General features: G+C 42.8%; 1 protein-coding gene and 1 pseudogene across 1 annotated transcript; both read left to right on the forward strand.

The window, feature by feature from the left end:
• Positions 1-26,869: 26,869 nt before the first annotated feature.
• On the forward strand, positions 26,870-206,157 carry LOC124606151 (cytochrome P450 4C1-like). The gene is made up of 5 exons (XM_047138115.1): positions 26,870-27,081; positions 56,221-56,422; positions 75,215-75,442; positions 142,645-142,845; positions 205,699-206,157. The coding sequence occupies exons 1-5, from the start codon at positions 26,870-26,872 to the stop codon at positions 206,155-206,157; spliced, it is 1,302 nt and encodes a 433-aa protein (XP_046994071.1).
• On the forward strand, positions 97,408-97,525 carry LOC124608064 (annotated as a pseudogene).
• Positions 206,158-241,274: the final 35,117 nt, after the last annotated feature.

The raw sequence follows: 241,274 nt of genomic DNA on the forward strand, positions 1-241,274 counted from the left end.
TGAAATGGTCAAGACATTTGCTTAATGTAATACAATACCCTACAATGATGTCTGCTGCCGCAATAATTTGCGTGGTGATCACCGGTTTCGTTCAATACAGAAACTTTTCACATGAGTCACAGCTGCAGACTGCCCGGTGAGTTTCAAATGCTGAGATAATCAGACGCCATCTGCAGCACTTGAAACTGGCTGGTCAAACTGCAACTGGGACTGATTCTGTACTGAAAGAAACCGGTAACAGTAGTATGTCAACGACGCTTCTAGACTAGGGAAAGCGTAGATTGTGTACATATGCATCCATGCTAGTCAACGTCCCCATGACAGCGCACACTGGCCAGGGCGAGGAGGGTGGCGAAGGGGAGGGAAAGGAAAGCCGATGGGATTCATGTCAGCACACACACACACACACACACACACACACACACACACACACACACACACACACACACACACACAGCGGTATGTAATGGAGGTGTGCCTAACTGCTTTCGAGAACGCAGCATCTGACAGTCGTTCATTGCAATAATAATAATAATTAATAATAACAATAACACAGACCTACAAGCACTCAATACACTTACACGATCACAATGCCACAAATATAGAATACATCGCATACATTCAGCAACAGAAAGATTCACATTAAGCGGAAAGGAAGGAGGAAGGGGATTTATCGACATAAAAAATCTACATTATGGACAGGTAGACAATTTAAGAAAATTCTTTATAGAACGAGCAGAAACTACCAAAATACACTAAGCAATCACTCATATAAATACATTTGCTACATGACTGCAATTTCACAACCACTTCTACAACCATTTAGATTACATAACATCAACAGATACGAAGAAAGCAAATTGGAAAAAGAAAACACTGCATGGCAAGCACCCATATCATCTAACACAGCCACACATTGATCAAGAAGCATCCAACACCTGGCTAAGAAAAGGAAATATATACAGTGAGATGGAAGGATTCATGATTGCAATACAGGATCAAACAATAAACACCAGATATTACAGCAAGTATATTATTAACGATCCCAATACCACAACAGGTAAATGCAGACTTTGCAAACAACAAATAGAAACAGTAGATCACATCACAAGTGGATGTACAATACTAGCAAATACAGAATACCCAAGAAGACATGACAATGTAGCAAAAATAATACATCAACAACTTGCCATACAACATGAACTAATTAAACAACACGTTCCCACTTACAGGTATGCACCACAAAATGTACTGGAGAATGATGAATACAAATTATACTGGAGCAGAACCATTATAACAGATAAAACAACACCACATAACAAACCTGACATCACACTCACCAATAAAAAGAAGAAACTAACACAACTAATCGAAATATCCATACCCAATACAACAAATGTACAGAAGAAAACAGGAGAAAAAATTGAAAAATACATCCAACTGGCTGAGGAAGTCAAGGACATGTGGCATCAGGATAAAGTTGACATTGTACCAATTATACTATCAACTACAGGAGTCGTACCACACAATATCTACCAGTACATCAACGCAATACAGCTACATCCAAACTTATATATACAACTACAGAAATCTGTAATTATTGATACATGTTCAATTGCCCGAAAGTTCCTAAATGCATTGTAACGTATACCACACAGTTAAAAGGAAGTCACGCTTCATCAAGGTCCGCGTCACTTTCCATTTTTAACCAGACATAACGTCTGAGAAACGAAAATAATAACAATGACAATGATGATGATGCAGTGATACGTCTTTCCAGTAAAAAGGGATTGGTAGTCAGGGGCTCATACTGTTAGCCAATCAACAGATTGTAGTAATACTTAAAAGTGTAGTTTTTGTGCAAACATACACTTTTTTAAATGGAACAATGCCCATTGACATTTACTAAAAGCAGAGTAAATTAGACAGTCAGTGGTGTTTGTTGCAGGATTCTAGCGCCAATAATTTACGAGGTACTGTATTCTGAAAAGTTTCCATCCTGGCACTTGTACAACACCTGCAATAGCACAGGGACTAGAGAATAATACAAGTGCATGTACTATCACAGGTTATGTTCAAAATGCCCACCAGCAGTGGCAATACACGCTCCTGTCTGGTATGGAACGGCAGCCAGATGTCGGTAGAGATATCCGAGGAGGCTGCAGTAAGACGTCGTTGCATATTGGGTTTAGTTGGTATGTCCTGTAGACAGTGTCTTTCAGCTTTCCCCACAAAAAAGGTCCACGGGCGTGAGATTCGGGGAATAAGCTGGCCAAGGTACATGTCCACTGCGTCCAATTCGAGGACTTGGAAGCGATTCTTGAAGACATGTTGTAGTACTTCGTGCATAAGGACCAGACAGCTATCATGTTTGCACCGAAGGGTCCTCCTAGTATGCAGGGAAACTTCTTCTAGCATCCGTGGAAGATAGTCTATTAGGAATATGCAATGCTTGTGCTTGTTCACTGTTCCGTCTACGAAAAATTGTCCTATGAGCTGACGGTTCACTATCCCGCACCACACCTTTACACTCCATGGACGTTGACGAAGCCAGTGGGGATTGTCAACAGACCAATAGCGCATGTTTTGGCGGTTTATCTGACCATGATTGGTAACTGTGACTTTGACACTTAACAAGATACAACTGGAATATCCTTTCTCAATGCCCATGCACAAAAATTGACACGATTTACATTAATCGTTTACACACAGCTCTTGATGGAGCGAGATATGAATGGATGGAACCTATGTCGATGGAGAATGCATAGGATACTTGCCTCATTCGTGCAAATTCCTCATGCGACTGCGTGGGAATTAACGTGTGGATCAACTGCAACAGCAGCAGGAATATTAATTTCCCCCTCTCCTTTCGTCTGTTACGCTGACTGGGTGCTACACTACCACATTCAACTAACTAGTTGAAGAGGTTGATGAATAACTGCCGACATGATTGACGTCTATTGGGATATATTGCCACGTACACCATACAAAAACGAACTGCATTCTTCCTACAGTCTCCATACACCACGAGCGTGTTGGCTTTTTCTGCACTTATAAATTCAATAGTCCATTCACGACATATCGCCAGGACTGTCACACACTAACTGTCTAACATGTCGTAATGCAGTAAAAGAATACACAAGCACTCTGTAAGGAACACCACTAACATTCTATTTACCCTATTTTTAGTTTGTTAACGTTAGTAGGCATTGTTCTATTTAAAAAAAGTGCCTTCTGCTAAGTTTTATTGCAGTCTGTTGATTGGCTAACAGTACGAGCCGTAACTACCAATTCACTCTGTGAAAATCGCACATCAATAGAACTTTCCATTTGTGCAATATTTGCAGCGCAACTTCTTGGTCATTCACCAAGTATAAAAATGTAAATGACGTTGTTTTCTAATACTGAATTTTATTCAACTTTCATTAGTTTCGATTTCGGGTCTAGATGAGGTTCTGTTCCACTGGCAGCTCAGAAATGGAATATGAAATCAGTGAAGTTTTCTACAGGTGCCTTAGCAATAATGCTCCCCACCAATCACAATTTCGATTACATTGTGGTCTGGCTGATATAGCTAAACTTTCTACTGTCGTTAATTCCGAATTATGAGTAGCTCAGGAAATCATACAATGCAGGCTTACACTGCCAGTCCTCGCTTCATTTACAATTTCTGAGATGAGAGACCATGGCCTTATATAAGACTATTCCCTAACGTTCCGTCTCCGACTGTGTAGACGCCTTTGGCGGTAAAAAGGCAACCTTGTCAAAGACTCGAGGGCGAGCCGAATTTATGGAACTGCATAAAGGACAGCACCATACGACACGTGATTTTAGAGCGAAGTCAACATTTATATTTTATCTAACATAGCACCTTCTTCTTTTAAGTTGAAATAATTGTGGTGTTTGTAAGTCTCAATGGCCTCTCTGTAATAACGCGTTGTATTTACTAAAACGCTCGTCTCACTGATTTTTATTTTGTAATTGCCCTCTTTTAAAACATGTTTTGTTACGGCCTATTTGTCCTCATGTCTAAAATGACAGTTCCATTTGTGATCACTCTCCTTTTCGTGGATCCAGTGTAGACCTGCCCACATCTGCAATGAATTTTATACACCACAGATTTCGTTAGGGGCTGCCATACATTTTTGACCGTAGTACGCAGTAGCAAATGTACATAAGCTAGAGGGTTCTCTGAGTCCTGCTCTGAGTGCTACAGGGTTCCCCGGTCACGAGGCGTCCAGATATCTTGCTTCGTTGTTGCAGCTGTGTAATGGTAGCATTGACAGCGATATTAAAACTCAGCGCTTTTTATTGAACAACTAGGAGAGGAACGTGGCTTCGATTAATATTCTTATCAACTTTGGTACTGTGTCCTTATTTTCGGTGAGTCCTGCGAACGAAACTATTTCACAGACAGCAGATAGTGTTGCGGTCAATATATGAGCTTTATTCTGATACTGTCTCACTACAACCTATTTCCAGTAAAACAATGAATTTTATGAGAAATTTGACAGGGTGGCTATGAGCGGCCCTCTTAATGCAGCCGCTGCCAATTCGTTGTCGAGGTTTTTGAACAACGAGCACTACAGACAGACAAAGGACAAGCGTTGTGTGTTCATATCGCAAAGCTGTCGTCTCAGTTGGTGTCTTATTGGTGCATTTCAGTAGTATGAAACAAAAAATTTAATTTTCGATAACATATGAGAGAGGAATGTGCTACTTGATTTCCAGAATGTGTAATCAAACACATGGACGGGACTTTGCATCATAAGGTGTACAGGACAGCCACTTACACTGACAGATAGTGTAGTGGATAATTAAATTTGCCAACTGTTTCTTTTTCTTTTTTCTTATTTACAAGATGACTTAATCACTTACGGTTGGCTTTCAAGAAAAATGAGTACTTCCGTTAGGAAGTGGATCGAACACTTAATCCAAGAAGAGAAAAAGCCAAAACTTAAGAAGAACAACGAGCACCAAACGGGACTGTTCCCTTATCGTTTGTTATCTAGGTTACAGGCCGCATTGAGAAATGTTGGCCAAATATGTGGTTGATGCTCTCTTTAGACCCAATGAGAAAACAAAAGAATGCTTAAGAAATGCGAAAGATGAACGGTATCTACTAGCAACATATGAAGCTTGAGAAGTAGCCTGCAACGAATGTTTCAAAAAATACCAATCAACTGATAAAATCGTCATGTTTCTCTTTGGATGATAAGATGCAACTCTGCAGGGCGGATGTTTACCAACCCAGGCTGTATGGAATACAAAAAGTACATAGCATATGTTTCTTTGAGACATGTTGTGAATGCTATATTTTCCAACCTGCGATATGACCAGATATCCGATATAGTATAGTCTCAGTGCTGCAACCGAACTTTTGTACTACCTATAGTTATTTTAAAACTCGGCGAATTTATGAGTAACTAAGGGAGAAAAACATGGACCACAACTGCTATTGTTATCAGCTTTGGTATTGTTTCCTTATTTACGATGATTCCTGCGAACTAAGGTGTTTCATATATACCAGAAGTTTTTCCGACCGATACATAAGTTTTATGTAAAATGTCTCATTAAAATGTATTTCCAATTACAATGATGAATTTTATAAGAAAATTGACGGGGTGGCCACGGGCAGCCCTCTTAGTCCAGCTATTGCCAATCTAGTTATCGAGATTTTCGAACAATGGTTTCAGCAGACAGCCATCGAAGGACATGCTAGATCGTTCGGCTGTATGGATGATAGCTTACTAATATGGACACACGACAACGATGAGTTGGAATTATTAGTACACTTCAGTAGTATCAACAAAAAAGTAAGTTTAATATGGAGAAAGAGAGCAATGTGCAACTTCATTTTCTAGATGTGTCCGTAATTGTACGAGTGGACGGACTTTGAGCCATAAGGCGTATAGCAAAGCTACACGCACTGATCAGTATCCCCATAAGGATTACAACAATCACCAAAGACGAAAAATGGGCGTCATTACAACCTAGGTAGACTGGGCTAATAATATTGGTGAGCCAGTTTATTTATAAGTTGCGCTTAATCATCAACGATCGGCTTGCGAGAAAAATGAGTACTTCGTCCAAGAAGAGAGAAAGTCAGCACTAACGAGAAACAACGACCGCTGGGTTGAAAAGTTTTCCTTCCGTTAGTTAACAAGGTTGCAGATCGTATTTGGAAAGTGCTGGGCAAGCATGGTGTTGAATCTATCTGTAGCCCTCCGAGATTATAAAAGAATGCTTCAGAACTACAAAATATTTACGAGATTCACTAACAACTCCTGGAATGTGTAAAATTCTTTGTAGCTGTGAACAAGCATACATTGTAACCACGAAGGGACTTGTTAACAGCTCTTTTGGCGGAACACATCAGAAACTGCCATCCGGTAATACAAACAAATTGGCGCTAGCAACACTTATTTACCGAGGTGGATCTAACGAAATAAAGTTCACTGGGACGAACGTTTTGGCAAAGAAACGCACATATAGAGAGGCCATAAATATTTATCAACACCATAATAATTTCAACAGAAGAGATGCAAGTGTTAAGTCAGATAAAATAATCGAGAATGATGGCACGAGGCTTATGTTACATCATCAGGTAACAGACAAGATACAAGGAATTGTGATGCCCTTTACGTAGTTCTATAAGTTCAGAGCCCCCTAGAACCCTTGATGCTGCTGTTGTTTACTTCCAAAGATATATCCCTTAGTCGGAGATGAAACTTTATACGATTGTGGTTTGAAAAGTACTCGGAATCACCACGACAGGTCAACGCTAGCGCAACGAATTGTTCACGTGATATTCATTGGACTGTTGCCTGTAAACACGTGCCACGTTAGTGCCTTTGGAAGAAAGCTGTGGCGGTGACGTGACTCTGTTGTTGTTCCCACTTAGTAATTTGCGAAGATGGAAAAAATCGAGACTCGAGCAGTGATTAAGTACTTCGTAAAGAAAGGTATGAATGCAAAGGACGTTGATGCCGATTTCAAGAGTACACCGGGGGACTCTGCTCCTTCATATTCAACTGTTGCCAAGTGGATAAATGAATTAAAATTTGGTCAGGCGAACGTAGATGACGATCCGCGCAGTGGTCTGTCAAGACGTGTCACTACTCCAGAAATCATTGCAAAAGTGCACAAAACGGTCTTGGAGGCTCGCCGATTGAACGTGTATGAAATTGCTCAAGCTTGCTAGATGTCATCTGAGAGGGTGTATCACATTTTAACTGAAGAATTAGAAGTGAAAAAATTATCTGCAAGATGGGTGCTGCGACTCTTGATTTTGGATCACAAATGCATGAGAATAGACATATCAGAGCATTGTTTGGCCCGTTTTAGGAGCAAAGAACAAGATTTTTTGCGATGAATTTTATTCACAGTGGATGCTGTCGAACTCCGTGACTGTTCCTTTATGGGGTTGTAGAAAAATATCCGCTACCTGTCACAATAAAAGGTCATCACACGACCGGTTTCGGGCTTGCGCCCATCTCGGGTGTTTATAGATTCATGTACACGTTTGTACTGTTGGAGATCACTGTATAAATACAAAAAAAAAATTGCTAATGACTACACAGATACAAGTGGGACAATTGTAAGTGGTAAGGCAGCATTTGACGAAAATATATATCTGTACTTACAAAAAGATGAAGCACCATTGTTACAGTTATGCTGTGGTGATAGTTTTGCCACTTAGTTACACACTTATTGTCATTTTCACGTCCATATATCAGTTTTACCAAGTATAGCTCCATATTACACTATTATGATGTGCACTCGTGAAATACACTATGTTTACATACAAACATGTGGCCTGTGGTCAAAGAACTTAGATGTAGCGGATGTAAAGATGTTGTGTGAGAACAATCGGTGCCCCTTTGGTGCGCAAGTACATTTCTTGTTTAGTGGATTAAACTTTGATGTTATGTTGGTCTTCGCACACCCAGTTATTTTTTAGGTTTTTCCATACCCTCATTACCTATCGCGACATAACATGCTATGTCTCTGTTACTATTTAGATGGGTTCGTCATTTAATAGACAGATCATTAGGGTAATGCCTTATACTCACAGGGAAATAGTATGACATTGTCTGCTGAGAACGTGGAGGAATCTCCATAGTTAAGTAAGATTTGATATCCTTGTCGATTTGCTTCAGTGCGGTAGTGCCAACCTGTTTAGCGATATCAAGGACACCAAATCATATCTTTTTATTTCGATTTCTTGTATAGCATAGGCTCACGAGTTACTTGTGAATATTCTTAGCGTGCTCTCTGATTTCCGTTTATCTCTTAATATGTCGTCTGCCGTTGGGTTTTGAGTCAAGTTACATGTTTGATGCCGTGACAACTAATTATATCACCAGTTTTGATAATACCTAGGCCGTAAATATGCACACTGTCGTACTTCATAGGCTACAGTGTGACATTTTACTTTAAATGAGGATAGATCTTCTTATGTACTAGGGGTTTCCTCATCTATAATAATTAAATAAGATTTTATATTAAAAAAAGAAAGAAAAGGAAACTGAGAAGCTTTGTTTGGAAGAGCTCCTGATTGCATACTCTCTAGTTCTGATCTTTTTGGTATTTTGCATGTACACAGAGATTTGTTTTAAAGCCACTACTATCATTTTGTAGCTTTAAGTGCTTTTATGATTACCCATCACTTTCTGTATAGCTTGCTTTGCACACTCTGATGTACGTTACAAGTATACTCTTTTATTATGCATGGACCTGAAGATGGCACAGTGGGATGCCAAAACTGGTAGCCAAAGCAAAATGAAATAATGTCTGCATGACATGGCTGTTGGCGAATTTCAGTGATAATTCTGCTTATACTCATCATTGATGACAAAAGTGGAAGTTAGAGAACAAAAGAATACGCTGGTTAATTGGTGGCCATTAAAACTGGAACCTATTGCATATATTCTCTACCTTCTAGCTTGTGTTAATAAACCAGTCAAGATGGCTAGGACAGTGCTTCTGATACACAGAATATAATCAGTTGTTAGCATCTCACATAGACAGTGAATTGTCTTCACTTAGTTCCAATAAGATAGACCCAGAGGAATTTTGGGCAAAGTTTAAGCACATCTTGGTCTGAAAAGTTATGTGCCTAATGAGTGGATAAAAGATGGAAAAGACTCTACATGATTTAATAACGAAATTCGGAAGACTCTGAGGAAGCAGAGGCTGCTGCACTCCCGGTTTAAAAGAGAACGCACAACTGACGACAAGTACTAGGTGCATTCAAGTTCTAAGGCCTCTGATTTTTTTTCTCCAGACTGGAAAGAGATAGAAACATGCGCATTGTTTTAAAATGAGGCCGCGTTCCTTGTCAATACGTCCCAGAGATGGCAGCACCGTATGGCAGATGGAATTTTACCGCCAGCGGCGAGAATGAGAACTGTTTTAAATACTTAAAATGGCGACGTTTTCCTTACTTGAACAGCGTGCAATCATTCGTTTTCTGAATTTGCGTGGTGTGGAACCAATTGAAATTCATCGACAGTTGAAGGAGACATGTGGTGATAGAGTTATGGATGTGTCGAAAGTGCGTTCGTGGGTGCGACAGTTTAATGAAGGCAGAACATCATGTGACAACAAACCGAAACAATCTCGGGCTCGCACAAGCCGGTCTGACGACATGATCGAGAAAGTGGAGAGAATTGTTTTGGGGGATCGCCGAATGACTGTTGAACAGATCGCCTCCAGAGTTGGCATTTCTGTGGGTTCTGTGCACACAATCCTGCACGACGACCTGAAAATGCGAAAAGTGTCATCCAGGTGGGTGCCACGAATGCTGACGGACGACCACATGGCTGCCCGTGTGGCATGTTGCCAAGCAATGTTGACGCGCAACGACAGCATGAATGGGACTTTCTTTTCGTCGGTTGTGACAATGGATGAGACGTGGATGCCAGTTTTCAATCCAGAAACAAAGCGCCAGTCAGCTCAATGGAAGCACACAGTTTCACCGCCACCAAAAAAATTTCGGGTAACCGCCAGTGCTGAAAAAATGATGGTGTCCATGTTCTGGGACAGCGAGGGCGTAATCCTTACCCATTACGTTCCAAAGGGCACTACGGTAACAGGTGCATCTTACGAAAATGTTTTGAAGAACAAATTCCTTCCTGCACTGCAACAAAAACGTCCAGGAAGGGTTGCGTGTGTGCTGTTTCACCAAGACAACGCACCCGCACATCGAGCTAACATTACGCAACAGTTTCTTCGTGATAACAACTTTGAAGTGATTCCTCATGCTCCCTACTCACCTGACCTGGCTCCTAGTGACTTTTGGCTTTTTCCAACAATGAAAGACACTCTCCGTGGCCGCACATTCACCAGCCGTGCTGCTATTGCCTCAGCGATTTTCCAGTGGTCAAAACAGACTCCTAAAGAAGCCTTCGCCGCTGCCATGGAATCATGGCGTCAGCGTTGTGAAAAATGTGTACGTCTGCAGGGCGATTACGTCGAGAAGTAACGCCAGTTTCATCGATTTCGGGTGAGTAGTTAATTAGAAAAAAAATTGGAGGCCTTAGAACTTGAATGTACCTCGTAAAAGTTGGTAGAGATTTGTGCGTCTGTGAAAAGACGTTTGTATGTAGCATACAACAGCTGCAACCGTCACACCTTAGCGAAAGATCTGGCCGAGAAGCAGAGGAAATTCTGGTCCTATGTAAAATCACTTATCGGGTCCAAGGCTTCCATTCAGTTCCTTGTTGACCAGTCTGATGTGGCAACTGAAGATAGAAAAACGAAAACCGAAGTTTTAAATTTCACGTTCAAGAAATCGTCACACAGGAGAATAGCACAAACATAGCGTCCTTTGACTATCTGACAGACTCTTGTATGGACGACATAGTTATAAGTATCCCTGGCGTAGAGAAACAACTGGAAGATTTGAAAGCAAATAAATCATCAGATCCTGATGGAATCCCAATTTGGTTTTACAAGGAGTACGCTACGTCATTGACCCCCTTCCCTAGCCTGTATTTATCACGAATCTCTCGCCCATCACAAACGCCCAGGCGACAGGAAAAAAGCTTAGGCGTTTCAGTAAACAAGAAGGGTAAAAGAACGGACTCGCAAAATCACAGACACATATCCCTTACTTCGGTTTGCTGCAGTACCCTTGAACGTATTCTCAGTTCCTTGTTGACATGGAGAGGTGGACTCTGTTTCTTGCTGCATTATTTGTAATGAGTCTTCATGCACTTGGAAAAATACAAGTTAAGTATATCTTCTGTTTACTGTGTTTCCTTGTTCGCTCATCATCTCTGCTCCTGTCCAGCTTTCACACTATGACAACTGCTACAACACTCTGTAGCCCACCTCCCCTTACCTTTACGTACAAAGCAGTAAACAACAATATGCATACCAAGACAATTTAACCGAATTTAAAAACTTCGATCTTGGAAAAGCTGTCACTATAAGCTTTTTAGGTTAGCGTTGTAATATCCCATCATTAGCATTATTTACGTTTGTGTTTGTATTATATCATGATGTAATGAAGACCTCCAGATTGACACACACAGCCCCAAAAGGGGTCACCGACAGGCATACAGGAACCGGATTCCGGAGCAGCTCACACCTTGGCGGAATTAATTATCTTTAAGTACTGTACTTACTGAACAGTCTTGATACATAATTTCAAATAAATACCAAGGTGGTCAATAGCTTCCGGACTCCAGGTAGGCACCGAATAATACTGCGTCCTGCTCATAGCTGATAACAGGTTGTTCAATACATCTCGGCGTATTTAGCACTTCACAGTTAACTGATGCACTTCGTAACCAGGTCGCACACGACGAGAGCCGCTACTTGCCCACTAATCTCGCCGGTAGCAACGGTCAACGTTGCGGGAAAACGTGGACCCCCATGGCCCAACGGTCGATGGTTTCCACTCGCTGCAATCGACAGGACGCCGAGTACTCAGGCATGCCCGTCCATCTCCGTCTCCCACACATCAATACTTACCACACATCCCCAGAGGGAACGCATAACCAAGCAAAGATGATACGACGAGGACCCGAATCGATGGAACGCGAGCACAAGTGGCGTCAGAGGATCGCGCGCGTGCTCTCACAGAAGCCGCCATGGCTCAGTTGCATACAAGTTCAACTTCGGTTCGAGATATCTGACTTGGTTACGAAATCCTGCACGGCAAAGGGCATAATATGTGAGTGCCCAATGTTGACTCAAGATACTGACGTGGTTGTACGACCGAAAGAAACAATGTGAGTGTGCTTTAGGGCTTTTTAAAGAGTGGCGGTTGAGATCCTACTTGGACTGAGTGTAGCCCTCTTGTATGCAACGATTTCGATCTCAACATGCTGCGCTCCTGTCGCTGTCGAATACTACACATATCAAAAAAAGTTTTGCTCCCCCCCCCCCCCCGCCCCCCCCCCTAAGTTCCCAGAGCTCCTGAAGACAGACATTGACTGTGGATATTGTATCACAGATACAGTCCCTTTGACTGTTCAGAGATGTAACTAAACCCGCCCAACGATGTGAACAACCACACATGAGCAGCGCCTATTAGACGGAGGGGGTCCGTCAGCCGATCAGTTCCAGTCATTCTACCATAAAGGAGGTACACGGCTTGTGTTGTCTGTAGTTCAACCATGCCTAGATGGTCAATACCGCCGTTCGATAGCCTCCGCATTTTTACTTTGTGCCAGGAAGGGCTCTCAACAAGGGAAGTGTACAGGTGTCTCAGAGTGAAGCAAAGCGATGTTGTTGGTACATGGAGGAGATACAGAGGGACAGGAACTGTCGATGTCATGTCTCGCTCAGGTCGCCCAAGGGCTACTTCTGCAGTGGATGACCGCTGCCTACGGATTATGGCTCGGGGGAAACCTGACAGCAACGCCACCGTGTTGAATAACGCTTTTCGTGCAGCCAAAGGAAGTCGTCTTACGACTCAAACTGTGCGCAATAGGCTGCATGATGCGCAACTTCACTCCCGACGTCCATGGAGATGTCCATCTTTGCAACTTCGACACCATGCAGAGCGGTACAGATAACATGCCGAATGGACCGCTTAGGACTGGCATCACGTTTGCTTCACCGATGAGTGTCGCATATGCCTTCAACCAGACAATCGTCGAAGACGTGTTTGGAGGCATCCAGGTCAGGCTGAACGCCTTAGACACACTGTCCAGTGAACGTAGCAAGGTGGAGGTTCCATGCTGTTTTGGGGTGGCATTATGTGGGGCCGACATACGCTGCTAGTGGTCATGGAAGGCGCCGTAACGGCTGTACGATACGTGAATGCCATCCTCCGACCGATAGTGCAACCCTATCGGCAGCATATTGGCGAGGCATTCGTCTTGATGGACGAAAATTCGCGCCCCCATCATGCACATCTTGTGAATGACTTCCTTCAGGCTAGCGACAATGCTCGACTAGAGTGCCCAGCATGTTCTCCAGACATGAACCTTAGCGAACATGCCTGGGATAGATTGAAAAAGGCTACTTATGGACGACGTGATCCACCAACCAATCTGAGGGATGTAAGCCGAATCTTCGTTAAGGAGTGGGATAATCTGGACCAACAGTGCCTTGAGGAACTTGTGGATAGTATGCCACGATGAATACAGGTATGCATCAATGAAAGAGGACGTGCTACTGGGTATTAGAGGTACGGGTGTGTACAGCAATCTGAACCACCACCTCTGAACGTCTCACTGGTGGTACAACATGCAATGTGAGATTTTCATGAGCAATAAAAATGGCGTAAATGACCTTTATGTTGATCTCTATTCCAATTTTCAGTACAGGTTCCGGAACCCTCAGAGCTGAGGTGATGCAGAACTTTTTTGATGTGTGTAATACGTGCTGATAAGTGTTTCTTCTTCCTATACGAGGCATAACACTATCTTATCAGAAGAAAACAACATTCATATGAGATTTGTGAATGAGGAACCTACTTCGTAAGTTTCCTTTCTTTCGCATAATAATTGAAGCAAGAATTCAGGAATATCCACATATCGTCACATGATTTCTCGAGCTAGAAAAAGCATTCAATGCAAAATTCTCAGAAAAGTAATTTTAAGCTATAGAGGAAGACCAATAATATACAATACGTATAAGAGCGAAGAAGAAATTTCATAAATTTAAGATAGGAAGGTGTAAGATGAGGATGTATACTTTCTCACCTACTTTTTATTTTTATACCGAAGACGAGGAAGCAACTATGCAAACAGAAGTTCAGAAGTGGGACTAAAATTCATGGTGGAAGAATATCAACAATTAAATTTGCTGATAACATTGCTACCCTCAGTGAGCGCGAGGAGTTACAGGACATCCTGAACGAAATGAACAGTCTGCTGAGCGTAAAATATGCTCTGTGAGTAAACCGAAGAAAGACGAAAGTGATAAGAAGCAGCGAAAATGCGATTAATGATAAAATTAACATTAAGGCTGGCTACTACGAAGCAGACGAAATGAAGGAATTGTGCTACCCTGAAAACCAAATAATGAATAGCGAACAAAGCAAGGAGGTAACGAAAAGCAGGATAGTCCAGACAAAGAGCAATTTCCTAGCGAATATCTGCCTACTAGTCTGAAAAATTGGCCTTAATTTGAGGAAGATATTTCTGAGAATGTACATATGGAACACAGCATGGTATGGAAGTGAATGATGGACTGTGAGGCAGGCTGAGTAGAAGAGAATCGAAGGGTTTGAGATTTGGATCGTCAAGGATAGAATTATGCGGGAAACATTGACAAGAAGAAGTGACAGGATGATATGACATGTGTTAAGGCATCAGGGAATACCCTCCATGGTAGTGGAGGGAGGTGTAGAGGGTAAAAACTAGCTTTAAATACATCCACAAATAGCAGGATGCACGGTTTAAGTGTTACTCTGAGATGAGGAGGTTGGCAGAGGAGTGGAAGTCATAGTGGGCACATCACACCAGACGACTGATGATCCCTTGCCTCCCCCCCCCCTCCACCCCTCCCCCCACCTGCACACACACACACACACACACACACACACACACACAAACAAATCTTTTCAGGGGGGTACTCGGCCTTGACTTAATTTTTATGGATAACAATGAGCGACCTCTTGGAACGAGAGAATATTCGGCTAATGAACTGGCCTGCCCATTTCCCCGACTGAAATCCAATGGAGTACGTATGGGAAGCACTGGGGAGGCGTATCGCAGAGCGTCCACTGGCACCATCGACCATTTAGGAGTAGTCAATCGCGCTGGTGGAGGGATAGAACGACCTAACACCGAAACTCTTTATCAACTTTGTGGACAGCGTGATAGCACTTGAAGAGCAATCACTGCAGTCCATGGTGAGCACATAATCTATTAAGAACCATGTCTTGCCTTTTCTACTGTCCAGGGGACCATCAAAAAGCGCGGTTACTTCATTGATTTTATAGCTTTTGAATGAAACTGTCGTTTCTGTTCGTCTCATTGAATATTTCTTTCATTTACCTTCTGCATTATACTGTAGTTCTATCTGTTGTTTCTGTATGTGGTCCAAGTTTCATCGACCTACGTTGCTTGTCAGTGATAACTCAAGTGCAAGCTACTTTCGTCCTTAACTTAAGCACGCCATTGTAGTACGAAGAACTATTATAGTGCTAACACTGGGAAGGACCACACGTAAGACCAACAACCTACTAAACAACTAGTCGCTTTGCCCTAAATAAAATTAATCATCGCTGTTGTTTGTTCATTTGATATGCTGTTTCGTATCAATGATGTCGTTTTTTCACTTTATATTTATCGATAAAGAAGGCGGCGGGGCCATAACGAATAATTTTGTAAGAAACGTGTATCAATCTGAGACTGAGTCGAATTTGTTCAGCTTCAGCTTTCACTCTCCAAGAAGGTTTGCAAAAGAAGTCATTGGAGATCTTGATGCTATTATACTTATCTTTGAGTGAAAAAGGATTGCGTAATTGCTTTTATTACTGGTCCGATAACTGGCGCAGTGCTTTAAGCTGCAGCTGTATGATTAAACGGGGGTCAAGAAGTGGCAACGCCAAGGTCGTGTTTGTCATCAGTGATATCCTTGGACTAGGTCAAACTTCGCGGAAACATATCAAACGGTTTGAACCGTACATCAAACGATGTGAACAACAGAAAATTTTATTTTAAGGTCAAGGAACTGGATGTTAACACGTTTCCGACTCAAATCAATGTTCCGAGTTGCCTGAAATTAACATGAACATTAATTTCAGCATTAACTGCGACTTTTATGTTACGTAAGTGTGTTGCGATCTTTCAGTTACCGAGAACAGGGAAATACAAGGAACATGTTAGTTATTTTCCACATGGTTACAGTAGAGAAAGAAACGGAGTAGCTTGTTCAATAAATAAGCAACTTAAATTTGTTAGGCGTTTACAGTCGCTCAAATTTTTACAGATAAACATTTGAAAACGATAGTTCAAAGCCATATGTTAGTTCCAGGGTGCAGTGTTTTCTCGCGTTATCTTTGCAGTTTACTGTACGCATTATCATCAGACGTTCTCTTGTTCTGGAGGAAGAGTTATTCCTTCGAAGAACCACTCTCAGAAGCAACTGAAATAGCGACTACATCGGAGAGATAATGTTCACATCGCTCATATCTTGTGATACAGGACGTTATTATCAAACACAAAATACCGAATTGAATGATTGTCAACTCTGGCATACCTGAGTGTGCATGACTAGCTGGACTAGGTGAGTGATCTTCCGTTTACTGCCTTCAGCAGTAAGATCAGAACCATCTTTTCCGCAGAGTACCTCGTTTCTTTTACCTTTATTTAATGCATATTTTCGAGGAAAGATCAACTGCGGAAACGACGTCAAAAATTTTCGTATGAGATTCGGTCAGTCGGACCTTTTGTTAACTTATCGGTTTGTTACTTTTTGGGTCATCTCTTACATTCATTGTTCGTTAACCTCGGGTGTGTTTTGAATACGAGAATAAAGTCTTTCGGCACGGCACAATCCTACAAAACATTCTCGCACCTCTTGCCACATCAGTTCAGGGCTAAACCTCTAGCTTTTGACGAATTTCACCATCGTCTTCTACAGGAGCAACTGACTGTCAAAATCGTCGCTGTGGTGGCTTTATAAAGCTCAAAGACGGCATCGGATTGGTCGGTAGCTTCCGCCGTAGCCATAAACATTGCGACGAATATCTCTGGCTCTTCTCTGTACCCATAGCTCGGTTCCACGCACCGCTAACATTATATCCGGTCACGGTTGGAGGTTTTCTCACACGTCCTTATTTCTACAGCCTCTTTAATTATAGAGTCCCAATATGTAGGAGCCTCGAACATAACTTTTATTCGTGAAACAGTATTTTATGCTCGTTTGTAAGGCTGTGCTCAGCAACTGCAGATTTCTCCACTTGTCGATTTTGAAATGGCGTTGATGTTCTGCACAGCGGTCGGAAACGGTACGGATGGACCTACCGATGTATTTGCTTCCGCACTCACATGGGATGTTGTAAATCCCAGGAATCCTGAGGCCGAGTCTCTCTCTAACGGGGCGTAGCATCTGCTTTATCTTAGTAGGAGGATTCTACTTATTTTTCTGAACATAACTCTGCAGAAGGGAAGAAGTGCAATAACTGACTCATTACGTAAACGTTCAAGTTTTCTTCTGTTGAAGAACGCTGGCATTATATCACGTGACCCACAGCCGTTCTTTCGGAACACAAACTTCGGAAGATCGATTTCGTTATCCAAGTGGTCATTGTCAGAAATGGTTTTTGCTCTATCTACCAGTGTATTTTAGGTGAAAACACTGAGCGCTAAGTTATAAATCAGGGTGCGTCGGCTTGCGGTACACTGAGTGGCCGAGACGTCCATCCGACTTTTGTTGCGCCAAAACTTCTAATAACGGCAGCCTTCTCCCTTTCTCTGCCTGGTCGTTGAACTGGTTGTTTGGGTGCAAATTATTCATATGTTCCTGGAAGTGCTCGAAGGCGTCTACGCCATGTGGCCAGACCATAAATGTGTCGTCAACATTAAGATATAATGAAGATGGTCGAATGGGAGCCGAATTTAATAAATATCATTCAAAATATTCCAAGAAAAATGAAGGCCATTTCTGGAGACATCGGAGAACCCACAGCCATTCCGTCCATTATTTCGAAAAATTTACCGTCGTACAAGAAGTAGGTGGTTGTCATAACATGTACGAACAACTTTATCGTTTCAGGACGAAAATTCTCTGTCAACAGTTTCAACGTGCCCTATTGTAAATAGTGAGACCACGTCCTCACTGACTAAAATATTGTTTGGGGCAACTTTGTGGTGTTCGCAGCGGCCAACTCTCGGAGTCATCAACTTAGTTAAACAGTTGGCTAGCCTGTAGGCAGGAGTCACAGTGGCGCTAACAATTGACCTCAATGGAATACCTTCTTTGTGGATCCGTGCAACCTAGGAGGTTGGGAGCTCGTGCTCTAAGACTTTTGATCACGTCCTCTGGTAGACCAGAATTCTTCAGGAGCTCCAGGATTTACTCTGAAATGATGCGGCAAGAAGTCCGAGAATGTGTTTTGAATACCTTTATCGTTACGTTTGCCATTGAATGTAGCTTCTATTCTATTCTATTAGTAATGATAACCTGTGTTTATCCACAGAGGAAATATGATGTGTGTGTGTGTGTGTGTGTGTGTGTGTGTGTGTGAGTATCCAGATATTTGTAAGTTTTGAAGAAGAATCGTCAGCAGTGGCGGCCGAAGACGTCCAACATAAGAAGTCACCTTCATTGTGGCAACGTGCATGTTAAAGAGGACGAAGGAGCGGACTGGTATTCAGAGCACTCTCTTGCCCTTCGGGTGGGAAACTGTTCCTCAAAGGCGGAAGAACCATCAATGATCAACGGCATGAGGATGCAGAAGGCAAAGGAAGCCACTGCATTAAATATAAATGTCGTGTGACTAGGGCCTCCCGTCGGGTAGACCGTTCGCCGGGTGCAAGTCTTTCGATTTGACGCCACTTCGGCGACTTGCACGTCGATGGGGATGAAATGACGATGATTAGGACAACACAAAATCCAGTCCCTGAGTGTAGAAAATCTCCGACCCAGCCGGGAATCGAACCCGGGCCTTTAGGATCGACAGTCTGTCGGGCTGACCACTAAGGTACTGGGGGCAGACAACCACTGCATTAAAAACGCGTAATGTGTATCCACTGGTCATGTGCTCTTTAACTGAAAAAGTGTCATGATGATGTCTCCACTGGCAAAAGATTCCAGACTTGGCCGCCATTTAGATCTCTGGGAGGTGACTGCCAAAGGGAAGTGACCATGAGGAAAAGATAGAATAACCAACGAAAGGGTAACGTTCTGTGAGTCGATGAGTGGAATGTCAAAAGTTTTAACGTGGTAAGAAAGGTAGAAAATCTGAAAAAGGAAATGCTAAGGCTCAATCTAGATACAGTGAGGATGAGTCAGGTGAAATTTAAAGAAGACAACACGTGTATAGGGTAATATTAACACCAGCATAAAATGATATAACTGGACTGGGATTGGTTATGAATGGCAAGGTAGAGTGGAGAATTAGTTACTGTGAACGATGCAGTGATAGTGGTTGTTATCATCAAAATCGACACTAAAACAACACCAACAACGATAGTTAAGGTATGCATGCCAACGTCACAAGCATGAGATGAAGAGAGAGAGAAAGTATTTGAGGAGCAGGTAATTCAGTACGTAAATGGAGATGAAAATCTAATAGTCTTGGAGGACTAGAATGCGGTTGTAGGGAAGGAGTAGAGGAAAGGTTTACGGGAGAATATGCGCTTGGTAGTGGGAACGGGAAACGAGAAAGGTTAACTGAGTTCTGCCATAAATTTCAGCTAGTACTTGGGAATACACTGTTCAAGAATCACAAGAGGAGGAATTATACTTGAAAAAGCAAGGGATATACGCAGAGATTCCAGTTAGATTATATCATGCTCAGGCAGAGATTCCAAAACCAGATACTGGATTGTAAGGCGTATCCAGGATCGGATACAGATCGGATACAGACTTAGAATACAATTTAGTAATAATGAAGGGTAGGCTTAAGATAAAGAGACTAGTCAGCAAGAATCAATGTGCAAAGAAATGGAATACAGAGGTACTAGGAATGAAGAGATACACTTGAAGTTCTTTGAGGAGGCAGTTCAGTTGAAGAGGAATGGACAACTCTAAAAAGCACAATGACAGATGCTGGGAAGAAAAACATATGTACTGAGAAGGTAACAGCAAAGAAACCGTGGTCAACAGAAGAAATACTTCATCTAAAGAGTGAGAGAAGGAAGTGCAAAAATTTTGGGGGAAATACAGGAATACAGAAATGCAAGTCACATAGGACTGAAGTAAACAGAAAGTGCTGTAGAGCTAAGGCGAAATGGCATGAAAATTTTGAAGAAATCGAAAAAGAAATGATTGTCAGAAGAATGTACCCAGCAAATAGTAAAGTCAAAACTGCCTTCGGTGAAATTAAAAGCAAGGGCGGTAACATTGAGAGTGCAACGGGATTTCCACTGAGAGAAGAGAGCGAATAGGTCGAAAGAGAACATTTAAGACCTTTATGATGGGAGGACTCACCTTACGCCACGAAAGAAGAAGAAACAGGGGTCGATGGGGAAGATATATTAGTTCCAGTATCAGAATTAGAATTAGAATTTAAAAGAGCTTTGGAAGATTAACATAAAATAGGACAGAACGGATAGATAACATCCCATAGGAATTTCTAAAATCAGTTGGGGAAGTGGCAACAAAATGAATATTCATTGGCGCGTAGAATGTATGTGTAATATTAAGTACCAATACCACAACATGGGCGTCAAAGCTGGCAGCGGAATTACATGTTTCCGCCAGATGTCCATAGCCATCGTGCAGGGTCTAGCAGACTCAATGTAGCGCGCCCACCGAGTCAAGTCTCTAGCAATTCTGTACCACGAACGCCCTCTACTGCCGCGATATTGGACGGCCGGCGACAGCAACACAGCCACTCTTACTCGGATCCACTTCGCTATGTGATGCTATACAGACACCACCTAGTCGTGGCTTCGACACCACCGTTCTTGCTTTAGCTCAGAAAGCCGCCTCCATTAATTGTAATGATTCGTCGTACACTTGGAAAAATACAAGTTAAGCAAATCTTCTGTATATTGTGTCAACTTGTTTGCGGTCACTTACACACCTATACAGCCTTCCTATGGCGACAGTGGCTACACCAGTCTGTAGCCCATCTCCCATTACCACTGTGTATGAAGTCTCACACAACAGTATGATATAGGTGATATACCATCAGACTTTCGGAAAAACTTCATTCACACGACTGTGAAGATTGCAAGAGCCGATAAATGCGAGAATTATCACACAATCAGTTTAACAGCTCATGCATGCATGTTGTTGAGAAGAATAATATACAGAAGAATAGAAAAGAAAACTGAAGATCTGTTAGTTGATGATCAGTTTGGTTCCATGAAAAGTAGTGGCACGAGAGAGGCTGTTCTGACATTGCGTTTGTTAACGGAAGCAAGGCTGTAGAAAAATCAAGGCACGTTCGTAAGATTTGTTGGCTTGGAAAAATCGTTCGTCATTGTAAAATGATGCAAGATGTTGGAAATTCTGAGAAAAATAGGGTACGCTATAAGAAAAGGCGTGTAATACGCAATATGTAAAAGAACCAAGAGGAAGCAGTAAGATTGGAAGACCAAGAATAAAGTGCTTGGATTAAAAAGAATATAAGGTAGGGATGTAGTCTTTGGCGTCTTCTATTCAATCTGTACATCGCAGTAGCAATGACGGAAATAAAAGGAAAGTTAAAGAGTGGGACTGAAAGTCAGGGTGAATCAATGATAAGATTCGTTGATGACATTGCTATCCGCAGTGAAAGTGAAGAAGAGCTGCAAGAATGGAATGAACAGTCTACTGAATACAAGATATGGATTGAGAGTATATCGAGGAAAGAAAAAAGTAATGAGAAGCAGCAGAAATGAGAACAGCGGGAAACTTGACATCAGAATTGGGGATCACGAAGTAGTCGAAGTTAAGGAATTCTGCTACCTAGGAAGCCAAACAACACATAATGGGCAGACCAAGGAGGACATAAAATGCTGACTAGCACTGGCAAAGAGAGCATTCCTGGTCCAGACTCGTCTATTAAGATTAGATACAGGCTTTAATTTGAGGAAGAAATTCCTGAGGATGTACGTTTGTAACACAGCATTGTATAGTACTGAAATATTGACTGTGGGAAAACCGGAACAGAATAGAATTGTGGCATTTAGGATGTGGTTCTAACGTGGACTGACAAAGTAAGGAATGAGTAGGTCCTCCGTAGAATCGGCGAGGGAAGGAATGGATGGAAAACATTGGCAGGAAGAACGGACAGGATGATAGGACAAGTGTTAAGACGCAGGGAATAACCTACCTGTTACTATTGGGAACAGTACAGGGTAAAAAGCGAAGAAGAAGATAGAGATTGGAATACAACCAGCAAATAATTGAGGACGTAGGTCGCATGTGATACTTCGAGATGAAAAGGTTGGCACAGGAGGGGAACTAGTGGCAGGCTGCATCAGATCAGTTAGGAGACAAGTGACCGAAACAACTCTCTGTTGTGTTCTTTACTCTGTTCCCTGCCAGGCACTTCTTTGTGTGACGAATTTTTCTGTGACTTCTTCCTGCGTGAGGTAATGTACGTTTCTGTTTTGTTTGAATGACGCGCGGACTGGATACTGCCTTCTGGGTCTGATAAGACCGTCTTGGGAAAGTGACTCAACCGAATGATCTTACAACCGTCGTAGTATGAAAATCTGTGGTACCCTTGAGAGATGCATAATCTGGCAAGAATTTTTGGTGTTGTATTTGGAAAACGCACAGGAAACGATAATATTGCATCTCCTTTGCTATTAAATCATGACTGACTCCTCGAGTCTGACATATCGTATACTCTAAGAAACGGAGGTCTGTCTCATGACATGGACTTACTTCCAATAAAAGGTGTATATATATAGTCTGGTCAGAAAGTCCCGTCACCCCCATCTTGTTTGATCATGATGTGTAGTTATTTATTTATTTTACTGATTTCTTTCTTTATGTCGATCTGTCACAACAGATGTGTGACAAACGTCGATACTTTACGTTCCAGTTTGTTTAATGATCTAGAACATCAGTATGGGCACCATCGCTGTCGCGGAACATAATGATGCGGCTCTAGGTCTTGCGTTAAATTTTCTGAAGCACAGGAAGTCTGATGTACTTGAATGCCTCCCTAACAGCTTGCTTCAGTTCGTCAATTATCTGGTATCGTTGCTCCTTGACATGGTGCTTAATTATTCCCCACCTGGAACTGTCATGTGATGTCAGAAATGGACTCCTTGGAGGCCATCCGATCGGCTGATTCTCTCCCTATCCACCTCTGAGGTAATATTTGATCCAAGAATTCTCGAACACGAAGAGCGTAGTGGGTAGGAGCTCCCTCTGGTTGAATTCAACTGTCAGCAGGAATTTTCAGTCTCTGGCACTCTGGAATAAACTATTCACGCAACATTTGCAAGTAATAATGTTGATTGAAACTTCCTGGCAGATTAAAACTGTGTGCCGGACCGAGACTCGAACTCGGGACCTTTGCCTTTCGCGGGCAAGTGCTCTAGTTCTGCAAGGTTCGCAGGAGAGCTTCTGTAAAGTTTGGAAGGTAGGAGGCGAGGTACTGGCGGAAGTAAAGCTGTGAGGACGGGGCGTGAGTCGTGCTTGGGTAGCTCAGTTGGTAGAGCACTTGCCCGCGAAAGGCAAAAGTCCCGAGTTCTGGTCTTGGTCCGGCACACAGTTTTAATCTGCCAGGAAGTTTCATATCAGCGCACACTCCGCTGCAGAGTGAAAATCTCATTCTGGAATAATGTTGATTCACTGCACCGTCGAAAAACATGAGGTGTCCACTGACACTGCAGCCCAGATCAGAAAATGTGGAGCATTATTCTTTAACTTTTCATAATAAATAACATCATGGCATACCAAAAATCAAGGGCAAAGACATACGTAATCTCCTTCATTGATTTAAAAAAAGCATACGATTCTATTGATAGAGAAGCTCTATTATCTGGAAGAAATGGGTCGGGATAAGAATGCAACTAATCTCCAAAAGCGACCCTTACAAATACATTTTGGAAAGTTAAATTTATGGGGGAATTATCGGAACCCATTGAAATAAAATCGGAAGTGCTACAGGGGGATGGGCTCTCACCGTTGCTGTTCAATTGTGCACTTGAGAAAGTAGTCAGAGAATGGAACACAAATATTAAGAGTGGTATAAGACTGGGTTGCAAAAAGAAGAACATTAAATTGCATTGCTGTTGCAGATGATATGGACCTGTTTTCTGAAACAATGGAAGAAGCACGAGAGGAAACTCTCGAACTAAAGGAAGAAGCAGCTATAATAGGTCTTCACATCTCCTTTGAAAAAACTAATATATTGACAAACATCAAGCACTCATGTAAATACCTCAAAATTCAAGAACAAAACATTGAAATAGTGAAAGAATTCAAATATCTCGGACAATGATTTAGTTGGAATGCTGGGAAAAGCAAATCAATGGAATCCAGAAAAAATAACCTTGAATTGGCCTTCCAACTAAAAAAAAATACATACAACAAAAAATCCCTTTCATGTCGGTCCAAAGTTACACATTACAAGACCGTGATTATGCTAGGAGCACTGTATGCAGCATGAACACTAAATATGAATTTCAAAGGCCAAATGGAGAAACTTGAGCTAAAGGAAAGAAAAATTTTAAGAAAAATCATAGGACCAAAATTTCAAGACAATAAGATTATATACATCAAAAATGAAACTCTCTACAAGAAAATTGGAAAACTTTCAGATACTATGCGAAAAAGGAGGATACATTTTTATGGGTCATCTTCTCTGAATGAATTCCAACAGATTAACAAAAAAAAAAAACCTTTGACTTTTTCCGTAACCGCAAAACGAAACCCAACTTGTTTAAAGAAACTGAGAAAGATCTAGTAGAATTAAAGATTCAGAAAATTCACTTATCGATCGAACAGCTAAATTAATTACTAAAGATGAAAACATAAAGCTCCAAGACAAATCCACACAAAAGTCCAAACCCTCTACAAGAAAATTGGAAAACTTTCAGATACTATGCGAAAAAGGAGGATACATTTTTATGGGTCATCTTCTCTGAATGAATTCTCTCGGAATAAGAGAGGAAAAGAAGATCAGAAAGAATGAAGAAATACTGGGTCCTAAGAAAAGAACAACGCACAAAAAAATGATTGATCCAGCGTACCCCAAAGAGGGTGAAACAAAAGAAGAAGAAGAACATGGGTTGTTCTTGCTTCAGAAAAAATACCCTTGTTCCGACAAGTCGATAGATTGCACATTCGTCTGAAAATAAAACTTTGCCCAGCTGTTTGAGCGTCATAAACACATTGAGTAATCTTGAGGAAGCTTCGTGTCTTCGCCACATGTGCTCATCACGCAACTATTTTACGAATGTTGGCCAAAAAAGATTTTAATTACACATCTTTTTCCATGTATATCAGCGTAGTCATTTTTGGAATTACCGATTGAGCAGATCTTTTCCGCAAGAATTCTATAGGAGATCTCGTCACAGATTTCGTCACTTCTGCACATGTTTGTTGTCTTGTTCATTGCCGATTCGTTCTCTTTCCATACAAAAGGAATAAATTTCTGAAGAGTTTCTGTTTCCATCATTCGCTTTTGTGGAGCTTCTTTATGGAATCGTGCGGCAAAATCCCGTTGCACATCTCTTATGGTTTTCTCGGAATGTGTACGAACATGAACCGATGCACTTGCCAGAACTCGTTCTTCCCCCCCTGTAGGTGTTTTTGTTTGTCAGCTGAAAAGAAATGAGAGATATATGAGGTTCAAATATACGACATGACCAAGAAATGGGGGAGGGGGGGGCGGGGAGTTTCGGACCTTACTGTACAGTACTCCTTGATGCGGCAGGATCTTCAGGCGGATGGTTGCTACCACGCAAGGGATGTGCACGCCGGGCAACAATGTAATTCTTTAAATGGGCGCTGTAATAGTGGTTGTGCAGCACCCCCAACACAGTGTTTTGGCGACGGTGCTTGACTGGGCTGCTAGTTGGTTTAGCACAACGCAACGTTACCGCACTCGATTACATGATGGCAGCTTACTTCCTGTCATAAGATACCTTACAGATAGGAGTATAAATACTTCCATTTCAGCCTGCAGCAGAGTTTGTTTGACAGACGCAGTCTGTGCGAAGTCCATCAGAAACTAAGTGACACCAGGCTCATACGGTAACATCTGGATCTGCATCTACATCTACATGATTACTCAGCAGTTTACATGCTACTTCTCTGCCGTTTCAATCTCGAACAGAACGCAGGCAAAACGAACAGTTACATGTTCACCAGCGAGATATAGATGTTTTGAGATATTTGTGACATCTGTTTGAAATCTGACGCCGTATTTCAGTGGGGTGATATAAGTTGAGTTTTTAGTATGGATGTTAACAAATTCTGTATCCGACTGTTCTGAGACAGACGATAAATTATACTGAAGACGCCTTTCATGTTTTGTCTGCAAATCGAAACGAGTCTTCGATTGCAGAAAAATTAAAGAAAAACTGCATGTTAGACGGTAATGAAAGTCATGCATTGCGATCCCTCAAAGGTACGTCAGTCGGAGGGCCGTATTGAGTCGAAAGGGAACCTCTCCACTGTGAGCTCGCGGCTGGAGCCAGTCGCTGGATGTCCTTCTCTCGTGCCCTCCTGTCCCGACTCCAGAGCGTGTGCCCGCCGTTGCGCAACTCCAGAGTACGCACTGTTATAGGCGCTCGGACTCCCTGCCGCCCTCCAGTCTCCCTGGACAGAGATGGACGTGTTGGTCGCCTGCTGTGCCGTGGTGGGCTACGCGCTGGCCGGCCTGCTGGCCTTCTGCGCCTGGCTCTGGATGAACCGCCCGCGCACCGACATCCCGGGTCCGCATCCGCTGCCGCTGCTCGGCAACGTCCTGCACTTCCGCAAGTTGCCTGTGCTGCTGGAGCACTTCCGAGAACTGCACCGCCGCTATGGAGACGTATTCAGGTGTGTCAGGTCTCACGAGTTCTGACTCTAAGAACGTGACGTCGGTAGAATTGACGTTTTTGAGCTGTTTCTTTCCGCTGCTTTTATGCTCGAAAATGGTGTAGGATGTAAGAATGATACGTTAAGGAATCGATCACGTGGCTAACGTGGTCAGATGCCTTGCAGAGATGATTAGTTAACTTCGTATGTACAGTCCAGGGCCGGCCACGGCGTAACAAAATTCATGCGTGCACGGTGTGCGGGCCGCGGGCGCACCGAGGTCCGGCCTGTCTCGGATTTGCTCGGTCCTCCTCGGAAGAACCCGGAATGGCGCGACATTTCACTGAATATTGTGCTCTTCAGTTCGGCAGAATCATGGTGCCTGCGTTGCTCACCCTTGGCTATTCGTGTTACAGAGAACGTTCACGGATCCAAGGGCTGTTTGCACAAAAAGAGGCAGGCTAGCGATCCGTCGTCACAAGCCTTTAAAATTGAGTAGGACTGACAGAAGAGAGGGGTGATAACTCTCAATTTAAGCTAAGGGTACTGCGAATTTGCTATGAAAGAACATCACGACGTAGCTGTTGTTAAAGATTTCTGGATGTGAGGTTGTGGTCCAAGAAACTCTTCTGTTCCTGACGTTTCGTCCAGGACTGTGTTGGACATCCTCAGAGGCGCTAATACGCTGAGTCTTTCCGACTGACCGGTCGGACGTCCGAGAGCGACATAAACACTAGAAAAAATAGAGAAATCAGCTGTAGCATAGCACGCTCATCGGTCATGAAACAACGAAGTGAAGTTTTCTGAAACAGAAATTTTATCTACAACGTCAAATTATTATCCACCACTATCTAGAGAAGCCATTGAACTTTATAAGCATCAGGATAATTTTAACGGGAAAGAGGAGGCAATGAAATTTAGCGACATATGGACCGTAGCTCTACAGAAAGGGGTAGACAGTTTTATCTTTAACAAGATGACAATCGATAGTTAAGTTTTATCTCTGACAAAGATTATCTCTGCTCATCACGTGTTACTTTGACCACGCCCCCTTTTCAGCAGTATTTATGTCACTCACGGACGATCGACCGGTCAGTCTGCAAAACTCAGAGCAGGAGCGCCTTTGAGGATGTCCAGCGCAGTCCTGGACGAAACATTAGGAATAGAAGAGTATCTTGGACCACGACCTCACATCCCGAAAGGTTTACCAGCAGCTATGTCATCCGGTCATGAAAGCCTTCATTCACTATACATTACGATAGCACGGAGAAAAATTTAACGATATAGCTGCCAACGAAAGAGCAAAAAATTAGAATTATTGAACAGTCGACATTCATTGTTCTACCCCTCAAGAAGCACTCTGTGCTAAATTTGCAGGCATGGATAACGTGTAGGAACTGGTGGTACGAATAGTAAAATTCCTGACACCGCACGGATTATTCTGCTGTCAGATACAACAGATTTCGATGGAACTAAACGATGAGTATGGAGATTTCATACATTACAGCAAAGCACGTTGGTTAAGTCAAAGGGCATGCCTGAAACGATTTTTCGATTTCAAGGACGATACTGTTGAATTTATCAAGGAAACAGGAGTGCGGGAATGAACATTAGCACTTTGAAGACGTCTCGTTTTAAGTGGGCTTGACTGTACACTGCCCACAGTAACACATCGCAAGCATATAAACAACTTTCTGATTTGATGGGGATGCATTTAAAAAGAAAATGGGTTTGTAGAAGGAACGCAATCTGACGTACAGTCCAGTTACCTAAGGTAACTGGCCTTAAGAAAAGCCGGAGCTTTGAACAATTCATTGTGACCTTCAAAGTACTGCAAGGATAGTTGCCGAAACGTTTTGAGGACCCTCCCACTTCTTCAGTTGTTTTCGAGACCGCTTGCTGTTTCAGTTGAAAGAACCCCTGTGCATGTACATATGTAACTGATTGATGGGCAAGGCAATTGGTTTCTTGGAGACAAATCCCTATAATGCTAAAACTGTCCTGGACGTCTGCTCTGCTTTTGACAGGTAGAGTTTCCACGTCTTCATAACGAGGTTGTAGTAGTGCTACAATATTTAGACCAACATATGTGTGTGAAAGACGTTTTTATAGGTTATGAAACTAAAAATGTCACGAACACGTGGCGACCCGTGTGAGACAATTTGTGAAATTCTCTGCGTCTGTCCATATGGCGACAGTTTGTACCAGATGAAAATTATATGACTTCAGCACGCGAAAAATAATTAAATAATACTGGAAATTTGTTTCGTTTTTAATCTTTGTTGTTGAGAAATGTGAAATTTAAAACCAAGTCGTAGGCAGTGTGATTTCATTGCTATTCAAATGCAGCACGTACCCAGTTTCCCTCTCCTCACATTGAGACAGCGAAGCGTGGCCGTGGGGGAAACGGGCCCGACAGGCAGATCGCTATGGCACTCGTGCCGAGGCACAGCCAGCTAGCCAAATTTTTGGCCGCCCCTAGTGTAGTCCATAGACCCACATGATCATTGAGTAGTAAGCAGCGAGACAATACAATTGTGCGTTCTGAACCGGCTAGCCAATCGGAATCGACCAACCCCCGTGTCATTCTCTTCCAGTGGCGTCACTGGATGCGGTATGTGGGGGCGTGTGCTCAGCACAGAGATCTCCCTGCTATTGTTGGGTTTCTTGACCTCGCAGGCGCTATTTCTCACTCCTCTATGGTCCCACGAGGCTGAATTCACCCCGTTCCAGTCTTCCTACCAAGGAAAAACCTCTGGCTGTACCGGGAATCGAACACGTATCTTCCGTATAATAGCCAGACACGCTGTCCATTAAGATACGAAGGAGAATTGAGACAGTAAAGAATGAGCATAAATTATTTCTCTGGCCACAAAATTATTTTTAGAAACTATTCTAGATAGTGGTAAGCGGTTTGTTGCAAATGATAGCTTAACTCATAAATTGTTTCATGGATACACTTCCACATGTGCTCCATTTTTTTGCCCATAGAACGTTACAGTATATCCCTTATTGTGTTTTTCTATATTGCTGTTGTGTGTACGGATATACTGTACTGAAGATGCAATTAATGGTGAAAAGAAAACAACTATTGTTTGTATATTATACATCTTTATATATTATAACTTGAAGATAATAGAAATCCACCAGCGTCTGTGTCTACTGCTCTACGCTTGTGTCGTGAATAAGCAAAAACTCTCTTGCTAATGTTTGAAAGTCTCATTTACTAGAGCACGAATTACTGTTCTTACTGTACCTCCACAGTCTTACAAACACGGCATATGCCATTCAGTCTTCACCAAACAACGTCCGGCGATAAGATTTTAACCTAAAAAGAATATTGAATTTGTAGTGGTGAAATCTCGTTGATCTCGTAGAGCAGAAGCAACTGTCGTTATCCTCGGGTCGCCTGTAAAACTTCTACTGTTTGTGAATAGGCACTTAGATGGGATCCTCGGATACTGATTCTGTACGACTGAGTCCACATTTGGTTACATCATGCCTTAGCCGTTCGTCGATTTCTATTAATAACAGGAAACACTTCTAAATTCCTTTAGAGTACCCCAAAAATTTGGTCATTATTCGTGTTTACTCTCCCGGAGAGGGGAAAAGTTGCTTCATCGAATGCTCGATTCGTTCCAGCACAACAATTCGCTGCGAAGTTCGTATAAGTTCCTCTTTGTATGCATAGTAAAGCAGCATTTCGTCGTTTCTGTGGAAACTCGCCCCGTCGATTTCCACGGACTGCGTTGAAATGCTGCACGCACGTAACCAAGAGTGTCGTCGCTCAATTCTGGTCTATTGTTTTCTGCTTATCGCCAACACTGCCAGTCTTTTTAAACTTCCCCCATGCTGTTCACTTCTCATGGATCCCGACCGTAGGCACTTCGGAACTGTCGTTGAACGTATGGGGAACCGTGTATCCACAAACCACAGAACACATTGCGCTTTCTCCCGTGCAGACGCCATTTTAACTGCACCATGCCAAAATTACGCTACCGTAACAATATAGAGAGGAAAGAAATCGGATGTTGTCAAAGCACATGCAGAAATGTACCCATAAAATACTTGACGAATTAAGCCACCATTTGCAACAAATCGCATAGCTATATATAGTTCTTTAGAAATAAATTTTTGTAGTTAGAGAAAACTTAATGCTCACCCTGTACTTTTATACTCTGATGGTTTTTTACGTAGTCAATACTCAGATCGTGAGCAGATAAAACAGAATGTAAATATCCACGACTGTATCCATCCCATCACGCTCTCTCTCTCTCTCTCCCTCTCTCTCTCTCTCTCTCTGTGTGTGTGTGTGTGTGTGTGTGTGTGTGTGGATGTGTGTGTGTGTGTATGTATGGAAGGGTATTTTTTTCCGTCAAGTTAAAAAAAAAATGGTTGAAATGGCTCTGAGCACTATGGGACTTAACAGCTGTGGTCATCAGTCCCCTAGAACTTAGAACTACTTAAACCTAACTAACCTAAGGACATCACACACATCCATGCCCGAGGTAGGATTCGAACCTGCGACCGTAGCAGTCGCACGGTTCCGGACTGCGCGCCTAGAACCGCGAGACCACCGCGGCCGGCTTCCGTCAAGTAAGGCCATATATAAAGAGGATAGGTTAAAGCATTATACTCATTTCAACCAAAGATAACGCTACTCATTGACGCTAATGTTGGAGCATTGTGAATGTTTCATTTCTATGTTGGTACGATCAACTTTTAGAGGTTGCAAGTATGGCAGTACCTATCAGGAGATACTACATTTTGATGAGTCGCTGTGGAACAGCGAATATATAGCATGGATAAAATTTGCAGAATGTTCTCTATAACTGTTGTCCAGCGTCCAGGATCAAAATAAACTAGGCTGAAAACAATTATGAGGTCTGACTGGTTCTCTCAAAGCTTGTAACTCAGTGGGAAATGTAGTAGGTAATTGACAGACGACTAATAAAGAAACAATGTGGAAATGTGAAACTGTGAGAACACGTGTGAATACTGAGCACACAGTAGAGTCTGAAATCTAGTAAGTCACATGGTTTCTGTTTTTGTGACTATCACTTGGCCACTTGTGTCTCTGACACGTTGCACGACGCAACTCTCTTACGAATATAACAAAACGATTTGAAGTTCCACCCGCAAAAAAATAAAATCTTTCAAATATTAAGCGAACGGAACAAAGAATCCCATTTACGAAATAATGAGGCATTACTTCAAAGGATTCCTAATAATCCATAACTTATTATCTCTATTCTGATGACTGATGAATTCAACTTTCTCTTGAAGAATTATTTCAATGAACCGAGTATTCTTTATTGGATTATAGATAATCATTAAGAAAGGCACGAATATCCTATGTGGGTCATGTACGAGCACCATTTTTTCCTACCCCCGATCGGTCGCGAAACGGAAACAACAGTGAAAATCAAAAATATTTTATTACCAACACTCGTTCCAGATACTTCTCTACCTCGTCGTCATTCCGTCAGGTATTTTTCCCAAGTCGTACGGTTTGTGTTTTGAGGCTGTCACTTGACCACTTGTTACTCTCGAACTCTCCGTCAATAATTATGTCGATAATTATGTGTTATGAGAGTACTTTGATCCAAAGTTTACACAAGAAATGGTGTTTTGGAATGGATATAATGTAGTTGCAGTTTTCGTATATTATAAGCGGAACACGTTCGTGGAATCTTGCTTCTTACGTTAAGAAATTACAGAAGTCTACAAGTGGTGTTCGGTCAGTCAAGTCGTACCTATTTCCTGTGGTACATATAACCAACTTAAGAGAGTAAGAATGTGTAACGAAGTATGTTGTTGACGCAGCTCATATGCGAAAATTAGTACTATAGGCATGATTATAAAATATTAAGATTCTGGTACATTCACACTCGTACTCCCAATGCCTCCATACGGTCTATGCCGAAGGGTGTTTAGAATAGCATTATGATAAGTGCACCATCTTATTCCACTCGCTATGGTAACATGAAATGATGGCTGTCTGCTTAAACTTAACCTCTAATTATAAAATGGTTCAAATGGCTCTAAGCACTATGGGACTTAACATCTGAGGTCATCAGTCTTAACCTAACTATCCTAAGGACATCACACACATTCATGCCCGAGACAGGATTCGAACCTGCGACCGTAGCAGCAGCGCGGTTCCGGACTGAAGCGCCTAGAAACGCTTGTCCACAGCGGCCGGCCTCTAATTATACTGTCATGGTAATTACGCGGTAGGTACTAGGAGAGAGTCATATATACTTCTCCTCCTCAGGGATGGAGGGATATCGCACGTTTGGAAGGAAAATTTTTCGTCATGCAAAGTCTAATAGTATGTTTCACTCTAACTCGTTCTAACTAAATAAAGTTGTAACGAATCGTGGGGTACTTTGCACTATAACTCATGCAGTCTGATACGGACCACAGTATGAGAAAATGATGACGAGAGTTTTGTTAGCATAATTCTTCTTGCATGAGTTTCAATTCTGTTTTATTCTACTGAATCGTAGCGTCGTTTTTTTTTCCGATAAGCATACGTGCGTGTTGGTTCCTCCTCTGTAAGTGACACTGGTAGTGTACTTTACATACCACTGATAAACAATTGGAATTACCATGTATAACTGTTTTCCTCATGATTCATTGGTTAAACATTCACCATCTCATACCCAACTGTAAACATTATAAACTGATTAGGTGTATTCACTGTGGTTCCCATAGCATGCACACTGAGATGTATTTCATTGTTACACTGTAAAGCGTTAAAGCGTTAAGTCTACGTTATTATCTAAACGTTATATCTTTGTTAGAGCCTCGAATCACTAACACCACATGACGTAAGCAAGAAGTGTAGAACACCTATTTACGGATATCCCACCATGTTAACGATATTATTTTCTTGTACATAGTTTGGAAGACTGATGCGGTCTCAGGTACTAAGACCAATGCTTGTGGAGATGTTCGCCAAACTCAGCTGGAGTAGAATACGCTTATACATCTTCTACCGAACACGCACTCGTGGATAGAGGACTTTCCGCTTCCTTGCATGCAGTTCGTTTCCTCGTAGCGTGAGACAGTAACCACTCAAACCGTGGCACTGTGACTGTTAAAGATTTAACTCTTCCCAATGACGACGTTTCCGGTCATACATCATTGCGTGTCTGATAATCGTTGAGAAACTACAAAACGAAACAAAACAAAACATAGGTCACAGTACTTTTAGACAACGCTTATAGACTCTCAGTGAAGGCCTCACTTGATACCGACAGAGGCATTTATGTAATTTATGTTACCACATCTATATGTCCACAAAATCGCTCCATTCAGGTTTTCGTTGATGCCATGTAATAAAACGAACAATTGTGAGATTATAGGAGTTCAGTAGATGGTGCAAGGCGCCACTGGGGTGAGGTCCTAGTCGATCTGTTTTGCTACTGATACGCAATGAGTATTCCCTCCCAAGGTGCAAGTCCTCTACCAAGGTCCACTTGTAGTACGTAAAGAAACAGTGCGCACGGAAACGGAAGGAAATTGTTGGACCTTACACGTGGACTGTAGTTTTGTGCCCTGATTAAACTTTAATAATTCCTAGGTAGTGATGGGGACTATCAGCTACTTTGATGAAACAAACGTTGCATGTTACGTACATTTGTTGGTTGTAAATTCAATGATTGCTGATAGTAACCAAGAATCAAATACTCATCGAGCTTATACAAACATGAACATATGATAATTTTGGATTTTCAGAGGGTAAGGACCGGGAAAGCTCTGATAAAGCAGAGTGAACAAACAAGAAATTGTGTTAACTGCCTGCTAATCACGAAATTGAAGTGTTGATAGAGATAGAACCTCTGAGAGTAAAATCATGGCCGAAAAGTCACCAAACAGTGACTGATCTATTAATCGGCACCATCGCACCTATCATCTCGCACGAACTTCGTACGCCATTTCTGCGACACTTACATCATTTGTGGGAGACGAGGCGTTGTGAGGTCGCAGGCGGGGACAGACGCTGGCACGGCGCGGCCGGTCTGCTCGTGAATCCTGTTCCACTCGCAGTGACGAAGTCTGTTCTCTACTCCTCTCAGTGACCAAGTGTCATCTGCTCTTCTCGACGACAATGTCTGTGTACTATGGCTCCTGGCAAAGAAGTGTGGCTGATACTTTGCTCTTCGCTCCTCCGTGCTGTGGACCCGCTAAAACTGCCATTTCGACCAATCTGAAACTGCGTATTATGTTCCACAACCTGAAATCTCATAGCAACTTTGTACTCGAAAGTGTTGGTCACTTTTTATAAGGTTCCAAATCCCGCACGACTCACATAGGGGAATATACATAATGGTTGTACGAATACAGGTTGCAGACACATGGTTCACGACATATGGAAGTTTGGATGTGGCCATGAGTCGTGCACGGATAGCCAAATGGTAAAGCGACCGCTCGTGATAAACGGGAAATACGGCAAAAATTTCCCTCGTGGTCATTCCATTCAACAGCTGATGGTTGCCATATTCGCTACTGCCAATAGGTTTGATGTAATACGTTGGACGTCCTTTAAAATGGAGCCGATTTTATTGTCAACTTCATTTTCCCGAGCATAGTTACTGCCAGTTATTTATGTAACCGGCTGATTATGATTATGCTTCATAAGACTCGTAGTCATTGGCTACAAAATTTTACATTTCTTTAAGTGGACAGATTTTATTTCACTGGAGCAAAACTGAGTTACTTTTTGCCACTTTTAGTACTCTTCGTAATATGACCTCATACAAATATGTACTACAGCATTTAATTTAAAAATAAACAGTATTTTATAATATTTATCCTTTAATTTGTCAGTAATGAATTAATTTTGTCCAATGAGATGTTCAGTTTATGGAATATTAATTGCCAACCGTTACTACAAGCTCAGGACAGCATTGTGGCATAAATTCTAAGACCAGGAACGTGAAGATAAACTCCTCTGTTAAGAAAAATGGGATGACTTAGTGTTTCTTTGACACACAGGTACAAATTTGTTGCAAATTTGGCAAGTTTTATGAGTTCTTTACATACACAGAAAAATATTTGTCACAGATTTTGCAAAAATCTGGTAAGATTTATTTTTCTAATATTCTCAAAAGTCAAATAATTATAGATCCATCCTCAACATCACTGCTACAAACAAGAATGAATAACAAATTAAACGGCATTAAACAAGGTAACCAACCAAAGCTTTTACCAATTTGTTTACACAAAAGATTCAACAGAACTAAATGAGGAAAAAAAAACAGGAAACAAAAATTAAATTTAACACAATGTCCTTTAATAACAGTAATTAGTTGAAGCATTTAGACATTTACTTGCAAGTTAAGTGGTAATAGAGTAAACAAGTCATGGCCTATTTGATACAATACTCTGAGTAACTGTGTGTTATACAGTGACGGAAAAAGATCGCAACAACAAAAAGTAATTAATGGAGAGTAATTAATTTACATATGTAAATGATTAATTCGCAAGATCACAGGTTAAAATAAGAGACAGATAAGCCATTGCAAATATGAAATGCTGTTACTTTAATAACCGATATAACCTTCAGAATGTTGAATGCAACCATGAAAACATCCATGCGCTGTGTTGCACAAGCCGGCCGGTGTGGCCATGCGGTTCTAGGCGCTTCAGTCTGGAACCGCATGACCGCGACGATCGCAGGTTCGAATCCTGCCTCGGGCATGGATGTGTGTGATGTCCTTAGGTTAGTTAGGTTTAAGTAGTTCTAAGTTCTCGGGGACTGATGACCACAGATGTTAAGTCCCATAGTGCTCAGAGCCATTTGAACCATTTGATTTGTGTTGCACAGGTGCCGGAAGTCAGCTTGTCGACTGGAGTTGTAACCTTGTTGCGTTTGGTCGGTCTATACTGGGACGTTTAATGGTGTTCGTGGATGACGCTGGAGTTGTCGTCTCATGATGTCCCGTATGTGCTAGATTGAAGACAGGTCTGGTGATCGACCAGGCCAAGGCAACACGTTGACACATTTTAGAGCATGTTGCGTTACAACAGAGGTACGTGGGCGAACGTTATCCTGTTGGAGAACAGCCCCTGGAATGCTGTTCATGAATGGCAGCACAACAGTCAGTCAGGGTGCCTTGGGTAACCACAAGAGCGCTCCTGTTGTTATACGAATTCGCATTCCAGATCATAGCTCAAGGTATAGGTATAGTGTGTCTAGGCCACAGACAAGTTGGTTACATACCCTCGCCTCACCTCCTTCTAACCAATACACGACCATCACTGGCACCGAGACAGAAGCAGCTTTCGTCAGATAACATAATAGACATCCACCCCGAACCCAACGAGCTCTCGCTTGACACTACTGAAGTCGAAAATGGCGAGGATTTGGGATTAGTGGAATGCACAATACAGGGGGGTCTGTCTCGGAGCTGTCCTTGAAATAACGGATTTGTAATAGATCATTGTGTCACTGTAGTCTCATTTGGTGCTCAGCTTCCTGCTGCACATGTAGTACGATGCTCCAGAGCGATACTCCGGACACTATGGACTTCCCTTTCTCGTGACCATCGTTGCCAACAATCATGTACAATGGCTATATTCCTGCTAAGTCTTTCTGTAATGTTGCGAAAGGAACATCCAGCTTCCTGTAGAACTATTACATGACGTCGCTCAAACTCAATGAGATGTTGGTAAAGGCGTCTTTGTGGCCTTAAAGGTATTCTTGACTAGCATCAACTCACCATGTCTAGTCTCAACAGTAACAAACACGTCCGTTACAGCACGTATTTACTGCAAACCAGATTTTCAACCTCATATTGGCGCTACTAGCTCCACTCTTATGCGACTGGCGATAAAGCTCAATGGACATCACGTTTCATATGTAGAAACACGTCTACCAACATTTTTTTTTTTTACGTCGCACAACTTTTTGGTCTTGTGATTTTTTTCCGTCCGTGTATTAAAAAAATATTTTCCAAAAAAATTACAAATAAAGTTTTTTCATCTGAAAAGAAAATGGCTTGGTATCATGTGTACTTCTGGCTACCATCACTAGCGGCAGCACTATGCAAGAATGCACTCCATCAGAGGTGTGTGCTGAAAGCTTACCCGAGTTACAGTATTTAAGGGGAAAAAGCCTGTTTTTACAGCTTATTAAAAAGGGATTGCTAATATTTGGACTAGCTATGGGCCGATAATCCTGCATTAATGAAATCTTTCTTGCAACAACAACATCTGCGAAAATCGACAGCTCACAAGTAAGAACACTAGCGAGGTCATTAATAAGAGACATGCACATAAGCGATTACCTCTTGTATCCCAAAAACTACTTCTATGAAAGATTCTGCATCCAGTATTATGTGCAGAGTCATATTGGTCAAGGTACTCAATTGGGTGGAAAAAACTGTCACAAAATCTCACACGAACGGGTTCCTTTGCTAGACGTCTATGTGGCATACAACCAGTTACTTTTCGAAAATCTAGAAATACCTAATCCATCTGGTCATCTGTGGATATGACTATTAGATCACATATGACAAATACTTTACACGTGTTTTGTTTTTGTCAGAATTCATGTTGATAGGCACTAAAAACTTAATTTGGTTCCAAATTTGTTATATTTGAAGTGAGGAAATGTCACAGAACTACGAAGGTCAGTGATGCAGCGTTGGCCTCAGGAGCTCAGTATTCGTTTGCAGGATATGAGCTTGGTGAGCCCAGGGTTCATGAGTTGAAAACTGGGAGGTCCTGGCACTTTTCTGTCATCGTAAGCTCTGGGCATTCTTCAGCGAGTACTGTATCGCGCTGCGGTGAAATGTTGGGTGTCACAATGAACGGAGATCTTCGCTAGACCATCTAGATCGTGAGACCGCTAAAACTCTCTATAAAAGAAACCCTTGTCTGAAGATGACCTGCGCTCCGATGACATGCATGGCTGTTGACTTGGAACAGTCATTAACAGGCAAACTCTGGGAAACTGCAGAAGCTCAGTCGAATGAGGCTTACCTAGGCACGCGGGGCTCTGTCTAGGTGGACCTATATTTCGCCAGTTGCTCGTGGAACCGAGATAGAAACGTCGAAATTCTTCTCCTGTGAGCAGTATGAATGGGCAGCTGGTAAGTACTAGCGCTCAGTCAGACAAGAGGGCTCATATAGCCAGTTTTTCGGCCTCGGGGATTACACTGGGCTCTCGATGGAATAACACCTAACAGAGCGAAAGTTGCGGTCAAAATCTGTTTTCGATTGTGAAACGGAAAGAGAGAAACAGTGAGAAGTTTTCGTCTTTTTACATTAAAAAATTTAGAGGGCATCGCAGGTAGACTAAAACCATTAATGCTACTGAGTAATGGAACACTCTTGGTTAAAACTGCTAGTTCCCAACAAATGACAAACCTCCGGAAGAATAAATGCCTTGAAGAACGTGCAATACAAACGAAACTAAACAACTTCATGAGTTGTTGCAGAGGAGTACTGTCATGTAGAGATCTGGTCGACACTCCTAAGGAGGAATTGAAAGATGAGTGACCTCAAGGAGGGATGGCCGACGTGCAAAATGTAATGAAAAAGGTCGATGGGGATCTAGGAGTAGAACCCGTGGTGTAAGGTCAGTCTGGCTTTAGCGGCCGCCCAGTGTGGGCGTGCCGTACTTCCGCCTGCGAAGTGTGTGAGCTCGTGTTTGTTTACGTCGTGACTCAGCCTGCGCGCATTGAGAGCATGGTAAATAAGTTCAGGAAATCAACATACCGTTTCAACTTTTTCCCAGAATATGAAAGACGGAAAGCCTTAGATGTGGAACGTTTCCTCCGTGAGGAGGCGAAGATCCCGCCATCACAACTTCTGGGTATCCACCTCTCGATTCTTAGCAACACCGTTTAAGTTAAAATAATCAATGGCGCTGCGTGCGAGCGCGTTTTGAAAGCGACCAAACAGGGACTCCGTTACCGTCACGCTGACGGTAACGTCGGCATGGTCGACGTCGAACATCCGGGACTCGTTGTTAGAACTATTCGCATATTCGAACCGCTATTCGAGGTATCTGCAGAGGACGTCATAGCGGCTTTCCGGCCATATGGCGCTGTTCGCGATCGTAAGGCAGAACACTGGGCCCATTTACGCACATAAACTGTTCTTAACGGGGGGCGTCAGACCACAATTGATCTACGCAGCCATTCTGACCATTAGCGGATGTCGGGCCGTAATGCTGTATAATGATGTACGACGGACAGCCGCTTATTTGTTCTGGGTATGAAAAAGAGGGACACATCAGATCTCAATGTCTGCAGGGAAGGATAAAGCTACCAACTGCAGGACTGGTACTTCCTCCGTCGTTACGGTACTTCCGATCACACATGCGATGGCGGCTCCCGCAGTCACATGAACAGCTCATGGATACTGTTCCGATCCCTCCAGAACCGATTGCGGACAAAGTGACTGAGAATGTGACTTTAGCCAAGTCCTCAGTTCAGGTGGTTCCTCCGGCTGCGCCCGTGGCCGACGCTGATGTAGAAGGTGACTCCACTGTCGACTCTGATTGTCCCGACGGCGGCCTTTCCACCTGAGCGGTGCCACTTCCCCCGCCTTCGGTTACGGGAGGACGATTGCGTAAACAACGCTCCCATAAACGATGCAATAGTAGGCGCCGTACGACGTCGGAACGGGACTCTTCGTCCTGTCCAGATGATACACTAACTGTTGAGGAAATCAACGTTTCAGTGTCTGAGACCGTGGACGACGGCGTCGTCAGTGCGTATTTGAAACGGCGGCCCTCAGTGGCTCTCGTATCGACGGAGCGGGATGTTCCTTCCTCTCAAGCACCCACCGAAGGAGGAAAGCTACCAGCCGATCTGGCAGTGTCGGCAGCCCTTGAACATATGGATACCATGGTGACGGATTCACCCGGACGTGGAGCCTGGATTTTGAAGGAACAGCAGATCCCGGCTTGCTGATGTCGACTTCTGCCATGTGAGGGGCACCAGTAGCACCTGCCGCCGGGTTCCCGCGCATCTTCATGGCAGAGACCTGCAGCCTCCCACCCTGGTTAGAGCACATCTCCATGCACACCGTATCGCTGCACTGCCTTGTCCGAACTCCAGAACTCAAGTGCTCTGTGCGAGCTACAAAACGCGACTGCTCTCTGCGAGCTACTAAACTCGACTTACTGCCAACACTGCTCTGACCTGCGATTCTATTGTAGCATAGATATTCCATATCGCAGGCAGCTCGTGAGCAATTCATCGAAAATACGTCTGCTCAAGTGCGCTTGCGAATAGTAATGAACCCCTAATGAATCACTTACAGTGTTTATGCATCTTCCGGTACCGGGCGTCGCAACATTTTATGCGGAGGAGATTGCCACACTGTTCTTAGGCCGTCATGAACATCTCCTCCTTGGAGGGGACTTAAAGCTGGTTCTCGGCCGGGAAGATCAATACCGGAATTTTACACCGTGCCGGGAGTTGCGCCTTATTGTTCATGATCTAGCCCTAAGGGATACGTGGAAGGTACGGCGCGCAGACGACCCGGGATTCACATTTCCTACAAGTCATTCGGCAAGTCGGTTAGACCGCATTTATGTCTGCCGTAGACTGCTTGATGCTGTGCTCACTATCGAACGCTGGCCTTTGGTGTTCTCTTATTACTGCGCGTCATGCGTACATTGCTCCTTTCCCGCCAGGAGGTTTGGAGGTGTCGAGCACCATGGAAACTTGTGTCAACAACTGCAGGATCCTGATTGTCGCCAACGTATCACGGAGGCGTGGAGATGATGCGGACGGAGTCTCCGATCCTTACGCATCCATGAGGGACTGGTGGTTGAAATGTGCCAAACTGATGCTCCGGCGCATGTTCTGCACTTACAGCATGAAGGTAGCCGCTTGGCACAGGCACACTACAGACCTCTACTTCAGCATCCTCCGTGACCTTGACGGCCAGTCATCTTCCCCAGAAGTGAAAACTGAATGCAGCATGATTAAGGCGAAGCTACTAGCGATTACTTGCCGGAAACTACATGGAGTTGTGGGGCGAGACCGCAGACCCATTGTGGTGAGGCAGAAGAACCTCTCCATGCATCATATTGTCCATGATCGCAGACACTGCAAATGAACGTTAGTCACCGAACTCGTAGACCACCGTGCGCAGCGGGTCACCTGCCAAGCGGACATCGTCGATAGCTTTGTCGAACGTTATCGCCGAATCTACCGTGGCGATGATGGGGCCGTCCTGGACTACGATCCTATCGCCGTGGGCGTTCCGCGCAACCTGGCGCTTGAGGAGAGGGTTAGGTTAATGGAATATTCCACCTGCGAGGAGGCCACTACCGCTATCTTCGGGGGTGCACTGTTCAAGTCACTGGCATCGACGGGCACCCTCGAGTCTACACGATGGATGAAGAAGTATGATGAACTAATCACGCCTGCAACTTCTATTGCGCCAGCATTTTCGAGGGTATTAGTGCTTCCGTTTATAAGCCGTCGCATGAAATTACTATGAGCCACTACCGCCCTATCACCTTATTAAATAATGATTACAAGATTTTAGCGTCGATGTTGGCGGCGCGCTGCAGACCCCTCTTGCCACCTGTTCCCTCTACCACGCAAACGAAGCCAGATGGCACGGTTAACGCTCAGACAGGAAATGAAGACTGTCGTGAGGTGATTGGGCTGGCTGAGGCGGGCAGACTTCGTGCGGAGATCGTAGCTGTAGATTTTGACAGCGAGTATGACAGGGTTTTACATGTCGTCCTGTATTCTGTCTTAGAACGGGTTGGCTTCCCCACTCGCTTCAATAGCGTTCTTCGGTGGCTCTTTAGCAGCGTGCGTTCATTGGTCTAGGTCAATGGGTGTGTGGCGAGTCCGGTACAGATTCAACGCTCGGTCCATGTACCTTTATGTAGTGGTGGCGGAGACGCTCATAAGCCTGCTGACAACGCAGTTGTCTGGACTCTCCTTACGCGGTTCGCGGTTACACATTCCGATCTCAAGCATGCTGCTGGTTCGTTCTCGGGAGGAGGTCTCATGAGTCCTCGACACCATTGCAGTTAATGGAAGAGAGGGTGGAATTGTGATGAATGTGCGCAAATCCACGGCACTGTCTATTGGTCGCGGGCTACTCCCGGAAAATCTGGTGCCCCTGCACATTGTCCATCGTCTAAGCTATCTTGGCTACCTTGGGAACACACTTACGTCATCAAGGCGCCATACAGCGGCGGTCATCTTTCGTCAAGCGTTGAGAATTATCCCTATGGTGATCAGACACAGTTCCCTACGCCTCCTCAATACTTTGTAGCGTGTTGCCTAACTGAACGCCCATGCGGCATCAAGATTGGTTGATATTACGCAAATTCTACCACTGCCGAGTATTTTCTCACGGCTGGGCCCATCTTCAGACTACGCAATAACACTCTTACTCATCCCCTTCGTGCAGGAGGGCTTGGTCTTACGAACGTCCATTATCGTGCGGCAGCACTTTACATGGCCACGATGCATAAACAACGGCACAATGTCGAGGCCTCCTTTACGCATGATTTACTTGCCGTTCTTGTGCCAGTATCCCTCTCCCCAACGGTCCCAGTTGGTAGTATCAGGCCTGCGTTGGCACACACAGTGGCCTTCTTTGTGCAACTCAGTTATGCTCGCGCCGAACTTCCACGAAAGCGCCGGCCGCTTAGTGTCACCCGTGTAGTAGATCGCAACTTCTCATTGTTGCGGTGGACTGTGATTTATAGGCAGATTCATAAAAGCTCATTTCCGACGCATATCTGATGAACTTGATATTATGCGACCTGGGGGAAGCATCGAAATAAACAGCGGGTCCATAGCTTAGGGTTGGCGGACTCTCCCTCTGCGCCGTCTGTCGTAGTGTCGACGATGATCACTACCGATTCAACTGTGTATCTGTTGCGGATGTCTCGCTCTTGGAAGGGCAAATGGTCGCGTGTTTTTTACGAGTGTCACCGCATGTTATTAACCCCGAGTCCTTTCTGTACCCAGCGGTGGAATATTTTATTTCGACAAAGTCTCGGGAGGTTCTCTGGATAAACAGCAGGACTTTGCTATATCTAAACGGAAATACTCATAACTTGCTCTTTGATTTTTTGGTAATACTTGTAGACTCCACAAGCGGAGATTGCGCGCAGTTCACGTTATCACGCATATCTTGCCAATTATCTTAACAGCATTTTTACCACTCTTCCACTAAATTGGCGCGGCAGGTACCCATCCGATACGGAATAAATCATGTCGCGCCTACAGCTTGGATTCGGCCCACCTATCATCCTTAATCACTTGGCGGGATTTCAAGCGTTACAGTTGGGTGGATTGGTTTTAATGTGTTATATATGTGCACAAAAAATTAAATAAATAAATAAGTGAAATTAATATGAGTGTGAGGGTGCAGCATGGCGGCGGGAGATGGGATGCATTGCCACGCGGAGTGGCTCCCCAATTTGAGGCGCCATGTCACGGATTTCGCGGCCCCTCCCGCCGGAGGTTCGAGTCCTCCCTCGGGCATGGCTCTATGTGTTGTTCTTAGCATAAGTTAGTTTAAGTATTTCTACATCTACATGACTACTCTGCAATTCACATTTAAGTGCTTGGCAGAGGGTTCATCGAACCACAATCAGACTATCTCTCTACCATTCCACTCCCGAATAGCGCACGGGAAAAACGAACACCTAAACCTTTCTGTTCGAGCTCTGATTTATCTTATTTTATTTTGATGATCATTCCTACCTATGTAGGGTGGGCTCAACAAAATATTTTCGCATTCGGAAGAGAAAGTTGGTGACTGAAGTTTCGTAAATAGATCTCGCTGCGACGAAAGACGTCTGTGCTTTAATGACTTCCATATCTGCCACACTCTCTCCCCTACTACGTGGTAATACAAAACGAGCTGCTATTTTTTGCACCCTTTCGATGTCCTCCGTCAATCCCACCTGGTAAGGATCCCACACCGCGCAGCAATATTCTAACAGAGGACGAACGAGTGTAGTGTAAGCTGTCTCTTTAGTGGACTTGTTGCATCTTCTAAGTGTCCTGCCAATGAAACACAACCTTTGGCTCGACTTCCCCACAATATTATCTATGTGTTCTTTCCATCTGAAGTTGTTCGTAATTTTAACACCCAGGTACTTAGTTGAATTGACAGCCTTGAGAATTGTGCTATTTATCGAGTAATCGAATTCCAACGGATTTGTTTTGGAACTCATGTGGATCACCTCACACTTTTAGTTATTTAGCGTCAACTGCCACCTGCCACAATCTTTTCTAAATCGCTTTGCAACTGATACTGGTCTTCGGATGACCTTACTAGACGGTAAATTACAGCATCATCTGCGAACAACCTAAGAGAACTGCTCAGATTGTCACCCAGGTCATTTATATAGATCAGGAACAGCGGAGGTCCCAGGACGCTTCACCGAGCGAGGTGGCGCAGTGGTTAGGACACTGGACTCGCATTCGGGAGGACGGCGGTTCAATCCCGCGTCTGGCCATCCTGATTTAGGTTTTCCGTGATTTCCCTAAATCGCTCCAGGCAAATGCCGGGATGGTTCCTTTGAAAGGGCACGGCCGGCTTCCTTCCCCGTCCTTCCTTAATCCAATGAGACCGATGACCTCGCTGTTTGGTCTCTTCCCCCAAACAATCCAATCCAATCCAATTCAAATCCCAGGACGCTTCCCTGGGGAACACCTGATATCACTTCAGTTTTACTCGATGATTTGCCGTCTATTACTACCAACTGCGACCTTCCTGACAGGAAATCACGAATCCAGTCGCACAACTGAGACGATACCCCATAGGCCCGCAGCTTGATTAGAAGTCGCTTGTGAGAAACGGTGTCAAAAGCTTTCCGGAAATCCAGAAATCCGGAATAAACCTGAGATTCCCTGTCGATAGCGGCCATTACTTCGTGCGAATAAAGAGCTAGCTGCGTTGCACAAGGACGATGTTTTCTGAAACCATGCTGATTACGTATCAATAGATCATTCCCTTCGAGGTGATTCATAATGTTTGAATACAGTATATGCTCCAAAATCCTAATACAAACCGACGTCAATGATATAGGTCTGTAGTTCGATGGATTACTCCTACTACCCTTCTTAAACACTGGTGCGACCTGCGCAATTTTCCAATCTGTAGGTACAGATCTATCGGTGATCGAGCGGTTGTATATGATTGCTAAGTGGGGAGCTATTGTATCAGCGTAATCTGAAAGGAATCTAATCGGTATACAATCTGGACCTGAAGACTTGCCCGTATCAAGCGATTTGAGTTGCTTCGCAACCCCTAAGGTATCTACCTGTAAGAAACTCATGCTAGCAGATGTTCGTGTTTCAAATTCTGGAATATTCCATTCGTCTTCCCTGGTGAAGGAATTTCGGAAAACTGCGTTCAATAACTCCGCTTTAGCGGCACAGTCATCGGTAACAGTACCATCGGCACTGCGCAGCGAAGGTATTGACTGCGTCTTGCCACTTGTGTACTTCATATACCACCAGAATTTCTTCGGATTTTCTACCAAATTTCGAGACAATTTTTCGTTGTGGAACCTATTAAAGGCATCTCGCATTGAAGTCCGTGCCAAATTTCGCACATCTGTAAATTTTAAACAATCTTCGGGATTTCGCGTTCTTCTGAACTTCGCATGCTTTTTCCGTTGCCTCTGAAACAGCGTTCGGACCTGTTTTGTATACCATGGGGGATCAGTTCCATCTCTTACCAGTTTATGAGGTATGAATCTCTCAATTGCTGTTGCTACTATATCTTTGAATTTGACCCACATCTCGTCTACATTTGCATAGTCAGTTCGGAAGGAATGGAGATTGTCTCTTAGGAAGGCTTCTAGTGACACTATCCGCTTTTTTAAATAAAATTATTTTGCGTTTGTTTCTGGTGGATTTGGAAGAAACGGTATTGAGCCTAGCTACAACGACCTTGTGATCACTAATCCCTGTATCAGTCATGATGCTATCAGCTCTGGATTGTTTGTGGCTAAGAGGTCATGTGTGTTTTCGCAACCATTTACAATTCGCGTGGGTTCGTGGACTAACTGCTAGAAATAATTTTCGGAGAAAGCATTTAGGACAAGCTCGGAAGATGTTTTCTCCCTACCACCGGTTTTGAACAAGTATTTTGGTCAACATATCGAGGGAAGGTTGAAGTCCCCACCAACTATAGCCGTATGAATGGGATATTTATTTGTTACGAGACTCAAATTTTCTCTAAACTGTTCAGCAACTATCGTGTAAGTCTAGGGACCGATGACCCCAGCAGTTTGGTCCCTTAGCAATTTACATACATTTGAACATTTGTGATGCATTGTGGCCAGGCTTCGGGATTCGATCCCTGTTTACCTTGTCTCCTTCCACCTGTAGCTGACTGTGGCGCTAACAAACCGAAAGTACAAAGTAAATAAACCAACAAAAACTAAAGAAAGGAAAAATTAATTAAAATTAAAGATTCTTTCTTTACTTCAAGTATTGAGAAACTGTAAAAAAAAAAAAACAGGAATGTCGGTAGCCTAAAAGAAGTGGCAAACGTCGCACAATGTGGCAACCAATTCGCGGGTACGAATTCACTACATTCCATTTATTTAAATTGTCTTTCGATTGTATGCGAAAATGCTCAGTCTGATGAAGTTCAAAAATAATTCCCTATAAAAAAAAGGGTTGCCACTTTTATTAGTTATCGAAACGACCTCATTCCCGGGTTCGAATCCCGGTACCGTTTGAATTTCGAATAAAAATCAACATCAATGGCGGCCGAAGACTTCGGGCATAAGAAATCACACTCATTCAACCAAAGGCCTTGTCAAAGGGTGCCGAGAAGCGGGCAGAGGTTCAATGCACTCTATTGCCCTTGGGGTGGGAAAATGCACATAAAGGCAGAAGAATCAGCAATGATCGCATGAGGAAATTAATGAATTAAAGACACATAAAGCATATCCTCACGACATGTGGCCTCTAATTGAAGAAGTGTCGTGATGATCTCTCGTTTGGCAAAAGATTCTCGGCGAGTTCTCCATTCGGATCTGCGGGAAGGGATTGTCAAAGGGGAGGTGACTATGAAACAAAGACTGAATAACCAAGGAATGGATTACGTTCCACGAGACGGGGCATCGAATGTCAAAAGTTTGAACGTCGTAGAGAAAATAGACAAATCTGTAAAGGGAAATACTAAGGCTCAATCTACGAGGTGCATTCAAGTTCTAAGGCCTCCGATTTTTTTTCTCCGGACTCGAAAGAGATAGAAACATGCGCATTGTTTTAAAATGAGGCCGAGTTTATTGTCAATACGTCCCAGAGATACGGCAGATGGAATTTTACCGCCAGCGGCGAGAATGAGAAGTGTTTTAAATACTTAAAATGGCGACGTTTTCCTTACCTGAACAGCGTGCAATCATTCGTTTTCTGAATTTGCGTGGTGTGAAACCAATTGAAATTCATCGACAGTTGAAGGAGACATGTGGTGATGGAGTTATGGATGTGTCGAAAGTGCGTTCATGGGTGCAACAGTTTAATGAAGGCAGAACATCGTGTGACAACAAACCGAAACAACATCGGGCTCGCACAAGCCCGTCTAACAACATGACGAGTAAGTGGAGAGAATTGTTTTGGGGGATCGCCGAATGACTGTTGAACAGATCGCCTCCAGAGTTGGCATTTCTGTGGGTTCTGTGCACACAATCCTGCATGACGACCTGAAAATGCGAAAAGTGTCATCCAGGTGGGTGCCACGAATGCTGACGGACGACCACATGGCTGCCCGTGTGGCATGTTGCCAAGCAATGTTGACGCGCAACGACAGCATGAATGGGACTTTATTTTCGTCGGTTGTGACAATGGATGAGACGTGGATGCCATTTTTCAATCCAGAAACAAAGCGCCAGTCAGCTCAATGGAAGCACACAGATTCACCGCCACCAAAAAAATTTCGGGTAACCGCCAGTGCTGAAAAAATGATGGTGCCCATGTTCTGGGACAGCGAGGGCGTAATCCTTACCCATTGCGTTCCAAAGGGCACTACGGTAACATGTGCATCCTACGAAAATGTTTTGAAGAACAAATTCCTTCCTGCACTGCAACAAAGATGTCCGGGAAGGGCTGCGCGTGTGCTGTTTCTCCAAGACAACGCGCCCGCACATCGAGCTAACGTTACGCTCCCTACTCACCTGACCTGGCTCGTAGAGACTTTTGGCTTTTTCCAACAATGAAAGACACTCTCCGTGTCCGCACATTCACCAGCCGTGCTGCTATTGCCTCAGCGATTTTCCAGTGGTCAAAACAGACTCCTAAACAAGCCTTTGCCGCTGCCATGGAATCATGGCGTCAGCTTTGTGAAAAATGTGTACGTCTGCAGGGCGATTACGTCGAGAAGTAACGCCAGTTTCATCAATTTCGGGTGAATAGTTCATTAGAAAAAAAATTGGAGGCCTTAGAATTTGAATGCACCTCGTAGATACAGTGGGGGTCAGTGTAGTGAAATGGAAAGAAGACAAGTAATTCTGGTCAAATGAGTATAGTGTAATATCATCAGCAGGAGAAAATGACGTAATGAAAGTAGGATTCGCTATGAATAGAAAGGTAGGGCGGGGGGTGAGTTATTGTAAGCATTTCAGTAATAGGGTTTTCTCGTCAGAATCGACAGCAAACCTACACCGAAAACTATAGTTCAGGTATACATGTCGACGTCGGAAGCCGAAGATGAAGAGATAGAGAAAGCATATGAGGATATTGAACGGGTAATTCAGAGCATAAATGGAGATGAAAATCTAATAATCAAGGGGACTAGAATGCAGCCGTAGGGGAAAGAGTAGAAGAAAGGGTTACGAGAGAATATGGGCTTGGTGCTAGGAACGAGAGAGCAGAAAGACTAATTGAGTTCTGCAATAAATTTCAGCTAGTAATAACCAATACTCGCTTCAAGAATTGTCCGAGGAGGAGGTATAATTGGAAAAGGACGGGAGATGCGGAAAGCTTTCAGTTAGATTACACCATTGTCAGGCTGAGATTTCGAAATCAGATACTGGACGAAATGGCTACTTCTAGAAAGTGAAGAAATCGAAAAAGAAATGGTTGTTGGAAGGACTGGCTCAATATACAGTAAAGTCAGTACAGCCTTCGGTGAAATTGAAAGCAAAGGTGATAAAATTACGGATGCAACGGGAATTCCAGTATTAAATGCAGAGGAGATGGCAGATTTGTTGGAAGGGGAAGGTTTGTCTGATGTGACAGAAGAGAAAACAGGAGTCGATTCAGAAGAGACAGGGGATCAAGTCTTTCGCTGACACTGTTCAAGCTACACATCAAGGGAACAATGACGGGAATAAAAGGAAGGTCCAAGAGTGGGATGGAAATTCAAGCTGCAAGGAAATCAGTGATACGATTTGCTTGTGATATTACTATACTCAGTGAAAATGAAGAAGAAATAAAGCTCATGCTGAACGAAATGAACAGTCTAATGACTACAGAACATGGCTTGAGAGTGAATCGAAGAAGACGAAAGTAAAGAGAAGTAGCAGAAATGAGAACAGTGAGAAACTTAACATCAGGACTGGGGATCACGAAGTAGCTGAACTTAAGGAACTCTGATACCTGGCACGAAAGCACGAAAGTAACCCAAGGCCAACGGAGCAAGAAGGACATACAAAGCAGTCTAGCACTGAAAAAAGGACATTCCTATAAGACAAGTCTACTAGCATCAAACATAGGTCTTAATTTGAGGAAAAAATTCTGGGAATGTAAGTTTTGAGCATAGCACTGTATGGTAATGAAACAGTGGGAAAACTGGAAAAGAATAGAATCGAAGTATTTAAGATGTGTTGCTACAGAAGAATCTTGAAAATTAGGTGGACTGAAAATGTATAGAATGAGGTGGGGAAAGGAATACGTAGAAAAAACTGGGAAGAAAAAGGCACAGTATGATGGGACATGCGTAAAGACACCAGGGAATAACTTCCTTGGTACTTCAGGGAGTTGTAACGGTTAAAAATGGTAGGGGAACGCAGAGATCAGAATGCATCCAGAAAACAACAGAGGACACAGGACACAGGTTGCAAGTGCAGTAGAGGAATTCATGGCGGGCCACATCAAACCAATCAGAAGACTGATCACAAAAAGAACCTAAATAAAAAAAAAGGCTATGTAGTATAATCTGACTCCTTAACTTTACCTTCAATAGCATGAAAATCCCAGGGCATACCATGGCAGATTTCCTTCGCCTAATCATACGGCCCTATGTTCCAACCGAATGCGCTGTTTTAAATGCCAGCGCTTTGGGCACATCACCTTAGGTTATAACGGCGAAACCACTTTCGGCAAACATGCCAAAGCCGCCCATGACGGAGACGGTTGCTCCTCTCCTCAAGACTGAAACATCGAAACGCACGGTATAGGCGCGTGGTGACACCATAAGATCTATAAGACAATGCAGCTTTCCACATTCACTACATTATTTTTTTTCAGCTCTTAAAAAGCCTATTTCCAGAGCCAGTGGTTCTAGAAAAACAGAAGTTTCTAGTGTCAGTACCAGCGTTTGTCAGAGCATTAGTCAAGCTGCATTTGTTTCAAAGCTCACAGCCATCCCAAAAACATCAGATAAAGTCACGTAGCACCATTGCAGAGCTGCCGACACCTCCGAAGACAAAAAGCAAATGGAAAGCTTCCACCACAGCAAAAACAGGCGGTAGATCATCAGACTATGTCGATGTCGTTCGACATGGCGATTCTGCTGCTTCTGCTACAGAGCCAATGGAATGCGAAGTCTACTCAAGGCAGCCATCTTTCTCCTCACCACGGCGGAAAGATATGGTGAAAGCGCAACCTTCGTGACAAATGGTTCCTATACTACAGGGGAACATAAATGGGTTCAGGACACATGTGGAGAAACTGAAAATGGGCACAGGCACACACCTCTGTGCTTGTGTTTGCAGGAAATGTATCTTAAGGCCACTGACGCCCCTGTGTTATGGGACTATGCCCTCCACCCAAAGGATGACCTGACTGGGGAAAGAGCCAAGGAAGGGATTGCTGTGTTTGTGGATAACACACACCACTCTTCTGCTCTTTCCTTGGTTACTGACCAGCAAGCAATATTCATTGCAGTTTTTGTGCAAAAGGATGCGATAGACTCTGAGGCTCTCACAGGTTTTATTACACAACTTCACCACCCATGCCACCGAAATCGATGGTCAGCAGAACTAACTGGATCCTGTTCATCCAGATGGCTCTATTTGAACACCGAAACTGAGTCCAGAATCACACGAGTGATCCATCATGACGCTAATTTATCCATCCCAAATCCTTCAGGTTATCTTAGGAGGCAACCTGTACCTTGACGGACCGTTGAGTCTCGCTCAGCAATTCGGGAAAGGCGCACAGCTCTCCGACAGTTTAGATACTGACCAACGCCAGACAACCCCACAGCCTTTCGAGTTGGAAGAACCAAAGCTCGACACGTAATTAAGGTGAACAAAAAAAGATCATACAAGCGTTCCTGGATCCTGTCAACCATTCCACTTGTTCTACAAAAGTTTGGGAGGCCCCGAGGAGGATTTAGGGTAAACACGGTCGTTTACCAACAGCAGCAGTGCTGAAAGAGGGGTGTCTCCAAACAACATCTAGGTAGAAGAGTGAAAATCTCATTCTGGAAAATCTCATTCTGGAAACATCCCCCAGGGCTGTGGCTAAGCCATGTATCCGCAATACCCTTTCTTTCAGGAGTTCTAGTTCTGCAGGGTTCACAGGAGAGCTTCTGTAAAGTTTGGAAGGTAGGAGACGAGGTACTGGCAGAAGTAAAGCTGTGAGGACGGGGCGTGAGTCGTGCTTGGGTAGCTCAGTTGGTAGAGCACTTGGCCGCGAAATGCAAAGGTCCCGAGTTCGAGTCTCGGTCCGGCACACAGTTTTAATCTGCCAGAAACTTTCAACATCTAGGTACATCTCTCAGACGATGACAGAGCATTTTGCAATGACTATTGCCAATGACACCCAGGACCTGGCGTTTCGCCATTGCGTGCGACTGTCAAGAGGGTTCAGTTGGATTTCAGACCCCACAACTCTGCCTCTTACAGCGGCCCTTTCTTCATGTGGGAGCTGGAATCGGCAGACTCGCCATACTGCACCCAGTCACTACCAAATCCTATACTGCATGGATCGACATTTACCAGCAGTGTCAGAGGAAATCCTCCTTGAATGTTTGAATTTGATATGGCAGGCAGGTCATTTTCCCAACTCGTGGAGACGGGCAATTTTGAGATCTCTCCTTAAACCAAGAAAGGACAGCAAATGTCGCAGTAGTTACCGGAGCATCACCTTAACGAACTGTGTAGACAATATCCTGAAACGAATGATTAATGGTCGCTTGGCCTCTTTGTAAGGGACCAGACAACTTCTTAGCCGCTCACAGTGTGGATTCCGGAGATTTCTGTCCACTGCCGAGAACGTGACCCTACTAAGGGGGGCTATTCAGCAGGCTTTCTGATGTAAGCATCACTGTCTCGGTGTATTCTTTGATATCTGGTGACAAGCCGTCGAATCGTTTTGAGTAAGAGAGAGTTGTCACTCAGGGTAGTGTTTTTCCGTAGCTATAAACAGCATCATATATACGGTAAAGAGTCCTGTGCAGTGCTCCTTATTTGTGGACAATTTTTCTGTTTCCTGTCCTTCTTTAAGTGTTGCGACACCGACTCTTCAGCTGCAGCTTACAGTGCAGAGGTTAGAGGTGTGGGCTGAAAAGAGGGATTTCAGTTTTTTGCTGGTAAGTGAGTCTGTGTTCGATTTGATCGCTCTCGTCGTATTTTTAATTTATCTGACTTGCATATGAGGGATATAGTTCTACGTTTTAAAGAGTCAGTGAGATTTCTGGACCTGATTTTCGTCTCCGAATTGTCATGGTCACCACACCTAAGAGACATAAAAGCTATATCCACAAGGCACTGAATATTATAAAGTACACTACTGGCCATTAAAATTGCTAAACCACGAAGATGATGTGCTACAGACGCGAAATTTAACCCACAGGAAGAAGATGCTGTGATATGCAAATCATTAGCTTTTCAGAGCATTCACACAAGGTTGCCGCCGTGCTGACGTGCTGACATGAGAGAAGTTTCCAACCGATTTCTCATACACAAACAGCAGTTGACTGGCGGTTCCTGGTGAAACGTTGTTGTGATGCCTCGTGTAAGGAGGATAAATGCGTACCATCACGTTTCCGACTTTCATAAAGGTCGGATTGTAGCCTATCGCGGTTGCGGTTTATCGTGTCGCAACATTGCTGCTCGCGTTGGTTGAGATCCAATGACTGTTAGCAGGATATGGAATCGGTGGGTTCAGGAGGGTAATACGGAACGCCGTACTGGATCCCAATGGCCTCGTATCACTAGCAGTCGAGATGACAGGCATTTTATCCGCATCGTGCAGCCACGTCTCGATCCCTGAGTCAACAGATGTGGACGTTTGCAAGGCAACAACCATCTGTACGAACAGTTCGACGATGTTTGCAGCAGTATGGACTATCAGCTCCGAGACCATGGCTGCGATTACCCTTGGCGCTGCATCACAGACAGGAGCGCCTGCGATGGTGTACTCAACGACGAACCTGGGTGCACAAATGGCAAAACGTCATTTTCGGATGAATCCATATTCAGTATACAGCATCATGATGGTCGCATCCGTGTTTGGCGACATCGCGGTGAACGCACATTGGAAGCGTGTATTCGTCATCGCCATACTGGCGTATCACTCGGCTTGATGGTATGGTGTGCCATTGGTTACACGTCTCGGTCACCTCTTGTTCGCATTGACGGCATTTTGAACAGTGGACGTTACGTTTCAGATGTGTTACGACCCGTGGCTCAACCCTTCATTCGATCCCTGCGAAACGCTACAGTTCAGCAAGATAATGCACGACCGCATGTAGCAGGCCCTGTGCGGGCCTTTCTGGATACAGAAAATGTTCGACTGCTGCCCTGGATAGCACATTCTCCAGATCTCTCACCAATTGGAAACGTCTGGTCAATGGTGGCCGAGCAACTGGCTCGTCACAATACACCAGTCACTACTCCTGATGATACTGTAGGTCTTCTTACCTGAAGATACTTGATGCTGTCCACCATGAGGGGATTAGGCTGGACATGGATGCTTACAGGACTAGTCCTATACCCTGTCTGTGTGCTGAGGCTGGGGAACAGCCGCTCACCTTCAGGCGGCAGCTCCTTATTGTGCGCCAGGCTTGTAAGTTCCTCGTAGTTCCGACTCGACCTGCATACCACGCTATTACTCGCCCGCCACTGGAATACTTTATCTCCAGTCATCCACGAGCAACAGTGCCGTTTGGGACCCCGTCTGCAGTGTGCACTGGTATCATTTCGTGTGAAGTGAGTATAGCCCCAAATCCAGGGCTTTAACCACCTGCCACCAAGGTTACTGCAGAGGTCTAGAGCAATTTTAGATGTAGTGCACTACAGATGAGATCGCACTCCTGCATATGTTTTTAATACTTTATTTTATGACATATTAACTGAGCACCACAACTCTGCAGCTGTCTTTACCGATGACTTCAAACAGAAGGACTCCGTTTGTTGCTCTGTTGCTTCCCTTAATCGTATCCTCAAGCTCCAATCGCCCCGGGAATTTATTGTCTTAGGTATATGTTCTTAATGTGTTAACAGCGTGACTGGCCTAACCCTTTTTTTATGAGGGTTAGACCAGTTATTATGTTTTCACCCCAGGTGTAGAGCCTTTCACTAATTTTCCTTTGTTTTACGGCGTGTGATATGGAGTGATTGTGTGGATCGACCCGAGTGAGGTTGGAGTGAGTTAGTCAGTATGATAACGTTTACAGCCCTTTTATCCTCGTAAGTTCCTTTTAAAATTTGTGAGGACGCTGATAACCTCGACGTTTAGAACCTGTAAACCCATAAATCAACGAACATGATATAGGGCTGTAGTTCTGTTGCTTTCTTTATATTTGGATCTGATGTCCAATATTTTTAAATGTCTGAAAACTGTTCTCATCTCAAGGAGTTTGTGATGAATTGTGGTTACGAATTGAGGTGATTCGCTTGAATATGCCGCAGAGACCATTACGTTATAAAAGGTAAACATTTATGCAGAGCGACGTGTATAACCGGTTAACGCAAAGAATACTGGGTAATCGCAGCTTCTTTCGCAGGTTCTATGCCGGTCCCAAACTTATTGTTGTGGTGACAAGGCCAGAAGATGCCAAGAGGCTTCTGGTAGGAGTCAAGATGCGTGGCAGGGACGCTTACGCAGTTACTCCTCTGCTCCCTTTCACAGGAAACGGACTTATCACCAGTAAAGGAAACATCTGGAAGGAACACCGCAGACTCATTGAGCCAACGTTCCACTCTGAGGTAAGCATAAAGAACTTAACGGTGACTAAAGGCAGAGAAAGGTAATTTATGTACTATGGTAAGGAGGACAGTTATTGAGATACTATGCAACGAAAGTTTATTTTCTGAGTTGCGCACTGCACACACTGTCTAAATTGTTGCTTCGGTCAAACAAGCCAAAAATTGGGTCAAACATAACTTCGTCTTTTGAATGGAAAGATCACATACCAATAAAAGTATTTTTTGTCAATATTACAGTTGTTGAGTCAGATCTTTGTGGGTCACAGCTTTTACATATATAGAAAAAAAGAGTTCTTAATATTATTAATTATATTCATTCCAAAAAATTCTCCTTGCGCATATAAATAGGTGTAAGTATTCCTTAAGAGTGAGTGCCGATTTAAATTTTTGTAATAGTTTTTTATTGCTATGAATGATCATAAATAATAAAGCACATTATCATTCTAAATATTTCCGTCTTTATTAGAACTCTTCCATTTTAATTGCTTCCACTGTGCTTTAAATGCAATAAATAAATACATACTTCTTCAACCACACCCACAACAGTGGACGCAAGATTTATTTAACTGCGCCACTTATTTGACTTCCAAATAATTTAACGATCCCGCCTGCTAACAGCAGTATTCACCTTAAGAGCCCTGTCAGCGTCACAGCGTTATTTTTTTTAAGCATATCCAACCAGTGACTGCGGTATCTGTTTAAGGCTCTACAAACGTGACTGTGATGGGGTTTTCTATGTATCATTGCCCTAATTCTCATTTTACACACACTTTACGTTCATAAAAAAAATGGCTCTGAGGAGGAGGAGGAGATTAGTGTTTAACGTCCCGTCGACAACGAGGTCATTAGAGACGGAGCGCAAGCTCAGGTGAGGGAAGGATGGGGAAGGAAATCGGCCGTGCCCTCTCAAAGGAACCATCCCGGCATTTGCCTGAAACGATTTAGGGAAATCACGGAAAACCTAAATCAGGATGGCCGGAGACGGGATTGAACCGTCGTCCTCCCGAATGCGAGTCCAGTGTGCTAACCACTGCGCCACCTCGCTCGGTTGGCTCTGAGCACTATGGAACCTAACTGCTGTGGTTATCAGTCCCCTAGAACTTCGAACTACTTAAACCTAACTAACCTAAGGACAACACACACATCCATGCCCGAGTCAGGACTCGAACCTGCGACCGTAGAGGTCGCGCGGTTCCAAGACTGTAGGCTTAGAACCGCTCGGCCACTCCGGCCGGCCCTTACGTTCATAATCATAATATATAATAACTTCAATTATTTCTTCATCTGAAGGACAATCACCCTCGTACTTTCGATACCACTGTTGTTACTTGCCCACTCTACAGTTTCCTAACATTTTCTCTTAATCTCAGTACAGAATAAAATTAGCTGTATGGAAAACATACACCACTTCTTTTCTTCCAGATACTATCTGATAAATCTGTACTCATTATGAAGTGCCTATACTGCTGATCTAACCAGTAAATATCTTCATCTTACATCGCGATACCATATTACGAGAATGGGAATAAATCTTCTGTTCTGAATATATAATTCCATTACATAAGACACTTTTTTATTAATTATGTATTATCATTTATCACTCCTCCATTGTGTAATTCATTTCAGACGGTGGTAGTGGAAATAAAGCTTCCACTACATGAATTTAAGTGTGCTAATGTAATTTCATTTAGATTGTCTTTAGACATAATAGACGGTTTACTCTTAAGGCAACAAGCTTCTTACAAAATGCAAAGATCATCTTTCATGCCAATCCAGCTTTTCTCGTATTTACCGTTAATATTTAATTACTTTGCTGTTCCAACATTTCGAAAGTTTCATGCCACTTTGATTTACTAAACAGTTCCACAATAGAGGCGACATTCTCCTTTATTATACACATTCATCAAAGCAACGACGAATTTATCATACTGCTTTTCAAAATTTGTCTGCAAGAATTTTCCTTAAAATGATGCTTTATCACTGTTGTCCTAGACCAACGATCCAGTTATAACAACTACGTTTGTACTGTAGCAGTTAAAACACAGTTAAAGACTAACAAAATTTCGTGGAATGCGTATATTTAATTTCTTTCGAAATCATTCACCTTCTTTGAACAGTAAATAAATAACTGAACAGCTAAAGCTACATTACCTTAGAGAAATTAATAATAGTTTGAAACTTAGATGCATGTTTGTCCGCCCCTATAAATGAGTGGTCAGCGGGGCGGTTTGTCACGTCAAGGGGCCTAGGTTCGATTCCCGGCTGGGACCGAGATTTTTTCCGCTCGGGGACAGGGTGTTGTGTTGTCCTCATTGTCATTTCATCATAATCAGTAGAAGGCAACGGGAAGAGACCACTGCAATCACTTCCCTAGAAGCTCATGCTTCTCTGACGGGGCTTCCCCCATGACAAGACCTGCCGTAAGGTAGAACACAAAGCACAAAGTTTTCTTTACAGGCATGTCTGACGATCCACAGCCATACGAAACACTTCGAAATTAATTCGCTGCCTGCGAATTCCTTGATATCCGCTGTATTAGGTATCGGACCGTGCACAAAAGCGCACGGTATCAATTCGTTCCACACATCCGCGTGCGAAACTGAGATTTTCAGGGGTAATATGTTGATCACAGACCCAAGGGATCAAGTGTTTTGGTCAGTCCTTAACCTTGTGACCGTTTTTGTATCCATCAGAAGATCGAGAATACTGTAGCGATCCTACAATACAGGAAAACTAAACAAATCGGTTGGTGCTTTTGCATTACGTATGGTACAGGATAAGTTCAAATGGCTCTGAGCACTATGGGACTTAACATCTATGGTCATCAGTCCCCTAGAACTTAGAACTACGTAAACCTAAATAACCTAAGGACAGCACACAACACCCAGTCATCCACGGGATAGGTTTAGGCGCTTATGTATCAGTTATCCATGAGGGGGTCCTGGGAAAACCCCGAAAAACCCTGATTTTTGGTTACTATAAATACCAATTGTGGTGATGATCATTCTATAATGTCTATTCAAGACAAACGATCAAAATTTTTACTATATGTCCTTAAAATGATGCTTTCGGGGAACTTCGAAACCTTTGTCGGTATCACTATCCGTTACCGAGATCCAGAGGTTCAAAGAAAACCGCAAAAGTTGGTTTCTAGCTGCTTTTGTACCATGGGCTGCACTTATCTAAATAAATAAACACAGCAAATGCCTCAAATTTAATTTTACTACCTTCAGAAATTTAACTCGAAACTCCATTTTCCCGTTTTTGAAAATCTTTGTCCATTATCAAGATAAACGCAAAAAACGTGATTTCTTTTAATTCCTAAAGTACCATCTGTGGGAAGACCACTTCTACATATTCATGCGAAATCGTCAAAATTTTTGCCATACATTCTTAAGATGATGTTCTCGGGGAACTTCGGTTTTTTTTAAAAATAATTATTCATTACTATCATTATCCCTTATCGAGAAAGAGTGGTTGAAAATTAGAGTACTTGTGCACGCAAAATGTGCACGTACTTTTCTGGATGAGAAGTAAATGCTGTTTTCGCTGATGTAGTGAACACATGGCAAGGTTCTGGGGTGACCGCAAGGGTTCTGAGGCCACCTAGCTATGTTTTTAATTGCCATTTTTTGCTAATAAATCTATGTGGCGCTCTTTGTAACGGACACTTCACGTCTATCCAGGCTGTATTAACCTGGAAATTAATCTATGATGCCACCTGACGGCGTAATCAAGTCCAAAAATTATTTGGTCATACAAAGTTTTTCGTACTTACAAATCAAACACCGCATTTTTTTGTATACTGTAGGTGTAGCCTAAAACTGTTGTCCATTTTTATGTAAAGTATAAGGTGAGCTTGCGTTCGATGGGAGATGATTTTGTGTTAATCTTGTATTATTATTTGAGTCAAAGCATGCAAATGTGTCGAAGCTGTCAAAACCTGACAGACCTACGGAATTAGTTTTATATAAGCATTACACCATGCTGTGTCAGGTAACAGAAAGGGAGCAGCGAAAAATACTCCTGTCGGAGCAATAAAAGAATTGTTCCTGTTTAAAATACTCTGACAGAAAACTGAAAAACCAACTGCCTCTATTTTCATTCCGCCTTCCTCAACAACAGTTTCCGTTTGCGAACATATTCACGCTTTTTTGTGTTGAAAGAGAGTAGCAGACATCAACGGTGGAAGACAGAGGAGATAGTGCCAATGGGAGAGGAAGAGAGAGGACACAGTGATGATAGGAGACAGAAAGTGGCAGTGCAAGAGAGATTAATGGAGACAGTAGTATGGGAGCAAAAGAGATAAGAGACAGCAGAAACGAAAAAAAAGAGCTGAATGGAGACAATACCTATGCCTTTGGTGTCTCGATCCCCACTCCAGATCGGCGAATTTTACCACAAAAAAATTTGTCCACTTTCCTGCATCTGCCATACCCACGTGTTAATGTTTCCCGGTCTAGGGGTCAAAAACGCCGAGCAAACCATCCCCAAGGACATATTGGCGAGGAGGCAATGATGGTTGAAGAGAAAGACAGCAGCCAACAAGCGAAAAAGAGATAGTGGCAACGGGCTCCATTCAGCAGCTTCATATCGTATATGACCAACAATGATTGTAATTCTGTTAACAAGTGTTTAAAATTTAGAAAATATTCCCTCAAGCCATTTAGAAAATACACCTGGATTTGTATTGCCCACCGGATCGTAGATGATCAGTCTACGTGACGCTGTTTCTCACTATCCCTTTATTAACCACAGGTCTAACTTTTTTTAAATACTTTAGGACCTAATTCGTTTACTGACATCATTGATAACGTTCCCCTATGTAATCTAGTATAATGAAATGTTGAACACGCACCAGTCGTCATCGAAACATAACTATAGTCTCCTTCTTAAGGTGTTTCAGAATTTAAAACAATCCATGAAACCACTAACCCTCTAAAGCTCTGCGATAATAAAAAAACAAATGATTCTTACTTGTGACCTAAATTCTGGTGCTTACGTACTACTGTTTCACTTCCAGGTGCCCAATCTTTAAGGTTTCGTTGACAGTTGTTTGCCATCTGTTGCCTCATAGCATCCTGGATTTTCTTTACTATTTGACTGTTTTCTCTGAACATTTAACAGATTCATTTCTACATGAGCTCTTAAATTTTTGAATTTCCTAAAGCAGATTTCAGTTCCTTATTAACACGACAAGAATATTGAATAACCAACGAAAGGATAACGTTCTATGAGTCGGAGCGTTGAATGTCAGAAGATTGAAAGTGGTAGAGTAGCTAAGAGAACCCGGAAAGGGAAATACTGAGGCACAGTCTAGATACAGTGGGAGTCAGTAAAGTGAAATGGAAAGAACGGAAGGATTTCTAGATGAATATAGGGTAATGTCGTCAGCAGCAGAAAAGAGTATAACGGAAGAAGGATTCTTATTAATAGGTAGATATGGCAGAGGTTGAGGTACTGTGAACAGTTCAGTGATAGGGCTGTTCTCATCTCAATCGTCAACAAACCAACAGCGACAATAGTTCAGGTATATTTGTCGGTCGCAAGCAGACATAGAAAGTATATGATAATATTGAACAGGTGTTCAGTACTTCAAGGGAGATGAAACTCAAATAGTAATGGTGGACTGGAAAAAGGTTGTATGGTAGGGAGTAGAAGAGAGGGTTACAGGAGGATATGGAATTGGTGACAGGAATGAAAAAGGCGAAAGACTAGTTGAGTTCAGCAAATAATTTCAGCTTGTAATAGCGAATACTCCGTTCAAGAATCGCAAGAGGAGGAGGTGTACTTGGAAAAAGCTGGGAGATACGGGAGGATTTAATTGATTACTTCATGGACAGACAGAGATTCCGAAATCACATACTGCTTTGTAAGGTGTACCTAGGAACAGATATACAGTCAGATCACAATTTAGTAACGATAAAGAGTAGGCTGAAATTCAAGAGACTAGCCAGGAAGAATCAATGCGCAAAAAAGTGGGTTATGGGTATGGTAAGATGAGAAGGAATACTCCAGAAGTTCTCTGAGGCTATAGCTACTGTTCCGCAGGCATTTTAGTTGAAGACGAATGGACATCTCAGAAAAGAGCAATCACGGGAGTTGAAAAAATAAGACCTAAATACAAAGAAGGTAACTACGAAGAAACCATGGTAACAGAAGAAATAGATCAGTTTATCGACGAAGGAAACAAGTACAAAAACGTTCAGGTAATTACAGGAGTACAGAAGTATAAGTCATTTATGAATAAAATACACTACTGGTCATTAAAACAGCTAAACCAAGAAGAAATGCACATGATAAACGGGTATTCATTGGACAACTATATTATACTAGAACTAACATGTGATTACATTTTCACGCAATTTGGGTGCATAGACCCTGAGAAATCGATACCCAGAACAACCACCTCTGGCCGTAATAACGGCCTTGATACGTCTGGGCATTGGGTCAAACAGAACTTGGATGGCGTGTACGGGTACAGTTGCCCATGCAGCTTCAACACGATACAACAGTTCATCAAGAGTAGTGACTGGCGTATTGTGACGAGCCAGTTGCTCGGCCACCATTGACCAGACGTTTTCAGTTGGCCAGAGATCTGGAGATTATGCTGTCCAGGGCAGCTGTCGAACATTTTCTGTATCCAGAAAGGCCCGTGCAGGACCTGCAACATGCGGTCGTGCATTATCCTGCTGAAATGTAGGGTTTCGCAGCGATCGAATGAAGGGTAGAGCTAGGGGTCGTAACACATCTGAAATGTAACGTCCACTGTCCAAATTGCCGTCAATGCGAACAAGAGGTGACCGAGACGTGTAACCAATGGCCCCCATACAATTACGCCGGGTAATACGCCAGTATGGCGATGACGAATACACGCTTCCAATGTGCGTTCACCGCGATGTCGCCAATCACGGATGCGACCATCATGATGCTGTAAAAAGAACCTGGATTCATCCGAAAAAATGACGTTTTGCCATTCGTGCACCCAGGTTCGTCGTTGAGTACTCAATCGCAGGCGCTCCTGTCTGTGATGCATCGTCAAGGGTAACCGCGGCCATGGTCTCCGAGCTGATAGTCCATGCTGCTGCAAACGTCGTCGAACTGTTCGTGCAGCTGGTTGTTGTCTTGCAAACGTCCCCATCTGTTGACTCATTGATCGAGACGTGGCTGCACGATCCGTTGCAGCCACACACATCCATGCCCGAGGCAGTATTCGAACCTGCGACCGTAGCGGTCGCTCGGATCCAGACTGAAGCGCCTACAACTGCTCGGCCACACCGGCCGGAGGGAAAAGACAGGGGATCGAATAATCAAATACGGTGGAAGGGGTAGATAATATTCCATCATAAGTTCTAAAATCATTTGGGGAAGTAGCAACAGAACGACTATTAACGTTGCAATGACTAGAGCTATACCATCAAACTTCCGGAAAAAAACATCATCCACATAATTCTAAAGACTGCAAGAGCCAAGAAGTGTGTGAATTAATACAATATTATCTTAACAGCTGACAAGAATAATATATAGAATAACCGAATAAACATTGAGGATATATTAGATGACAATCGGTTTGACTTTAGGAAAGATAATGGCAGCCGAGAGGCAAAAGGAGGATAAGGTATAGAGAAAGACTGGAAATATACAATATGTACAATAAGGGTGGAAGAGCAAGAACGAGGTGCTCGGATTAAAAAGGGTGAAGGGAGGGATATAGTCTTTCACCCCTTCTGTTCAGTCGAAGAAGCAATGACGGAAATAAAAGAAAGTTTCAAGATTGGGATTAAAATTCAAGGTGAAAGGGTATGAACGAGAAGATTCGTTGACGATATTGTTATCCTCAGTGAAGGTAAAGAAGAATTACATCTGTTGAATGGAATGAACAGTCTAATAGATACAGAATATGGGTTGAGAGTAAACCGAAGGAAGGCGAAAGTAATGAGAAGTAACAGCAATGACAGCAACGAGAAGCTTAACATCAGAAGTGGAAATCAAGAAGCTGACAAAGTTAAGGAATTATGCTATATAGGAGACAAAATAAGCCAGAGTGAACTGAGCAAAGAGAATATAAAAAGCTGAATAGCAGTAGCAAAAATGGCATTTGTGGTCGGGAGCAGTCTGCTAGTATCAAACATAGGTCTCAATCTGAGGATAAAAAATCTGAGAACGTACGTTTGGAGCACAGCACTATATTATACTGAAACATGGACAGTGGGAATACCGGAAAAGAAGAGAATCGAAGCATTTTAGACGTGGTGCTACAGACGAATATTGAAAATCCGGCGGTCTGATAAGGATTGGGGAGGTTGTGCGGAGAAACGGTGAGGAATGGAATATATAGAAAACAGTGACAAGAAGAACGGACACCGATTATATAACGTCTGTTAAGACATCAGGGATTAATTTCTGTGGTACTAGAGGGAGCTGTAGAGGGTAAAAACTGTAGAGGAAGACAGTGAAAATAGTAAGGATGTAGGCTGCAAACGTTTACGTTGTAGAGAAGCTGCTGTGCCGATGAGCTACTAACGCTCTTGTCCGCTGCCGATAAACACCCGCTATGTGCAGACTGCTTCAGCGGCCACCATAAAGCACCTTGTTAAGAGGGATCCGCTGCTCGCTGCCGCCGCGAGTGAAGCGTGTCGGCGACCCTCTCACTCCTGATAAGTTCTGGATATAGCACGAACACGCTCATACTGCCATAGGATGCGAGGGAGCTAATCTGCTCGTCACCCGCTTTACGAGCATAGCAGTTGAATGGCCATGAAGACTGCGCTGTCGAGCCTTAGACCTCAGTCTAAACACCCAGCATCGAGGCGCCCATCCCAAAATCGCCAAATGCCACAGCGTTAGTCGCCCAGAGATGAGTTGAGAAGCACGTAGAAACTGAAACGTTGTGCCACCGATCATATACTCGCCTCCATTTCTTTTTCATTACCACAAATAGAAATCACAGAAAGATTTATCACACATAGAAGTGCTTACCAGGGAGGGTGGTGGGAACGGGGTTTAGAACACAACAAAGACTTGGCTCAGTCATCAGTCTCCTGACTGGTTTGATGCGGCACGCCACGAATTCCTCTCCTGTGCCACCCTCTACATCTCAGAGTAGAACTTGCAATCTCCGTCCTTAATTATTTGCTGGATGTGTTACAATCTCTTATCTTCCTCTACAGTGTTCACCCCCTACTGCTCCCTCTAATACATTATAAGTTACTCCCTGATGTCTTAAAAATGTCCTGCCATCCTGACCCATCTGCTTGTCAGTATTTTCCATGTACTGCTTTCCTCGCCGATACTGCGGTCAACCTCCTCATTCCTTGTCTTATGAGACCAAATGATTTTCATCATTCTTCTGCAGCACCACGTCTGAAATGCTTCGATTCTCTTCTTTTGTCAGCCGGGGTGGCCGAGCGGTTCTAGGCGCTACAGTCCGGAACCGCGCGATAGGTACGGTCGCAGGTTCGAATCCTGCCTCGGGCATAGATGTGTGTGTAATGTCCATAGGTTAGTTAGGTTTTAGTAGTTCTAAGTTCTAGGGGACTGATGACCTTAGAAGTTAAGTGCCATAGTGCTCAGAGCCATCTGAACCAATCTCTTCTTTTCCGGTTTCCACACAGTCCATGTTTCAGTACCATATAGTGTTGTACTCTAAACAACATTCTCAGACTTTTTCCCTCAAACTGAGACCTATGTTTCATACTAGCAGACTAGTCCCGACCACAAATGCCATTTTTGCAACTGCTGTTCAACTTTTTATATCCCCTTTGTTCATTTCAGCCTGGGTTATTTTTGTGTCTAGAGGCCAGAATTCCTCAACTTTGTCAGCTTCTTGATTACTAGTTCTGATGTTAAGCTTCTCTCTGTTGTCGTTGCTGCTACTTCTTATTACTTTCGTCTCTCCTTCGGTTTACTGTCAATCCACATTCTGTATCCATTAGATTGTTCATTCATTTCAACAGATGTAACTCTTCTTCACTTTCACTGATGATAAGAATATAATCAGTGAATCTTGTCGTTGATGTTCTGTAATCTGGAATTTTAATCCACTTCTTGAATCTTTCGTTTATTTCCGTCATTACTTCATCGTCTGAAGAGTAGGGGCGAAAGACTATATTCCTGTCTTACACCCTTTTTAGTCGGAGCACATCGTTTTTGCCTTTCACTATTATTATTCCTTTTTTGCTCTTTTACAGGTTGTGTATTACCGTCTTTCTCTATAGCTTATCTACATTTTTCACAGAATTTCGAACACCTTGCTCCATTTACCGATGTCCAACACCTTTTCCAGCTCTTCAAATCCAATGAGCGTGTACTGATTTTTCTTCAGTGTTGTTTCCATTATCTACCGTAACGACAGAACTGCGTCTCTGCTGCTGTATTTACCTTTCCTAAAGCCAAACTGATCGTCATCTACGTAGTGGTCAGTTTCCTTTTCCATTGTTCTATATATTATTTTTGTCCGTGACTTGGTTGCAGGAGCTGTTAAGGTGAATGTGTGATTAATTCCCGCAGTTGTCAGCTCTTGCAATCTTCATGGTTGCGTCGATGATGTTTTTCCGAAAGTCAGATGGTATATCGACAGAACCATGTGTTCTACACACCAACGCTAATAGCCATTTTGCTGTTACTTCCCCCAAGGTATTGGAAATTCTGATGGAATGTTACTATCCCTTCTGCCTTATTTGATCTTAAGTCTTCCAAAGCTCATTAAAATTCTGATTCTAATACTGGACCCCCATTTGTACTGTAGTGACTCCTGTTTCTTCTTCTGTCACGCCATCAGACAAGTCCTGCCTCTTATAGAGACCTTCGATGTATTCCTCTCACCTGTCAGTTCACTCTTGTGCATTTAACAGTGGAATTCCCATTGCGCTCTTAGTGTTACCTCCCTTGCTTGTGATATCATAGAAGGTTGTTTTTACTTTTCTATACGCTGCATCAGACATTCCGACAGTCAGTTCTTTTTCGATTTCTTCACATTTTTCATGCAGCCATTTCGCCCTAGCTTCCCTACTACGACTCGAGATTCTCCAAAAAATCTGTCGACTGCCAATATAATCGTGACGGGAAGGTCACCAGCATGGCCTTTTTCATATCGGGAGGTTGGCTGTAAAATTATTCATTTCTTCAACTCAGGTGAAACTATCCGCATCAGGGGCCTAATATTTAAGTACCTGGAATTTGCACAATGGATTATTAAGCTGAAATATTCACTGATATGCTCTGTATCTGTATTAGTTTCAAAAGCACTTCTTGACTATGCTAACGTAAAGATCAGCTTTCTCTCGGCGATTAAGCCTCTTCCTAATAATAAGTATTTTGGCGCTTCTCGTAATTTTTTTCCACATTAAAGGAAAACAGTTGGGCATATTAAACTTCAGTTCAGTAATCACAATGCAATACCATCATCCAGATGTCTTGAAGCTACTAGCAGAAACGAAGCTAAACTGCTGTATCAGATTTTAAACACATTTTCAGACAAAAGTTGCTTGATAAATTTTCAAGAGGTGATGCCACACAGCTCTTTTATGTTCGAAAAGTGTCATATTGCCACCTCGAGCTGCTGGTTAATTCAGTATTTTCAGTGCATTATTCATGGTTTTATTACCAGACGATAGCGGTTCTATATTTTGCCTAACATGATGCTGTCACTAAGCGTGGGTTGTTTCTTACATTTCCGTCAGTTAACTGATTCGTGACAGTTCAAGTCTACAATGTTACTTACGTATCATTTTATTTGAAATATATTACTGCTCCTCGTATTTCCCTACCAATGTTTTAAATGATTCGCCGGCCGGAGTGGCCGAGCTGTTCTAGGTGCTACAGTCTGGAACCGCGTGACCGCTACGGTCGCAGGTTCGAATCCTGCCTCGGGCATGGATGTGTGTGATGCCCTTAGGTTAGTTAGATTTAAGTAGTTCTAAGTTCTGGGGGACTGACGACCTCAGCAGTTAAGTCCCATAGTGCTCAGAGCCATTTTTTTTAATGATTCATTTTTCTTCAAGATTCAATACAATAAGACGCTTGACCTTTTCCAACATATAGCATAACGACTGCTATTCAGTTACGCAGAACATAGACTGACGAAGTTTTTCATCATTATTATCAGGACTTCATAGCAACATTGACGTTGGACGTTGCATAGGAGCTGGAGTATTGTTGCCCGGCTGCCACCAGACACACGATACTGGACGGGTGCTATATTTCTCCCAGCGCTTCCTGATTTTACATGCCATCGGAATAATTCTTTTGTACAACACATTTTAACACGAATTAGCACATGACACAAAATTCACTCGTAACACAATTGAAGGGGCACTTTTCGAAACCCCGTAAGTGTTGCCCACTTCGATATAGAAATCTGAAATTTGGCACAAACATGTCTACGACCTTCCTCTGCAATGGTGCGAAAGCGTGGCACCCTCAAATTTTACTCTCGGTCTCAGAGATGCTTCAGACAGCAGGGTGTCGACACAAGCGAGAAAAGACCAGAGCTCAGAAGTACATGTGTAGTATAAGTTTGGTTAATGATGACACACTGAGACGAAATTCACCACAGTTCTGCCCAGGGCCAGGATGGACGTGTCACACGACAGGACCCCTCTTATTCACATTTCTCCCCTTCTTTTGACCCCTCTGTGTATTTCAGAACCACGACGCTCAGCGTCGCTTTCTTGCGGCTAACCGAGGGAAACGTTTCAGGTATACCACTGCTCAGAATTGATACGAAAGGGCTAGAGGGTTTGGCCTTTACCCTTAAGTAGAGGGCTGGAAAACAAGAGATCTTTAGAAATATTCGACAAAATTTGAACGTCATCTGAGCTAGAAAATGGGTGTCGATGCTTTTTGTACCCGCCCGCTTCGCGCCCTCCTGTGGAGTGATCACGCGGGGCGGGGAGGGGGGTAGGATTGCTACATAGATTTGCGAAAATGAAACGGCAAAGACTCCCTCTAAGGGCTACCAGTTCGGCAAGACCCCCGGTGCTACCTGCGCAGCTTTGTTGTGCACTTTAAAAATGTCTCTATACAGAGACAGCTAATTACTGATTCCTAGGCGCCAGCGCGATAGGCAACCATTTCGACACACTTCAGGTGAGTGGCACTATGACTTTGAGTTAGCACCTGCCGCATGTGGAATTTAAGAGATGCTTGTCACACCGGCGCCTAGGAATCAATGAATGGCTGTCTCTAAACAGGGACATTTTTAAAGTGTGAGGGTGTGTTGTGTGACTAGCGCCTCCCGTCGGGTAGACCGTTCGCTGGGTGCAAGTCTTTCGATTTGACGCCACATCGGCGACTTGCGCGTCGATGGGGGTGACATTATGATGATTAGGAAAACACAACACCCAGTCCCTGAGCGGAGAAAATCTCCGACCCAGCCGGAAATCGAACCTGGACCCTTAGGATTGAAAGTCTGTTGCGCTGATCACTCAGCTACCGGGGCGGACATTTTTAAAGTGCGCAACAAATGTGTGTGGGAAGCACCAAGGGTGCTGCCGCACTAGTAGCTCTTAGACGGAGTTTTGCCGTTTTATTCATGTATGTGTCAATGTAGTATGGCCACCGCTCCCCTTCCCGCATCATTACGCCGCAGAAGGGTGCGAAACAGGAAGGCTGAAAAAGCATAAATACCCTTCGCTGTTTCGGATCACGTTCAGATATTATCGTATATTTCTGAGCGGTCCGTTGCGGTTCTACCCTGTACACCGGTACAGAAGTTGCTGTGGTTGTACACCCGAAAGGAATGCGATCACGCTCAACGGGGTTGCAGGCCCACGATGTCCTTAGAGTAGGGTTGAATCATCCGGGAGGTGTCAGCAGTGTCAAATGTCTTCAAGAATGTCGTCCTGTTGCTCGTCACACTGTGGACTGTCGTTTTCGCTCGCAAAATGTATGAGAATCAACGCTCCAAAAGACGGGGTGTGTTAATGACACCCTTCCGTGCCACTCTTTTGACGATTCTGAGCGGCGGTTTGTCTGAAACGTTTCCCTCCGCCACACGTAAGAAAACGCCATGATTTCATCTACGTGTGTCGTGATTCTGACCTCTAACGGAGAGGCATCTGAAGAAGGGAGGGATTTGGGTAAGAGGGGATGTGCCGACCTTCCCATAGTGTGACGCGTCCACGGTGGCCTCGGGCAGAAATGTGCTGAAATTTAGTGCCACTGTGACATCATAAACCCAGCTTGCTCTTCTGAGCTTTCAGCTTTTCCCGCATGTGCCAGCAGCTTGCTGTTTGAGGCGACGTCGAGTCCGAGTGTGACGCCGCAGGACGCCACGGTTTAGCATTGTTACAGAAGACTATTTTACGCACACTTGAGCCAAATTCCTCTCTTCTGTGTTGCAGTGGATACAGTTACAGGGCTTCGAAAATATCATCCGTTAAATGTGTTGCGCAGTGTACATCTACACCTTTTTCGACACACCACAGTTCTCATTATAGAGCGTGTCTTCCCATTTCCTGTTCCAGTAGTTAGTAGTGCGAGGGACAAACGATTTTTGGTGAGTGTCCGTAGCAGCTCTAAACTCTTTAATTTTTGCATGACAATGTCTTGACGAAATATGAAATGTTCTTCTACCAACGTAACCCCTCAGATGGTTAACTGCAGACAACACTGTGTTGCAGAACTCTTCTGTCGTAGCGTGTGCTACTGGAGTTGCATGAGCAACTCATTACGGTTGCCTCTTACTACACATCTACGTGGTGAAAGAGACTTCTCTTCTTTGGATACGATTTATTTCCTCTGTCAATCTTATCTTGTAAGGGTCCCAGAATGACGAACAATACTCAAGTATTGGTCAAACGACGGCGTTGTAAACTGTCTGCTTCGTAGGTGAACAATGTTTGATTACGACTCTGCAAATTAATCTCAGTCTGCCACCTTTCATGTAGTCGTTCAATTTTAAATCGCTCAGTACGAGAACTGCCCGACATTGAATAGATGTGACTGCTTTCCGTGACTGTTCAGCGATCGTGTATTCGTACAATGAAGCGTTTTCTCGCCTTTTTACGGACTATACGTTACACTGTTTTCTGTTGGGGCTCAAATGTCAATTCTGACATCAAGTGCTATTCGTCTGTAGGTCTTCCTCCAATTCCTTACAGTTTTCTAGCGTTGCAACTTCTCTGGATTCAACAACGTCACCCACGAAGAACTTCAGATTTCCCGACTTTACATACTTGACAATTTCCAGAAATTATGAACAGTTCTTGCCCTACAACATGCCTTTGGGTAGGCTGGATTAACTTTTACGACTAAGGATTACTCTCATTTGGAAACGACATGCTGTGTTGCATTATGTGCTGGAAACTACACTCCTGGAAATTGAAATAAGAACACCGTGAATTCATTGTCCCAGGAAGGGGAAACTTTATTGACACATTCCTGGGGTCAGATACATCACATGATCACACTGACAGAACCACAGGCACATAGACACAGGCAACAGAGCATGCACAATGTCGGCACTAGTACAGTGTATATCCACCTTTCGCAGCAATGCAGGCTGCTATTCTCCCATGGAGACGATCGTAGAGATGCTGGATGTAGTCCTGTGGAACGGCTTGCCATGCCATTTCCACCTGGCGCCTCAGTTGGACCAGCGTTCGTGCTGGACGTGCAGACCGCGTGAGACGACGCTTCATCCAGTCCCAAACATGCTCAATGGGGGACAGATCCGGAGACCTTGCTGGCCAGGGTAGTTGACTTACACCTTCTAGAGCACGTTGGGTGGCACGGGATACATGCGGACGGGCATTGTTCTGTTGGAACAGCAAGTTCCCTTGCCGGTCTAGGAATGGTAGAACGATGGGTTCGATGACGGTTTGGATGTACCGTGCACTATTCAGTGTCCCCTCGACGATCACCAGTGGTGTACGGCCAGTGTAGGAGATCGCTCCCCACACCATGATGCCGGGTGTTGGCCCTGTGTGCCTCGGTCGTATGCAGTCCTGATTGTGGCACTCACCTGCACGGCGCCAAACACGCATACGACCATCATTGGCACCAAGGCAGAAGCGACTCTCATCGCTGAAGACGACACGTCTCCATTCGTCCCTCCATTCACGCCTTTCGCGACACCACTGGAGGCGGGCTGCACGATGTTGGGGCGTGAGCGGAAGACGGCCTAATGGTGTGTGGGACCGTAACCCAGCTTCATGGAGACGGTTGCGAATGGTCCTCGCCGATACCCCAGGAGCAACAGTGTCCCTAATTTGCTGGGAAGTGGCGGTGCGGTCCCCTACGGCACTGCGTAGGATCCTACGGTCTTGGCGTGCATCCGTGCGTCGCTGCGGTCCGGTCCCAGGTCGACGGGCACGTGCACCTTCCGCCGACCACTGGCGACAACATCGATGTACTGTGGAGACCTCTCGCCCCACGTGTTGAGCAATTTGGCGGTACGTCCACCCGGCCTCCCGCATGCCCACTATACGCCCTCGCTCAAAGTCCGTCAACTGCACATACGGTTCACGTCCACGCTGTCGCGGCATGCTACCAGTGTTAAAGACTGCGATGGAGCTCCGTATGCCACGGCAAACTGGCTGACACTGACGGCGGCGGTGCACAAATGCTGCGCAGCTAGCGCCATTCGACGGCCAACACCGCGGTTCCTGGTGTGTCCGCTGTGCCGTGCGTGTGATCATTGCTTGTACAGCCCTCTCGCAGTGTCCGGAGCAAGTATGGTGGGTCTGACACACTGGTGTCAATGTGTTCTTTTTTCCATTTCCAGGAGTGTATTCAAACCAGTGACGAAGATAGCCTATTATTCATTACACTCGCATTTAGTCCGTTAAATGACACTGCGGATCTACCTCGAAAACCTTCCAGAGAACGGCCATGCTACCGATAGCTACATCCTTCTGGGTCTCGAGGACGACAGAGCGAGGTGAGTTTTTGGAATACATGTTGATTCCTCCAGAGGCGTTTTTCAGTCTCCAGAAAGGTCATACTCAGCAAAGGATAAAAGGTGTTCTAATATTCTTCGGCAGGCAGACGTCAGTGATTTTGGTCTGTCGTTGTTTGCGTCTGTTCGACTACTATTCTTTAAAACGTGAATGAACTTTGCATTTTTTTTTCAATCACTAGAAATGCTTTACTCCTGCAGCGACCTACGTAGGCTGGTACTTGGAGAGAATGAAGCTATTTCTCTCTGTCTATGAAAAACCGTATTGGAACTATTTCGATCGTCTCTCCTCTGTTGAGCGATTTTAGTTGATTTCGTATCTCGCGGTCACTGAGTCATTTATTTAGATTTCTGTACTCTAGAAAGCTCTGATGGGTTTGCAAGAAGAGAACCAAGCAATAGGTGAAGAACTTCTCTAAAAATTTAGAGAACCTGTGTGCTTAAAGAATAAAAATAAAATGCGCTTCTATATCTTGTACTTACATGTTTCTCAGTATCTTTCAGCAGTGCGAACTGATATTGAATACACTTTTTGTAGCTGGGATTCACAGTTATAAAACACTTTTTGAAGGACATCATCTTTACGCCAGTGACTGTTATAAGTTTTTATGTATTTAACAGGACTGACAACGACATACAAATGTGTCAGCTTACATTACGTTGACATGGCTTAAAGCCGTAATATCACTTGATAATGGCCTAAGGCTGAAATTGCAGTAGTGTGTAATAAAAACTTATAACCGTCACTGGCGTAAAGATGATGTCCTTCAAACTGATATGAATGATCAGTACTCTAGAATAGGCAACTTGAACGTCTCGTAAGCTCCTTTCCTTGTAAAGAAATTTCTACAGCCCCACAACGCTCCTTATGGAGGAAATATAGTATTTGCCCTGTTCCCTCCAATGTTCATGTGGTAAACTTATGAAATATGCCTCTGGACAATCACGCCTTTGCTAGTGACTTATTAAGAAGTGTGAATACTGTATTAGTGCCAATAAGTTTAATCGAGAAAGAGGAAAGTGAATCAAAAACCGAGCAACCGCTGTAAGTGACACTGAAGACATCTCCATCATTGTAATGGAAGCGCTCAATTGGAGAAGGGGGTCATGTACACTTTTTTTTCAGGTTACGTTTACCGGAGATAACTGATCTTTATATCTTTATGCTTCGTTTAATATAACTGGGGGCATGTCCCACCAGCAGAAGTACTCGTTAAAAAAACATTAAGTTAAAGAAGGGGTCATGTCCATATAAACAAGCGTATAGCGGACCGATTCCAATAAAAAAAAGAACAAACTAGACGATTTACAGAATATTCTAAAATACATAAGTAACAAGCCAAAACCAGTTTATAACAGTATCTACCAGTTGCCCGCAAAACATTAACAAGATGAAGATGAAGCATATTTACCATTGCCTGTTTTGCTGTATTTTGCTTTTGGTTGTATTTTCGGTACATAACGATATGCTCCTAACAAAGTCCTTTGTTGCTATAAACGCGTATAACACAGTTATTCCGCTGCAGGTAAAATGCTAATTACCTCATCAACAGCGTCAGTCTCGAAAAGGTGTCATCTTAAGTACATTCAAACTCTATTAGTGACCACAGTCGATGGCTAAAGTATGTTGTAATCGTGGATATTGTTTCACCGTGGAGCCAGTTGCTACATGGCAAATCCACGACACCACGTTTAAGACCTTGTGTAGTAAAACTGTTTTTTGCATCTGCTGAAGAAATTTACTTTCTGGGACATGACCTCTTCCCCAACTTACTGATTCAATTTTAGTAACTATATGAGTGCTGCTCACTTTAAATAGGCTCGTGATTCAAAGATAATGAAAACCAGTGCTTCCGGCTCACGATGTCAGTCATTTTTCGATTTTCCAGTTAATGAAAGACTTCATGCAACAATTCAACGAGGGTGCAGAGTTCGTGTGCAAAAATCTGGCAGCAGCGGCAGGCACTGAATACGATATCACGAGGATGCTCATCCACGCTACACTGGCTGTTGTCACCGCTTCCATTTTCGGCACTAAGATGGATGAAATCGAGCCTGATGTGAACAAGCAAGCTGAGGTTGCTGATGTCTTTATCGAAGCCTTAAAGCTAATGCAGGTAAGGGTGTAAAATATGGCTTTGCGTGTAGCGTTATTTCATTGATACCCTGAGACAACGGAAAGTGGTGTATAACATTGGTACTGTTTACAGAACTGCATTACTTTTGTTGTTATTAAATGTATTTCTATTTGTAAACATTTGTTTCGTCTACAGTATTATGATGTCTTACTATAAGGTATTCGTATACTATCTGATCAAATGAAGCCAGACACCTGTTAATGAACGTTAATATGGGATGTTCCCACTCTTCGCTGTTATAACGGCTTGAACTCTGGTGGTGACATTTTCAGTGAGGTATCTAAATGTCAGTGGAGGAATGGGAGCATGTTCTTCCCCAAGTGCTGAAACCCGAGAAGGTAGTGATATTTGATGCTGGCATCTGGAGCGGAGTCGATGTTTCAGCTCATCCACAGGATTTTCAGTTGGGTCCAGTTCGGGACTCTGCAAAAGCCTGCCCATTTCAGGAATGTCACTGTGCACCAACCATTACCTCGCAGATGCTGCTTTATGACAGGGTGCATTGCTATACAGGTACAAACAATCATCGTCTCCGAATTGTTCCTCTAGTACTACGCAGTACACTGTAGTAAAATTTGTTCACAGCCTTATGCATTTATTGTTTTCTTGAGCACAATCAGAGGACCACATCCTTACTACGAAAAACAAACCAATACTGTATCATTACCTCCTCCATAGTCCGCCCCGATAGCTGAATGGTCAGCATGGAGGAGTGCTGTCCTAAGGGCCCGGGTTCGATTCCCAGCTGAGTCAGGGATTTTCTCAGCTCAGGGACTGAGTGTTGTGTTGTCTTCATCATCATTTCATCACCATCACAGGTCGACCAATGTGGCGTCGAATGTAATAAGACCTGCACCAACGCGGCCGGACCTGCCCCGTATGGGGCCTCCCGGCCAAAGACGCCAAACGCTCATTTCAATTTTCCACCTCCTCCATAGTTCACTGTCGGTACTACAAATGATGACACTTAACATTCTACTGCCATTCGCTAAACGAAAACGCTTTCATCGTCAGCCTGCGCTCGGTTTAGCTGTGGTTCTTCCTTCACAATCGCATCACCAGCAGCCGACATGGGCATCTATAGAAGGGCTGAAAAGTCCCGGACGGATATAGCGTGATTCATCACTTTAAATAATTCGTTTTCAGTCATCGTTTGTTAACTGGTGTCTCCCTTTACACAACCTCGATCGTCGCTTAGTGCAACATATGAAGAGCGCCTCAACCATTGTACCTCATTGTCTTTAAGTCCATACGCACAGTCATTCTAATTGGTGGACTGCTGGTAGCACTTAGGAAATCACGAATGATTCCTTACCATGATTTCATGCGTTTAGTTACAACCACCCTCCGGAATGCTCGACAATCTCTGTCCGTGAGTACATGATCCTGCCTGATCTTGGTTTAGTTGTGGCTGTTCCTTCGATATACGCTTCACACTCACTTGACCAGCAGTCAATTTAGGCTGCATTAGGAGGATTGAAATACTACTGACGGATTTGTTGCTCAGATGACACCCAATGACTATTCCACGTCACCTTTCATACAGGCGTGAACGCCTCTCGTGACAGTTAGTGGTGAATGCCGCATTATGTCATGGTGTCAGGGGACTTTTTTATCAGATTATTATGTTGTATAGAGAGTATTTTGACACACCGTGACAGCAAAGAATGGGAGGTAATACATTACTACATTATTTTATTGTTATTGCAATATATTCCTGTTTGAAAACAAATGTTCCATTTGTAGTTTGATTATATCTTCCACAAAAGATTCGTTGTACTTCTAATGAGAATGGTGTATGGGGAACAGCAAAAAAAACATATCGACAGACTTCGAGAGATTGCTGAGGGTGTTATGAGGAAAAAACTAAGGATAGGAACATACACTGAAGAGCCAAAGAAACTGGTACACCTGCCTAATATCGTGTAGGACCCCCTCAACCTCGCAGAAGAGCCGCATCAGGACTTGGCATGGACTCGAATAATGTCTGAAGTAGTGCTGTAGAGAACTGACACCATGAATCTTGCACGGCTGTCCATAAGTCCATGAGTACAAGGGGGTGGAGATCTTGTCTCAACAGCACGTTGCAAGGCATCACAGATATGCTCAATAATGTCCATGTCTGGGGAGCTGGTGGCCAGCGGAAGTGTCTAAACTCAGAAAAGCGTTCCTGGAGCCACTATGTAGCAGTTCTGGGCTTATGGGGTGTCACTTTGTCCTACTGTAACTGTCCAAGTCCGTCGGAATGTACAATGGACATGAATGGATGCAGGTGATCAGACAGGATGCTTACGTACGTGTCGCCTATCAAAGGCGCTTGTAGACGTATCAGGGATCCCATCACTCCAACTACACACGTCCTACACCATTACACAGCCTCCACCAGCTTTAGCAGTCTCCAGGTGAAATGCAGGCTCCATGGATTCATGAGGTTGTCTCCATACCCAACGACGTGCATCCGCTCGATACAATTTGAAATGAGACTCGTCCGACCAGGCAACATGTCATTGTCCGACCAGTCATCAACAGTCCAGTGTCGGTGTTGACGGACCTAGTCGAGGTGTAAAGTTTTGTGTCGTGCAGTCATCAAGGTTACACGAGTGGGCCTTCGGCTCCGAAAGGCCACATCGATAATGTTTCGTTGAATGGTCTGCACGCTAACACTTGTTGATGGCCCAGTACTGAAATCTACAGCAATTTTCGAAGGTTCTATCGCATTGCACGATTCTCTTCAGTCGTCGTTGGTCCCGTTCTTGCACGATCTTTTTCCGACTGCAGCGATGTGGGAGATTTTTGTTTTACCGGATTCCTGATATTCACGGCACATTCTTGAAATGGTCATGAGGGAAAATCCCCACTTCATCGCTACCTTGGAGATGCTGTGTCCCATCGCTCGTGCGACGACTATATCACCACATTCAAACTCACTTAAATCTTGATAAGTTGCCATTGTAGCAGCAGTAACCGACCTAACGACTGAACCAGCCACTTGTCTTATAAAGGCGTTGCCGGCCGCAGCGCCGTATTCTGCCTGTTTACATACCTCAGTATTTGAATACGCATGCCTATACCAGTTTTTTAGGCGTTTCAGTGTATATCTTTAAACGTCATCCATTGACACTAAAGAGCGTCGAAGTTATGGGGGAAACGGCAGCCTCTAGGCCAGCTCTTGGGCAGCAAACTGACAGACCGCATTTCCAACCCGTTACAATGGACCGGACGGTATTCAGGCCGTCTGGTGGTGTCTATGGCGTCCACCGCTGCCACAGCAGTACTACAGAGATCATAAGTGAAGTGAGAGCAGAGACGTTAGCTTTACAATTCACCCATGTAATTCGAACTCTCCGTGGCGTCGCTGGATGACAGTTCCAGATGTGAGTGGCTATCTTCAGTTTATCCTTCAAGACATTATTGAAGTAAGTCTGAATATTTATTCTTATATTCATTATGTCTCTCGTTCACAGCTAAGATACTGAGTTCTCCTGAGATTCCGTGACTTGTTCTGCAATGTAACGGGTGATTATCAGTAGAGGTACAGCTTGGGCTGTAATTATCGTATAGCAGCGAAACTTGTTAAATATCTTAATCCGTTAATGAGGAACCCATTTACGCTGGGAAAAAATTAGTTCAAATTGTGGCTACCAGATGCAAATCTGGCGCTGTACACTGTTTACATGACGATATGAGATTCACTATGCCATTTGACGAGCTATTGCGTGAGTGGACTATATGTCTATCGAGAAAGGAGACCGAGTACTGTTAGTGAAACGGTTTTATGTGAGCGGCAGCAATTACAGTGCTGCATTGAGAGAGTATCTCAGACTGAAAGGCTTGACCGGAGCTCTGATATCATTAAATGGTTTAATGATCATAATGACAGTCGAAAACACGGGTGAGCTTAGTGTGACATCCGTAAAAGGCAGGAGTCCTTATTGACGGAGGTGCTGTAGCTAGAACTGACCAGGCAGCTCGTGCCCCGGGTAGTGCTAGCGCTCGTGCAGTGTCACTAGAATTGTCCATCCCGTGGTCAATAGTACAGAAGGTTTTGCGGTCTATTTTACACTGGTACCCGTACAAGATCAAGACGACACAGCAACTGAAACCTCATGATCTGCAGCAAGGTCCCGAATTAGCTCTTCGGTTTCTGGCTCGGATCGAAATTGTTGAGACATGGCCAAGCAGTTCTATGGAGGTACGAGGCACGTTTTGCTCCACAGAATGCAGTGAATATACAAATCTTCCAAATTTGGCATACTGTTAAACTGTGTGTTGTGCACGAATAGCCATTCATCTCTCCATATGTGTCTGTGGTGTTTTCACAACTAGATTTATTTTCATTTTCGACCCGTTCCTCTTCGAAGGGATGAAGGTGTATGCTTAATGTAACGTCACCTGCCCTGACTTTTGGTCGCTCTTTAACATCTAAAAAAAAAATTAAATAAATAAATAAATAAAATAGAAACGCTTTTACTAGGGACACGTTCGGTCTTTACCTGATCTCAAGGCAAAGCAAATATATAGGAGCACATTGCTCAGATGCCACCGGAAATGCTGATCACGTCGTTTTAACGATTCAGTTTCTCGTCGGTGCCTCCTGAGCTCAAGTTCAACAAATTGTGCAAGCAGCTGCTAATAATAAAATCAGCATTATGCCTTTATCTCTTGTTGAACTTTTCTACCCACGTCCCTATCCCAATCCATTAAATACGGAAACTAAAATTTTAGAAAGCATTCTGTGACTGGAACACAGCGATCAGTTTAAATTACAAAATTCAAATAAAAACATTATCTCTCTCGTTTTCAGATTTTTTTAGATTTTTTATTTGTTAGAACCCTTTCCTCAGTCCATCTTCAGGCTTTTCACAGCCATTATGGCAGCCGGCGGCGGCAGACGGAGAGAGATCCGTAGAAGTACGGTTGTACAGTGTAAAGATGTTCTCGGAAGAAAGCCGAATGGGAAGACACAAACGAATGCAGGATGTATCAGATTTACTTTACCAACTTTTCTGTAGGAAATAGCGGGACAGAACTGTTTAAGGTGAATAGTGGTCTAGACAAACTTTAAAAGATAAATTTCAAGGTGAATTTCACAACGCATGAAATCATAATTGCTGCAATCGGAGGAAACGCAATCACTTACCGAAGTTCCAAATTTGCTTTTTCTGTCTGAAAAGTTTTTGGATTTCTTACAGCGATTCGATAATATTGTCATAACTTTCCTTATCTCTGAGCTGATCAGTGGTTACGGAAAGTAATTAACTTTCGACCGAAACTGAAAAACCCGAAAAATAGTTTTGTTGCAGTAATGCAAAACAAGTTCCTTCAGTTCCAAATTTTAGCCGACTAAAATTTTTTCTGCTTTGTTTGTATAAAATTCATGACTAATAAATATAAATAATAAGTTTTGATTACAAATTTTTATAAGTAACAGATTTCGCAATTAACTGATTATTGTAGTAAGTGTTTTCTTGACTACTCATATCCACTACGCTCAGAAAGCCTTTCATTTCTTCTCTTGTAGTAGGAAATTGTTTGTACACCGTGTTCTCGACGCTGTGATCATGTAACAATAAAATAACTATGGGAAGTAGAAAGCCTATAAATATTTGTAGACACAAGGATCATATATAAGGTGAGTCTTTAACGATTCCAGACATCGAAACGAGGTTTACTGCATTTGATAGCACCTGAGGAGCGCGTAATGTTTTGTATCGATAATGCACTGAACTCTGGTTTCAACCGAGATACTTCAACAAGTATGATTTTTTAATGGAACCGTACACATTTCATAACTGCATTCAGTAGCTCTTGTAAAGGCAATTAAGTGATATAGAGCTTGTTAGTATTGACGTTGAAGACCTTTCGCAAAGTAGTCAGACAAACGCACAAAAATTAGAAAACAATATGGCCAAAGTCGGTTATTGCGGAGTAAATACCGCCACGCAGAACTCACGTGGCAGACTGCTTCGATATGTGCAGAAAGGCAGGTCTGGCTACTAACAAGGGAAGGCCACGACGATGGTATCACAGATTTACTTTAAAACTTTTACTCTTTTAGCAGGCCACTACTCTGGCAATTCCGAGAAAATCGCAACAGATATTTTAAGCCTTTATTATGGAGCTTACGCATCTTTGCGTACATACTGGGCATTAGAGTTCATGGTGGTCAAGTGATTAGCAGTCGAGCATTGCCATACGAACGCGTGTAAGGCGACGGTTCGACTCTCGCTCAAACTTAATTATTATTCTATTTTTTCATCACTTGCCGTATTAATTTAATTTTCAGAATCTCAATGAGGTGTATTTCCCCTCAGAAACTCTAAATATTCCTTGTAAATGCAGGAAAATTTCATTCATTCGATGAAGTAGATGCCAATTCAGTTTATATTTTCCATGTGTGTATGACAGATACCACCTCGCAACGTGTGATGTCGAGCGCACATCCAGAGAGTAATTGTACATTAATCTTATGGTCTGGCGCATTGTGACTTGCTGTATTAGTGATTGTGAATAACGTGATTCGCATCAATATTTATCGAGGTTTGACTTGGGCTTTCCAAGCCTGTCCGTCGTCCTTGAAAATTTAATGAAAAATAGTAAATAACATAAGAAATTCACCACAACTTCATGAAAATTCGCGAAGGGTTTTTTCATTATATTATATCTTGAACATAAAAGTTAAATAATGTGACGGGTGATCAAAAACTAAAATACAGAGTAAAAAATAATTTTTAGCGGGATTTGTTTTTTCCTTCATTTTGTTCGCTATCGTTCGTTGAGTTTGGTCGAGCCGGACGTCACATGACATGGATTCAAGTTGATTGTTGATTCTTTTGCTCATTTTTTTTATTATAGATAGCAATCAGTCCTCTTTTTTTATTTTTTGATCGATATAGTTCGTTGCGTTTGGTCTGGGCGGACGTCACAAGACATCCGTTCAAGTTGATCGTTGATCCCTTGACTCTACCTTTTTTACTATAGAGAGCACGCACCCCTCGGACCGAACACGCTGAGCTACCGTGCCAACTGTACTGAAACCCTCATCTCATCCATGACCTTCTGGCAGAGCGGGAACGATATCCACTCGCTCATAACGACTTCTCGCAGTCGGTACATTAATTACATAATAGACGAGTGAAACTTCTCTTGCAATTTTCTCGGAATAGCCAGGATAGCGCACTTTACTACTTGGGAATTATGTTTCATTTACATCTACATGACTACTCTGCAATTCACATTTAAGTACTTGGCAGAGGGCTCATCGAACCACAATCATACTATCTCTCTACCATTCCACTCCCGAACAGCGCGCGGGAAAAACTAACACCTAAACCTTTCTGTTCGAGCTCTGATTTCTCTTATTTTATTTTGATGATCATTCCTACCTATGTAGGTTGGGCTCAACAAAATATTTTCGCATTCGGAAGAGAAAGTTGGTAACTGAAATTTCGTAAATAGATCTCGCCGCGACGAAAAACGTCTTGCTTTAATGACTTCAATCCCAATTCGCGAATCATATCTGCCACACTCTCTCCCCTATTACGTGATAATACAAAACTAGCTGCCCTTTTTTGTACCCTTTCGATGTCCTTCGTCAATCCCACGTGGTAAGGATCCCACACCGCGCAGCAATATTCTAACAGAGGACGAACGAGTGTAGTGTAAGCTGTCACTTTAGTGGACTTGTTGCATCTTCTAAGTGTCCTGCCAATGAAACGCAACCTTTGGCTCGCCTTCCCCACAATATTATCTATGTGGTCTTTCCAACTGAAGTTGTTCGTAATTTTAACACCCAGGTACTTAGTTGAATTGACAGCCTTGAGAATTGTACTATTTATCGAGTAATCGAATTCCAACAGATTTCTTTTGGAACTCATATGGATCACCTCACACTTTTCGTTATTTAGCGTCAACTGCCACCTGCCACACCTTACAGTAATCTTTTCTAAATCGCTTTGGTCTTCGGATGACCTTACTAGACGGTAAATTACAGCATCATCTGCGAACAACCTAAGAGAACTGTTCAGATTGTCACCCATGTCACTTATATAGATTAGGAACAGCAGAGGTCCCAGGACGCTTCCCTGGGGAACACCTGATATCACTTCAGTGTTATTTCAATGGCCTACTAAAAGGGTACCAAATTTGGGGTAAATTCCTGATACCAACCTCTTGGTCTCCCCTTATAAGACAAAACTTCATTTTCTGTACAACGTAGATAAAGGGTCATTATGATTTTTGTATTTGAAACTGGGACATATGCTGTCTTCCGGCGCATCCGATGGGGATCATGCAAACTATTTGAAATGTATGTACGTTTCCAGATTATGTTGGAAACAACTACGTTTGGTCAGTGGGTTTTCATTACCATTTCCATAGTATTTGTTTGACATTCGACGTATAAATTTAGCATGTCTAACTTTTAACGAAATTGCTATTGTTTTCGTTAAACAATAATTATTAATTATTATTGCTTTTAGTTACTTAACTTGCCTTTCTTTAACTTTCTTCTGTAAGTACGAACTTTGTTGTAGAACCTCTCTCTTATTTACGTGTGGTAAAAAAAATTTCACTTTCAAAAGAATTACGTACATTTAAAAATTACGTGAACTCATATTGACTGATTAAGAATATTTAGTTGAGAATTAAATCCTTTACATCATTCGGCCTTGGCACACATTTTCTAATTGCAGTGGATTTTTTGTTAAATATTTACTGAATTCTATCCCGGCGTTAACTATGGAACACAAGACTATCTCTATTAGCAGAAAATGGTTAATTATTGCCAAGCCGACATTTAATTATCGCTGATCAAACCTAATTCGCTATACATTTAAGTTATTTGAAAGAACCAAAATTGTTAAATTTCAATGTTAACTAACATTAACTATCCGCCTACGAATGCACAAACGTATAATTAGTTTAAAATTCATCAGTCTCAGGATCACTGTAAAAGAAGAACAATTTCTTAATTCACTGTTAATTTTTATCTATCTGTTCCCGATTTACGGGTTTGGTTGATTTTCCTTTAGCGGAACAATTTTTTAAATGTGCCGCCGCTGCAAATCGATCGGTCGCGGCACAGCCCAGCAACACCGCTAAAAATGCTGAAAATTCTTTAAAGAAATTTTATAGATGACATGGGCAAGCTAATTTATATTAATAATACACACTTTTGATAAATTCTGATATATTTAGATCAAACAATAATTCAACTCACATTAATTTGTAACTTCTGCTCTAATGGCGGCTAAATCTAGACAGAGACAAAAGAAGTCTACACATTCATAAATCGCTTCAACACAGCTTCCTCTCGCATTCAGCTCTACACAAAGAATACGCTGTACATGGTTCTTTTATACTACTGCTGACTATTAACATTTCTTTGTAATTTGACAATATTATTCTCCTCTGGCTAAATTTCACATCTCTGTTATCGCAGATACTGACACATTTCACAATCACATAGTAAATATAGAAAAATTACTATCCTAAATACAGAGAGAATATTACTACAAAAAATATTACGGTAATAACAAATGTCTTTTACGCAAAATTCAATAATATTTTTTGTTCAATAATTACGGTATATACAACTTGCTCAGAGCGGCGTATATGGTACAAATAAACTCTTGTTCATTAATAGCGTGAGTTTGCCAGGGAACGTTACATTGCCCCCTGGCAGCATTTGGCAAAGAGTTTCTATACTTCGACATAATGGTACCAGTAACGTTCTTTACAATTCTGTATTTTTTATGGAATGGCTCTTTTAATTAGTCCCAGGGTTATATACACTCCTGGAAATTGAAATAAGAACACCGTGAATTCATTGTCCCAGGAAGGGGAAACTTTATTGACACATTCCTGGGGTCAGATACATCACATGATCACACTGACAGAACCACAGGCACATAGACACCGGCAACAGAGCATGCACTATGTCGGCACTAGTACAGTTTCGCAGCAATGCAGGCTGCTATTCTCCCATGGAGACGATCGTAGAGATGCTGGATGTAGTCCTGTGGAACGGCTTGCCATGCCATTTCCACCTGGCGCCTCAGTTGGACCAGCGTTCGTGCTGGACGTGCAGACCGCGTGAGACGACGCTTCATCCAGTCCCAAACACGCTCAATGGGGGACAGATCCGGAGATCTTGCTGGCCAGGGTAGTTGACTTACACCTTCTAGAGCACGTTGGGTGGCACGGGATACATGCGGACGTGAATTTTCCTGTTGGAACAGCAAGTTCCCTTGCCGGTGTAGGAATGGTAGAACGAAGGGTTCGATGACGGTTTGGATGTACCGTGCACTATTCAGTGTCCCCTCGACGATCACCAGTGGTGTACGGCCAGTGTAGGAGATCGCTCCCCACACCATGATGCCGGGTGTTGGCCCTGTGTGCCTCGGTCGTATGCAGTCCTGATTGTGGCGCTCACCTGCACGGCGCCAAACACGCATACGACCATCATTGGCACCAAGGCAGAAGCGACTCTCATCGCTGAAGACGACACGTCTCCATTCGTCCCTCCATTCACGCCTGTCGCGACACCACTGGAGGCGGGCTGCACGATGTTGGGGCGTGAGCGGAAGACGGCCTAACGGTGTGCGGGACCGTAGCCCAGCTTCATGGAGACGGTTGCGAATGGTCCTCGCCGATACCCCAGGAGCAACAGTGTCCCTAATATGCTGGGAAGTGGCGGTGTGGTCCCCTACGGCACTGCGTAGGATCCTACGGTCTTGGCGTGCATCCGTGCGTCGCTGCGGTCCGGTCCCAGGTCGACGGGCACGTGCACCTTCCGCCGACCACTGGCGACAACATCGATGTACTGTGGAGACCTCACGCCCCACGTGTTGAGCAATTCGGCGGTACGTCCACCCGGCCTCCCGCATGCCCACTATACGCCCTCGCTCAAAGTCCGTCAACTGCACATACGGTTCACGTCCACGCTGTCGCGGCATGCTACCAGTGTTAAAGACTGCGATGGAGCTCCGTATGCCACGGCAAACTGGCTGACACTGACGGCGGCGGTGCACAAATGCTGCGCAGCTAGCGCCATTCGACGGCCAACACCGCGGTTCCTGGTGTGTCCGCTGTGCCGTGCGTGTGATCATTGCTTGTACAGCCCTCTCGCAGTGTCCGGAGCAAGTATGGTGGGTCTGACACACCGGTGTCAATGTGTTCTTTTTTCCATTTCCAGGAGTGTATATCCAGGAAATCAGCGAGCTATGAGTGAGAAATGCTAGTATAGCTAATGGTACGAAAACAACCCGTTCTACACTATAATAACAGTGTAAGGTATTAATTTTGTAAAACGCATCTCAAGGTTCAATAACACACTTTCATATTTACATATCCAGTATTACCTGGAATGATGTTTGGCTGACTCCTGTTATTGCGACACGTTATAAGGAGCATTAAAACACAAAAACTGAATAAACGTGAACATGTTAACATAAATGTCTGTTTTCGCAACTAGGGAAACTTCAACATCAAAGCAGACGTCACAACATTAGATATTAAGGAGCGGAATATCCTTGAATGTATGTGGTTATCAGGCAAAAATAACTGGTAAAAGGCATATACAAACGAGTACTTAAACTTCTAAATAAAAAAAAAGGATGGGGCTTGTAAGAACAGCAATAACTGTAAATAACTTGCTAAACCGCATCTTTACACAGAAATGTACGTTTAGAATAACATGTGTGTGTAATAAACATGTATGTAGTGAAATATCAGTTTTCGGAACGAAATTTTCGCTCTGCAGTAGAGTGTGCGCTGATATGAAACTTCCTGGCAGATTAAAACTGTGTGCTGGACCGAGACTCGAACCCGGGACCTTTGCCTTTCGCAGGCAAGTACTCTACCAACTTTGTTTTCATATTTTATGTGGAAAGTGCTCTACCACCTTTTTTTCCGTGGGCAAGTGCTCTACCACCTTTTTTATTTGCCTTCTATGTTTTTAGTTTCTATTTTTATTTTTTTATTTTGATAACAAAAGGATCAAACACCTACAACATGAGCAAAAAGTTACAGGTAATGAGAAAAGCAAATAAAAACCTCTACTGTATGAAAACAAAAGACGTTCTTCATAAGGTAACACAGTATTCCTTGAAAACGGAAAACATAAATAGTTATATTTTCGCAATATCCTACTTTTATTTTATTTATTTATTTTTTTTTTAAAGGGAAATAAGTATTCAGTCTCACCAGCAGCAGCAACCCGACTTCTTTAAATTTTATTTTCATGGGGGAGCACAGGAGAAAGAAAACAAATAGGCTGCAGACAATGCGTGAAAAGGATAAACATGTGCAAAGGAAAAAAAACTTAGAAGAGGAGGAAAAAGGAGAAGTGAAAGAAATTAGGAATACTTTCCGCGGCTTGCTCCACTTTGGCGCCCCATCAGAACAACATCCATTCTGTCGTTGACTATTAGAAGGCGAACGTGGGATCGTCCAGTCTTGGCTGCCACGTTACGTTGAGATTCGACCTCCGAGGCGGGTTGGCGAAAATACTCTGTAAACAGTTAGCGAAAGTGGCCCGATAGTGTCGATGTCGGCGAAGGGTGTGGTTATGTACTTGGAGGCGTGTCCAAAAGTCCACCGGATCAACGATGTCATCCAGGAAGAGATAGTTGATAGCCATGCCGCTGATCCATGTGATGGCGTGCCAATTAGACGATGGAAAGCAGGTCCTGTCGGGATATATCAACATGGTAGGAGAAAGGTGATGTGGTGGTACTCAGAGGCAGAGAGCCACAGTCGTCTGTACGAGGGTCCAGACATCTGCTACTAACTTACACTCAAAACGATGTAAATCTGTATCTTCGACATTGCACTTGAGGCACAGGGGTGAGTCCACCATGGCGATGAGATGCAGTTTCTGTCTTGTAGTATGTTTGCCGTTGACGAGAAGGTACATCTCGCGGTGGTGTCAGTGGTGTGATAGTTGGTGGATCTTTTTCCAAATTGTAGGCCATGAAACCTGGGAGTGACGTGCTTCGACGGGGTTCCGGCGTGGGGACTTTCGGAGAAGGTGGTAGATATCGCGGGTGGGCGTCTTCCTGGTCCTGGGGAGCTCGGTGCATGTGTAGCTGTATTCCAAAAGGAAACGGCCGATGTGCGACATCGGAGGTGGGATGTGTGCCAAATACGTCGGTGGGCGTCCCGAAACAGGTGCGAGCTCGGTGGTCAACATTCCAGTAAAACTAGCATTTTGACTTTTCCATAACCGGAGCATAGTATTGGTGTAAAGTGCCGTAGTCCTGGCTCTCACATTAACCAGATCGAGGCCACCATCCCGCTTCGTTAAGGTGAGAGTTTAATACTGGACTCTGAAGATGTGTCCAGAACATATAAAATACCCGAAAGCCGCTTGTAGTCTGGCTGCCATTGTCACAGTGATGGGTAGAATCTGAGAGATATGGGGTATCCGGGCTGCCAGATGGGTATTGACGAATATGACTCTCTGGCACCTATTTTCAGCGGGCGTAGTAGGTGATTTGGTATGTTGGCCAAGATGCGTTGGAGTTTCGCCCGTAAACTGATAGCCGAGGTGTGGCGAATGTCTCCTGTATACACCAACCGAGAGAGCTAAGAGTGTCCACCAGTTGAAAGGGGACTACGCTGTCTGCGGGAAGGCCGCGGCCGATCTTCATGGCGCATGATTTTGCGACGTTCATAGTGCACTGTAAAGGGTAATCCACTGCATCGCAGCTTTTACGTCTGCCGCTGGACGTACGACGAGGCCAAGTCGTCCGCGTAGGCTCGGCAGCGGAACATATGATCCCGGAGTGGAATACCTGTCAAGCGTCGCCGTAATCTCGCCCTAATCCGCAAATGAATGGTTCCATCGCAATGGCATAAAGCACCGTCGACAGAGGGAAACCCTGCCGTACTGAGCGTTCAATCCGTGTAGTTCTGTAAGTCTGCCCCACGAAGGAGCCGCATAATCAATTGTGTGAACGTCGAGGGAATCACCATCCGGTCCATCACTGCGTTGAGGAATGCATTACTGACGCGGTCAAACGCTTGTTTGAAGTCGATGGAGATTAAAGCGCCTGGCAGTCGCGAGTGTGTTGCCACGGCGATCACATCTCGATGTTCACTGATGGCTGGATGTATATTACGATCACCGCCTTAGGATGTTTGTTCGTGGGAAACAATGTTTCGTAAGACGTGTTTGAGTCGCTCTGTTAGAAGGCGTGTGAAAATCTTGAAGTCGGAATTGAGTAACGTGATTAGCTGATAACTGTCGAGTCGTGATTCTCCTACAGGTTTCCGGAATGGTACGAGTAAGCCTACCATGAACAATGGTGGCGGGATTGCCACGCCGGACAAAAGTTCCCAGTACATATCTCTCCAGTGGGGCAACATCAAATCTTGGAAGGTTCTGTAAAATTCGAGAAGTAAACCATCCGGGCCGGGAGACCGATTCAGTGATCCTTTGGCCACAGTGCCATGGACGTCGTCGGTGGTCACTCCGCAGTCAGGAGGGTTGCAGCCGCGGCGTTTAGTGTGCAATGTATCTCCTAGGCAATCTCAGCAATGGCCTCTGCACCGGAAGGTACTTCTTGATAGAAAAGTCTGTAGTGCGTTGTGAAGGCATCCGCAATGGTAGCTTGCGAAGTCAGCCGTAGGTAGGTCAAAAGTTGTCATTAAGGCCCATCGGCGTTGACGAACATTTTGAACAATATGATGCACAGAAGGTTCTTCACTGTTCATCCTATCTGGCTGCGTGCTCGTACAATGGCTCCCACTAGACGGCACCTGGTCAAGGTTAAAATCTTTACCTTGAAGGGTTGAGTTTCTTTTAGACGATCCGGGGATGGAGGATGATCCATGAGCTCTCATAGAGCGCTATAATAGAAATCTGTTGTGTTACGATTCCACCTGGCTTTGGCTCTGCCATAGTGTGTCAGCCTGTGTCGGATGGCCGGTTTGGAGCACAGTATCCACCACTGCAGTGTGGTCTCGTAACGCATGGTGCGTTGAACACAAGTGCGCCACGTGTCGGTGACGTGTTGTCGACATAAGGGTCTCGCAGTAGCGTGACGTTGAGTTTCCAAGGTCCTGCACTGCGCCATATAGATTGCGTAAGTAGGTTCATGGCACAGATGTAGATGTCATGATGCGAAAAGGCAGACGGCCAACGTTCCGCGTCGAGGAGAACGGATTTTAGAGCGTTAGAGATGTAGGGGAAGCCGTGGCAAAACGGGGAGGTGGGGTAAGACGGGGAAGGGCTATAAGCTACAGTTAGAGTGCTGCCATCTGTGGATAGCTACGTCAACATCATCAATACACAGGTCGCAGTGTGTTGACATTGCTGAACCTTAGTTTCTCGGCGGTTTCTGTGAGCTTTGCAAGGTAGGTACAAGTGTTAAACTGATTTACAATGCTTTACATCTTTCGAGGTCCTAAAATATGTGTTTCGTGATCATTTGTCCAGACTGTATATATAGCACTGAATAGTACGTCTTATTAACAGTAAACTGCTGTGTCAGTAGTCAATGTTCATTAAATAGTGTTCATGTAGGACTAACATAACCTGACAGCATGGTAGGAGGCAAGACGGGGTGGGGCAAGATGGGGAGCTTACCCGTCTTGCCCCTACTATTTGTCCAACCATTACGTTCTTATCGTCTCATGTGTTTACCTCGCTGCAGGTTTTGAACATGTACATTATACGTTGAATATAATTGTAAATAGAATTGTATTCGTTATTCCAACGTTTCCTAATTAATTACAAAGTATGCCTTAGGCTATATGGTGAATACAAATACACAAAACGTGCAAAGTCAGTATTTTTGCTATGCTTTAACGACTGGCTATTGGAAATATGGTATTTACTATGTAATATAGATTACTGGGAATGATCTGACTCAATAGTACGTTCCACGTGTTTTATTTCAAATGGTTCGCAAGTATTATTGGCGACAAAGGTCTATGCAAGATTGGTCATTGGAGTCAATGGAAGGCGCTGTAAATGCTGTTACAGAAGGTCATATGGGTTCCTTCAGGGCTGCTCGACAGTTCAACGTGCCATAGACAACGACTGAACGACATGTGGCCAAGAAACGTGCTAATCCTGGCTACACAGTTGTGAAAAGGTTAGGACCAATCACTACTGTGTTCACCCCACACCAAGAGGCAGAACTTAAAGACTACTTAACACAGATGGAAGGACAGTATTTTGGTCTAACACTTAAAGAACTTTGTGAACTTGCTTTTCAGCTAGCTGAACGAAACAACAAACATCCATTTAATACTGCAGCCAAATGTGCTGGAAGAGATTGGTTAAATGGGTTTCTTCCACGAAATCCTACCTTAACAATACGAAAAGCAGAGGTCACATCAATCGCACGAGCAATAGGGTGTAATCGAGTTGCTGTAGATCGGTTTTTCGATCTGTTAGAAAGTCAATTAGACACATTCAAGTTTACGGGAGACAGAATATTCAATTGCGATGAGACTGGTTTTGCAGTCATTCCAAAAGGTCACACAAAGGTGGTTGCTTTGAAATGGCGCAGACAGGTGGGAGCAGTTACTTCAGCAGAAAGAGGCCAGACTGCGACTACAGAAATCTGTGTTTCAGCGTCGGGGTGCTACGTACCACATATGTTAATTTATCCTCGAAAACGAATGCAACACGCGTTTGAGACTGGCCTGCCCCCTGGTGCCTGGGCAGAAGTCCAAGAAACTGGTTGGGTGTCGAAAGAGCTATTTTTGACTTGGTTTAAGAAGTTTATTGCATTTACTGGAGCGTCAAAGGAAAGACCAATACTTATCATATTGGACGGCCACAAAACGCACACCAAGAATTTAGAACTGATAGATGTGGCCCGCGAAAATGGGGTTGTCTTGCTGTGTTTGCCACCACACTGCTCACACCGTCTTCAACCATTGGACGTGGCATTTATGAAACCTCTCAGTAAATTTTACGAAGATTAAGTAAGATCGTGGCTTCGCACCCATCCTGGAAAGGTTGTTACGCTGCATCAGATCGCAAGTTTATTCGGCAAAACCTTAATTCATTCAGCTACATGTCCACAGCAGTGAACGGGTTTCGGAAAACAGGCATTTCGTCTGTAAACAGAAATGTGTTTCAAGAAAGTGATTACCTTCCCTGTTCAACTACAGACATTCTGCAAGCTCAAACATCTGAAGTTACAGAAACGGAAGACCAAATACCTGAGATGTTGTCAAGACGTAAAACACCTGAACAATTAACAACTGACGATCAAGCCTCTGTTTCGTCTAACTTTCAGGTTACCAGCCCTGAAATGGTGTTAGCTATTCCAAAGGTGGATAAAAAACCAAAAGGAAACCATCTAACAGGCGTGGAAAACCCGTTGTAGCAAGTTTGCATGTTTCTTTGCATGCTATTGTAATTCAATGGTTAAGTGAACAAATGATAATCAAACCTACTTGAATTTGTTTATTTTTGTCCCTTTTGTAAGGGTTTAAAGTTAGTTTCCCCATCTTGCCCCGCCTTTCCCTATATTCTATCGAGTCGGCTGGCGTAGTGGTTCGTGATGTGTATATGCCCCGGGCAGTCGCCGTGTACCACTCTCCAAGTGTCGAGGAGACGAAGGCGGCGGACGAGGAAGCGAAGTTTCGGACATGTGGTGAAATGAGGGTATTGGTCTGTACGCTTGAGAACACAGTTGAAATCTCCACTTACAATGAGATGATCGTATCTGCCGAGGAATAAAGGCGTGATATCTTCTGTGTAGAACTGGGAGCGATCCCTCCGTGTCCGCAGCTCGTGGTCGTGCAGTAGCGTTCTCGCTTCCCACGCCCGGGTTCCCGGGTTCGATTCCCGGCGGGGTCAGGGATTTTCTCTGCCTCGTGATGACTGGGTGTTGTGTGCTGTCCTTAGGTTAGTTAGGATTAAGTAGTTCTAAGTTCTAGGGGACTGATGACCATTGATGTTAAGTCCCATAGTGCTCAGGGCCATTTGAACCATTTTTGATCACTCCGTTTCTCAGTGCCCGATGGGGCGTGGAGATTTATGATTTTGATTCCTTCAACTGTTATGGCCACCCCTCGCGCCGTTGGGAGATATGCGACATCGGAAACTGCAATCCCTTCTCGGAGGAGGATGGCTGTGCCTGTGCGTTCCATAGCCACGGCGGCGGCGTGCGTGTCGTATCCATATCACCCGGACCAAGTTCCTGTCCTCAGTTCTTGTAACAGGGCGATGTTGATGTCCGCTGCTCTTAGCGTGTCCGTGGCAGTTGAAGTTTAACGTGGGAGCCGATATTATTAGTATTTGTAGTAGCTATTCGGTATGCCTGATGGGAGATCAGTGCTGTAAATAGTTTCGTAGCTGATGAAGATTGTCGTGGTGGAATTCTGGAAGTCAATAGAAGTCGCAGGAGTCGTCGTAGAAACATCCCCCATTTTAGAGTTGGTCTAACCGAGGAACAGATCTCATTTCCGCTTCAGGTGCAGGTGGGAGATCCATGTCATCCACCCATGAAAAATGTCCGTCAGTTTTAACATTGGAGACAAGTGGCAGCGCTAGCTGAGTCGGCGCATTTGCGTCGCTGACGATGGGCGTGCTATGTTCCATGGCTTCTGGGCGCGGGGCTTACTCAGTATCTTTGTTGGGCGGCTCACCGTCTTGTGGATGACGCGTCTCCGTGGCAGAGGAGAAAGAGTTATCGTGTACTTCGTTAGAGCTATGTGCCATCTCTTGGTCCTGCGGAGGGGACTCAATGGTCGATTCTGTTGTCTTGCGGCGTTTTTTTCTTAGTTTGGGCGACTTTTGCTTTAGGCAATGTGTTTCGGTGTCTGACGAAGGGAGAGATTCACATCGTTCCGGTGCAAAAGCCGCGGCTGCTATGATGCGGTCTTCAGTCTCCATAACACTCTCACTGGTATCCTTGTGATCTTCTGCCGTGGGTGTGTCCGGCTGTAAGACACGTTCGCGGGTGGCATTGCAAGTGACAAGGTGCTGGGACGCCTCCGGGTATATCTGTCCAGAGAGACTCTCGTGAACCGCGTCTTGTGAGGGCTGGACGTGCAGTGTGGCCGCATAGGTGATTGGAAGGGCGCTTGTGCGTAGTTGTGTGATGCGGCGTTGCAAGTATTCATTACTGACGTACCCATCTTTGCCACAATCAGAACATGTTCGAGGTTGTCCGTCGGAAATGACCACCGTATGACAGCCGCCGATAGAAATGTACGACGGGACGTGCCGTTTGAGATCTATTCGGACTTGTCTCACACCATTAAGCACCGGCTACGTCGTAAACTGTGCCCATATCTCGGCTACGTGACTCTGGACTTTTTATGTACGGTCTTTGCGTCGCGATGACTTCATCTTAAAAAAAATGGTTCAAATGGCTCTGAGCACTATGGGACTCAACTGCTGAGGTCATTAGTCCCCTAGAACTTAGAACTAGTTAAACCTAACTAACCTAAGGACATCACAAACATCCATGCCCGAGGCAGGATTCGAACCTGCGACCGTAGCGGTCTTGCGGTTCCAGACTGCAGCGCCTTTAACCGCACGGCCACTTCGGCCGACTGACTTCATCTTCATTCACCTCGAAAGGCAGTGTGAATACACGGATCGTTCGAAGGCCAAGTCCTGCATGGTCGACATTCACAGGCCCGACGTTGCCGTCGGAGTGTCGAAATTTTAGTCCATGTCGCGCCCGTTGAATAATCTCGTTACAGGTAGCGCCGGAAGTCATCTTAACATAAGCAACGCTGCTAATGATTGATAGGTGTATGCCAATGAGATCGTCACGGGGGATCTTCCCATTTTCGCGTAGGAAGCATTCGACGGTCAGTGCTTTGGGTCGTGCGTATTCATTTGAGAAGGTGAACTTAAGAGCGTTCTTCCTGTGTGAGTGCCGGCAGCTGTGGTCGAGCTGTTCTAGGCGCTTCTGTCCGGAACCACGCGACTGCTACGGTCGCAGGTTCGAATCCTGCCTCGGGCATGGATGCGAATGATGTCCTTAGGTTAGTTAAGTTTACGTAGTTCTGAATATAGGGGACTGATTACCTCTGATTTTAAGTCTCATAGTGCTTAGAGACATTTTAGCCTGTGAGAGTTGGCAATTATAGCTTGTTCGACTGAGAAGCACGGTGACGAGAAAGTAAACAACACTCCGCACTCGCCGCGACGTGGACGGCCGATCGCGGGCCGCACTGCTGCCCTGCCGAAGGCAGACTGCTACCAACTGAGCTACCCAAGCACGACTCACGACTCATTCTCACAGCTTTAATTCCACTAGCACCTCGTCTCTTATCTTCCAAACTTCACAGAAGCTCTCCTGCGAACCTTGCAGATCTAGCACTCCTGGAAGAAAGGATATTGCAGAGACTTGGCTTTGCCACTGCCTGGGGAATGTTTCCAGAATGAAATTTTCACTTTGCAGCAGAGTGTGCGCTGATTTCAAACTTCTTGGCATAGCACTTGCCCTCGAAAGGAAAAGGTCCCGAGTTCAAGTCTCAGTTCGGCACACAGTTTTAATCTGCCAGGAAGATTTAATATCAGTTTTGTTACATTGTCTTCCCAAGGTAATATTAATTTGTTAAAGATGAAAATCATTAATTCGCCAGGATTTTATCATTGTTTAAAAATTGTGTTTAAGATCACAGAATACACCAGTAGCTTGTTTCAAAAATTAGAAAGTTTAATGACATCAGGCGATTTCTCAATTTAGACCATGAAGGCTGTTTTCAACCAATACACTTAATTAGATGTGTGCCAGAATCAGTGCATAAATGACATCATGCGCCATTATTAGCAGTTAAATGAATAAGTACTATATTTGCCTAATATGTACACAGACACACGAGCTGAAAAACCATGGAGTTGAAAATACATCAGCTATCATAATTGTAGTAAACAAGACGAAGCACTTGCAAATTAACTCATGAAACCTATGAAAACGAAAATAAGGGCAACTGTAATAGTTTGTTCTGTTTCACACATTTTTACTGATTCTTAATTTTTCCTCTTTGTACCAAGTTAAAAAACGTTTGATATAAATACACAAATGTAATACTGGTCAATTATTGTCAAACTAAAAGAGTTTACAAGCTTTACTATTGACATTATTCCGCTCAAAATGAACACTTTCAGTTTCTGCCAGTGTATTCGTGGTGTAACGTGTTTAAGTGAGATATTTCTGTTGGTGACAGATGACAGTGGACATCAGTACTTACTTCATTTGCGGTATAATAATTATATCGTTAGGAGTATTACGTTTTTAGGCTCGTTCGTACCTTAAGGAATGTGTGGCAAGAGGAAGCTGTTAATGCTTATTTCCCCTGGGCAGCAGGTCAGCTGTCGAAGTGTCCACATATGGACGCCGAACGGTTAGTATATAATGCCTGGCGTCATTCACTCCATGGCGAAGTAGACCTACGCAGAAAACAACTGGTCGTAAAGTTTGTGATGTGTTTGTGGACTGTTCGGCGCAGAGAAAAAACAACCATCACACTAATGTGTGTGCACCATGTATATGTATTGATGGTAAGAGAAAATTTTACTCCATGAACACCTTGACATACTGCAAACTGGTACTCTCTTATTTTCGTGCCCATGGAATATGCTGTTTACTCCATCCTGGTGCAAGCTCATTTTTGGCCCAGAGGGAAACTAGTCGTACTGATGAAGAATAATGTGAGCGCATGATGACTATTGCACGTGTCTAGTGTGCAGCTTTTCAGGCGAAGGTCGCCACACAACTTAGCCATAAACGTGCACGTGCTGTTCATTGCCATCTTTTGGACTTTGAGAAAGGTGAATCATTTGTATAACGGACATGGCTGCATTATATCAGCAGATGGTATGGGCAGTGGATTCAGTATAATGAAATGCCTAGAAAATTTATATCGCCACCTACAAAGTACCAAGCACTAGTTGTCACAAGCAATGTCTTTTCCTTCACGTCGCAATTTTTTTTGGGTATCGGTTATCGGCCAACGGCCTTGCCGCAGAGGTAACACCGGTTCCCATCAGATCACCGAAGTTAACCGCTGTCGGGCTGGGCTAGCACTTGGATGGGTGACCATCCGGTCTGTCGAGCGCTGTTGGTAAGTGGGGCGCACTCAGCGCTTGTGAGGCAAACTGAGGAGCTACTTGATTGGGAAGTAGCGTCTCCGGTCTCGTAAACTGACATACGGCTGGGAGAGCGGTGTGCCGACCACATGCCCCTCCATGTCCGCATCCAATGACGCCAATGGTCTGAGGATGACACGGCGGCCGGTCGGTACCGTTGGGTCTTCAGGGCCTGTTCGGGAGGAGTTTAGTTTTTTGTTAATCGGTTATCGTTTTAGCTATGCTTTTGAATCAATATATATTGTGACATAATCACGGCAAAAGTTATTGCTGACAGAAAAGAGCGTTCCCTGTTGAAAGTCGGCAACCTGGATCCCACTGTGCTGGGGTCGTATATGCTGAGAAGAAAACTCTTTGCCTCTGGCAACATGTCGGGGTACAACCTCAACACTTTCAGTTTCATCAGTGTCTCCTGCTCTTCTTCACATTCGGTGAAACTGGCATACTGCAATGAAAAACATGCTACACTCATGCAACTGCTTCACACTAACCTGTGCTCAAGCGCTTTGACCAACAACACCAAGAGGCGTCTCTCGTCTGTTGTCTATCGTTTGGTATTAGACAGGTCACAGTTCCGTGTAATCAGGAAGTACATGATCAGCAAATACACTTGCTTGCGATGTCTCCACGGCTCTGATTCTGTTGTGTCGGCTACCCCGTGGGAGTGAGAACCGGCACAAACAAGGAAGGACAGAAGTTGCGATGGCCGGTGGGAGGAATCCAATTCATGGTACAAACCACTTGAAGATTGATGTAACTCTCTATTTCTAAAAAGAAAATAAATACAACTTAATTTGAGGTGCTGCTTGTGCATCCTACAAGCCATTACTGTACACTACTACTACTCGCAGAATGCAGCCTAAGTGCCGTATTCCTGATAGTACTGATGCTGTCGATGACTGTGACCGAACTAGGCCGACCAGCGATGGCAGCTGGTTAAATCAGAGTTGACAGGAGGCGCTGAACTCCTGTCTTCCTGGAGGCGCAGGCGTGTCGCTGGCCACTCTTTCCATTGGCGAGCTGGTCAGCGCCTTCTTCATGACCTTTTCGCGGCACTACGCTGGTGGGTGTGCAGCCGATGCTTTGGGAATGCACAGATTTTTGTGAGATGTTGCTAAGTACCTTCCTGCCTGCTCTGATATTATTCCATGCTAAATTTTCTGGAAGAAGGCTTACAGTGAGACAGAATCAGTAATTTACAATGACTTATGGAAATAATAAACCACTGTTTCAACTATCTTTTCAGCTAGGATTTATGAGCTGAATTAGTCCTTAATTCTGGACGGCGTCTCCAAAACTTTAGCGGTTGGTCTGCGATAGCAGCATCGAGATGAATTAGGAACTCCATCCTTCTCCAGCGGACCGCGGCAACTGCCATCACGTATCTCTACCACAAAGAGGGGTGAGCCTCCATGTCTGGCAACTTTCTGCCTGCTTCTGTCGCAGACAACCCAGTCTCCTCCACCACTTGGTTGCCCCTAAAAAGAAACATCCTCATTGGTCGTTAAAAATTTAGATCCAAGTGTGGTTAAAAAAAATGGCTATGAGCACTATGGGACATCTATGGTCATCAGTCCCCTTGAACTTAGAACTACTTAAACCTAACTAACCTATGGACATCACACACATCCATGCCCGAGGCAGGATTCGAACCTGCGACCGTAGCGGTCACGCGGTTCCAGACTGAAGCGCCTAGAACCGCACGGCCACACCGGTCGGTCAAGTGTGGTTCACAGCAGTACAAAAATTTGGTAGTTTCTTTGTCTGAAATAAAGTAGTAAATACAATGGTAAAAGAGTTTATATAATTATTTGAAAAGGATCTGTTTGAATTTGTCTCTCAGGTTTTCTGTTTCTTGACTGACCTTAGAGACACTTCATTTGTTGCTTGAGAACTTGAAGGCATTCATCTTTGCTCACCTCAACATTATTAAGTGAGTGATCTGTTGTTACTTTTGTAACCTAATGTAAATAAGAACCTATAAAATATTCGGTCTAGAATCATGTTTCGCGTTGCAATGAGCTCGCCTTCTTAATACAACTTTTCTGGTGAATTTAGTTTTTCTGTTGCATGTCTGGATGTTCTGTTATGTATTTTCAGTGAGTATATGTACTCTTCCCGACAAAAGAAGTGAAGCATTTAAGAGGAAGAAACGAAATGAAACTATTTGGACTGGGACGGGATATAACGTTATTTCAGTGATTACAATATCGAGTCTAATTTACAAAGAACTAGGATGAATGAGCCCACTTATCAGTATGACGTTGTGCTCTTTCTTTGGATGTATACACTGATTCGGTTGTATCCTCTCCTGATGCAAGCTGTCCTGCAAGTGTACTTGACCATTGATATCCTGAGTATTGTCACAGGGACCTCTGGATCTTGCTGACCAGACAGCACTTCTACATAATCCACAAAGTTCATAGACACATGAACCGTGGATGGACGTGCATTGTCATGTTGAACAACGGCACTACAATATTGGTGCGAGCGCGGTAGCACTTATAAGGACATAGGATGTCAGCCACATACCATTGTATCATCATCTATTGTACCAGACGTCAGAAGCGTTTGATCCCAGAATGATGACAACAGTAGTTAAGACCACTCTGCTTCTCCAAACATTGGATGAATGAGACCTCTCTACAGGGATCCGCCATACTTGCCGACAATGAATATCATGGTCATCAAAGGTAGTGCAAAAGCATAATTCATCACTGAAAACAATGTGACACCATTCGTCAGCTGTCATTGCTTCTCTGCCACAGAACCATACCAGACGCAGCTATTTGTATTGTAATGTTAGTGACAGCCTGCACATGGGACGAAAATTCCCTCTTCTGGCTAATATTGTTCCTTACTGGGACCTTCGTAATATTTTGATTTTGTGTACACTACCATGCAGTAATAAGTGTGTTCAGGTTACCAGTGTGTGCTTGATGTAAAGTTGTTGTACTGTAATAAAACTGTTTAATGTTTGAGCAGAATCTGGGCTCAGTCGTTTACCACTCCCAGGCCGTTGCATCCTATACCGTTTCAGTGGTAGGAGAGTATGAGTCACTGAAATGAAGTAGGATGCGGAGATCCGGTGGTGGCAAACAACTGAGGCTAGATTCGGTAGTGAAATAACTTTGAGTGCAATTAACTTACATCAAGAACAAACCTGTAACCGGAGTCCGTTTAATAAAATAATACAATTACTGTACAGTAATGCACCCGAAATCAAAATGTTACAGAGGCGCCAGTAAGGAACAATATCCAAGAATTTCTTAAATGAGCCGAAAAAGAGACAGGCTATGTATTAAAAGTTATTTTAAAAACTCCAGTAACGCATAGTGGTTCAGAGACGCAAATAAGAAACAGCATCATGTATTATTTTAATGCTAGAGTCTATAGCACAAATTTCATATGGGTAGAATATAATTAGGTTTTAAAGCTATAAAACTGAACAGCAGCAACGTTAACAGCATACAATTGCATCTAAAAATAGGCACACATAACTTGAAATAAGGCTCTAGTTCCGCCCCAGTTTTCTTTTACCATTACAGAAGCCACATGAATTTACCAAAGAAGCTGAGTGCCAGCTGAGACAATAAAGTGTCATAACAGCTTGATGTAAGGTAGCGCCCTTACAGTTGCAATCACTAGAAACACGGAAGGTGGACTATCGCCTCCACTGGCACTTGGTTTGGAAAATTTAAACAAAACAAAGTCATAAATGCAGAAGGAGTCAAATTCCCACCACCACTGTTGATATCTCACAACTAGGGTAGGGATAACTTTAAGGAAAGGTGGACCCACATATTTCATCATTTGCTGTTTCATGGGATACAATTTGTTGCTTCTAACTAAAATTTAAAGAAAATCTTCTTAAAAGAATCACAATCTTTAAAAAAACTTCACCAGTCTCAATTCATTAAAAACAAATTTTAACAATTTATACCATTAAGAGCAGGGATTGAAACTGGACGTATACAGTTCCCAAAACAAGAGAGAAGTCACAACAACTAGGCGCGGCTGGAAGTAGCTTCAACAAACCATTTGATCAGCAAAATGATTTACAGTGACAGCCACTGAGTGTACGAGTACTAACAGTTTCCAAGCTTGGGTAACACATTACACAAATGGATAACGCCCATCCGAAATATACACTGAAGAGCAAAAGAAACTGGTACACCTGCCTAATATCGTGTAGGACCCCAGCGAACAAGCACCATGAATCGTGCGAGACTGTCCATAAATCCGTAAGACTACGAGCGGATGGAGATCTCTTCTAAACAGCACGTTGCAAGCCATCCCAGATATGCTCAATAACATTCATGTATTTGGAGGCCAGCGGAAGTGTTTAAACTCAGAAGAGTGTTCCTGGAGCCACTCTGTAGCAATTCTGGACTTTGGGGTGTCGTATTGTGCTGCTGGAATTTCCCACGTCCGTCGGAATGCACAATGGACATGAATGGATGCAAGTGACCAGAGAGGATGCTGTCGTACTTGTAACCGATCAGAGTCGTATCTAGACATATCAGGGGTCCCACATCACTCGAACTGCACACGTCTCACACCATTACAGAGGCTCCACCAGCTTGAACAGTCCCTGGTTGACATGCAGGTTCCATGGAGTCATGAGGCTGTCTCTGTGTCTGTACACGTACATTCGCTGATACAATTTGAAACGAGACTCGTCCGACCACGCAATAGGTTTCCAGTCATCAACAGTCCAATTTCCCATGCTGACACTTGTAATAGTTGAAATCTGCAGAAATTTTCGGAACGATTGCACTTCTGTCACGTTGAAAGATTCTCTTCAGTCATCGTTGGGCCCGTTCTTGCAGGATCTTTTTCCGGCTGCAGCGATGTCGGAGATTTTATTTTTTCCCGTATTCCTGATATTCACGCTACACTCGTAAAATGGTCGAAAGGAAAAATCTCCACTTTATTACTATCTCGGGGATGCTGTGTCCCATCGCTTGAGCACCGACTATAATAATATGTTCAACCTCACTTAAATCTTGATAACCTGCCATTGTAGCAGCAGTAACCGATCTAACAACTGCACCAGACACTTGTCTTATATAGGCGCTTCCGACAGCAGCTCGCGGTCGTGCGGAAGCGTTCTCGCTTCCCGCGCCCGAGTTCCCGGGTTCGATTCCCGGCGGGGTCAGGGATGACTGGGTGTTGTGTGCTGTTAGTTAGATTTAAGTAGTTTCGAAGTTCTAGGGGACTGATGACCATAGATGTTAAGTCCCATAGTGCTCAGATCCATCCCATAGGCGTTGCCGACTGCAGCGCCGTGTTCTGCCTGTTTACATATCGCTGTATTTGAATACGCGTGTCCATACCAGTTTCTTCGGCGCTCCAGTGAAGAAAGTGTAACCAGTCACACCACTGGTTGTGGCCGTTGGAGAGCTCTTAACAATGTACAAGCCTTAATTTAAAACAAATCTTAAGCAATAAAATGCACAATCCCCCAAAATACAGACAAAGCTGGGAAGGGATACAATTTAAATTTGACTCTCAACATGTGCACACCAACAGAAATGTTGACAATGACCCTTAAATTAATGCAGTTGCCCAAAATACAAGATAAGCTGGGAGGACATGCAATACAAATATGACTCCCAACTGGTACAAAACAGCGGAAACGTTGACAAGGACCTTTAATGAAGATAGAGTTGCCCAAAACTCAAGGTAAGCTGAGAAATAAAGTAGACGGCCATCACAGCCAACAAGGAACAAGAAGGCAAGTTTCGCAATGAGTGGGGTTAGCCAATGACTGTGAATGAAGGAAAGGCTCAACTGTTTATATTGATTAGTTAAATGTCCTAAACTCAACGCGCTCAGAAGTAGCAATAAGGGTGCAAGGTTTAAACGAGTAGTTAAATAGCAGTTATAGCGAGGAGAAACTTCGGTGTTGCAGAGCACGTTTCAAAATAGGTTCCCGATTAATCGGCGACACTCTGACATAGCACGCATCAGACGATAAATTTTACTTAACTTGAGCCACCACGAAGCGGCTGGTAGAGGCACCAGACTGCCGGCCAACCCAGAAGCAGAAAGCAAAGACATCTCTGCTCCGAGCCCAGGGAACAGGAACGCGTCGTCTGCTGCCAAAGCATCCCTGCCGACGCACATCGAAAGGGAACAGTAATATGCGCAAATAAGGCTACAGACAAGTATGCCTAAGACGTAGAAAATCTCAACTAATCATAAAAGCGACTACATATGCAAACTTAATACTCCTTAAAATTACTTGTTACTTTGGAGCGAAATATCAGATTCTGCTGATGTAATAATTCATGCATACTCTTCTACGAAGGGGGCTTTGCCTCCGACAGATTATGTTACAAATTTAATTTCGGTCATTCGATTTATAACAGAGAATACTCTTACACTTGTACGGAATATGGCCTGGAAACAAACTGCGGTCAGTTACACTGACTGATGATCGTACACACAAACACTTGTAGGCGTGTTGATATAACAGGTCTAATTTCACATAATACAAGACATGGCTTTGCAAGTGCCTAAAAAGAAAACAACGCTTAGCTATACTAAGGTGTGAAGGAGCCGTGACTTGCAGAATTCCAGACCGGGTGTTATTGCCTCCAGTCCGTACAGGCGGTCTTCGAGGTACCATAGAATTTAAGCTTCCAGAGTAGACTGGGAATTTGCCGACCTGGTTGTATGCGATATCCGTTGCTACCAGTCCTTAAGCGAGCGGACGACGCTTGCTCCCGACTTCCTTATTTTGGCTCATTGACGAATTATTGATGGCGTTCTGGTTGGTTCAAATGGCTCTGAGCACTATTGGACTTAACATCTATGGTTATGAGTCCCCTAGAACTTAGAACTACTTAAACCTAACTAACCTAAGGACATCACACAACACCCACTCATCACGAGGCAGAGAAAATCCCTGACCCCGCTGAGAATCGTACCCGGGAACCCGGGCGCGGGGAGTTCTGGTTGACCGTGTATAATACGTACATGTTGTTGTTGTTGTGGTCTTCAGTCCAGAGACTGATTTAATGCAGCTCTCCATGCTACTCTATCCTGTGCATGCTGCTTCATCTCCCAGTATCTACTACAACCTACATCCTTCTCTTGATCTCCATCTACGATTTTTACCCTCCACGCTTCCCTCCGATATATAATTGGTGATCCCATGATGCCTCATAACATGTCCTACCAACCGATCCCAGTCCGCAGCTAGTGGTCGTGCTGTAGCGTTCTTGCTTCCCACGCCCGGGTTCCCGGGTTCGATTCCCGGCGGGCTCAGGGATTTTCTCTGCCTCGTGATGACTGGGTGTTGTGTGATGTCCTTAGGTTAGTTAGGCTTGAGTAGTTCTAAGTTCTAGGGGACTGATAACCCTAGATGTTAAGTACCATAGTCCTCAGAGCCATTTGAACCAACCGATCCCTTCTTCTAGTCAAATTGTGCCACAAATTTCTCTTCTCCCCAATTCTAAGTGACCTACCCATCTAATCTTCAGCATCCTTCTGTAGCAACACATTTCGAAAGCTTCTATTCTCTTCTTGTCTAAACTATTTATCGTCCATGTTTCACTTCCATACATGACTACATTCCATACAAATACTTTCAGAAACAACTTCCTGACACTTAAATCTATTCTCGATGTTAACAAATTTCTCTTCTTCAGAAATACTTTCCTTGCCATTTCAGCCTATATTTTATATCGTCTCTACTTCGACCATCATCAGTTATTTTGCTCCCCAAATAGCAAAACTCATTTAGTACTTTAAGTGTCTCATTTCCTAATCTAATTCCCTCAGCAACACCCGACTTAATTCGACTACATTCCATTATCCTCGTTTTTATTTTGTTGATGTTCATGTTATATCCTCTTTTCAAGACACTGTCGATTCCGTTGAACTGCTCTTCCAAGTACTTTGCTGTCTCTGATAGAAATACAATGTCATCGGCGAACCTCAAAGTTTTTATTTCTTCTACATCGGTTTTAATACCTACCCCGAGTTTTCCTTTTGTTTTCTTTACTGCTTGCTCAATATACGGATTGAATAACATCGGGGATAGGCTGCAACCGTGTCTCACTCCTTTCCGAACCACTGCTTCCCTTTCATGCCCCTCCACTCTTATAACTGCAATCTTGTTTCTGTACAAATTGTAAATAGCCTTTCGCTCCCTGTATTTTACCCCTGCCATCTTCAGAATTTGAAAGAGGGTATTCAAGTCAACATTGTACATATCAAACATACAATACGCAGAAAGCTGTATTGTGTCAACTGGATTAGAAAAACGCTAATCATCAACTATTTCATTCGATGCCTTGAAGCTGAACCAGCAGAATGACACTGTCAAGGACAAAATCGAAATCATACGTTTGATCAGGAGATAATTTGCAGCAAGTACCTATAATGACTATAGTGTCTTTCTCGATGATTTGGTTTCCAACACGAAAACGTTTTTAAGAAACGTTCTGTTTTGTATCTTTCACTTACTGTCGATATATTTGTAGTTGCTTCAACTAAAAAGATAATATGCAGATAATTACACTAATTTTCGAACTTTCTTTTCATAATACGACTATTCAAAAGTCAACAGCTTGTTTCTTTACAGACACGCCAGACGCACTATTACCATTCCATATATTATGATATTTTATTCCTTACTTTATGAGCAATATTGGTTATTAATATTTTTCTTCGATATCAGTTTTGTATTGATTCTAATTTATCTTTTTATTTTGGGGTCCTCAGATCACACATTTAAGATACTATATTTCTGGCGATATTCCTCACGATTCACACTCCTATCATGTAGAGTTTTCCTCACTGACTATTTTTTTAGTATTTATTATTTCCGAACATCCTCTCGGAATATAATGCATGAAATTTATTTATATCTTATTAATTTTTATACACATAACGTTATCTGACATATTTTAAGACAGTGTTTTGTGTTGAATATAGTGCAACTGTTGTCCTTATCATATGAGATATCTGCATTACAGAAAAACAATTAATAAAATGATTATCTCTAACCTGATCAGAAATTTTACAAAATAAGTTTTTTGTTACTATAGAAGAGGATCTACCAACCATGGCTCCATAATGAGTGGATCCTTTCAATGCTGCCCGATGGAAAAGAACTCAGACGGCAGACAAGTATTGTCAACCGCACAGTAAAGAAAGCAATTGACGCCCTGAAAAAGAGAAATATTGCACAAGGTAGAGCGAGAAAGAGTTTCTTAGATGTTATGACAGATTCAGAAGGAAATTTTCTCTTACCTGAAAAGGAAGTCAGTGACGAGGTGAGTACTTCCAGAACCAAACCCCCACAACTTCTGCTGGTTATCACTATTTTTATATCATAATTTTTATTTTAATGCCTTTTTCTGAAGTTTTAATTGTTCAGATGTATCATCAACTCATAATTGGAAAGAGAACGTATAATGCCAAACGAATGCTGTACATCTGAATTTCTTTTCCTTGGTTACTTAAATTATTATGTGTAAAATTAAAGACATCAAGACTTTTATTGAAATGTTTGTAGTCGTTGATCGATTGAAATAGTGTTAGCATTTAGCTGTTACATATTAAGAATATCATTAGTTTTATTTAGCAGCACAGTACAAAACCTTCTTCCAGCGACGCGTCAGTCCGAATACGACATGTACGTGCAAATGCTATTTAGAAAGGACTGACAATACACAGCCCTCAATTTCTATAATTTGTCTTGATTTCTCTGTTGCAGTTGGTAGTTTTACATATCGTCCAACGATTTATTTGTGCAACAAAGATACATATAATCCATGTAATACTCCCTCAGAGAGTGGAGACAAAAAAAGAGTGATACATTTTCACCGTCTTAAGTTTGCTCTTATCATCATGATAATCCAATTATGAGCTACTTGACATCAATTGCTGGAGAAATTCCTCGTCTACACCTATTCATGGGCTACATTCTTCGTCATCTGTTGCATTGGTGTCGTGTTTGTATTAACCGCGACGCTGACCCCAGCGTTGCAGGATGGCCATTTCTGCTGTGGGGATGGGATCTTCTAGAAGCGTCGCGAGCTGGTGTCAAGGAAGATGCCTCATTAAAAAAATCTTTGCTATTCGGCGGTTGCCATACGTTTCAGATGATGAGAACTGGAACAGCTGCATCATAATAATTTATGAATCACGACTATTATCATGAGTCTTTAAAATCTGCATAAGGGTATATAAGATATGCCCTCTTAATTTCTGCACAAAGTTGGCCTCATGAAGTAAGCAACCGTCATGAAGAAAATAGCCAGTGAAACTAAAGAAAGACGTGAGCCTACAAACAAAAATTATTGAATAAAATCCGGCATCATAAAACGTTGGAAAGGACGCAAAACCTAAACGAGTTTAACGGACCTATGTGGTACACCTACTCAGGTACAGTGGACAGCACCACTAGTACAACACAGGCTGAGTAAGCAGGACCCGTACTAGGCATTATACACAGCAGGATTTGTGCAGAATCAGGGTAAATGAAATAGAGGCCAACAGGCCACAAACAAATGAGAAAAGCAACGGGAAAGTTCCAAACTAAACCAATGTACAAGAGTGGGTAAGCATGGGAGTATAGGGAAAACACAATAGCAGATCTTAAGAGGTTTACAACTAACAAGAAGATATTACGATAACGTAATACATTATCACAACATCTTGGAAACGATACCACGAAAAGTATAGGAAAAGAATATCTTTTTTGTTATGTGTCACGTCCCGCTCTCCTCCCTTGTCACTCGTGTGTTTTCTGTAACCAACCAAAATTTTGCAAAAAGGAATGGTGATGTAATTCCATCTGCCCATTAGAAGTAAATTCAGGGATAGTTGTAAGACATCTCATTGTTTTCACCTCTTCTGAAATGTTAAGAAAATGACCCTTAGGTTCTGTTTGGAAAAGTATTAGAGTTTTGAAGACATTAATAACGCAGTGTTCCCCCAGAACATAGGTCGACAATGAGTGCGGTTTTCGAGTTCGTCTTCTCAAAACGTTCTTTAAATTTAACATTAAAGCTTCTCCCCACTTGACCATCATATTTCAGTGGGGTTACCTGCATTTATACATTATCTTAGTTGGACGCTTTGCAGTTGCTTTTCACACTAGTCTGTGGCCTGCGGCCCGCTATGTCGCCGAGCGAGGTGGCGTTGTGGTTAGCATACTGTTGTCTACGTCAAGTTAGTAAGTGACTGAGGTGTGCAACAGAATCGTGCGCGTACATGCGAACGATCTTAAATTCAAACATTCTGATAGTCATATTGGTGCGGTCTCTATCGATCACGCGGGGCTTGGCCTCCGTACGATACGCGTCTTCGAACTCCCTTTCGAAGTACCACTTTACGTAGTCACCGCGGCTTTCCAGCTGCAGGCAGAGTGGTCAGACACATGGCCGAAAAATGGGAAAAATGGACCACCTTTACAACGTACCCGGTTCTTAACGGGGTACGACAGATCAAAATTGAACTGACCAAACATGTACCATCCTATCTTTTCATCGGCGGATGTAGGGAGATAATATGTATGACGGTCAGCCACGCACTTGCTCCGGTTGTGGCCAAGAATGGCACGTCCGTTCGGATTGTCTCCGACGACGGCTTACTCAAATCCCGACAGGTGAATCTATGCCTCCTTCTACGGTGACTACCCTTCCTCTCAATTATGCTGAGGTTACACGGGCAGCAACCCTTTCCAATGCTAACCACATTCGTCCGATAACCGCCCCCGATAGCGGGACCATGATGGCTTCCGCAGTACTGGGTCCGGCCTCTATAACGGCGCCCCCACCTGAAGATAATCACCGACCAACGTTGCAAGAAAGCATGGATGCCAGGATGGACATTGACCCACGGGTTGTGCCGACAGCGGCTTTTCTTCCAGACACTAGAGCAGCTGAAGAAATCCCCCCACATTCGGATACTGAAACACACGTCCGTAAACAGCGTTCCCCGCGGAAACACGAGAAACGGCGACGTGCTCCATCGGACGAGTGTTTGCAGCGATCGTCTGACATGGACTGTGGACACTCCGACGACGGTACCGGCAGTACAGAGGCCGCAGTAACATTCCACCCAACAGATCGCCGTGGTGACGGCTTCAGTCCGTCAGATCCCACAGAACAGCAGGATCACAAGCAGACAGCCGCTGCCGATTCCAAGCCAGTAGGGCCGATGGAGTCAGCGCCAAGTGGCGCAGCAGCCACAAACAGCCACCAACAGCCGATGGTATTTCATGGCGACTGGGCGGACGACAGTGAGGAAAACTCCTTGCCCATCGTGTCGGACGACACGCGGGGGAATCGACCCCACGAGTGTTGATCCTTTCCCGCCATCAGACACAGCGACGAGACAGCCTTTGAAGGGTACTGATGGTCAACACGGGTGCTATGGATAAACCTTTAACTTATCGCGTTGCGACTATAAACATCTATACGGACGCGTGCTGAGCTATCCTTGCTTCAAGATATGTTGAATTCTGCTTCCGTCGATATAGCCCTTCTCCAGGAAGTGTACGTCGACGACTTCCCAGGCATGTACGGTTACGATGCTTGCGTCTCTCCAGCTTCCCCCACAGGCAGCGGTGTCGCTGTACTTCTTCGGGAAGGGATAGTGGCGGACGATATCCTCTTTCTGCCTGGGGCAAGAGGAATGACACTCACAGTACTAGGTGTCCGCCTTATCAATATCTACGCACCTTCCGGGACGGACAGACGCCGCGAACGTTCACGATTCTTTGCGGAAGACGTAGCCCCGCTCTTCCAAGGCCGCCACGACCATCTGGTGTTTGGAGGTGACTCTGCGTACTGGCGCCCAGAGACCAACTCCCACGACATAATTCGTGCCCGGAAGTCGAGACGCTAACTCGAGACCTGCACATGGTGGACACTTGGGAAAATCTTCACGGCCACCGACCGGGATTCACACACTTCACGAGTCACTCTTCCAGTCGCATCGACCGGATCTATGTCTCACGCTCTCTTGCCTCTGGAACACAGGATGCGGAACTGGGGCCTGCAGCTTTCTCGGACCACTCAGCTCACATTTGTACCGTCACCCTACGGCGGCAACAAGTGTGGAGAAGCCGCAGCCCGTGGAAATTAAACATCGCTCAACTGTCGTACCCGGACTGCCGCCAAGACATTGAGGAAATCTGGCATTCGTGTGCATATCCCACAACGATCCGCTGGTGGTTGGACTGCGCCAAATCGGCACTGAGGTGAACGTTGATAACCTAGGGTCCCGACCACTCTGCTTGACGTAGACATACACTCGATTTTTACTTCAGGGTACTGCGCGACTGCGATGCTACTGCGCAGTCTCCGGAACGACAAACGGCGGTCCACCGTGCTAAGGCTCAGATCATCACCAATATGCGACGCCACCTAGAGGGAGTGGTAATCCGCTCGAGGACGCAGGATCGGATACCGAGCGAACGCCCGTCGATGTTCCACGTACTTCGTGAACGTAAACGACGCCAACGAGCGCTGATACGCTTCATCGACACGGAGAACGGTCGTCGCCTCACCACGCAACAAGACATAAACACAGCATTCTACGATCATTATTCCCAGCTCTATTCCACTCAGACCCCTGATCCGACAGCACTGGAGGATGTCTCTCAGACGATTTACGGCAGCTTCACCCCAGCAATGGGAGCGGCCTTGATGGAAGAAATTATGGAAGAAGAAGTGGTCGACGCCATTAGAAAAGGAGCCGTCAACAAGACTCCGGGTGCTAATGGCCTCCCCTTGGAATTTTACCGGACTTCTCAATATTTATTAGCCACCCGATGGACGGACATCTGTCGCGAACTACTATCCCCGGAAGTGCCGTTCCCTGCGGCCCTTGTGGAAGGGATGATTATTCCTATTCACAAACCGTCCGGTGGTTCATGGCTGCAGGACTACCGCCCGTTGACGCTATTGAAATGCGACTTTAAGATCTTTTCTCTGCGGTTGGCTGCACGGATACACAAGACCTTACGAAACGTCTTGTCACCCTACCAAACGTCACCAGGAGGCGACAGTAATGGTTCAAATGGCTCTGAGCACTATAGGACTTAACTTCTGAGGTTATCAGTCCCCTAGAACTTAGAAGTACTTAAACCTAACTAACCTAAGGACATCACACACATCCATGCCCGAGGCAGGATTCGAATCTGCGACCGCAGCGGTCGCGCGGTTCCAGACTGTAGCGCCTAGAACCACTCGACCACGCCGGCCGGCTCACTGTCGGCATGCGACTGCTCCGTGACACGACATCCAAGGTGATCGTCAACGGCCGACGTACGCAGCCCTTCACCATTTCACGATCGATACGCCAAGGCTGCCCTCTGTGCACTTTACTTTACGCTGTGGCCATGGAACCACTCTTATGCGGCCTGCGCCAACGACTAACGGGTATGACGTTACTAGGCCACACTTTCCGATGTAAAGCGTACGCTGACAACCTGATGATTGTCATCCTCAACGGCGACGACACCACTAGCGCACTGAATTGGATAGCGACATATAGCATGGCCACTGGTAATTGCATCAGCGTCGCAAAATCGGTGGCGGATTGTCTGAGGGCAGCCTCACCACCTTACAGCTCAGGGATACTTTGAAATGTCTCTGCATTGATTTTACAGACGATACACGACGAACCGCTGTTCACAACTTTCGAAATTTTTACGAAATGTTCGGACTGGGATAGCCAACAACCGCCTACGAGCCCTGCAGATCGTCCAACGGACCCAGTATGTCAACACACATTTAGCGTCACGCATTTCGCGCATCGCCCAGATATTACCAATACCGGTGATGTTAGCTCGCCATATACTGGCGGCTTTTGGGTCCGTAGAGAGTTCAGGAATGCTTTTCAAGATCAAATATGAGACTCTCACCCTTCCACCGGATCAGGGACGCTTGACCCTTATCACGTTCATAACAGAACAGTCGCCCTATTTGTGAGCACGTTATGAAACTATGGCACCGCCGTCCGGAAAGTCTGACGAGTTTGTTAATAGAAGAACTAGCACCGTCGTCCCTGTTGCCACCTGTGTCGATACACCACGTCCCCCCCCTCCCCTCGCTCTTCTACATCGGTGTCTTTTACCTCGAACTCAGTTATGTTCGACTTTCCTTACCAGCTACTCAAGTGGCGACGGCAAAGACGGTTTATCGGGTCCTGCAACGTGGACGACCCGATAATGTCGTGGAGAGGAAGCAGCCGAAAGTCAACTGGCGAGTAGTGTGGAGGACAATTCACCACGTAACACTGGACGCTGACGCCACGCAATGAGGTATATCACTGGCAACGGTAAGCAGGTGACTGGATCAAGGCTACATGCGATCCATATGGTAGACTCACCCACGTGCATGAGCTGTGGCGTTCGAGATAACGATGAACACCGTCTTAGCTCTGGCGAGTCTACGGCAGTGTGGCACTTAGTGAAGCAAATGTCAGCATACTTCCTTCGAGTGACGCCGAATCATATCGACCCCAAGACTATTTTATTCCCGGATGAGACGTATTACCCACGCACGGAAACTAATGCCATGACCTGGTTTCGTGGACATACAGTGCATTATTTGTTTCAAGACTGCACTAAGGACGCTTTAAACTTTTGGAACTATTTTCAGGAACGATTGCAAGATCCTCCGTAACCCAAAGTATCGACAATATTTTTCCAATTATTTGTGGAGTGCGTTCCACGACCCTCCACGTAGCTGGAACATCACGTTTAAGAGAAGCTAAAATTACAAGAAGATGACAGAACACTACACGGTACAACGTGGGCTCTACCTTGGTCATTACGAGAAGTCATACCTGGACGATACAGCAGATGGAGGGTTTCGTCGCGATCCCTCGCATCGCACTCTATAACAATATTTGCCCCATTTCCTCTTTTTGTCTCCGGTGCGAAAAGGTCTTTGCAGTTTTTGTTTCCTATCCGGTGCACGATGTAGCACCGGTTAATGGTGGTATGGATTCCACCCTTAGGTTTTGTTTCATGGCTTCCTTAGACCCACACTTTCCTCTCTTTCCTTATGTCCTTTGCTGCAACTATAAGCATGTTTTTAGTTATGTGCGTCCCCAAGTCAACGCAACGTGTGTACCTACTAGTTTCAGTGACTTACTGTTAAAAAAATAAAAATTAAAAAATTAGAAATAAATAAATAAAATAACAAGAAAAAATTCATAATAATATAGCCAATGCATCCTTTGTATCACATCCCCAGGATGGGAGGGAGGAGACATCGTGGCCATGCCTCGGGTTGAGACCCCTGCCCGCCTTGCCTCCGCCACCCCAATACCTAATCCATTTCCCACATAAAAAAATGCAAGGTGCGTGTAAGCTCCGCAAAACATTTTGCTCATGGCTGCGCTAGTGTAAGCTGCTGGTGGCCCAAAGAAAATGGCAGTGTTGTACGGACCCTGACGTCGAATTCACGACTCTCTAAGGCTGGCTAGAGAGTTGCAAATGGAATCTAATGAAAGGGCCTCGTCTTGGTATTTAGAAACGTGAAGCCATCAGGACTACCTGGCGGCTCGTAGACTGGCAGTTATGCATAGATGATTGTGTTGCTCCATGGATCTGTAGCTATTTAGACACACATACAACTGACGACGGACCCGAGACTGCACCGGACGACTGAATGACACCAGTTAAATGAAGTTACTGGCTGAACTTGAGACACATAGAGGGTGAATCACCTAAAATTAGAACCTCTAATATTGCGTAAATGGAAAGTGCTGTTCATGTGCAGTTTTCACAGAACGGATTAGTGGTCAGGAGCTCGTATCTTTAACCAACCGATTGATTGTAATAATACTTAAGAAGAATAGTTTTTATGCAAACAGTCCCTTTTTTTGAATCGGTCTGTGAAATAAAGGATTTCAATATTTACGATCGATGCTTTCATTTATCCAAACACGGATCCCAAGGGAATTAGACACCAAGGAAATTCAGTTACGTAGCAGAGGGTATATTGTTTACGTAAAAAAAAATTCAATATGCGTGGGTTGGATGCTGCTTGTTGATCCTTCTCTGCCTTTTGGGAAGATGCACATATTGTAAAATACACCGAAAAGAATTGATTAAATCGATTGCTTTTTTAATTCCAATCGTGCAAGGAATACCGTCGACATAACTCACCGCACGTAATGACACTGTTAAAAGAATCTTTCGATCATGAAGCACGTGCCATCCGCTTCGCTGGGCCGACTGTTTCGCGTATTCCCGCGACCGCTGTTGACTGCCGCACAGCCAGTCGTCCATTTGCGCACATAAACAAATTAGGTAAAGAGTTAGAGGCATCGATACACTTACGAATGTTGTTTTAAACAATTTGATTCAAATACTCGCACGCAAAACACCGCACAGTAATTGGAAAGTGTTGTAACCAGTGCTGGAAGGCAGGCAGGGAGTTTGGAATGCGTGGCGGGCCTTTCAAGTGTTTAGTTCTGCTGCCCACCTCCGTCGACGCTCGGGAGCATAGCCGTTCTCCCAGGTACTAATGGAACGGAAATACATCGTATAAAAAGAAATGAATGCAAATACACTCGAAAGTACATCGCGCGGAAATATTGTTTATAGACTGAAACTAAAATAAATGAGAGCATATACACCATGTCAGAACTATGAAGACGTTCTTGCATCACTTAAAAATGTTGTTAAATACACTAACACAGTAGTTCGTTACAGGAGACACTGTCATAACCCGGGACCCGTAAAGCGACGCGTCTGTCAGCGGCTGCAGTTTTCCACAGAGTGAACCAGAAACCGGAAGTGGGCACTCCGGCCGGATCAACGTGCGCGTCCATCACAAAGGACGGATCAGTGGAACAAGGGGTAATTTCCAAAGTGTGCCTAAACGTGCACAAGAAAGCGCGCAAAATCCGTGGCTGGCAGACCAGCGTCAACTTGTACTGCACGCTCAGATCAGCATTCATCAGAAGGTGGCGAGGTGTTCTAGAGTTCTATTGAATCCATAGGTGAAATAGCGGGTGGATGGGGTAGAGGCCATATAAACCCGAATCCTGGTGCAGTCGCTCTCATCCTGCCATCGTCTGTTCACCTGTGTAGTTGCTTGTGTGTTCCTGCATCAATTTTTGTTCGGGGAAGAAATTAAGTGCACAATTTCCATCAACAGAATCTGCAGCAGTAGAAGCAGCAAACGCCTTCGCCTGGACAGCCTGCCATGTAAGTTAATTGTTCTATTCATTCAGTGTACGTGTGTGCCCCGTAATTTTAGTATCCCTAATAGTAATTGTTTATTGTCGTAGCCGATAGAGGCATACGTCAGTACTACCGAGCTTTTGAACGTTTTGCTGCTGTAATTTTGGTATGTGACAATTTTTATTCCGTAATGGGTATTAGAGTTCTTCGTTTTGTTTCTTGTCACTGCAGCAGTCATCCCTGAGGTGTTGGCTGATCTTGATCCGCAGCTGTAGGCCAGGAGACTATTGCAGTAACAGCGTACAGCAATAATAATCCATCCAGAACATCAGCAAGAATGTAAGTGCATATTTTTTCTAGCCTGTAGCTCTCAGAGAAAATATTCTTTTTGTATGTGTTCACGTAAGGTACTGAGATTCTAATGATGAGGGATGGGGAATGTATATGCATTTACTCTTCATGACGTGTTGCATTCGGTTGTCTGAGACACATTCTTTGTTTTTCCAGGCGTTTCTATGGACGAGGGAGGAGACGTAGGGGTATGTATCGAAGCTGAGAGCCAGGAGCCATCGATTTAAGTCCTGTAAGTAGTAGAATAAGATATTCAAATTCAGTGTGTGTCGTTCATACAGAACTAATTTCGGTGAAACAGAGGCAACGGTCTTCTGTTTATATTTCAGACAACTAAAGAACACGAGTTTCGGTTTATGTTTCACTGAACTAAAGAATGCGATTGTCAGCATAATTTTCTGTGTGTATGTATCTAATATTGTCAAGAAGGACATGTGTTCAATATCCTATTGTTGTAGACAGCGTCAGTGAGCAAGATAGACGGGTTCAAGATGAAGGTGAAATACCGGAGTGGATACATGAGATGGCAGTTGCTGAGGGAGCTGAAAGGCAGTTCCATCTGGACCTTTTGGATGAGGAGGATTAAATACTGGATTGGGTGGCAAAACTATCGGCAAACCCGAATAAACTGCTCAATACTTGGACCAGAATGGAAAAGGTGATTATGATGCATCTGTTGTCATTACAGCACATTATTATTATTATTATTATTATTTTGAAATGTTGTTATTTATTTAAAACATATATTTTTAAAAAATCTTGAGTCTTGTATTTAATTTTTTCGTCATTTGTATGTTATACAAGCACCACATTCACCACAAAAGCTAGCTGTGGCAAGAGTGCCTAGAGCAATGGTTGTGGAAGCAGGAATGAAACACGCGCCTGAGGGACATGCATCACCATGCAAAGCACCATTTGAGGCTGCACGGGAGATGGCAACAGAACTAGCTTTACCATTGAATACCCTCTGGGGTCCATGGGTGGTTCATTCGGAGGAAGAAGAAGAAGAGCAACGATCTCCCACCCACCACGTTAGTGGTGGTGAAGGCTCCAGCATGCAACAGCAGCAGCAGCATCAACCTGGGTGCTTCCACTGCACCTCACCGCCGCCACCCCCTCTTACTCCCGGTCCCACTGTTTGCTCTCGCTGGCAACGAAAGGTTTGTGTGTCTTGGCGCATACCCCTCAGCCCAACAGGCATCTCCGCCTCAATGCCGTCGTCCATAGGGTGGACACAGTCGTCAGCTTCTCGTAGACGTAGTTTTATTGATATAATGAACCTCTGGCTAGCGGCAGTTCCCTCTCCCGTCCTTCCAGTGAAGGACATCAGATCAGTGACACCATACCGCAGTTAGAATATTCGATGATTGGAGACGCCTTTGGGGAGCGAATCTTGTTCACAAGGATCGAGAATCTGGCAGGAGGGTATCGTGACCCTGTTGGCTTTCTAAGGGTGTGCTTTCCTATCGTGGACGGAGCTTCTCAAGGTCATTAATGATCCGTGGTATCCCAAGCGCAGTGCGGTGCTGTGCATCCCCCCCCAAGTGGCCACTGGTATTGGAAGAGACAAGTCTTCATTATCTTTTGGGGGTAAAATTGCGTGATAAAGTGGAGCACATCAATCACCGAGTGATTTCGCAATCCACGTTGAGAGCTATACTGATCCGATTTTGCGAGAGGGTCAGCCTAAGTACTCAAGTACTCAGCCAGATACTACACGTGAACATCCATCCATATACATGACTATGATCCGGTAAATGGTGGGTCTACCTATAGAGAGCTTCCTACAGATGTAGCATCCAAGAAGGCAAGCGTTAATGTCCAAAATGAGACCCAGGTTTCTAGTGGTCAATCCCAGCTTGTGAAAGAAATTACGAGAAAAATCCACAGTGTAGACCTACATCTCAATACGGTAGATATCTTGATACTCATAAGTAGTGTAACTTCGATGGTATCGAGATCCCCGTCAAGATCCAAGACATATCTAAATTTGAGGAGCAGAATACCGGAATGTGGGTTCATGTTTATGGCCCGGCGAAGTAAAGCTGGCCAGATGAGCAGGGCAAGCAACAGTCAGCTCGCTCTAGTTCTCAAAATTTGCCGGTGATTGTAAGATACATGTAAACATGCTCTTATTCTTCAGTGAGAAAAATAAGGAGGAAGGCAACTGTCATTATGTTTGGATCAAAAGCATATCCCGATTCCTATTCCCTAAACCGATTAACCACAAGTGTAAAAAGGATATTTCATAAGGTGTCTAAATGCCTTTTCCTTAGAATAGTTATTAGCAGCGCATCTAGTAGATTGCATTTCCAAGGACTTGGTACGTGTTATTATGCTTACTGAGGAAAAATATTCATAAACTTTAAAAATGTTAACCATCAGGAGCGAAGACCGTTAATAGCGAATGTCAACTTTGAATGCCCCCTTGCTCCTATAACCCTCTATGGCCTCACATACTACCTTGACAGAAAAGCCGGCCGGAGTGGCCGAGCGGTTCTAGGCGCTACAGTCTGGAACCCCGCGACCGTTACGGTCGCAGGTTCGAATCCTGCCTCGGGCATGCATGTTTATGATGTCCTTAGGTTAGTTACGTTTAAGTAGTTCTAAGTTCTAGGGGACTGATGACCTCAGAAGTTAAGTCCCATAGTGCTCAGAGCCATTCTTTACAGAAAAACACGTACCACATGTGGCAGTGTACCAAATTGTATTGTCCTATAATTCAAGTCTTAACCGCTAAAAGTCTTATGTCGCCGATTATTCCGGGGTATGCTCATTGAGCTCGAAAAATTTTCATTGGAGATTGATAAGGCTTACAGCAACTACGTTCGCATGGCCAAATCGAAGGAGAATGAAGATTTGTACAATAACTCCGCTGAATATTATATTTGTGGGTTCCCGTTAGATTGGAAAAAGCAAACTCCTCGTAGGGACCACTGTCATCTTAGGGGGAAGTTCCGTGGCGCAGCTCACAATATGCGCAATTAGAATTAGCGGTTATCTAGTCACATAAACGTTTTCTTCCATAACATAAGCAAGTATGATGCTCACTTTCTCGTTGAGAACTTGCCTGGTTTCAGCGTGTAGAAAGATCAGGTGAGTGTCCTAGTTGAGGGTGTTGAGAAATATATTTTATTGTCCAAATGAATGACGCCGAGAATTGCTCTCCGCTTCCTTGACACACTACGTTTTATGTAGGCATGACTCCAGAAATTTGTTGAAACCCTACCTCGGGGTATTTCCAGACGAGGAAAAGTTTCAGCTTGTGACTAGAAAGGGGGATTTCCCATACGAGTATGCCGTGTGGGGTAGCCGCGAGGTCTGGGCGTCTTGTTACGGTTCGAGCGGCTTTTCCCGTCTTAGGTTCGAGTCCTATCTCGGGCATGGGTGTGTGTGTTGTCCTCAGCACAAGTTAGTTTAAGTTAGACTAAGTTGTGAGTAAGCCTAGGGATCGATGACCTCATAAGTTTGGTCCCATAAGACCTCACTACTAATTTCGAAAATTTGCCATTCGAGTATCTGGATAGGATGACAAAGCTCAACTAAATCAGGCTAACCGACATAACTGGATTCTCCAGCAACCTTACAGGCGACGCCATAATGGATGCAGTGTATGAGCACGCCGTGGATGTCTGGAGGGAACTCAACTTCACCATATTAGGAGAGTACACATAGTTTTATACGGACACAGACGAGTGGTTGCTTGCGGATGATTTCGAGAAATTACGGAATCTATGCATGACCACATGTTCCCTGGATCCCCTTTTTCTACAAAGCGCCTGGGTTGTCTTGGGCTGCAGTGCTCAAGAAAACAAAGTGCAGCATTGAATTATTGACCGATGCAGATATGCTTCTTTTCTTTGAGCGAGGGATCCGTGGGGGACTTTGCCAATGTGTCCATAGACATGCCAAGGCGAATAATCCATGGATGGTTCACAGGCTTAAAGCATCCTTTGATTCGAATTATATCACGTATTTGGATGTAAATAACTTATACGGGGACGCCATGCAACAATCACTAGTGACTAGTGAATTGCGATGGCTGCCGGAAGACAAATGAAAGAGATTGGGTGGGAAAATCAAAGAGCATATGGCGACTAATTCTGACGTGGGGTATGTGGTGGATGCAGAACTCACATCCCCTGTTAGTTTGCATGATGCGCACACAGATTTGCCGCTGTATCCAGAACAACTTGTTCTCCAAAGAGGCTCCACCCTAGAACTGATAACAACGCTGGAGAATAAGCTGACATAGGTTATTCATTATCATAATCCCCAGCAGTGTCTCAACTTGGGTATTGAGCTGGTTAGAATCATCTGGGCTATTTGCATCAAGCAGTCCCCAGGGTTGAAGGAGCATATTGATTTAAGTACTAGACAGAGAGCTTCCGCGACATGTGGCTTTGAGCAAGAGTTTTATAAATTAACAAATAATTCAAGTTTTGGCAAAGCAATGGAGAATTTGAGGGAACGGAACGAAATTTTAATTAGAACCAAATGAGATGGCCATTGGAGTGTAAGGATCAAATTTTTGATAGGTCGCCGTATTCAATAACTTTGTTGCTGTGGAGATGGTGAATGCTGCAGTGGAGTTTACAAAACCTATTTATGTGGTGATGTCCATAATAGAGCTATCCAGACTCTACATATATCATTATGAGTTTGCGATAACTCATATTGCAGGTCCTGAATTACTTTATATCGGTACAGATCCCTTCATTTGTTGCATGAAAAATTGCAATCTACATTAAATATGGACCATGTGTGTCATGAAAATAGAATAGTTTTTTTTTAAGTTTTACCTGCCGCTAGCTGTCCAAGAGTGATTATTTTCTAAGTGTACACAATCCATCAGAATTACTATTCAACTTGTGTTATTGGGACTGTGGAATATAGATTAGTAAAAAAAAGTTTCTCTGCATTGGTTTTTATCGTAGCCTCATGAAAACATTGTAAAAACATCTCATCCAGTGCTACAGGAAAAATATTGTATAAAATATTCTCAACCAGCATTACTGCTGTAGCGTGTAAGTTAAAAGTATCTGTGCAATGAAATATCAGAGTCACACTGTATCTCAAGAACTGAAATGTACCTCAAGAAACTGAATTGTATCTCAAGAACTGACATGTATCTCAAAAATCAAATTGTATCTATGTGAATTGAATAAATGGGAAAAATCTTTACCACATGTCTTTGATGTTGTTATTTACAAAAAACTTATCCCCTATTGCATTATGTATGTAAAGGATGCACATGACACAAACGACGTTAGTTCTTCTGAAGATGAGTGCTATTAAGGAAGTGAGATTTAAGATGGAAGATAACGAAAGATATATAATGGATTCACGTGATTACGCCTATAGTGCAGCACTAATTGGCTTCCAAAGACATATAGCAGACGTGTCTAAAATTATATCTCCTGTGCTTGAAGAAAACCACATAATTTATATGTGGACAGCACTGTATATTATGAAAGGATGAACAGTGGGTGGGGGGATGGGAGGGGGAAGTACATACGTATAATGAGGTAAAAATTCATTTATTTGTCATCCCACTTAAAAGTAATTTTACATTTTCGTAAACAGACACAGAAACGCTATTTTCACACATCCTCTTCCTGAGCCGATGGAGAACATGACATCTGCAGAATTACAGGTCTTGAATGGCAGGAAACTTGAAGATTCGACGCATCCATGAGATTTTCTCCTTCCCCTTCACGTAGATGGTGGTGTCCGTTTGGTCGAATCATCGAAGCGATGTCACCATAACTTTTTAGGGTATGCCAGGATCATGCCAGTGAATTCCGTGGTAGAAATTTGTTAACCACCTAGCACTCTTCCATGTTTTAGCACACTTCACATACCTGAAAGACCTCGGTGATGCAACGTTTCCTGAGAATGTCTCTATTAATCGGCATCTTGTGTGTACACTATGAATGCTACGTCTTCAAATATGAACTGTCTATGCTCTTCATCATAAAAAACCTTGACCATCTGCAGTGATGTTCATACCTTGAAACATCATTGTGGAATACTTTGGGTATCTCACAGGACCTATTCGTTTATACAACCTGTTGCACAAAACCAGTAAGCGGGCGGTAGTTAATTACACAGTCGAGTACAACCTTAGCATACGCTCCAATGTATTCTGCGAAATTTGCCGAAGATGACAATTCAAATTGTACATCTATAGGTCCAGATTTAACTATCTCGTTCCGTTTTGATCAGACTATTACGATGATTCGCGCCAGCTCCTTGAATTCCCATGGACTGAGTAGGCATCCATTCTCTTGACAGTATGAAGCACAGAACCTCGCATACATATCATATATTATCATACAAGTAGAATTCAGGTTTCAGGTAGACACTGGCCTGACCTGAAATTATCGAATTTGGGGGAATTGTTTTCTATATTCCTTCTTCTATTGGTCTGAAACGCAAGTATGATGTACCTGGGCATCTCTAGCTGAGAGGAGATTTCAATAGACCACGTTATTCTGTTTGTGGTCTGTAGCACTGGATACTCGAAAACCTCTCATGAGTGGAAAGGTAGCGATAGAAATTCATCAGCATTCAGAACATTTAAAAGATTCAAACGCTGCTCATCCGATTTGTGATGTGTCGCATTGTCTATACTTTTTTTGTTGATGATTATCTCGTTCTCCTCTTGAGCTCCTTCAGTGTACCAGAATAAGTTCCTGTTTAGCAATTAGCACAATTCGTTGCATGCCCTCAAAATGTTACATAAGCAATTTTAAAGGAATACACGTGGTAAATCTCTTGCACTTTTCCACTGTTCCATCAACTGGCTCGTCAATGAACCATCCACTATTTTCTAAATCGTTAAAATCCGAGGGAGAAGCAGAGACAAACGTTTTGAAAGTTGATGTCATGCCTACATTGTGTGTTCGGTCAATCTCGAGCCTATTTAGTTGCTATAATATCTCATGAAACAGGAACGCTAAGGCATTACGTGTAAGGTTCGATGCCACTGTAGCTGTACCATCCCCTTTCGTAAATGATCCATCAACATACATGAAACTCTTGCATGGGAGGGCAAAAGCGTCTTGGTGTTGGATAACAATCCTAATTTCACCGTCCTTGTTGAATGTGGTTGATGCATAAGGTGTATGCGAGAAGTATTCCCGGCGTATAATACAATCGTCGTATTCCACCGGTCTAGTTATATCGAACGACGTCATAGCGCGGATTCAGAGCCACTGATTTAAGGAATTCGTAGTTTGCACTCATTATCACCTTGCTATTCTGTTGTGAAGTGCCACTCTGCACGTTGTGCACTTTGGTTTTATACACTCCTGGAAATGGAAAAAAGAACACATTGACACCGGTGTGTCAGACCCACCATACTTGCTCCGGACACTGCGAGAGCGCTGTACAAGTAATGATCACACGCACGGCACAGCGGACACACCAGGAACCGCGGTGTTGGCCGTCGAATGGCGCTAGCTGCGCAGCATTTGTGCACCGCCGCCGTCAGTGTCAGCCAGTTTGCCGTGGCATACGGAGCTCCATCGCAGTCTTTAACACTGGTAGCATGCCGCGACAGCGTGGACGTGAACCGTATGTGCAGTTGACGGACTTTGAGCGAGGGCGTATAGTGGGCATGCGGGAGGCCGGGTGGACGTACCGCCGAATTGCTCAACACGTGGGGCGTGAGGTCTCCACAGTACATCGATGTTGTCGCCAGTGGTCGGCGGAAGGTGCACGTGCCCGTCGACCTGGGACCGGACCGCAGCGACGCACGGATGCACGCCAAGACCGTAGGATCCTACGCAGTGCCGTAGGGGACCGCACCGCCACTTCCCAGCAAATTAGGGACACTGTTGCTCCTGGGGTATCGGCGAGGACCATTCGCAACCGTCTCCATGAAGCTGAGCTACGATCCCGCACACCGTTAGGCCGTCTTCCGCTCACGCCCCAACATCGTGCAGCCCGCCTCCAGTGGTGTCGCGACAGGCGTGAATGGAGGGACGAATGGAGACGTGTCGTCTTCAGCGATGAGAGTCGCTTCTGCCTTGGTGCCAATGATGGTCGTATGCGTGTTTGGCGCCGTGCAGGTGAGCGCCACAATCAGGACTGCATACAACCGAGGCACACAGGGCCAACACCCGGCATCATGGTGTGGGGAGCGATCTCCTACACTGGCCGTACACCACTGGTGATCGTCGAGGGGACACTGAATAGTGCACGGTACATCCAAACCGTCATCGAACCCATCGTTCTACCATTCCTAGACCGGCAAGGGAACTTGCTGTTCCAACAGGACAATGCACGTCCGCATGTATCCCGTGCCACCCAACGTGCTCTAGAAGGTGTAAGTCAACTACCCTGGCCAGCAAGATCTCCGGATCTGTCCCCCATTGAGCATGTTTGGGACTGGATGAAGCTTCGTCTCACGCGGTCTGCACGTCCAGCACGAACGCTGGTCCAACTGAGGCGCCAGGTGGAAATGGCATGGCAAGCCGTTCCACAGGACTACATCCAGCATCTCTACGATCGTCTCCATGGGAGAATAGCAGCCTGCATTGCTGCGAAAGGTGGATATACACTGTACTAGTGCCGACATTGTGCATGCTCTGTTGCCTGTGTCTATGTGCCTGTGGTTCTGTCAGTGTGATCATGTGATGTATCTGACCCCAGGAATGTGTCAATAAAGTTTCCCCTTCCTGGGACAATGAATTCACCGTGTTCTTATTTCAATTTCCAGGAGTGTACATTACGGCCATCCTGTCTTCGTTGACAATACGCCGCTGCTGCGATCCTCTGACTGGTTGAAGGTCTCCGACAGCGCTTAAGCCGTCGGCACACGGACCGTGCTGTCGAACGTTAACGTTGAGCGTGCCAAGTTTAACGTGCTGCACAACGCTCAGGAACGATGCGACTCGTGTATACGGTACGTGGGCCCCAACGTGGTATACGCGATCGCAACGCACTCCAGCGGCAGTTGAGGGATGCTTGTAGTTTGTAAATCACACTGTTTACTCAACGGGAGCGCGTAAGATTCCCACGTTAGCTCTATTAAAACGCACATTTCCTCCATCGCCCACGAAAAGGAACGTACCATGTCCAATCAATAAGGACACAGGTTCATAAAAGTTCCGTTACAAACAGTGCCGTACAAATTTGGAATACTTCTCCTCATAAGAGAAACATTATTTCATCATTCCCACATTTTAGTAAAACACCAAGGTCAGTCTTACTTGTTCAGTGTTCCTACCCAGTAGCAGAATCTTTGCAACAAGAAAAAGGAGCAAAATATCTTTATACAAGTAGCGCAAGCTGTCCTGTAGATTAAGCCAATCGAACAACGTCACCCCTCAAAAAAACGGTGAACTTATATTTACATAACATCAAATATTATAGTATATACTTATATTAAACTAATAATAAAGTATCAGAACCCAATAAAAACGTAAATGTTAGGAAAAAATTTGGAAATGGCAAGACACGAACCACCGCCCCATCAAAATAATCTACAGGGGCAGTGACGCTAGTCACTACGCTACACCAATAACATACTGCAGACGTCTAATCGTAGTATCTTACCTCGTAGAAAACCTTAATCGCAGATATGTTACTAATTGAAGTTTAATTATAACAAATTGTACCAAGAACAATGCATTTTGGGTAGATCTTCAGTGTGTCGCTGACTTCAAATAGCCTACTCTCATAATACGCAAGTTACAATGATTTTTTTGCCACGAATATGATGTTTCTCATTATTTTATTGGAACGAATCACACAGTTAACAACGGGATTTTTTTAGTGATTCTCAATTTTCTCGTGCTCAGAAATCGCATATATACATATAGGCTTGAAATGAATGCCAATATGGCGCCTCACAACTCTGTACTGAAGGGAGACGGCCTGCGTGTGACGTAGGTGGCGTTTTGCCATCTCATTGGTCAACGTTTAGACGCACGCTCAGAATATCTGACATGCCAGATATTGCTCTGCACGTTCGGAAAGACTCCCGAACGTGCTATTCTACGCTATGACGTCAGAAACTCGGCACGCTCAACGCTCAACGTTAGGATGCACGGTCCGTGTGCCGACGGCTTTACGGTCCAGCACGCTAAAGACCGCCCATTCTGCCTGCAAAAGGTCCCGGGTGGTTGAAGGCTGCCACGGATTCTGGATCTCTTCACGTTCAAGATCACTTCTGGTTCCGCTGTAGCTGTACCCGTGCAACGACTTCATAGCCTCGAAAATAGATAAGTTGATTATCCTTGTCCACTATACGCAGCTGCAGATAGTCCAGAGCCTGAACTGTTACTGAAAGGTGAATAGCGTTGGTAGGGATACAAACATCTTATGCTCTGTTCCCAATGATGGGAAGAATTCGTAAATAGTATGAAACAATCTGTTGTTGAGATAAGAGTTTCTTCCGATGTTACACACGACACGGATTGTACTGACAGGGAGTGTATCCTCTGACTGGTCAGATCTGTAAAATTTATTAGGATCCATCTTCAAAACCTGTCCTTTTGTGAAATCCAGTAACCATACAACTGACAGTTTCTGGTTAAAGTCAATCGTTGCAGTTGTTGTCTTTATTTGAGACTGACGTGTAGTGGTGTTTGCACACAGCGCAATTCCTTTTCCAGACCTTTTTAAAACTTCGTTTAAATCGCCAATATCGTACGCACAATTTCCAGATGAAGTTCACTGTTAGCCTCTGTGGTATCCGGATTGCTGTTGCAAGTCTCCAATACAATCGGGGCAGTACTCCGCTCCCTGTTGCTTAAATCAGTCTGTGAGAAGTATTTCGCACGTAATATTGATGATAATTCTTTTAAAGTCGGAGTATACGACATTGCATTTGAACCTCGACTGTCGGGATGATGCCTAATGCATCTCTTTATATATATGCTGCTTTGTAAACGTTATGAGGAACATTATGCACAGATGCCCACATAAGTAGGTACCAAAGTCTTGGTTGCGATGAGAATTCCAGAACGGACGTCTTCTGCCGGTAAGTATCGTTGTAACTCTACTGGTGGGTAAAAGTCTCCAAATGAGTCCAAATAGTAGACGTTATTTGTATTTTTCTTAGCATATGGCACTCAGTGAGTTCCCGATACCCCAGGAACGTCTAAATTCACAATTTCACATTCTACGGATTTCCACATAGTCTTCGGTGATGTATACTGCATAAATACATCACGGAATCTATGGGGAATACTGAGTTTTTGCCAGACAAGCTTGAGTAGATCTGAATTTGTAAGGCGTCTGTCCAGCAGGATAAGTAACGGGCTTTTTTGATTATGAAGGGACCAAAATTTTTCTTGTATGGTTTCAAGCACAGTCGTATTCCGATGCCTGCTGCTTCCATCATGCGGTTATGCCTTCTTGCTTCCTGTAGCTGCTCCTGGGAGTTCTGTGCGTTCTTCACTGTTCTGGAAATACATGCAGCACCGCTAGCTCATGAACCCATCGCTGAGAGGCATGTGACGGCAGGAAAGAAGAAGCATACACTTCCACATGATGTCTTGTTTATCGGCAGAACTCTGGGTGCTTTAAGCGGTCCTTTATGCTTCAGTGCGCTTTTAGCTGCATACATCGCTGTCAGGAAACAGTTTTTTTTAAACACCCCTTGCCGGCCGCGGTGGTCTAGCGGTTTTAGGCGCTCAGTTCGGAACTGTGTGACCGCTACGGTCGCAGGTTCGAATCCTGCCCCGGGCATGGATGTGGGTGATGTCCTTAGGTTAGTTAGGTTTAAATAGTTCTAAGTTCTAAGGGACTGATGACCACAGATGTTAAGTCCCATAGTGCTCAGAGCCATTTGAACCATTTAAACACCCCTTCTTCTTCTTGATCTATGACTTCTTGCTCTTCCTCTTTTTCAGTACACGACATGCAGCATTCATAACTTCCCTGAAATTCATCTACCACAAGCCGAACCTAATTTTAACACGAATCGTTTTATCAACTACAAATGCCGCAGTGCGCTGTCCTATACCAACATCCTTTCTCGCACGTATTGCCTTGGCTTTTGCAGCTAAAATTCGATCTTCAACGTGACGTCCTGGGAGATCTTCGTGTTTTGTGTACGCAACGTCCTGTTCCAAACACGCCTCGTCAAATAGATTCATCCTCTAATCACCACGAGACTAACGTTTTTAAGGCTTTTTACCACTTTCACAGTAATTATACCAAGGAATGTGCAATTTGACAGGAAGTTTGTCCAGAATACCACCGCCTCCTATGCTCTTACTTTGTTCATTAAACGACTGTGGGGAACTGTATCGAACGCTTTGCGGAAGTCAAGAAACACGGCATCTACCTGTGAACCCGTGTCTGGCCTTTAGTCTGTCATCTTCTGTTTCAGTACCATTTTGGTCACAGAGTGTCTGGACATTTTGTTTTGACCCACCTACCGCTTTGACATAAGACCAAAATTTCTTAGGGTTTTCTGCCAAGTCAGTACATAGAACTTTACTTTCGAATTCATTGAACGCCTCTCGCATAGCCCTCCTCACACTACATTTCGCTTCGCGTAATTTTTGTTTGTCTGCAAGGCTTTGACTATGTTTATGTTTGCTTTGAAGTTCCCTTTGCTTCCGCAGCAGTTTTCTAACTCGGTTGTTGTACCACGGTGGCTCTTTTCCATCTCTTACGATCTTGCTTGGCACATACTCATCTAACGCATTATGTACGACGGTTTTGAACTTTGTCCACTCCTATTTACGGCTGAAATCATCGATGCACAGAGGAAGATTGCACTGTAGTTCCTTCTATAGATTGTCGCACAGATGACAAAATGGTAGATATCGAAATAGACGACAGAGGGATAGAGAAACAATTAAAATCGCTCAAAAGAGGAAAGGCCTCTGGACCTGATGGGATACCAGTTCGATTTTACACAGAGTACGCCAAGGAACTTGCCCCCCTTCTTGCAGCGGTGTACCGTAGGTCTCTAGAAGAGCGTAGCGTTCCAAAGGATTGGAAAAGGGCACAGGTCATCCCCGTTTTCAAGAAGGGACGTCGAGCAGATGTGCAGAACTATAGACCTATATCTCTAACGTCGATCAGTTGTAGAATTTTGGAACACGTATTGTGTTCGAGTATAATGACTTTTCTGGAGACAAGAAATCTACTCTGTAGGAATCAGCATGGGTTTCGAAAAAGACGGTCATGTGAAACCCAGCTCGCGCTATTCGTCCACGAGACTCAGAGGGCCATAGACACGGGTTCACAGGTAGATGCCGTGTTTCTTGACTTCCGCAAGGCGTTCGATACAGTTCCCCACAGTCGTTTAATGAACAAAGTAAGAGCATATGAACTATCAGACCAATTGTGTGATTGGATTGAGGAGTTCCTAGATAACAGGACGCAGCATGTCGTTCTCAATGGAGAGAAGTCTTCCGAAGTAAGAGTGATTTCAGGTGTGCCGCAGGGGCGTGTCATAGGACCGTTGCTATTCACAATATACATAAATGGCCTTGTGGATGACATCGGAAGTTCACTGAGGCTTTTTGCGGATGATGCTGTGGTGTATCGAGAGGTTGTAACAATGGAAAATTGTACTGAAATGCAGGAGGATCTGCAGCGAATTGACGCGTGGTGCAGGGAATGGCAATTGAATCTCAATGTAGACAAGTGTAATGTGCTGCGAATACACAGAAAGATAGATCCTTTATCATTTAGCTACAAAATAGCAGGTCAGCAACTGGAAGCCGTTAATACCATAAATTATCTGGGAGTACGCATTAGGAGTGATTTAAAATGGAATGATCATATAATGTTGATCGTCGGTAAAGCAGATGCCAGACTGAGATTCATTGGAAGAATCCTAAGTAAATGCAATCCGAAAACAAAGGAAGTAGGTTACAGTACCCTTTTCGCCCACTGCTTGAATACTGCTCAGCAGTGTGGGATCCGTACCAGATAGGGTTGATAGAAGATATAGAGAAGATCCAACGGAGAGCAGCGCGCTTCGTTACAGGATCATTTAGTAATCGCGAAAGGATTACGGAGATGATAGATAAACTCCAGTGGAAGACTCTGCAGGAGAGACGCTCAGTAGCTCGGTACGGGCTTTTGTCAAAGTTTCGAGAACATACCTTCACCGAAGAGTCAAGCAGTATATTGCTCCCTCCTACGTATATCTCGCGAAGAGACCATGAGGATAAAATCAGAGAGATTAGAGCCCACACAGAGGCAAACCGACAATCCTTCTTTACACGAACAATACGAGACTGGAATAGAAGGGAGAACCGATAGAGGTACTCAAGGTACCCTCCGCCACACACCATCTGGTGGCTTGCGGAGTATGGATGTAGATGTAGATGTAGATGTGACTGCTATCACGCACGTTATGCTACTGTTTGATTGTGCCCTGTGCATCCCATTACACAGCAAATCACCAGCGTCAAAAAAATGGTTCAAATGGCTCTGAGCACTATAGGACTTAACATCTGTGGTCATCAGTCCCCTAGAACTTAGAACTACTTAAACCTAACTTAACCTAAGGACATCACACACGTCCATGCCCGAGGCAGGATTCGAACCTGCGACCGTAGCAGTCCTGCGGTTCCTGACTGAGCGCCTGAACCGCTAGACCACCGCGGGCTGCACCAGCGTCATTCAAGCAGTTTACTGTCGCGGGAAAACCATGTCATTTAAGTAGTACTCTATTGTCTCGACGTCTTATGACACACTTTATGAGAAATTCGTGTGGTTCTGAGTTCTTCTGGATTTCCTTGGTGACAAAGCACCCAAAAATCCTTTAAGATGTAAGTTCTGCTGTCTGTTCTCTGCGCTTTAGACACTGTGAATATCCCACCCAGCCAATTCAGGAGGTATGACTTCTCAAATGCTGTACTGTGTTTTGAGACATGTACCAAATCACCCAAATTAAATTTCTGTTTTCGTTGATCCACCATTTTAGTACGATAGTACACTGTATGCATGGGTCCATTATCACAGACATCGACTGGTCTCATTTTTATTATGCTATGTTTTGTTTGATTGCACTGTACAATTATTTCTGGGAGTATATCTGTCTATTTGTATGAGTCACGAAGAATAAAATGCATCCACATTTGACCTTTTATTGTGCCTTCAGACGTTTCACAATATTCGCCTTCAGGTGGGTGAATGTTGAGTAGTGATGTATTTCATAGTGCTGCATCACGGTCTTGAAATACCTGTTATAAAACTTGTCACTGTGATCGGTTTGGAGAGTGTCAGGGCATCAGTTCATCCCTGTCTGCAGCAAACCCTCAAACACATAAACAACATTTCTCCCAATTTTTGTTTTAACGTGTAATGCCCAGGTAAATTTTGACTATGTATCAATAACCATTCAAATATATTTGAATCCATTATTCTCATGTGAATATTCCCTCGTATCTACTGGATCAGCTCGCCGTAAGTCATCTAATCTTGAATCATATCGGCCTATGAGGATATGTTTTGCCTGGTGGTTTGTGCAGTTTCTAACTAAATTCTCCATTCTCATGCTCTGAAATTATTGAGGCAATCTCATTCAAATGAGCAGCTGATGCCAAAAGAAGTCGTGGTCGATCTATTATCTCATTGGGATCGTCGTAGTGTATATACTGAGGAGACTGATTGTCGACTCTTTTATGCTGGATGTCAATACCGTCTCCACTGCTCTACCTACCGTTTAGTAATAATGGTTTTATAACGTCTCTGTATTTCTCACTGCGTTGATGCCTGATTTCCTGTGTACACAGATTAATTGTAGTATTTCTCCACACATCTCCAGATCTTTAAGTGAAAATTTTACTATCTTTTATGGTTCTAGGAAAATGAGGTTCAGTGGGCCTGGTGTTTTTTGAAATTCTCTATCCACTCTCTGTATTTTTTTCATTTCAAGCTATAGGCTGCGTGACCAACATGTATGGTTTTTCACCACTGACACCAAATGTTTTATCAGTTCTAGTGTTGTTGTGATGGTTAATGAAACCGGCAATAGCATCTTCATCACGTTTGTGTAACTTCGCTGAGAGTTCATCGGGAGATTCAGTAACTGATTTAAACGTTTCTTACATTGCCTGCTCTTGATTCATATGTCATAACCTCAGCAATCGTAACATCTCTTGAACGCCCTTTCGTACCACGATGACCTTATGCTTAGTCGACATCTTGTTATATATTAAGCGGGCTGCTTCAGAGGCTGCATCTTATATACATTTCGCTCAATACAGTGACATAGTGTACTTTCTTTTCAATTCCATCAACTTTTACAAGTAAGTCTTTCTTTCTCAGAATAATGCAATCTGGGCATATCTTTACAGAATCATTGAATGACAAGTCGGTTCCTACATGAGTCAGGTAAATGCGTTTTAGATACAAATTGTCTTGTATGAAAGCTATAATGTGATTTGCTTTATCTCTCACCAACTGTTTTTGGATTCTAGAATATGTCCGACTCTAATAAAATACGTCAATACCCAAATGACGACCAAAACAGAAATATTGTAGAATTTGATCTTGGTTTTCCATAGCAACGTCGTCCAATACGAAAGCTGTGTTAAGCTTTAATTTTTCTGGTGGAGGGAGTTTGACTTCTTTGGCTGAATGGCATGTATGTTACACCAGTAGCACCGTCCAGTATCTTTCGCAGTAGCTGGTACTTGGTTTGAAACAGCGTTTTTGAAAACACTCATACATGTTCCAAACGGACTCTATCTGGATGTGTTAGCAGTGATATGAGAACATTTGTTTTTCCGCAGTTGGATGGACCTACTATTATCGCTCTTATGTTATGCGGTGGGAGTACCCCATTCTTCTTCTTCTTCCTCTTCTTCCAGTGTTCTTGCACACCATCACAGGACCAGCCACTTAAAGTTCTGATGCTTTATCCACCTGGCCATAATACCGAGTACATCAGGTTTTGGTATGCAATGCGCTTTTATAGAAAAAATTAACGCTTGTAATAATAATACATGAAGCCACTGTTGTGCAATCATGTTACTGACTGAGCTACAATGGCTATGCCTTGCAATATATAATGACAGGCTAATTAAATAAGAAAAACAACGAAGATTTGCGATTTTATATATTTTATTTAGATTTTAACAAAGATACATAGACTGCATTACATTAACGATAATAATAATAATGGCGTGTGACGAGGGCCTCCCGTCGGGTAGACCGCTTGCCTGGTGCAAGTCTTTCGATTTGACCCCACTTCGGCGACTTGCGCGTCGATGGGGATGAAATGATGATGATTAGGACAACACAACACCCAGACCCGTAGCGGAGAAAATCTCCGACCCAGCCGGGAATCGAACCGGGCCCTTAGCATTGACAGTCTGTTGCGCTGACCACTCAGCTAACGGGGGCGGACACATCAACGATAAAAGCAACTGATTCATTTTTACAGTATTTCGCTAATAACTGTTTCTTGTATGCAGTGAATTCTGTTGTATTTTTCTCAAACTGATGGATATTTCTTTAGCTTCTTCTTTTGACACACTATTGATAAAATGTTCTAAATCATCTGTATGAACGCTATACGTATGGAGATAGGGAGATAGTTCACAACGTCTTTATACACAGTTTGAACACATGAGAGCCCACTGTTCAGCCTTTCCACCACAAGGAATAGCTCCATTCGTAGACTGAACAAGTCTGAAATTGGTGGAGTGTTGCAGATAAATGGATCAACCTCCAGATCTCCCCATGAGTGTCACGCCAACGTACAGTGATGTTATAGATAATGAAAGACCAGCACAGTAAATGTCCAGAGAAGGGTAGTACTCCGATGTCATCTGTTAATTGATGTAGTGTTCTGCACAACACAGTTCATCACATTCCAGCTCCATAAACCGCACTTTTAACACTTATCGATGCATTTTCAGTCTCTGATATAACACGCCAATCACTGTACACTGATACTTCTTTACCAACATCTAAACAATCTGAACCGCTAGCTGTTAAATTATAACTTGATGTGAAAAGCGATAGAGTACTGGAAGGAACTGGTAGCTTCTTATCGACCACATCAACTCTCTGTGCTTGCAGTAACACTGGAATATTCTGGGATGATGCGCATGTCAGAGACCAGTATTGACCCACACTATTCGGAGTAGGGCACCCAGCAAAGATCTTGTGAGAGTTTGGGACTCGCTGGGTGTTCAAATAAATGAGTGGGATGGGTAATAGCAGATCGTCATCCTGCTCTAAAATGCTGTTCGGGTGTGCTTCAGCATCTCGCGGTGCTGCTACTGCTGCTGGTCCTGACAGGCCAGAATTCGCTGCAGGTCACAACGAACTAAACACCAAAGGCCACTGAACTACGAAGAAAGAAAAGAAACAGAAGGAATCCACTGGCACTGATACGTAGTTGAACAAAGATAGGGAAATTTAAAAGAAGATGAGAAGGAAGGACCGCTCCATGCAGCAACGACTTATAATGAGTACTTACTTTTACACTTCTTCTGTGATCCAGTGGCAGACGAGGATCTCATATGCTGCTGGCGATGCTTCATGGTTTTTCTTCTTCCAGAGACTGACAATCAATTCATTGACATCAGCAGTATTTCTGGATCGATTTCCAGTCAGGTATTTGCCTTCGAAGGAGTTCTCGCATGTGCTACCTTCCTGCAGGGAATAATGTCTCTGTCTACAAAACTTTCAAGGCCACCGACGGACGGTACTCCAGTACCACCTCGTACAATGGCTACAGTAAGCCAACCATTACCATGAGTAAAGGAATCGTTAATGTCAATGCTAAAATTAAGTCTCCACCCACAGAAAACACATGATCCATCGACAAGTGCAGTAGCAGCAGTATTCTTCACAGTATTCTTCTTCTTGTCTGCAGCAGATGTAGAGAATTCGATGTTCTCAATTGTTTTGTAAATTGTCTGCTTAGGACGCCGACGAATACGTCTGTAAGGCATAGTGGTGGCGTTCAATGCAGTTGCGCGTGCGGCAGCAGCAGCGCGAATTTGCCGCTGCGCGGCGACCGCTCGCTTAAGTCCGTGACCTTGATTCGGACTTAGAATAAAGTGATCTGTAGCGTAGCTGAGAACCGGACAAGGGTACATCACGAACCGGGGGCTCAAGGAGGCAACAGCATGTTCATCTTAAAGTTCTTATCAGTTGACCTTTGACCCCGCCTGGCAACGCTGACCATGGCTTACGCAACGTGGCGGCGCGCCAGCAGCGGACGGGAGCACCTAGTACGGCTAGTGCTCCCGTCCGGGATAACGCGCTGCTGGCAGTGTGAAAATATTCTAAGTCCAAGCAACCGCATGATACATAAGCGAGCGATCGCCGCGCAGCGGCTCATTCGCGCTGCTGCTGCCGCACACGCAACTGCATTGAACGCCGCCACGATGCCTTACAGAAGACTACGTCGTCGTTCTAAGCAGACAATTTACAAAACAATTGAGAACATCGAATTCACAACATCTGCTGCAGACAAGAAGAAGAATACTGTGAAGAATACTGCCGCCACTGCACTTGTCGATGGACCATGTGTGTTCTGTGGATGCAGACTTAATTTTAGCATTGACATTAACGATTCTTTTACACATGGTAACGGTTGACTTACAGTAGCTATTGTACGAGGTGGTACTGGAGTTCCTAACGTGCCTGGCCTTGAAAGTTTTGTAGACAGAGACATTATTGCTTACCGTACCTATCATATAGGAGAACTTGCAGATAACAGTATCAAAGGTTACCATCCACCTGAAGTTTTTGTCTGGATGATTTGCGTGACATCCGGTCTGTGCACCACATGAGACGTCTGGCACATGCCATGGCCCGGTGGACAGTCGATGTCATGTGCTTTGTGATGGAAAGATTTTTCACAGTGTAATGATGTTTGGTGACTTGTGTCGACAGTATTCGTTGTATGATTGCAATTTAACGAAAACAGCAATCGATTTAGTTGATTATTTCTAATGTATTTTACAAGACCTGCATCTTCCCAAACAGCAGACAATAATGAGCAGAGGGATCCAATCCCTCGAAAATTGAATTTTTTATAAATAAACAATGTAGCCTCTGCTATGTAGTTGAATTTCCTATCGAGAGATCTCTACTCTCAAGCATAGACCCATCGATTTTTAGTCGGGGGAGGAGAGGGAGAGAGTTGGTGGATTTCCCAGGGGAGGAGAGTTCAATCAAATTGATAGAGGGGGGGGGGCTGAAAGTGTACTTTTATCATCGAGGGGTGGAGGGGGGGGGAGATTTGGAGGTTCCCAGGGGGGTTGGGGTGGAGGAGGAGAGAGTGCAGAGGAAGGGTGTCATTAATTAATTTGTTATAATGTGGTGTACAACCATAGGTTAGGGACCTGTCAGTCAAAAGATAACCAGAGGGAGAACATGGCATAGAACAATAGGTTTGCCCCTGAATAAATGCTTGTACCTGATGTAGCAACCCACACTAACGAACTGTGCTCATAGCCCCCTTATCCCACTACTAACAAGTTGCTTTATAATATAGCATTTAGCTCAGTAGAGTGGCAGCATTACTGTAGTGTCGAACTCCAAAACTGTGTAGGGGACTGGCCTATGTACGGCATGGCAGGCTGCAGTGGTCTGCCTGAGACAAGTTCTGCGACACTGCACATTTGTACTGTTTATTTCCATTCTGAATAACAGCAAACTCAGTTGAAATAACTTTGGTTTAATCATGCATTTTGCATTTTTAGAGCATCGTCAAATATACCATAAACACAGAAGAAAGGAAAAAATAAGTAACCAGAGGTATGGTGCTATCAACCAAAGCTAGTAACAAAAATATATAAGAAGCGGTAGTATATTCCTTTTTAAAAGTACGTTTGATTACTTTTAAAGCCTGTATCCTTCTTATATGTTTTTACATACTTTAGCTTTTCGTAGACTTTCATCTGCTACTGAAGCCCTAGAAGTTACTCGGTCTTTACATTAGTTTATTTGCTTAGATTCTCATAGTTTGCGCTGTCTACTTTTTAGTGTAATATTATTAAGGCTCAGGTCAACTGCCATTACGCACTATTTCTCGTGCGATGTACTGGTGTTCTGCTTCAACGTTTTATGTAGTATGTCACATCAGGTCTATTAATTATTTTAATATATTCTTCCTTTAGAATGTATTATTCAGTACTCTAGTTTAAATTTCTGTTGTATGTACTTAATTAAAAATTTTGTTTCAAATTTACTCGTGCACACCTGTGTTGTTTCCGGAACTTTGCTCTACAGAGTGATTAGTACAATTTTTACTATGCTACGTTTAAATGAAGCCGCATGTTCGCACTTTCATAAGTGGGATCGTATAACTATACTGGCCTGAATGCCAATATGTATGTATCGAAGGTAACTTTTGCACTTTCACTTTGCCTCCTCTATCTCATTCTCCCTCATCTATCAACGTTTTTTTTTTTATTAATTTCTATTCTTTGTGTAGCTATACACCCTGTCTTTCGCGATTTTGGAGTATTCTGGTATTATACAGCATAACAGCAAACGTAAGATTTGACATTTTTATTCGAACTGTAGGTGACAGGACCAAAACTTTGGCTACTTATTTTTTCTTTCTTCTCTGTTTGTGAAAAATCTGTTGATGTCCTAAACAGAGGAAACGCATTATTGAACAATAGTTGTTGCTAATAACATTGTTTTTCTTCAAAATAATGTTGATATGATTGCTCTAGCAGCCAGTGTCACGGAGTGGTAAAAGTTTTATATCTTTTTTCGTTGTACAATATTACGATGACATGTCCCATTCAGTTTCAGTTGATACCTACGTGCGCAAATAAATAAATAACTTTCATTTCACTTTCATTAACCTTAAGCATGTCTTAAACTTCAGCTTGTTTCCGTTCTGATTCTTTATTGTTTCTAATAGCATTCAGGGTCCTCGTTTTAATGCCATATGTCAATACTGGAAACTAACTGGAAACTATTTGCAGGACAATAAACACTCCTTCAAGACACAGAGGAATTAAAGACCTTAGCTACCAGTGCCATTGATTTGTATCAATTTGGAAAATTGGAAATGTGTGCCGGATCGAGATTGGAACCCAAGTTTCCTGCTTACTAGGCAGATATGCTAACCACGACACCATTCGAACACAGTGGTCACCACTATTGCACTGACTACCCAAGCATGCTCCCATCATACTCAAATTCTCAATTTACACCACGCTTTACTGAAGCAGTGCCTTTATTCATTAGCATCATTACTCATGCCGTCTCTCTGATTCCCATAAGAGTTAGAGCTTGGTGTGCACCTGCACTGGATGAGTGATTGGTTGTGTTCACCTTAATTATACGTTTTACATCTTTCGAACATCTCCAAAAAAAAAAAAAAAAAAAAGAAAGAAAAAAAGAAAAAAGAGAAAAAACAGACATCATTTTGATCCTGCATCCACCACCAATCACGACACAAATGAATTAAAGACATTAGCTGCCTGTGGGCACTGATTTACATAAATGGGTCAAGTTGAAAATATGTGCTGGAATGCTAGGCAGATGCGCTGACCACTATACCATCCACGCAGAGTGGTTACCACAACCACACTGATTACCATGGCACATGTCCCAGATGCCTTCGGATATGTCTGAAAGAAAAGACACCACATACACATACTTACGGTGAACACAGCCAATGATGCTTTCAGCGTGGATGAAACCAATCTCGAACTCTTATGGGACTTGGCAAGATGACATACATAATGGGGCTAAGAAGCAGGATAATGCACCAGTAGTGTATGGTATAGGTTGAGAACTTGGGTCTGATGGGAGGCATGAGTGGGTAGTCCATGTGGTTGCTATGACCACTGAGTGTGGATGATGTAGTGGTAAGCTCATGTGCCTTGTAAGCAGGAGGCCTGTTTTCAAATCTCATACTGGCACTAATTTTCAACATGCCTCACTGATGTAAATCAATGGCCACTGGCTGCTAATGTCTTTAATTCTTTTGTGTCTTGATTTATAGTGACTGTAGAATCAAAATAGTATCTGCCCTTTTGGACATTTCTGAGAGAACAGACACTGTATATAATAATAATTGATTTGGAGCCTACTTTCAAGCTTGCTCTATTAAGTGCTTCCATTGATTGTTCACAATTTATCTGCACTGAAAGGAAACAGCAGAATTATATCCAAAAATGTTGGTGAAGGTACGTTCCTCACATACGATATCCTTCTTCAATTTCATAGTTTAAGAATCTGAAAAGTTTCTCTAGGACTGCTCAGAATATTTTTCATGATATGGGATCTTCTTGGCTGACTCTTTTCTTTGGGAATTTCCTAGTATTATGTAACAGTAAAGACTGATAGATTCTGTTTCATCGGTGTATGTATTCACCGCTGCTTTGCTGATGTTTGTATTTAACCTTAAATGTGTGCCTCTACTTCTTAATCATGCCTTGTAATCATAGTGGATGCAGTGTAGCCTGTACCACTACCGATCAAGAGCTACTCCATTAGATATCAGCATACGAATTTGTGTAACCTCTGCAAAAAGACTTTGTAAAAGCGATGTAATAAAAAACACTTCACATGAAAAGTTGACATAATTAACTAAAAGTAAAGTTCTGATCATTGGGCGGAATTGGTATGTTATACTTATGGAATTATTATTAATTATGTATAGTGGTAGTATAGTATGTATGAACAGACACGTCATCAGTTCTATTACAGTAATATTTCACAGTGTAATTCAGTACTGCTAGTCTACAAATTATCTTTTTTAATTTTTCCATTGAAATTCAAGAACGTTATATTGATTCTCATATTCTCATACCAAAGTTAGCTACTTCACTCAGGAATGTGTCCTGAAAAATTGTATAATATTAATTTCACAGAACATAGCCCTATTAAAACACAACAAAATTGGTTATTATACTTGTTTCTGGATAACCTTTAAAGTAACATATTTTAGGTTTCCTTAATAAGTGACATAAGACATTGTATATGTAACTGCACTACAGCAGCATCTCAAATGAACATCTAAGATTTATATTAAAATATTATCAACCTCATGAATCGTTTTTCTCCTTTTCAGAGCCTTAGCTATATTCTGAATTTCACTAGATTTACAAGACCTGCATCAAGCAGTCAATATGTTTATGAGCCTGCTTCGTTCATACAATGTAATACTTAGAGACGTAACCACTTTACGTCATTTATCTCTATGTATTATGTTAAAAAAGTGATTTTTTTCAAGGAGTGGATGTTGAACATTAACACTTACCAGCATTTAATACATAATTTTAATTTATCAAGTAAGAGTACATTTACAAAAACGGTAAGATAAGACACAGATTAAGGAAGAAATGACCTAAACGACGAATCAACTATTTTATTCCAAATATGAATCAGTTTTCTGTGAATAATAAACAGAAACAAACATTGTGATCATCTTTCTTTAGCCTTTTCTTTCATGTGATCTTTATACAGCGTGAACCACCTAAAATTTGCACACAAAATATTGCAGACATTGAAAGTGCTTTAGATGTGCGGTTTTCACAGAATGGATTGGTAATAAGGGGCTCGAATTGTTAACCAACTAACAGCTTGCAATAATTCTTATAAAGTGTGTTTTCTGTGCAAAGAATCACTTTCTTAAATGGAAAAATACCTATTGACATTAACTAACTAAAGGTGGAATAAATTAGAATGTCAGTGGTGTTTGTTGCAGGATTATAGTTCTAATCATTTACGAGATTCCATATTTTGGTAAGTTCCTACATAGACATTTGTACAGCACAACTAACGAACAACAAAAGTGCATACATTTTTTATGTGGGTTACGACTAATAACAAGGTAATTAACCATCACAGACTGTCTTCAAAAAGACTGCCCGCAGCGGCATACACGCTTCCAGTTTTGTATGGAACTGCTACTGCACACGTGCTAGCATTTCATCGGAGTTTGAGCGGGCTGCAGTAATATGTCTTTGAATATTATCGGGCGTAGTAAATATGTCTTTGTAGACAGCGTCTTTCAGCATTCCCCACAGTAAAAGTCTACATGCGTCATATCAGGAAAACCAGCCGGTTAAGGTACAGGATCACTGCGACCAATCCAACGATTTCGAAACAGTTCGTGCAGACATGCTGCAGTACTTCGTGCACTATGAGTGGTCAGCCTTCATGTTGGTACCACAGATTCTTCCTAGTCTGCAGAGGAACGTCTTCAAGCATCCGTGGTGGATTGTCTGTTAGGATGTTACGATTCTCGTGCGCGTTCAGTGTTCTGTCTATGGAAAACGGCTGTATGAACTCATGGTTCAAGACCCCACACCACACATTGGCACTCCACAGGCGCTGAAGGCCTACCTGACGAAGCCAGTGGATATTGTCAACAGAACAGTAGTGAGTCTTTCGGCGGTTTACTTGGTCACAACAGATAAATGTGGCTTCATCACTAAACAATATATATCTGGACTATCTGGTCTTAATGCCCAAGTAGAGAAGTTAACACGATTGCCGTAATCATTTCCATGCAGCTCGTGATGGGGAAAGATGTGACAGGAATGGAACCTAGGCGCTTCAGTCCGGAACCACGCGGCTGCTACGGTCCCAGGTTCGAATCCTGCCTCGGGCATGGATATGTGTGATGTCCTTAGGTTATTTAGGTTTACGTAATTCTAAGTCTAGGGGACTGATGACCTCAGATGTTAAGTCCCATAGTGCTCAGAGCCATTTGAATGGAACCTATGTCGATGGACAATGTGTAGGACACTTACCTGACTCATTCCACTTTCTAGTGCGATTGTGGGGAGATAACATGTGGACAACAGCAATAGCAGCACGGACATAAATTACTCCTGTTCTTTCATCACTTGTTTCCTTCTGTTACTTTGTTTAGGTGTTACAATACCACTTTCAGGTAAGTGGTTGAAGAGTCTGATGAATAATTAATTTTTGACTTGGTTGACTTCTATCCGCATATCTTGCCGCATGAACCGTACAAGAACGAACTACATTCTTCCTACACTCTCCATACACCATGAGCATGTTGGCTTTTTCTGCATTGGTAATTCCTAGCGTCCACTCTCCACTTATTGCTTGGACTGTCACAAGCTAAGTAACTAGCAAGTCGCATTGCACTCAAGGAAAACACAAGCACACTGTAAAGAAACACAACATTATTATACCTAGCAACTACACAGGTTGAGGGGCACAAAGAAGTGTCGATGTGGAAAGTTTTCAGGAAAAGACACCTCATAAACTACAGACACTATAATCCTACAACAAATGCCACTGACACTCTATTTCAGCCTGCTTTTACTTTGTTAAAGTCAGTAGGTATTGTGTTTGCACAAAAAGTGCATTACAAGCTTCTGACTTTAATCCATTATGTGAAAAACGCGCATCATTAACCCTATCCATTTCCGCAATATCAGTTTGGGTGATTACATTCTTCATTCTTCCTTTTCTGAGGTTTGAAATATTGCAATCGTTTGAAAGAATTGGATTTAACCGTAAATAATATATTTAAGTGACTGGCTCCCCTTTCTATCCACATTAGCGTTACTTTCAATGTACTTTACAGTATCTGGTAGGAATTACGGACAGTTTTTAAACAGCTTGCAGAGTACTTGTAGTACTCCTCATTTTCTCCAGGCACGCTCGTTAGCCATTGCGGGCACTGAGACAGCAGCAACCACACTGGGGAACGCACTCGTCCTGCTGGGTCTGCACCCCGAGTGGCAGGAGGCTGTGTGGAAGGAGGTGGACGATGTCTTCAGGCGGGGAGGTGCCTATCTGAGGACGAGCACCGAGAACGATCTTTCCAAGTTCAAAATAATGGATGCCGTTCTTAAGGTGAGTGTTACTCCCATCACACTTGTGTATCAGCTATATACTACGTGAGCATACGATTAAAAGGAATAGCTTGTGAACATTTGAATGTAAGATTGAATAATATAAGTTCGTTATTGTGTTGGTTTTGTGCAATATTGTGCCAGCAATTCTACTTGGCGGTAATTTCCAGGGTCGCTTGCAAGAGATATGTTTCGAAATCGCGACGGTCATGGCGCCTTATAACGATTTTGTTTACTGCTTTGGTAACTGCAACGACAAAGATGAACGATATACATTTTTTTACGTAGTTGGCAACCACAACGGCAAACCTTCAGTATCCTCCAATAACAAAACGTTAAATGTAATTTAACCTACCTTACTCGTCATCGATATTTCAACCTGGGCAGTTCCGCTGATGCCGAAGTCAGCCAGTAGCAATCGTTTCTTTCCATAACCAGGATACACTCTAGCTAGCTACATCTGTCAACACAGTTAGCAACGTGTGGCAAGGTATTCTGGCAGGCGTATCTTTTTATGAATGGTTTCAAGGACTTCCACAAGCACTCGATGTTCAGCCTCTGAACCGACAGATCTTCTGTAGACACGAATTCCACAAAACAGTTAAAAAATAATAAATTCATGGACAATTCCTTCTTCATTCAAAGTGATGCACGATTTTCTGCCGTCGGTAATGACTATTATTCCAAGGAAGATAGAGTGCTTATTCAGAGGAACTGAAGTTAGTTTACTCCTATAATATACTTTCACGAGGAAACACTTTCGAGATTCCCCTTTCTATACCTCCAGACATCCATAGTTGCTCTGTTTCGTTCTTAAACATCGTCCTTTCCAGTATTTTCGAGATGGGATGAGAGATTCATCTATTTCCACAGTGTTGTTTTCGCCACCTACAGGAGCACTATCTTCAGTCAAAGTTATATACCACACGTCACGGTAAAACCGTAATAGTCGCAAACAGTGTTAGTTGATAATCCAGTTTCTGAAGCTGTGTTTCCTAGTGTATATTCCTTAATCCATCAAGAAAACAAAATGTTACTCTGCTGAATGGTTAATTTACATGAATCGAAACCCTATTTCATTTCCTTATCGTCATTCTCTTCCGACATTTGGCGGAATGTAAGCCCGCAGCTCGTGGTCGTGCGGTAGCGTTCTCGCTTCCCACGCCCGGGTTCCCGGGTTCGATTCCCGGCGGGGTCAGGGATTTTCTCTGCCTCGTGATGGCTGGTTGTTGTGTGATGTCCTTAGGTTAGTTGCGTGCGGTTCTAGGCGCTACAGTCTGGAGCCGAGCGACCGCTACGGTCGCAGATTCGAATCCTGCCTCAGGCATGGATGTGTGTGATGTCCTTAGGTTAGTTAGGTTTAATTAGTTCTAAGTTGTAGGGGACTGATGACCATAGATGTTAAGTCCCATAGTGCTCAGAGCCATTTGAACCATTTTTGAGCTGAATGTAGCTGGAATGGGAAGTCAACAGTGCTCGTTTTTGCATCCAGTTTGACACACTTCTCCCCCTTAGAATTGACGCAATTCCTAATGTCATCAGTCGTCAGCAGACGGTATTTCCAGCAGTACTGTAAATAATTTTTAACAGTGCATAGTCTTGGAATTAATTCACGCCTTGCAAGAGTATTAAAAGTCCGCACGATATCATCTTTATAAGACAACTGAAATTAGACGTTCATTTGCCAATGAAAATCTATCTGAAACAGTCCCAAAACGCTTGCAGTTTTTTTGCAGACGCTACTGCAACACTCCCAACTGGTGGTATGTACGAACAAAATAGATATCTGTCGCCGTGTTAATCGTGCTGTCGATGTATATCGCTTACAAATGATCTTGGACGTAACCCATTGAATATGAGAATTAGGTACAGGGTAAATTGGAGATAGCTAGGTATGAAACGATTTTGTTTAAAGATCTTTAAAGAAACGAAATTATACTGTTCATTAAATTTCGGGTATGCAACCGCGCAAATAAAATTTCCTCCACTGATATTTCGGCCGCGTGTCGTCCGGCCATTCATTTAAAAATGCTCTTGTGGTATGTGAGCTCTTCTTGCAAATTGTCTTTATCGGATATACAGTGCGCCCGATGCACTAAGGTTTAAGGACACCTATGATCTGTGAAGGGTGATGGCAGCTACTGGCATTAAGACACAGATTTGTGTGTGTTGATTAAATCGAATGGATTTTCTTCGCAACAAATTCGTAGAGCATTCGATGCAAAACCTAAAATGCAGGTATGTGGTGGGGAAGAACATAGTAATTCCTTCAGATCTTGTGCGGTTTTGCTCTATGTGGGTGCTCTTTCCTCGAAGATAGGCCATATTCTTGAGAAACACAGTGTCAAAGTGATCTTCCGGCCCCCCACGAAGATTGCAGCTTTACTCGGCTCTGTGAAAGTCGATTTACAGCTTCTTAAAGCGGGTGTGTATCAGATTCCTTGCGGAAATTGTGAGAAGTCGTACATAGGTCAAACAACACACACCGTTCATGAGAGGTATGTTCCGCATCGAAGATACACACGCTTATTACAGCCAGACAAGTCAGCTGTCAGGGAAATGCAAAGGCTCAATCTAGATATAGTAGGGGTCAGTGAAGTGAAGTGGAAGGAAGACAAGCATTTCTGGTCAGATGAGTATCGGGTAATATCAACAGCAGCAGAAAATGGTATAACAGGTGTAGGATTCGTTATGAATAGGAAGGTAGGCCAGAGGGTGTGTTACTGTGAACAGTTCAGTGACCGGGTTGTTCTAATCAGAATCGACAGCAGACCAACACCGACAACGATAATTCAGGTATACATGCCGACGTCGCAAGCTGAAGATGAACAGATAGAGAAAGTGTATGAGGATATTGAAAGGGTAATGCAGAATGTAAAGGGGGACGAAAATCTAATAGTCATGGGCGACTGGAATGCAATTGCAGGGGAAGGAGTAGAAGAAAAGGTTACAGGAGAATATGGGCTTGGGACAAGGAATGAAAGAGGAGAAAGACTAATTGAGTTCTGTAACAAGTTTCAGCTAGTAATAGCGAATACCCTGTTCAAGAATCACAAGAGGAAGAGGTATACTTGGAAAAGGCCGGGAGATATGGGAAGATTTCAATTAGATTACATCATGGTCAGACAGAGATTCGAAATCAGATACTGGATTGTAAGGCGTACCCAGGAGCAGATATAGACTCAGATCACAATATAGTAGTAGGCTGAAGTTCAAGACAGTAGTCAGGAAGAATCAATACGCAAAGAAGTGGGGTACGGAAGTACTAAGGAATGACGAGATACGTTTGAAGTTCTCTAACGCTATGGATACAGCAATAAGAAATAGCGCAGTAGGCAGTACAGTTGAAGAGGAATGGACTTCTCTAAAAGGGGCCATCACAGAAGTTGGGAAAGAAAACATAGGTACGAAGAAGGTAGCTGCGAAGAAACCATGGGCAACAGAAGATATACTTCAGTTGATTGATGAAAGGAGGAAGTACAAACAGGTTCCGGGAAAATCAGGAATACAGAAATACAAGTCGCTGAGGAATGAAATAATTAGGAAGTGCAGGGAAGCTAAGACGAAATGGCTGCAGGAAAAATGTGAAGACATCGAAAAAGATATTATTGTCGGAAGGACAGAGTCAGCATACAGGAAAGTCAAAACAACCTTTGGTGACATTAAAAGCAACGGTGGTAACATTAAGAGTGCAACGGGAATTCCACTGTTAAATGCAGAGAAGAGAGCAGATAGGTGGAAAGAATACATTGAAAGCCTCTATGAGGGTGAAGATTTGTCTGATGTGATAGAAGAAGAAACAGGAGTCGATTTAGAAGAGATAGAGGATCCAGTATTAGAATCGGAATTTAAAAGAGCTTTGGAGGACTTACGGTCAAATAAGGCAGAAGGGATAGATAACATTCCATCAGAATTTCTAAAATCATTGGGGGAATTGGCAACAAAACGACTATTCACGTTGGTGTGTAGAATATATGAGTCTGGCGATATACCACCTGACTTTCAGAAAAGCATCATCCACACAATTCCGAAGACGGCAAGAGCTGACAAGCGCGAGAATTATCGCACAATCAGCTTAACAGCTCATGCATCGAAGCTGCTTACAAGAATAATACACAGAAGAATGGAAAAGAAAATTGAGAATGGGCTAGGTGACGATCAGTTTGGCTCTAGGAAAAGTAAAGAGACGAGAGAGGCAATTCTGACGTTACGGCTAATAATGGAAGCAAGGCTAAAGAAAAATCAAGACACTTTCATAGGATTTGTCGACCTGGAAAAAGCGTTCGACAATATAAAATGGTGCAAGCTGTTCGAGATTCTGAAAAAAGTAGGGGTAAGCTATAGGGAGAGACGGGTCATATACAATATGTACAACAAACAAGAGGGAATAATAAGAGTGGACGATCAAGAACGAAGTGCTCGTATTAAGAAGGGTGTAAGACAAGGCTGTAGCCTTTCCCCCCAACTCTTCAATCTGTACATCGAGGAAGCAATGATGGAAATAAAAGAAAGGTTCAGGAGTGGAATTAAAATACAAGGTGAAAGGATATCAATGATACGATTCGCTGATGACATTGCTATCCTGAGTGAAAGTGAAGAAGAATTAAATGATCTGCTGAACGGATAATGAGTACACAGCATGGTTTGAGAGTAAATAGGAGGAAGACGAAGGTAATGAGAAGTAGTAGAAATGAGAACAGCGAGAAACTTAACATCAGGATTGATGGTCACGAAGTCAATGAAGTTAAGGAATTCTGCTACCTAGACAGTAAAATAACCAATGACGGACAGAGCAAGGAGGACATCAAAAGCAGACTCGCTATGGCAAAAAAGGCATTTCTGGCCAAGAGAAGTCTAAATATCAAATACCGGCCTTAATTTGAGGAAGAAATTTCTGAGGATGTACGTCTGGAGCACAGCATTGTATGGTAGTGAAACATGGACTGTGGGAAAATCGGAACAGAAGAGAATCGAAGCATTTGAGATGTGGTGCTATAGACGAATGTTGAAAATTAGGTGGACTGATAAGGTAAGGAATGAGGAGCTTCTACGCAGAATCGGATAGGAAAGGAATATGTGGAAAACACTGATAAGGAGAAGGGACAGGATGATAGGTCATCTGCTAAGACATGAGGGAATGACTTCCATGGTACTAGAGGGAGCTGTAGAGGGCAAAAACTGTAGAGGAAGACAGAGATTGAAATACGTCAAGCAAATAATTGAGGACGTAGGTTGCAAGTGCTACTCTGAGAAGAAGAGGTTAGCACAGGAAAGGAATTCGTGGCGGGCCGCATCAAACCAGTCAGCAGACGACTAAAAAAAAAAAAAAAGTCAGCTGTGGCCGAACATTGTATTGATACAGGGCATTCCATGAATTATAGTGATGTGAAGAGTGATGTGAAGATTTTAACATCCACCTCCTCATTTTGGGAATCTGTCTTCAAGGAAGCTATGAGATCAGATTAGCTAGTAATTTGATAAATGAAGATAATGGTTTTAATTTTTGACAAAGCGTGGAATTCGGCTCTTGGGGTAATTAAATTGCAGAGAAGTCGTCGTGGTGCCACCGCCGCCGATCATACATCGATAAGCGAATCGAATGTCTGTACGCCTTCGCCACAGGCGACGCATGTGTAAGCGTATTCCTCTGCCGCCGACCAGCATCTGTGACCCGCATGCGCAGTACCGCCGCGGTGGAGCATATAAGGCTGCGTTTGGCATCTTGTCGTCAGTCTTGTGACTCACTCTGAGCATGGCCGGACGATATGCGGCCGAAATATCAGTGGAGGAAATTTTGTTTGCGTGGCTGCATGCCTGAAATAGAATGTACTATTCATTACGCCGCGAGAAGTTGAAAATGAAATCATATTGCTTTGCCATTGTAATTTAACAAATGTGATTACTAAGTTACCATAAAGAGTGTTATGTTGGCGCCGCGCTTGTGGGCGACAAAGGTTATGTCTGCGAATCTCATCCTAAGCTCACGCGCCTCTTTAGGCTCTTCCTCACAAACAAACATTTTACTTTTTCTTCTGAGGACTTTAATTAGTAATTGCTTAGTATTTGGGTAGTTTATGCTTCGAGGATTCTACTAATTCATTGATTTGTACGCCGATATGGTTACTACAAACCAATTAAATCAGGCAACAGTGTGAGTTTGATTTTGAAAGACAGGATTTTTTGAAAGACAGAAGTGTCTTAAACGTTTCCACGTCCTCTTTGCATCGTCCCTCAAGAATGACGTGGCGCAAATGCATCGGCAATTTGGTGATGCATATCCTAATTAGTTCTGCAGGCCCGTATGGGTCGTATAGAAATTGATTTGCCTGCAGCATGTGGTCGAATAGGCGTGCTGGGCTGCCGAAACCAGATTGGTTCAAATTTGGAAGCATAATTATGCCATGCTTGACCCTATCTTGTGCCACTTCCGACCAATAGGCGGACAGAAAGGCTTGTCGAAACTCCCGAGTGGAGTTGCAGTGACGCGCTGCCGACCTCATGCGAATCGCCGGTTCGCCTTCCAAATAGCCACACATATATTCTATCTTATGTGAACTTGCACAGTCGGGGGGAAATCAGAACTCAAATTGCTCGAGCCATGCTCATGGATGTATTCCTTTTTGCGAATTTCGAAATATCTCAAACTTTCTCACCGTAAGGAAATGTTTGAAATCAAATCCCCGCATTTCCTCCAGGCGAGGCCCTTCAATGTTTCTATTTTTCTCGTGTCTGCCCCTCAAAATACATTCTTCCCTGTCATCAAAATCTCCCTCGTGGCCGGAGTCCCTCTCTGCACTGTTCGTACGGCTATTTTTAGTGCTAATGGCGAGTTTGGAATCACACGCCATGAGGTTTTCCAGATGCGCCACGCGTTCTTGTAATTCACCTGTTACAGCTTTGTGCCACCTGTTCACTTCGAACTGTCGCTTCTGAAATCTAAGAAGCGAACCCACTTCTTCGGTCTCTGCGACCGCTACCGGTGTAGTATTGTTCTCGCTTTCCGTCACCTTCATCATGCCTACGATGTCCGCTAATGCCGCAATCTTATCATGTATTTGTCTGTTGTCCTCCGCCCCAGTTTGCTTCAATTGTTCTACTTGCTGTCCGAGTGCGTGAATCGCTTGACTGTTGTCCGCTACTGTGTTGCTAACGGACGTGGGACAATGCTTTTCCACCTCCTGGACCCTTGAGTGTACCTGCTGGCGTTCCCTTTGGCATTCTTCTCTCAGCGCTTGGAAATTACTAAGTAGCTGTTCTTCGCGCTCTTTCGATTCCGCATCGTGATTCCGCTTGCCCTGTTCTAAGGCTTGCAGACGATCTTCGATTTGTTCAAATGTACGGTCTAATTCTTTCATAATATCACTTTTTATTTCACTTGCCAGATTGTTTATTCTTTTTGAGATATCATCGGACGCTCTCTGCATCGACTTGTCGACTTTATTTGTCTGCTGGATTAGATTTTCGTCTATTTGTTCGCCTAGCTCTCGGATCGATTTTTCGGATGATTCTTTTTGTTCTCGGAACGATTTTTCTGATTTCTGCGTCATTTGTTCGCCTAGCTCGCGGATCGATTTTTCAGATTTCTGCACTATTTGTTCGCCTAGCTCTCAGATCGATTTTTCAGATTTCTCTGCGTTTTCTTTATTTTGTTGCAATAAGGCTTTCATGAATTCTGCCAAATCAATTTGGTTAGTTGGAGGCAAACTAATTTCTGGCTCTGATGTGAGCCCATTCGTCCTGTTTTGCATTTCCTCTGAAGTATTCCCCATTGCATTTTCGGAACCGTCCGGCGTGTTAATATTCGAAATCAAATTATCCCTATGGTCCATGTTGCTTAAGTTGTTGGACCGCCTACTTTTAGCTTGGTTACGAGTCTGCATTAGTTCAATTTATGCCCTGTACGCAACACACTAATCAGAATAAATGTATCCCGCAAAAATTACGACAGTCACACGAAAGGTACCCAACTTAGTACGCACTTTTTCACACGTACATCAAATTTATATCTTTGATCGAAGTCAGTGCAATTTACAAGCGAGAAAAAAAACACATACCTATAAAACACACAAATATAGAAAACAAAACAAGACAAACAACGCCGTGAATCTTTTGAAAGTCTGCTCACAAAAAACGCAGAAGTTGTTTGAGCGCTGCAGGGAAAAAAATTAAGATTATACAACTCTCGCAATCTAACGTTTCAGAGATTCCAGAGTCTAGCGGAATCACAGAACAGGGTCGCCATGTGTAACATTGTTGCTTTAATTTGTGGTGTAAGCGGCGCTGATAGACAATAAAAGCGGGTTAAAAGCTGTGAGCTGTCTGGGGAAGTTAACCTTGCATTACTGTGCAACTGTTTCACCAGGTATCCAGTCTAGCTTACCAAATTCCCAGCCAGACTAACATTAATTACAATCCTTTAAAAGTCATATGACAACCAGTGATATGGTTATAAAAAAAGAGAATTTAAATAAAAAGAAATAAATCAGTTTATATTTGGAAATTTATTTTAACATTGATCATAGAAATCTCAGCATATTAAACTTGATTCATAACTAAACTGGTGCCTTATTTAGGATTGTGAAAATGTGAGATTGTAATCTTACGGAACACATCAAATATGGAGCCAAGATTGGGAGACTGCATACAACACTGCATTCGTAAAATAACACACGAAAACGTTGAAACATATGCAAGAGGAAATTAGCCACAACCAACCGATTCAATTTTCACGCAAAGAAGTTACGTTTGTAGCACAATCCTTTCCGTCATGTAATTACCACACACTGGTATACTAGATTCATACTAACTCTCTGTGAAATCTTCCCGAAAAGAATAGCTGAGGGCTACTTTGATGATTACACCACATGCTTCACGTGATCAACCTGGTTTACACAAAGAGTATAACTCCACAATAATTTTGATGATTAAAATAAATTGGATCGAAAAGCAATTTACAAAAGAAAAACCTCAAACTGGTTACTATCGTCTTACTATTAACCTGATGGGTCAAACCATTGTATGAGCATGTGGTACTGGTCACACAAAGTACACCCCACGTGGGTTGAACATAAAGAAAAGTTGCTATATTGAAAAATATTGTCAAGACGAGACGTTATAATCACACGCACATTCGCATTTAAGATTGATGATCTTAGTTAGAGTTACTGAACAACACGTGGTTCCACTTTACTCACAAAGTAGTGACAAACTAACTACTGGAAGATATTCTGAACTTCACACTCGAAATACACTGCGTTGCAATTTAAGATAACATTAGATATTTTAGAGCTAAACCTGAAATAAAGGTGATTAAATTTTCAGTTAGGCTGAACTTAAGAAATCCATTGTCCTACAGACTTAGCAGACACGCGCTTAGTTGGAGATCTTACCACTTCAGACGCTCGCCGCAGACAGACTGCCGTGGTCCCTTCCTGAGGGTGGCTCACAAATACAAACGGAAGTGGCCAGAGAGGCAGCTTCCTATACCAACATGACAAGGGACGGACAGGACCATACTAAGAATAGAAACCTCTCTGTTTTTAGAAAGCGTAGCTACCTGTTCCGACGTTGATCCTACTGTTCTCTAGCAGACAGGGTTGTCTGCTACCCTCAAGCATCCAACTAGAAATACATTTGCTCATTCATCCTCTCACACAGAAGGGAAGGGGGATTACAGTATTTTATCATATACAGTATATAAAAGAAAGCGGATGTAGGTTCCGTATGAGACTGTGTGACATGAATTACATATAAACTGTGTTTTAAAGTGTAGTCGTGTGACAGATCGTTCTTGTTTATGTGTAAAAGTAACACGTTTCACTGCTCAGTCTCCTCCCAGATAGTCAGTAACACCACAGTAAGTTTAGAAGAGGAATTTATGCCGTAAATGACAACATATTTAAGAAGTTAACATGAAAGGAATCCAACAGAGACCTTTCACCGGGATCTCCTGCTTACATGGCAGAAGCTCTATCCATCTGAGCCACCGAGGGCACAGAGGATAGTGCGACTGCAGGGATTTATCGCCGCCACGCTCCCTGTGAGACCCACATTCTCAGCTTATAGTCCACACACTAGGTTCGTAGTGCCCCTGCCATTATACCCATTACTCGCGGCAGACAATCCACCGAGTCCCGTAAGAGTTCAGGCAAATCCTGTGCATCCGCACTGGAGAAGGTCATCAGCCGGGTAGCCTTAAACGTTATGGAGATGGCATGTTCGTAACGAATTAAATCAGGTGATGCTGAAGGAATTAGATTAGGAAATTACTGAAAGTAGTAGACGAGTTTCACTATTTGAGGGTTAATATAAATGACACAGCAGAAGTAGAGAGGATATAGAATGCAGACAAGCAATATCAAGAGAAGCATTTCTGAAAAGGAGAAGTATTTTGGCATCTAAAATAAATCTAAGTGTTGGGGCATCTCCTCCAGGGTGAAACCTTAAAAGGAAGTCAAACATGAAAGATAAACTCAACAGACACGACGAGAAGTTTTTGAAAGGTAGTGGCACAGAAGAACGCTGAAAATTAAGTGTATTGCTCGGGTAACTAATGGAGAGGTACAGAATCGAATGACAGAGAGAAGATATTTATGGAACATCATGATTAAAATAATCGATAGGTTGATAGGAAACGCTCTGTTGCTCCCTTTCTCAGGGATCATGTGAACCAAAGCTATTTGCTCATGAAATGAGTCAGTTTACAGGATTCTGATTAGAAAATTTGTAAACAAAGAATGAAACAGTTAATAAAACATGAAAGAACATTGGGTATACAAATAAGTCATACATTAGAGAAAAGATTTCTCAGCTACTGCCAGGAGCTGTGGTACAGCTTAGCACAAGAAGAATTTCTTAGCTGAGATCAGTATAAGAATTTTATTGTAGATAACCGGTTTCGGAGAACTAAGTTACCATCTTCAGATCTGTAATAAAATTACAAGAATGCTACAGACTACTATACAAATGATGCAACAGTAACCCATAGAAGAACCGAATGACAACATAGCTCCATAAAGCTTATTACAAATATCGTGTGCCAGCTACACACAGAACCTTTCCATTGAATTTTGAGGTACATAAAACATAAAACGAGCGATGCCTTGACACGTCAAAATTAAAATTAATGTGTACATCACAATCCGCCGAAACATTGTTCCCATAACATAACACTTCATGACTACAAGGACGGTACACGACTACCTGTCAATAGCCAACGAATGAGGCGAATTGATGAAGAGGCCAACAGGTGTCGCTCTAGTACATGGATTCTAGCAGTAAAAGTCGAATACGTAATTTAAAAACAATCATGATTCCAAACATACATATATAAACAATTCTGAAATATTTATAAAATTTATTTGATGATTTCTTCATGATAGAATACTGTTAAGAAACCCCATACACCATATTTACGAAACTGGCTTTATATCTTTCAGAAACTGCCAGTACCTTTTTTTTTACAGTATCGCTAAGTAGCTATCAAACATAGTTACAAAGGAAAAATAAAATTTTCTTTTTTAAAGTTAGACCATATGCTAAAAAGTTTTTCAGTAAAGTATTAAAATCAAAATAAAGCGGTGTTCAACCCAATATGTGCAGCTAGCGCAACGAATCTGAAAATAAACCATTAAAGTGCCACACATCATATTTAGTGCACCAAATAAATAGTCAATGTGATATAAAGGATATAAAATTGCTAGGTATATATCACGCAACATTTATACACCAGTAAGTAGTTCATTACTTTCAAACTACTGGTATCAGCAAAATATGACATGTCCAATTGCCTCAACAACAGCATATGTTCCATCCACACAATGAGATAAAATAAGGCATTAAGAGAAATTCAACAACCTTATGTTGATACAGCAGTGCATTCAAGGCCGATATCCCCCATTGTAAAGTTGGAACTATTACAGAACAGACAAATTAAATCTAAGACACAGGGACAACAAAGTAAAAGTATCTGAAAGGTATAAAGTAGACCACCATAAACAAACGTACAAAGTAGCCTGCCATATACAATCTAATGTAGCTCGAAGTCTATGTCAGATCATTGTCCAACAATTCCTAAAAGATTAAAGGTTATAATCTGAATTATTTCCACTTCTTAACAACTGAATACCATCCTCTGTCTGAGAAACAGACGGCCGAAGGTTTGATAGATATATACGTATGAAATATATCAACACTTACACTACGTATGCACCACTAAATAGCTCAAGGCATACGTTCAATCCACACTAGATGCCTAGCACCTGTATGCAACAGGATAATACGTCCTCTGTCTGAAGAGTAGACAGCCAAAACTTTGCTAGATATCTTCGTATAAAATATCTCGTACATAATTATTATTGTTCAACAAACAATGGAGAAGTAATAACGAAATAAGAGATACCTGATTGCATAGAAACAGCCGACATTAGGAAATTACCTTCCTCTATCTGCAAAATGAGCTGCAAACAGATATTCAGAGGTATTCAGTAATCTGTCATTTATACAGCAATGCACTTCGATATTGAAATTGAACAACGTCAAGTGGAAATGCTAAACAGACGCTTTAAACATGAAATACGTGACAACCTAGCTTTTGTGTACAACTGGATATTACTGTCCACTAATCGTATGATACAAAAATATATTTATATACACAACAGCATAGTCAGAGATCTAAGTTCAAACAATAATCCAGTAAGTACCGAAGGTTAAGGTATGAGCAATTTCCACTACAATATTTAGAAACAACGTTAAAATATATTTTATACAGCAACGTAGCTCGAGGTATACATGTGAAACATTACGTTAGAAGCACAGAGGCCGCAACCATATTAAATATAAAAAAAGTCTGACACCTAGCATCTGTATTTTACAAGATACTAACAACAAAGTGGAAGCCCGTAACTTCTTATGACATTTACATGTAAAGAATATCAACACTTATAAGTCATAACCAGTGCTACATAGCTCAAGGTGTATGTTCGAAAGCCTTATACCACAGGGAGTCAAAGTACCTAATATATTAAGAGGAAACTGAGTAAAATGGGATACAATATAGATCAATATAACTGAACTCCAATTAATTAGGCAGAGCATCAAACCTACCGAAAACAAACATTTGAATGCACAGATGTAGTCTGAGGTCTAACTTCAAGCTCCAAGGTACAAAAAGAATTTTATATCTGATGATTAGTTGGTACAGGTATTTGGAACTAAGACAAGTAACAAAATCCAGCTGAGAACAGTCACTAATTTGTAGAACATAATGAAATATTATGAAGAAATTGTTATCAGCAAAATGTAACTGATAGTTAAGAACACTTTCTTTATATCATTTTCTGTAACACCATATCTGCGTACTTCCTAAAACAATAAGTTTCTTGACTTTAGGGGGCGTTGTGTAAGACCTTCAAATCGCGAGCAACGCCAGTAATGTCACGCTCAAATTCTCGAAGATGTTCTCCACAATCGGTTTTGTTATTTGTACTAGTATGCTCTCTATATCTTATCAAAAACAACCGGCCAATTTGCCCTATATAAAACCTTTAGTATTACGCACGTTCGAATTTATATACATGAGATTTTTGGTATTTGTCATCGTTATTTCTGATAATATGCCGTAATTTAAATACTAAAATATCATTATTTTGGAAAGCTATAGAGATATCGGATTTACGAAAGTGTACCTCAATTTTATCAGAAATTTTGAAACTGTCTTTCAGTTTTATCAGAATTTTTTCCTCTATATACCATGGGCACATATCTAGTCTTGGGCTTATGCACTATGTTACTATTATCGTTACTCGGTTTCTTTTTTAATTTATTATATAAAGACTGATTTATTTGCACTTTATAATCATTATTAATGGATATCTGTTTCAATGTCCATAATTCGCTTACTACACTATCGGAATTCAGAGACAATTTTCATATTCTATAAACCATAGAGTTGAAAAACACATGTTTATAACGTGGAAGGTGACAGAGTCTGCTCTTGTGATTGAATCTATGTATGGTGGTTAGCGAAAAATACTAAATTTGTGTTTGTCATTACTTTTTGAAATTGTAAGCTCCAGATAATTGAAACTTCCATCTTTCTGTAACTCGACTGTAAATAGAATATTCTTGTGTAAACCACTTAGAGCCTCTAGGTACTCTGGACACATCCTTTTCATCTTTCCTGATAAATCTACATATCATCAGTAATACTCAGTTCTAGCATTAAGGTCTTTTATTTATTTATTTACATAGTTTACGCCCACATTGGAGCACTAAAATCAAACATAATACAACAGAGTCTAAAGTAATTATGTTTAAGTCTTAGCAGTCAGCAATTTATTCGTTTCCCAAAACTTATTCATTCGCTGTGATCTGGCTGCTCGTTCTTCTGCAGATATGACATACTTCTTCTGTTCTGATGGTTTGAATGCCAGCCGTGTGTATTTGTTCTTCAGAAGCAGTTTCTCTTCTCTTTGTTAAATTTGGTGTGTGGTGATATTCAGTTCATCCAGATAACTTTGTACTTCTTTAAACCAAATGTTTTTGGTTTTATTGTTCCTGAAGTAGTCAAAGAGCTGATTCAGGATTCTAGTATTTGGTGGGCGAGATAAGTGGCCGAAAAATGCAATCCTTCTTTTCCGCATTGTATCAATAATGGATTCACTTTCTTTATACACTTCTGAATTGGGCAAAAGTCTCCACTGCGCATTAAATTGGTGTTTCTTACTGATAATTGTTCGGAGTATTCTTCTATCAACTTTCTGCAATTTGTCAGTTGTTGCTTGATTATTACTTCTGAGTAGTGTTTCACTTGCATGTATTGCTTCCGGTTTATCGACAGAGGAGTAATATCGAAATTTAGCTTTTATTGAGAGAGATCGTTTTTTGTGGGTTGGCCATGTGGTTCTCTGCGCTACTGAAGTTTTAATGTTCTGCTATCTATTGATGCTCTTTCATTAACATTCCAGGTAATAATCTCACCAAGATATTTAAACTTTTTTACTACCTTAATTTTTTGATCATTATGGATTATGATATGGGATTGTCAACTGAGAAGCTGGGCATCATTTCTGTTTTCTCAAACGAAATTTGCAATCCGACCTTTGCCGCTAATCGTTCTAATTGTTCTATCTGAACCTTTGCTTCATCAATATTGTTTGCCAACAAGCCAAATCATCTGCAAATGCAAGGCAGTTAAGTTGAATGTTTCTTCCAATCTTAACAGATGGTGGGCATAGCTTGTTCATTCACACATGATTTTTTCCAACACACAATTGAACAGTAATGGAGACAATCCATCGCCTTATCGAAGGCCAGTATGAATCTCAAAAGGTTCAGAGTATTCATTTCTGAGCCGTACTCTAGCTTTAGTATTTCGAAGGGTGACTGCAACGAGGTTGACTAATTTCTTATGTAATCCAAATTCTTTAAGAATTGACAGTAGAGATTCACGATGTATACTATCGTAGGCTTTTTTAAAATCGACAAACGTGATCACTAGTTTCTTGTCCCTGACCCTTTGATGTTTCATTATCCATTTTAGACTAATAATTTGATCAGGACAGCTTCGTCCTGGACGAAAGCCTCCTTGATATTCGCCCAGTTCACCATCAAGCTGTTCATGAATTCTGAAATACAGAACCTTGGAAAAAATTTAGTTATATCCAGCAGGGTTGTATCCCTCTAATTATTTGGATCTAATTTATCTCCTTTTTTGTGTAGTGGATGCATTATTGCTACATTCCATTCCTCTGGTAACTTCTCAGTATTCCAAATGTCAGTAAGATGTTTGTGTAAGTTCAGAATAATTTACACATTTGCATATTTCCAACGTTCTGCCACTAGTTAGTTCTCACCGGCTGCTTTATAATTCCGAAGTGAGTTAATCGCTGCTTGTACTTCATCTGGCTGTGGTGGTATAACATTTTCTAAATGCATTTTGTTTCTGGGATAGGGGTCAAATTCCAAATGATGTTCAGGTTCCGCGCTATTTAGAAACTGTTTGAAATATTTAGCTAGTATCATAGAATTGTCATAATTGTTATGTGCTACCTTTCCGTTTGTATCCTTCATCATAAGAGTAGGTGGATTGTATTTCGACTGGTACTGTTTGAATGTCTGATAGTAATCTCTTGTCTTGTGGCGATTGAAGGCATCGTCGATAGATTTTAGCGTGTCCTTATGAAATTGCCTTTTGACCCTTCTAATTTCTTTCGCGGTTGATCGTCTAGCATTTATTTATTCCTCCCTGGGGCTTTCAGTTTTCTTTTATTGGTCATTTAACCAGGCCTTATGTCTACGTTGAATCGCTACATCACATTCCTCATTCCACCAAGCATGTTTCTTGCGTTTCCGTACAGGAGCTACTTCTTCAGCCAAGGCTTTTAATCGATTGACAGTGGCTTCTAGATTCTCACTTAAAGGTATTCTTGATCTCCCGTAATATATCTGATTATTAATAATATAACTAGGGTCATATGTTCTCTTTGTATCTAACTTTTGAGGTTTGTTTTTTCTGTTAGGTGTCAGTTTGATTTTAATTTTTGAAATGTAGTGGTCTGAATCAACTTCGACGCCACGCAGCACTTTAACATTATAGATTTCCTTATGGAATTTCTGATCCATGGCCACATGATCTATCTGGAACTCTCCTAGCTTGACGTTAGGACATTTCCATGTCATTAACGTATATGGTCTTCTCTTAAACCTGGTTGCCTTCAGAACCAATCCATTTGTAGTACAAAATTCAATTAATCGTTCCCCATTCTTGTTTGTAAGTTTATGCGCTCGCCATCGCCCCATCACACCTCGAAATTTCTTCTCTCATCCTATCTTCGCATTACAGTCTCCAAGCAGAATTTTAATGTTAGTTTCCGGCATGGTCCTTACTAGTTGATCAAGTTCATCGCAGAATTTTTCTGTTCCATCCTTGTCAGTTCTATTTTTGTCATTAGTTGGAACATGAATATTTATCAGTGTGTATCTTTTGTTTTGCACCTTAACTGCTAACAGTGCTATTCTTGAGGAATTGGATGAAAAATCCTCATTGGAATCCAATATTGTATTGTGTACCAAGAAACCCACACCGAATTGAGGAAGATTTTCTATTACACTTTCTCCTGGTGGTCCCTTATAAAGTCGATATCCTCGTGATTCGATCGTGTTCTGGTCAGTATTGCGTAACTCTTGAAGGGCTGTGATAACTATGCTCTGTTGATCTAAGACATCTGTTAAATGTTTCAATTTACCAACTTTCCTTAAAGAATTAATATTTACTGTAGGAAAATATGAAAATCTTCCTGGTTTTTTAAATTTATGACCTTCTTATGTGGAATATGTTGCATGTTTGCTTGTTCATTCAGTGCATCAGTAGGCGCTCCGGCTCGCCTTTGTCCTCTATGTGACACCCCACCATATCCGAATGGTGTCTTCGTCGTGACTGTCCAAACCGGTGGATTCTTTCAATAGAAGACTCCTCATATTTGTTTGGTTATCTGATCAATGATCAAGTGTCTGGCCAAGAGCAGGGTTTACAAATCCAGATGTGATCTGGAAAGGTGATGGGTGAATTATGGATGGTGAAAAATGAGATTGATGGGATGTATGTTTGGTCCGCGAGAGCTATTTCATTTCGCTCAAGTCCGCCAGCACACTTGTCAGGACCCCCTGTCCGCCACCTGGGACTCGCCACGTAGGAGTACACCTCTCCTCCTATTACGACACCGAAACTGGTTTGTGGTTTTAAGGTTGTTTATTAGAATTAAAAATTTATTTTCGAGATTGTTCACAAAAATATCGGCCATTGTGCCAGAGAGACCCATTGCTATCCCCTCCTTTTGATAATAAATTTTATTATTGAATAAAAAATAATTATAGAATAATGAAAATTCCATGACTTTCATCAGTTCCACAAATTGTGCCTCACTTAATTTCTGATGAGTTAGTAAGTTATTCGTTATGACCTCTATACAGTGCTTAACAGGAATGTCAGTATTTAGTAAAAATGATGCCAGTTCTAGACTATTATTGTGATTTCCTGACTTTTCGAAAATATAGTATTTTTGTAAGTTTTCATTTAAAAATTTATTCAATTTATAATTAGGCGCAAATTTTCCATCAACAGTCGGCCCTACCCTTTGATCTTCTCTGTGTCTTGACTTGAGAGAACAAAGTAGAAACCTTAAAATTCATTTTTAATTGCGATTTTCTTTTTCACATAAAATGAAATTGCACTGTTTAATTTTCTTGTTAAGAACAGTTTTAAATTTATAGTTGGTCATTATCAACCCTATAAATCTTATTTTCTAAAAAGAACTTCTCAGTTTTCGAAATATAAGCCTTGTCGTGTATTGTTACCACAGTGTTACCCTTATCGGCCTTGGTTTCGGCAGTTCGCTTGTCGTACCGTATTTTAATATTCATAGAGGGCAAGACTATAAATTCATATCTGCATGGTTTGACCCGCCAAGTTCATTATCCATAAAGTTATCGGTATTAACTGCTGTTGACAAAATACACTTACTTTCACTTATTTCTGAAGCGTCTAATGCGATTTTACTTTCTGTAATTATTTCTTTTATGCTCTGTCTACAACACATATTTGGCATTTTATATTGCAAATAATTTTCCAGTAAATAAATTTCTGCATCGTTGAAGCAGATAGTACTTAAATTCTCAACACGTTTAGCAAAGGTAGGCGCATTAACTTCTCTAGCAGCATTGATAACACGGGCCTTGGGTGACAACTTATACAGTTTCTTAACAGTACCTACTATTGACATGATGAAGTAATTTGTGTACCTCATTAAGAAAAAATTTTTCATAATTTGAAATTGCGTTCTGGTTGAAATATTTTTTGCTTTGGTATGATATAAAAAGAGTATCCCACAAAGAAATCTTTCAACTTGAATTTAGATACTTGAGATAAAGCATGCTGAAGAGTGCACACCTTTCCGTACAATGCTTAAGGTTGTACTATCCAAGTGTATAACGTTCTTTCGTGTAGTGATCACTAAAGTAAAGTCATATGGCATGAACGGCTGGGAGACACTGAATGGCAGGATCTGCCGCCTAATTGGAAAGACTTCAGTATCGTTCGCGCCCGCAGGCAGTTGTCCTTAGCAGTATATGAGGGCTGTGTGCCAAAGTACAGTATATATATTACTGTAGGTAACTGTAATGGGTGAGCGTGTAGTGTAGTGTCACGTTCGTGTTGGAGATGATGAGGAAAGGTAGAAGATGAGATTCGGTGCCGACACATATCCTATTCGTCTCGAAGCAATTCAAGCAGGCCGCCGAGCCTGACGTCCCCATCCTACTCACGAATCACCATCAATAGTGTCACAAGCCCTCACTTCATGAGACACTCCAGAGAGCCTTGGGATTTAATCCTCGACATTGGCGCAAATAACGGTGATCAGAGATAAAAGAAATAGAACAGCGTTTCGGTGAAACAGGTCGGCTAAGCACTGCAGCAAAAACTGCTATATTACAACAGCAGTTTTTGCTACAGTATTTCTCGAACCTGTTTCACCGGAACGCCCTCAAGCTTGCATCATACATGCACGCTAGTTTCTACACTATGTACACCAAGCTGATCTGATCTTAACACGTATTTTTTTGGGTTCTGATAAGACTTTTGACTTGCGGATACCTTAACCAGATGGCTTTTATTTCGTACTTTATGCTGTGGCAACTGAGGAATGGAGTTTCTTTTTGTACATTGTTGCATAATCTCTTAATGCCTGACAAGGACGAAACTCATAACTGATATTAATGAAAACAATTTTGCAACCGATACTGCCATTATTCAAAACATATCATTAACGGTTGCTGTCCTAGACAGCCAATGATGGAGTGTGATCAGTATTAAGAAAATAAATATTCGTGTTTCAGTGTTAGAGATATTGGAAAATATTCTTCTAGTGAAGACAGCAACATTCAGTTTCTTCACATCTTGAACGTGCTCCATGTCACAAAGTATACGCATTGCGTTTTCTGAGAGGTAAGCGTGAACCTGTTTTGCGAATGATACTTGCTGGTTTTACCGTGTAGCCTATTACTTACATAATTTATATTATGATCTCTGGCTTTCACAGTAGCATTTGTATCATCTGCAAAGACAACCATTTTTGTGTCGTCTACGTAGAAGAGCCAAAGAAACTGGTACACCCGCCTAATATCGTGTAGCGCCCACGCGTGCATGCATAAGTGCCGAAACACCATGTGACATGGGCTCGACTAATGTTTGAAGTAGTACAGCAGGAAACTGACTCCATGAATCCTGCAGGGCTGTCCGTAAATCCTTAGAGTACGAGAGGGTGGAGATCTCTTCCGGACAGAACGTTGCAAGGCATGCCAAATATGTTCATGTCTCGGAAGACTGGTGGCCAGCGGAAGTGTTTAAGCTCAGAAGAGTGTTCCTGGAACCACTCTGTAGCAATTCTGAACGTGTGGGTTGTCCCATTGTCCTGCTATGCACAATGAACTTGAATGGATGCAGGTGATCAGGCAGGATGCCTACGTGCGTGTCACCTGCCAGAGTCGTATCTAGACATATCAGGGGTCCCATATCAGTCCAACCGCATACGCCCTACACCATTACAGAGCCTTCGCCAGCTTGAACAGTCCCCTGCTGACATGCACGGTCCATGTATTCGTTAGGTTCCATACCCGTACACGTCCATCCACTCGATACAATTTGAAACGAGACTCGTCCGACCAGCAACATGTTTCCAGTCATCATCAGTCCAGTGTCGGTGTTGACGGGCCCAGGTGAGGCGTAAAGCTTTGTGTTGTGAGGTCATCAAGGATACTCTAGTGGGCATTCGGCTGCGATAGCCCATGTCGATTTTGTTTCGTTGAATGGTTCGCACGCTGACACTTGTTGATGGCCCAGCACTGAAATCTTCAGCAATTTGCATTTCTGTCACGCTGAAGGATTCTCTTCGGTCGTCGTTGGTCCCGTTCTTGCAAGATCTTTTTCTGCCTGCTGTGATGTTGGAGATTTATTTCTTGAATTCCCGATATTCACGATACACACCTGAAATAGTCGCACGGAAGAATTCCCATTTCATCCCTAACTCGGAGACCCTGTGTCCCATTGCTCGTGCGCCAACTATAACACCACGTTCAAACTCACTTAAATCTTGATAACCTGCCATTGTAGCAGCAGTAACCGATCTAACAACTGCGCCAGACACTTGTTGTGTTATGTAAGCGTCGCCGACAGCAGCGTCGTATTCTGCCTGTTTTCATATCTCTGTATTTGGATAAGCATGCCTATACCAGTTTCTTTGTCGTTTAAGTGTATAATGTTCACTCGCACATCATTAATATATACTGAGGTGATATGTAGATTTGCAGATGGCGGTAGTATAGCGTTCACAAGGCGTATAAGGGCAGTGTATTGACGGAGCTGGCTTTTGTGCATAGGAGATTCACGTGAAAAGGTTTCCGATGTGACGGAAATTGAAAGACTTTGAGCGCGGGATGGTAGACGGAGCTCGAAGCATGGGACATTCCCTTTCGAAAATCGTAAGAGAATTCAGTATACCGAGATCCACAGTGTCAAGAGTGGACCGAGAATAACAAATTTGAGGCATTACCTTTCACTGCAGACAAAGCAGTGGCAGAGGTCTCCACGTAACGACGGAGAGCAGCTGCGTTTGCTTAAAGTTGTCAGTGCTAACAGACAGGAAACCCTGCGTGTAATAACCACAGAAATCAATTGGGGGCACACAGCGAACGTATCGGTAAGGACAGTGCGGTGAAATTTGGTGTTAATGGGCTGTGGCAGCAGATGACCGACGAGAGTGCCTTTGCTAACAGCACGAGATCGCCTGCAGCGTCTCTCCTGTGTTCCTGACGAATCGGTTGGACCCCAGATGACTGGAAAACCGTGGGCTGGTCAGAAGACTTGTGACTTCACTTGGTAAGAGCTGATGTTAGGGTTCAAGTGTGGTTCATACCTCACGACGCCATGTACCCAAGTTTTCAGTGATTCACTTTGCAGGCTCCATAATGGCGTCGGATGTGTGTCCCGTGGAATTAATTGAGTCCTCAAGACCTCCTGAACCATCATTGATTGGAGGTGGTTGTGTTCAGCTGCTTGGAGACTATCTGCAGCCACTCATGGACTTCATGTTTCCAAACAATGATGGAATTTTTGTGGATGAAAATACTCTTTGTCACTGGACCAGCGTTGCTTGGGATTGGTTTGAAGAACATTCCAGACAATTTGGCGAATGATTTGGCCACCCAGTTTGTCAGAGATGAGACCCATAGAACATTTATGGTACATAATTGGGAGGTCGGTTCGTGCACAGAACCCTGTATGGGCAAACACTTCCGCAATTATTGACAACCCTGTGAACAGCATGGCTCAGTATTTCTGCTGGGAACTTTCAATGACTTGTTGAGTCCGGAATGGAACTTGATGAGTCCATGCCACGTTGAGTTGCTGCACTGCGCTGGGTAAAATGAGGTACGACACGGTATTAGGAGGTACCCCATGACTTTGGTCACCTCAGTGTGTGTTAGGAGGTATCCCATGACTTTTTCCACCTCTTCTGTATATCAAGAAAAGTAGTGGACCCAAGACAAAACGGTGTTGTAACCCCCCCAATCCCCTGTCCTCTCTCTTACAGTAGCCCAGTAAGATTCAAAACACTTCCCTGTTGGTGGACACTGGTGGACAACTCTCAGCTTACTACTTTGCAGTTACGAAGTGAACCACGCTGATAACCTCGCTGTTGAGCGCCCATAAATTCCAAACATACACCAAGTAAACCATAATTCTGTTTTTCGCCTGATCCTATAATGTCATAACTTATGCAAAAATATTGTATGATCCATCCAATCAGATGTTTTTGTCAAAACAAATATAACACCTATTGTCCTTAACCTGTCCTTAAGACGTGCTAGTGCCCCACACAAAAGAATAAATAGCATTTTCATGCATACTCCACTCCTGGAAACAGAGTCTGAAAGTAAGTTAAGTGTACTAAGATTTACAACTCTTCTCTGATATATCGGGTTTACAGACACATTTGAAAACTCTGGTAACAATGAAATTGGCTGGTAACTCAGCGAAACTGTGAAAATGCCTTTTTCAAAAACGTATAAGTTCCTTATGTATTTCTTTTCCTGAATTCAGGAATGATATACAAACAGCGTATCACCCACTGTTTTGTCACCAATCGTATGTTTTGCCAATATTGATATCAGATATTGAAGTAGTAAATATCTATGGGAGACGGATCTTGCTTAAGTAGAATTCAAGTTTAAAACCACAACATATCGACATAGGCACACAGTGAACAGATGCATACAAAGAATGTGGTTGAAAGATGCACTAACCTCATTCATCCCGTGCTTTCTTAGTTGTCATGACGTGGGCCGGCCTTCCTTTCCCTCTTATGGGGCGTTTCCACACGTTCACAGTGAAGCATCCAGCAATAGTCGCCCAACATATGAGCATCCCAAGTTCCCTCGTATCGTCGTCCCATATCCTAGATATCCTGGTGGAATCTTTAACACTGTCCCTCAATTGCAGCACCCAAGTTTGGACAAAAAACTCAAGGTGCGAATTTAAAAAATGTAACTTCAAACTCAATGAGCATCCCAGCAATTTGAATTTCGTCTGCATGTTCTCAAATATGTCGATACACTCTAGGCTAGGATTGTTTTCCATGAAGTTTTCAATCACCACACTTAAAGGCAGTCCAGTCTTCTCCAGCCACGGCACTCACTGAATGAATGAAATCTTCATCCAGCATTAGTTTCCGAATATCGGTAGCAGTGAACACGCACTCTTTCAACTTAGCGTCTAACAAGTTGTGAAATATAGATATTTGAAGCAGCTGTCACTCATAGGTAAGGCGTTTACACAATGCTTCATTGGGCTCAGATTGATGTACAGAAGTGGCAAGAGTTTTCTTTCTCCTTCTCCTAGAATATCACACTAAATAATTTTTTTCTCTGGAACCAAATCGTCTACGGAGTGTAGGCGCCCCGGCGGTCCCGGTCGCCTATGGTGGACTGCAAGCCGAGTGGTGACCTCTCCAGTTGTCAGGATGCTAGGAAATGACTGTGGATGCGTCAGCAACGCCAAACAAATATTATTAATTCATGACACCTTTATTCCTGCCAAGTACAATGTGGCCCATGTAACACAGGCTGGCTGAGCTTGGTGATATCATCGACCTTCTCCGAGTCCTCGCTGACTTGTAGCGATGACACCAGCTCCGGGCCGCACTAGTCTTGCTAGCGCAGCGCCGCGTGCTATGATGTAGCGGCGGAATGCCCTTACTTCGGCCGTGCGTGGCTGGCGGCGTCCGGCTGGCCGGCGGGCTCGGCTGCGTACAGCAACCCGCTGCGCGTGGAGGCTCCGGGTTGGAGTCCCGGCGCTGTCGGCACGAAAGGCGTTCTCATAGTGCGGAGTGTACTCTATCCCAACCCGTCTTCTTCCCTGCTCCTCCTGGTGGCTCGTCTGCGGTGGACGGGCGGAACTGGCTGCAATCCCTCAGCGTCGTCGGCTCACCCGGTTGTGATGACGGGTGCACAAGGCCTAGGCCCCGTACGATCTCGACGTCGGGTCACTGATGTGGTCAGCATTGGCGGCGAGCGAGTCTGCCGCAATGTCTGCTAATCCCGGGTTGATGATTGACAGAGGCAGCAGAGAGGACCAGAGCTGGTACTGTCTCCTCACGTCTGCTGCTGGATGGGCCGCCCTTACTGCAACATCTCCTTAATGAAGATTAACATGTCGATCATCGAAGTGAGCGCTACGCAGCGACCCAGTACACATCTAACTGCAAGTCTAACTGCGAGTGCCTTGTTGATATCAAAGCTGGCATATTTAAAGGAAGCACGAGCTACGTCCTGATGTCATGCTCGTTTGTAATGAAAGCATTCTTTACTTATACTGCTGATTTATCTGTCGTACTCGCCCCTTAGGTGTTCTTGTGACAGAGTTACGTGCTGCTACGGCAGACTAACGCGAAGTTATGAAATTCACTACAGCTGACGCTATACCTCTGTCTTACACTCTACAAAAGTCTCCCTTTAACACAAACCCGCGTGCTAAGCAATTCTCTCTCGCCTGTTGTGTGTAATCAGGCCATTGCCCCTTCGTGACGGTACATTCTGATACATGTAAAATCCTCTTACCTCTTGGCTAACCTACTGCCTCTGGCTTCGGCATAGTCAACGAAACTTTGACAATATTCCACATTTCTAACTCTTTAGTTTTCCGCGACACTACGCATCCCCCTCCTTTAAGAAAATTCGTCCCGAATTTTACAATTCTGGACTTACTGGTTGTGCATGCCATACTTCCTCATACTCTACAGGTATCTTACAACTACTCCTTTAACACTGTCAAAGTTTACTTACCTGCTAATAATCTGTTTACACTTAATACTGATTCCAATCTTATCATTGGTTATCTATTTATATTACGTTCCCGATGCATCCCATAGGTATTTGATGAACGGTTGTTATTTCTGAACGGGATATCTTTTTCCATATACAGAAGTAAGTTGCTCAAATAAACACTAGAACTAAGATTATGCTAGTCGTTGACACACCAAATATAATTGTGTTTTGCTTACGTTTCTCCCGATATTGCTGCTCGTGCTGCAGTAGTTGATTAACTGAGATCTGATCCTTTTCTGAGATAATCAGGCTATCTAAAGATTGTAGCAATGTGGGATCCAAGGACTCGTTAACAAACGTTAGGTTCTGGCGAGGCAATATGTGTGGTGGTTTTTCTGGATAATACAAGATAGGCTGTGTCACGTTAATCATTGTTGAACCCGTGAAAGTAGCTGGTAGGTGAAAATGCTTCCCCACTATTTCACATCCAGTGCCATTAATCAATAACCCACTGCCCTGCAATTCAAGCTTTGATCTATCTGTCGATCTACCATTTCCGTAACAAGTGGCTACTACAGTCTCTAGTTCGAACGGAGAGTAAATCCAATGTTCCCCAACTTTCGGAAATTTTGGTCTCGGAAGTAACACCTTCTTTTTTCATTCTAAGGTTCCCATATTCCCCAAGAACAACTGCATCTCACACGAATGATTGTGGGTTGCCACCTCCTTTGCTGGACAAATAAAAACACTTCCCCTGAAACAGTCTGCCAAATCTTCCGTAGACATTGCCACATGAGCACTCCTCCGCCTTGACACTAACAACATTTCCCGAGTTTGCACTTGCACCCACTTCCCAAGTGCACCCCATCTAATTGGATACGGGTGTACTGTATAACACTGGTACCGCGAATTGATACCCATCACTGGTATTTGCACTTCTACGTGCATACTCGCCTGATCCGTAATTACTCTCACTTTAGACATGCGATAGAATAACGGTAAATTCCGCTTCGCTGGAGGCACGAAATGACGCACTCCTTCCGAGAATTCTTTCTGCGCTTTCAGCAACGCCTTCAGCATCTGATCTGGACCAAACAAAGTAGTACTCAATTGCCCATGCACTGCGTGATACATAGATTCATATAACTCTTCCAATTCGACACGCGCATCATCCACTCTGTCTGCTAATGCCCTCAATAAAGTTGCTACTTGTATTTTCCAGTCTATTCGGCTCAATCTCGTCTGTATAGCCACTATATCCCCATTCAACACTTTCCTGGTATTTGCTGCATACCGTTCCACGTCTGACGTCAACTCCCGCACTGTTCTAGTGACATTCAATATCCCTTGCTCCATGTTACCTATACGTGTCGTCTGCCAATCCACTTTCAACTTTGTCTCCTCCGCCAACTCCTTCACTTCCCCCACCGTACTATTTAAGCTCCTTATATCTTCCTCGTCCGCAGTTCCAAACACTGTTTTCAGCAATTTTCACCCTGCATCCAACCACCCTCGTTTCCTGCGAACGAGCGTTTGCGGGACCACTTCCGTTACTTGTTGCAGCTGCCTTCTCAGCTTTTTGTATGAGAGCTTCAATTCCTGATACTCTTACTGTATGTCTTGAAACAACTTCTCCTTCTCCGTGGCTGTCTGTAGCGCCGTAAACCTATCCTGTAGTGTCTGTACATCATTCCTCACTCCCCATATATTATACGTGAACACAATTGTCCACCTGCGGCTTGACAATACCACATCTAATTGTCTTGGAAACAAAATACCCTTATCTAGTGGTTGCACCTGCACCACCTCTCCTCTGCAACAGTGTAGCGGTACCAGACTGACGAAAAGGTTCCCGGGTCACATCTTGGCATGGCACCTGAAGGAAAAGGAAGCCATGTCAATCGCTCCCTTCCTTACCACGTCTAAATCACACAAATGACAAGTAAAAACTACACATACCCTATTACCTAATAACAATAAATACGACATGTTCCTCCCCGAGGACACTTAATCTACTTATCCCTAGACCTAAGTGCGTAAGGAACGTTCCTCTGCTGTTGTTTTAGCTTTGGTACCCTCACACCCTTTGTTACAGCTGGAGGAATCTGCGATAACGCATCCACTGCGCCCTTAAACGGCTTAATCCTACTCACATGAACTACTGACGACTTGGCTGGTAACTGCAACTTTACGTTCACTGGAGACAAACACTATTTCATTTACCTGATACGGTCCAGAGTATTTCGTCAAAAACTTCTTCGTTTTACCCTTCAGAACATTAGGATTAGCCAACAACACCCACTGACCAATTCTGTATTGTGGCAGTTTACTTGTTCTTTGCCCAATACTCTCTTGTTCCTCCAAAGCTTTAGTATTAGCACGCCGTACCCTTTGCCAAATCTCTCTCAATTTCTTGGCGAAATTCTTCACTGACTCATCCTGTGAACCTACCTGAGGTTTGAGCACATCAAATGCTGATGGCATTTTCCGACCATAAATTACCTCATACGGAGATAGCCCCGTTCCTGTATGAACTTTCGTGTTATGTGCGCTTGTCAACAGATTTAAATACACGTCCCAATCCGTGTGTTCTGAATTTACGTAATGACTAATCATCTTAACTAACGTCCTATGAACCCGTTCTGTTCGTCCATTCGACTGAAGATGAAATGGGCTTCTCCGAAAATTCTTAACTTTCAATAAACGGCATAACTGCTTCATCAGCTCAGACATAAAGTTACTTCTCTGATCTGTACATATAGTATCAGGCACACCATGCTTCAGCAACCACTTATCTACTAAGGCTTGCGCAACAGCGCTTGCCTTCTGATCTGGAACAGCTACTATTACCAGGTATAGAGAAAAATGATCTAATATTGTTAATACGTATCGATTACCCGCTTGGGTCTTGTTAAATGCTCTGATTACGTCTAATCCGATGAATGCGAACGGACGATCCGCTTCAGGTAGTCTCTGTAACCGAATTTCCTGATGACTTAAATCTGCTCTCTGCGCACACGGTATACAATTTTGCATATACTGCTCTACATCATTGCGACGTGTCTTCCACCAAAACCTTTCAGCTACCCGTCTATCAGTCGTTCTTTTACCACCATGACCCGACAATACATGGCCATGCGCTTGTTTCAACACTTCTTTCCTCAGCGACTCCGGTACTACGACGCGTAGTCCGCACTTCGTCTTCCTGCAAAGCAACCCATCCTGCATTTCAAACTGCGGTTGCGTTCGGAACAATTGACACTCTCTGTCAGTGGCTTGCGCCTTTATCCACTCCTTCTCACTTATGCCCACAACTTATACAGCTGCTATTTTTCTACTAAGCGCATCTGCATTCATATGTTTTACCCCTGGTTTGTGAATCACCTCGTAGTCAAATTCACTTAGTTTCAGTGCCCATCTCGTTAAACGAGTCGAAGGATCTTTCAACCCCAACATCCACTTTAATGCTGCGTGATCTGTAATCACCTTGAACTTACGACTATATAAATAACAGCGAAAATACGAGATACCGTAAATCACTGCTAACATTTCTTTCTCTGTAGTTGAATAATTCTTCTCTGCCTCATTCACTTGCCTGGAAGCATAAACCACTGGATGTTCCTGTCCATTAACCCTCTGAGAAAGAATACAACCCACAGCAATATTACCAGCATCACAAGATAGTATGAACTCTTGTTCGAAATCAGGAAGTATCAACACTGGGTCTGATGTTAGTATCTGTTTGAGCTTCTCGAATGCCTCCTGACACTGTGCTGTCCATTCAAACTTAACACCTTAAATTTATCAACATAAAGACGGGCTGGCAATGGGGAACAGTTTAGCTGGGACGCTGGCTGACATTTTTGTAAATCACTTAGAAAACAAATTCTTTGATGAAAATCCTAATATCGCTGAGAAAATTGAATATTACAGGTGATATGTTGACGACTCCATTTTATTATACAAAGGAGATAAAAATGATATCGAAAACTTAGCATAAAAAATGAGCTCTCAACACTCGAAAATTAGATTCACCATGGAATTTGAAGAAAACCGTATAGATTACTTAGATTTAACACTAATAAAGAAAGATGGGAAGCATGAATTTAGCATATTCAGAAAACCTACGTGTACAGATCTAATTATCAATGAGCGCTCTTGTCACCCACCGCGATACAAATGGGCATATTTTACTTCGATGGTATACAGGCTACTAAGATTGCCACTAAGCCAACAGGAAGTAGAAAAGGAGTTAAGTATTTTAAAGCAAGTGGCCGTAGCGAACGGATATACGTGTAAGTAGGTGATGAATATTTATAGGAATGGTTCTAATGGCTCTGAGCACTATGCGACTTAACTTCTGAGGTCATCAGTCGCCTAGAACTTAGAACTAATTAAACCTAACTAACCGAAGGACATCACACACATCCATGCCCGAGGCAGGATTCGAACCTGCGACCGTAGCGGTCGCTCGGCTCCAGACTGTAGCGCCAAGAACCGCACGGCCACTCCAGCCGGCCATTTATAGGAAGATACAGAAGAGGCAAATGGAACAAACAGAAGGAAGTCAAGTAGCAGTTAAGAGGAACAAGAAGAAAAAATATGTAGCTTTCACTTACAATGGAAGAACTGCAGACAAAATTGAAAGATGCTTTCGTAAATCCGACGTTAAAATAGGGTTCCGAACAAATAACACGTTAAAATTGAAGCTCCGGCATAGAATATGTAATAGTAGGAATAAATTTCAGGATTCAGGTGTATATAAGATAAAATGTAATGACTGCTGTAAACAATATATAGGGCAGACTGGTAGGAACTTTGAAACGAGATTCAGGGAGCACACCAACTCTCAAAACAAAACAGCTTTTGGGGCGCATGTGGCTGCGACAAAGCACTCAGTCACGAATATTGAAAACAATTTAGACATCCTGCATAGAGCTCATAAGGGACGGTTTCTTAACATTTTGGAAGAGATCGAAATATACACCCACAAAAATAAAGATCCGGACTTAATCCTCAACGAGCCAAGCGAATTCAATCGTAACGCCTATTTTAGTATTTATGACGACCTACTAAGATGACAACTGTTGCGTGTGGAGATCCAGGCCGAGGGATGAGAGATGGTGCGCGGTGGAGAAGCCGGAAGACGCGTGCAGCGCCTGGCGTCGTTGACGGGTCCCTCCTGTGCGGCCCTCTTGCCCGCCGCGATGGACATCAGACGACTGAGCGGACCGCAGCACAACACCAAAATGGCGGGAAACACGGAAGCAGACCGTAGAGGAAAACAAGTTCACACCAGCACCATAGATATATAAATCGCCCTATGCTTTTTAGATCGTATAAAAATGATAATTTTACTGTTTTTTAATCCTGACAAGTACAGATTTTAACTTTGACATCTACATATTTTCATTAAATATTTTTAATATAAAAAAGATCTACTGAATACAGTATGTGCAAATGGAATGTAACAAATGTACCAGACGCCACCTGTCGGTAATAGTGTTATAATTAATATAAATGACGTGCACTCTGCCAACCAATTTTATGTGACGTAGCATGTGAAAGTTGCTGGATTTGGACGGGTTACTCCTGTAACTGAAATATCAGGTACGTTCTGGTACATTTGATGTTGATTAGATAGGATGAAAAAGATTTGCTTCCGTGAAATAGTAAATTAGTATAATTATTTTTACAGATCTGAAGATGGTTCTGAATGAACCGAAACCGGTCATATGAATAATAAAAAAAAAAAAAAACTTGCAATCAAGACGGATTTTAAGTAACATTATAAAATCACTGATTGCTGTTATCCCATAAGACATTATGTCTGCTTTTGCAAAAACCTTTACATATCGTCTGTAGTAATTACATAAACCGACGTATTGCTGAATTTGTTTAGTGATCAGTGGTAATAGAAAACCACGCACAGCCGAAGTTAGACGAGGATCCGTTCTTACCCCATCCTGACTGATAATATGCCCAAGATAAGTCACTTGCGTCTGAGCAAACTGACATTTCTCGACATGAAGCGTAAGATTTGCCGCTCTTAGCCTACTAAATACTTCGTTCAGTCGCTCCACATGCTCTTCTATATTACGCGAAAAAGTAACAAAATGGCTCTGAGCACTATGGGACTCAACTGCTGAGGTCATTAGTCCCCTAGAACTTAGAACTAGTTAAACCTAACTAACCTAAGGACATCACAAGCATCCACGCCCGAGGCAGGATTCGAACCTGCGACCGTAGCGGTCTTGCGGTTCCAGACTGCAGCGCCTTTAACCGCACGGCCACTTCGGCCGGCAAAAAGTAACAATATCATCGAGGTATACCATAGAAATCTTCGGTTTCAGTCCCCGAAGCACACCATCTAACAGACGCTGGAAAGTAGCAGGGGCGTTTTTCAACCCAAATGGCATTCTGTGATACTGAAAGTGACCAAGGCTTGTTGTAAAGGGCCTCTTCGATCTATCCTCTGGACTTACTTCTATCTGATGGTACCCACTCTTTAGATCTAGTGCCGAAAAATATTGACACCGTCCTAGGTTGTCCAATGTTTCCGTGATGGTCGGTATTGGATACGCATCTGTTACAGTTCCTGCGTTCATAAAACGATAGCCACAACAAAACCTATACTTTTTAGTACCGTCGAATGACTTTTTAGGAACTACCACTATGTTGGCACACCACGGGCTTTCACTGTTCTCTATAATACCGTCCCTTAGCTGTTGATTAATAAATTATTCCACTAGTGGTTGTAGGTGTTTCGCTATCCTGTATGGTTTTCTATAGACCGGCGGACTATCGCCAGTCGGTATACGGTGCTGTGTAATAGGAGTTGCTGGTAATGGACCTTCTAAACTAAACGAATCTAAATACTATAATAACAAAGCTTCCATAGCTTTCCGATCACCATTCTCCAAATGACGAATCTTATCACGTAGTACAGATGCCTTGACGGTTTGCCTGACGTTATAATCACCTTAGGATTCACCTATATACTCATAGTTGAGTATTTCCAAACTTACTACCACTAAACCCTCTGGGGGATCCACTTCATCTCTCCCAAAATTATCTACACTGACCGGAATCATCAGTCCCCCATTTATATCCGTTACGCGCGCAACGCTCCTCCTAATAAAACAATGCATTTCATCCAGTGCTTCATTGCTCTGCACTGGCTCTACCATACATAGTCTCTGCTGTGGTACATCGGTACCTACTGACAACCAAACTAACTTCCCTGTACCCGAAGGCACTTTGACATGCGTAATCATCTTTAATGCCCTTGTACGCGCTTCAGTTGGTGACATCGTAGCAATGGATGCACCTTGCGACGTAGAAACATTTACAGGTGTTGTACCCATTGAAAACAATTTCCACTAAGTTCAACTGTACGCTGTGAAAGACTAATTTTGGCATGGTGTTTATCGAGGAAGTCCAGTCCGTTAATCACAGAATACCCTTGTCCCACAGTTGGCAACACTTCCATTTGCTCTCCGAACTCTACAGTTCCAATCTTAAAAACGAGCTGCATAGTACCCAATGATTGCAACTCATTATTCCCTACTCCACGTAATCTATACCTAGGAGTACCTAGTCTTCTCCTACCCACGAGGTCTAGACAAGCAACAGATACATGTGCTCCTGTATCAATCAAAAACTTACTTCTGTTATTCCTTACAACACCCATCAAGCAACAATCCGTCTCCGTACTAGTTTTCACCGTACTTCTGCTTACCGGGAATGTCTTCCGACGCACGAAACACTCCCGTTCCTGTTTAACGCTTTTTCCTGTTTATTCCCGTTACCTTTCTGCTTACTACGACACTCATTCGGTTGTGACCGTAGCGTTTACAAGCATAGCACTGCGGCTGTCTGCATTGAGCCTTCACGTGACCTTTCCTCCCACGATGGTAACAATTCCTCTCCGACGCAAAGATGCGTTTATGATTTCGAACCATTGTTGCAATGTCTATCTCCTGCAGATGCGTTGCAATACGCAGTGTTTACTGCATCAATGATTTCAGCCGTAAATAGAAATATTAAAAAAGGTAGGAAGATTTTTCTGTTTAGCAAAAGTGACAAAAAGAAGATTTCAGAGTACCTGATGGATCAACACAAAAGTTTTGTCTCAAGTACAGATAGTGTTGAGGATCAGTGGACAAAGTTCAAAACCATCGTACAATATGTGTTAAATGAGTATGTGCCAAGAAAGGTCGTAAGAGATGGAAAAGAGCCAACCGAGTTAGAAAACTGCTGCGGAAGCAAAGGGAACTTCACAGCAAACATAAACATAGCCAAAGCCTTGCAGACAAACAAAAATTACGGGAAGTGAAATGTAGTGTGAGGAGGGCTATGCGAGAGGTGTTTAATGAATTCGAAAGTAAAGTTCTATGTACTGACTTGGCAGAAAATCCTATGAAATTTTGGTCTTATGTCAAAGCGGTAGGTGGATCAAAACAAAATGTCCAGACACTCTGTGACCAAAATGGTACTGAAACTGAGGATGACAGACTAAAGGCCGAAATACTAAATGTCTTTTTCGAAAGCTGTTTCACAGAAGAAGACTGCACTGTAGTTCCTTCTCTAGATTGTCGCACAGATTACAAAATGGTAGATATCGAAGTAGACGACAGAGGGATAGAGAAACAATTAAAATGGCTCAAAAGAGGAAAGGCCACTGGACCTGATGGGATACCAGTTCGATTTTACACAGAGCACGCGAAGGAACTTGCCCCCCTTCTTGCAGCAGTGTACCGTAGCTCTCTAGAAGAGCGTAGCATTCCAAAGGATTGAAAAAAGGCACAGGACATCCCCGTTTTCAATAAGGGACGTCGAACAGATTTGCAGAACTATAGACCTGTATCTCTAACGTCGATCAGTTGTAGAATTTTGGAACACGTATTATGTTCGAGTATAATGACTTTTCTGGAGACTAGAAATCTACTCTGTAGGAATCAGCATGGGTTTCGAAAAAGACGATCGTGTGAAACCCAGCTCGCGCTATTCGTCCACGAGACACAGAGGACCATAGACACGGGTTCCCAGGTAGATGCCGTGTTTCTTGACTTTCACAAGGCGTTCGATACAGTTTCCCACAGTCGTTTAATGAACAAAGTAGGAGCATATGGTCTGTCAGACCAATTGTGTGATTGGATTGAAGAGTTCCTAGATAACAGAACGCAGCATGTCATTCTCAATGGAGAGCAGTCTTCCGAAGTAAGAGTGGTTTCAGGTGTGCCACAGGGGAGTGTCGTAGGACCGTTGCTCTTCACAATATACATAAATGATCTGGTGGATGACATCGGACGTTCACTGAGGCTTTTTGCGGATGATGCTGTGGTATATCGAGAGGTTGTATCAATGGAAAATTGTACTGAAATGCAGGAGGATCTGCAGCGAATTGACACGTGGTGCAGGGAATGGCAATTGAATCTCAATGTAGACAAGTGTAATGTGCTGCGAATACATAGAAAGAAAGATCCCTTATCATTTAGCTACAATGTAGCAGGTCAGCAACTGGAAGCAGTTAATTCCATAAATTATCTGGGAGTACGCATTAGGAGTGATTAAAAATGGAATTATCACATAAAGTTGATCGTTGGTAAAGCAGATGCCAGACTGAGATTCATTGGAAGAATCCTAAGGAAATGCAATCCGAAAACTAAGGAAGTAGGTTACAGTACGCTTGATCACCCACTGCTTGAATACTGCTCAGCAGTGTGGGATCCGTACCAGATAGGGTTGATAGAAGAGATAGAGAGGATCTAACGGAGAGCAGCGCGCTTCGTTACAGGATCATTTAGTAATCGCGAAAGCGTTACGGAGATGATAGATAAACCCCAGTGGAAGACTCTGCCGGAGAGACGCTCAGTAGCTCGGTACGGGCTTTTGTTGAAGTTTCGAGAACATACCTTCACCGAGGAGTCAAGCAGTATATTGCTCCCTCTTACGTATATCTCGCGAAGAGACCATGAGGATAAAATCAGAGAGATTAGAGCCCACACAGAGGCATACCGACAACCCTTCTTTCCACGAACAATACGAGACTAGAATAGAAGGGAGAACCGATAGAGGTACTCAAGGTACCCTCCGCCACACACCATCAGGTAGCTTGTGGAGTATAGATGTAGATGTAGATGTAAATGTAAATCCCCAGGATTCTCCATCCTAACCCTACGAGAAAATTCTGTAGGAATTCCCCTGAGGAATACATCGAGGGCTCTGTTTTCTGCCTCTCGTAGTAATACACGATCCGCACCAGGATTACCCGATAATTCATAGGTCTGCGAATTAATTTTCCGTATCCTATCTGAAGAAGACTCCTCTGTCTCATTGAGCTTAAGTGTCAAATCAGCTAACATCTCCCTAAAAAATCTTCCACTATTCTGCTTAAGATATCTTTGTCGTAACCCATCTACCAATTCTTCAAACGTGCTCGCCTTACTAAGCGTCTCATAGTACATCACGAACGTCTTGGCTTCCCCTGCAAGTCGCAAATTTGCCATACGTAACGTAGTTACGTCCAACCAATTGCTCATTGCAGCTGTTGCCAAAACATCGTTAATGAACGCTGTGACATCCTCTGTTGTTTTACCCGAGAAAGGCGTGATCAGATTAGATACTGAAGGATATATTGCAAGGTTGGACATTGCTACTGACTTGCACTCACTTGAACCCGTTTGCGACTCTTGCGCCGATCGCAAGGTCTCCATTTGCGTCATTAATTCTACATGACGTAATTTATGTTGCTCATTCTCTTCTAACAATTTTGAGACTTGATCCGTCAGAGCAGCTATACTCACTTCAGTATAAACGGATCTTGTTTTCGGCATGATTTGTGCAAATTACCAACAACTTACTCTATACTGAATTTACTCTTCAGAACAATAACTACACTAGCTACTCAACCCTTTTGTCACAGTTGAGCACCATATACAAGAAGACAAACAAGACTCACAATGAACAACTAAACAAAATTAATCCTTCCACCTTGTTATTGCCCAGTGACACTCTCTACAATTGTGCTCTGCGTGACCAAACCGTCTACAAATTGAACATTCTACTGGTAGAACCTTCGTGCATGGCTCCCCTTCTCCCGTTAAATTACACACAGTAGATCCGACTGGTACCAAGTACGCTTCCCAACTGTTTCCCTTAAACTCAGATAAATCTGCTGTGTCCGCAGGTCTCACAAAGTGCACTCCCAACAACTCTGTGGTGTCAGTCCTGCAGTGGCGGTGTCGACGACTCCAGATACCAGATCTGCAGGCCAGTGCTGAAGTGGGCGGTTCGAACACTACTGATACCAAATCCGTAGGCGGTGGGCGCGAGGACTTTTGACACCAAATCTGTAGGCGCCCCGGTGGTCCCGGTCGCCTACGATGAATTGGAAGCCGAGTGGTGACCTCTCCAGTTGTCAGGATGCTAGGAAATGACTGTGGACGCGTCAGAAAAGCCAAAGAAACATTATTAATCCATGACACCTTTATTCCTGCCGAGTACAATGTAGCCCTTGTAACACAGGCTGGCTTAGCTTGGAGATATCAACGACCTTCCCCGAGTCCTCGCTGACTTGTAGCGATGACACCAGCTCCGGGCCGCACCAGTCTTGCTAGCACAGCGCCGCGTGCTGTGATGTAGCGGCGGAATGCCCTTACTTCGGCCGTGCGTGGCTGGCGGCGTCTGGCTGGCCGGCCGGCTCGGCTGCGTACAGCAAGCCGCTGCGCTTGGAGGCTCTGGGTTGGAGTCCCGGCGCTGTCAGCACGAAAGGCGTCTCATAGTGCGGAGTGTACTCTATCCCAACCCGTCTTCTTCCCTGCTCCTCCTGGTGGCTCGTCTGCGGTGGACGGGCGGAACGGGCTGCAATCCCTCAGCGTCGTCGGCTCACCGAGTTGTGACGGCGGGTGCACAAGGCCTAAGCCTCGCACGATCTCGACGACGGCTCACTGATGTGGTCAGCATTGGCGGCGAGCGAGTCTGCCGCAATGTCTGCTAATCCTGGGTTGATGATTGACAGAGGCAGCAGAGAGGACCAGAGCTGGTACTGTCTCCTCACGTCTGCTGCTGGATGGGCCGCCCTTACTGCAACGTCTACTTAATATAGATTAACATGTCGATCACCGAGCTGAGCGGTACGCAGCGACCCAGTACACATCTAACTGCAAGTCTGACTGCGAGTGCCTTGTTGATATCAAAGCAGGCATATTTAAAGGAGGCACGAGCGACGTCCTGACGTCATGTTCGTTTGTAATGAACGCATTCGTTCCACTTATACTGCTGATTTATCTGTCGTACTCGCCCCTTAGGTATTCTTGTGACAGAGTTACGTGCTGTTACGGCAAACTTACGCAAAGTTATGAAATGCAGTACAGCTGACGCTATACCTCTGTCTTACACTCTACGAAAATCTCCGTCTAACACAAACCCACGTGCTAAGCAACTCTCTCTCTCCTGTTGTGCGTAACCAATCCATTGCCCCTGCGTGACGACACATTCCGATACATGTAAAACCCTCTTACCTATTGGCTAACCTACTGCCTCTGGCTCTCGGCATAGGCAACGAAACTTTGACAATATTCCACGTTTCCAACTCTTTACTATTCCGCGACACTGCATGAAGCATTGATTTTATTCCCACTCTTTCTTACGAGGCTGACTGTCCCAGATGAAGTAGGGAAATTTGGTATATCCTGACGTCGCAGAAACAGACCCAGCATCTCCAAATTACCGTGCACCAACCAGTTGTAATCCTCATAATGAACATCAGTAAGAAGCACCTTCATGTGGGCATACGTTTTCTTCATGTGCAGTTATTGAGGTATACATGTCACCACTGTGCAGCAGATCTTCCTTCAGGATTCTCTTAGATGATTCTATAAACAATCTCCTGTCATTTGGCACATACGGAATGTTTAACTCACGCATCAAACGTTGTACGTCATTGGAGTATACTAACAAGTCGTTTCGAGCAAAATTGTTAATTTTCATAGAACGTACTAGCTGCTCAAAAATGTCTTTCATGCAGTCTTAACACTAGGAGCTCGCATTTATTCTTCGCCAGTCCTGGATCACAGACTAAATCATTTAGGTGTGGCTGAGTGAACAGAAGAAGGTTCTCATCTGTGCATACTTCAAAATCAGTGTCATCTGTGTAATGCACAGAATCTCTGTCTTCACTGTCGTCTGCATTTAGTGTCTATGGACGCTGTGGCATAAGTATATCCAGGCAATGAATGCAGATATGCGATTTGCATAAAATGTGTTTCAGTATTATTTTCGAATACAGGTGGTGAAAATATGCAAAGAACCCCTACATTTCCAAAAATTGTTTTTGCAACCTCACAGTCTGTTGCAGTGTGTCGACACTATGTTCCACACATTTCGAGCCGGCCGAAGTGGCCGTGCGGTTCTAGGCGCTGCAGTCTGGAACCGCGAGACCACTACGGTCGCAGGTTCGAATCCTCGGGCATGCATATGTGTGATGTCCTTAGGTTAGTTAGGTTTAACTAGTTCTAAGTTCTAGGGGACTAATGACCTCAGAAGTTGAGTCCCATAGTGCTCAGAGCCATTTGAACCACACATTTCGAAAAGTGGTTTCGGTGACAGGTAGTATTCCAGTCTGTCAGGAAACTGATCGCACGTGAAAGACTCATAGCAAAGGTGGACAATGTATGGTGCACTGAAATTATACTCATATTTGAAATTTCATCATATTCTTTACTTTTTAATGATGTAATACTTGATTCAGTTTTATCTTTGCGGCTCTGTAGCAGCATGTGATGTAGATATCCTGTAACATGAGCATTCTGGAGATTTAACATGTCGGCAATTGACAGGAACTGAAACTTAAATATTTTGCACAATTCTAGTGGACCACTAACAGTCCCATTCTCACAAAACAGAGCTGTAACATGTAGGGCACTTATTTTCTGCTCTGATAGTCCTTTCACAACTTACTATATGGTTTTAATTTTAGTAAGAGAAATTTCTGTTCTCTTAGTGTGGTGTATTGGTTTAGTATGTCTGATGACACATTACTTTTATTTACAGTAATATCTGTAGTAGAATTCTGTCTGTCCTTTATATTGTCATGGAACTTCTGTTCCCTCCTACATCGTATTCTAATGCCATTAGTCATACAAAACATATGCTTAATAGTACTGCATATGTACTTGTGTTTTGTAACGGGAAAGAGCCACTAATGATGTACCAGCAAATAAATTAGGTAGAGTCAATCGTGTATTATCTGTCACGGGATAGATTCCTGTATAAACATTTGAATAAATGCGTTAGTATTGTCGTTGAAGGCGTCAATGTTGTAGACTACTTGCCAGGTTAGCTCTTCGAGAGTGGTTTATATGTTTGTATTTCAAGATTACTGCTATCTTTAAATCTTTTGATTATCACTTTGGGATACGTCTCTGCCTTTATTCATTTACACATTCATCCACCCAGTGATCATCTTACAATGATATAGGATTTCACATTGTGAAACAATGAAAATAAATAGCTAAACATGTAATACACACAGAACATAAAAGTGTGCTTTAAGAGGATAGATATGTGCTCGGCATAGCTTTCATGAAGCAACATTGCCGGCATTTGCCTCAAGTGACTGAGAAAAATCACGAAAAACCGGAGTCGGCATGAAAGGACAGAGTAAGCTCTATCCTCTCGAATATGAGGTCGGTTTGGTTGTTTGGGGAAGGAGACCAGACAGCGTGGTCATCGGTCTCATCAGATTAGGGAAGGATGTCGGCCGTTCCCTTTCAGAGGAACCATCCCGGCATTTGCCTGGAGTGATTTAGGAAAACACGGAAAACCTAAATCAGGATGGCCGGACGCGGGATTGAACCGTCGTCCTCCCGAAAGCGAGTCCAGTGTCTAACCACTGCGCCACATCGTGTGAGGTCGGTGTCTTCACAACAGCACTGCCTCATTCGGTTGGTCTGTACTTTAATGTTTTTTGATATAAACACAGTTTCAGTCTTAACTGCTTCACAAGTCAAGGACTCCCGCTGGTGACTCCAAAACCACGAACTTGCCGTTGTACTCATTGCACTTACTCCAGTCCGCTCGAAAAACTGACTCTAGTCTGTTCGGAAATATGGCCCTAGTTCATCCGGAAAACTAATTCTAGGGCAATAAACATGCCACTACTCGCTTTTCTCATCTTCATGACCTCCCCTCAGTCCGCCTGAGAAACTGACCTCTTCTGCCATGACGAATGAAATACAAATCAGGAGAATGACAAGTCATCATATAGACTTTGGTGGGCGATTTTCGTGCAGAAGCTTCACAGTATGGGACAAGGGGATCTAGTTATCCTCTTCCATTAGTAACCGCAATGCTAAATCAGTGTGTGCGCGATTGATCGTCCTCTTCACACCAAGCACAGAGGATGGTGATACATTTAAATTGGATGACCAAAATGAGCAAAACCAACCACCTGTCTCACACTGAAACTAATCTTTATCTTTGGTGTTCCTTCATGAAAGGCAGAAATGTGACACTCAGCCGGCCGCTGTGACCGAGCGGTTGTAGGCGCTTCAGTCCGGAACCACGCTGCTGCTATGGTAGCAGTTTAGAATCCTGCCTCGGGCATGGAGGTGTGTGATGTCCTCAGGTTAGTTAGGTTTAAGTAGTTCTAAGTTATAGGAGACTGATGACCTCAGATGCTAAGTCCCACAGTGCTTAGAGCCATTTGAACCATTTTTTGTGACAGTTACCCTCAGGGGATGGCAGCGTTGGCGCCTCATCGCCTTTCCTCTGCTAGACTGGACCCCCTCTCTCCTCACAGAAGCATGAAGCAGGCCGCAGACGCACACACCGAGTGTGCCATCAGCGTCAGTGCAGAAATACCAATCCATACGCTGAGAACGAAATGTATTTTAGCCAGAATGATATTTTCACTACGCTAAGCCATGTCGCTGCAATATCCTTTTTTTCCAGGAGTGCTAGTTCTGGAAGGTTATCAGAAGAGCTTCGGTGAAGTTTGGAAGGTAGGAGACGTCGTACTAGCAGAATTAAAGCTGTAAGGACGGGTAGTGAGTCGTGTTTGGGTGACTCAGTTGGTAGAGCGCTTGCCGGCAAAAGGTCCCGAGTTCTAGTCTCGGTCAGGCACATAGGTCTAATCTGCCACGAAGTTTCGAAATGTATTTTATCAGAAACTTTTGTTATTGTTCACCAATTGTTTGGTTTTATTGTATATGACGTTACACTGGTGCGTCCTCTTCGATGAATGGCTGCCTCATATGTTCATGACTGGATGATAGTACACTATACGCAGTGGCACAGTGGTTGATGTACACTCTTTGACATAAAACTTGACCGGCGGCCGGCCGCTTCAGAGGCTAAGTCCGCGCCGATCGCGACATGGGACAAAAAAACTGGCCAACTCGCTAATTCTCTAAGTCCGGTTATCTGCACAATCTGGCAACACTGTAGACTGCGGCACTTCCTGGAGGAAAACTTGTCCCATGATAGAGAAACACTAGTCTGATTACGCCTGTGGTCTAGCGGTAGCGTGCGTTGTTTCTGTTCATAATGTCAGTGGATCGAGAGCAGCTGGCATAAAATATTTTTAGAGCCTCTTCTGTCTGAATGCTGAAGACGTGAATGTAATGGTAGCGCAGATTCAATCTATTTCGCTTTGTGACACACCGATATCAAAATTTTATCCAGTAACGATTTTGCGGCAGATTTCCTGCAGACTGTCCTCCTCTGGACGCCGTATGCGGCAAAACTCCGGGATCCATTTGCTGGCTACTGGCAGCGGCCGTGGCGACAGCAGCGGCGCTGCACCCCCCCGTTCTTTATCGAAAGCGCCTGCTACCGCTCATCGCTTTTGATGATTTAAAACGCTTTATTATTAAATGTTGCTCCACAGAAAATTTCTACAATTTCCATTCACGCTCAAAAGCAACGGAGACAGACGCCCTGATTAGTAGGCGGGTATTATATTACATTAATCGGCAAGAGCTGAGTATGGCCCGAAATTAATTTTATAGACTGGGACGAAATTAAACCACCTCACTACATTCGATGAATTTATAAATCCTTCATACCTCGTTTCTTTTCCTTTCAAACTCAATTATTTGTGCAACTTTTGGTCAATGTTTGGATGTTTTCGTCAAGCCAGAGTGAGCGTCTGTGGTGTAAAGTGTATTACAGTTCTTGTTTCATTCCTTATGGTAAGTCTATGCGATAAACTGTGTGAATACCTTGCAATGCATGCTCTGTAGCAGTGCAGGAACACTGCACATTTGGAGTTCCATGTATGGGTTCATGAAGTATTTATTGTTGATCGGGAGTGATAGTTAAGGTCATCAGATTTAAACCAGAAAAATTTGTCGTTTTGAAGGTTTCAGAGAACGGAAAGGAATTGCTAACGCCGGTGTTAGAAAACGTCTACAGTTAAATGCTATTGCAAAAATTTAGAAGAAGGGAACTACATTAATGAACATGTGCACTTCATAAACAACCTTCTGACATGTTAGACCTATATGACGAACAAAGCTCAAATTTATATCGTTGACAGTCGGTTTGAATCTTTTCAGGGTCTATTTTACAGTGAAGCACCTTGGAATTCGCAAAGCAGAAATCCATGATATTAACTTAATTTACTAAGTCGAAATCGGACGAAGATTGATGTTTAAAGGCATTCTTCAGATTTCGCATAAGAAATTTTTACTAGCAGTTTGCAACTCCATTAATTAAAATGGAAAATAAAAGGTTGTACTCAGCGGCTTCTACCGTGATTCGAACTGCTATGTCTTATAGTACAAGCACTGCAACGCACAAGGCAACCTCTGAGCTAACGACACACTGGCGGCCAGAGGCGGAATATAGTCACTGCGATGTTGCCTGAACCTCAAAACGCAACCTTAAACACACGAACAGAGGAGGTGGAGATTACTGTTTTAACGTCCCGTCGACAACGATGTCATTAGAGACGGAGCACAAGCTCGGATTAGGGAAGGATGGGGAAGGAAATCGGCCGTGCCCTTCCTAAGGAACCATCCCGGCATTTGCCTGAAGCGATTTAGGGAAATCATTGAAAACCTAAATCAGGATGGCCGGGCGCGGGATTGCACCGTCGTCCTCCCGAATGCACACACAAACAGGTGTTACTTATGTGAAGAACGCCGTTCTTGGAGTCCAGAAATTAAATATACTTTCTAATTGTGTGATCTTGCAGTGGATTATATCGTACGAGTCTTCGATGTGGAAAACGAATGTCAAGTGAATTTAGCGAGGTAACGCCGACCTACACCCGGAAGTAAATGCACTATCAGAGTGTTGACAAATACTTGCTTCGACGCTGCCATTTCTAGGCTCTCTGACGAGGCAGCTCTTCAGCGAAATGCTTGCCGTGATTCTCCGATACGGTTCTTCAGAGTGGAGACGCGCGCGCACGTTTGGTTTTTATGCGGCGTTCTCCCCTGATGGTTTCTGACGTCGCCTTCTGGGCTATGTATACATATGAGACATTAAATTATCATTAATCCAGAATGATACAAGTTTCAGCTTCCGGCGTGGAAGAAGGCTGTTGACGCCGACATTATATCATTTCAACGTAGGGAAAGCAAAACGGATCATTCAATGTTTCTCATTCAACATAAAGCATATGAGATAATTTTCCGTAACGTTCATAATCATCTAAAAATACAAACGAAGTAAAAATACACCGGAAGCTTATTCGAATTGAATATAACGCTTTGCACCTCGATGTCGAATTTGTCCACTTGCAATCTTTTGCAGCATACACATAGAATGTCATGATTACCACGAGAATGAAGAAATATGTTGGTAAGGATGGAAGCAAGAAGAGACGCAGTCAACACATACTCTATTCCTCATGGCATTCATTTCATTTGACACGTAAGAAGAGGTAAAGCGGGAATTTACTTTCGTTAACACGAAAGATATGCCGCACATATTGATAACGAGGAAGTCTGCGTCTTCATACGTTTCCTCCTTGAAATCTGTATGCTCTATTATATACTAAGTAGCCCGATCATTGTTTCAGTAATGTTACCCTCTTGTTTGACCCCGTAACGATGAACAGATTCCAAATGCATGTCTCCCTTCCTGGGTTGTTTTTTGTGTTTTATTGCTTGGAATTCCTGAAGCAGACCATTGTGCCTTCCCCCCTCGTGGGTTAGGTCTCAAAACTAAACCGCTTTGTATCCAATGGCATAATTTATTCAGACAGCATTAGCATAAGACTATCAAACAAAGCCTTCCATTTACAGTTGCAGCACTCTAACCAGCACTGACTAAAGTGTAATCCACGGTCATGGTCCTAAATTACCAGCTGTCTGCTACTGTGGCAAAGTCCGTACTACACTGTCGATTCCGCAGCACCATTTTATCTGGTAACACTGTGTAGTTGCACAGTTGTGCTACCAGGTCTGTCCTCACACTGTCAACTTTATGTATCTCACTTCTCCTGTAGCGTAGATCACGAGGAGCCGAAGTAAATGAGTGTATTCTGCATGACGTAACATTCAGTATTCCCTTCTTTCATAGCCACTCTTCATGTGCATCGATACCAAATAGGAATGCGAAAACTCTTGCGAGTGAGAGAATGACAATAACAATCGTAACAAGAACAAGCAAATAATGAATGATGTTTATTCCAACGCAGAACGAGAATGGCTTTAAATATAAAAATCTGTATCTATATCTATATCCATATCTATTGATCTTTGAGTTGGCACAATGCAAATATATTCTTAGCATTTAGTTACTGAATTTAGTTCTGGATGTTTGCAGAGAAAAGGAAAAGTCGGTACTTCTCGCTAGTGTAATATAATGTGAACCAGCAACTACCCTTTCCTTAGAACACGACTCAAGCAGGTCCTCAAGTAGGTAGCAAGGCACTGCTGCATTCTGTTCCCTGACATTGCTCTGATGACGGTTAATGCAGATAGTTCCGATTATGAAATACAAAACGTATTGCAGGTTAGTTCCTAGGATAGTAACAATAAATTTGCGTTGTAGACGGCACATGAACGTGACGACTATCCATATTACTCATCAATATAAAAAGACAATATTTAGGGAATTTAGCAGGATTACTCAAAATGAATTCTGAAATTGGGTGACTGACTGCACAGGTGCTAAACGTCGTCAAGAGTATACGATGTCCTAATCGCATTAGGAATATGAAGATCGTCTTCGACAGCTCGCAACTTTCACATTGCTATCTCCACCCTACTCCAGACAGCCCTCGGTGGAGTTGCACGACGTTGCCGATGTTATGGAAGGCCTTCGAACGACAACAGACCACATATTGAAAAATACAAGCGAATTCTCTTGCAGCGTAAGCTTATTGTAACTAATCTAAAACGTATTGGAGAGGAACATTGTCCTATTCAAAAAATGTAAAATGTTACACACTGTTGACGTCAAACGGACATTATCTATGTCCTGTCTTGTGTCCTACTCATCTATAATATCAAGTGTACTATGAAAATGATTATATATAATGGATGATAGGGTAATGCATTGATACCAGATGGTGGGGGCCGGCCGGTGTGGCCGTGCGGTTCTAGGCGCTTCAGTCTGGAACCGCGTGACCGCTACGGTCGCAGGTTCGAATCCTGCCTCGGGCATGGATGTGAGTGATGTCCTTAGGTTAGTTAGGTTTAAGTAGTTCTAAGTTCTAGGGGACTGATGATCTTAGAAGTTAAGTCCCATAGTGCTCAGAGCCATTTGAACCATTTGAACTATTTAACACAAAATGACATTAAAAATTAAAGTTATTCACGAGCAGCTAGTTGAGAATATGTATGAACATTAAATGGCACGACGAACTGAAATAATATGACGAAGAGTTCAGCGCTCACTGGGAATAGAGCCCCACACATATCGTTGTTGACTACACACAAAGAGACGTCAGCTACCGAATTTTTCTCCACCAGCTGCTCAGAATAGCATCTTGAACTTACAGTCATCTCGCAAATAGTTCTGTGTCTCACTGGGAGTTAATAACGTCAGATATCGTTAGTGTTGACAACGAATGAAAATACATTAAAAATCAAAATTATTATCCACCAGCAGATAGGTGTTCTCATGATAGAGCTTGATAATACATAATTAAATCTTTAGTGCCCGGCCAGGATTCGATCCCATTCACGCGTAATATGTGAAGGTGTTGAGGAATCTGCAGTTTTGAACAAACAACAAATTGTAGCCGAGCTGTATTGCCACGAAGGGATCAAATTCCGCGTTAAGGGCGGTCTGAGTTGCATTCCCAGTTTAGAACCAATTTTATCGACATACAGAAGCTCAAATAAAAGATGGAATAAGTGTCCTGTGACCATACATAGCGTTTGTGTCGTCACTTGAAATAAATAATTAGTATAAGAAAGGTTACTGGTGATAGAGTTTCTACATGTCGCCACTCCAGACTTTATTGTGGTTCAACCTACCGCCTACTTGGTAAAGAAGGAATATCATCTTTAATGTGAATTTTCAGACCACGCAGCCATTATATCTCCTCACTTGGTGTAGCCAGGAGAGAATGGAATCTGTCTCTCCCTATCTAAAATCATTGACACAAGTGGGAATCGAACCCAGACCAGAGGTATAACAACCTACCATCCGTCCAACAGACCACGAAATCCTCTTTTTCTATCGTAACGCAGTTGCGCCACACTGGATGAGAATTCTGACACACAGGCTCCCTGTAGTAATTTGCAGCATGTTCAGTTAATTCATTTACTTGGTTGACCGAATCACCATGAACTAGCTGCCTCGGCTACCCAGTGCATACATTCGACTATTTTGTAATCACAGAAATAAAATCACGTAACTGCCACCTACACACAACTGCCAACAGTGTAGGATGCAGAAGTTTAAATAGGAAGTGTTCCTTTCCACTTGAGCTATTCTATTGCGCTATCTGTTACTAGAAAACGTCGTTCAGTCCAAAAGAAAAGCTGTAACTGTTTGTCTCTCAGAAGTCAAGACCTGGCCATATGCATAATCTGACAGTGCTGTGGAATCCAAAAGTTCTGGAGGAATAGTTACCGAGCTCTGGAGCTGCTGTAGCTACGTGTCAGCTTGTAGCATAGATAAGATGTCGCGAGTTCGAATACATTCAGTGCTACATTTTTTAAAACGCAATTCTGCTCTCTGCTGAAGGTATCAATCTAATGGAACTTTGAACATAATTCCCTTCACTTCTCAACCCAAAGTAGTCGCATGTGGAAAAAGGGCTAACTACTGTGACATTTTGTTCTATTCAGGTTTAATAGACAGCAGGCAGCAGATGCATCTCGAAGATGTGCAGGGAGAGCGCATCGTGCCATAATATGTCAGAAAAGTATTTTCTATATTAGCCGTCGTGTGGTAGTGATATTTTATTCTTCTTCAAACTTTGTTTGACAGCTTTAACTCAGAACAAGTTTTCTACATGCATGTAATCAATAAACTGCATGTGCATTGTCAGACTGTCATAGGTAACATCTGAGAATTCGCATATATCGTTGATGATTAATTTCTCTCTCATGTTTACTATTGTTTTAACAACACTAAAGGAAACCTTACGAAAATTGTGCACTGTATTATAAGAAATAAAATAAAACTAACCATGGTAACCTTACGACGAAAGTATCTGTAAACAAGCATGCCTCTATCGACACGAATTAGTAAAATACTACTCACTTAGATTTTGATTGGGTCTGTGTTTAATTGGTATGCTGTGTCATACTCAAGAGGTATGCAAATGTGGCATTTCATAAATATAGTTACGTATTCCTAGAAACCCAAAATTCGCTTGTCAGCAGCAGAAAGAGGCCTTACCTGTTGTGCAGCATTGTAAGTTTTTCAACATTGCACTATGAGCTGAAAGCATTTTCTTGCGATTTCCTTATTGATGTTTGATCTGACTGCTTGTAGCTCTTTCACAGAAGGGATAAAAACGTTACAGTCAGTGAGACCGGAACTGCGAACCGTAACAGACGCTTTTTCACAGCTCAGCACGTTACCACAGAGCTGGCGAGGAGGTATGGGTCTTAGCTTCCTATTACGAGGGCAATAGTAACTAGAACTCGTAAACCGCTATTTGAATGTCGAGATTAGTTGCGGTTTCCACCTGCAACGACTTTCCTGGGCTGGAAACCGTAAATTTTCAATCTTTTGTTACCCTGCAAGCGATAATAACTCGGATTATTCAATGGAAATGACAGGTAAAATCAAGTGAACTTTGAGGCTTAATTCCGTGCACACCAGGAAGTAACTCGTCGATCACAGAGTTGCCAAACATACGTTGCCTTGTTGCCAAATCTCAGTTACAGTACCAGCAGGAGGAAGACGAACCGATGTGATCCTACAGCGGTCTGGGAAGTGACCATAGCTGGTGTCTCCAAGTCACGACTGCTACGGCCTGGAATACGTAATGCGTCTGATTCGCTTTCTGTAACTAGGTTTAGGGACTGGAGCGTAGTTACTAATAATACTCAGAACTGACTGCAAACTGAGCATCATAAATCAGTAACTCTCATTGTTGTTTTTATATTTCTTTCGTAAGTGTACTCAAAACTAAGAAAGTCATTCACAGGCGTTTTCGTGTCTCGCCGATAGTCGAGCACAACATACAAATAAAAATAAAAAAGAATGTGTGTGTGTGTGTGTGTGTGTGTGTGTGTGTGTGTGTGTGTGTGTTTGTGTGTGAGAGAGAGAGAGAGAGAAATAAAAAGCAATGAGAGAGAGTGTAAAAAATTGTTGTAAAGAAATTGAATCAAGGTATTTAAAGAAATCTTTCATTAAAATGACACGTTCCATATCATTACGAAATGTCGTATTCATGATCTATGGAACAAGAGTTAATCTAATGTAATCTAATCTAATCTAATCACATCTTATTGATGATTAGCCATGAAGAGTCATGAATTACCGAAATTTTGGCCAATACCAGTAACCAAATCTAAACTTGAAAATAAAAGACGACAATTTTTGTAATAAACCGTGACTCCTATCAAGACCCTTTCGTCCCTGTTATCGAACCACGAAAGATGTCTGATATACCTCCATTCTGAAGTAACAAAGTGTGCATGCATTTAAAGATGAAGTGCATGATGTGAAGTTCTGTGACGGAGATACGAACCCAACACGTAATCCGATTGTTAACTAAGAAAAATCAAATGTTACGTATCGGTTTTTCTTACGAGCCGCTAGGTGTCTGAATCTAAAATAAGGATACAAACTTTTGTGCCTAAGCGACAATCGAACTGCACACCTACCGTGCATCCACGAATATAGCTTAAGTTTCAGTTGCTTACTCATGAACAGTAAGATGTGTGCGTGTTTGACCAGAAATAACGACACCTGTTGCCATTGTTGGAAACACATGAACAGACATTGAAATTGCGCGTTAATTTTCACTAGCAGGTGGGTGTGCACTTGATAAAGCTAGGAATGAAATTATGAATATTTTTGTACTGGATCAGGTTTCAGACCCACATACTTACCTTTGGAGGAGACCTAGAGAAGATTGCAGTCTTGGGAAAAGGAACGAAATGACTGAACTATACTGTTCCGAGAGATTCAGATCCTCGAAAGAGGAGATACGAATTCGAATCACAGTCCAGCACCAAATTTTTAAACGTCTCTAGTTCAATCAAGTACAAGTAAAATAAGAGCCCTGTCCCTTTAAACGGCTATCGGTTCATCAAATAAAATAAAATTTTCTAATGTAAGTAAGCTTACTGGCGACTGTATTTCTGTTTACCATGACTTCCGCTGTGTCATTTCCCAACGTAAACCGGCTCTGCCCAGTTGGTAATGAAGGAACGTGATGTTTAATGCGGATTCTGGATTATAACGTCTTTCTCTTGAGGTTACCAGAGGTAAAATAAATCTGTTTGTGCCTCTTAAAAGTAAATGCCTGAACCCACGCATTGCACCTGTGATAGCTCGTTCCACATTCCATTGTGGCCACATTACCCAGCCCCAAGAGTGTGCTGTAACGGATGATGTGCTTAGCTTACAAAATTAGTCACGGTGGAAAAAATGCGAGTCTATTAAATGGTCGAGTAGAAGCAAGCTTCTGACGCAGAGATTATGCTATTCTCATGTCATCAGGATGTAAAGACTCTTCTAGGCATCATAGGCTGGATGTGAAGCCATTTTGATTTTTCACAAATTCAGCAAATTTCTTAGTTCGAGAAAATCCACTGGGAAGTGTGAAGTTGCCGGATAATTCGATTATTACTGTTATTATTACTATCATTTTATTCAAACCGCTGCTGGAACACGACCGTAGTCTTCAGGTAAAACGCGAGACTAGCTAATATGACGTCTGGCGACCGAAAGCACATATCGACAAAATATTTATCGCCCCTTTCCTCTCGGTGCTGAAGCTATGAGTGTAATTCAAGCGAATCTACAATATCATATTAGCTGGTCTCGCGTTTTACCTCAAGACTACGGTCGTAGTCAAGAGTTATGTACTAAGACTGGAGTCAAGACTTCCTCTGGGAAGTGCCGCAGTCTACATGTTGCTAGATCGAGCATATTGCCAGACATAGAATTCTGAGAGGAGCACGACTGTATTGTCCACCTTACGTGAACGACTCGGCGGTCAATTTTTTGGTCTGAGACTGTATCTACAACACATATTGCACGCTGAAGACCCAGAAGAATTAAAAAAAAAGTAGTTTATGAGAGCAACGTTAACCATAGCGTTCGAAGTATTCATAGTATTGTATACGCGTGTGTAAACGCCTTCCAATGACCACTCAAGAAAGACAAGGATACACAGTCTAGCTCCAATATTATAAATATGCTTCAGTTTGTGGATGAACTCAGACTTAGGTTGATAATAATTGTGGAAATTTAGCAGCACTGTACCCATTGGTGTTAAACTCGTTTTCAACCAAAGATTCCCACAGCTACAAGGATACTACTTGTGATACCTCTTAGACAAAATACTTAAGCAGTGTTATCAGACGAAAAGATCAACCTGACACAAACTGTGGGAAGTTTGTTTTACAACCTTCGTACCTGGATATTCAGCTTTTTCCTATTTGAGATATCTGTGATTGTTGCTGCTTAAGACGATTTAAGCATAAACTAAATTCCCTCAGCTTCGACAATGTTTAAAGAAATCGTCTTATTGGCACTAAATCGTGGTTTGTGAATTGTTTACCGGCCGTACTCTGCCGTATTTTGCCGGTTGGAAGGCAAAAGCTTACTGACAAATTTCACACAGAAATTACTGTTACAGTGTACTTATGGAGCCAAATGAGTGAATTGCGTATTTTCCGGTGAGAAAGAGCACTGGCAAACAGTCTTCACTACATTAGGTTATTTAAACTGGTGTCACTCTGAGCTAGAATTTATAGTCAGTGACTAAGTGTAAGGTCAACGTTTCGGATGCGAGTTTTGCGACTGTGAAATACTTTCCTACATTATAGAAGCGAATATTAAATTTGAACTAATATTGCGAAATTTTTGTACTTGGGCAGCTTAGAATGAAAATACTTCTGTTTATTTCAAAGGGAAACAATAGATTTTCTAAAACACTGTCTGTCATACACAACTTGAAACAGGTCATGTCGACCAAATCATGTGGAAGAACTAACAGCAACGTATATCGGAAGGCAGTAAGATCTCTTGCCTTTTGGTTTGTCAGTACTCGATAGCCATTTCTAGGCGAAAGTAAGTGAAGAACGGCATTGCGTTTTTGTTACCAAGTAACGTCTTCGTCAATTACTTTAGTTTTAAAGTAATCTACGAGTAATTGCTGGTGTTTGATATTAACATGAAAAGGATTCCGTAGACAGGGAAAGAACCTGTTCATGGGAAACTACATCTATAGTGACCAAAAGGCATTAAATGATGTTCAAGCACTTGTGTTACAGCAGCGGTATGAATAAAATGATATTAATAATAACAGTAATAATCGAATTATCCGGCAACTTCACACTTCCCAGTGGATTTTCTCGAACTAAGAAATTTGCTGAATTTGTGAAAAATCAAAATGGCTTCACATCCAGCCTATGATGCCTAGAAGAGTCTTTACATCCTGATGACATGAGAATAGCATAATCTCTGCGTCAGAAGCTTGCTTCTACTCGACCATTTAATAGACTCGCATTTTTTCCACCGTGACTAATTTTGTAAGCTAAGCACATCATCCGTTACAGCACACTCTTGGGGCTGGGTAATGTGGCCACAATGGAATGTGGAACGAGCTATCACAGGTGCAATGCGTGGGTTCAGGCATTTACTTTTAAGAGGCACAAACAGATTTATTTTACCTCTGGTAACCTCAAGAGAAAGACGTTATAATCCAGAATCCGCATTAAACATCACGTTCCTTCATTACCAACTGGGCAGAGCCGGTTTACGTTGGGAAATGACACAGCGGAAGTCATGGTAAACAGAAATATAGTCGCCAGTAAGCTTACTTACATTAGAAAATTTTATTTTATTTGATGAACCGATAGCCGTTTAAAGGGACAGGGCTCTTATTTTACTTGTACTTGATTGAACTAGAGACGTTTAAAAATTTGGTGCTGGACTGTGATTCGAATTCGTATCTCCTCTTTCGAGGATCTGAATCTCTCGGAACAGTATAGTTCAGTCATTTCGTTCCTTTTCCCAAGACTGCAATCTTCTCTAGGTCTCCTCCAAAGGTAAGTATGTGGGTCTGAAACCTGATCCAGTACAAAAATATTCATAATTTCATTCCTAGCTTTATCAAGTGCACACCCACCTGCTAGTGAAAATTAACGCGCAATTTCAATGTCTGTTCATGTGTTTCCAACAATGGCAACAGGTGTCGTTATTTCTGGTCAAACACGCACACATCTTACTGTTCATGAGTAAGCAACTGAAACTTAAGCTATATTCGTGGATGCACGGTAGGTGTGCAGTTCGAATGTCGCTTAGGCACAAAAGTTTGTATCCTTATTTTAGATTCAGACACCTAGCGGCTCGTAAGAAAAACCGATACGTAACATTTGATTTTTCTTAGTTAACAATCGGATTACGTGTTGGGTTCGTATCTCCGTCACAGAACTTCACATCATGCACTTCATCTTTAAATGCATGCACACTTTGTTACTTCAGAATGGAGGTATATCAGACATCTTTCGTGGTTCGATAACAGGGACGAAAGGGTCTTGATAGGAGTCACGGTTTATTACAAAAATTGTCGTCTTTTATTTTCAAGTTTAGATTTGGTTACTGGTATTGGCCAAAATTTCGGTAATTCATGACTCTTCATGGCTAATCATCAATAAGATGTGATTAGATTAGATTAGATTACATTAGATTAACTCTTGTTCCATAGATCATGAATACGACATTTCGTAATGATATGGAACGTGTCATTTTAATGAAAGATTTCTTTAAATACCTTGATTCAATTTCTTTACAACAATTTTTTACACTCTCTCTCATTGCTTTTTATTTCTCTCTCTCTCTCTCTCACACACAAACACACACACACACACACACACACACACACACACACACACACACACATTCTTTTTTATTTTTATTTGTATGTTGTGCTCGACTATCGGCGAGACACGAAAACGCCTGTGAATGACTTTCTTAGTTTTGAGTACACTTACGAAAGAAATATAAAAACAACAATGAGAGTTACTGATTTATGATGCTCAGTTTGCAGTCAGTTCTGAGTATTATTAGTAACTACGCTCCAGTCCCTAAACCTAGTTACAGAAAGCGAATCAGACGCATTACGTATTCCAGGCCGTAGCAGTCGTGACTTGGAGACACCAGCTATGGTCACTTCCCAGACCGCTGTAGGATCACATCGGTTCGTCTTCCTCCTGCTGGTACTGTAACTGAGATTTGGCAACAAGGCAACGTATGTTTGGCAACTCTGTGATCGACGAGTTACTTCCTGGTGTGCACGGAATTAAGCCTCAAAGTTCACTTGATTTTACCTGTCATTTCCATTGAATAATCCGAGTTATTATCGCTTGCAGGGTAACAAAAGATTGAAAATTTACGGTTTCCAGCCCAGGAAAGTCGTTGCAGGTGGAAACCGCAACTAATCTCGACATTCAAATAGCGGTTTACGAGTTCTAGTTACTATTGCCCTCGTAATAGGAAGCTAAGACCCATACCTCCTCGCCAGCTCTGTGGTAACGTGCTGAGCTGTGAAAAAGCGTCTGTTACGGTTCGCAGTTCCGGTCTCACTGACTGTAACGTTTTTATCCCTTCTGTGAAAGAGCTACAAGCAGTCAGATCAAACATCAATAAGGAAATCGCAAGAAAATGCTTTCAGCTCATAGTGCAATGTTGAAAAACTTACAATGCTGCACAACAGGTAAGGCCTCTTTCTGCTGCTGACAAGCGAATTTTGGGTTTCTAGGAATACGTAACTATATTTATGAAATGCCACATTTGCATACCTCTTGAGTATGACACAGCATACCAATTAAACACAGACCCAATCAAAATCTAAGTGAGTAGTATTTTACTAATTCGTGTCGATAGAGGCATGCTTGTTTACAGATACTTTCGTCGTAAGGTTACCATGGTTAGTTTTATTTTATTTCTTATAATACAGTGCACAATTTTCGTAAGGTTTCCTTTAGTGTTGTTAAAACAATAGTAAACATGAGAGAGAAATTAATCATCAACGATATATGCGAATTCTCAGATGTTACCTATGACAGTCTGACAATGCACATGCAGTTTATTGATTACATGCATGTAGAAAACTTGTTCTGAGTTAAAGCTGTCAAACAAAGTTTGAAGAAGAATAAAATATCACTACCACACGACGGCTAATATAGAAAATACTTTTCTGACATATTATGGCACGATGCGCTCTCCCTGCACATCTTCGAGATGCATCTGCTGCCTGCTGTCTATTAAACCTGAATAGAACAAAATGTCACAGTAGTTAGCCCTTTTTCCACATGCGACTACTTTGGGTTGAGAAGTGAAGGGAATTATGTTCAAAGTTCCATTAGATTGATACCTTCAGCAGAGAGCAGAATTGCGTTTTAAAAAATGTAGCACTGAATGTATTCGAACTCGCGACATCTTATCTATGCTACAAGCTGACACGTAGCTACAGCAGCTCCAGAGCTCGGTAACTATTCCTCCAGAACTTTTGGATTCCACAGCACTGTCAGATTATGCATATGGCCAGGTCTTGACTTCTGAGAGACAAACAGTTACAGCTTTTCTTTTGGACTGAACGACGTTTTCTAGTAACAGATAGCGCAATAGAATAGCTCAAGTGGAAAGGAACACTTCCTATTTAAACTTCTGCATCCTACACTGTTGGCAGTTGTGTGTAGGTGGCAGTTACGTGATTTTATTTCTGTGATTACAAAATAGTCGAATGTATGCACTGGGTAGCCGAGGCAGCTAGTTCATGGTGATTCGGTCAACCAAGTAAATGAATTAACTGAACATGCTGCAAATTACTACAGGGAGCCTGTGTGTCAGAATTCTCATCCAGTGTGGCGCAACTGCGTTACGATAGAAAAATGACTCGCAGAGAAGAGGATTTCGTGGTCTGTTGGACGGATGGTAGGTTGTTATACCTCTGGTCTGGGTTCGATTCCCACTTCCGTCAATGAGTTTAGATAGGGAGAGACAGATTCCATTCTCTCCTGGCTACACCAAGTGAGGAGATATAATGGCTGCGTGGTCTGAAAATTCACATTAAAGATGATATTCCTTCTTTACCAAGTAGGCGGTAGGTTGAACCACAATAAAGTCTGGAGTGGCGACATGTAGAAACTCTATCACCAGTAACCTTTCTTATACTAGTTATTTATTTCAAGTGACGACACAAACGCTATGTATGGTCACAGGACACTTATTCCATCTTTTATTTGAGCTTCTGTATGTCGATAAAATTGGTTCTAAACTGGGAATGCAACTCAGACCGCCCTTAACGCGGAATTTGATCCCTTCGTGGCAATACAGCTCGGCTACAATTTGTTGTTTGTTCAAAACTGCAGATTCCTCAACACCTTCACATATTACGCGTGAATGGGATCGAATCCTGGCCGGGCACTTAAGATTTAATTATGTATTATCAAGCTCTATCATGAGAACACCTATCTGCTGGTGGATAATAATTTTGATTTTTAATGTATTTTCATTCGTTGTCAACACTAACGATATCTGACGTTATTAACTCCCAGTGAGACACAGAACTATTTGCGAGATGACTGTAAGTTCAAGATGCTATTCTGAGCAGCTGGTGGAGAAAAATTCGGTAGCTGACGTCTCTTTGTGTGTAGTCAACAACGATATGTGTGGGGCTCTATTCCCAGTGAGCGCTGAACTCTTCGTCATATTATTTCAGTTCGTCGTGTCATTTAATGTTCATACATATTCTCAACTAGCTGCTCGTGAATAACTTTAATTTTTAATGTCATTTTGTGTTAAATAGTTCAAATGGTTCAAATGGCTCTGAGCACTATGGGACTTAACTTCTAAGGTCATCAGTCCCCTAGAACTTAGAACTACTTAAACCTAACTAACCTAAGGACATCACTCACATCCATGCCCGAGGCAGGATTCGAACCTGCGACCGTAGCGGTCACGCGGTTCCAGACTGAAGCGCCTAGAACCGCACGGCCACACCGGCCGGCCCCCACCATCTGGTATCAATGCATTACCCTATCATCCATTATATATAATCATTTTCATAGTACACTTGATATTATAGATGAGTAGGACACAAGACAGGACATAGATAATGTCCGTTTGACGTCAACAGTGTGTAACATTTTACATTTTTTGAATAGGACAATGTTCCTCTCCAATACGTTTTAGATTAGTTACAATAAGCTTACGCTGCAAGAGAATTCGCTTGTATTTTTCAATATGTGGTCTGTTGTCGTTCGAAGGCCTTCCATAACATCGGCAACGTCGTGCAACTCCACCGAGGGCTGTCTGGAGTAGGGTGGAGATAGCAATGTGAAAGTTGCGAGCTGTCGAAGACGATCTTCATATTCCTAATGCGATTAGGACATCGTATACTCTTGACGACGTTTAGCACCTGTGCAGTCAGTCACCCAATTTCAGAATTCATTTTGAGTAATCCTGCTAAATTCCCTAAATATTGTCTTTTTATATTGATGAGTAATATGGATAGTCGTCACGTTCATGTGCCGTCTACAACGCAAATTTATTGTTACTATCCTAGGAACTAACCTGCAATACGTTTTGTATTTCATAATCGGAACTATCTGCATTAACCGTCATCAGAGCAATGTCAGGGAACAGAATGCAGCAGTGCCTTGCTACCTACTTGAGGACCTGCTTGAGTCGTGTTCTAAGGAAAGGGTAGTTGCTGGTTCACATTATATTACACTAGCGAGAAGTACCGACTTTTCCTTTTCTCTGCAAACATCCAGAACTAAATTCAGTAACTAAATGCTAAGAATATATTTGCATTGTGCCAACTCAAAGATCAATAGATATGGATATAGATATAGATACAGATTTTTATATTTAAAGCCATTCTCGTTCTGCGTTGGAATAAACATCATTCATTATTTGCTTGTTCTTGTTACGATTGTTATTGTCATTCTCTCACTCGCAAGAGTTTTCGCATTCCTATTTGGTATCGATGCACATGAAGAGTGGCTATGAAAGAAGGGAATACTGAATGTTACGTCATGCAGAATACACTCATTTACTTCGGCTCCTCGTGATCTACGCTACAGGAGAAGTGAGATACATAAAGTTGACAGTGTGAGGACAGACCTGGTAGCACAACTGTGCAACTACACAGTGTTACCAGATAAAATGGTGCTGCGGAATCGACAGTGTAGTACGGACTTTGCCACAGTAGCAGACAGCTGGTAATTTAGGACCATGACCGTGGATTACACTTTGGTCAGTGCTGGTTAGAGTGCTGCAACTGTAAATGGAAGGCTTTGTTTGATAGTGTTATGCTGATTCTGTCTGAATAAATTATGCCATTGGATACAAAGCGGTTTAGTTTTGAGACCTAACCCACGAGGGGGGAAGGCACAATGGTCTGCTTCAGGAATTCCAAGCAATAAAACACAAAAAACAACCCAGGAAGGGAGACATGCATTTGGAATCTGTTCATCGTTACGGGGTCAAACAAGAGGGTAACATTACTGAAACAATGATCGGGCTACTTAGTATATAATAGAGCATACAGATTTCAAGGAGGAAACGTATGAAGACGCAGACTTCCTCGTTATCAATATGTGCGGCATATCTTTCGTGTTAACGAAAGTAAATTCCCGCTTTACCTCTTCTTACGTGTCAAATGAAATGAATGCCATGAGGAATAGAATATTTGTTGACTGCGTCTCTTCTTGCTTCCATCCTTACCAACATATTTCTTCATTCTCGTGGTAATCATGACATTCTATGTGTATGCTGCAAAAGATTGCAAGTGGACAAATTCGACATCGAGATGCAAAGCGTTATATTCAATTCGAATAAGCTTCCGGTGTATTTTTACTTCGTTTGTATTTTTAGATGATTATGAACGTTACGGAAAATTATCTCATATGCTTTATGTTGAATGAGAAACATTGAATGATCCGTTTTGCTTTCCCTACGTTGAAATGATATAATGTCGGCGTCAACAGCCTTCTTCCACGCCGGAAGCTGAAACTTGTATCATTCTGGATTAATGATAATTTAATGTCTCGTATGTATACATAGCCCAGAAGGCGACGTCAGAAACCATCAGGGGAGAACGCCGCATAAAAACCAAACGTGCGCGCGCGTCTCCACTCTGAAGAACCGTATCGGAGAATCACGGCAAGCATTTCGCTGAAGAGCTGCCTCGTCAGAGAGCCTAGAAATGGCAGCGTCGTAGCAAGTATTTGTCAACACTCTGATAGTGCATTTACTTCCGGGTGTAGGTCGGCGTTACCTCGCTAAATTCACTTGACATTCGTTTTCCACATCGAAGACTCGTACGATATAATCCACTGCAAGATCACACAATTAGAAAGTATATTTAATTTCTGGACTCCAAGAACGGCGTTCTTCACATAAGTAAGACCTGTTTGTGTGTGCATTCGGGAGGACGACGGTGCAATCCCGCGCCCGGCCATCCTGATTTAGATTTTCAATGATTTCCCTAAATCGCTTCAGGCAAATGCCGGGATGGTTCCTTAGGAAGGGCACGGCCGATTTCCTTCCCCATCCTTCCCTAATCCGAGCTTGTGCTCCGTCTCTAATGACATCGTTGTCGACGGGACGTTAAAACAGTAATCTCCACCTCCTCTGTTCGTGTGTTTAAGGTTGCGTTTTGAGGCTCAGGCAACATAGCAGTGACTATATTCCGCCTCTGGCCGCCAGTGTGTCGTTAGCTCAGAGGTTGCCTTGTGCGTTGCAGTGCTTGTACTATAAGACATAGCAGTTCGAATCACGGTAGAAGCCGCTGAGTACAACCTTTTATTTTCCATTTTAATTAATGGAGTTGCAAACTGCTAGTAAAAATTTCTTATGCGAAATCTGAAGAATGCCTTTAAACTTCAATCTTCGTCCGATTTCGACTTAGTAAATTAAGTTAATATCATGGATTTCTGCTTTGCGAATTCCAAGGTGCTTCACTGTAAAATAGACCCTGAAAAGATTCAAACCGACTGTCAACGATATAAATTTGAGCTTTGTTCGTCATATAGGTCTAACATGTCAGAAGGTTGTTTATGAAGTGCACATGTTCATTAATGTAGTTCCCTTCTTCTAAATTTTTGCAATAGCATTTAACTGTAGACGTTTTCTAACACCGGCGTTAGCAATTCCTTTCCGTTCTCTGAAACCTTCAAAACGACAAATTTTTCTGGTTTAAATCTGATGACCTTAACTATCACTCCCGATCAACAATAAATACTTCATGAACCCATACATGGAACTCCAAATGTGCAGTGTTCCTGCACTGCTACAGAGCATGCATTGCAAGGTATTCACACAGTTTATCGCATAGACTTACCATAAGGAATGAAACAAGAACTGTAATACACTTTACACCACAGACGCTCACTCTGGCTTGACGAAAACATCCAAACATTGACCAAAAGTTGCACAAATAATTGAGTTTGAAAGGAAAAGAAACGAGGTATGAAGCATTTATAAATTCATCGAATGTAGTGAGGTGGTTTAATTTCGTCCCAGTCTATAAAATTAATTTCGGGCCATACTCAGCTCTTGCCGATTAATGTAATATAATACCCGCCTACTAATCAGGGCGTCTGTCTTCGTTGCTTTTGAGCGTGAATGGAAATTGTAGAAATTTTCTGTGGAGCAACATTTAATAATAAAGCGTTTTAAATCATCAAAAGCGATGAGCGGCAGCAGGCGCTTTCGATAAAGAACGGGGGAGTGCAGCGCGGCTGTTGTCGCCACGGCTGCTGCCAGTAGCCAGCAAATGGATCCCGGAGCTTTGCCGCATACGGTGTCCAGAGGAGGACAGTCTGCAGGAAATCTGCCGCAAAATCGTTACTGGATAAAATTTTGATATCGGTGTGTCACAAAGCGAAATAGATTGAATCTGCGCTACCATTACATTCACGTCTTCAGCATTCAGACAGAAGAGGCTATAAAAATATTTTATGCCAGCTGCTCTCGATCCACTGACATTATGAACAGAAACAACGCACGCTACCGCTAGACCACACCCGTAATCAGACTAGAGTTTCTCTATCATGGGACAAGTTTTCCTCCAGGAAGTGCCGCAGTCTACAGTGTTGCCAGATTGTGCAGATAACCGGACTTAGAGAATTAGCGAGTTGGCCAGTTTTTTTGTCCCATGTCGCGATCGGCGCGGACTTAGCCTCTGAAGCGGCCGGCCGCCGGTCAAGTTTTATGTCAAAGAGTGTTCATAGATGATCTGAAGATGCCAATTTAAATTGCTGAAACTAATCGTCTATAATTCTGTTTAGTACGATCTGTACAAATAAGACTTCACTAGCAAGAAGACCACATTTTTCATTTTAAATTGAACACTGATGATGTAAGCAGCCTGGTAGTTGAGAGTAGCGAGATGTATAGTAAAATGTGAGCAACGATGTGAATTAAAAAATCTCCTTGGATTTCCAGCGATTAAAATTCCACGAGCTTCAGACCGAGCTCTCTCTGGTCATTGCTGCTGCGGGAACGATGAAAGCGGAACTAAGACATTACCATATTTGTCGAAGAAGCGATCAACAGTAACGTTACAGTGAGCGAACGTGGCAATGCACCGATCAGCCAAAACATTATGACCACTGCCCACCGCAGCGCCTTGTTGCGCTGCGCACACGTGATGCGGTAACGAAGGTATATAAGCGGAGCAGACACGATCGGGGGATCAGCCTAGCGTAGATATGGGCTGAAAATATGGAAATTCATTGAGATAAGAGACTTTGACAAAGGGAAGATTACTATTACGTAGATCCTGTGAACAAGTATCTCGAAAACGGGTCGAATGTTCAGGTGCTGCTGTCATGAGCATCTACGGATAGATGTAGAAGGACAGTGGACCTACTATTAGGTGCTAAATGGCTGGACATCCACGGTCTCCAAGAAAGTGGTCTCGGAGGCTTGTCTGCTCTGTAAAGTAAGATAAATGGTGATGTGAGGCATCTCTGCCGAAAGAGCACAATGCTCGTACACACATGAGTGTTTCAGAGCACACCGTCCATCGTACATTGTTGTACATATAGCGCTGCAGCCGACCACCCACACGTATTCACATGTTGACCCAACGAATTTGTCAGTCACGATTGTGCTGGCTACGGAATCATCGGAATTCGACCGTTGATCAGTGGAAACTTGTTGTCTCTTCGGGTGAACTGCATTTTCGCTACACTAGGTAGCTGGTCGTCGTCACAAACGCCGTCAGCGAGGCGACCCGAAATGTTCAGCGCGCCACTGACGCAGGCTGTTGGGAGAAATATTATACTGTGTGAGACATTCTCATGAGCATGCTTGTGACCTGTAGTAGTAATCGAAGATATGCCTCGAGGGCGATGTTATCTTTCAGCAGCATAATTGTCCGTGTCTCGGAAACGTGCTACAGTGAATGGAGGAGCATTAAACTGAACTCTCGTTGCTGTTTTGGTGACCAAACTCGCCTGACGTAAATACTATGAAACCCATCTGGGGCGCTATCAGGCGCGATCATAGCATACGCAAATCAGTGACCCTTTATTTATGGGAATTGCATGACCTGTGAGTAGACATCTAATGCCACATATCTCCACAAACCTACCAACAAACTGTCGTATCCCTACACGTAGAATCAGTGATGAATTTCTTTCCAAAGACGTACAAACAAGCTATTAAGCAGTTGGTCATAATATTTTGACAAGTGTATATCGGCGAGGCTACAGCGACGCGAAAATCGTTTACCACTATACAATGGCCAAGGGGTGGTCGGTCTAAAGCTCGTACGATTTTAACCACCTGACGCTGCGGGAAGCCCAAATAGTTTTTAATAAAGTAAGGAATGTGATATTTGCTCCAGGAGACGCTGCGTCTGTATCCTGCAATACCAAATCCGCCGGTGAGCACCGAGGAAGACATTCAGCTGGAAGGAACTGGGTACGTGATACCACGTGACAGCCTCGTGCTCGTGTCCCTCATCCTGCTCCACCGCCGGCCGGACAACTTCCCCGATCCTGACAAGTTCGATCCGGGCCGCTTCCTCGAAGGGGGCAGCGCTCGCTCGCTACCACCCGGCAGCTACCTGCCGTTCGGCGCCGGCTCCCGCAAGTGCGTTGGCGGCCGCTATGCCTTCCTGGAAATGAAGACAGTGCTCGCGGCCGTCCTCCGTCGGTTCCGGGTATTTCCCGGTTCCAGTAGGGAGGAGCTGGAACAGGTGGAGCTCTCCGTAAGTGGGTCGCCAGTCACTGGGTTCCGTATCATCTGCATCCCCCGGAGCGACCAACCAGCGAATTCTGTTCCACACGCTGTAAATACATGACATTGTGTCATACAGAATGCTGTGTACAGTAACAATAATTACAAGTGATATCTGGCTTTCTCGGCATAATCTAAATGCGAAATCTTCTCGGGTGATCATCCTAGTGGTGGAGTCGCCTTATCGCAACGTTTCGCTAAGTTTCGTAACCATCGTCTTTGCTTGAAGATGATAGGTACGAAACACATCGAAAAGTTGCGAGAAGGCGACGCCACCGCCCGACTAATCACCGGAGAAGATTTCATAATAACAATGATTATGATGTGGGGATATGAGCTAATTCTGTCACACTGCATTATGGAATCCGATTTAAAGTAGTTGGCATCTGACAGCTGGTGGACTGGACTGTTACCGCCAGCGCCGGCCGGGGTGGTCGAGCGGTTCTAGGCGCTACAGTCTGGAACCGCGCGACTACTACGGTCGCAGGTTCGAATCCTGCCTCGGGTATGGATGTGTGTGATGTCCTTAGGTTAGTTAGATTTCTAGGGGACTGATGACCTCAGAAGCTGAGTCCCATAGTGCTCAGAGCCATTTTATTACGGCCAGTAATACACCGATACGTGGTTGGTACGGTAGGCTCCTACTACACAGCCACTTCAAATGCGCAAAGACTTGTGTCTTCCAGTACTGAAGCAGGAAACGTTTTGGGAAACGAAAATAACATCTAATTTTTTTTAAATATAGCTCCGGCCATAAGTAACTTATGAACAGATTTTGACATACCTAGAGGCACTATAACGATCTATACCATATGCAACTTTTTACGTAATTTTTATAAGACATCGAGGCTTAGACTTCCTACCTGAGTTGACAGAAGCGCAAAAATAAATACTGTTTCACGAATCTTATAAATAGCAAATGGAAAACGCTACGCAACTTCGTAAAATCTGTTGGTGAACGAGGTAGGTTTGTAATCAATCAAAACAAAGTAAGTCAGTGAGTTCAATAGTTTTACATGTACGTCCTGGAAAGTTTCAAATTGTCTCCCGGTCGGTAAAATTTCATTCGTTTCGAAAAAAGTAATTTACCCCTTTTCCTAATCGACACTAAACACAAATTTATGACATGGTTAGACGCACTATGGAGAACCATATGTGAATTTTAAAATTTTTGACGCGATTTTTGTAGTAGATTTTAAAGTAGTTTTCGATCAGCGCAAAGAGCGGAGAACACTGATGACAGTAGACAGATAGTAACTGTCGCGATAGCGCTCTAACTTCCTGCCACCAGCTTCAGATGCTACCTAATTTAAATAAGGCTATAGTATCTACTATACCTTTAAATCGTTTCGAAAATGTTTAGTTATTTTACTTAAGTTCATACTTGATTCATTAGTAATTCTTCTTCGAACACTGTACACAGCATATACGTCTGTAATGACATTCAGGGCACATATAATATGTCTTGTTAAGAAAAATTCCTTTACATAAGTCACTTTCAGGAACTTGCTTCATAAATATTGCGGGAATTGAAAGTATTATTAATGTGCGGTTTTCATAGAATGGATTGGTAGTTAGAGGCTCTTATTTTTAGGCAGTAAACAGATTTTAATAGTACTTATAATAACTATGTATATTTGTTTAGACGGAACAATGCCTATTAAAGTAAACAAACTAAAAGTAGGGCAAATCAGACTGTCGGTGGTGTCTGTTGCAGGATCGTTTGCGAGATGTCGTATTTGGAAGGTTCCCACATTGACTCTGGTGCCATAGCTGTGGTAGCACACACTAAAATTCTGATCAGTAACGAGACAATCGATCATGACAAATGAGCACCGGCAGTGTCAACACACGATTCCCCTTTAGTATGGAACGACTGCTGCACGAGCATTTCAACAGAGATGTCCGAGCAGGTTGCAGTAATACGTCGTTGCATATCATCGGGTGTGGTTGGTACGTTCTTATAGATTGCAACTTTCAGTTTTCTTCACAGATCCCGAGATCGGGCTGGCTAAGGCACTAGCTCTCTGCGTCTAATACAACGATTTGGAAGTAATTCGTGAAGACATGCTATAGTACCACGTGCACTAATGGATGGGCAGCTATAATGTTGGTACCGGAAGTAGCTCCTAGTCCGCAAAGGAACATGTTCTAGTATCCGAGGCCGTGCTGGGTAGCCGAGCGGTCTAAGGCGTCTTGTCACGTTCCGCACTGCTTCCCCCGTCGGAGGTTCCAATCCTTCCTCGGGCATGGATGTGTGTGCCGTCATTAGCGTAAGTTAGTTTAAGTTAAATTAAGTAGTGTGTAAGCTTAGGGACCGATGACCTCAGCCGTTTGGTCCCATAAGACCTTACCACAAATATCCATTTTCTAGCATCTGTGGAAGACGGCCTGTTAGGAGGCTGCGATAGCTGTGCGCTTTCTGTGCTCCGTCCGTGAAAAATGGGCATATTAGCTAATGGGCCACTATTCCCCAACACGCATTTACACTGATGTTCCATCTGACGAAGGCAATGGGTATTGTCAACAGACCAATAATGTATGTTTCGGCAGTTTACATGGCCATGATTGGAAAATGTGGCTTCATCACTTAACAAGATATGTGGCACATCTGAAGTATTCTCTCTTAATGCCCATGTACGGAAGTTAACACGATTATCATAACTGTTCCCATGCAGCTTTTAATCAACTGCAGCAGCAGCAATAACATTCATTTCTCCTTCTTCTGTTGTCACTTGTTTCCTTCTATTACGTAGTCTAGGTGTTACACTGCCACTTTCACATAACTGGTTGAAGAAGTTGCTAAATAATTCCGAGATGGGTGACTTCTACTGGAATATCTTGCCACCTACAACTTACAAGAACGAACTGCATTCTTCTTACGCTCTCCGTGCGCTATAAGCATGTCGAGTTTTTTGCGTTGGTAAATCCCAACGTCCACTCACGACTTGGACTATCACACACTAACTGATTAGCAAGCTGCAATGCACAAGTACACTGTAAGCAAATATAACATCGTACCTAGGAACTACACAGGTGGCTAGCGCAGCTGAGTGTTGATGTGGAAACTGTTGAAAATATGATATCTTGTAAACGTTTGGCACTAGAATTCTTCAACAAACACCGCTGATATTCTCATTTATCCTACTTTTAGTTTATCAACGTCAAAATGGTTTGTTCAATTTAGAAAAGTGTATGTTTGCACAAAAATAGACTTTCTACGTGTTATTACAATATCTTGATTTTGTGACAATAAAAGCCCCTTACTCCCAAACCATTCTCTGAAATATGTACGTCAGTAGGACTTTCCATTTCCGCAATATTGACGGTGGTAGTTTTAGGTAATTCTCTCTTCATTTTCTTCAGTTAATAAATTACAAATGTCATCCCCGGAAGACGGTAAAGTGAATGAGAAAACTATAAAGCACTTAATGATACTTTAATTGAAAATAACCAACAAAACATTATCACCGCTCGTGATTTCCTGTCATTTGTTTCATTGTACATGTTAGACAGCTTGCTTCAATACATGTATCTGTTTTCATATTTTCTTTTTACTTCTTAAGATGAATTAAATACTGATAACAAGACCGCTTCACTGGGATTACTCAATTTTTCATCCCTTACACACACGCAATCCTAAAGGAGTAAGGTTTTATAGCATTTAGAGGCTAAGGCTGTTTAACGAAACAATCGTAAAGTTTTCTAAGCAAAGTGAGTTTTACATCAGATTTTATAACTAGTTTGTTTATGCAATGCCTGAAATGTTAAAATCACATACTGTCATGTAAACAAAGCAATTAGCTCCAGCAATAGTGGTCATACAACATTACGGCGCATGAGATATAAATTTTGTATTTTAATGTCGATGATGCGGCACCGATAACTTAGAGGGATGTTTAATATCTTTATTTTTAGTGGACAATTGCATATTTCAAACCATCAATGAATAAATCAAGTTCATCCACGGTCATTATTAAAGACTATTCACGTCGGATATTTGTGGACAAAGTTAGTACGGATCATCGTTTTTCCTTTCGGTGTTTATCCTTTCACTGTCACACGTTGCGGCCTTCTTCAGTCCTTTGTCCATGACGCATTCGTAATTTGTTCATTGCTATTCTGGGAACCTGGGACACCCTCGATTTTAAATGTTAAGGTTTCCGTGTTGTAAGGGTGTGTCTGCTGTAGATTCTTTCTTCCAAATCAATTTGTTAGTCACTGGCCTCGCATTAATGGGTTTTTTCCTCAGAAGAAACTGCAGTATCAGACGTGCCAATCTCCTTTCATACATTTTACGGATGTGACCTAAGAACATAGTCCTTCGTCTCCGACGGTATTCGATATTGTGTTATACCGATATATATTTCTTGGTTAGCACGTCTTCCATACAGTCGCATGTTATTCGAGATTCCAGGATGTCCACATTGTTCACGAAGGAGGTGGCTCACTCATACTTTGGGGTAGTATCAAGTACCGATTTCAGATGCCTCTCATTCCTATAGACAGCAATTTGAGGGCTGAGCAGTATAGGAACACGAGCCTACCACTTACCTTACGAACCAAAACATTATGACCACTACCTAACGCAAGATTAAATGATGTGTGGTGGCGTTCCGGGCATGTGTCGCGGTAAGGAAAGTTTATAAGTGAAGCAGAGACACGTGAGGAAGCAATCTAACGACAATATGGGTGACAATAGGGAACATCTGATAGCGTAAACGAGTTTGACGAAGGACTCATTGTTATGGCTCGGCAGCTCGGAACGAGCATCTCGGAAACGACGAAACTAATGGACTGTTCGGGTGTTAATGCCAGGAGTATCTCTCGACAGTGGTTGAAGGTCGGTGAAACCAGAGAATGCGACAGCGAGTTGGACGGTCAGTCTCTTCAGAGGACGTGGATATTGGAGGCTTGTCCACTGTGTAAAGCGGGATAGGTGGTGATCTGTGGCAGATTTGACGATAGAGAACAATGCTGGTGCAGGCATAAGTGTTTCAGAGTCCACTGTTCAGCGGACATTGTTGAAACTGGCACTCCGTGGGAAACGAACCCCACTTATTCCCATGTTGATCCGACTACATCGTCAATTAACGACTGCAGTGGGCACTAGATCACCGAGCCTCATTTATTCCCATGTTGACCAGATTGATTCGTCAATTAAAGACTGCAGTGCGCAGAAGACCATCGAGCCTGCACAGTAAATGAATGTAACCGTGTCACCTGGTCAGATGAATCACTTTCCTTTTTTTCACGAGTTTGATGATCGTCTCCTGAAACGCCGTCATCCAGGAGAAAGGCAGGACGAAAGATGCATCGCGCCATAGACATAGGTCAGTGGAGACTAAATTATGCTTTGGGAGACATTTACCTGTACACCCATGGAACCTGTAGTAGTAATCGAAAACACTACGACAGCCTTTCACTAGGTTAACATTACTGCTGACCACATGTATTCTTTCATGCTTGATCTCTCCCCTAACAATTATGCTATCAGTCAAGTAGTGTCTCTCGTTATAACAGCAGAGTTGACGCAGCTGCTCATAAGAAGAGACTTCTCCTAAATCTCCTCAGTATTCTTTAGCTTCAACTCCTATATTTCCTGCATGCCTGTGTATTTATCACGTTGTCTTTAGTATGGATAGGAACTGTGATTGCTGTGTTCAGATGCTGACCCTTCAGTCACAGCTCCAGTTGGTGTAGGCTTCAGTTATGTAGTTTAAGGCTTTTTCCAAAGGGCGTCACTGTGAGTGGCTGGTCAGGGCGTTCAGAGAGATCTCCAGTACGATCCACATGTCCCCTGATCGGTCCACCACTGTAGCTGCCCCGGGTTGTGCCCATACTGAGGTTGTCTCCTCACCTGTGGTGGCAGCGAAAGACTTTCTGGGGGGCTGATAGGATGGCCTCCGTGCTTCGTATGATGTATGGGTTTTAGGCTCTATCTATGGCTGACCAAGGCCTTGAGCCAGATGATGTTGCTCGCCTTGTTCCAGAGGAAGCTTCTTGACCTGCAAGGCCTGGGCATTCACAGAAGGTGGAATTACAGGTAGTCTGGAGCTGGAATGTCAGGCACATAATGGGGCCCCTTATGGATGCAGCTGCGAAGGATGGGAACGAATACAGTGTGTACTCTATGTGCGTACTGGAAGAAATATTTCCAAGTGTCAAACAGATGATTCTGGATGCCTTGAAGAGCACAGGGTACAGTCAGCTGCAGGTGGTGGCCCATGTTGGTACTATCAGTTTGTGTTGCTTTGGATTTGAAGAGATTCTCTCTGTTTTCAGGCGGCTAGCTGAAGTGATAGAAACTACAAGTCTTCCTTGGAAGGTGAAGGTGGAGTTCACCATCTGTAGCATCGTCGACGGAACGGACTGTGATCCTTTGGGAAAGAGTCGAGTGCAGAATCTGAATCAAAGGCTCAGATGGTTCTGCAACGATATAGGTTGCAGATTTCTTTACTTACGCCAAAGGGTGATGGGTTTCAAGGTTCCACTAAATAAGTCAGGGGTCAACTACAAACAGAAAGCAGCTACATGGGTAACGGGGACTGCATAGAGGGGACTGGGTGATTTTTTAGTTACAGGGTCTCGGGGACCTGCAGAAAGGCCTTCAGTTTCAAGGACTGCAGGACTAACACAGGCAGAGTTTAGGCATAGCAACAATCAGTATTGTAATTGTAAACTGCCATAGCTGTGTTGGGAAAGAACCAGAGCTTCAAGCGCTAATACGAGGGTAATCCCAAAAGTAAGGTCTCCCATTTTTTTATAGGTACATAGACCTGTTTATTTCTACAATGGTTTATATCAGTTCACAGCTTGAACATTTAGCTATTTTTCAACATAATCACCATTTCTGTCTATGAGTTTTTGTAGACACTGACAGTTTTTGTATGCCCATGTCTTACTAGCTCACCGCCATGTTGTGCAGAGAAGTTATTAACCTCTTCTTTCACCTCGTCATCGGAGCTGAATCGCTTTCCGGCCAAATGTTCTTTTAACCTAGGGAACAGGTGATACTCACTGGGAGCCAAGTCAGGACTATAGGGTGGGTGGGTGATTATGTTCCACTGAAACTGTTGCAGGAGAGCAACGGTTTGCCGAGCGGTGCGTGGGCGAGCGTTGTCATGGAGAATGTGTACGCCCTTGCTCAACATTCGTCTTCTCCGGTTCTGAATTGCCCATTTGAGTTTTTTCAGAGTCTCACAGCAGTACCTGTCAGCGTTAATTGTGGTCCCAGTGGACATAAAGTCGACCAACAATACCCCTTTCCGATTAAAAAAAAACTGTTGTCATGACTTTATCGCCAGACTATGTTTGTTTGAATTTCCGCGGCTTTGGCGAATAAGGATGCCGCCACTGGCGTGATTGTTGCTTGGTCTCAGGTGTAAAGTGGTATACCCAGGTTTCGTCCAGAAAGTTGTCCTGTTAGGCTGCGAGGCGGTGAAGAAATGCGCGGGAAGCCACATGTGGTCCTCAGTCAGCATGGATGACACCCATCTTGCGCACACCTTCCGATAGTTCAATGTTTCCGTTAAAATTCTGTGAGCGGTGCTTCGGGAAACCTCAGGAACCAACGTGCAGAGATCATCCAGTGTCATCCGCCGATCTTCACACATGCTTTGCTCAACCTTCAATACTATCTCTTCAGAACTTGACCGTCTCCCTCTCCTTAATTCGTCGTGAATTTCGGTCCGACCAGCTGCAAATTCTCTACACCACTTACGAACATTTTTGACATCCATGCACGACTCACCATACACTTCCTTCAATTGGCGATGGATTTCAATCGGCGCAGTGCCCTTTGCGTTCAAAAACCGAATAACTGCGCGCAATTCGCACTTGGCGGTAACGTCCAACGGGAACTCCATACTCAACGGCGGCCAAGCCAAGACTGAGCGCCTCAGCGCGTGAAGCACTCTTCATAACAGTGTGACCAACTGCCACACAAACAGAGTTCCATACTTTTAAAGAAATAGGAGACCTTACTTTTGGGATTACCCTCTTAGAGAGCACTGAATCTCGAATCCTGTAGGTACGGGAAGTTGGCTAAGGCCGGAAATAAGTTCGGCCGGAATGTTTACAAAGGACCTAACCGTGTTCAGAAATAGGTAACATACAGTTGGCGTTGGAGCGTTTATTGTTGTCAGAAGTGGTTTACCTTGTAGTGAAAGTGAAGTAGATAGTTACTGTGAATTAATATGAGTAGAGACTATACTTAACAACCAGAATAAATTAGTAATTGGTTCCTTTTACCCACACCTGGACTCAGACGATACGGTGGCTGAATAGTTTAAAGAAAACTTGAGTCTCATTTCAAATAGGTACGCCACTTATGCAACTATACTTGGTGTCGATTTCAATCTGCCTTCGATATAGTGGTGAAAATAGATGTAGTAGCGTGAATCGTCGTCCGAAATAGTGCTCAATGGTTTCCCACAAAAATACTTAGAGCATTTAGTTCAGGAGCTGACTGGAAGTGTAAATGGTTGCGAAAACATACTTGATCTCTTAGCAACAAATAAATCCTGATCAGATAAGGAGCATCATGACGGATACAGGGATTAGTGACCACAAGGTTGTTGTAGCGAGAGTGAATACTGTAACATCCGAACCCACCAAAAACAAACGCAAAATACATTTATTCAAAGCAGCCGACGAAAATTAAGTTGACATCTTCTTAAGAGACAGTATCCACTCTTTCCTATTTAAGTATGTAAGCGTAGAGCAGATCAATCTGCAAAATTTTAATTTAACACGGCTCAAGACCTTTATGTAAAATTTAAAAGGGACTGAATTAATACATGGCTAAAGGCCTCGCACACTACTTCAAACTAAAATGAAAATCACAATCTAAAACAAACAGAACAAGTGGTGCTCAAGGGTTCCAATGTTCGACCTGAGAAGGTAGCTCAAACGTAAGGTGAGGTGAGACCGGCAGCCAAGAGCTGAAGTTAAATAATCGGATGGCAACCCAAACTAGGGATGGCCCAAGGACCGACCAACAATTTAACCAATCCCTCTCCGTCCGACTAACGGCACAAAGATGGAAAATATCGGCAGAGGACGAGGATACGAACAGCAATACGTCTTCAGAAATTGGCGTTTAAAAACAGCCAAGGGAAAAATAACCACTCTAAGCAAATATGAACCAAACAACTTAAAAGGCTGTCGAACTACACGCCTTGCTGGACAGCATCAACACGACGAGAAAAGGCACACTGCCGGAAAAGTACGCTAACGACCAGGGCAGGTAACTGGGGCGTTAACGGGCACAGGGTAGAAAATACTGCTGGTGCACTTCACTGGTAAGTAACAGTCAATTTAATAATTAATCGCAATATAGGAAGACTTCTGCAAGATTTCGCCGACCCCAACACATCATATGCTGCTGCTAGCCCGAACGACCCAGGGAGCAACAACCCGCAAATGAACGAGGTGATGTCACAGCAGTTGAGGCTTCGTAACAGGTTAACAAATCACTCACCTTGAGCGTCGAGGTTCGGTGGGCAACAAACTTTGTCGCTCTCACAGCTGGCGCCACCAGCGGTCCCATCCTGGCCTCGAGTCGCGGAGAGTTCCTCGCTGCTCTGTCCCAACCGACTACCAAACACACCACCATCACCCTGAAAAACTAGCAGTCACATCAAAGATAGTACGACAGTACTAGTATCGACAAGCACTGATGCTGCAATTCAAGGAGGCAAGCCAGCAACTTCGTTACGTCAGTAAGTAAGGAAGAAACAAGACGCCACACGATGTGACAAAATACCAAAGAACAAATGGCAAGAACGCTAGCCACACACGGCTCAGTCTTATCCTTTCGATCCCTAAGTGAGCGATACGCGTGGGGTTGTATTTTATCCCTAGAGTAATCATTTAAAGCTGGTTCTTGAAACTTTGTTAATAGACTTTCTCGGGGTAGTTTACATCTGGCTTGCAAGAGTCTTCCAGTTCAGTTCCTTTGTATCTCTATGACACTCCCCCACGGATTAAATAAACCTGTGACCATTGGTGTCGTGCTTCACTGCATACGTTCAATATCCCCTGTTAGTCCTATGAGGTACAGGTCCCACACACTTGAGCAATATTTTAGGACGGGTCGCACGAGTGATTTGTAAATAATCTCTTTTGTAGACCGATTGTACTTCCCTAGTATTCTACCAATAAACCGAAGTCTGCCACTTGCTTTACTTACGACTGAACCTATGTGATCATTCCATTTCATATGCCCACATAGTGTCATACTCAGGTGCCTGTACGAAATGGCAGATTCCAACAGTGACTGTTTTATATTATAGTCATAGGATACTTCGTTTTTTCGTTTTGTGAAGTGTATGATTTTACACTTCTGAACATTTACAGGTAGTTACCAACCTCTGCACCACGTTGAAATCTTATCAAGATCTTACTGAATATTTATGCAGCTTCTCTCAGATAAAACTTCTTAATAGATAACTGCATCATCTGCGAATAGCCTGAGTTTGCTATTAATATTGTCTGCAATATGAACACCAAAGGTCCAAACACACTTCCATGGGGCACAGCCGATGTTACTTCTACATCAGACTATGACTCTCTATCCAAGATAACACGCTGTGTCCTCCCTATCAAAAAGTCCTCAATCCAGTCATATTTTACTTGATACCTCATATGATAGTACTTTTAACGGTAAGAATAGGTGCGGTACTGAGTCAAATGCTTTACAGAAATCAAGAAACACTGCATCTACCTGGTTGCCTTGATGCAAAGCTTGCAGTATGTGATGTGGGAAAAATCCGAGTTGGATTTCACATGATCGATGTTTTCGAAATCCATGCTGGTTGGCACTGAGGAGGTCACATTCAGGCAGCGCCAACTTTTTTTTGAAATTGTAATCGTTTGTTTGTATCTGCGCATAAGTCATATCTACTGATTTCCGTCCCATTCAGACAATTCCATGCGCCAACGACGGGGATTTATAAGACAAAGCTCAGAGAAAGACAGCCATCAGGATGCCCTGAAGATGGCGACAGGTCAGTTTTCCGAAATATCGCAACAATAGGACGACGCCACCCAGCCAAATACCAGTGAACATTCTAAAACTGGCAGTTTGACATCATAATTTACAACTATATCTGCATTTGGCAAGTCACTCCAAGGTGTGTACCGGAGCTTGGTTCGCGTACAACTCTAACGCACATGGGAATGATGCGCTGGAAGACGACTGTTGGTAAGCCACCGTATGAGGTCAAATTTCTCTGATTCTGTACCTCCTTGGTGTTTTTGCGATATGTATGTAAAAGGTAGCAATTTGTTACTGTTATCTTCTAGGAACGTGCACTGTCGGAAAACTAAAAGCGTCTATCTTTGGAATTCGATGAATACCTTCCTGATGCTTCCGCACATATTGCACGAACTCTTGACAAAACGTGCCTGCCTCCTTTACGTATATTCTGTTTATCGATCCTACCTCAGCCGCACGTATCCTTTTTCGTACTGCAGTTTCCAAAAACGTTAGTATTGTTCATACTTCTACAGTGACTGAGTAGTGCGGTGCAGTAGCAGCTTAAGAATGAAAGGGGGCAGTTTCATATTCCGGATGAGTAATACATGCTCATTACAGCAGCTGTCGAGAGTCTGTGTCGTACCAGGTAGATTTGTTAGGTGGGAAAATCAGACTCGTACTGTTAGCGGGTTTCGAAACAAGTGCAGCAGAGAAAGTAACAGACGAGGCAAGGCCGCCAACGACTATAGAACTCTAGTGAGCAGTGTCTCCCACTATTATGTAAAAGTCCTAGTACAACTTCTTGCTTACGATGTGAGCGTCAACAAGATGCACGAAGGAGAGCTACTTAGCTGTCGCCCGAATGAAGCGGATATGGCTGGATATGATACAGACTTTAACTATGTTGCACCTATTAAAGTTAATTAGGTTACTTGGTCGCAAAAATGCAGCGGGGCAGATTGCCATGTGGGCCGACGTGGCTGCAGCAACACACAAACACTGTGTTTGAGCGCTGATCATTTATAGGTTTGTTCCTTTAATGCCAGCACAAGTATGTGCAGTTTGATACAAGCGTAACCACGTAAGGTCAATCTCGAGCTCGACAACTATGGGATCTTTAAAGAGACGAAATATTTATTTTTGCAGTCTCCGTCGTTATCGTTTCTGTCACCAAATGAAGTAAAAGAAATACGACATTTTCCTCATTTTCTGCTCATATTTAACTTGAATATCGTGAATAGTTTCGAAGGATGTTTACATAATTTACGAAACGTGATAGCATATCATCGGTTAATACATATACGGTGGCGTTATTTAGGGGAACCGAGGCTTAATGGCCGTAGGGGCACGATGGCCGACTGGTATTAATAATTCGTTAAACTGCTATTAGAATACACCATTCACCATGGAGGCTGGTGGCAACAATATCGTCATTTCACAAACGCTTCAGTGCACCGATATTGTCGAATAACGAGGACGCGCATTGTATGTTTGTGAATACTGAATAAATTTTCAGTGGCAAGATCACTGAAATCATTTATTCATACAGACGACCAGTTTTGACAATTCTTTGTTGCCATCTGCGGATCTATTTAATAATGTAAACATAGAGAATTGCCGAAACTGGTCATCTATATGAACAAAAGATTTTTGCGATCCTGGCATTTGAACATTTATTCAGTACTCAATACAATACCTGTCACTCTCACGCTGATGACGTCAGAAGAGTACAAGCATTTCATGTTTTTTTGTTTGTTGAAGATATTTTGTTGTGTACTCCAAGACTCTTACTAAACAAGTAAGTTCAAATGTTGAAGTCCGTAGATTACGGAATATTTTAACACTGCATAAGGTGATGAATGTTCGAAATGTTTTCGTATAAGAACTACAATATTTCCAATATGGCGGTATGGTATAATGACCCAAACAAATAGGGGAACGTTGGCCCACATAGGCAAACGGCTCCGCTGCCTTTTTGTGATCATGTAATCTCATTAACTTTAATGTGTAGAATGTAGTTGAAGTCTGTATCATATCCAACGCAATTTTTACACAGGAGAATTGTGCCCTACATAGATTTTAAAACGGTAACATCTACGTGATTTTTATTTCCTTTTTCTTCTAAAATCCGAAACTTTTGTTCACATATTCAACTTAAACGATTGTAATATAGATTTGAAATCATTACTGATGGGGCAATGAAGGAAATACATTTTCAGTTATAAAATATACGGGAGTCTTTGAATGTAATACTGTAACGACCCCGTTGTTGGCGGGACGTTAAACTCCTCGGATGTAGTCATATTTTTACAAATCACCATTCTACCTGATGAAGTCTTCTCGGGCTTCCATCCGGGCAGCTGCGTCGAAAATCCGCGACGTTTCGATGATTGTCATTCTCATCATTTTCTAGCGAAGATGAAGAGAATGAAACTCATCGAAACATCGCGGATTTTTTACGCAGCTACCCAGATGGAAGCTCGAGAAGATTTCATCGTAGTATACACCGGGAAAACCAACATACACATACCATTTTACCTTTTATCTTTTGCAAATGGTTCGAAATTATAACAAGAAAACTGAATTAGGCAACGTTCCTGAAACAACTATGAGATCAGCAGTGGTATAATGTGAACAAGAAGCCTTCACAGGCAGAGAACAAAAACATTTTAAAGAAAACTATGAATGATCCGCATAAAAACATTTTTTTTCCTAAAGAGAAGTGTCCGTGGTCACGCTAAATTACACAATAAAAATCCTCAGATAACGTGCAGAAGGAAAGTAGACATTTGGAGGAAGACTCTTCACTGTGGAGATGATAAGTATGGGTATTTCCTGTGACCAGGTGATGAATGGATTCAATACACAAGTTGTACGCGGTGGGCAAATCTCTTATGTGTTAAAAATGACGTGAAAGAACCTTTTTATGGATGAATTGTGAAGATACTATCGGCCGTTCAGACGAAGGCTGATAGAAATCCTGAACATGCTTTTCTGTCAAACTGTTATTACAATAATGATAATCAAATTCAACATTGTAGTTTCTGTCATAAAGTAAAAGGAACTTCTATTGCAATAAACTGTGAATGTTATAGTCGATATATTTTCAATTAAATACCCATGTCCTAACTAAATTAAATGATAAAATCATACAGAGCAACTTTCCCAAACTGCAAGGCCAACTCGCCCCATGTGTGAGATATGTTGGTCCACATGGAATTACAGTAGCAAATATTTTTTTGTGAAAAGACATACAGTGACGAACCTTAATTACTTAGTTGTAAATGGCTGAAGCAGTGCATCAATGTTTCCACATAATATGACCAATGGAAATACTTAAAATACAAACTACAAAAATCAAGTGGTCCAACCTGCCGCAGTCTCCCCTACACATGTACAGTAAAGTGATATGTTCACTATAACCAATAACATCCTCATCATCACACATTTAACATATACGTCTGGATATAATTGTGTTCTAGATTTTTCTATGGATTACACTATGCTGCAGTGGTTCCCAACTTTTCTTAAACCATTACCCCTGAGTGCTAGTAGCCCCATGCATCCTTCCTCAACCGTCTGTTGCCCCACCTTCTACACATTATTAGAAACTTTAGCACCTAACTAAACTGCAGAATCAGACTTTTATTGGAACACTTTTGTTTTTAAAATGATGAGAGGAGAATGATATTTAGTTTGTGTGTGTATATATGTATGTGTGTGTGTGTGTGTGTGTGTGTGTCTGTGTGTGTGTGTGTGTGTGTGTGTGTGTGGGCGGGTGTGTTAGAATGAAAGAATTCGCGGTGCATTGCAAGTGCTACCCACAATTGCCTCTCAGATAAGAAAGTCAGTTTTGCACAATGAGGGTAGACACTTTTTACAAAACATGCCTATCCTTTACTACTCCTCTTGACGTCGGCACTTGCTTGACGTGCACACTGTAACCCCATTTAAAGTCAAACAAGTTCAGTTGTGTGCACTATACTGACTGTTTGTAAATCACTTGATTGGTGCACTGTTCTGAACTGGCAGAAATTGGACGACTTCACGCTGTTAATGGTTTGTGTCCAAACCCTCTAACAATAATACTATATACAACACAATAGTGGCCCTTATGTAGTTACTGGTGGGGTGTGGTTTCGATTAATTCATTGTCTGTTTGGAAGCGAGCAATGAAGGAATTTCTTGACTACTGCAGGTACTATCTGCAACTTGGAGAAGACGTTTTCTTCAGATATTTAGCATTTCATACATATATGTCTCACTTTTATCAGGAACGACAAACGGGAGAAAGCACGAGATATGTGTGTAGTGGCTGGACTATGTGAGGAACCTGCAACCTCTATTCTATTGACGCTACTAGCTGACAAAAAGTACTTATTAATAACTTATGTAATCATTATTAGAATATTACAAAATTGTAATAATAGAATGATCTTTTGAAAATAGTTAATAATCGAACAGCATATTTTTTACCCATCAGAAAATTTCATTTTGCCCCTCAGGTGGCAATTACCCCCAGGTTGGGAACCACTGCTCTGTAGGTAGGTATATGCAGCCATGTCGCTTCTGCTAGATTTATAATCCCGTCTGTCCACCTCGCATTAATTCGTTTTATGAATATTCTCCTTTTTCTTAAAAATGAACTTCAACATTTATTAAATACATTGTCACTCCTTTCCCTCCTTTCTGTTTGCAAATCCATTTGTTTGTTTTCTTACCTTCTCTATTAATTCCTGGCATGTTTCCATCAGTTTTTTGCTGAACATGCCTTGGATTTTGAATATATACTTCCATATGTAATCAAGAAGAAAGAGCCAGTTTGAGCTTGCATTTACCGAAAACAAACAAAACATTCAAAACAGATTTCCTATTAGAAAATAAAAATTGTGTAACGTATTGCCCAAGGAGAAGAAAGAGTGTGTGTTTGAAAAGGCAACTGAAACATACAAGTAATGCATAGTACACAATTAAAGGCAGCTTAGGCTTTAAAAACGAAGTGGAACAACTGCAGTACCTTGTCACATAATACACGATCACAATGTAATTCTTTTACAAGTAAAAGTGCTAAGATCTACAGTTCATCACGGTAATGTGTTGTTCTCCTGGGCTGAACATCTCACTCATCAGGGGCGATGCTTACTCAGTTTTCCAGACGGATTCAATGGAGGACATGTAGACGTGTTGAACAGTTTGTACAAAAATAATTGTCGTGATTTCTAAGTTAAATGAAATGCTGATCTTGAAATATCATAGGTAATCTCTGTGTATTGTGAATAGCTCTGACTCTGTATATTGTAAATAGTTCTGACTGAAAATGAAATGTACTTTACTCTTTACTTTTTATTGTGAAACCTGAATGTGACTAGCCGGCCGAAGTGGCCGTGCGGTTAAAGGCGCTGCAGTCTGGAACCGCAAGACCGCTACGGTCGCAGGTTCGAATCCTGCCTCGGGCATGGATGTTTGTGATGTCCTTAGGTTAGTTAGGTTTAACTAGTTCTAAGTTCTAGGGGACTAATGACCTCAGCAGTTGAGTCCCATAGTGCTCAGAACCTTTTGAACCATTTTTGAACCTGAATGTGACTGATGTGCTGAATTATTAAAGAATCAGATATCTGGTGAATTATTCTGATAATGTTTTAACTACTCATTGAGCAATCAGAAAGGCATTTGTGCTAAATTATTGTATGATGTAGAACGCTTGTGAAGTGGCACTCTTGTCTGGTGTTCAAAGTTGCTATCAAGAATCCTGCAGCTCGGCAAAAATAGTCTTCTGCTGCCCGACGTCTCGCTAGTCAGTTCATCGTAGACTGCACCTTAGAAGTATTAGAAAGCTCGTGATACACCATACAGAATTTGTCCATGCAGTGACTTTCTGGCCTAGAAAAAACTTAAAAAGGAGGAAAACACTTTCACAGTGAATGAAGTTCTCCCGGAAAAGTTATGACTATAAGCATGCTCTTGGGTTGCTACCAAATATCACCCTTACGAAAGTCTTCGTTCATATGGCTCTAAGCACTATGGGACTTAACATCTGAGGTCATCAGTCCCCTAGAATTAGAACTACTTAAACCTAACTAACCTAAGGACATCACACACTCCATGCCCGAGGCAGGATTCGAACCTGCGACCGTAGCAACAGCGCGGTTCCAGGCTGAATCGCCTAGGCCCTAGAACCGCTCGGCTACAGCGGCCGGCTTCGAAAGTCTATTCCATCAAGCAACACCTTGGAATTCTTATATGCGGTACCACTTAGAATGGAAACCAAATTTAGCCACTCACAACTAAGGAATGCTGTATTTTCGTATGTTCTTCTTGTATTAAACTTCCTGAAATCAAGGATTATCTATATGGCTGACTGTAGCAATGAGGCAATTTAACCTCAGACAATAACTCAGTAATATGTCAACTCGACCGAAGTTCTTGCACCAGTGTTCTTTACATTGCTTGTTAATTGTTAATTAGCAAAATCCAGAGAGAAGCTTTGCGCCCCCCAAAGGGAATAGCTTCTCTCTCGCACTCGGAAATCAGCGCGTTTGTTCGTTACGAAGAAAGAATTGCATAAAGGTGTTCTTAAATTGGTGTTGCATGTCACTGCCACTCCTCATTCGTAGTTTGTTGTGGTGTAAGACTGCGTTTTTTGAGTTATGTGGTAGAAAATGTGGAACAGCAGAAAGAGCATTGTACAGTGCCGTAATCCGGGGTGAAGTGATACGATGGGGTGAACTGAGACAAAATGCAACATTTGATGTAATATGTATTTGTATTAGCGACTCAAAGTAAATGATGGCAACAATGATGTTTCTATGACCATCTAGGTCTGTTCTAAAGCTTGTGACAGTCAACTTCGCTGTAAATTGCACGAGAATTCATGTTCGTGTGCCGTGCTGTGAAGTCGATAGCTCGCTCCCGGCTGGTTGAGCACTTTCTCTTCCCGTTCGAACGTCTTTGGTCTCTCTCTCTATCCGTCATAGGAAGAAAAGAGTGGAAGTGCAAGTGCGGAGGAGGTCGTCGATGCAAGTAGTGGATGGAGCAGTCGTACTTCTTGGGGAGCAGCATTGCTGGCGCACGTATTTTCTGGTGCTTGCGTCGTGAGCTGGTGTTCACTACAAGGGACGGTGCAGTTTTGATGTGAAGTGTTTGGCGAGGCTGCCCCTGCCCTGGCTGTGGTACTTCACGTGGTTTCAAGCTTCCTTCTACAGGAGTCAGTGCGATTTTGAAAAACTTACAGAAAATGCTCCGAGCTACATTAGTCCCTCTGAACGCCTTCGTCGTGGAATTTTTCCGAACACCTGGTCAACACATATTTGGGTTTTCCGCTCTAGGGCAGAGCCACGACCTCCCTCCTCCTACTTGTGGGTGAGTGTCATTTCTAATGTTCGCCAGAAACTTGTCTACGTTGCCTGCAGTTTTTTTTTTTTGAAGCAGCTTGGCACTTGCCTCCCCCTCGTTTTCAACTGCAGTTGTGCTGCCTGCCGTATTTTGGATTTAATTCGTGATCATTTGAAGAGGCCGCTGGCATGTGCTCAACTCTCTCCATATAGAAATTTGGTTATCTGTTTAGAGTATATTCGTTTTAAAAATTTCGTGCACCCGATTTAAGTAAAAGTTCAAACTGTTGTTTTCTTGTGATTTTGATTATGAGGCCTTGCAGCCTGTGCTCAGTTTTAAGTTTAGGGTTCATCTTGCCTCTGTGTTGTACTTAAGAAAGAGGATCCCCTTTTTTATCAATGGCAGTGACTGAGTTCTTGTATCCAGTAGTATATATTGCTCTTTAGCGGAAAAAGTGGAATATTTTATATGATACTCAAACTCTCGTTTTACATTTCTTCTTGGTTAATAAATTTTTGGAAGGCCTACTTAATGACGAATGATGTTCAGTAGTTTTCCCCAGCCCCTCCTCCAGGAACTGACTGTGTCCTCTAACGTGGTACACGCCCTTATTGCAGTCGCAGTTCGTTTCAATAATAACTGGTTACCAGGCGTCTTCATCATGCTTCAAGACGATCTTTTAACCAATAAATTAATGTTCTTTAACATAGAGTTTCTTTTCATTTTTGTACCTAATTGTCTAACGATTCATTCTGATTAGGTGACCATTAAGTAATAAATAAAGTCAGTCATTTGCACACCTCATTTGTTGCCTTACAGTTAGGGTGTTTCATTTGCAAACCAGGTGTCCACACTTCGGAACATTAAGATTTACTAACAGAGATTAAAATTAATTTGTTTGATTAATGTCTAAAGAGCATTTCACTCACTCATGCAGCACCTCAGTGTTGAGTTCGTTAACAGATTTATCTGTAGTTGTTCTTATTAATTTGTTTATTTGGTGTCTAACAAGCATTGCACTTGCTCATATAGCATCACAGTGTTGATTTCGTTAGTGTAGTAAGCAGACAGCGTATAAATGGCGAATCACAGCATGACACAAAGTACAAACATATCACTGGCACTCTTATCCACGATAATTATTGTTACTTCTCTGACATTCCGCAGTTATAACGACATCGTGATCTACAAGTTGCAACATACAGCAAAATCTGTGGCAGCGACCATTTGCGGTCCAGTATTGCTTGCTTGCGCATTGTTAAGCAACTGCAGCCATGCCAGCGCAAGTGTCTTTATGTCACTATTTTCCGTGTAATTTTTTTGTGAGTTTACTGTATTTATTTGTATGAATTTATTTTGTATTTGCCAATGTTTACTGAGCAGTAGGTTCTCGATTCGGATTGATTAAAATGGAGAGAGGTAGTTGAGTGCATTCTAGAGAAGCTAGAAAGGTCACCTAGAGACGATAATTCAGTAGATTCAGAGAGGTTCATTGCAAAATTTCCGAAGGAGAGGCGGCAGTTACTTTGCCTGAGACACAGGAAAATGCATAGATAACCGAGCAGAGAGGAAATAGCATTGCTTGCGAAAGAGAAATAAATGACACGCAGAGCTGTTCAAGTCTACAACTTATGAGGGGCGTTCCACTGTGACTCAAACAAATGTTTGTGGAAGCACAGGAAAGAGACAAAACACCTGAAGCAGATAGAATAAAAGTTGAACAAGATGGGAGAGACTCTCAGGAGAAAGATGCGAAAGCAGAAGGCTGAAAAGAAGTGGGAGGAAAGAAATAGCTAGTCTGGAATTAAATGACAGAGCTAGAAAGCAAAATTTACTCGAAAATGAAGTCAGCTGACGAGAAAGTAGAGGAAGTCCTGAAAACTGTGTGAAAATCTGAATGATACAGACGGGATCTAAATGGGAGAAGGTCGAGGAAATTAGTACCTTTTCTTCAAAAAATGTGAAAACAGTTGCAGGTATTAATCTATCACTCTTTCCAAGGTTACAGAATCTGCAGGAACGACCAGTATCTGATATGACTGAACCTGCACAACCTGCAGAAACTGAAGAGATCGTCACGCTCAAACAGCTATTGCCAGTATCCGAAAGTAGAACGAGTGCAACATTGGGGTCTGTGTTCGGAAATGATAGAACATTTGAAGATAACCAATTTTTCTCTCTGAGAAAATTCCTGACTTGTACGGTAAGTGGGGCTATAAACGTGAAAAATGGATAGCCCAATACAGAGACAGCCTACCGAATTCATAAACAATCGGGAGAAATTTAGAACTAATTAGTAGCCACATGAGAGGTGAAGTTATTGCAGAGCTATTGTCAATAATGAGAAACTGCGTAAGCTTTAAATCCGATATCATGAAATTATATTGGTCTCTTTCTGAGCGAAACAGAGTGCACCTGGGCACGATAAAGGCTCCGTCACTTGCAGTAATACCATTTCAATCATAAGCGATGCGCTCCGATAAAATTCCGAAGCGCAGTCAACACCTTGATTGTCCATATAGCCTAACAGAGGCGATCTCCTCCAGTGGTTCATCAATACTATGGTGACAGAGAGTAAGAGATTCCTCATTTATTTTGAGATTAATGACTTAAAGGCAGTCCCATTAATTTTAATCGATCTGGATTAAAGTGAGAAGAGGAGGTTGTGGTGTCGTATTCGAAGGAAAACAATGCGGAAACTCATTGAATCATGAACGTGCGATTGGAAATGTAGCAGGAAGTGGTAACAGCAGCCGGAGCCAAAATCCGAAAAAACGTTGACACAGTCCGAAAAAGAGGTATTTCAAGGACGAGAAGCCACAAGGAAGCCCCCCCCCCCCCCCCCAGGGACTGCCACAGTGAAGTTTACCCCTCACATCTGAGGAGAGGCAAGCAGCAAAAGGGTTACCAGTGGGGGTAACACAGGGACATCAGGGTTCATTTGACGAACAGGTTTCTGGCGCCATCTGTCTCTGAGGAAGGCCCTGAGCCAGATGAAGCCACTCGTCCTGTCCCACAAGAAATCCCTTGACCAGCAAAGTCTGGGCATTCGCACTGGGTGGGATTACTGGAGGCTAGTAGCTCCAACGTTGGGCGCGTAATGGAGCGTTTAAGGGTGTGGTTGCCAAGAAGGGTAAGAAATCCAGTGTGCACTTTGTCTGTATATCGGGAAGAGTCACTCCAGATGTGGAAAGGGTACTTCTGCGTGCCATGAAGAGCACGTGGTGGCCAGCGTTGACGTCGGATTTTTCCCCAATGGAGCTCGGACTTTGACGGCGTAACGTGCGATTTGGACATAAATGGCGTGATATCTCCCAGGAGGACATCCAACAACTCTATCAATCAATGCCAAGCCATATAACTGCGAGTATACGGGCCGAAGTATAACAACGCATTGTTCACTTCCTCAATTTGTAAAGCTATTTCTCTTGAATAAATCAGCCACTTTTTTGACACTGTAATAATTTGGTTGTTTGTACCTGTAGACCAAATCTACAGATTTCAACCTCATTTGGATAATTCCTTCATTCTGCGTCGTTTTTTGGCTTAGAGTGTATTGTTTTGTAATTTCTTCTGTTAAATTACTTTATTTCATTTTTTGCACACTATCAAGACATAGTGACACTGGTGTATTAATTAATATTTTGTGGAGAAGTATGCATGCTCCCTTATCGTTGGGGACATCTGACACATTATTGTAAATGTTTCATCATATGTAATATCCAGGAAGGGACAATAATTGCAATATTCTTATGAAAGAATGGCAGTTTATAAGTCAATATTTTTTTGCATTTCGCACTTGCAGTTTAGTTAAAATATTATATAAGTTTTTTTATGTTGTGTAAAATTACAAACACGCTAGTAGATGTCGGCCTTTTTTTATTTTATTCTTTTTACTCAAACGTTTAAATCAAACAGTCTGGAATGAAAGACATCTAATTCTATGAGTACGGGATAGCTGTGGCAGCACTTTCTTACATCTGGCTACGAGGGAGAGACTTTAGTCATGCTCAAGGATTCTCTCGGGAGAGAGGAGAAGACTGAAGATTTGATAGTAGATTCCCATACAAGGAAAGACAGATATCTGGTCCAGTTTCACTTTGTGAATTTCCGAGTGAGTTTCACTACGTGCATTTGGACAAACCGGTTTCTGAGCAGTTCGCAATTTGCGTTGTTGGCTACAACACTTGAGTTACCTCATTGATCGTATTGTTTCATGGACCTTGAATCTGTTCACTTGGCAACTGCAAGCTGCACAGATTAGTAGAGCTTACAGTATGTGACGCCTTGCTATTTCCGTTTCGTATGATGGAAGACTGTTAGAAAGTTCGTTCTTCGATTTCTAGTTCTTGTTCGAAGTTTTTTTTCAATAACTGCTGAAGATTGCTTTATTCTTTTCAAAAAGAAAGCGAATGGGGGATGCTGCGACGTTACAGTCACATATCGCTATGGGATGTTTGATCATTTTCCGTCTCCTTATTTTTCTTAATTATGCTGGAGGAGAGTTTGTGGCGTATTAGCTCAGGAATAAAGCTCTAGACAGTACTGATGGAGAAGAGCAAATGCAAGCATGCATTTTTGCTCTTGGTGGATAGTTGCAGAGTCTCTTTGTATGGAAACTAGCTTCCCAAGGGACTGCGGTTTGCGGAAGTCGGCGAGGCCAGGCCAGCTGCGTGCTTTTGTCAGCACAGTCTGCGTTCGCTTTTATAGACTGTACTAAGCCACCGCGGGTCCCTAGAGAATCACTGAGCATGAATGAAGCCCCTTCCTGTAGCCACATGCAAGAAAGTGCTGGCACAGCTATCTCGTGCACAGTTAGAGAATTAGATGTTTTTCATTCCAGACAATGATGCGAAGGTCACGAGAAATGAGTGGGATATTGCTACCAGTTATAACCAACCTCTTGCAGTTTAAGTCACTTTCTCCATTTTACGTCAGGTTGTATAAGCTATGAATGGGAAATTTCGGTAGAGTTCCCCTGTATTAATGCGAATTTAGCGAAATTCTCTGTGCTCTTTTTGAGAGAGGAGAGGACTGAAGATTTGAGAGCAGATTCCCAGACATGGAAAGACAGATGGGTTCAGTTTCTGTCCAGTTTCACTTTCTGAATTTTCGAGTAAGTTTCACTATTTGCATCTGCGCTATCCGATTTCTGAGTAGCTCGATATTTGCGTCATCGGCTACATCACTTGAATTACCTCATTGATTGTATTGTTTCATTTACCTTGAATCTGTTTACTTGGCAACTGCGAGTTGCACAGATTAGTAGAACATACAGCATTTTCCAAGTACCCTTCCCATTAGTTATGGGATGTTCTCCGAAGTGTTAGCGGTACATCCACTATGAATTTGAGCTTCTAGTGTGCCACACTTTCCTGTACATTTTACGAGAATTAATTTTCTTTCACTTTCAATCATTTTCACTGTGTTCAAGTCGATCTTTGAATCAATATATCAATAGCGTTAAATGCAGACCTTTGCATTTCCAAACCTAACTGTCCCACAACTGGTACTGACAAGGTTACCTTAAAGTAATAAACATAATCAGTCATTTTGCAAGGGTGCAGCCTATATTGGCCGTGAACTGGAAGTGAAAGGCCCACATCAATCGCCACATTCACTGATGTGAGCAAATTTGCGGTTCATCGCGCTGTGCTAACAGCGGTGGCTAATAGATAAGCAATGAGAATGTACTGCATTGCATTAAGTGCAAATAATTTTTGCCGACAGTGTTTCATGCCGGTTTTTACTCAGCGAGCCGATAGCGTTACTTAAACATCGATAGTTTATACATCCGATAGTATTTTTAAAAACTATAGATGTAGCGATTAACTATAGATTGTTTTGTGCAGTTATATCAAATGAAAAAAAGCTTTCTAAGAATTTTTATTGTTTAATACAGGACATGCAGATTTTGTTTTATAAAAAGTAAGGTATTTAAATCCTTGTCTTTTAGTCTGTTGTTTAAAATACAACATTAAAAGATATAAATAAAGTGTTTAAATTCTTCTCCTTTAGTCCGCTCCGTTTTTCAGTAATTATTTAGCCAGCCTTGGAGAAAACGCTCTCTGCAGATACTGAAATCGCTGGACACCACAAACATTTTGTAGCCATTATACGCAACATACTATTAGATTTTTAATAATATTCTAACACACAAGCCTGTTTGTCTATTATAAGTTTTTCAAAATATTGATGAAGGTTATTTATGGAATGACTGACTCGTGTAACGACATCGACGTGACGCTGTTGCTAATTGGACAAAAGAAATTTGGTCATCCGATTTGAAACTCTTAGACGTATCAATAGACGCATTCAAATGGTTCAAATGTCTCTGAGCACTATGGGACTTAACTGCTGTGGTCATCAGTTCCCTAGAACTTAGAACTACTTAAACCTAACTAACCTAAGGACATCACACACATCCATGCCCGAGGCAGGATTCGAACCTGCGACCGTAGCAGTCGCGCGGTTCCGGACTGCGCGCCTAGAAATAGACGCATTAGCACTGCTCGTAGATGCTTCTGTTTCAGGTATTAGTCTTGTAGTAGATGCGATGATAGCAGCATACTCTTTCTGTAGCACTCGTGCAGCGTTCTTTGCCTCTTGAAATGTCCTGAAAGAATTTTTTTAAACCTAGCGTCTAATAATGTCACAAGCATATTAACAGGCAATGTATTAAATCGTTTCACTCTTTCATTGACTGACTTAATCAAGGAATTCAGAACACTTCGTCCTTCATTAGTTGTTAAGGTGCCTTCCAAATCTGAAAACTTTCCAACAATACCTCGCATTAGAGGTATAATTAAGGAAGCAGTAAGGTATGATTCCCCTGACACTGTTGTTGTTGCTACTTCAAAAGGTTCAAGAAGATTTATTATTTATTGTAAAGCTAAGTAATTTTCTACTGTGAGCGTAGGCAGTGCTTTTGAACTTTCATTGATCACAATCTCAAGCTCACTTCGTACTTCCAAAATACTTTTGAGTGTGTGGCATGAGCTGTTCCATCGAGTCGGCACTTCTTGAATCAGTCTCAGATCTTTTTTGTTTTCTCTTTTTTAACATTGCGAAGTTTACCACTGCCTAGTGTAGAGTTATGAAAGAAAGTCATAATAGCCTTCGTTTTCAATAAAATTCCAGAAAATGTTTCTCCTTTAAAACAATCTTGTACTGTCAAGTTGATGAAGCAGGCAAAACAGAATGAGCGTCGAACCCTTAAGATTTAGGAAGATTTTCCACAAATTCAGCGTTGTCTGTAACCATTACTACTGTCTTATCACGAATATTTTATTCTAGTAAGATTCGATTGATGACCTGAAAAAAATCTTATGTTAAAGTACCCTGACACTGTGGCCGAAATTTTGCACAATATTGTCAAAAAATTTCCTTTTTTCAACGTCTTGTTACGTGAAAAATTAATTTCATATATACAAAAAATAATCCTCATAAAAATGGGCCAATATATTACTTATCGATGTTACGTTGAGCTTCAGCGTCTTAGAAGCACGGGGAAAGCAGGAAGAGGAAGAAGAAGAAGAAGAAGAAGAAGAAGAAGAGGAAGTTCACCATAAGGAATAGGGATGCAAGAGGATAAATGTTTACTGGTCTGCCATGCAATGCTGCTACCTTAGGTGTGCATGCTTACTGATGAACTGCTGTAAATATGGTATAAACAGCACACGGGAACGACAAGATTGAAAGTGGGTTGAAGAGACTAAGAGTGGCTTCTTCACTTATTATGTTTTTTCTCAGTTGGGTTAACACTCAGTACAAAACAAAAGGGCCGTCACTCTACTGCAGTGCTACATCTGCTACATCGCTGAGATCGGCAACATTTGTGATGTTATTGCAGTCGACATAAAGTGTGTAGCTTGCAGAAGTTTTGTTGGGTGTTTCGCCTTTCGTCGGGGGAAGGGCACAGAGCGGTATAAAGAACACAATATGGTATTAATGAAGGATAAGGAAAGGTTCGGCGAGAGACAGCAGTGCTGGCACCTTCACCCATCATACCGATGTATTCCTGTAATATATGCTCGTCGCTCTAACTTTGCACTTTACAGAAGCTGATTGACAGCGTTTCGTCGGCTTCAGTGTAATGGCGACACAATGGCTTCCATTACACAATAGATGAGAGTTTTCCATTAAGTTCCGATTCGGTTAGTACGGCCTATATTTACAACTTGATACGTTTAATTTTTTTGGCAAACATGCGCATTAATGTTACCACCATTTTCTCTATTCCTATACTTCTGAGGTCAGTAAACATTTAAGTGTGGTTTTATCTGGAAATTCATACCTGATGTCTAAGGCATAAACAAATTTTTTCAAACCTTGATGGTCGGAACTTCTGTATGGCAGCATATCGACAGCAATTTTTTGTGAATAAAGAACCGAGTTCGTTTTTTACTATGAACTGGTCTCGTGCAACTCACTTCTGCTACAATAATTTTTTATGGAGCTTCACGCTTCTTTTGGTTGCACTTCTTGCTCTCGATCTAGCTCATATATTGATCCCTCACCTTTCAATTCTATTAATAATCCATGGTCCTCCAGTTTTTCCCATGCTACGTTTTTCGTGGTCTCTTAAATTAGTCCTTGTCTCTGATCATGTTTATAATCTTTAATGCAGATGGTACGCTTTAGAGACTGACTGTGATCCCCACTTCCTTGAAAAAATTCCGTACAGATGATTGATTTTTACGGTTCATTTTCATAACAATAACAAAAATCTCTAGTTACTCACCTCTCGGAACCGCGCGACTGCTACGGTCGCAGGTTCGAATCGTGTCTCGGGCATGGATGTGTGTGATGTCCTTAGGTTAGTTAGGTTTAAGTAGTTCTAAGTTCTATGGGACTGATGACCACAGATGTTAAGTCCCATAGTGCTCAGAGCCATTTGAACCATTTTTACTCACCTCTTTCCAAAACAAAATACTCTTGGAAGCGCGGAATTTCCTCGGCCCTGAGAGACTATCGGTGACGTGCGGAAACTACTGATCGTTCCATGTCAGCACCATTCGGAACACTTTCATGGCGACTGCACTCTTTGTCTCACTACTGCCAATGACAGCGATTCAACAGGTGTGGCACTACAGTTGCTTGACGAAGAATAATCCTGTCGTTGTGTGGCATTCAAATAACGAAATGAGTGACGAAGAAGCCACTGTGTGCACATTGAGGCCACTTCCTACGATACTCCAAAGAGCTAGCAGCTTTAGAGGCAGCGTTCTCCCTCGTGACGCTCGAAAAATTATTAATGAGGTTGCAGAATGCTGTAAACTCGAAAAAATAAAAAATAAATAAAACTAATGGTGAGCTAATTCACCCGCTTCACATGTTTCAAACAAGGGGTTTCAGCATTAAAGGGAAAGAGCTTAAGAAATATCCACAGGATTTGGAGTTTTGCAAAAACATTCCCGGACACTGACCGTCAACTCTTCGTAAGAAGAGTTTAGTTTTGTCTCCTATCCACTGAAACATTCGCATTTCGCGTGAATTACTTATGGAAATGCACTGCAGTACTGTGAAAGCAGATAGCATTCAATACAGCTGTATTTTTGATTATTATGTCTAGCCACGATACAAATAAAAAATTTGGCACTCGACGGCTCGTGCTTTTACCGTATTCAGTTCTGCGGGAGCTGGTGTGTCCTTGAAGGAACAAGCTCCGCTAATCGAACACAACAAGGGCAACCAACATATGAATGATATTTGTGGTTCTACAAAACTAGAAGTGACGCAGGGGCATTAGGAGTGCGTCAATGTCTTGTGTTTTCGAATCACTTTACACTTTAACACGTACAAGTGAAAACACTTGTAAGTACAATGATGACTCAGAAACACAAATGGACAGTAGCCGGTGTGTTTAATTAATAACGACAGTAATTGTATTTATTTTAAAATGTCTTGTACAGTACAATCACAAACACTTAACAAATCTTCAAAATATCATTTTTTTCCTCTACTAACTGCGTTGTCCCCCCCCCCCCCCCCCCCCCCCAGCCATGGACCTTGCCGTTGGTGAGGAGGCTTGCGTGCCTCAGGGATACAGATAGCCGTACCGTAGGTGCTACCACAAATGAGGGATATCTGTTGAGAGGCCAGACAAACGTGTGGTTCCTCAAGAGGGGCAGCAGCCTTTTCAGTAGTTGCAAGGGCAACAATCTGGATGATTGACTGATCTGGCCTTGTAACACTAACCAAAACGGCCTTGCTGTGCTGGTACTGCGAACGGCTGAAAGCAAGGGGAAACTACGGCCGTAATTTCTCCCGAGGGCATGCAGCTTTACTGTATGGTTAAATGATGACGGCGTCCTCTTGGGTAAAATATTCCGGAAGTAAAATAGTCCCCCATTCGGATCTCCGGGCTTGGACTACTCAAGAGGATGTCTTATCAGGAGAAAGAAAACTGGCGTTCTACGGATTGTAGCGTGGAATGTCAGATCCCTTAATCGGGCAGGTAGGTTAGAAAATTTAAAAAGGGAAATGGATAGGGTAAAGTTAGATATAGTGGGAATTAGTGAAGTTCGCTGGCAGGAGGAACAAGACTTCTGGTCAGGTGTCTACAGGGTTATAAACACAAAATCAAATAGGGGTAATGCAGGAGTAGGTTTAATAATGAATAGAAAAATAGGAATGCGGGTAAGCTACTACAAACAGCATAGTGAACGCATTATTGTGGCCAAGATAGATACGAAGCCCACGCCTACTACAGTAGTACAAGTTTATATGCCAACTAGCTCTGCAGATGACGAAGAAATTGAAGAAATGTATGATGAAATAAAAGAAATTATTCAGATAGTGAAATGTGACGAAAATTTAATAGACATGGGTGACTGGAATTCGGTAGTAGGAAAAGGGAGAGAAGGGAACGTAGTAGGTGAATATGGATTGGGGCTAAGAAATGAAAGAGGAAGCCGCCTGGTAGAATTTTGCACAGAGCACAACTTAATCATAGCTAACACTTGGTTCAAGAATCATAAAAGAAGGCTGTATACATGGAAGAAGCCTGGAGATACTGACAGGCTTCAGATAGATTATATAAGTGTAAGACGGAGATTTCGGAACCAGGTTTTAAATTGTAAGACATTTCCAGGGACAGATGTGGACTCTGACCACAATCTATTGGTTATGACCTGTAGATTAAAACTGAAGAAACTGCGAAAAGGTTGGAATTTAAGGAGATGGGACCTCGATAAACTGACTAAACCAGAGGTTGTACAGAGTTTCAGGGAGAGCATAAGGGAACAATTGACAGGAATGGGGGAAAGAAATACAGTAAAAGAAGAATGGGTCGCTTTGAGGGATGAAGTAGTGGAGGCAGCAGAGGATCAAGTAGGTAAAATGACGAGGGCTAATAGAAATCCTTGGGTAACGGAAGAGATATTGAATTTAATTGATGAAAGGAGAAAATATAAAAATGCAGTAAATGAAGCAGGCAAAAAGGAATACAGACGTCTCAAAAATGTGATCGACAGGAAGAGCAAAATGGCTAAGCAGGGATGGCTAGAGGACAAATGTAAGGATGTAGAGGCTTATCCCATTAGGGGTAGGATAGATACTGCCTACAGGAAAATTAAAGAGACCTTTCGAGATAAGAGAACCACTTGCATGAACATCAAGAGCCCAGATGGAAACCCAGTTCTAAGCAAAGAAGGGAAAGCATAAAGGTGGAAGGTGTATATAGAGGGTCCATACAAGGGTGATGTACTTGAGGAATTTTATTATGGAAATGGAAGAGGATGTAGATGAAGATGAAATAGGAGGTACGACACTGCGTGAAGAGTTTGACAGAACACTGAAAGACCTGAGTCCAAACAAGGCTCCCGGAGTAGACAACATTCCATTAGAACTACTGACGGCCTTGGGAGAGCCAGTCCTGACAAAACTCTACCATCTGGTGAGCAAGATGTATAAAACAGGCGAAATACCCTCAGACTTCAAGAAGAATATAATAATTCCAATCCCAAAGAAAGCAGGTGTTGACAGATGTGAAAATTACCGAACTATCAGTTTAATAAGTCACAGCTGCAAAATACTAACGCGAATTCTTTACAGACGAATGGAAAAACTAGTAGAAGCCGACCTCGAGGTAGATCAGTTTGGATTCCGTAGAAATGTTGGAACACGTGAGGCAATACTGAACCTGCGACTTATCTTAGAAGCAAGATTAAGGAAGGGCAAACCTACGTTTCTAGCATTTGTAGACTTAGAGAAAGCTTTTGACACTGTTGACTGATATAATCTCTTTCAAATTTTGAAGGTGGCAGGGGTAAAATACAGGGAGCGAAAGGCTATTTACAATTTGTACAGAAACCAGATGGTAGTTATAAGAGTCGAGGGACATGAAAGGGAAGCCGTGGTTGGGAAGGGAGTGAGACAGGGTTGTAGTCTCTCCCCGATGCTATTCAATCTGTATATTGAGCAAGCAGTGAAGGAAACAAAAGAAAAATTCGGAGTAGGTATTAAAATCCATGGAGAAGAAATAAAAACTTTGAGGTTCGCCAGTGACATTGTAATTCTGTCAGAGACAGCAAAGGACTTTGAAGAGCAGTGGAACGGAATGGATAGTGTCTTGAAAGGAGGATATAAGATGAACATCAACAAAAGCAAAACTAGGGTAATGGAATATAGTCGAATTAAGTCGGGTGATGCTGAGCGAATTAGATTAGGAAATGCGACACTTAAAGTAGTAAAGGAGTTTTGCTATTTGGTGAGCAAAATAACTGATGGTGGTCGAAGTAGAGAGGATATAAAATGTAGACTGGCAATGGTAAGGAAAGCGTTTCTGAAGAAGAGAAATTTGTTAACATCGAGTATAGATTTAAGTGTCAGGAAGTCATTTCTGAAAGTATTTGTATGGAGTGTAACTATGTATGGAAGTGAAACATGGACGATAAATAATTTGGGGAAGAAGAGAATAGAAGCTTTTGAAATGTGGTGCTACAGAAGAATGCTGAAGATTAGATGGGTAGATCACATAACTAATGAGGATGTATTGAATAGGATTTGGGAGAAGAGAAGTTTGTATCACAACTTGACTAGAAGAAGTGATCGGTTGGTAGGACATGTTCTGAGGCATCAAGGGCTCACCAATTTAGTATTGGAGGGCAGGATGGAGGGTAAAAATCGTAGATGCAGACCAAGAGATGTATACACTAAGCAGATTCAAAAGGATGTAGGTTGCGGTAGGTAGTGGGAGATGAATGAGCTTGCACAGGATAGAGTAGCATGGAGAGCTGCATCAAACCAGTCTCAGGACTGAAGACCACAACAACAACAACAACAACTGTGTTGTATTACAACAACCTTATATTTATATTTGCACTCCTTGTTACAAGTAAGTTAGCTCACACATTTGAAGATGACAATCTGTAAAATATGCATTCACGAATCCATGTTATTTACGTGTGTAGTTTTCACCATAAGCATCCGATCGGCACGAGATGCGCACGACCGTGAGTTGTCATCACTGGAAGACAAACAAGAAAATTCCGTCTCTCACGCCCTCACTCCCCACAGCGACCACTCTATTAACAACTTAGCTTATAAACAACATAGACTGGTTAAACCGCCACCTTATTTCAGTTGATTAAATATCGCCATACGATCTATTTTCCCTTTGTACTCCAAACGCCATGGATGTAATTGGAACCGACAATTTTACAGGTGCGATTTACAAAAGAATTATATTATAAACGATAGGACTATCGATAGTTAAACCCGACTAACGATAGAGACGATAGTGCAGATACTATCGCTAAATCGATAGTTTATCGATGTTTAAGTAGCACTAGCAGCCGGTGGCGCGAAGCAATCAGTGCGTTAGCCCGAAGGTCGAATTTTATAATCTGCAGCACCCGAAGAGGTGCTGGCCCCACCAGGCCAGTCCCCAGCGGCAGGGCTTTGATGCGGCCCAACAGCAGGCGAGGTTTCCGGCAGAACACAGTAAGACAAGCGCAATATCTCCCCAAAATGAATAACACTGGGAGACGCTGTTTCCCCTTCTGCCGTGTCGTCCTGGACTCATAAAAGTGTTGCAAGTGACATTTCCAGCAAGGGATGTACCTCCGCAAATTATCGACTAAATATGTTTTGGACGCGGGACAGAGATGCGGTATGTGTCCATTTAGACGCTGTCACCAAGGAGACTTCTGGAAAGTTTTCGGATGAGCAGTGACTCCCACAGGCGACCGCAATTGGTCAGATCGATGTGACGTAAGCAGTGTTCCCCGCGCACTCACCGTTGAACAAAAGTAGCGTTCATACGTTAAAAACTTGTTGCAATGTTTCGGTTGGACAGCCGGAGCAGCGGGGCAGCTAGCTGCACTAGATTTTGGTAGAAATGAGACACTCGCGTTCAAGCGTGTGCCCGATTATGGCGCAGTACTCAGTAGCGGGTGATGTGGAGTAATTGCGGAACAGTTTTGCACTTACCAGGATCTCGGGACGATTTCTCGGAATTGTGTCATGTACGCTGGCCGCTATGGTTGCAGCGACATCACACCTGGTCGGCCTAACAGCCCGACAAGAACTGTAGGGTGGGGACCTTGTAGTGGAGCTGAAGAGCATAATACGTAACACACGCCACTCCGGGTGCAGCACTATCAGCCTTGTAGTATATAGAAGTTAAACGGGTGGCCATTGACCCACTGAGAATCGCAGCACATTCTCTCATTCTTTCTGTGATTAGGTACTGATGGAAACAATATGACCCAGAATCCTTTGATTTCGTTCAGTTAAAGAGCAGTGCCAATCTGCATTGCTCGTTTTTATTGTTGTACAATCGTGTTACAATCCTTTCTCTTCACGAAGATATTAATCTGTCCACACTCAAGAGGCATCACCTCGTTAATACAATTTACGACTCTTGTAAATCATCTGTTGATATAAATCTGATTATCTTTCCTGGTATTTCAGACTACATACACTAAAGCGCCAAAGAAACTGGTATACTTGCCTAATATCGTCTGGGTCCACGCGAGCATGCAGAAGTGCAGCAACACCACATGGCATTGACTCGACAAACGTCTGAAGGGTGCTGGAATGAACTAACACCGTGAGTGCAGGGCTGCCCATAAATCCGCAAGAGTACGATGGGGTGGAGACCTCTTCTGAACAGCACTTTGCGAGGCACCCCAGATGTTCTCAATAATGTTCGAGTTTGGGGAGTTTGGTAGCCAGCGGAAGTTATTAAACTCAGAAAAGTGTTCCTTGAGTCACTTTGTAGCAATTCTGGTCGAATGAGATATCTCATTGTCGTGCTGGAATTGTCCAAGTCATTAGAAATCCACAAGGGACATGCATGGATGCAGGTGATCCGACAGGATTCTTACGTACGTGTCACCATTCACCGTATCTAGAAGTATCAGGGGTCCCGTATCACTCCAACTGCACGCATTCCGCACCATTACAGAGCCTCTACCAGTTTGAACAGTCCCCTGCTGACATGCAGGGTCCATGTGTATTCATGAGGTTGTCTCCATACCCGTACACGTCCATCCGCTCGATAAAACTGAAACGAAACTCGTCCGACAAGGCTACACGTTTCCAGTCAACAGTCGAATGTCGCTGCTGACGGGCCCAAGCGAGGCGTAAAGCTTTGTGTCGTGCAGTCGTAAAGGGTGCATGAGTAGGTCTTCAGCTCCGAAAACCCATATCGATGATGTTTCGTTGAATGATTTGCACGCTGACTCTTGTTGATGGGCCAGCATTGAAATCTGCACTTCTGTTTCGTTGAACGATTCTCTTCAGTAGTCGTTGGTCTCGTTCTTGCAGGATCTTTTTCCGATGTCGGGGATCTGATGTTTTGCCAGATTCCTGATATTCACGGCACACTCGTGAAATGGTCGCACGGGGAAATCCTTACTTGATCGCCATCTCGGAGATGTTGAGCCCATCGCTCGTGCGCCGATTATAACACCTCGTTCAAACTCACTGCCATTGTAGCAGTAGTAACCGGTCTAACAACTGCGCCGCACGCATTTGTCTTTCATAGGCGTTGCCCACCGCAGCGCCTTATTTTGCCTTTATACATACCTCTGTATTGAAATACGTATGCCTATATCAGTTTGATTGGCACTTCAGTGTATATTGACGCACCAAACCAATCCTGCGACCTAGTTAAAAATTTTTGTGGAGTTAACTTGATGTTAATAATTTACGTACATAACAACTTTCTATTAGGCAAGCGACCTCACCCAGTCCGATTCTTCAACAGAGGCCTGGATTGCATAGTCAGATGTCAATAAGCGCACAAGAATCGCATTGGAGGAATTATAATAGAATTCCGAGTTTAGTAAATAGTTCATTTCCTTATCGCCTCAAGATAGCAAAGGAGAGCTAGGAGGTCGCTTTCCAATTTGCACATCTTATTCGTTACCTCACTGTGATGGTGTTTCCATTGCAAAACATGTGTGCAGACTTTGGAACATTCAGACTTATTGGCAGAAATCGAAATTGAAATTAGTTATATTTAGATTAAAGTTCAGTCTTGATCACGTTATGTCTGTTTTAATGAGTAACCGGTTTCGGTTTTTTCTATTAAACCATCATCAGACCCATTGGCTCCCTTGGGTTGGTAGGTGGAGCTCTCCTTGCTGCTGTGCAGTCAACTGATGTCAGTTGACTGCACAGCAGCAAGGAGAGCTCCACCTACCAACCCAAGGAAGCCAATGGGTCTGATGATGGTTTAATAGAAAAAACCGAAACCGGTTACTCATTAAAACAGACATAACGCGATCAAGACTGAACTTTAATCTAAATATAACAATTAATTGATCACTGTAATCCAAAAACGTTTACCAAAATTGTGAAATTAGTTAGTTCAATTGATGTGTAACGAGGGCTACACTGGCTCGTAAAGC

Source organism: Schistocerca americana, chromosome 3 (assembly GCF_021461395.2).
Source record: "Schistocerca americana isolate TAMUIC-IGC-003095 chromosome 3, iqSchAmer2.1, whole genome shotgun sequence".
In the NCBI taxonomy this organism is placed as follows: Eukaryota; Metazoa; Arthropoda; class Insecta; order Orthoptera; family Acrididae; genus Schistocerca; species Schistocerca americana.

Coding starts and splice junctions, on each gene's coding strand:
- LOC124606151 (XM_047138115.1), top strand. CDS start 26,870: ATGGACGTGTTGGTCGCCTGCTGTGCCGTGGTGGGCTACGCGCTGGCC. Junction 75,443..142,644: donor AAGCCTTAAAGCTAATGCAG/GTAAGGGTGTAA, acceptor CATTTTCTCCAG/GCACGCTCGTTAGCCATTGC. Junction 142,846..205,698: donor TAATGGATGCCGTTCTTAAG/GTGAGTGTTACT, acceptor TATTTGCTCCAG/GAGACGCTGCGTCTGTATCC.